The sequence below is a fragment of the Lepisma saccharinum genome, chromosome 22 (genome assembly GCF_977018435.1).
Source record: "Lepisma saccharinum chromosome 22, izLepSacc3.1, whole genome shotgun sequence".
NCBI lineage: Eukaryota > Metazoa > Arthropoda > Insecta > Zygentoma > Lepismatidae > Lepisma > Lepisma saccharinum.
The window spans coordinates 13,057,481-13,332,888 of record NC_139250.1 but is presented as its reverse complement, the minus strand read 5'-3'; the positions used below and the strand labels follow the sequence as shown (position 1 = coordinate 13,332,888).

General features: G+C 37.9%; 1 long non-coding RNA gene across 1 annotated transcript; it reads right to left on the bottom strand.

The window, feature by feature from the left end:
* Window positions 1-46,108: 46,108 nt before the first annotated feature.
* On the bottom strand, window positions 46,109-259,113 carry LOC146005023 (uncharacterized). The gene is made up of 4 exons (XR_014443980.1): window positions 259,080-259,113; window positions 252,109-252,146; window positions 163,657-163,699; window positions 46,109-46,154 (listed from the first exon to the last, which is right to left on the bottom strand). It is a non-coding gene; the product is annotated as an uncharacterized LOC146005023 (long non-coding RNA).
* Between the last annotated feature and the right edge of the window lie 16,295 nt (window positions 259,114-275,408).

Below are 275,408 nucleotides of genomic sequence, written 5' to 3'. Positions count from 1 at the left end.
TTGTGTCAGATAAGTGTTTGCAAAATACATGGTTTTTACTTTACTTGATTCTTGTTGCTTAGCCGTACGAGCTAATGCTCCATTGTTGTCTTTGCAATAAAAATAATACGACTTGTTCTTAGAAATGTTTGGGTGTTGTAGGAAAAGAAACATAATCGGGAAGAGCATTCCAAACCTTTGCAGACCAGAGGGAGAAGGAGTCATCGAAGCTGACAGCAGAGTGGCGGGGAATGTCGATTTCTCGCCGCTCTCTAGTATTGTATGGATGTATGGAATTTCTAAATGTCAATTTCTCGTAGAGATAGCTAGGTGTTTGCAATTTTAATACCTTATATATTGTAGAACACTGATGCAGAAGACGTCGCCTAGACAATCCCGGCCTGGGCATAATTTCATTATATGACGGGTTCAGAGCACAAGTTACGTAATTCCATTCAGAACAGTTTTGAGAAAAAGGCTCATTTAAATAACTTAATGTAGTGGGATCCATGAGTATTACTGTGCAAATTGTCCATCACCATGTTCGTGCACTTTATTTGACCCAATAAGAGCTTCAAGAATTAAAAGAAAACTCAAAACAAGCTGATGACAACTTCTGCACCAGCATACATAAAAATCCATCGTTTAATGGAAGAGAAAAATTAATGAAAACAGTCATGGACAATTTGTACATGGATCGCACTGTACATGTTTAGGTATTGGAGCACAAACACAGTGGTGACTCTATGACCAGGAATTTGAAACTTAGCAGATACTTACAACCACCAGTGAACTGTTCTGTACATGTAACTCAATTTTCATGAAAAGTGGAGTTACACCACTTGTGCCCTGAACCCGTCATATTATCACTCTCCTTATCGTCGCGATTAGCCAAACATGGCAGTAAAGCGACACAAAATTTAAAAAAATCCACACAATATTCGAGGACCTTACACAGAAAAGTAAATGCATTAGTTGAAAAAATAAGAGCATGTAGCCTTGACCAAATCGAGAATGATTCGGGAAAGTGCATCAGAAAACACATAAATTGATAGATTAAAGTACACCTCGACATAGACACTTGCATCATAATGATGCATCTTGGCATTAACTTTACAAACGTTACATATAAAAAAATGCATCAAACTGGAAAACTGATTCTTGTCAAAGGCCAAAAAGCACACTTTAGTGCATCAATCTATGCATTTCTTGTGTATCAGATAGATTTGATGAATTTAGTTTTCTGTTTTCTGTGTGATATGGCGCAGTAGTAGAAAAAATATTTTTCGGTTTCAATCTCTAGTGAAGATATATTGCACAGTGGTTCGAATTCTATATTAAACAAGGGTTATTAAAGGTTCCGGAACGCATAAATTCTAATGGGTTCTATTGGTTTCCGCTGCAGAACCGGAAACGTTTTTCTCGCACAATTTAAATTCGGTCCTAGTTGCGTATTGTTAAATTGGAAAAAAAAAGTTCCTGGACTGAATTTAAATTGATCCAGAAAATGAGTTCCTGGACCTTATTTAAATTCATTCGAAAAAAAATTCTTGGATCGAATTGGAATACTTTATACAAAGATTCCTTGCGGCCAAGAATCCATTTACAACTTGCTGATTTTCTCTTTCGGACGGGAATTTGATTTATTTACAATTCCTGGAAATTAAAAACCTTGGGATTATTAAGAAATCCATACATTCTAATGGGTTCTACTTGGTTTCATAATAGAACGGGAACCTTTTTTCTCGCGCAATTGAAATTAGATCCAAGTTGTGTTTTGTTTAATTGAAAAAAGGTTCCTGGATTGTATTTAAATTGAGCCGGAAAAGAGGTTCCTGGACCGAATTGAAATACTTTAAAGATAAAAAGGTTCTTTACGGTCCAGAACCCATTTACGCTTTCTGATTTTCTCTCCTGGACCGGAATTGAATTTAAACCCTGTATTAAACCGTATGTCTCCCGTCTCGATCAGTCTTTCTGGGCATAAACTGGACTTGAAACGAACTTTGATATTGCAAAGACATGGAAACGCATTTCAAAAGAGTAATACAGAGAACAATAAATTTTGAAGATGGAGCGAAGAGATAAACAACAGCAAAGAAATAATCTAGCAATTAAATATATCTATAGAAATAGAAACATAGATGATATGGAAAAAAATATGAGAGTAAAATTTAAAATAAATTACAAGAAATGAAAATAATTTCAACGTGACAAACAGTTATGAAGAACGAGAAAAATAAAAACATAAACAAAATGAATATACACAATATATAGAAAATAAATCTTTTTATTTATGTAGATTATATGAATAGCGAACTAATGTAAATTGAAGAAAATATTTTTACAAAGGAAAGAAGAAATACAGATATTTCGTAAGTAGAAAATTATATTTCAAGGGAAAGAAAAATAAATTTCTCATGCAACTGAGAGGAAATTTAATGATGAAACGTGCAATCAGACCGGAATGCGAAGCCGGTAAATAAATGATAATTCAGGAAAAAAAATCGAAAAAATAATTTTATGTGATATAAGAAATGTTGACGAACATATAAACAAGTAGAGCAAGAAATGGAAGTTGGAAACGAAATAATAATATTTCATTATTTCCGTGGAAAAACGAGAAAGTGGTCTCTTAAGTGAGTTGTCATTGTGTTTATAACAGAAACTAATTGACATATTGAAATCGGTTCACCTCCCAAAATATCTGGATGCCATGATATTCAAAATTTGTTATTATACAAATTCCTAAATTTCATAAGGTAGCATGATAGGTCACATGGTTCGTTATTATTACTAAGACATATACAATGAATAGTGTACAAATAAAATATTCCACATTACTTGCTCAACCATATTAAGTCCAATATTATTTTCACGGCATATTCAATCAATATTTAAGGGTTGTATCTTTGTGTTGTTTTCTCACCTATTTCAAATACTAAATGAGAAGAGTAGGAGACAGCCTCTGTGACGTAGTGGTTAGGGTAACGTGTTTCGAAGTCAGAGATCCTGGGTTCAACACGAACGATCCATGGTACTACTTGTTTGTTTTTTTAAAATTTAGTTCTAGATTCATCCTGTAAAGGTGATTTGATTATTTAGAATAAGGATATTGAGCTAATAATAAATTCTTGAAAAAAGAAATAAGCAATATTTAAAACAAGAACGTATATTATAGGTGGAGCAGGGCTGTATACATCATCTCAACAAAGAGAAAAATGAAATATTTCGATATACTGGCTATAATCATTTTCTTGTAGAAATGTCATTCAATGTCTTTACAACAAAAATGCAATAATTAAAATTTGATAACGTTATTTTTTTATCTTTAAACAATATTCAGCACACAAGTATCAAATTCTTATTCAAATATGTGACCAAGCGAGGTCCATTTTTTGGTGCAAAGGAAATTATTTTCTAAAATTTAGAACTGTAACTTGTTCGTTGTAAATTTATTAACCGTGTCAAACTTGTTTTAGTTCTGACAACTAAATGTTTTGAGTAATTATTACTTCTCAGTGGAAACGAAATTGACAACTGAAACAAACCCTTCTTTAAAAAATTCCAAAACAACATTGTTTTCCCAGTGAAGCTAATTTTAAAAATGAATTGGAGGTCAAAAATCTCGGTTTAAATTCTCAGGTCTCTCTTTAGAATGTTACGAAATAGTACAATTAAATAACCACGTTTTATGAACTGTATTAATATTTCATTATTTTGTGCGCAATTTATAAGACAACGAGAGATATGTACAATGTAATATATGTTTACAAGGCTCAACAGAAAAAAATATATTAAATTTCCTTTGTTAAAATGTATAGGTATGGTATGAATATATATTTCAAGCGTGTATCAATGTATGGGTAACGCAAAGGGTGAATGAATTTTATTCATTTACGGTGCATATACTATACTTCATAATTTTTTTTGATAATCTTCTTAGCAATTAATTTCGGGAAATATCATATTATATTATTATTATATCATTAAAGTCATTTTAATGCAAATAGCAGCAATGCTGACAGCTGTGGCGGCGACTTCAGGTAAGTTTTAAAGGGTTAAGTTGGACAAACTCCATTCATAGAAATGTATGTATGTATGTATGTATGTATGTACAGTGGGATCCATGAGTATTACCATGCAAATTGTCCATCACCATGTTCGTGCACTTTATTTGACCCAATAAGAGCTTCAAGAATTAAACGAAAACTCAAAACAAGCTGTTGACAACTTCTGCATCAGCATACATAAAAATCCATCTCTTAATAACACACAGTATGTAAGAGAATAATTAATGTAAATAGTCATGGACAATTTGCACGGTAATACTCATGAATCCCACTGTACGTATATATATATATATATATATATATATATATATATATATATATATATATGTGTGTGTGTGTGTGTGTGTGTGTGTGTGTGTGTGTGTGTGTGTGTGTGTGTGTGTGTGTGTGTGTGTGCGTGTGTTATATACAGATTTTTAAAAATTTAGAACCCATATTTAAATATATTACCGTTTGTACAATCCATAAAAATATATAAACTTACAGAACATTTCTTCAGCCGACTATTTTTGGGATTTAAGTTAAGAATAATGAAACCAAGAACCTTTAATGGAATGTTTTCAATATATTTATGAGTATGTTACTCCCATTTGTAGACAACCAAAACTAGTACTTCAAATATTGTTCAATATTTCTTGACGGAAAAGTCATATCCTTTGTCATCGATTGCACATTCGAAAGCCTGAAAATATACTTTGGTTATGAAAAATGTACGTTTAAGAATCGTATGGAAATGTTTGTGATGCGTGATTGAATGTGACTTATCTTGCTAAGGTTATTGCTGGCAGGGTTCAAAGTTAGCCTTCGTAGCTAGGAACACACAATTGGATCTAATTCTGACTCTGAAGGAAGTGTCTTACACCTACGCATAATTGGGTAGTTGTGTATTTAAAATGCAAGGATTGAAACAGAATACTCCTCACGTGTCATGTCGTCAATTCTAGTAGATGACGCAATTTTGTAATTTCACACAAAGTGACTATCTGTAGATTTTCGATTCCTACACACAGAAATGTAAATTCATCAGTTGAAACAAAAGAATGCATAAGGTATGTAGCTCGGATCATAGCAAGTGCATCATCGAGAAAGAAATACTCACTTGCACCTTAATGATGTACTTTGGCATTATTTTTACAAACATTACACAAAAATTCATCAAACCGCACACCTGATTCTTGGTAAAGGCCAAGGAACACACTTTAGAGCATCAATCGATGTGTTTCTGATGAATCAAATACATTTCGATGCATTTAGTTTTCTGTGTGTAGGAGATTGTTGCTTGGACCAACCATTTTTGATTCAGTGTTTTATTTGTTCATATGCATGATTCTGATAATGAATCATATGTACATATTATTCATATAGTACATACATAAATACATACATGTACAGTATATGTGTGTGTTTTACTGTCTATATACCTCTCTCTCTCTCTCTCTCTCTCTACACACACACACACACACACATATACATATACGTATATGTATGTATGAATGTATGTATATATATATATATGCATACACACACATATACATATATACACACATATATGTAGGGTATGTAGTTCCAATTATTTTAAGTTTTGAACTAGAAATGAAAATATACTAATTTAACAACTTGCACCTTGCTTTTCAGTTACACAACTTCCATTTGGACGTTATTTTCTTTAACGTGTGGTACTAATTGTGTAAAATAGTAACAGGAAACATTAAATCTGTACATCTGTTATGATAAAGTGTGGCCCAGCATAACATACTAGAAAACGTGCATTTAATTTGAAAATCATCATTTTCAAATCTCTTGAAGCGAAAAACTATGAAGAATTTTTAGTAATTACGAACCATAAATAAACTGGCATATCAAGATCTCAACATTTTCGTGCTCGATTTCAAGTTTCCACTTTTTTTTCGATCTGTGGATAATATAACAGTTTTGTGTGAATTTTCGGGGGCTAGCTTCACACGCTACCTCTTTTATGTCATCAGATCGTATGAATTTTTGGTAAACACGTCCAAACCTTATATAATTCTAATAACCTTGGTTTGGATCGATATATGCGTGTATACCAACCCAAGGTTGTTTTATCTTGTATGTAGAATTTTGACAGCTGTAAGTGAAGAATTGTGGTTCAATACTGATAGTAATATATCCTTTAGTGTCTCTTTTAATGTGTAAAGTAGATGACACTTATATTAGTGGTGGTAAAGTTTAATGATGAATGGAAGAATGCATGGACTGCTGTATAGATACTTATAGGAAGAGGTAGGCAATTATGAAGATAATCACTACATAATAGATAAACACTTGATCATACTTAATATTAACGAACTACACAGAGAAAACAACTAAATGCATCAAATCTATTTTCATCTTTAGAATTTAATTTAAGAGACTATGTAGGGGGAAATAGGCTACACGGAATTAGTAGAATAAAGTAATAAATGTACATTAATGACTGTCATACTGAAAGAATTGTATTATATATATATATATAGCTATGTATATTCCATAGTAATATCTTTGGACAAGGATATAATTAATAACTGACCACACTACTGGAAAGAAAAAAAATGTACATCAACTTCAGTTGCAGTATGAACATAATCACAAACAAAAGTGGCAGAAATGAAAGTTGTTTTCTCATCTCACACTGTATAACTATACACACAGAAAACTAAATGCATTATATCTATTTGATGCATCAGAAACACATGATGCACTAAAGTGTTTTTTCTTACCTTTGCCAAGAAACAGGTTTACAGTGTGATGCATTTTTATATATCGTTGGTAAATGGTAAGGCCAGAATGCATCATATGATGTATGGGTATTTGTGTCTATGTCAAGCTGTATTTTAATCCATTAATTGATGAAGTTTTTGATGCATCTTTCTCCAAGATGAATTTAAACATTTGGTCTGCACTGTAAAAAAAATACACTTTCTGCACACTTTTGAAACACTTCCTAGAAACTACTTTTGATCACTTCTTGTACACATTAAATGTAAACAAGAAGTGTACAGGAAGTGCTTCAATAGTGTACAGGAAGTGCTTCAAAGTGTACAGGAAGTGTACAAAAAGTGCAGCAAAAGAAGTGTACAGGAAGTGTGCAAGAAGTGCTTCCAATATAAAGGTGTCCCAAAAGTGAGTAAGAAGTGTGCTGCAGAAACTACTTTTGATCACTTCTGGCACACTTTACACATTTGGAACACTTGTGAAAATACTTGAGCGACGCTTCTTGCACACATGAGATATATCGCAATTCAGTACGCATACTTAATTTCTAAAATAAAAATACTGTTGACTCACATTTATCTTCACAATTGAAGGAGGAAAAAGCAACAACTTTAAACTGTGAACCTTAAATTTTGTGTGATTCGTGTTTGTTTTTCTGCGACTCTTTTTTTTTTGTCCTCGTTTTCCATTTAGAAGGGTACACCTTCTCTTTGGTAAGTGAATTGTTTTCATAAATGTTTTCCCTTGCAAGGTGATGGTCTAAGTGTTTTCAGTAATGAAGTGGTACATATTTACTTATTCTGGGGGTAGTTCACTTAGATGTTATTTATTCAGTAGTGGGAAAATTACTTCAGTTAGTAAAGTAATAATTTGCTATGGTGCGGCATGTTCTGCGACTCTTTTTTTTTTTTTTTTTTTTTTTTTTGTCCTCGTTTTCCATTTAGAAGGCTACACCTTCTCTTTGGTAAGTGAATTGTTTTCATAAATGTTTTCTCTTGCAAGATGATGGTCTAAGTGTGTTTTCAGTATTGAAGTGGTACAGATTTACTTATTCTGGGGGTAGTTCACTTAGATGTTATTTATTCAGTAGTGGGAAAATTACTTGTTAGGAAAGTAATAATTTGCTATGGTGCGGCATGTGTTGGATATATCACGTGCCGTAGTTCCGGAGGATGATGGATTATATACAGCTGGTAGTCAGGATGCTGTGGATCTATCAGGAAGGTGTACATGGTTAAGAGATGCTGTAATGGTGTGCAGTGGTAAATGGGAAGGCAGTCGTGTAGAGCATCTTCGTACATTGTGCTGAGAAGTTGTGGATGGTGCGAGTTCATTCGACCAGTTATATATTTGTGACGGATGGCTTCGATGTGGGTTGTGATTTCCGGGAAGGTTATTCGCTCGTACAGTAGTCGTGTAGGACTTTGTAGGACTACTCTGAAGGCCAAACGAAGAGCATGTCTTTCCAGAACTTGTAGTTTGTGATAGAATGAGTCTGGCGCTGATATCCATGCAGTGTGGCCGTAAATTATTGCTGGTCGAAGGAAAGCCTTGTAGGTATGTAGGACAACCTGGGAGTTGAGTCCCCAGGATGTTCCAATTAGCCGTTTGAGCAAGCTCAGACGATTTGTAGCTTTTTGGACGATGTTGAGCAATTGAGGTTTCCATGTTAGCTTGGAGTCAAATATGACTCCTAGGTATTTTGCAGTGGTGGCAGGCAGAATTGGCGTTCCCCGTATTTTGATGTTTAATAATGTTGGGTTCCTTTGGATTTTCGAGCGACAGCCTGTCTGTAGAAACACCAATGCTTGTGTTTTGAGAGCATTTATTGTGAGACGCCATGTGTCACACCATCTTTGGAAGGAGTTTATAGCTGGTTGGAGAGTTTTGTTTATAGCTTGGATGGTTGAACAACAGGCGAGAAATGCGGTGTCGTCAGCGAATTGGTAGATAGAAACTTGTGGGGGTTTTGGCATATCGGCAACGTATAGTATGTAGAGTAATGGTGATAAAGCAGCACCCTGTGGAACGCCAGAGTAAGGGAAAATGGGGTATGACATCGCTCCATTTACAGTGACATAAGCGACACTATTTGTTAGAAAGCTGTGTATTAATCTAACATAGCAAAGCGGTAGTTGGAATTTATGGAGCTTGTAAATGAGTCCAGTATGCCATAAATTGTCAAATGCTTTCTCCAGGTCGAATAGTACTAGACAGGATGGTTTGGAAGTGTTGAAGTGATTTGTGATGCGAGTCGTTAGTTTTAACAAATTATCAAGGACACTGTGTTGAGGTCTAAAGCCTGCTTGGTGCGACGGAAGTAAACTGTGTGCTTGTAAGTGCATGTGTATGCGTCGAACAATGATGCGTTCGAATATTTTGCTAAATGTTGATGTGAGCTGAATAGGTCGATAGTTTGTGGGGTTGGTACTATCTTTGTGTGGCTTTGGAAACATTAGAACTTTCGAAATCTTCCAGTCTGTCGGGTAGTGTCCTGTGCGGAGGATAAAATTGTAGATAATGGCCAGAAAGGACAGCAATGCAAGCGGGGCCTGTTTGATCAATACGTATGTGATATTGTCCAAGCCGGGAGCGGTGTTTCTCTTCCTACGCACAGTATTGATAATATCGTCTGTTGTAATAGGAACAGTTAGAGCATTATTAGGATCAATATCGTGCGTATTGCTGGGTTGCAGTTGCCTGTTATTGGGGTTGGTGACTCTGTCAATTTTGGTCTGGAGGCGGAGATTTGGAGCTAATTCTGGTGTTGGAGTGAAAGTGTCTTGCAAGACATTTGCGAAGGCATAAGCTTTTTCAGTGTCGGTGTTTAGGGCTGCGTCCTTGATTGTTATTGGATAAGGAGTACTACTGGATTGTCCAGTGAGCACCTTGAAACGTTTCCAGTATTTGGTGGGATGGCTTTCATCACTCAATTGGTTGCACGTTTCAATCCATCGACGTTGTTTATAAGCTTTTATATAGTTTTGTACGGTACGCAGCCATTGACGGTGTAAGTTAAGGGATTCAGGATTTCTGGTCTGGAGGTAGTCCCTGTATGCTCGTCGTGATGCTGTGATTAGGTGAAGATATTGCGGAGGTAGCTTGGGTTTGTAACTATTCAGAGTGGTCGTAGGTATGTTAGTGGTTGCCGCACTGGTAATCTGAGCAGTAAGATGTTCCACCGCCGTATCGAGTTCCTCTGAATTGTTTGGTGGTGGATGCGGGTGAGAAAAAGCATTCTGTAGCTTTTCACTATATGCCTCCCAGTTCGCTTTGTTGTAACACCAGATGTTTCGAGGTTGTATTGTACTGCTCGTATTGCGGTTACCAAGATTTAAGGTAATTTTCACTGGGTCATGGTCACTGCCGATGGAATCCAGCACAGATATGTTCAAGCAGGCACTTAGAGATGTTGATGTTATAACAACGTCAGGGGTAGTGTTACTTATGGGACGTGTGGCTCTGGGCAGTACATGGAATTCTGCTGTAGTGTTTTGGTCCAGAAATTGTAAAAAGTTTGTTTTGTCTTGCATGGTTCGACTATGATAATTGATGTCCGCTGCTATGATATAATATTTGCTAAGGGTTTGGATATGTTGAAAGAATTGGTATGGAATAGTCTCCCCTGGTCTTACATAGATGGTAGCAAAAGTAACGACCCGGGATGGAAAATAGATGGTACTAGCAGTATGTTCTGGCAAGTGGAAGTTTGGTGGGAAGGTAACTGTTCGATATGGTAATTTTCTATCTACTCCAATTGCTGTGCCGCCGTTTACTCTTAATCCCGGCGGACCATCGTGGCGTAAGATGTTGTATGGTGGAATATGACAGATCATTTTTGGAGCAAGATAGGTTTCGTTTAGCGCAAAGCAGTGAACAGATTCTTCCAAAAGCAGGTGTTGCAATAAAGCTTTTCGTTTAGAAACAGATCGGATATTTAAAAATAGAAAATTATACATATTCCGTACTGCCATATTCAAAACCTTAAACCGCAGTTTCCAAGTGGGATATGTGGAAATGCACATGAGGACCAGAGTATGTTGCATGGAGTTGCAAGTTGAAAATTGTTTTTGCAGATGCTGTTACTTGGGTTAATATGTGCGTTCTTAAAAATGGGTGCACATTTTGGAGAGTCAGGGTGAAGAAACGTATTAGATCTTCCACTGTTACTGGATGTCGTAGTGAATTGTCAGGTTCTGTAGCAGTGTCATTGGTGCGCAGGGGAACTGTTAGATCAGGGTGTTCAGGTATTGCATCTGGCTTGGCTTTGCATTTGTAACTGTATGTAGGATGGTTTTCCGTACATGTGACACATTTTGGTGCAGCAGTTTGGTTTTGACATTCTCTGGTTGAATGGGGTCCTGAACAGTATCCGCATTTATCTCGATTTGGACATGCAGCAGTAGTATGCTTGTTATACTGTTGGCATTTTTCGCACCGCAATGGAAGAGGTTGTTGAGAACGGGATGGTTCAACTTTGTACCTGCGTCTGTATATGTATGCTCCACTGTGTAGTAGGGTGTCTACAGCATTTTGTGAGTCTGTTAGGACCCGCACCATGTATGTGGGTCCGTTGTTATTGCGAATACGGATACATTTGCGGATTTGTACACCTTTGCATTCCAGTTCCTCAAAAATCTCTTCGTCTGTTAGACTAGGTTCTACACCCCTGATGACAACTGATAGTAGTGGGGATTTATGTGGTGGTGGTGGTTGTTTTTGAATGGAAGCATTTAGTGTTTGGATGTTTGCTTTGGCTCCATAGATTTCAAAAGAAGCTTTGTTTCTAATTAGTTTTGCAAAGTCTGGATCTGGTGATTTCAATATGATGCCATTACGGGTGAACAGTATTTGTGCAATTTGTGCCCTTGGCACATACTTAGATGTTTGTTGGAACACATGTTTTGCTGTGTTGAATTTGGTGTCGTAGTTGGTGAGCAGGAAGTTATATAAGCTGGTATCCTGTTGTTTGGATTTTAGTTGGGTTGCATGAGCTGTATTTCCTGTATCTCGTTTAATTGGTGATCTAGATCGTTGACGTTGAGGTAGAGGTAATCCTTCGTAGGAATTGCGACGTCGGTGTTTTGTGGAATAGCTGGACGTTTGCATTGGATCATTGGTACTTCGTGAATCTAGCATCGTCTCGGAGTTTGGACCGTCCGTCCGTTTAGTACCTCCGGTGAAGGTTTTCACCCCTTCTCGCTGTCGTAGCAGCGTTGCAGGAAGACCATGATGCATATCAGAAGACCACAACCGTGTGTTGTTATATGATCCAATGGAACAAACGAAAATCCTGTGGGAAAGCGAACAAACTCAAACCAACCGACAACTCAATCCAATGAAGCAATTCCAAACTAATTGTAGAGCCCAAGACAACCAAGAAGAGGAAGGATGAAGGTAATAAGGGAAAACAGTTTCAAAAATAGTGTAAGTCGTATGTCTGCTCCACTCAACGTGTTCAACCAAAAAAGGTTCCTCGCAATCACCTAACCACCGTATAGGCACAATTGGTACCGTTTGTCCGTTCCAGACTTACGGCTTCCACCTGGAATAATTGGCCCACGATGCGTGACACAAGAGAGACCGACTTACGATTACCTATACCTGATGTGTTGATCTGTGACTCACGTACCTTCTACTTATATAGTCCAGAATCAAAAAGGTTGCTCATGGGAGATTCAATTTTATTCACTGCAGTACATTTTCTTCTTTAATTTGTATCTTAGATGTTCACATATTTTTCGAAGAATGTTAAAGCACAGTTTTTCACTATGATTACAATCAAACGTATCATTATTTGTTGTACAAAAACTTATGTTTCTTGTACACATTTTGACAGAACCATCTAGTGACCGGTGTAGGAAACTCAGTATAAAGTAAGTATATTCTGAGCTTTTTTTAAGATTATTAGGTTACACAACAACATAAAGACTCGCTTCGAGTAATTATCTATATACATGAGTTTCAATTTTCGACAAAGTATTTTCATACTACACTCGACGAAACTGGACAATCGTTATTTCAAATTCAGAAGCACGCTCACGCACAAATAGTAAATTTAACCAAACGTTTTGTTTCTCTTTACTTACATATGTATCATTTTGTTTACGAGTACCAAATTTCGTCTGACCAAATTTTTTGGTATTCTTAAACAAAATTATTTAGTAATTACAAGCAACATTTGGTTACCGGAAACAAAAAGCATAACCAAACAGCTCAACCAAACTTTTTTGGTAATTCCAAACAAACCAGTTTTTTCTGTGTAAGGCGAAGTAAGTGGCGTTACATAATAATGATGATGACAAGTTTCCAGCAACAACCAGCCCCCCGAAGTTAACGATCTGTTTTGGTGTGCTTTAAAGATGAATAGTTCGATTTATGAAAATCTATTAATTTCCTCGGAACATTCAACTTGCTCCTTCTTCAATTTTAATGAGATTTATCCAATTATCAAATTGGTACATTAAACAAAAAGGTATTGATAGTTTCATGATGCAATGCGATTTCCATGTGTTCCGGGAAAAAAAAAAATAGTTATATTTTGTTATTGTTTAATGTTGCTTGCTTTCAAATGTGTTACTGCTCTATATAATGAAATTGATTTATGTTCATAAGATATTCATTTGTCAAAAAAGTATAAAATAACAATCGATATGACCAACAACACAAAATGAAATCATGTGCTACAAAAGTGTACAAGAAGTGTACAGACTTACTTTAAACAAAGCGTTGAAGAAGTGCACACAACTTTGAATGTGTCCCCAAAGTGTGCAACAAGTGTACAAAATTTCGTCATTTCGGGTCGCACACATCTAGAACACTTTAAGTACACTTTTGCAACACCTTCAGTACACATCTTGTGCATATTATATGCAAGAAAGTGTACCAAAAGTGTACAAGAAGTGTATTTTTTTTACAGTGTGGGGTACGATGCATTTTTTGTTTCAACTTATGCATTTGATTATCTATGTGTAATACAATAGCCGGAAGGAGCAAGTAGCCATTTAAAATGTAGGTGTGATGAAATAAGGATTCCTATAATAATATAGTTCAATTATTACACTGAACGGGTTAACTATAGGCCTACATGTACTTCGCAAACAACTACGTATTTCTCTTTACTTAGAATAACGAGAAGTCACAAAAAAATTTAAAGTTTTTTAAAAATATAATGAAGGTAATTTCAAAAGAAAAGCACAAAATAGATTACCTGTTCGAACTCTGGTCAACACCTCTCAGTCGTTTATTTCTTCATTTTTAACATTCGTATTTAACCTATTCTGCATTGCGAAATATTCTTTAAGGTGGGATTTTGCTTTTTTCACGAAAATAATTTCAATTGTTAACATGAACAGTAATTATTGTTCTTGTTTTTCTCGCTCCCGTAACACACAATATGGCGAGCATAGCTGTGGATCATGAGTGGGTATGCAGTGTTTCCAACCTTCTTAACCGAAAAATGTCCCACGAAAAATTCCCGCATAGCCCCAAATACCATTCACGCATAGCCCCACAAACCATTCACGGTAAGGTTAGGTTAGGTTAGGTTAGTTTAGGCAAACATAGTTAAAATTTGGGATCGTAGTAATATCAGGAATGTATATTTCGTTTTTTCATATTCTTGCAAAACAACGGCGTGGTTGGAAACACTGACAGGGGGTTACGTCATCGAACGTACGCAACACGTAGAGGAAGCAAGTAAAAACAACGGCAATTGTGCGTCGGAGATATATTTCTCTTCAAGAATACATGAATTCCCGGTCCAATCGATTCAACGCTGAAACAAAATACGTCCACGAACTTTGGCAATGCTACAGAAACTCATTTTGGCTATATCGTCCAGCAATACTTTTTTACAATGTAGAAATGATTTGTCTACATTTCACAAGATCTCATTCATGCAGGTAAAGGTTAGCTTACGGCTCTGAGAAGTTGATCTGGATTCGGCCTATACGATATCCCTTACTTAATAGTCGTTCTTTCAGGAAATTCAAGAATGTATCCATTTATCCTGATCATGAAGTTGAACCCAAAAGAGGTACAAAGGGAACATAAAATAATTTAATTAATGTTAAGAGTATAAAGATGGCTAAATATTCTACACCGGATTCCACGTAACAGTTTATATTCTGTGACTTCGTTGATATGAATTGTGAAGTAATGGTGTACATGTTGTAGACTTGCAAGAAATGTTTATTTTATGAATGAAGTGTCTATTTAACAACATGTACGAATAGTTTAATTTATCATTGATGGCCAGGATTAAAGTTTGAGATTAGGATTGAGGCTTGCAGATTACAGTTCCTTGAACCATTTAATACACTACATGTTCTTGAATAGACGCTAACTCTCTAGCCTTCTTAAACCCGAAGGTTTATGGCTGCAGCAACAAAAGCCTTCTAACTGTCCCTATCCTGGGCAAGATCAATCCTATCTTTTCCACCCTTACCAATTTTCTTTAGGACCAGCTCAACGTTATCCCACCATCTTGGCCTTCCTACGGCTCTCTTACCGTCAGGTTTCCCAACAAAAATCCTGTACACTCTTCTTTCCTCTCCCATCATGCCATCTAAATATTCTTCAATTAATTTCAATTGTAAAATTACAACTGTACAACATGTACAGTGAGATCCATAAGTATTACCGTGCAAATTCTCCATCACCATGTTCGTGCACTTTATTTGACCCAATAAGAGCTTCAAGAATTAAACGAAAACTCAAAACAAGCTGTTGACAACTTCTGCACCAGGACATAAAAATCCATCGCTTAAAAACGCAGAGGATGTAAGAGAAGAATTGATGAAAATAGTCATGGACAATTTGCACGATAACTATACACCATTATTTCACAATATAAGTCACAGATTATAAACTGTTAGGTGAAATCCGATGTAGAATATTTAGCCATCTTTATACTCTTAACAGATAGGTAGGGGGCTCAAAAAATGTGCATAAAATTATGAAAATCGCGATAAAAATGACGGAGAAAATCTTGTGAAATTTTGATTAAAATAATATGTAAATTAAAATGGAAATACAATCACCGAATATTACAGTATTCTTCGAATATATATTTTGCAAATGTGCTGAATAAATGAATTAAATAACTCTGCACTAAATGAGATGGTTGAGCTGTTGTCGACTCAGAAACCATATTCTCTGTCCTTATTGTGCAAAATAATTGCGCAGTTATTGCATAAGGATTTACTTTGTGGGTTATTTGTTACAACAGAATTCGTTTATGTTATATTTGAAGTGGAAATCAGCGATTTCGCCTTTAAGCAAAATGCTGTAATGTTCTGGTGGAAAATGCATGTTTGTCCTGTCGGTAACTGAAAAGGACACGTCGAGCGGAGAGAGAGGGGGGTGCAGGAGGGGAAGGGGAGGGGGGAGTATGCTAAAACATTCGACGATCAATGCTGGGAGACCGGATATGACGCCATAGCGCCAACCAGAGGGGAGGTGGGGGGTTACGGAGAGGTCGTGCTGGGAAAAGGGGGAGGGGAGCGAAATTAAAGGGTTGGGGAGGGAGCGGGGGGCGTGTTCTGTAGAGGAAGCCACGCCCACTCGTGCGCGACCTCGGGAGTCCCCTGCAACACCTGAAGGGCTACGTGAGGCGCCATGTTGGGGATACCTGTACAGGAAGTGGGACAAGGTGTGACTGCATTGTCGCCCAGGTGACCATTTTCTTTAAAAGTGCTGTTGCTGAAATGTTGGGATTCGAACCTTGGATCTGTTAATAAGATGCTGACAGCACGCAAACACAGAAAACCAAATGCGTCAACTCCTTTTGATGCACTAGAACCGTCTCGATTGGTGCAATAATGTATTGTTTCTTGGCCTCTGAAAAGAATCAGGTTTACAGTTACAGGCATTACTGTATTCGTTTATTTTACTTCACTTTTGACTAATCGCGAAGATGAGTATGAATGATGAAATTTATGAAAGAACAGTCACAAAGATGTCTAATTTCTTCTGTATTGAGAAGCTGGAGAGCATGTCACGGGAAGTTGAGTGATTTCCAAGTCAGCCTCAACACCATGCTCATGCAGGGATTCGAACCCGGGACCCCTGGTGTCGTAGCGCTGCGATTACTACCCCACCAAGGAGATCGGTAATGCATCATTGTAGACAGTTCTTAAAGGTAGCGCCAAAGTGCATCATATTATGCAAGTGACTATGCCGAACTGTACTTTACATGCATTTTTTGATGCACCTTCCCACATCTTTCTCGATGATGCATTAAAACATTTGTTCTGATTGATTGAATTTGATGTTTTAAGTCCACTTTATGCACAGACGGGGTAATCGGGATTGGATCTACAGTTTATATGGGATCTGACCAGGGTGCGAAATCCTGGGGGGACGGGGGGCGGTTTCCCCCCAACAACAATCTTGGCCTCAAACATCCACACCACCAAAAATTTCCGAGGGGGAGAGATTTTGTTACAACAAAAAAAAGATAAGCAATTATTTTTAATTTCAAATATACTGTACTAAGAATAATATCGAAAACATACACAAATTATTGTAGTTGTGAGTGTTCAATGCTTTTTCTCTCTCAAGAGATCATTAACAAATCTACATCAATACGCACAATAAAACAAGAATGCAAAATAATAATAACTATGAAATCTGATTGATTTATAATAACTTAAAGCAAAAACTAAATAAAAACTTGCACATAATAAAACATTCAACTATTTAATAATTTATTAACATCTTTAACCAGTTACTACAGGAAATAGTTTGCTACTTTATATACATTTTTTGTGTAATTAATAATAATAATAATAGTAATATATTTTTAGTTTAGTAATGTATTTGTACTTTTAATAATATTACAAATATGTATATCGTATATGGGGGAAGGGGAGGGGAAATCAAACCTGGCAAATTGGCATAACTCAAATCCAATTAATAAGGAAGTTATATTTTTTGATTTTGCGTATCTCAATTTGTTAAAAAATTTGGTATGACATAGCGGTGTATCTTGACTTCAGTCGTTATGTCACATAAAGTAAATCTTAAACTGTTTCCCAAGTTGGCGTATCTCTTTTTGCTTACAGCAGAAAAATGCAACAATCGGGGCCAATACACTCACAAAGAGGAAAATAAAGCAAGGCAGAAATGTATATTTCAGTGTTTACAAATCAGCGGTCACAATCTTAAGAATAGCGAAACGGTCTAACAAAGTATAAGGAAAGAAAGAGGTAAAATGAATTGTTAGATACCTTTTGTTGATGTCGGAAATAGCACAATTTAACATTAGCGGCACGGTTTTTCGAAGAAGGATCAAAGCTGTATATTAAGCATTGTTTGTAAGCCCTGTTAGGCAATATGCAACGTTGTCAAAATACTCTCAAAGCTTTCAACTTGTCCCGATCATTTTGAGATCGGCAACCTTAGGAATAAGATGGACGTCTTAGTGCTCTGGGAAGATGTCTCAAGAAATATTGTTCCATCAAAAGAACTACACGTGATCAGAAAGAGGAAAAATAACATCAAAGCCGGGATATCTGTAAAATTTTACTGGCCTCCAGAAAGGAAGTGGTACGAAGGGACTGTCATAGAAACATTGAATGAAGAATCTGCCGTATCATCTGACGAAGATGTACCTCTGTCTTATCTGCTGAAGAAGAAGGACGATGTATCATCCCCTACACAAGAACAGGACGAGAGTGACTTTGATGCCGAAAGTGAATATCTTGAAGATGTCAGTGACCCGTATGATCCAGATTATTTGCCAGGAAAATCGCAACATTGGGAAGCAAGAGGATGCAAGGATGAGGTCTTCTCCTCGTGTTCCAGATGTCACATCCTGCTTTGCTGGGATCATTTCGTTCAAGATAATGACTGTTCATTACACAAGAAACGGGGCGTTATTGACAATTCAAAATGTGTGTTAAACAAAGTGCAGGATAACAATTATTTAATAATTGATAGCAATGCCATCACTAGAGACCACATTGCAACAAATCCTGAAAGTTATGATGTCAACGGATCACCAAAAGAAGGCTCAACTACAGCTTCTAGAAAAAGAGGGAAGAAAAATCCGAGTAAGAAGTATGAAGTATGAAGCTAGAAGATAAATTTAAGCAGCACGTTGCAGAGAAAAGTAAAGTGAGAGAATTGAAAGCAATAAGAAAGACTACAGCGACCTGTTCTGCTGTTTTTGATCTGCAACAAGTTATTCACTTGCTTATATGTCGAACCAGTCATCCGTGTTCTAGAACAGACGTCTGGCTAACTACAACTTCACTGTCTATGAACTGAACACGAAAAATTGTCATTGTTTCTTGTGGCATGAAGGAATCAGCAAGCGTGGATCATGTGAAATAGCAACATGTCTTTACCAGTATCTAATGAAAGTGGACCGACAAAATAAGAATACAGTTCACTTATATGCTGACAGTGGTGGCTGCGCTTATGCATGTAATGCTAAAAGCAGAGAATATAAAATAAATTGTGCTCAGATTTTTTGAGCCTCATCATGGGCAAAACGAGGGAGATTCTGCGCACAGTGAGTGCAATCTCCAGATCGTTACGGAAAGTTGGAGAGATATTTGTCCCCTCTCAGATTGTACCCATCATAAAACTAGCCCGAAGAAACCATCCTTACATCGTGCATACAATGCAGATGGAAGATTTTCTGCATTATAAGGCAATTGCTGAAGATCTGAGGCTTTTCCAGCTTAAGAAGACCGATGATGGTATTAAGTTCAGTTGGAAAGATATTCGTGAACTACGATTGCAGAGCAACAAGCCAGATACTATCTACAAAAAAACAAGTTTACTGCAAGAGAATCCCGCAAAAATCGTAGTAAAGAGATGTAATACTAAAGATATAGCTGCAAGAATGCCACCTCCATTGAACAAAGAATCTGCGAAAATAGCGCAAGAGAAATATGCAGATTTATTGTCAATGTGTGAAGGTCCTTTTCCCGTTGTTCTAGACAGTGACTGCAAAAACTTTTACTCAAATTTGAATCACTGAATCTGTTCTCCACTCTATTCCACAAAAATGTTTTATTGATGTTTATGTAATGTAGGCAAATTATCTAATGTTGTACTCTTGTTATGTAGTAATTTTGCATGTATAGCTTTTTAATTGTACGTGTAGTAAAGAGTAATTTGTACACGTACTTAAAGCATGTAACTCTAAACAACTTCAAAATAAAAATAACCATTCACTTTGAAAAAAAAGCGTCATGAACAATAAATCATAAATATTATATAGTTTTGCTCACATTTTGACTAGAAAAGAAAATTTCTCAAATCATGAAGCTGTAACTTGATACTAATTTGCATGGCGTATCTCAAAGATATTTCTGTCTGAGTAATTATTTTGATCTGACATACCGACGTATGTCAAGAAATTATGAAATTTCAAGCAACTAACGCAACACATGTAACATTCAACCACACTATTTTACAGCAGAAACATAATACAATTTAATGATAAAACAAAATTTGTTATGGGGTAAATAGTTTTCTCACAAACATCTACGAAAGTGTGTGCGAAAACGTTTTTTACTTCTCCTGAAAAGTTGGAAAAAAATGAGATAGGTCGTTATGTCATTGGACCAACGATATGTATACATATGTACCCAATATGGTCTAGTAATATATTTTATACTTTCATATCAAAGAATGTAATTGTAAACAAAGTACCATAAAGTTGTTTTTATAGGTAAGGTAAGTATATTGATACACTCACATTTTATTTACATAATGAACTGAGTTTTGCACATAGAAATAACATTGTTTACAAACCAAAAAAACAAGGGAGTGACACGTCACAATTTGTTACCAGAAGACCATGGATTACACATAACAGTCTGGGCAAAAGAAAGATCCTCTACCATCCTTAGTGAGTTTCACAAACTCTACGATATTGACTGATTGAGTTAGTGCTTTCAGTCCACTTTATGCCCAGTAAGGCTAATCGGGACTGGACTTACGGTTTTAAGTGGAATCCGAACCACTATGTGCTTCCACCGGGTATGAAACCCGGGAGCCCTTGATTACTAGGTGACGACGCTACACACACTACGTGAACATATATCACCTTTGATCATGCCGTTCACGATATATTCATATGTAGGATATATTGAGTCTACTTTACATAGTGTTTTTTTTTCCATCGTTATAAACAGTACTTTAAAATAAAGTTTAAACTAAGTACATTGTTGTAAAGTGCAAATTATGAGCTATCATATTTACTAGAGATATAAACATGTATGTCTTCGAAGATATAGTAATAACTTAGTATACAAAATTAGATCACGTACAACACAATCACGACGTCCAGCTCACACAGAAAACGAAATGCATCATATCGATTGATGCACCATAATGCATCGATTGATGCACTAAAGTGTGTTTTGTAGCTTCTTCAAAGAATCAGATTCACATTTGATGCATTTTTGTATGTCGTGAAAGAAACACCAAAGTGCATCATTTGATTCATGTGAGGATTTCTTTTAGTCGACATGCACTTTAATGCATCAGCTGATGCGTTTTGATGCACCAGAACGCATCATCCAAAAAGATACAGGAAGGTGCATCAACTGATGCATTCTGGTGCATCAAAACGCATCAGCTGATGCATTAAAGTGCATGTCGACTGAAAGAAATCCTCACTTGAATCAAATGATGGACTTTGGTGTTTCTTTCACATACAAAAATTCACCAAAATGCATCAAATGTGAAACTGATTCTTTGAAGAAGCTACAAAGCACACTTTAGTGCATGAATCAATTCATTATGGGGCATCAATCGATACGATGCATTTAGTTCTCTGTGTGTATTTCGCTTCCTTGTCTTCCAGTGACTTTACTATAGGTACAACCAAGTTCAATCACCTCATTCGGACAGTCTAAACGACATATTAACGTCATCTGTTGATTTAACCATGTAACTACTTGAAAACGGCAAATTGGCCATATTGCTGGCATCTTCGGTCAGAATCCCTTCCCTTCAGCAATATCATCTTATCATCCTCATCTTCGCGATTACCCAAAAAGTGACAGAAAAGCAAAGTAAAAATACACGTTACCTGACTTAAATGTGTTTTTGAATTTGCATTTTTGTCATTACTCTACCAGTTCTTGGTAATTGCGACAAAGAGGATGAGTGATGCTTGCCACGAGCTGGAATTATCCGTCAGAAATGAAAAAAAAATAGATGCCAGTGGCAACCTTGAATCCGAGACGTATGGTCGCATACGTACAAGATAAAAATTACGTTTTCCGAGATAGTTCATGTCGAAACTAGGTCTTAACGAGCATCTTAATGTCCTGTGCCCATTGTGAAAGTTTATCATTGTTTGCAAGACCATGTGTTTGTGTTGCTTATCTATTTTTCTCTTTCCAGATGAACACGTGAGGATCAATTGTCAAGTTAACGCACCAGGATGGCACCAAATGCAGAAGCAGAATTTTCAAAAAATCGTACCTGTGCTTGCTCTATAGGCAATCGCAATTTTGAAAAGGATGCCTTCGTTCCAGAGTGGTCATGCGAAACACTAAGAAGCCAAACGTCCCAGGTTCAAACCTCCTCCCCCCTTCAGACATGGATGTATCATTGTTGTTTGCCCCATCCCCTATTTCATCTGTTCATCATTCTTCTTCATAGTCGAGATTAACTCATGAGATAGAAAAGTGACGCAAAGTAACCCAACTAGGATTAGAAAAAACAGTTTGCTGAATCACAGTTGATGTTAAAGTACTTGAAATCGAATGAGTTATGTCGTCAAGAGCATGGATGGTCATAAACTTCAGGATCTGGGTTATCCGATTCCGGAACCGAAAATCAGGTACCCGGATCCATTATTGATTAATTTGCTTTATTTTACTTCGCGTCTTGTGCCACTTTTGGCTAATTTGCGAAGATAGGGATGAGTGATGATATGATGAAATTGATGAATGGACACTCACAAACATCCATACCCATGCCGGGATTCGAACACGGGACTAACCACTACGCCACGGAGGCCGGTCCGGATCCATTGTTACTCGGATATTTTAGAAACCGGATCTGGTGAGTACTTCCAAAGTTCCTGAATAGCAAATGGCAAGTGGAAAGTGATTCCATAGCAAGTGGCAATGAGAAGTTGACATATGAAAACAAGCAAGAAATTCCACACAATATGTGGCAAGAGAAAATGACAAGAGATTCCATACCACAAGTGGCAAGGGGAAAATGACAAGTGGTAAGAGATTCCATACCACAAGTGGTAAGGGGAAAATTACAAGTGGTAAGAAATTCCATACCACAAGTGGTAAGGGGAAAATGGCAAGTGGCAAGGGGTAAATGACAAGAGGCAAGAGATTCCGTACCACAAGTGACAAGGGGTGAATGACAAGAGGCAAGAGATTCCATACCACAAGTGACAAGGGGAAAATGACAAGAGGTAAGAGATTCCATACCACAAGTGACAAGGGTTAAATGACAAGAGGCAAGAGATTCCATACTACACGTGGTAAGGGGCAAATTACAAGTGGCAAGATATAGCATACCACAAGTGGTAAGGGGCAAATGACACAAGAGAATCCATACCACAAGTGGCAAACGACAAGTGGAAAGAGATTGCATATCACAAAGTGGCTAAGTTGCTACTGGCAAATGACAAGAGTCAAGAGATTCCACAGCAAGTGGCAATGAGAAGTTAATAAATTACAAGTGGCAAGAGATTCCCCATAAAAAGTGGTAAGGGGTAAATCTCAAGTGGCAATAAGAAGGTAGAAAATTGCTAGTGGCAAGAGATTCCACATAATAAGTGGTAAGGGGCAAATTACAAGTGGCAAGAGATTTCACACCTGGACAGCTATCGTACCAAACTCTTTACTTTAAAACTAGGATCACTGCTTTTACATACGCTATAAATACATCCGAACATGAGAGGACGAGGCATATCCCCAGGCTAACAAGGCTTGCATATTCAGCTATGGTTGTCGTAACATTTGGTATTGTGATGACATATTCTTGTTATGTTGGCTTAAAGATATTTCGGTTTCAAAATACTACACATTGATACCAATTTCCTTTCATAACATAAGTTAAATAATATTGTAGAATTATATTAGATTCATCATACATTATCTAAGATTGCTTTAAAACCATTGAAAAAAACTGACAAAATTCACCTTTTTAACCTGACAATTGTAAATATAATTTGCTTAAAGATGTACATTTTAAATGACATAAAGCAAGGTACGAAATAAAATTTAAAACAGCGACATCTCTTAACAATTTATTCAACATCAAGAGCATAAATAAGTGTTCAGCAATTCCCTTTAATCCTAACAAGCCAATCATATCAAGCCTTGAATTGGTTGGATTGAGAGACGAAAAATCAACCCTTATGAATATTCAACGGCAACAAAATAATAGCGTTACACAGTTTTGGTATCACCTGTTATTTTCAACGATATTCATTCATTTATATGCATATGCACTCACACGGACTAAATCGTTTCCTTTTTTATTAGTTTTTTAATGCGCCGTCCGTAATTTGGTCTGTGGGAATAGAAATGTTGCACGGCAAAGAGGAAAAAGGAGGGGGGGGGAGCTGTAACGATTTTTTCAAACAAATGAAAGTCGCCCGTTTTCTGTGAGGTGCTAATGAGAGACCCGGCCTCTTAATTAACATCGAGAGTGTGAACGCCGCATTTCATTCAATTGCTTTTCCAATTTTTTTCCTCATTTGTTTTTCATTTCCAAATAGCAGATTATCACCCCCATCTGGCGTTTCTTTCCCAAATAATTTCCAGCACATTATCAACAAAATTAACGGATGGATTTTGAGATATTTTTTTTTAGCTGAACACAGAGGGCAAATTGTCAAACAAATTATGAGTATCAAACAGAAAGTTATTAAAATTCACCAATATTTGAACCGAACTTGTATCACATACAAGGTCATCACATCCATGTTTAAGAATCTTGTGGAACTTTCGAAAAAATTGACAATTTTCTAAAAAGAAACGTAGAAAAATACTCATATGTAGACACTAGTGTAAACAGGATTTTTTTTTTCGAACGGAGCTGGAATTGTAAAAGCGAATATCATATAACTTCATTGTACTTAAGGGTGGGCTGCACTATAAAATAATTAGTAATTATCATTTTTAAACTTCGTTTTAAAAGTTATTATATACTTTGTATTTATCACTTTGTACATTTTCCGAACTCTTTTCAGCTTTCATGTGGAAAATTGGATTCTTCTCAAAATTTCTGGAGGGTCTACTGCCCCATCAGCCCCTCCCTGTATACGCCAGTGTATATAGCAGTCACTATAGAGGAACCTCAAGCAAATCAACCTGCGCAGGCCCGCGACTCCTCTGCACCGTACTCCCCGCGTGGAGGGGAGGGGGAGAGTGGACCATGCTTCCTTATGGCCCGAGCTGAACGGAAGAAGGGAAACCTGCGCGGGAACTTTTCGTCCAAGGTTTTTTTGCTTGCGGTCGCTCTATAGACATTGATTGATTGAATTGAAAACTTGGGGTGCGTCAACACTTGGGCTATTTGCAACCATGAAACGGGGCCCACACTAGGATGACTGAAAAATACTTACTTAAAAGTTGAGGCTCTGAAGGGGTTCTCAGCATATAATGTGGACAAAACGAGGATTATACTGACTGTAGTTCCACACGCCAGAGCATCGTTACCTGCAAAATTGTACTTACAGCGGTGTGCTATGTTCTTCTAATTTTGATTTAGGTCCACTTTATGCACAGTAAGGCTAATCGGGACTGGTCCTACAGTTTAAAGTGGAATCCGAACCACTATATGCCTCCACCGGGAATCGAACCCGGGATCCCTTGATTACAGGGCGACAACGTTACCCCTACCCTACGTGGGAGTGGGGTTGGATTTTAGGATTCCTTGCCACCCCTTACCCCACCTTTGGGTAGATTTTTGAACCATACACTAGAATCCATATAGAAAAATATGAATTCCCATTGTAAATATTTGTTTCGCCAGATTAGAAAATTATTACAGGGATGGGGGAATTGCAGGCACTACTTTCGAAGCACTGAGATACCATGTACAGAGTATTAATGTTTATGCATAACCAGTGGCGCGATTAGGAGGGGCCAGGGCCTCAGTTGCCCTCCTCACTTTTCGCCACTTTTGCCCCCGCACTATGCTAAACCTTACCTACAAAGGGAAATATATTGTCTTTGCCCCCCAGTTTTGGCACCTTGCACCCCCGGGTTTTGAAACACAATCACCGCCACTACGCATAACCCTTGAAAATAACAAGAAGACAAAGTATTAGCAATTCTGAGCTATAAACATGCAACAAATCTTATCAAAAAAGACCACAGTTTATACTTTCGTATTAACGTGTAATTTGGCGCCATCTGTCCTGTTTGTTACGTAGTTTGTTGTAAACTTGTGCACAGTGGTGGCGATTAGGGGCGACAGTTGCCTTCCCCCACTTTTTGCCGATTTTGACCCTGCACTATGCTAAACTGTCTCGTCCCCCCTGCTTTGACACCTTGACCTCTAGTTTTGGAACTACGCACTCAGAGAACTAAATGCATCTTATCGATTCATGCACCAGAATGCATCGATTGATGCACTAAAGTGTGTTTTGTAGCTTCTTCAAAGAATCAGATTCACATTTGATGCATTTTGGTGCATTTTTGTATGTCTTGAAAGAAACACCAAAGTGCACCATTTGATTCAAGTCAGGATTTCCTTCAGTCGAGATGCACTTCAATGCATCAGTTGATGTTCCTTGATGCACCTTCCTGCATCTTTTTTGATGATGCACTTAAACGTTTGGTCTGAGCTACAAAGTTTATGTAGCTCAGACGAAACGTTTAAGTGCAACATCAAAAAAGATGCATTCTGGTGCATCAAAATGCATCAAATGATGCATTGAAGTGCATCTCGTCTGTAATAAGTCCTCACTTGAATAAAATTATGCACTTTGGTGTTTCATTCACGACATACAAAAATGAACCAAACAAATGTGAATCGGATTCTTTGACGAAGCTACAAAACACACTTTTAATGCATCAATCGATGTATTCTGGTGCATCAATCAATATGATGCATTTAGTTCTCTGAGTGCGTGCATGAAAAGTTACGTGCTACTTGTGTAGAGTTAAAGTTCATATTATATGACAAAGTAACGGCTGATATAATTATTCAAATAATATCAGAGAATGAATATAGATGGGGCAGTTCAGTATTATGTAACTTTCACCTTCCTTTACAACTACACACGCAATTTTGGTAAAATGTCACTAACGCAAAAACTGACAAAGTAATGCTTTACTAACACAATTAAAGTAAAAGTAATATGTTATGAAGTAACAAGTTACTTAAGTTACTCCGAACCAGAGGGCGCATGCGTCAATTGTGGGAAAATAAGTATTACTTTCACTTCAGATCCAAGAAATGTAATATAAGCTTAGTTGAGCGCTTTCGTGTAAAATAAATGCTTCTCCTATATGAAGAAATTAGAATGTAGAAATGCTCATTAATGTCGTCGCAGAGCAAGCTGTCCGATGTACCGCATCAGCGAAGGAAGATTTTAACGTGGCCAAGCGCTGCTCCCGCGCTTCTTCCCTCCCCTCTCCGCTTCTTCCCCTTCACAATGCGTGAATATCGCGTTGGCTGCATGCGGTGAGGTGACAGCTACAGAGCAGAGTGTGCTTGTTGTTTCGTTGAACTAAGAGGTGGCAGCGATTGATTTTTCTTCCTTGGAGGTACAGTGCAATGCACATTTAGTTTAAAGTTTGGTTTATTTTTATTTCTGGGCCTCTTTCAAAGTTCCACATGGCTTAGTGCAGTATTTTCACGAAATATTTTTAAAAAATGACGGAAAATTAAACAGAGAGTGTAATACAGGATTATTATTATTATTTGACTTTGTAAAGCTAAAGAATGAGTTGATTGCTCTCTATTCTTCCCCCGAGTTTAAAAATAAACATGTACATGGACTAGTACCATATATGAACACGAACAATATTCATAACATTATGAGTGAAACTTACAAGTTGGCTACACTCATTTCGTCAATACCAGCTTCAACTGCATCAGTGTAACGATCTTTTTCAGCATTAAGAAGAATTAATAATTATATTAGAGCAACCCAATCGCAAGGAAGATTAAGTGCGCTTGGTATATTATCCATTGAAAAAGAGCTGCTTCTGACAAAGCATTGCCCTTATTTTTACGAAGATGTTATAAGGGAATTTACCACTCAAAACAGAAGAGCAGAATTTACTTTTAAATTATTTTAATTAAGTCTGGTCTTTTGTTCCTGAATATTAACTATAACTATAATGTTATTTGCATAAGTCAAACAAACCTAAATTGTGAACCTCCAATGTAAATATCAACTGTTTATAAATATCAAGTTATTTTATAATTTTATGAAGACCTCCACATCAGATTCCCGTTTTCTTCTCGATTCGTAATTTCATTGAGTATGTCAACCATTGCGAGATTGTTCTATTTATTCATATTATGTATGCTTGTATGTTTGTCGTCTTGCTTAACATGCAATTTCAGTGTTTTAAAATTTGTTTCCGTATATTTTCGAAACTCGACGCTAAATAGAGAATTTTCCTCGTGACCTGAAAGAGACAAGACCGAGAATGAAATTGTTCCAAATAAAAAAAAACATTCTGCAAAACAGATACTATTGTTTTATTATTAATCTATTATGCTATTTAATGTAACTTTATTAATCCAGTTACGATTCTTAACAGGGGCTGGATTTTGATGACATGTCTTTTTTTCCTTATGTGTGCATATCTCTTAAGTATTAAAATCCTGAATATGAACCTCTGAATATAAAAATGTGAATATTATTGTTCATTTTGTCGTCATATCTTCTACTTTTGAAGTTGTACGTCATTCTTCTGTCACTTTTTCAAGTATTACGTCATTATTTGGTCATTTTGCGAGTTTCACTTGTTTTTCTGGTCTCATTTATAGTCAGGAACTGACATTTATCTCCTTGATGTCTGTAACAATGAAAGTTAAGATTTTTACAGATTTTTATACTTAACATTCACCTACACCTTGAAATTTCAGTTCTGACGTTACAGAAATAAGAATTATGCCACACGAATTGTCATATCTTGAAAAACAAAAATACAAAATTTTCAAGTTATATTTTTAGGTCATTTTGTAGATCATTTTTCAGATATTTTTACGTCATGGGGAATCGACCAATAAACGCGTGAGAGGCAACGTGAGTGACTGGAGGAGAAAACGCGGCTGTAGCTATCACTGTGCACTGCTTTGCTCTGTCATCTCTACTTTTACATGATGCGAAGAATCTTGCATTTTCCTACAGGATATATTAACAACAACATCCAAACTCCATCTCCGAATAAATTTCTCTTGCATGTCCCTGAGGAAATGAACGTAAAAAAATACTTTTTAAAATTTTCTATCGTGCGTGCAATATGATACGTTTTTGATGTAGTTGTGTCCACGGGTGTAGTAGCCTAGTGGTCAAAGCCTGCGGGAGGAATTTTCAGTATAATCCAGAGCAGGAATTTCTCACACACAAACATTTCAATGGCACATAAAATGACAGAGAGAAGTGGAGGAAAGGGAAAAGAGATAGTAAGAAGTAGATATAGAAATGGTGAAAGTAAAAGAGAAAGAGGGAGAAAAATGATTGAAATGGAGACAGAGAAAGAACAATAGCTACATATAAGGAATGATAAAGATAGAGAGAGATAGAAGGAAATAAATAGACAGAAATATAGAAGGAAAGTGACAGAAAGGAAGATAGAAATAAAGAGAGAAGGAAAGAAAGAAATATAGAAAGATAGAGAGATGGAAAGAGAGGAAGAAATATAGAAAGAGAGAGAAGGAAAAAGAGGAAGAAATATAGAACGATAGAGAGAAGGAAAGGAAGAAATATGGAGAGAAAGAGAGATGGAAAGAGAGGAAGAAATATAGAAAGGAAGAGAGAAGGAAAAAGAGGAAGAAATGTAGAACGAAAGAGAGGAGGAAGGAAAGAAAAAATAGAAAGATAGAGAGATGGACAGAAAGAAATATAGAAAGAAAGAGAGAAGGAAATATAGAACAAAAGAGAAAGAAATATAGAAAGATAAAGAGACGAAAGTAGAGGAAGAAATATAGAAAGAAAGGGAGAAGGACAGAGGAAAAATATAGAAATAAATATAGAAGAAAGAGAGGAAGAAATATGGAGAGAAAGAAAGAGAAAGAAAGAAGTATCGAAGGAAAGACAGAGAAAGAAAAATAGGAAGAGAAAAATAAGAAACAGAACGATAGAAAGCGAAAGATAGAAATACAAACAAAGCATAGAGAGAGAGGCAGCGAAATGAAAAATAAATATAAAAAGATAGAGACATAGGAAGGAAGAAGGAGACAGCGAAAAAATGTAAAGAAAGAAAAGGACAGAGGAAAAGAAAAACAGAGAAATGAACGAGGCAAAAAGAAAGAGAGAAATAATGAACGAGAATAAGAGAGAATGTTAAACCAGAGGAAGAAAATAATTCGCAATCATTCGTCTGCTCTTGGATCTACCCGAATGAACTCTCCGACAACACAACTGTTGGTGTCATAAACTTCGCTGTATATACGTAGAAAAGGCAGTTAGACCAGTGCAATTTCCGGAATGGAAGAAAGAAACAAGATTACATCAGTGACCTCTAATCTCGGAGAAAAACATTATATACCATTTTCTGGCACGTGTGTACGTACAGTTCATTACGTGAGCTATAGCGAGGAAAATGGATTTCTTGGAAAGTCCTTTTGTATAAGATCATGCCGTGCCAATTAGTACCGGAGATAGACTGAAAAATAGGCAATCATTAAGGTGATTCCATTCATAATCAACAGATGGCAGTAGATGTTAGTAAAAGTGAAGATAATCACTAACCGTAAAAACAACAATCACGAAGAACTGATATACAAGCATTAAATGGCAAATATTATTATCTTTGTGTAATTTTACACGCACCATATCTTTATAGGTATTAATTTTATATCTCTGAACATTTCTTGTAGAATATACAACGTATACCTTTATGTAAAATACATATTTATTTTTTCCAAAAGCATAACGAGTTTGCTCTAATCACGCACGGTATTTACATAGGATTTAATCCTGTTCAAGAAATGCTTAAGTACTTATATTAATCATTTATTGCTATTGAAAATACCATGGCGATGCTACGGGGGGGGGGGGGGCAAAAAAGTATCAAACCCCAGTTTCTGGGGAAAAAAAAGTATTTCAACTATCAATACATCATGACATAATAACGAAATACAATTACCTGTATTAACTTTCCAACTTCTGATAAATTTTGCATACCTCACCCTTATGTCTTTAAGTTTTTTTTCTGATGTGGCTACTGCAAGAAGAGAAATTGTGTGTTACACTTCCGGTTGCCCATTTTGAGAAACTAATGTATCTGGTCCCAACATGGGTCTCACTTATCGCACACAGTATTGAGCACCTTCGTGTACTGACGTCACGATAAATGTTCTCCTGTTAGGTTAGTAGTGTTTGGTTTAGAACTTTTAGCATAAATAATACCATTTTTGTCAAGCCCCGAAAATTTGCAATGCATTTATCGTGTATTTATGCTACGCCTAACTTAACATCGAAAGCAATCCGAGCTGACGTCAGTAGATTGGTAATGTGAATAAGTATATTATTAATTTCTGGGGGTGATGAGAAGACAATTATTAACTGTTTTGTTTATTAGTGTTCAATAATCCTCGTTGTTTTGATCCATATCATATCGACAGAAAGGGTTGCGACCTCGATGTCCGATTAAGATGTCATTTGTGTGCAGAATTTCAAATTTGATGCTCTGTTCGACGATTGGTAGAATAGAAATTGTTAATTTTATGTTTCTTCAAGTGGGTCCAATAGCCATTTTTGTGTGTATTCTGGCATTTTTCTGTGACATAGGTAGGTGGAGGCTACTGTACTTTGCACAAAACGTACGTTCTGAAGTGGCTAAATACTTTCCAAGTATACTTCAGTGCAAGTTAGTGCATATGTAGGAAAACAATTGCATGAATCTTCAGAAAGTCATGGTCCACCACGTGACGTCATCTAGCGTTGTTTGAATATCCCGGACGAGCCCCCAATTGGTCATGACTCTTCCGAGATTAACAAATGGCTTGAGTCTTTCGACTCGCACCGTACTTCCAAAAAATGATAAATGGAAAACTCAAAGAAGCAAGGAAGACTGGATGTGATAGCTAAGGAAATAACTTGATTAATTGTACGTTAATTAAAACTTTTCGCTCACGAATCAATCCGCCTTTTCTTTCATAAATCACAGGCATACGAGATCTCTGTCTGTTGAGAAATCATTATCCTCCCACAAACATACACACTGTGTTGGGTACATGTGTGTGGTTTTGGCCCGTACGCAATTATTCACACAACCATTTAGTTTAATGCTGTTCTACACATACACATATTATAAATTGCGGCGCGTACACTTGGTAATTGTTTCCATGCCTGCGATCAAAGAGAGTAGCCGCTTGTTTTTCATTGCACAAGGACAAAACGTCATCTTGCGTGAAAGGCAACAATAAAATTGTGGTTCGTAAACAACGAATATGCCTGCAGGAATTACTTTTGATGAAACGATAACGAAGCCTGATTTCTCGTTCGAATTGTGCTGCCTGGAAACCGAGGAAAGCGAATACTTGTACGCTCAACGAACATGTAGACACTGAAATATAAGGGTCTCCCCGGTGGTAGCGTCATCGCTTGTAATCAAGGGGTCCCGGGTGCAGGCACACAGTGGTTCGGATCCCACTATAAACTGTAGGGCCAGTCCCGATTAGCCTTACTGTGCATAAAGTGGCCTTAAAACATCAAATCAACAAACCAACCAACTTTGAAATATAAACATTTGCTATAATCTTGATTTTGTCAGGAATTTTTGAGAGTTGGAATTTTTAGCAAAATAGCATATTTCCAGACTTAATGTGTGTGTGTGTGTCTATGTGGAGTCATATATTGTCACGAGAGAGACACGCGGACTAAATGTTTTATATTAAAGTAACTATTCTACTGATAATTAAGCAACATTTTTCTCACAGTTTCTGTGCAATGAAATATGAAACTCAACACTGTTGATTAAACAGAACAGACCTTAAAATACTTTCCCACATTTGTGATAAGTGATCAACAGACGAAACACTGCCTCTTCACTTAATGAGAAATTTATCTTAATTTCTGTCAATTGTCAAATGATGAAAAATAAATTATTTAAGACAAAGAGAGAAGATAATTGACCTTTGAATATTCTAGTGGAGTTGAGGAGGAAATGTAACAATTAAAGGCGAAATTAATTGTTGTTTGGTGTCAAGGGTGGAACACAAGAGGAAGCACAAGTAAATGAAATGATAAAATAAACGAACAATAAGTAAAATACATTGGAAGACGAAGAAAGACAATAAATGTAGTACGTCTCCACATTTAAATAGGTAGGAAGTTCTTAATTTTTGTATGTTTTATTTACTTTACTTCTTCCATTTTTTTAATAATACAAGTAATATCAGGTTAGGTTAGGTTAGGACATTAACTTTCAATTCTTAACAACCAACCTTCATTGAAACAATGAACATTACATAATTGTTGAATACTTTCCGAACAAAGGATCAGTCCTTACGATATTCGTATGTCGAGAATGTGGCTACATACTGCCGTGATTAAATGTGGAGACATACTACACCTATACCAATACCTTCTAACTTAATTACGTATAATAATTGAATTGCTATGCAAATTACAATTTTAGATTTTTTACTCACAAGATAGGGTAAAGTTCTAGCATTGCATTTAATTTTATAAATTGACGTTCAAATAAAATGACCCATATGTGTGTGTACATATGTACACCGGGAGCGTATATTGCAGTCTAGCTAGTCTATCTGCGAAGCCTGAAGCCTAGAAAGTAAAATACCTAAGAAAAATAGATTAGAAACTATGCATTAACCTGATTTAAAAAAGAAGCTAATGTCGATTCTGAAGTTGGCAAACTGAATTCTTTGGAGTTGGCAACCTGAATTCTTAGGAGTTGGCAACCTGAATTCTTTGGAGTTGGCAACCTGAATTCTTAGGAGTTGACAACCTGAATTCTTAGGAGTTGGCAACCTCAATTCTTAAGAGTTGGCAGCCTGAATTCTTAAGAGTTGGCAACCTGAATTCTTAGGAGTTGGCAAGCTGAATTCTTAAGAGTTGGCAACCTTAATTCTTAAGAGTTGGCAGCCTGAATTCTTAAGAGTTGGCAACCTTAATTCTTAGGAGTTGGCAACCTGGATTCTGGGTCATTCCATGCCAAATCAACCAATTTTAAAATAATCGGTTGCATGACCATTTTAGAAAATTTTCATCTTTAGTACATACGTTTTTACATGTTTCTAGATATCAAAACCAATGTTCAGAAAAAAAATATTGTCTTTAGTTCTCCTGGGGCAGCCATTTTTCCTAAATGGTGCATGGCTTTTTTTGCTCATGTAGCACTTTTCAGAAACCTTAATATCTCAAGAACCATTAGAGCTAGACACCTGAAACAAAATTAATTTTGTAGCTAATAAAGCATACTTTCTATGATATTCAAGTATGTTTTGCTTATAATTGCATCGTAAGTATGAAAATTATGGTGGAAATTGGGGTAACAATAGTTAAAAAATTGGATTTTTAAGCCCGATTTTTCCAATAAAGGGGTTTAGTCTAAGGCTTGATTTTTTTCCATGTGTAGACCTGCCTGCAGGGTGTATGTAAATAAAATATCAGTGCTTAGAAATGCAACCCTTTTTTACAGCATGGGCTCAAACATGGCCGTTCATTGCATTTTGACAGTTTTCCGGGTTAAATATCTCAGATGGGTCCTCTTGAAAAATTCTGAAATTTGGCACAAAGGAAGCCCTTCATGAACCTAACTCACAATAAAAATCTCAGCTTTTAGATTCAACTCGTTTTGGTCAATATGAGGTAACACATGTCACCTAATTTCTGACGTTGCAAAGTAAGGTTAAACTACATCCCATACTTAGAATAATGAAGTATTTTCTTTCTCTTTTTTAAATTTGGGTTAAATAAAGCCTCAGAAAATATAGTAACATAAGGTTTTAATACTTGACTTAACAGAAATTGAAATTACAAGGTATGGCAATTGATAATCTGCGAATTCTTAGAAGTTGGGATAGCTGAATTCTTAAGAGTTGGCAACCTGGATTCTAAGAAGTTGGCAACCTGAATTCTTAGAAGTTGGCAACCTGAATTTTTATAAGTTTGCAACCTGAATTCTTAGAAGTTTGCAACCTGAATTCTTAGAAGTTGGCAACCTGAATTCTTAACAGTTGGCAACCTGACTACCGTTGGGATGGCAACGTGACTTCTTTGAAGACGTCAAGAATGAGCCTAGTCTTCTCCCTTCCTACATAGCCTAGGACCAGGTGTCATAGTGAGCTAGTCCAGGTCTTTGACTCAGCATACGCTACTGATGTACACCCGCACACACAGGGGTAGAAAAAAATAAAAATAAATGCAGGCACCACTGCCTTTTTCTCAGACAGGCTAATAAAGTCACGAATCTAACTAAGATAAGACATGAAATGTGATCTTAACGCATTTTATTCATTAATTGATATAAGAGTCCACAACCAGTAAACAAATAGATCTTATTGAAAAAGTTCAAAATAAATTCACACATTATATAGTTTTTAGGATAGATGGTGCATATCCAAAGATGACACCTTATAACGAATTACTAATTAAATTACACATTACCTCCCTTGCAAACAGAAGAACCATACATCAGCTTATTTTTCTTTTCAAACTTCTTAACGATAAATTGGATTCTTCCTCTCTTTCAAAAATATCTTTCTATGTCCCCCATCCAAAGTTGCGATCAAGACAGCAACTCTTTGCAATTTCCCGCACCCGTACAAAATCCGCAGAATTGGCCTCCCTGCGAAGAATGTGTAGCTTGCATAATGAATGGTTAGAGAGGGGCGTACACTTGGATATATTTGCTAAATTTTCTCAGTATAAACGCTATTCAATGGACAACATTATTACTTAATTTTATTTTTTTGTTGTTTTTTCTTTACCTTCTTTATGTGTATCTATATACACATACATATATGAATATAATTGTGTCAGGTTTGATTCATTTTTTATCCACATGTAATCTCTATATGTATTTTCTTTAATATCTGAAAATGTGTATAAATATTATTTTTATGTGTATAAATCCTCAAATGTAAGACATTTACTGTGCACTGTAAAAGGGCAGATGCCTGTTGTGCGTAGGATAATAAATAAATAAATAAATAAATAAAAAGATTGGATTAAATAAATTAATTCTTACATCGGAGAGAGAGAGAGAGAGAGAGAGAGAGGGCAAGACGAAGAAGAAAGTGAATGAGAGAGAGAGAATTTTTTCCCCTCCTTTGAGAAGAAGAAGACAGCTTAGAGGAGAGAGAAGAAAGAAGAGGGAAGGGAGGAAGGTAAGGACCGGCGAGAGAGAGAGAGAGAGAAACAGGAGAGAAAGGCAAAAATGAGAGAGAGGAGAAGAAGAAGTTCTCTCTCTCTCTCTTATCTAAACTCTCTCTCTCTCTCTCTCTCTCTCTCTCTCTCTCTCTCTCTCTCTCTCTCTCTCTCTCTCTCTCTCTGGAGAAAGAGGAGACTTCTCGTAGATCCTCTTCTCTGCTTCTTCTTTCTGAGAGAGAGAGAGACAAAGAGAGAGAGGGAGAGAGAGACCTCTCTCTCTTTCTCTGAGTGTCAATTGTCTCTTCTTCAACTTACTTCTCTATTTCCTTGGCCTCTCTCCTCTTTCTCTTTGAGCATGCTTCTTCTTCCTCGGAAGGAAGAGACGAGGACTGAGCAGAGAAAAAGAGAGAGAGAGAGAGAGAAAGAGAGAGAGAGAGAGATATGAAGATAGTCCCACCCAAAACAAAAATGGAAGAAGTTCTTTCTTTCCCTCTCTTTCTCTCGATATAATGAGAGAGTTCGTCCTCGCCATTGTGTTCTGTAAAATAAAAAATCCTAAGAAGGCTCAACTGGCAAGAGCATTAATAACTATGCAATACTCGTACATTCTAATGTATGGCCGTCTCTACAATATTGCTGCGAATCTTAAAATCCGGCTAGAAACACAGCAAAAATTTATAGTGGCATGTCTATTATTCTGATTCAATGATACACGTGATGTAGAAAACCCACTAACGTCAAAAGTTTCCACTGTCAGAGTGACAGAGGAGAATGACACTCTTGGGATTGATTTGGGATAGTCAACAGCGCTCTTCGGTTTTGTCTTCGAACAGAGTCAGTGTTCCTGACTTAGCCCGACAAGCAAGCCTTCAGTACGAGCTTACACTTCGTTCTTGTATTCGATCATCAGACTTCACGTTACACAGGTAATTAGCCTACCCTCACCATGTATGATTCAGGTTCGATGGTTTACTGTTAACTGTTTGCCATTTCTAGTTCTTTATTAGTGTATGTTGTTACTTTAGTACCACTTGCACCTTACCACCAAGCTCACTATGAGCAGCAAGTTCCTCTACCGTCTAGGATGAATGATTAAGTGAGCTACATTCCCAATAAGATCCCTCATACCTAAGGGTATGATACGGTACCTCTCGCAAAGAGAATTGAAAACTGAATGAAAACTGAAACAAGTAGGTGAGTGGAGAAGGTTACGTCATGTAGAACTGCACAATTTGTATTCCTGTCCAGATATTATACTAAAATAACCCGTGGCTCGACAGCCCTTGAAGGGCCTAGGCAGATATCCCAACTGCCAGTCTCCCTCCCACAATCCTACCTAGAGGTTTGGATATCTTCAACCAGTAATGGGGTGACGTTGGGTCAGCACGTCGAATCCTCACCCGTTGTAGGAGATATCAGAGATCTATACACGTCTTTTATCGGCAACAGCTTCTCTGCATTGAAAATCAACTTCCGTGGTGTGGGAAAGTCCACCACTTTCGATAAGGGTATAGGGGAATTAACTGATGCTGCAGTAGCTATCGATTGGCTCCAAGAACATAATCCTAGTAACGTTCCAATTTGGATAATTGTTTTTTTCTTTCGGAGCATGGATGGCTATGCAATTGACAATGAGCCGCCCTGAGGTAGTAGGTTTTGTTGCCCTTTCTCCTCCAGCAACAAAGTACGACTTCTCTTTTTTCTCTTCCTGTCCGGTTTCTGGGCTCATAATACAAAGCAGTAATGATGCAATCTCAGAAGAAAGCGATGTAACAGAAGTAGCAAAAAGGCTGATGAACTCAGTAAAAGGGTTACACTACTCACTCGTAGCTCCCCAAATGTGGGTTGCCACCGGTTCTATGCACAGGCCGAAAACCCAGAAACTGAACCCAGGCGGACTCGAACCCATGCTGTTCGGCAGTCGGAGCCCAAAGCACAGCGCCTAAGACCTCACGGCCACGGAGGAGGACCTGTCCAGATATTATAATAATTAAATCAAGAGGACTTAGATGGGCAGGCCATGTGGCACGAATGGAAGAGGAAAGAAGAGTTTACAGGATTCCTGTTGGGAAACCTGGTGGCAAGAGGCCTGTAGGAAGGGCAAGACGAAGATTGAGGGATAACGTTGAGATGGACCTGAAGAAAATCGGTAAGGATGGAAAAGATTGGATTGATCTTGCCCAGGATAGGGACAGATGGAAGGCTTGTGTCGCTGCAGCCATAAACCTTCGGGTTTAAGAAGGCTAGAAAGTTACGCGCATACATATACACATGTGCGTGTATATATATTGTAACATATACCAAAAACGCTGGTATCCATCTTTCTCCATTCGTTCAATACATGATCTCAGTCAAGTTGCGTTTCCAAAGTTTCAAGAGCTTCAGAATGAATTGAAAGTTAAACAGTGAAGAAAGTATTTTGCTTATTGTTACTTCTGCAATAAACATTGTGCCGGTTTGGGGGGCTTTGTACAGTAATTGGTTCACTTACGATCACTAGTGCACGCAGGATTTTTTTTGGGAGGACTGGATTTGCCAAGGTGGATATTACAAGGGGGCGAGATATACAGGTTGTTCACAGTAAAAATTAAGTTCTTTACTGATTTCATTTTAAAATTCTAATTTTCTCAAATATTCAGAGCGGGCTGTAGCCTCACCAGCTCCCCCTGCGTACGCCAGTGAAGCCACAGAAGCTTCCTGTGTCCTTTGCGAGTGTTCCTTCATACGTTTCTGCATATCATCACTCATTCTTGTCGTCGCGATTGTCAAAAGTAGCAGAAAAGCGAAGCTAAATAACCAATGCAAAGTTCAAACAAACAAATAACTGTTGCACAATATTTGTATACTAATGTTTACTGTACCATCGCGTCAGTTGCTGAACATGCATACAACCCGCAAGCACTTTCAACGATTGATTGATTTGTTGTTTTAAGTCCACTTTATGCACAGTAAGGCTAATCGGGACTGGACCTACAGTTTAAAGTGGGATCCGAACCACCATGCGCCTCCACCGGGAATCGAACCCGGGACCCCTTGATTACAAGGCGACGACGCTACCCACTGCGCCATCGGAGAGGCCCTACACACTTTCAACAAATATGTGTGCGAGTCTACAACAGTCAGCTGTCAACAATTTCAAACTGTCAACAGAAAACCGGCAAAAAAAGGTGTAAAACATGGATTTACTATTCGGCGATGATCCACCCAATGAATGGAATCGCATTGGAACATGGTAAAACGAATTAAATAAGATCTACTCTTTAATAATAGGCTATGCCATTTCTCATAGATTAGTGAAGATACCATAGCTGTGTTTTGCAAACGCTTAATTACTTTCCTGAAACGAAAATAGTACATGTTCTCCACCTTTTCCCCAAAAGTGAGCATTTGGTAATATTTTGTTAAAAGTTGTCAATCGGAATAACGGATTTCTTCAATTTTACAGGAGACACTACTTACGGAACTGAGGTTCTGGAGACTTTTGAAAGGTCGTGGAAGTGTTTTCTCCCTTCGTTCAACTTATTCGGCCGGTAAATCATGTATTTTTTGACATTAATGTCTCTCCGATGCTCAAAAGCTCTTGCCTCCATTACCTTCGACTACGTGAACCAAATGTTCCGCGAGTTCGATGACGTAAAACCCGGTCAGTGTTTCCAACGACGCCATTGTTTTCCCAGAACATGACAATTCTAACTATGTTTGCCTAACCTAACAGAACCTAATCTAACCTTGCCGTGAATGGTTTGTGGGGCTATTTATGAATGGTTTGTGGGGCTATCCGTGCATGGTTCGTGGGGCTAATCGAATGGTTTGTGGGGCTATCCGTAAATGGTGTGTGGGGCTATCCGTGCATGGTTCGTGGGGTTTTGGAACCCAGAAAAGAAAAAATCTGTAACACGAAAGTAGGAATTTTTCGGTTAGGAAGATTGAAACACTGCATACCCACAGATGCTAAGACAACGCTAGTCAAGATTTGCCCGCCATATTGCGTGTAACACAAGCGAAAGAGGAACGAACAATAATTACTCGATATGTGGAAAATTGAAGCTATTTTCGTGAAAGACGCGAAATTGCACCTTAAAGAATGTTTCGGAATGCATAATAGGTAAGTACGAATGTAAGAAATGACGAAATTAACGAGTTAGAGGTGTTCCGCCGATTGACAACATTTAATAATATTTTTAATATAATTATGAACGGAGCTCCACCTGCGGTACGAAAAATAAACTACGTATACTATAAACTTATGGAAATACTGTTTTTAAAGTAATTATTAAAGTAAAATCTGTCTTCACATTTCAATTATTGAATGTATCATTATACGAGTATAATACTCTAATACAGAGTGATAAAAATATTTTTGTTGATTTTTTATTTAAATCGACTTTTTAAATATTTTTTTTTAAAAGAATGCTTAAAATTGCTTGCATGGTTTTTGGCACTATGCGCACAGATACATGTTTTTTCTAGAAAGGCAAATGGCCCTGTAGATTATTTGAACAGTCTGATTAAAGCAAATAAAAAGAATATACGTAAACATACCTACATTTTTTCAGGTTCTGATTCGCTGATCCGAGGCTCTTAGCTTGATACAATTTGGGACACGACATTGTTTGCTCTTTCATACAATATTTAACATAAGCATCAATTGAAGGGTCAGGAGAAGAAACCAGGTAAGTCCATCGAAGTTGTGGTGTCATTTCCTGTGGATGCTGTGGGACTTCACAACTCGTTTATTTATTTTCATACATTTGAATCTTCCATAGTCAAATCTTATGTTTTTCTACATTTTAGTTTACAAGATCAGCAATGTCCTTGCAATTAAAATTTCATTTTTATGGAGTATCTCGAGATTGACTTGTAATGGAGCTGTTCATTGCCAAACTTTTCCGGTGGCGGCGCCACCCCTGTTGTGTTCCTCAAGAACTTCGTTCGTCATTTGGTTGCCCTAAGCTTTACACTGGAGCGCGATGGTATGGCTATTCAAATGTTATTTTCAACGAAGGAGAGAATTTCTCGTGTAAATTTATAATAAAAGTGGGTTTAGCAAAGCTTTAAGATTATGTAGCAAGTCATAAGCTTCCGAAAATTACATTCTCCTGAACCTAAGAATTAAAGTGTTAAAGCGCAACAGCAGAGTTGCGCAAACGGTCTAAATATAGAATGTATATGCACAAAGAGCACTAAACTTGACGTACTTTGGGTGGTCCCTAGCTGCCATGGGTCAAAAATACAAAAATTTAGATCTTTACACTACGATTTATGTTTTCTTTCTGGTTGCGAGTATGTGTAATTCAACGGCAGGAGCAGGAATCTGAGAAACTCAAAAAATTATAAAGAAAAAATGTATTAAGTGAGTAAGCGCATGATATTTATTATTATACACTATGACACTATGCCCTATCCGATAACTTAATATTAACGTATGTTTTCATTGTATTAAGCAGATATTCTCCCCTCGTATTCTCGTCCTTTCTTTTTTTGGCAACAACAATTTTAAAATTATAATTCCTGTAAATGAGATGCCCTGGTGGTTGCGAGACATGAAACAGAATATATCATATGTTTTGTAATAACTATGATATCACGTGAAAAAAAGAGTCAGTTATTAAAAACATCTATAAAAATGAAAGTACAGTCGCGTGGAATTATTATGCATTATTCTTTACCGGATTCACAACACTAAAACACTTAAATTGTGAAAATTGAAAGTGACGTTACCAAGTGCTGTGCAAATTTTAAGGCCTTTTTGAGTCCCGATACCTTTTCTGTTGTTGACCATCGTCTTTTCAAAAACCTTAGTTTTACAGCACTGATTATTCATCTATCATGTTCAGACATAATTTCTGAGGTTAAGATGAAGTTAAACTTGCAATTTAATGTAATAGCAGTTAGTTCAACATCAAATTCCCCATGTATTTAAATGGGAGAACAATTGCCGATCAAAAAGCGTGGGGACACAACGGGGGTGCTGCCACCTACAATAGTTTCTGACCAGGCCCATTGTCCTGATGCGAATGTGTGCTATTTATATCTATCTTAAAATCTCAACATTGTGTTTCCAGTGTTACATCGTATCATATATTTAACAGCATAGTTACTATACTTGGTAACATTGAAACGGAGATTGCTACCCTGAAAATACGTATCGACTTTCACCGGTGGCGTGCGGAAACTCGCGGACGTTTGCAAAAATCGACAACAGATGGCAGTGCGTGCTCTATTCGCAACTCTGTCTGCTCGCTCGATATCGGCATGATGGATGCGGTCTTCCACGTATGCAACAAGTGAACAAAAGTTGGACTGCAGCCTTTTTGCGCGCTCTAACGGACAAAACGCAATGCTATTTAAAAAAAGAGAGAGAAATATTAATTACAGGGTAAGAAAATGACATACATGGTGAGGAAGAGTAGGGTACAACAAGGGTCCGTGTTCGCGTAATGAGAAAAAATGGTACTAGATGGCGGTGACAAAGGTTGGTTCGCGTGGCCGGCTAAAAGGAAACGATATGTGCTGCGTATGTTATTAATTAAACTGCTCTTTACCTTAATTACGGCTTTTCGTTCGTTAGTACATGGTGCGATGCGATAAAGGATAGAGAGGAAGGGGAAAAGCCGCGATTGAAATTAATGAGATTTCATTGCGTTTTAGCATGGTAATGTGAAGTGTTTTACGATGGGAAGTGTGTTGTGTTATCTACATCGTGATCGCCTTCTTGTTTAGAACATGGCCACTGTTGAGCTGGATTTCTTGTCTTCAAGATATGGAAAGACTATTTTGTCCACGCGTTCAGTTAAGATGTATTCCAGGGCCGGCCATACACACATAAAAGTCCCGGGTTCGATACCCGGTGGAGGCACATAGTGGTTCGCAGGGGTGCCCATCCCCCCCAAGGTCCATGACGCACTCCCCCCCAAAAGGTAGAACATTCCCCCCCCCCCGTTTATGCAAATTAATTACTCAACTTATTTTTGTCAGAAAATTTGCAAAAAAATATAATACCAGAGGTGCAACCACGAATTTTTGTGTGTGTGTGTGGGGGGGGGGGGGCAAGTACCAGGATAAACGTACCAATAATAATAATAATAACATTAATAATGGCTTTATTATTATTACTACTACTACTACTACCAGTAGTAGTAGTAGTATCAAAAACGTTAATATCCTCATAAATTACGCAAAATGCCGTGTGCTAAAGCATTTGTTTGGAACACACTATTTGAAATATTTTTTCAACACCGTCAATTTCTCATTAGCTCATAATGGAAATCAAGCACATAAACTGTATTCTTGAATGGCAGAAAATGAATGATAAATGCATTTCGAAGATACATGTGTAACTTTCATGTACAACATATGTTTTACACATAAATGCAACATGGAGCGACGTAAAATAGAAAATACATATGCAACATGCTAACCCTAAATTGTGTACGCATTCAAAGCTTATTCAATACAAATATACAGCACATATTATTTGAATACATTACATTACAGAAAACAAGTAGAATACGAGGAGCGAAGCGAGAGCCAGTTTTTGCAATTGAAAACAATATTGATTTAATAGGGCGCAAATAATTGCACTGGACGCCATGGCATTCTCTCTTTTACAGCTTTTTTTTTTAGATCATTCGGCGCCCATGGCCGACTCCCGCCGCCCCTAGCTACAGCTCTGAACTTGACGAAAACGAGAAAAGCAGATAATGCGAGCGAAGCAAGCAAGAGAATTTTACAAAATGAATTTTTATTTGCTTAAAATTTGAAATCGAAGGGGTAATTGCTCACTGCCATTGTTATTCAACCTTATTCTACACAGTTTTTCTGCTCGACCAACCTTGTATTAATGCGAATACCACACCCCCTCCCCCTCCAAACCAATTCTAAATGCATAAGAGGTGGTGTTTTATTTCAACCCTATCGCCGCGATCACCCACAGGTAGGTATAAAAACTGTACATAATAACTAAAATTAAAAATCAATAACAAGTCAATCAAACGATATGATCCCCCCATTTTTGTGTGAAGATATATAGAATTATAAAATTTTGCCTTCCCAAAATAAAATTCCCATGTGGGCACCCATGGTGGTTCGGATTCCACTTTAAACTGTAGGTCCAGTTCCGATTAGCCTTATTGTGCATAAGGTGGACTTAAAAAACCAATTCAACCATACAAACAAAAAATTAAATGCATCATATCTAATGATGCTCCAGATTGACACAGTAAAGTATGTTTTAGGGCATCTGCGACGAATCAGATTTACACTTTCATTCATTTTTTTATACCTATGATGTTCAGGAAAAAGCACTTATACCCTGTCCCAGACATCTCTGTGGGAAGGCCGCGCATAGCGGCAGAGGTAGACTGCTAACCGCAGTCGCTTTACCCCCTCCACGCAATCCCGTTCCACTCACGTGTTCATTGGTGGAGCCGTCTCACTCTTTGCCTGTTTTCTGCGGTTTAGAGGCTGTGAAATACAATTAACTTCAGCGTATTCAGTTAACAAATATATTATTTTGGCGTGCGCACACTCTCCGATTAGTGAAGAGGCGGGGGCACAAGCCTTGCTGAAAAGTTCAGTCGAAAGAAAACTAAATATCGTAAATGCTTTTTTTTTCACGAGCACAGTTGCATTCATGACGTTATTTCTCTGAATACTGTGACTAGAATGAGAAGTAAATATATCGTCGGTAACTGCTTGAAATATAAACAGAAAACGCAGATCAAAACTTGTAGGAACAACCCTCATTGTTTTTTCTGTGTATTGAGTACATGGATATGCGAGAATTAATATTTTATACATATTAATTACTTAATGTAATAGTGTTCATATATTTTAAAATTTTTATCTTCTCGCGCTATTAGGTATTATAATCATCGGGCTGCCGATTATACGCATGGTTAGCGCTCTTACTTTTGGTGCAAGAGGTCCTGGGTTCGATTCTGGTGGGAGCCTTCAAAATCTTGGCATTAGCCAAGCTTCCTGACGACAATTATGAAGCTACTTGAAAAGATGTAGCGGACTCCGGTCTCGAAAGCCAGGAAACGGCGACAATGGGACTCGATGCGTTGACCACCAATGCCCTGTTCCCACACTCAGAGAACTAAATGCATAATATTGATTGATGCACCAGAATGTATCGATTGATGGACTAAAGTGTGTTTTATGGCTTCTTCAAAGAATCAGATTCACATTTGATGCATTTTGGTGCATTTTTGTATGTCGTGAAAGAAACTCCAAAGTGCTTCATTTGATGCAAGTGAGGATTACTTTCAATCGAGATGCATCAGTTGATGCGTTTCGATGCAGCTAGATGCGTTTTGATGCAACAGAATGCATCTTTTTCGATGATGCACTTAAAAGTTTCGTCTGAGCTACATGAAACTCTGCAGCTCAGAACAAACGTTTAAGTGCATCATACAAAAAGATGCAGGAAGGTGCATCAATGAACATCAACTGATGCATTGAAGTGGATCTAGACTGAAATAAATCCTCACTTGAATCAAATGATGAACTTTGGTGTTTCTTTTACGACATACAAAAATGCATCAAATGTGAATCTGATTCTTTGAAGAAGCCATAAAACACACTTTAGTGCATCAATCGATGCATTCTGGTGCATGAATCGATATGATGCATTTAGTTTTCTGTGTGCAAGATGCCTGTTGCGTCATGGAGTATCGTTTAATGAGATTGTAATCATAACCAATGTAAACATTGACATATGAGTTCTTTACGAGTCACATGAGGAAATCTTTAGCTGCTTTTTTTCTGAATATTACTTAAGCTGAGACTTACCGGACACCCTGTCTCGTCCCGTTCTCGACAACTCTCAAATAGATCGCTGGTAGTCCTCCTGATGTAGTGTGTTCTGGATGAACCTGGAAAAAACAATTGAAAATCCTGGAGTAAGTAGCATCTGTCTCCAGTATAAGGGACATTAGCAACAAGGACGTATTTAGGGGGTCCAGGGTGTCCGGACCCCTCCCGAAAGACTTACCAAGTACTAAAACTAAATAATGAAAATATAATTGTTTAGCATTTGCTCTATATTTATTGTGTTTATTTATTCTTATTTATTCCCGCCGAACTTATTAGAAGGCAAGGATTATATTTTGATCATACGACTTTGAATGACAATACCAAAGAAGATTTATGAACACTACTACTCATGATAATGTGCATAAAATATTAATCAGCAACTTTACTTTTATTCAATTGTAATAGGCAATTGAAAGTGATCATCGTGTAATTATTTTTGCCTATTTCAATAAATATTCAATTCTATATCTATTTGAAATTAATTTCCTTGAAAGGGCAATTATTTTTATGCATATTTTGGCGATCTCAACTACACGTAAGCTAGGTTATGAATATATGCTGTTATTATATATTCTTTTTACCTATTGATTGATTGATTGACTTGGTGTTTTAAGTCCACTTTATGCACAGTAAGGCTAATCGGGACTGCACCTACAGCTTAAAGTGGGATCCGAACCACTATGTGCCTCCACCCGGAATCGAACCCGGGACCCCTTTATTACAAAGCGACGACGGTACCACTGCGCCATCGGGGAGGCCCCTTTTTACAGAAATTGAACAATAAAACTTGGCAAATAAATTTCACCAGACAAAAGTTTTAAATAACTTAAATCATGTGTCCAGATTAATGGAATGTGCCGGGGAGTCCTTCAGACAGCAACATTAACTGGCAAAAGGAATGTGTGGTCATTCCCCAGAACGAAAAATTTAGCACGCATACAGCTCAATACACACGGGGGCATTGTTGTTAAAATTAAACTATAACTGTAGTAACGCAACAAAAAATAACCTACCAGTGAATCAATCAAATTTGGAACGAGTGCGACTGTGTAAGATTCTATGTGGACGCTCTTGCCCCACCCCACATGTTTTATTTACTTAACGCCTGTATGAGAGCCTAATAATTGCTACATTCACCGGATGCCAGTATGAGGTTCATAAAGAGATATATTATGCAATAGATATATTACAAGTGTTAAAATGTATTGACAAAATGGAATGTAGACTTGTGTATACAACACAATCCTTATAAAGATAACACCGAAGATAAATATATACCTATAAAATCGTTAATTTTCAAGTGAGCGTACAACTTCTTCGCACACAGCCTTTCCAGCTTCCATGACACCAACTAGCTTCTCGCGGAGTCATTTCCTCTCATGGTCTACAATTTAGCTAGGGTGGATGCACTTGCCCGACCTGTCTCACTTGTCCCACTCTCCCCTACCGTATATATTTTTAATATTCCGAGTTCGCATGTGAAAATTTCCATTAACGTTTGTTTTTAAATAACGAGTACAGTATATGTTTCTTAATGTTTGTGTGCTGTATCACGTGTATCATTAATCAGAATAATAAACATGCGAATTGCAATAATAAATGTTTCACTGCTGCTAGCCAATTTTAAAACTTGCAGCGATATGTTAGAGTCGGCCATATATTGGGATATTGCATAATTATTTATGCTGGTAGAGCATTGTTAATTAGCGTTAAACCAATATTGTATTAATTAATAAATTATATGTTCTAACATCAATATTTCAAAATGTGTAGCTTTGTCTTTGTTGGATTCAAGGCTTCCCCGGACCATATTTGGAAAAAAAAACAAAAAACTGGCTTTTCAGAAGAAAGCGTTTTAGTTTTTTTAACATACATGCATATACATATACATACACACACACACACACACACACACATATGTACATATACACACGGGCCTCCTCCCGTGCTAGCGCTGTCGCCTTGTAATTAGTATTGCCCACGAGACTAGATTTTGGCCTGTCTCATCTCGTGGAAATGCTGTGAAATGCTGTCTCGTCTCGAAGATATTCGTTTGTCAAAGGGACACACGTAGTGTTGTCCACGGGACGAGACGGAACAGGCTTTTAAAAATTCGAGACGAGACGAGATTGACCATGTGTCATGAGACAAACGAATATTTTCAAGACGAGACAGCATTTCCACGAAACGAGACAGACCAAAGTCTCGTCTCGTGGGCAACACTAGACACATGATCAATCTCGTCTCGTCTCGAATTTTTAAAAGCCTGTCCCGTCTCGTCCCGTGGGCAACACTACTTGTAATCCAAGGGTCCCGTGTTCGATACCCGGTGGAGGCACATAGTGGTTCTATCCTACATTAAACTGTAGGACTTAAAACACCAAATCAAAATCAAAAATATATATACACATATACATAGGAATCAATTATCTAGACTAGGTAGGCTATCTAATAAGCCTGAAACACAGAGACTAAAACCAAGAAAAACAATCGCTTAAAAATTGCGAATAAAATTGTTCATTCCAATAGGAAGATGATGTTGTGTTATAGAGTTGGCAACCTGATTTCTTAAGAGGGGGTGTTTTTTCGTGTTTTTTTGATGTTTTTTCTTCTTGATCCCTTCATCATATGCAATATGACCACTGCAAGATTTAACAAAGGAAGTCAATCAAGACAGACAATAATCTCATTCAGGACATGCCGACAAATTATTGTGTCTGCCACACTGACCTTCTTGGACACAACTTCGTAAGTTGTTCTGCAGGAAGATAACAAGACTTTCGGACCATCCTGTAGATGCAGAACGCCTACGATGAAGTACAACAAAACAAAGTTCTTAAAACTTTATTTTTGAGGAGCCACTTAATATTTCATTAAGCTAAACCTTGGAATATTGATTTTTTTTTTTCGATTCGTCCGGTGTAATTTATATGAAGCTTTGAGCACCTTTGGTGTTAATTTTTCGGTTCCTTTAAGGTTTGAGATTGTTCTCAAAAGAAAAAGAGAGAGGGAGAAATCGTAAGAGGCAAATAATTAGAGAACTACAACAAAGAGAAGAAAAACAGCCTCCAGGTAGGTAATTTAAATAGCTGTCGCACAAGACCTACCTCATTCTTTTCTTAATAAATTTCCCTCGGCATAGGAATGTAACGGCAAAGAGGTACGTTAGGTGCACCTGAATAAAGACTGGGGGAAATTTTCTGGAATTTATGTTTATTTTGTGGTGGAGGGAGAGTTGAAGAGGGCGCAAATGTAGTATACAGGGTTTAATTTTCACCAAAATCTGTCCTCTCAATGAACAGAACCTTGTTCATTCACCGAGTTGAAGCATAGGAAATACAATTTATGAAAGCGTGAAAATTTCAAGTTTTACCCTTTCAGTCCCGAATTAAGGGTTACAATTTTTTTAAAAAATATATTTTCATGCATAAATGGTACTAAATATACACAACATATGAACATATCATATTATTAGACCATTTTAATTGTTAGCATGATAAGGGGTGTGTATGTCCTACCGTGTAATTTTTTTTCATAATATATAAATATATACAGGGTGAGTCACCTAAAATTACCACCGGAAATAATTCGTGAACAACAAAAAATATATAAAAACTATTTTCACAGACATAAAGGTATGAGAGGGGAAATAATATGGGGTTTCCATTTTTAAAAAAACGTAAGTTTGTGTTGAAAATTGTACAGGGCGATTTTTTATACACGGAACAATTTGTTTTGTGTACAGAAAGTTGATATTGGTGTTTTCAGGAAGAAGAGTGTTGGGGAAAGTGGTGAGAACCATATTCGAAAGCATCGTTGCATTGTAGCGGCTACCACACCTATCATTCCACAAAACAGGACGCCGCTCGCCACACAAGTTCAGATGAGCTGTGCAGAATAATTGTGCACCCATATGCAACCGTTCCTTAATGTTGTTTTTTGTTTATTTCAGGTAAGGTATTTTGAAAGAGATGGCGCGAGACCTCACACGGCAACAATAGTTCTTGATTATCTTGAGGAGATGTTTGATCACATTGTGTGTTATGTAATCGTTATCCCCAAGTGCACGGGAAGGGGCTTGAATGGCCACCATTGTCACCGGATATGACCCCCTGTGACAATTTTCTTTAGGGTTACCTTAAAGACGAGTATTTCAGTCTAACCCTACAACAACAAGAACTGAAAAATGCCGTAGAAGCAGAGAAATATCCAATATTTCTGAGGACACATTAGCAGTAGTGGTGCGCAATTTCGTTGTCAGGTTGCACCATGTCCGTAATAGGCAAGGGGCACACATTGAACATATTGTGGTTCAAACTCCCAAGTCTGTAGAACATTCCACTGAAGCTTGAAAGGTAGTTCGTAAATAATGGCTAATTCCAATGGTTCCATGTATAAAAAATCACCCTGTACTTCCTTACGAAGTATAACGTATTGTGTCCACTAATTTCATGAGGCACTCTCATACCTTTATATCTATATCTATATCTATATCTATATCTATATCTATATCTATATCTATATCTATATATATATATATATATATATATATATAATGATAATTTCGCATTTCAGCTTCCTGTGTGCTCTAAATTACATAACATACCTCTAATAAAAATAATAATTACATAGAATGTAATGATCGATTCGGTTTATTTTACTTCGCTTTTCCTTCTACTTTTGGCTAATCGCGAAGATGATAATGATGATGAGTGATATGATGAAATCTATGAAGGGACACTTAAAAAGAATACCCATGTGCTAACCACTCCGCCACTCCGCCACGGTGATGTATACTGTGCTGAACTAATAAACAAGAACAACAACAACGATAATGATGATGATAATGTTCCCTTCGCTTGCTTAGGGTTGAAAATTCGACTACAGCGCCTGAGAGTTACGAGTATTCTCTTCTAGGTCGAACGGTGTGGCACACAGAAAACTAAATGCATCATATCGATTCATGCACCAGAATGCATCGATTGATGCACTAAAGTGTGTTTTATGGCTTCTTCAAAGAATCAGATTCACATTTGATGAATTTTGTATGTCGTGAAAGAAACACCAAAGTGCATCATTTGATGCAAGTGAGGATTACTTTCAGTCAAGATGCACTTCAATGCAATGTTCTTTGATGCACCTTCCTGCATCTTTATGGAAGATGCACTTAAACGTTTTGTCTGAGCTACAGAGTTTATGCAAGAAAGATGCATTCTGGTGAATCAAAACGCATCAACTGATGCATCTCGACTGAAATAAATCCTCACTTGAATCAAATGATGCAATTTGGTGTTTCTCTCACGACATACAAAAATGCAAACAAATGCATCAAATGTGAATCTGATTCTTTGAAGAAGCCAAAAACACACTTTAGTGCATCAATCGATGCATTCTGGTGCATCAATCGATACGATGCATTTAGTTCTCTGAGTGCAATACACACCACCACCACCCATCAGGCTAATATTCAAGATTAGAGCCAAGTCAAATAGCGGACGCTAAGGAACCTCGTCTAAAGGCAGAACTAATTAGGCATAGCGACTTGAGCCAATCCCCCAGGGCTTGTTGGGAAAAAACAGACACTAATCGGGCAGAGAAATCTACGAATGCCGGGTAACAATCGCCACACAATTCAACCCCTCCTCCCCCCAGCCCCGGATCAATGATGGTTCCTGGAGTTTTATGGCCCAGAAACAGGAACCCGGGTTTATGCAGTACAAGAAATGATCAGGGACTTCTTTCTCCTTGCCCCATCCCCCCTCTTTCTTAATGAGGACGATGATAAATTAGGGAGGAAAATTCTGGAGGGAGGGAGTTAACAATGACAAGTTCTGGAACGGCTTGAAGAAGGGATGTCGTTGAAAGTTTTCCTGGAGAGAGAAAAAAAATTGCAAAGTCGTGGCTTATGGAGTTGCTTCAGACCAGAAACAGCTTGAAGAGCTCATCAACTGGTTGTGCTTCTTTCGGGCGAGTCTATCGAATGGGACGTCCTCGAGGACTATTGGCGGAGGCTCCAGTACGGGGGACTCGTAAAAAATAAGTTCGTTAGTTCTTATTTCCTTTTCTTAAACTTCTTGATTTTTCTTAACGGCATGCCAGACTCTGTTGTGGATTGACGTTCGCTTCGGTTCAATGCGGAAACTAGTTTTCGTTCTGTTTTATCCTGATGGGTTTTTCTTCAACTGCAATTTCGTCTCTTCATCGTCTGCTGCCTACTTTTACGTACAGTTCCCTACCTACACTCAGAGAACTAAATGCATCATATCGATTGATACACTAAAGTGTGTTTTATGGCTTCCTCAAAGAATCAGATTCACATTTGATGCATTTGGGTGCATTTTTGTATGTCGAGAAAGAAACACCAAATTGCATCATTTGATTCAAGTGAGGATTTATTTCAGTTGAGATGCACTCCAATGCATCAGTTGATGTTCCTTGATGCACCTTCCTGCATCTCTTTGGATGATGCACTTAAACGTTTGGTCTGAGCTACAGAGTTTCTGTATCAAAATGCATCAAGGTGCATCAAAACGCACCAACTGATGCATCAAGGAATATCAACTAATGCATTGAAGTGCATCTAGATTGAAATAATAAGTCCTCACTTGAATCAAATTATGTACTTTGGCGTTTAACCCAAATGCATCAAATGTGAATTTGATTCTTTGAAGAAGCCGTAAAACACACTTTAGTGCATCAATGGATTCATTCTGGTGCATCAATCGATATGATGCATTTAGTTTTCTGTGTGTACATATGCAAAAATTCCATATTATTGTTGAACCAAGCCAAACTCTCAGATCTAACAGCCAAGGCTTGCAAAGCGAACCTTTTCTTGGGTGTTTCATCGCCTCCATTTTCTGGCTTTCGAGACCGATGTACGACTGGTTTTCAAGCAGCCTCACAATTGACCTCACGATGCTGGGCCAACACCGACATTGTATGAGGTTCCACTGGGAAATCGAACCCAGGACTGCTAGCATCACAGGTGAGAGCGCTATCTGCCTACGCGGTAGTTCTTAAGAGTGTTATTGCGCCATCAAGTCTAGTTAGCAGATTACTGCAGACACAGAAAATTGATCTTGAATAATATCTAGCCATAGTCATTATCAGTGAAGTGATGATCAAGTATTCTCTACCATTCCTATCAATGGGAGTGGCCGATCAACAATTCACAAATATCCAATCTTTGTCGCATTCGAATCCTGGAACCAGTGATGTGCGTCTGCGCGTAAACAACAATAGTCTACATTCTACACGTAGACTATTTTATACACATAGATGACGTAATCTATGTAAACAACATGGCAAAAGGTGATAACTTATCAAAGGGCGGCGTGGAATTAAAAGGAAATTATACTGCGTATCAGTTGCTGATGTGTGAAGAGAACTTTCCATACTATTTCTTCCAAAGTCGAACAATTTCTCACCTAGGAAGAAACCTAATATAGGAAATATTCTAGTGTTTTATGGGAAAAAGACCACTCTTGCCTCACGACTGCCATCTGTTGTTGTTTTTTGCATACTATTTATCTTCTTCCATAGTTGATAATAGAAGAGAAGAGAAATTTTGTTGTAAATAGGGTTCTTTTCATTTCGTTAGGAACCAATATAGTTGAAAATGTCACTTTTCTTTCATGAAACCCTTGAAAATTAATTTTAATGCACTTTAGATTGTCTACGTAGTCTATGTAAACTACAACCCAATGTAATCTACGCGTATATTACGTGGAGACAACGAATGTAGATGTAAACTTATAGTCTACGGCACATCACTGCCTGGAACCCATTGGCCCAAACAGGACCGGATTTACCTTTTTGCCGCCCCTAGGCCAATCAAGCCCTGCCGCCTCCCATACCGTTTATCAAGAATGAAAAAAATATCATTATTTTCTGTATTACTATTAACGGCATGCAGTATTAATTAAATGATAGTTACATACAAAAAATGTAACAAAGCGATGACATAAATTATATAAATTACATTTTAACATTTACCTAACGTCTACCTTTACCTTTAACTCTTTGATCATTCATGCAGGGCCCGGATCTTGATGACATTTCATCTTTTAACTGGTGCAAAGTAGACATTGCTAACCAGTACAGAAATCCTGAACACCCTCCTCAGGTTGAAGAAATGTCATTTTTTTTGGGTCTTTTTTTACAATTTTTTTTATTTTTCGGTCATTTTTCAAAATTTTGCGTCATTTTTAGGTCATTTTTTAAAAAAACTTTGTGTCATTGCATGCTGAAACATAAGAAGTTCAACAATTTCTGTTTTGTCTGAATGTTATCTTGCGGTACTTGCTCTGTGTTCAACTACCAGCGCAACAAAGCCTGTCTGAAAATCGCGAAATGCAACACTGTCAAGTTTTTTATTCACAGTCCGTACAACATACCAAGGTGAAGAAGCATATTGTTAAATTGTTTGTCTTGGAATATATATACTATTTTCAATAAGCAGATTGAGTTTTGTACGAATTTTTGGGTCATTTTTTGTTGATTTCATATCATTTTAAAGGATTTTTGTTGTCATTTTAAAGGTCATTTTTCAAAATCCGGGCCCTGAGACAGGTGGTTGCTATTGATGCTGCAGCATTAGGCCCATTCCCGAAATAGACCCAGATGAAAACAGACGAGAATTTTCCGAAAGCTGAACAGTTTTCTTTTGCTATATTAACCAGAAAATAAATCTTAGAATGAAATTTGGAGCCCCAATTTCGGACGCCTAGACACATCGTTACTTATTATACAGTTACTATTATTCTTTGCGCTGTGACGTAACTATAATGTCGTTGTGTTTATTGTTCACCGAAGATTTCAAGCATCAGGCCCAATTTCGTCTCAATCCGGCCTTGCCTGAGAGAGTACTGACGTTGTAAACTTACCAAAACAAACGCAAGTCGAACACTGACACACGCGAGACGAGACACACCACCTACTTCTTGAATAATATTCTCGAGCAACTACCAGTAGAATACTACAATGCGAAACCCCTTTAATAATACAGTTTAATTCACAACAATTCAACGCGAATCACATGCTTTTGATATGCTGCCAATGCCTGCAGTAACAAGGAACGGTGTTCCTGGGACGCAGCCAAGCCGGTGTTGTCTTTCAAAAGCAAGCGGCAGGCTCCACGTTCTTGGCGCAATCGCCGACCGGCTCAGCACAATACTGTACATTCGTAGCAACAACGTCTGTAATTAAAACAACAAATTAGTAAACTAGTTCCGAGCCTTGCTAGCCTTTCTCACTTAAGAAATATTCTTCGTTAACTTATATTTCCAATACAACTACATTAAGTCATTCCATTCGTGTGTCCGAAGAAAAAAAGAGGCAATCCGAGAATTAGGTATTCCTTATAAATTTAAAACAAACAATCGTACCGCCCCTACAAAACTGACGCTCTAGGCTCGGCCCTATGAGGCATCTTGGGAAATCCGGGCCTGGGCCCAGAAAATTCAACAATGAAGGTTTTTACCTGCAACAATCAGATTGGAAAATTATCAACAACAACAATTAGACAAAGAAATATAGTTGTGACAATGGCAATACGCGCTTGAGTTTGGTATATACGGTCTGAGTTGTCTTCAACTTCTTTAGCCTCTTTAATATCGTCACCAGATATAACAATTGTATTTATAATCAATTTTAGATTTTGCATGATATGATGTATATGAAAACTGTACATATATACAAAATTTGTAATTTGATGTAACAGGATCATGTATGACATATTTTAGCACACTTGATGTAGAGCTGGATTAACAGCTAAAACCAATAAAGTATGAGTGAATGAATGAATTAATGAATGTCTTTAAGTCCACCTTATGCACAGATAGGCAAATCGGTACTGGACCTACAGTTTAAAGTAGGATCCGAAGCACTATATGCCTCCAACGGGTATCGAACCCGGATCCCTAGATTGTACATCGAATAAACCATGTGGAGGCCCGAAGGGTCTGGGGTTCGAGTACGGCGGGTACCAAGAAATCGGGTCCTGACAGAACATCGTGAGAACAATTGGAGACCCACTTGAACAGAATCAATTACGGAATTTCGAACTGGAAAGCCAAGAAAATGAGCCGATGGGAATTGATCTCGTGTTTGGCACGTTCTGGTGCCAGCTTGTATGCAAAATTTTGAGACATGAAAGTAGAAACATCTCAGATATTTCTCAACACCTGGCAACACTGCAGCAATGACTTTCCCCAAAATAGCTGCTACTCCAATTAAGCAGTGTCTATGGCGATCGTATCAGATATTAACCACTTGTGAATCGCAACTATAGCCTTCGTGTTGCGGTTCCATCGCTCATTTACATGTGTACTCGTCCCCCGCACCTTCCCGGCACTGTTGTTACAACCAGTAAGAAAATTTTCTCTTCCATAAGAATAAAATTTCCCTTTCGTAGGAAGAAAATTCCCACCTTCGATACAAATTTTCCCTCCACCTCAGAAAATATAAAATATAATTTGCATTAACCTACAAAAAACATAAATTTACAAAAATACTGGTATTGATTGAAGGAATAAAAATAAGGTAGTAACAAAGGATTAAATTATTGTTAGCAAATTGTACACGTCGCGAAAAATATAAGAAATACGAAAATTTTCATGTCAACAGTTAATATTGACTCAACATAGGGATGATTGTTCTCAAGCCAGTTAAGAAATTTTAATTTTGCATTGACATTTCATAAAAATTATTTTTTTCCCTTTTTACCTAAAATTTTACTTGAATTTCCCTGCGCCGAGGGAAATTTCTCCTGATGTGGCAACACTGCCTCCCGGGCTAATTTTCCTGATTTTGTAGTAAAATTTCGTGTGTAAATTACCACAAGTATTTCTTTCATCGCCTGCGGAAACGACAAACAGAGGGAGAAAAGAAACGAGTAACATTGTAATAACGATAGGTGTTAATACCGTTCGTATGTTATTCACTTCTGTTTTTCCGCAAACACGAAAGCATGTACATGCATAATGGCGTATAAAAGGATGCACCTGGTTTGCTTTTGGACATTTGCCCAACTTTAAAGCAGGTGTTGAGGTGCTGCTGGTCACGAAGGAGCCCATATGGGCTAGCACTGGACACCAGTATGGCATCTAAGAGTTGCCTGGAAAGGTGCTCAAGAGATGGCGCTGCTTTCCTACAAAGAAAGTCGACGACATATGAAAGCAGTTATAGTAAAATCGCTAAAGATATTAATATAATAAAGGCTACTCTTTATAAAAATCGAGACGAGAACGAGATCTGACATTCAAACGAGACTGAGGACGAGGTCTACTCTTCGAGTGGTCTTCTCTCGTAGGAAACTTTATTAAAACTACAAATTAATACTCCACTCCAGCACGTACCAATATACCCTTCACTTTCGACAGTCGTAAGTGACAAACCGCCTGACTCTTGACTATCCCGCTATGACAATCACTAACGAATTACTGTGACAAATACGAAGGCAGAGTCAACAGACCTGAACTTCGAGAACTACTACGAACCCGCCACGACCCCGGAAGCCGAAGAAGCCGGTATCAAGGAATTCCTTTCGGGGGGAGATGAACACAATTTTTTAAAATTCTTTCAGGAGTCTATAGATAGAACCTCACAATTCTATGTTTAAGGCCAATTGTGTACTTGATACAGAGTCTGATGAAGACCTTGCTAGAAGGTTGAAACGTTACGTTTAGTTTATGTTTTTAAATTAAAATTATTAAAATAAGTTACTGCCTTGGTCAGCATATTTATATTTTTTCATAATCATGGAAACAAGGCTTAATGGTGTTACAAACGTTTAAGTGCATCATCCAAACAGATGCAGGAAGGTGCATCTCGACTGAAATAAATCCTCACTTGAATCAAATGATGTACTTTGGTGTTTCTTTCACGACATACAAAATTGCACCCAAATGCATCAAATGTGAATCTGATTCTTTGAAGAAGCCATGTAACACATTTTAGTGCATCAATCGATGCATTCTGGTGCATCAATCAATATGACGCATTTAGTTTTCTGTGTGCAGGCGACACGATGTGAAATCTCCCTTAGTAGGCCACTGTCATGTCGAGATGGTAGCTCTTGTTGACCACAGAACAAAAATTTCTTCTCAACCGGCGGGAGTGCCCCTCAGTTTTCTACTTTCTTTCTTCTCCTTTATTTTCTGTGCTTGTTCACTATACAGGCTACATCTTACGATTTGACGTACACAGGATATGTACTATGTAGACATTTTAACGAAAAATCAGTCGGTCATGACTGGCTCAGTTAGTAGAACCCTGATTCGGATCCTTGTAGAGATTGCAATTTTCGCTAAAAATGTCTACATATGCAACGTCTTCTTATTTTCTCTTCTCGACATTCATAAAATTTTCGGCTCTCCTTATGGTAGTTAAGTGTTTGAATGTGTGTCGAACCCAGTAGACTTAAATAAAAGTTTTTTATTTATTTATTTAATAGAAGATTCCAAATACAGCGTTAGCCATTTTACATTGGAACGATTTTATAGAACATAAGGACAAAAATAATAACATAATACAACAAAAATAATAACATAGAAAAATTACATGTGGTTAAGAGACTTACATACTTTTAGTTAACTTTCTTCTAAAACGGTCCAGATTTTCAAAAATGTCTATTAGGCTTCCTAGATTATTATATTCACTGGGCAGTCTATGGAACAGAGGGCGCTGGATGAGGCACAATCTCGGCTTCTGAGAAGCAAAAAGTTGAGTGCTTCTTGTTGAGCGGGCAGGCACACGAAAGTGAATTTCCTGAAGAAGGCGGTCACTTCTGATGTTGCCATTCACTATTTTATGTAGAAATATATGGTCAGCCAGTCTATGTCTCTCTTGAGGAGTTTGGATATTTAAGATTTGCAGGAGGATGGACTTTTGCAAGTGTTTTGCGGACGGAATTCGGTGTCGAACAATGGCCAGGAAGAAATTTAGGACGGAATTTGAGGGGCATGCCATAGACCAGATCGGAGAACAGTATTCAATTTTAGGTGACACTAAAGATTTGTAAAAGGTGCTGAGGGCAGTCAAGTTGTTTATTTTCGTGAAACGGTAGAGAAGACCCAGCATACGCATTGAACCCCTTGTGACTGCAGAGATGTGCTCAGAAAAGGAAAGTTTCTCGTCAAATATGCCAGGAAATTCCCGGACTGCATAAACGAAATTTGGTCCTGGCACAAGTAAATCATCATTCAAACCTTTGATTTCTAGTTAATCTGTGCAGATTATTTCTTTTTTAATAAACCGCTCCAGTACCCGGTACTGCTGAAATATTCACTTTAGAGAGAGAGACCTTCGATCTCATCGGCCCTCGACCCGAACTAGTACTACACTGAGGCTCCGGAAGTTCCGCTGTCGTCAATGTCTTCAGCTTTGGACCCGAACTGGAACTAGTAGTAGACTTCGTTACTTTACGGTATTTAGTCCTTTTCATTTTCGAATCACTACATCTTATAAAGCAACCAATGGACACTGACTGATCACTGAAAAACTGTATGAATTGTCACACTAACCTCTGAAGTCTCATTGGCCGATTCTGTTGTACAGATCAACCGGGAAATTGAAGCCACGTATCTAAGTGCGTCAAAAAAATGTATATACACTTTACTGTCATAGAAACCTACGATGTTAAATTTCTGGGAAAAGAAAGGCTACAGTCCAATTTGAAAAATAAGTGTACTTTCTGGTCAAACTGAATGTTCCAAATGGTGGTCCACCTAAGTTCACAGGTTCCAGTCCCAGCCACGGCGTTCTTTGTGCATGCCCCTTCAACAATTTCATCTAATCATCATTCATCATCGTCGTGATTAACCAAAACTGGAAGAAAAGCGGCGCAAAATAAAAAAATGCAAATACAAAGTCACTTCTAAATACAATACAATCAATTAACACAAGAGTAAATAACATCTAAAATTAAATGATCACCCCTTTAAATCTAAAATTACGTGATCATCCCTCCAACAGGCTCCTAAAAGTAAAAACAAATTATTGATTGAGTTGGTGTTTTAAGTCTACTTTATGCACAGAAAGATTAATCGGGACTGGACCTACAGTTTAAAGTGGGATCCGAACCACTATGTGCTTCCACCGGGTATCGAACCCGGGACCACTTGATTACAAGGCGACGACGCGCCATCGGGGAGGCGTAAGAAAATTTTAAAAACCCAACAAATTATGAATTAGCGTCAGAATAAATGGATATTAGCGCCTGAGAAGACGATTGCCTGTCCTTGAGGTCTAGAACTGCTGTAAGTGATCACCCCGAGACGCTGCCTAAAACTATCAATTAACTCCAAGTGAGTCCAACTGACGCTAAGAAAGATACCCCAATTCCCCACTGAAAAACATAACGAGGTTGGAAACACTGTCGACCACTTCATCTCCGTTCTCTCATTGAATCTGGTCCTCAGCTGCATGCAAGATGACCAGAAAGTAACCTGATCCTCTACGACCCGTTGTTTAATAAGAAAACTTATATCGCGTTTCTTAATTACGTGGGAATCACTGTCCAGATGCAATTCACATGCAGAGGGTCCAGGGAAGACCTCCATAGCTACCATTAAGAAAGCCTTTGTCTGTATATTAGATGCGGACGCGAAATATACATATCGAAACAATCTTAATTACTGTTAATTATTGGACTGTTGCCCTCTTCCTGGCTTCTTATCCAATGTGGGTTCATCTTCCTTTCGTAATCAAGGCGAGTTAATTGGTAAAAACAATGACTTGTAAGAATGATTATCAGACTGTTCGGGATTTGCTTTTACAGGCGCTATAGACATGACTTTATATTGAGCAGACACGCAAAGAGAAGTCTAGGAATGCGTGAAAGGAAGGGAGTGAATGCCACCTCCGAGGAAAGTACGTTTACACTGGATGGCATGTACGTACAGGGTATCCCAAAATGTTGTCATGATTGTAGTCGTTTGTAACGGTTGTGTCCTAATTGCGAACAGTCCTAATTGCGAACAGTCCTAATTGCGAACAGAGCCTAAATCGTCCTAATTGCGAGCACATAAAAATGAGGAAATACTTCCGTGTCCTAATTGCGAACACATGTAACTGAAAAACTGTTTTCAAAAGCTAACAAGGGTAGTGACTCAGAGAGACAGATGGTTTGACTAGCACTAATAGCCAACGTGATTGACTTATCATGGTCATCTACTTTGTAAAGCCCTTCATAGTCAATTCACCCCTTTCAGTCAATTTTTTTTACGAAAAAGTGGCGAAGAGCACTAACAGGTACATGTATGAGGGGATTGATGGTATACATAAATTTTTAAGTACAGCATAATGTTTTGAAATTTGAATTTGAAATTAATAATTATATTATATTATTAAATGACGAAGCTCTTTTCAGTTAGAAAGTGTGCAGTATGTAGTCGTATACAGAAAATAGGCAACAATTTTATTATTAAATTATTTATACTTAGGCTACGTCTTTAATCATGTTGAATTTTCTATATTCAAATAAGGCAGGGACCAGTTTCAAAGTCCCTTAAAAAATCGTAAAAAGACGAAGGAAGTGGAAGAGAAAGTTGTAGATCCAAAGGCAGAAATTGTGTTCGCAATTAGGACCCTGTCCTTCGAGGTTAATCCCGTTTAGGCAGCAAGTGTTCGCAATTAGGACTGTTCGCAACTAGGGCTGTTCGCAATTAGGACTGTTCGCAATTAGGACTGTTCGCAATTAGGACACCTTTGTAACTTTAAGTCTGACTTCTAATTATTTGTCACAGTTAATCTCTTTCATAGTTGAAGTTTGTCCTCTTCTTTTTCTAGAGATCTGTTAATCTTCACACTTTCTCATGTTTGGATCCCAACATCTCTGAATTAGCTGAGAGTGGAGTCACAACAGGGACAAAATGGAAAAACCATTGATACTTATCTGAGAGTTGGGTTTCAACATAGACAAAGTGCAGAGACATTAATTTAACTGAAATGGATCTAAAGCAGAGACAAAATGGAGAGACATTGGCACTAGCTTAGAGTGAAGATTTAACAGGGACAATTTAATGTAAATTTAATGATTCGGTGTTTAAAATATAAATTTGGTGTACACAATTACAATTCAAAATTTATCGTTCTTTACTTGTTATTCCACCAACAATACAGAGAGATAAAAACGTAAATTCACTTGAATACCGTTCGTGTAAATTAACGGGTAGACTGTTCAGTTTTAATGGCATAACATTGAAAATCTTACGGTAACTTCTAACAGTGTATGTTTTACATTAATATAATATTACAGATAAAAATTAGAAGACATATTGGGTTATATTTTGGCTATATTTTAATTCTAGATCTCCTTAAATGCTTTCTTTTATCGTTAGAATGTCTCCACAATCATTTTGTTAGTCTTGCGCACCTTCAGTTAATCAAGCCGTTGCGGCTGTGTGTTGAAGTAAAAAAGAAGAAACCAGAGACAGTTGAGTGGTGGGGGGTGAGTGAAGAAAGGATGAGAAAAGATTGCCATTACGACACCTGGAAAAAAAATTACGAACTGTAGAGGGAAAAAAAAGAAAAAAATGCCTCGTCTCATTAAAAAACAGTACGCAATTTTCTTCTGATTTCGAATTAAGCGAGTGAAAATTCATTTCTTTGTAAATCCTTCCTCATCTTTATCATAAGCGTCGCTTCACCCCCCTTCTCTCTCCCCCATTCCCTTAATTTTCTCCTCACTAACAAGAATTCCTCCAGAATATTTCTCTTTTCCCTCATCTTTTTTATTGTTTTTTCTCGCAAGGCTAAACATCCCGGCACCTTCAGTTTTACGAGTCTCTCTCCTTTTTTTCTGTTTCTTTCTCGGTCTTTAATTTCCGCGGGAAAAAAATTAATGGACCCTTGTTAAATGAATGTCCCATTAAATTTGCGGATCAATATTTGGGTTTAAGCAGGACAGACCTAAACGGCAACAAGAAGATGGCGAGGAGAGGAGGGTGTCATTGCAAATTATATTTGGGTGTAATGCGATCACAATATAATTACAACTAAGTGTATATTGACAAGGGGCGTCAGACGAGTTTACGTGCGTACACCGCAAAATTTACAGTACTCCACCGTTAATATTTAACAGTTTGTTAATTTATGACGGGACGCAACCGTATTTTCATGAACGCATGACGTCACTTCTCTGTACTATGGTTAGAATGAGATATAAACATGGCTTGGTAACACTTTCATATATCGGAGCAGGGGCGCCGACTTGTCAAAATTATTGGGGGGGCTCTGATCACTGAAATAAATGAATCAATGACTCATTCTCTCCCTTTTTTAACTTTTGGGCTCATAGTTCGGAATCTCATAAAAGCCCATGAATTTCTCAAAAATATAAAAATATTTATTCACAGTTCTAATGCAGAATATTAATTGTCCACTGATGGATATGTCACAAGTTTCGTCAACAATAATAGCAAAATATTCCCGACTTTTAATATCTGCAAAACAGATCTCCCTAATATATCAATGATCTCGTTCTGAATGTCATGTTAGAGCCATTTGTAGCCCGAACGTCTCATCCACTACCCTAGTTCATTCACATCTTCTCTTGAAACTCTTTTTAGTAAAAATTTTAACAATACTCATAATTACATACTTAGTATAGTATAGTAATAAGTCATGTGTTTTGCTGTCTCCGTTCATAGCCCCTCTCTCATTGGTGTCTCTTCGTTGCACCAATTTGTCCATACCCTTTGCAAGAAAATCAGGGCTCTGGCTATTGAGCACCATTCTCACATTTCGCTTCACTTCTTCATCTGTTTCGAAACGGTAACATTGCAATTCAGACTTTAACACCGGAAAACGATGGAAATCACTCGGCGCTAAATCGGGGCTGTAAGGAGGGTGGGGCAGCCGTTCCCACCCCAATTCTTCAATTTTGTGTTGTGTTTGCAATGCTGAGTGGGGGCGAGCTTTATCGTCAAGAAGAATGACACCAGCTGACAGGAGACCTGGTCGCTTATGTCGAATTGCGTTTTTCAGTTTATCCAATGTTTGACAATAACGGTCAGCATTAATTGTTCTTCCTCGCTCCAAAAAGTCCATCAGCAGAACGCCCTTAGCATCCATGCTTCTGAACTCCTTATGACGCGAGCCCGTGTTTTCCGAACAAGCATTTACTTTTCGCCCTTGAGCGCATGCGCCTTCACGTCTGATAACGAATCGATTGTTGTTCCTTGTAGATGAAGGATGGCGCTTGTCAACAATGTGCTTCTTTTTAATGGCATTGCTTTATACAATATTTTATAGCACAGGGAAACTTATATATTGAACGTCCCTAGTAAATAACGTTAGCCTGAACGTTATCGTGTGTGATACCTGAGTTGACGCGTCTTTTATTTCTTCAATCAATACAGGCAAAAGATGAGTTCCATCACGTTTCCACCTTAAGACTCAAATAACAACTTGTAACTTCCCTTAGACAAAAGGACAAATGACCCGTTTTAAAGAGAAAGGAGAGATGCCCATTAATTTCATGTGAGAATGTAAACCACGGTGCTTTTTCTGCTAATGGATAGAATGACAAACACCTCTCATAAACATGTCCTTCCCTCCCGAGGGAGCGGTTCCTGAATTGGGGCATCATGACTTGGGAACATCCCCTTTCCGTAGTACAGGTTTTGTGGGAAAATGAAAAGTTACTTCTTACAGATACGAAACTAGGATCTAGCCAAGCTAACTTCCGACGCCATAGAGGCAGTGATCCACTGTTGCCGCGTTCACCTACACTCAGAGAACTAAATGCATTGTATCGATTGATACACCAGAATGCATCGATTGATGCACTAAAGTGTGTTTATCAGCTTCTTCAAAGAATCAGATTCACATTTGATGCTTTTTGGTGCATTTTTGTATGTCGTGAAAGAAATACCAAAGTGCATCATTTGATTCAAATGAGGATTTCTTTAAGTCGAGATGCACTTAAATGCATCAGCTGATGCGTTTTGATGCACCAGAATGCATCTTTTTTGATGATGCAGAAATGTGCCTCACGGTGCATCAACTGATGCATTAAAGTGTATCTCGACTGAAATAAATCCTCGCTTGAATCAAATGATGTACTGTGGTGCTTCTTTCACGACTTACAAAAATGCACCAAAATGCATCAAATGTGATTCTTTGAAGAACCTTCAAAACACACTTTAGTGCATCAATCGATGCATTCTGGTGCATCAATCGCTATGATGCATTTAGTTTTCTGTGCGTACGAAGAGACTTGCAATGAGACAGCTGATTAGCATGGCCGTAGGCAGGAAAAAATTTCGGGGGGGGGTTTCATTCATAATTGTTCCCATGGGTGCCGCCAGAAATTTGAATAATAGAAATAATAACAATAATTGTACAATAATAATTAAAATTTCATAATAATAAAACAATTTTATTCCATAATAATAATACTAATAATAATTATTATTATATTATTGTTATATCCTTGAGTGGGCTTACTCAATCCAGCAGATGAGTGAATATCCAGCATAAGTTTCTTTTTGTTTTTTTTTACGTTTCATACAGTGTGTACTGAAATGCACAATTATTATACTTCATCATTAAACTTTAGATACCTTCAAGAGAAAAGCATTAAAAGTTAGATGGAAATTTTAGTCATAAAGTTTTTGTTGTTTGACTTTAAAATTAAATTTTTGGAATTTTGAAAAGTGTGGAACCAGTTATTCTTTTTAAAAACTTAGCCTGGTGCATGGATTGTAATCTCAATCGCGAACGTAATGCGCTACGAAACTGGAGATCCTAGGTTTGAACTCCTATCAAGGGAGATTTTCGACTTTATCGGAAAGGGAATTTTGGGACAATCATAAGGGAATCTTCAGTCTATATTCCTTGTGACGCAGGAGCAACACTGGAAAGATGACAGCAGAAGTGATAATGGAGGGGTCGCGGGTGGGCTACGATTCTGAGAATAAATCCTGTTTCACTCAAGTTTCAGAATTCCAAATGTATGAAAATTCTAGCTCGATCGTTTCAACATTGTCTCCATGTATTTTTGTGATGCTTCGAAAAAAAAAATTGAAAATTTGTTACAGATTTTGGTTTCTGAACTTCCATTAATCCAACATGTCAGAAGTTTCGGGGGGGGTTTGAACACTAGAAACCCCCCCTCTAAATACGGCCATGCTGATTAGGCCTAGCGCTGCTTCCCTATTTGGGAAACAAGCGGCAACATCAGAATCACTCCTTCCCGAAGCGGCCAGCAGAGAAAAGAGATTTTATCGAAATAACCGGTCTGCACTGTGAATGGGGGCCGGGGGTTACCATGGCCCGGATATAGTGCCTATAGTTGTTAGCCAGGGGTACAATAAATAATAATTTTTCTCAGGGTATTTTTTTTAAAATAGCTAAGGTATGAGAAAGCCATGAATCAGGTGTCGTGTCGTTTGCGCCAAGGCTTCTAATCGGTTTATTTCCGCCGTGACATATGTCAATACCATGCTTGGCTGGTTTTCCCACAATCCTGAGTGTCATCACCGCCGCGCGCACATGTGTTTATGGGCACATGGTGCATAGTGCATAAAGTGGACTTAAAACATAAAATCAAACGTATGTTTATGACGTTGCACAGCTGTGTTTACACGGAAATCCTATCCACAGCTGTGTTTACCTATCCACAGAGTCAAATATGACTTTACTTATTTCAAAAGACGTTACACAGGATTACTTATATATTTTATTCCACAACACAAAATACTTAAATCAGCATCAGCTTATTAATCATTTATCGTTAAACGTAAAAAAAAAAACATTGTAAATACGTGTTATTTTTTGCAAACATTATATAAGTAATAGCCACGTATACGTATATAAACACAATATTTCGATACACTTGCACAAGAACAGTACAAACGTTATTTGAATTCTTGTAAGTATGCAAATGCTCGAAGGCATTCTCGAAGATCGCCTGAGCTTCTGTACTTCGAAAGAACACGCTCAACACATTTGTCCATTTCGATGCAATGATATTTCCATATTTTCAGCCATCTTGTCGTCTCTTACAAGTCTCAGTCTTACATTAATACTAATTTACCAATGTAGATCCCTCATATATACTTTCATCTTACATTCATTTACCAATCACCTTCCTTTTCAATCGAAGATAAACACAGCTGGAGCTGGGCAACGTCATAAACACACATGCACGCTGCGGTGATGACACTCCGGATTGTGGGAAAACCCACCAAGGAAGGTCTTGACATATGTCGCGGCGGAAATGACCCGATAAGAACCCTCGGCACAAATGACTCTGCGCAAGCGACACGGACTCCATGAATCCAACTAACATATTAAGAGATTTAATTTATTATTTAATTCAAGATTAGATTAAAAGTATTTAATTCTTGCACCGGAGTGGCCTTCGTAAAAAAGACTCAAACTGGCACTAGCATGAGTAACTATACATACCTCGTATGGCCATCTCCGCCATATCGCTGCAGATTTTAAAATTATGCTAACAAGAGTGCAAAAATTTACAGTGGCATATTTATTATTCTGGTATAAGGATACATATAATGCACACAACACACAAGCATATAAAAACACATACTGTACTCGTTATCTTAAGAAAAAATCGTAATGGGAATTTCCGTGAGCGAACTCGGAAGAAAAAATTAGAACTGAATTTGACACGTTCTTTCCTCTTGTGCAAATATTTATTGTTTATAATTACCTTTCTCGTTGTATAAATGTTTATTGTTATTACCTTAATCTCTGTTATTCATTTTGTAATTCTTATGGTAATATTTAAACCTATCACTGATAATGTCAGGATAGTGACTGACCTTTATGTGCATATCTTGTATGAGCTGTTGGCATGGGAATTACGATTGTGTTTTGTCTTGACTTTGGAGTTCGGGCTTTGAGTTTTAAAGAGTGGTCAAGTGGAATTGTAAGAAGCTGTTATTTCTTTGAGTGAAATGGATTTTATGCACAAAAGTATTTATTTTGCTAAGAGGTAAAATATACTTCTCTTAGTGAAAACTTGACTTTAATTTTTATTTGGCCAATGAACGAACAAGATATTATTACCCAATACCCTGAGAGGCTTCTTCTTCTTCTTTATTTTATGGCTCACACCGCGTTTGCAGTTTCTAGCCAAAGTTGCTGAGTTCAGTTTCTACCCTCAGAGGCATCACGTGAATGCTACGATTCTTCAAGTGATCATTTTTTATTGTGCTTGGTTTAAATCTTGTTCTCTTGACTGAAAGAACGTGTCAAATTTTAAAAATTCAGTCGCCAGTGTGCCTCCATGGCGAGGCACCTTGTATTTTTCTGCTCGTGGCAGTGAGCATCACATCGGCAACTTGCGCCAACGACCACAAGACAGAGAATCCCGATCCAATAGATTTGCCGCACTCCATACTCCATTACCTGCAATAAACATCCCCCATACCCTCCTTATCCTCTTCGGGTGTTACCATGCGGAAATGTGTCTGGGAGATGAGGGTGAATGGTAAGAAGGAGAAGGGGGTGGAGAGACAAGGGTTCATGGCTGACGACTTATTCCGCCATTCTCCCTCGAATGTCTCCTATCATTTCTTACGGCCAATCTGGTGCTAAGTAAAGTGGGTAGGAGATTCTGGGCTGTGTCAACCTAATGACTTCCCGGCCATCAGAGTCCTTCTCCTGCGGGATAATGATAAATGTCCCGGACGAGGAACATCCCTCCCGCCTCTCTCTTCTCTGGGACATTTAGTGTGCTAACGATGCGTTGAAGAGACTCGGTGACGATTTTTCAAGCAGGAGGTTTTATTTTTTTCCGCAAAATTCCCCCTTCCCCCTTTTTATATCTTCTTTTTTCCTCATCTTCCTTTCGGATCTGCATCTTCAGAAGCTGTCAAGCTGGTTGTTTGCAAGAAGGAGTGCTTTCATGAACTGTTAAGCTTACGTTGATGAATTTTTCCTCGTTAATCTCCTGTTTTCCTTGTCGTTATTCGTCGCTGTCACGTCTCAGGACTTTAATACAGCTGCCAAAAAATATTCGTCATGCAAAATTATATATGTACACACACACAGGCTGTAATAACAAAATTCCCGGACTATTCCAAGTTTTCCGGACCAAGAACGAAAATTTTCCAGACGAAAGCCATTAGGGCAAGGAACGCAAGTGCAACCTAAGAATTTATCAAAGTCGAACAAGCGATGGTATTGGAGTACAATCGAAGAGCTTATCATTGTCGAAGAAGGAAAGGTGTTGGAACGCAACTGCAAACGAAGAGCTTATCATGATCAATCAGATAAGCTGTTCGAACCCAATGCAAGACCCTACGACAGGCCAACCAAAGTAATTTATCAGTCAGTATGCAATTGCTGAGACTACACATTATCGCTTTCCCCTCTCAACCATATTGTGATTAAGATAATGATGTTAATTGAAAAAAAAAGTAAGGGAACACGAGAAAACTCTTAATAAACATTTTTCGAGCATGTGTAATCTCCAGGAAAGTATCAACTCGGGCCAAATCCGCACTTACTGACCTGCTGGGTGAGAATGAGTCAAGGTAAGGACTTAATAAACCTTTTCCTGCTCAAAAACATGCAAGATTTATTGTCCTTGCCTTGACTCATACTCACCCAACAGGTCACCAGTGTTTGCCCCGCGTTGATACCTTCCTGGAGAAAGGCATAACAAGACGTTAATTCAGATATCAAGATAAAGATAACTGTCATCAGGGTGAATGTGCGAAGTAGGAGTTTATAATACTATCTGCAACAATAGAGACATTTTACAATAATTCATCATCAGTTTTAATAAATATATTATACATGTAACTTTTCTTTCAGACAGTGTTTAAGTTGAAGAAAAATTACTCTTGCCTGTTGCTTTCTCCTTTCTCCACACACCTGCGACATCTAGTATTTTTTCTTGAACTTCATCTTTGTTCTCATCTTCCTGTCAAGTCGCAGAAGTCTTACAATGCAGAAACGCTCAATTGTAGGTCTTGAATTCAACAATGAGTAAAGTACCAGCGGAACTATAGCTGTGGTCCTTTAGAAGAAGGACTTCGACTTCCGTTTTGCATTTATTGCTTTGTAAAAGTTTAAAAAATGGCAATTACAGTTCCAGGTGAGGTCTCGCTGATTGCACTTCATGACCAACGGCCACTTCGGGTAACATCGGAAGCAATTTCGTAAGCTCCGTCGGACAAAACTTTTGATTTATAGAAATTGGCGGCTTCGGGTACCCTCTCCGTGAAAGGAAGATTGTCGTATCCGGTTCATTATATTAAGACGTCCTGTAATGGCTCGAGAAACGGGTTGATGTCCATCTGCTCGTAATGAATCTTCTTGAATGCATATGGAGGAATAATAATCTGTCAGCATGTTCTCTTCCACTTTTCTCCACCTGCGGAGCCTCTTTTCTGTTCGTCTCTCAATCAGCAGTGCAAAATTGTTTGAGGCATGGTAGGCTAATTTTCAGCAATTTCCGCCAAGACGACACTGGGACGCAGTTTCGCAGCGGGCGAATTATAAAGTGTTTGCTTTGGATAAAAGTAAGAAAGTTCGTTCGTTTGTTTGCTTGCTTCATCGATTGCTTGCTTGGTTGTTCTCTTGTTTGGTTGTTTGCTTTGTTGCTAGTTCGTATGAAGTCCACTTTATATTCAAATAGGCTAACCATGACTAAAGAGCGGAAGTTGATGAAATGTCATCTTTTCTCTGACACGATGCCCAACACAATATTACACTTGGTCTAGAACCCAAAAAAGATAATTTTTCAGTGCATTTTTTTTGCCAATTTTCAGGTTTTAGGTAATTTTCCCCGATTTTCGGCATTTTCCCGCCATTTTTCGCAATATTCGGTGTATTGTTTTATCATATTTTGTCACTTCTTTGATTTTGGTAATATTCTTGAGCCTTTTCACCAAGGTGAACATAGGTCTATATACCATCTCGCAGGATTTATTTTTCTTTTCAGTGCCACAGAAACAAACCGCACTACATCACCAGGCAAAGATGCAGGAAATTAATTCACTTTACACCAATTCATTCAGTGTATACGACTTTTTCATGAAATTGTTTTAAAGTTATTCGGATGTTTCCATTGGAAATCTTCGTTGCATATTTTAATTGAATGTGCATGTGGTATCATTTGGTGCCTTTTTATTTAAACCAAGATTTAATTTTGTTTATTTTCCTTTTCATTTCACTTTTTAACCTGAAACTAACAAATTTAATGGTAATTTTTTGCATTTTTTGTCATTTTTTCCTATTTTTTAGGACATTCTATAGGTCATATACCTATATTTTTTAGGTCATTATCTTCCGCTCCCTAATCATGACCATTGGCACCCACAGAAATTCTTCCAGACAAGGGATTTTTCCCGGGGAGGGGGGCAACTAGGCATATTTCCCGCCATAATAGCGTTGCCCATCAAAAAATACCCCTTCAGTTTGAAGTTATAATGTTCGTGTCACGCCTTTGTGTAAATAACATAAATTACTGTGAATGAAATATGTGTAATGACCGCCATGTTAGCCAAATTTCACTCATGTTTTAGAATATATCTTATTCCTTTGCTTTCAAGTCAATAACTTGCATAAAATTATTCATACTTAATTACCTTTCATAATTCATCTACATATTTATGTTTTATCTTATTTAACTTATTATATTATTAGCTTATTATTACATGTAATTCAAGTTATAGGGTCTAATCCCAAATTTTATATGCAACGTTTTGAATTCCTTTTTTCAATTCCAAGACGGCTAGCATGTTTCTATGTTTCATGCAGACACGCAGAAGTTGTTGTTTAAGCACATATTACATAGATTTCTTCATAATATCGATTTTTGTCAACAATGGACAAGATTGAAGTAAGTTTAAGTCTTCGTTAAAAATCCGTAAACTAAATATTTAATTTAATCATTTTATGTGAATGGGCAAATATTAATTACTTTATAAAATCAGTTCGTTACATTTTTTCTAGTTTAATATTATAACATTAAAGCACAGAAATTTTCCCTCGCTTTCCATAATATAGCGTTATCCTATTGGCTGTTTATGTTAGGAGTGGGGAATGACGTCAAAAGTTCCACGTTGGCATTCTTAAGTGTTGCCAACCATAACCAAAGCTTACTATCGCTAATTAGCACTGATCTGGCATATAAATTATTAGTTTTCTTGTGTTATGTTTATGATATGAGTTGGTACCATTGTATAAAAGAACAATATGTTATGCTGTGCCTGAGGTAAGGAGTTGAGACGGATTCTGTGGTGAGAAAAAGTTACTTGTCACTGCCTACGAGTGAACAGGACCCAATAGATTATATTTTTTAACTTATGCGAGAAAGTATGTAACGCACGCGATACGGTATTAAAGTTTTTGAACATTTTAATTTAGAAATGTTTGAATTTTATTTCCTGTGACGTTTTGCAATTCTGTGGTTGCCTTCCTGGAGGAGAGTGGATCGTCTAAATCCCGATTCCTCAGTGAGAACTGATGCTTCCAACTGTCTAGCCGGTGAAGGAGCAGTGTGTTACCTAATTCGTGGCTCCATACACTGGAGTTGCGATTGTGGTGGCACGTTGCATAATGTGTGATAGGAACCGAACCCGGAACCCCTTGATTACAAGACGGTGACGACAACTTCACCAAAGGGGTTCAGTTTGGAGGTTCAGATGCAAACATGAAATACATACATACATAAATACATTGGCGAGGCCAGATGAGTTTACACTATTTTATTACTATTATTATTATTAATATTATTATTAAGAAAACATTAAAGGGCAAAGGCGGCCAGGGGTGTTGTGCTGGTCACATCACACCCATTTTCGACCGTGATCAAGAACGTGTGGAGCCCTAACTCCACACCTCCTATACGCCTTCATGGCGTGGTGCAAAGCACAAGGGTGAACTTTACTTTTTTTAAAAGAAAACATTAAAATAATAAAAAACTACATAATTTGTGCTATGACAAATATTTCTCTAGATTTTACTTCTACACATATTGCTATCCTATCAGGAATTGTTATTGCCTTCTGCGCTATCTCCATTAGTCACAAATTAAATTATTATTAACTTATGATTTGGCGTACACAGGAGATGTATCGCGCATGAAAATATATGAGCTAAATAAACTGTTACAGTAGTTGTATTTATGATACTATAAACTCGAGAAAGTACGAACCCCCCTCCAGCAGATTTGCTATACTTAAAACAAGCTCAACATGCCTACATGAGTTTTTTGCTCAAGTGTGGAACTCTTGCATAATCCAAGATTTTTGTAAAAATGCCCTCATGGATTCCATGAGAAAGTACGAACCCCGCTCAGATTGATTTGTCTATACTTACAGAAGGCACTTCTGTGAGATTGTTGTCCATAATTCTGTCAAAAATATGCCCCTCCTCATATTTTTTTGACCACACCTGAAACTACGCCAAACGTATTAACACACACCCACACCCACCCACACCTACCCACGCATATCCACTTCCGGTTCACTTCCGGTCCACTTCCGGTCTACTTCCGGTCCACTTCCGGTCCACTTCCGGTCCACTTCCGGTCCACTTCCGGTCTACTTCCGGTTTACTTCCGGTCCACTTCCGGTTTGAGTTCAATTGGACACCAGGCTCAACTTGTATATCTAGCATTAAGATAATGTAATTCTTCTAGAATTGCTCCGTGACTCTTTCATTTCTTACATCATAAACATATGATTTTTCACCTATAAGAATAACACTACATATGGTGTCATCGGGTAAAGCCTCGTGGAATTCACAGATAATTTTAATGTTTGTCCTGTCATTCACCACAACCTGTTTCCTTTTTGAAGTGTTGATGACAAACATGGGTCTCCGTGCCTTGAATTCATCTGGTGTGTAATACATGTCAGTATTGCCTGTAGTGACCCTCTTGAAAGCCGAAAATGCCTCATATAATTTGAGGAAATCATCCTTGGAAATGTCTAAATTATAATTTTCTCTAGGAAAGACCTCATTTCTGCCATTTTTAAGATATATGTTCTTGATGTTACAGTTATCAAATTTACTTGAATTTTTTTCCTGATTATTGTGTCTTCCAGTCTGAAACAATACCACTACAAAATCCGGCATGTCGTATTGTATGCTTGAGAATGAATTTGTAGCATCAAATTCATAATAGGTACCAGTTGCGGGCTTCTGTACACATTGATATGTATAAAATTGCAGAGGAATCTGTGGATTTTTTAGGATATCTGCTTTGTATTTAAGAGCATAACTGGCTTCATATTCAACAACCGGGATTCTTAACTCCATAGTCTGAATAATGCACTTGCCTGCATCTGGTAAGGTATTGGGCAGAGCTTCTCCTGTAGAGTTTATTGTACTGTACCTCATCAAAGCATTATTATCATTGGCAGCTCTTCTAAATGTAATTCTTAACCCACCCTTCCACATAATTTCTTTGTAATCTGAGAAGAATCCTGGCAACAGGCGCATCGGGAACAGCACTGTGTGGTTCTTGGTTAATATCTTATCACCAGCCTCAAATCCACCTATTTGATAGTATGAAGCCTCTGTTTTGGATAATTTTAATGTAGCCATAGCTGTGGAGGTAATACCGGGATAATCTATTCTGTTTATAACAACACCATGTTTTCTGACCTCAATTTCAGAGAACAGATGCGGCACAAAATTATCCACCAATCTTATATTTGAATTTGCCGGATAATCTGTTCCATCGAGCTTTACAACATCAAATTTGATGTATAGATCTGCTCTGTGGGGGTGTATAAAGCCATCCCCTACATCAAGATCAACCTCTATTTCTGTGTTGGGTTGATTTAAATTTGCAAATGTCCTCCTGTTTGGGGGGAATGATTGTAGCTCATAACTCTCAATATTTTCCATTGTATGTATTTTTATTTAAATGTTAATCTCTATGATTGCAGTTGTTGTGGCTCCAGCAAAATCAACTAATTCTTCTTTTTCATTAGTGACCATCAATTCAATGTAATCTATTCTATTATGGCACACAGGAAAATATAATGTTGGGGATGGATTGTAGATGATTGGCTCCATGAATTCGGAATTAGGTTTGAATGTTGCAATGATGCCGGTTTGTTTGTGAGTGCCTATGCCATTTGATTTGGTGATCATACCCTCAGCCACATTACAGTGAATATTCAGAGTCTCTATGGCTAAGAATTTGGGTATATTCATAGCAGTGTGTTTGATGGCCGCTTCAAGTTTTGTGTTGTTCTCAAAGCCTAGCAGCTCTCCTATAGTACCCAGATCCACTGTCTCCGTAGCAGATACAATCTCTACTCTGTGAGTGACAGAATTTTGACTTAACACTATACCTCTGGGTAATTGAGCATTTAGAGTGGACAGATTATACTGCCCTGGAGTGATGACAATTTTTTGATCCCCTACTGCAATTGTGTTGTTGTGGTGAGTAATATTAGGTATCAAGTACATGCCGTAAAATGCTCTGAGAGCTATTGTTTTGGGATACACTATGTCATCATGTAATTTGAGTTTCAATATTGAATTTTGGCTGGTGAGATGGAATACCCCCATGATGTTTTAAATACCACAGGGCCTTTTGAAAATTTTCAATTGATGGTTTATTTATTTGAGACATATATCTGAGAACAGATAAACACAAATGTCCGCAATTAACATCTTTGAAATTTTGAACACGGGCATTATTGTAATAAAGATTAGCTGAATTTAGATATTTTATTAAATTTTCAGGTGGAACACCTCCAAATGAATCAAACACAAATGCCTCATTTTTTAAATATTTAAGATAACAGATCCAGTGAGTGCCCTGATTTTTGTACTCATCCAAATTAACAATGCCACACTCTTTGTTGAGTGGTTGCTCTGGTAAAGAATCAGACATGTACACGCCTCTAAAATGTTTGATGCCCAGTGGCTTGATTAAAGCTTCAATATCTTGGTTTGTAAGCGACTCTTGTTTTTTTTAAACTTATTCATGGCTCTCTTAACACCTTTGCCTTTTTTCTCCATGGCCAGGTTATGGCGCCTCTGCTCATCTAATTCCGCCCTATTTTTCTTGGCATCTATTACTGTTTTTGCTATGGCAGCTGATCCCCCAGCCAAGCTCCCCACAGCCCCGAGAGCAGCTAAGATGGCCGGGATAGTAAATATGAAACCCCCCACATGTGATTTTTTCCTGGATTGCTGTAATTTTTTTAATTGGGGGGTGCTAAGCAACAATTTCATACCATGTCCCTTTGCAAGACAAGAATTTTTTTTCTTGCGCTGCTTTTTGGTCAAGAGACTGTCAATAGTTTTAAGAGATTTAAGACCTGCATAAGGTATTTGATACATAACACCCTTTGCCTTCATTGTAGGTTTATTATATACATATTTACAAACCCCACCCCAGTTTTTGTTTGGTGCTCATAGCTATGGTAGTTCCCAATGCTGCTATTCTCTCACTCAAAGATGCATCTTTGCTTACAAATCTGCCAAATGCGGCCTCTTCTAATTTCTTGTCTGCAACATGTCTCTTGTCAAGATCAGAATGTGTGTTGTATGCTATGTCATGGTCTCTACAAGCAGCATCTAGGGGATTTACACCAGGATCCCCTCTGTTTAATCTATGATCCAATTTTGTGCCTGGACCACAATACTGATAGCCTGGAATATGTAGTTCAAATGGCAGCTTGTTTATAATGTCATTAACCAACCCCCGGCCCTCAGAAATATTCCAAAATTTGGGGGGTAGAGTATTAATAATTTTTATGAGATATCCAATGCCCTTAGTGTCATTCACTATAAAATTAGACAATTTTGTGCTTATCATGTCCATAATTCCAACCTTTTCATTGTAAAAATTGTGGTTCCCAGCATTTTCCTCCCCAGCTATCACCAATAACCTATCTACAAGTTTCCTGACATCATCAACCCAGACAAATTCTTTAGGCAGGGCGTTGTATTGTTTGATCCCACTGCCAGTCTTGATCTGTGACCATATGGGCTTGATTAAATTGTTGTATTTTGCTCCACTGCTAGACTTGACTCTTTTTTGTGTGGGATCATTGTTCTGGTATAGAGCATCTGATTTTATTAATATTTCTTTGTAATCCTCATAATCCTGATCTGTATAGCTGCCAGGCCTTTTCCTAGTCATCAGTTCCCACAACCCAGGTGTTCCGGTGTACTTAACAAAAGCACCTTTTTCTCCGAGACGAGATTCTGAATATACAATTATATCATCCCCCATAAAAGTTACTCTGAAATTGCCAATTCTATGTATGATGCTCCCATCAAGCTCTGTGTCAGCATATAAGCCAAACACCTCATCTTTGTTGTCTTTAGGTGTGGTTAAATATTTTTGAGCAAGAAGACCCAATTCAATAGGATCCTGAGTAGCTTCAATTCTTCTAGGAGCAATAGGACTAGGTGTATGAATACTGGAAAGTGGGGTGAATGGATAATCTAATATGTTCCTTGCAGCTACAGGTACAAGCTCTGTGATCAAATCTTGATTTTGCTCTGTAACAGTTTTGATATTCTTACCTAAATTATTAATAGCATCAATGACAGGCTGTTCTGTTTGTTTGTGTTTTTCATAAATTCCACGGTTCTCTGATTTCCATCCCTTAAATCTTTTTACAAGATAATCTCTTAACTTAAGATCATCAATGATTGGCCTTTTCATGGTTATTTATATATGTTTCAACGTCTAGAAAATCGTTGATTTTATTTCTGTATTTGCCACTATTGGGTGTTCTTGTCATATCAATTGTGACAAACCCATAACTGTCCTGGCTCCAGCACCTGCTGCAAAACTTGGAAAAATCATTGTAGCTCAAGTCCCCACCTACATATTCATCATGTATGTGTTTGAGGTTGGTATGGTCTTGATGAAACACACATATAAAATTGCTGTTGTCTCGGATCAGCTGCTTCGGTATTTTAGAAAAAGTCTGTGCCAGGTAGAAGCAATCAATGTTTTTGTGTCGGCCCTGTGTAAAAAAATTTCTAACCTTGTTTTGATTATCCAGTATAATGTCATCAAACACAACAACAGAATTATCGAGACATTCATGGAGTGGCTTAACATCTGGTTCAAAAGTGGCAATATCCAATCCATCATATAGCTTCATCAGCTGCTGATATTTTAATTGTTCCAAGCTCTTAGAGAAAACATACAAGTGCCTGTTTTTCCAGTCTAACCAGTTGGGTGCCAATAAAAAATTATCAACCATTAGTGTAGTTTTACCACAAGCAGATGGCCCAACAATGAGACACCTAATATTATCAGGCAGCAGCACTCCATTTATCTTAATCTGCTGTTCAGGTTCTGGCAGCCTTTTTATAACATCCCAGGTGCTCATATTATCACTTTGTCTGCATCGATCCAGCTGTTTTCCGGATGACCCAGCCATTTGACAAGTAACTTGTTGCCTTTTCTGCGGATGATTTTTTCTATGAGATATGTGTCAGGCTGTTTAGTTTTGCTGAGTTCTTGTTCATAGAATCTGCCTTTGAGAATTTCTCCTCGATGATCTTTTATTATATATGTGTTAAGGGTCCCGGGTTTAACTTGAACCACTGTAAATAATTCTGTGCTCCAGTTTCTTGTAAAGCCTCTTTTGAATAAGTGCTTATATTTGCTGATTCTTACTTGATCGCCCACCCTGTATTTGGCCCTTCTTGTTGTTGGCTGGTATCTAGGATAATAAACAGTCCTGATCAATTTTTGCTCATCAGATGAAGTTACTTCAGAGGGTTTCATGTTGATTGTAGAATGGACCGAGTTGTTATATTTATGTAGAAGTTCTGGAAGAATATTAATCCATTTATAATTACCTTGAAGTGTAAATTGTTTATACATAAGATTTTTTAAGGTTCTGTTGAATCTCTCTACAATTGAGGCTTTGAGATTACTGTAACTCGAATAATGTTGTATTGCCTGGCTTTTAATAAATTGTTGGAACACTGAATTATAAAATTCTTTGCCATTATCTGTTTGCAAATAGCGCGGTGATCTTCCTGAATGATTGATGATTGTCCTGAAGGCTTCTGTAACACATTTTCCAGTCTTGGATTTGAGTGGCACAGCCCAGGCAAATTTTGAAAATGTGTCTATCACAGTGAGTAGATACTTGTAGCCCTTGTTGATTTTGTCTAAGTTTTTCAACTGTCCACTTGACAACTCAATCAAGTCGCTCTGCCATAAATCATCTATGCCCTTTGTGACTACTGGGAGTCTCTTAAAATTATGTCTGGCTTGTCTGTGTAATTCATCAACAACTAGACATAATATGTAAACAAGAATATTGCAACTATAGGGTGTTCAGCAGCTGATACTGCAGGATTTTCTAAATATAATTTGTCCCCTATTTGTATATTAAATTCCAGAGTGCCATCATCTTCAGTATAGGCTGTTTCTAATGTATTGGGGTCTGTAAAATCCTCTAACTCTACACTGGTGATTTTTGGTTTGTTGTCAGCATTTGTTATTGATAAGGTAGGGTAGTGGTGTGCCTGTGGCTGATGCCAATATTTGATCTTGATTGGTCTCAGTGTGCCCCCAACAAAAAACTGGTAATAAAATTGTGCAGGGGACAGCATATATATTTTGCCACCTGGTGTAAATGGTGAATCATATTCTTTGTTGGGGATGCTGTACAATTCAAGAATTACTGTATGTTTAGGATTCTCGATTATGCCTGTTATTTCTTTTTCTGCTGTAAGCAATCTACTTGTTACAGATTCAAGGTGCTCATTGATAGTCCTAACAACATCATCATGGCCTGGCTTGATTTTTATGTCCACAACAAGTTTCTTGTATTGTTGCACAATTTCTTGAAGCTGGGTGGCAAAAACAGACAGAGCATTTGCTTGATTGGATTCCATGGTTCCTAGCTGTTGCTTGATATTAGCTACAATTTGTTGCAAATTTTCAACAATTGACAATTTTGAATTTTGAGCAGTAAGATCATGGACCTGTCTTCTGATATCCTCAAACAGGGCATGCAGTTCATTAATATGTTGATTTGTTGGTAGAGTGGCAACTGTCTGTGTGAGATGTTTGATCTCTGTCTGGATATTCTTGATATCTTCTGATTTCAATATCCTATTCACTGCTCTCTTAATATTTTTAAGTTCCTGCGATGTGGGAAGATTTGATACAGTATTCTGCAAAAATTCAAGTGCCAATTTCACATTGTTTAATTCAGAAGCATCAGCCACATTTTGCATAGCATTTTGGAGCAGGGCTATATCTGCCTGAGAGGGTGTGGATTGTTGTAAAATTTCAAGTTTTGTTTGGATATCATCGATCAAGTGATGAAAATGAGATAGCTCAGATTCGGTGTTGAGGTTTTCAAGCTTTGTGATCTGTTGCTGGACACTGACAAGTGTATCTACAATCCCAGGCAATCTGGATTCTAGTACATTTGCCAAATCATTTTGCACTGCTGCTATTGTACCTTCAAGATGGGTTATGGAACTTTGAATTTTTCCAAAATCTTCATATGTTTCAAGTTGCAGCTTGATGTTTGCTACACTCCGAGTTATTGCATTCAAAGCATCAGAAGATGGCAAGTTGTTCATAAAATTTTCAAGTGTCTCAATTTTTTCTTTAACCTCGGCTATGGCATTGTTCAGGGGGTCCAGATTAGGTATTTGGAGTGACTGAATCTGTTCCTTTAGAGTGGAAATGACTAGATCAAAATCTTCTTGTGACTTTATGCTTTTGACAATTGTTTGGAGCTGTGCCTGGACATTATTTATCTGCTCTTCCAATTGTTGTTTCAATTGCTCGGAGTTGTTGGCCTGGGTCTTAAATTTGGCTTGAAGAGCTGCTACAGCTTCTTCCAAACTTTGAAAATTATCCAATGTGGCCAGATCAGTATATTTCTGAAGCAGCAATTTGAGTTCAGAATCAATTTTAAGAAGAGGGTCCATGCATTGTGATTGTAAATTTGTAATTTCTAATTGAAGACTGGCATTGAGTGTGGTTTGTAAAGCTTGTAAATCACTTCTTAATTTCTTGACTCTGACATCAAGCATCAGAATCTCATCACTGTGATCTTCATGTCTTGTATGGCCAAATATATCATTAGGCATTTTTGTTTTAGTGGTTATTTATTATAGAGTATCTGATTCTTAATTCTATAAAAAAGGGTATAAGCTTGTCATATGATCCCGGGACCTCAATATATAAGCAGTCACCAGCAGAAACAGTATATACAGTGCCAGAAACCATGTTTGAGTGCGTGATTCTATAAATATTTCTCCCTACTGAAATCTTGACATCACCCTCAGGGGTTGTAATAAATTGCAATTGCCCACCTACAGGTAATTGGTAATGATTTAAATTATTGTTAAATATGTACAATGTTTTACCTGTTTCATCATCAACATCTGTAAGTATGCTGTTCAGATGAATAATTAACAAGCCACTCAGTTTAGACAGCATATCAGGAGAGGGTTGTGGTGTTGGCAGATCCATAATAGCCTGTTTTTTGAACCCAAATAAGTTCATAGGCATGTTTATTTATTTCAAATCATGCTCTGTAATTGGGCATTGATTTCTATTTTTCAAATCACAATGCCCCCAAGGTAAAGTATGTATGCCGCATGATAAAATGCGTCTTTTATCATCATGTGGGTCCAGAGCCACTTTTCTTACAACATTTGAAGTCAGCAAGTGATCCACACTCTGGATTCTGGATTCTGATGTTTTGATTAAACTCTGGGATTTGATGCAATTTTTATAATCTTCAAATTCAAGATCTTTGTCAACAGTCACTCTGCCAATGCCCTTGGCTTTTTTGACAACAGCACTACATGTTTTAAAACTGTACACCTTGGCACTTAACCCAGCAAATTCTACAATAGCATCACCACATGTCTCATCTTTTAACTTGCCAGGCACCTTTTTGTTGTGGGGTTGAATTATTGTATGTTCACTGGTATCAAAGTATTGAAACAATTCAGGCTGTGACATATCTTGATAAACATCTTCTGTTTTAATATCAAGAATAAAACTATCCGTATCCATGTACATCAATTTTACACGATCACCATAAAAAGGTTTCAACACATCATAATACAATGTTAACATATGTAATTTGGACAATTCCAATATCACAGCCCCTACATAAATAGGTTTATCAAACTTAATCTTTGTTTTCTTCATGTTGAAAAGTGCCATGTGCTCATCATAAATTCTTCTATAATTGAAATTAGGCTTTGCAACCAATCTTTTGCTCAGGCTGGGGTTAGTAATTATTTTAACATCGGTATGTTTCCTGACATTTTCAATTGTTTTGCCATACACTGAATTCACCATCAATTTAAACAAGCCCTTATCAAATTGGCTCTTTGCAGATGTTCGAAGCTCTGTGTTTGTATCAATGTATGGTTTCAACCATTCTGAGTGCCTGAACCTCAAGACTTTGCCAACTTTGGTCACTTGGACACCATGTTTCATCAGGAACTGGAGGTTTTTGTAATATGTGACATATCCCTGTTTCGGCTCCAGAGTCATCATGAGTTTCTTCTGTTTAGAACCAGGTGAGCACTGAACCTCGGGAATTGGGGGCAGATCAGAAAATTTATTGTGTAAATCATCAGGAATTGTCAGATCAACCTCTAAGAATAGGCCATATTCACTGTCATCAAAATTCTTAAGATCCTCAATATTGAAATCTTCAACCCATTCAAGCCCTGAATATGGCAGTTTTTGCATCATGGCATGACCATAGAGGCTGTTTGCATCTACATACAGTATATAATTTGATGGCAGTGCTGGATCATAATCAGGCATATGCTTGTTATTTGCTCTGGCATATCTCTGGGAACATTGCACCATCCCTCCTCTTATACATTTCTCCATAAACAGATACATATCTTGATCGTGGATCAGATCCAATTGCTTTTTGGTGTTCAAAAACGTTGCGGCCCATGCTAGGCCCGGGGCACTGAAAAAATACACTGGGTCCAGTGCATAATTTTGCATGGAAGATTTTCTGAATGCCTGCATTATATCAGCTAAGAGGGTGACATCAAGTTTCAAATATGCCATGTGATAATCACCAAATGTCTTGCATTTTAAATTGTTCCACATCAACTGAGCATGGTGATAATCATCATCAGTGATTCCAGATCCTCTGATTTTGCTGTAAAACTCTTCTTGTGGTGGCAGGGAACACTCATCAAATTTAGAAAAATCTGTGACATAGTCATATGGATATACACCCTTCCGCCTAATTAATTTCAGGTCCTGATTTGGAAACAATGCACGTGTGATTTTGAATTGATCATCAGGTAATTGAGAGGCCAGTGTAGCCAGGCTAGCAGATAAAAATCTGTAAGAATCAAGAAATCTTATGTGAATAGGAACACCATCAACTTTAATTATCTTGCTAATAGATATATATTTTTCATCATTTTCAGCTAAAATATTTAAATTCTGCTTGTCAAACCCCTCGTATCTGATCAGATGATGGAAATCATAATTGGATGCTCCATGGCAAAATATGGGGATAAATTTTGGTCTCTTGATCTTAATATTACAGCTATTACACAGGGCCATTAAGAATTTACCATCTGTATGAGAATGGTGATGTACCTTGATATTTGTATCTGAAAATTCAGAATCACATACCGGGCATTTTTCTGCATTGTTGAAATCTTCAATCTGTTCCTCTGTTAAAGGCAACATAGGCTTTGATTTTAATAAGATGTTATATGCTATGTCACGGCACACATTTTCTATTCTATGTGCAAATATTTTGATGGCATCTGGTCCCATGTATGAATCTATTTTGGTAACAACACCATCCTGTACAACTGTATAACAAAAACTGGAAGGTTCATGTAACTGGTATGATGTACTTGAAGATTCTTCGGGATCTGGATTGCAGAATGCAATATGTTTGACGTTCGATTCAAAATCACAGACAATATGTACTGGGTGTTCCAACAAGGCTTCAGACTTTTTGAATTTTGCTTTTTCACTTGGATTAGGCATCACCATATGAACAGGTTTATGATTCCCACAGTATTTTAGATGCTCAATTAACTTGTTTTTGGCAATTTCTGCATTACATTCAGGAACCCCCTTCACCATTTTTTGACCATCAAATACAGTTAAACATCTTCTGCACAACTTGAATATTCTATGAGTTTTGTCTAGTTGTTTTCTGACTAAAGCTTCAAGATTATGTATCAGAGTGTAATGATATGTGCTATTCCCTTCAATTAAGAGCATATCAATCGGAACAGCAGATTCATCATCAAGTGTACTGATTCTGAGAGGTGCTATCGGGCAATTGCCAGTGGAACAAATAAATACATTAATAGATAATTGTTTGCCATTGATGTGCCTGGCCTTTTTTTCAAATTTATCAATATTCTGAACTGACATTGGATATTCCAAACCCTCCATTGCATCGTCAAAATCGTGCTCATGTTGTTTATAATAAGTTATTCTCTGAGGATTTCTTGAAACTGGATACAAAGCAGCTAATATACACCACAAAAAGCATTTCTGGTCGGTATTTTCAATATTGACGACGGCTCTTCTGTTTTTGATATTAGCAGGTAATGGCACATAAGTGGAACCTTGTAATGGGCTGAATTCAGAAATATTAACATATAACTTGTGTGGAGAGCCACATAGGGTCCATCCTGGCTCTTTTGCCGCAAATTCAGAGTGTTTGATATTCAATTGATCTATCAATCTGCTTATTATTTTGTCTGAATTTGCGTTTGAATATACCGGTACAGTTTCTGTTATGTGGGGGTGTGTAAATTTTGTGTCATTTGGCTTCTTATATTGTACAAACAATTTGAGGAACAGCTTATAAGAGCCATTTTGTGCATTGAGAATTGCCTGCAGATTAGAATTTATACTGTTCAAGAAATTCTTAATGCCACATCTTGGCTCTGATACAAAACGGTGATCCCTTAATTGGCCGTTAAAACTGCTACGGATGGGTTCATAGCATGGCTGTTTTGCTGCTCTGGCATTAACAGGTGCTTCGTGATTCCTTTTCAGACCAGATGTAGATGGTTGCTGGGGCAATGCAGAGCAAGTATCTTTATGTTTATATGTGAAGTATTCCATGTTATATTCTCTATGGCATTTGGGGCAAATTATTGTGGGAGTTCTGTATTTGTCTGGATTGCAAATTTTTTGATGCTTGGCCCAATTAGAACTGGATATATTCTTATTGCATTGATTACAATATTTTTGATTCGGCATTTTTGTTGTTGTTTATTATATACAATTTGCTGGGTTTCAATTCAAAACTTTATACTGAATAAAAATATCAGTTGAGTTCAGCACTGTGCTGTGTATGTGTGTGTAGGTGTGTATGTGTGTATACACTTAATATTTTTGGCTTTGGTATTTATATACAATTTCTTGGGATTCAATTCAAAACTCTATGCTGGATAAAAATATCAGTTGGGTTCAACACTGTGCTTTGTGTGTGTGAGTGTGTGTGTATGTGTGTGTGTGTGTATGTGTGTGTGTGTGTATGTGTGTGTGTATGTGTATGTATGTTAATATTTTTTGGCTTTGGTATTTATATAAAATTTCTTGGGGTCCAAATCAAAAACTCTATGCTGGATAAAAAAAAGCAGAAATAGGCCACAAGTGGACCGGAAGTATGCAAACCGGAAGTGGACCGGAAGTGGACCGGAAGTAAACCGGAAGTAAACCGGAAGTGGACCGGAAGTGGACCGGAAGTGGACCGGAAGTAGACCGGAAGTGGACCGGAAGTGGACCGGAAGTGAACCGGAAGTGGATATGCGTGGGTAGGTGTGGGTGGGTGTGGGTGTGTGTTAATACGTTTGGCGTAGTTTCAGGTGTGGTCAAAAAAAATATGAGGAGGGGCATATTTTTGACAGAATTATGGACAACAATCTCACAGAAGTGCCTTCTGTAAGTATAGACAAATCAATCTGAGGGGGGTTCGTACTTTCTCATGGAATCCATGAGGGCATTTTTACAAAAATCTTGGATTATGCAAGAGTTCCACACTTGAGCAAAAAACTCATGTAGGCATGTTGAGCTTGATTTAAGTATAGCAAATCTGCTGGAGGGGGGTTCGTACTTTCTCGAGTTTATAGTATCATAAATACAACTACTATTGTACTACAACTACAATAACTAATTAAATTAACATTTGCTGGATTCGTGTAAATGAATTACCCAAAGAAGTTCAACAGCGCCATCTTCTTATGCAACGATTTATTATGAGTATGGCGAGATGAAAAGCTTTGCAATTATGTACATTTTGTGCCGTCTTATTAAATTCATTACTGTTGTTAAAATTAATAGCTTTTGGAGCAATTAGAGAATACCGGGAGTATCTCCGATTGCTTTCAAATTCGGCATACTCACTAATTTTGGCGTCCTATTCACGAATCTGCAGATAAAAATTGGCGGTCACGTCTAGAAAATGCGAAATAAGTAGAAATGGGGGGGGGCGTGAACGAAGTAAACACCGGTCATTTATGAAGGAAACAACAATTTTTTGCAATGATTTGCGTTCAAAAACCATGTTTATGAATACCCTGAATTTGAACTATGCTTGCCTAACCTAACCTAACCTTACGAGAATGGTTCGTTGGTCTACGTGATTTTGAGGTCAAAATTAGTGAGTATACAAAATTTGAAAGCAATCGGAGATACTTCCGGTATTCTGTAATTATACCTAACTTTTTAAAACCATATATAACAAATATCGTATCCAAAGCATTGCCTTTTATTTAAGAATTCTGTCAGTTTCACAAAATTGAGGTTGCCTGGAATTCAACTGATAACGTTCATCTTTTATTTTCCTCTATCTCCTTCTATTCATATTCTTTCACTCTATTTCTGTATCTCTCTTTCTCTCTTCATTCTCTCTCTCTTTCTCCATTTTTCACTCTCCCTGTCTTTCTTTGTTCTCAACATCTCTGTCTTTTTCTTTCTTATATTCTTATCTCTCTTTCTCTTCTATTAAGAGCCATAATTTTGAAATTCGAGCAAAGTGAGATAGTTGTATTTTTTGTTCCGCTTAATTGTTTTATATGTTGAAGTAGGTCATCAGAAATGAATATTGTGCAATTTGAGACCCTGAAAAAATTTTCCCTCCCCTGCAGAAAGTGATGTTCAAGGTCATACCCTCAATTTTACATGAAAAGGGAAAACAACAACATTCCAAACTTTTGTTTTGATATAGGTACTGTTAATATAAGACTGTTTGCTTATACACATTCAATTGTTGCTTTCCATTGTTATGCGCAACAAAGAGAGTCCAAAATGCAGATTTTTTCCTGTTTCGGTCCTTAATATCTTGGTTGTATTGGGCAATGGGCATTGAAGCTCCCTATTAGGACAAGATCCCTGATATATGGCATTACTTGGATATTGGTGCTGTTAGCAGATAAAACCCTTTAAATACTAAGAAATTGCGAAATCAGATCATCAAAAAATACAACAATCCAAATATCACTTTTTTGTTCGAATTTGAAAATAATTGCTCTTAACATTCATCTATATTTTTCTCCATATATTTTTCCCTCTGTTTCCTTATTTTTTTTTTGTTCCTCTTTCTACTTTCTATCATCCATTATCTTCTAGATTTCTGTCCCTGTCTTGTGAGTGATTCTTGGCCTAGTTAATCTATACTCTGTTTAGGGTATCTCTGGAGGAAGCGAACGGAAACTTGTCTCTGCGCAAGTGAGAGGGAATGGGATTGCGTGGAGGCGGAGATGCGACTGCAGCTGCTTCACTCCGCCCACTCGCTTTCCGGGGTAGAGCATAAATGATTCTGAAAATTATCCCATGTGGGCTAATTCGTTGGGAAGAAGGCTAGGATAAGATCATATGGCGCTTCAATATAGACCATCCTCTCGTGCTCACTGGTGGGCCAAGTAACAGAGCCTCGTCAGCACGCAAGCATTCAGTTTCAGGATGTTGGGTGCCTACACAGATATTGAGCCTGATTGATTGGTTAATTTTACGTCGCTTTTCTGCCACTTTTGGTTAATCGCGAAGGTGAGGATGAGGGATGATATGATGCAATTGATGAAGGGGACAAAGAACAACCAGGCCGGGATTCGAACCCTGGACCTCAGGCGTCGTAACGCGCTGTGCTAACCACTCAGCCACGGATGCCGGCAAGTCCACTTTATGCATCAGATAGGTTAATCTGGACTGGACCTACAGTTTATAGTGGGACCCCAAACCACTTTGTGCCTTCAGCGACTATCGAACCCTTGATTACAAGGCGACGATATTACAACTGCGAGTTGCTTGGATACTGAGACAAGACAGACATACGATCCTGGATACACTGTTTCCTGACAAGGGCAATGATGGCGTGATCTTACAAAACATTTTTTACACAGAGGCATATTGAATGTATGTTAATATAGGGGCTGTCCGGGGGCAGATAGCGGCGCCTGAAAAATAAAGAAGGAGCTATAACCACCTGTTAATAATTTCTTCCCTTATTCCCCGCCAGTGCATGTGAATTAAGTAATTAGTAACACACACCGCGGTCCACTCTATATTCACACCTTGGTTTCGTCATTTTCTCCTCATTAAAGCACCTCTCGGTTCATTTCGTCAATTTGACGGATGTCCTGAGTTTCTTTTATTCTTTGTTCGACCACTCCTTCCTTCCTTAACCTGTTTTAAAATACAGTGACCAGGTCTTTACTTTCAAGTTTTTGCTCTCTGTTTTCACAAAACAAAAGGAGTGTGGCAGAAAAACGTTAATCATGAGAAGTTTGACACCTGACCGGCACTCTTGAGGGAAATTTTGAAGGGAAAAGGGATTTTTTCTTAAAGCTTGTGCCAACCTCCGTAGCACATCGCTCTACGCCAGGCGTTCATCCCGGCCTGGGTGGGCTAGGGTGTTCCTTGTGGGTACCCTTTCATCAGCATCATCATATCATCACTCATCCTTGCCAGGCTTTGAACTCAGGTTTTTGGATGCACGCTGGTTCGAGTCTCCTGAGGGGAAGCGAAACAACTTTTCTCCTGAGATTTCGGCCTGTGATTTGGACCGCTGGCCACCCACCATCGTGAGGAAATTGGGCAGCTGCAAATGAGTAGCGCAACCCAGTCGTGGAAAAGTAGGACATAATGTCTCAAAATGTAGGACACAAAACCTTCACAATACACTACATGGGCGTCCGGTATGGGGGGCAAGGGGGACCGTGCCCCCCCTGGAAAATGAAAGTCAACCAAAAAATTATATACTTTTCACATATAATTTCATTTCAGCTGCAATAATGTGTGTTAATTATTGCATGAATACGATACATTCAAATTTAAGCAATGTTTTTTGAGGGAACAACACTATTATTGGAGAAAATGGGCCTTGTTTGCCCCCCCCTGGAAAAATACCTTCCTTGCCCCTCCCTGGAAAAATTCCTGTGGACATCCATGAATACATAATACACATTTCTAGAACATGTTACAAAGTAATTAAAAAATTACAATTTTCAGATTTAAAAAAAAATGAATCCTTAAATGTAAAATTTCCAAAATTGTATTTATAATTATACACAATACACTTCTTAGTACTTGTTTTAACTGATACTTCTCAGAGAAGCCAATTCTTATTAAAGTTTCAGGTTTAGTCAAAATATATATGAGACACTGAACAGTCAAACTGTGAAACTGCACTGAACCCCACTACCAAACTTTCTACAGAGTTTTTGGGAAAAAAAATAATTCTCTCGTGGCTTCGTTATGCTGCTGGTAATAAAAGTACTCTCTCATTATGACCTGGAATGGTAAAGAAATTTTCAGCAATTATCACAACTTGAAATGGTTCCAGAAGTTTCATCTAGGGTAGTTTTTAATTCAATAGCTTTGAGAATATGAAACATCTTGTTACATCAGTATAAACCTCAAGGCAAGAAATTCCACTCAGGCACTGAATGGTGACGTCATCATGGCCACAAAACTTTGTTCATCAATTGCTTCCGTTTTTGCTCTACCAGAAACTTATATGTTCTTTTTGGGCAATGGCTGAATCAAAATAAATTTCACTATTGAGTTTGAGAGTGCAGTCCATAGACTTATAGCTTACTAGTACTTCATTTCTCTGTTCAACTGAAACACGTATTTTCCTAATTAATATTATGTGATGCTCAGAATGTAGGACATTTATGATATTTTTCAAATTTCTTCCGGACGCCGGACGTAAGGCTAAAATGTAGGGCATGTCCGGGAAAAACCGGACGTCTGGTAACCCTAAACACACGTCATCTCGTAACTGGATGGATGATCTTCCACTTTGGCAGTCGGTAGGTAGGTTCTCACCCTCTCATAAACAAACAATTGTAGCCTACAAGTTCATAGTAAGGAAAGGGAATTTCTACAAAAAAGGGAATTTCTGCTCATGAGAGGGAAATTTTACGAAAACGGATAACCATTACGCGCTAAGGGGGTGAGGAGGGGGGATAACTTGTGACGTTTGCTAACGTAGAATTTTCTCCAAGTTCTACTTCCGGTCCGTAAGAAAACTGTCCACTTAACACATGCTTCAGAAGCTCCGCCTCCATGACTGGAAAGTACTAATGTATTCCTTCAGGGAACAGGGGCGGGTTTTTTGTTGGGGGATTTTGGCGGTGGGATAGCCTGGCACTGGTGATACCGTCAATTTTCACGGTCTGAAATTATAACTGGCCGGGTTGAAAACACGAAACCAATTTGGGAGGATTTCGGTTGCTGGAGCATCTCATTATTTGCCTCGGCCTACTTTTTTGTTGTTTTTTTTCTTCGGTTTGGCTAGCCGGACACACACACGCACACGCGTGTGTTCTCAGGTATCCGTTCAGTGCAGCTGTCATTCATGTAAAAACACACGCGCACTCACATATGGACATCAAAATAGCACCTTGGACACCTAACAGTTTCGCAAACAAATTGGAGAAGTTCCGATGTGCATAGAGTTAAGGCCGAAATACACGGTTCTGGATTTCCTACTGGAATGCTCTTGTTTGAGCTGGACTTGCTACCAGGCTAGAAATTATGGCTGCCAGACTGGTCTTCGCCAATACTCGGTCCCGGGTATCTGCGAGTTTCTGCGCAAGTAGTGACGCGAGACGGCTCCACCAATGAACACACGAGAGGGAACGGGATTGCGTGGAGGAGGAGCGACTGCAGCGTGTATTGCATCGCTCTGCTCGCTCGATTTCCACCCCTTTTCTGCCGCTATGCGCGGTCTTACTACACAGACTCCGGGAATAGAGCACAGACCATGTTTCAATTGCAATTTGTCTCTGCTTGATGCTGCGCTAACAAGCAATTGACAGACCGAAACATTTGGTCACGTGAGAATAATGAGTTTGGCGAGGAAAGTCGGATTTAGTCTGTGGTTGTTTGAATGTTTTTTGTGCTTGTTTTCCTTCCTCGATTGAAACAAATGCAGAAAATGGGTTCCAGTCGCGTTTGACATTTAGGAATTTACCCAGACGCCTATAAAATCGAATGGAAACTACACACTAATTAACTCTCTAGCCTTCTTAAACCCGAAGGTTCATGGCTGCAGCAACACAAGCCTTCCATCTGTCCCTATCTTGAGCAAGATCTATATACTCTTTTCCATCCCTACCGATTTCCTCTAGGTCCATCTCAACGTTGTCCCTCCATCTTCGTCTTGGCCTTCCTACAGGTCTCTTTCCATCAGGTTTCCCAACAAGAATCCTGTAAACTCCTCTTTCCTCTCCCATTCGTGCCACATGACTTGCCCACCTAAGTCTTCTTGATTTAATCATTCTAATATTATCTGGACATGAATACAAATTATGTAACCTTCTCCACTCACCTGTCTCCTCATCCCTTTTAGGCCCAAATATTTTCCTAAGGATCTTATTTTCAAATACTCTCAATTTATGTTCCTCTTTCAATGTAAGGGACCAAGTTTCGCATCCATATAATAATACAGGCAAAATTACTGTTTTGTATTGTGTATTTTACTACACACAGAAAACTAAATGTAATCATACCGATTGATGCACCAAAACGCGTCGATCGATGCACTAAAGCATGTTCTATGGCATCTGCGAAGAATCAGATTCACATTCGATGCATTTTAGTGCAATTTCTGTATGTCGTAAAAGAAACACCAAAGTGCATCATGTGATGCAAGTGAGGATTTCTTTCAGTCGAGATGCAATATAATGCATCATTTGATGTATTTTGATGCACCTTCATGCGTTTTGGTGCACCTCCCTGCATATTTCTCGATGATGAACTTAGACGTTTCATCTGAGCTAAATAAAATCTGTAGCTCAGACGAAACGTTTAAGTGCATCATTGAAAAAGATGCAAGAAGGTGCATCAAAACTGGCTGGTACACTGTTAGAATTTATAGTAAAATTACAATAGTCTACCGTTAAAATTTAACGGTTTGCCTGTCAAATTTAGAAAAAAAAACGGTAACCAACTGTTTCTTAGTGGTGCAAATAGGATTATTTTAACATGTACAAAAATTATCGAAAATTGTTATAATATTAAGTGTTACATAAATATACTTTTAAAAACTGAATCAGTAAACCTATTAATTAGATTTACAATACAATGTTTGTTAATACTTGAAAATCGGTCATTCTTATGGAAGACAACGGAAATTGACGGTATTAGACCGTCATTTATCCAATCAGCAGGGGGTAAGTAACCCAAGTGACGACGCATCCTAATAATGACTGGAATTTTCTACATTTCAACCTTCCAACGTTCCAACAGTCCAGGATATAATCCAATGTACTTATTTGGTAAGGAATTTCTTCACAGAATAACAAGGTAATGCAAAAAATTGAATTTTCAATCTTCGCGCATGCGCAACTCAAGAGCTTTACCGAAGTCAATGAACACAGCATACACGCATTGCAGGAAACCACATGCTGTTGTCCACACGTTGGTAGACTGTTGATCATCGCTAATGGATGCCTGTTATTGAAGGCTTCACAGAGATGATCTCTGACCCAGCTTCATCAATCTTCAAACCGGCCGCAGTATCTTGTACTTTTTTTGTCGTCCCCGACAACCGTGAAACTGCCTGGAAGAACCGTAAAGATATAATTACATTGGTTCCCTCCGTTATGTAGTTGCATGCCTTCGGAATACTAGATTTGATAAGACGTTGAACTGTGTGTTGTGATGGTCGAATGCAGGGCCACTAGTGAGGAATTAAGTGTCCCTTATAAATATTCCAATCTCTCTCTCTCTCTCTCTCTCTCTCTCTCTCTCTCTATATATATATATATATATATATATATATATATATATATATCAGGAGCGTATATTCTAGGCTAGCTAGGTAATCTGCGAAGCCTGAAGTCTAGAATATAAAATTCAGGAGAAAAATCGATCAGAAATTATAAATAAAATTATTCATATCAGTGAGATGATGATGGTGATTCTGGAGTTGGCAACCTGATTTATTGTGAGTTGGTAACCTGTTTTCCTATGAGTTGGCAACCTGATTTCTTATGAGTTGGCAACATGATTTCCTATGAGTTGGCAACCTGGTTTCTTATGAGTTGGCAACCTGGTTTCTTATGAGTTGGCAACCTGATGTCTTAGGAGTTGGTAAATGTATTTCTATACATAGCCTACGACCATGTGACATAGTGAGATAGCTCAGACCTTGGACTCAGTATACGCCACTGATATATATATATATATATATATATATATATATATATATATATATATATATATATATATATATATATACCGCGTGAGGCACCTAAAGGTACCACCTGAAATAGCGAAGAAACAGTAGCGATGTGAGGTTTGCGGGAAACAATAATATCAAATGGGGCTCGTAAATCGGAGGTATGGGGTGGGTCGAAAAATATCGACAAATGGGGCATCTGGAGCAAAGTCATATTTTTTTTAATGGAACGATATACAATAACATGCATAATATAAAAGAGCACACGCAGAGAAACACAACGCCGTTGGTCTCATGCATCTACTGCACATAGGAACGAAGATATGGCCATGTGAAAATATGTAAACAAACTAACAAGTGGCCCACTTGACCGTCAGTACCACGGCACGTACAAGTATGAGATGTCGGAAGCCATTGGACAAGATGAAGACAGAACGTGTTAAAGGAAGAAAAAATACAGTAGACATCGTCAGCACCATGTATTTGACAGTGTTACAGCATAATGAAAATGACCATGACAGTATGTCGAAGAACCACTGCGTAAGAAGCGAAAACCTGTCAAAGTGTGTGTTCAAAGTGGTGGCCGTCATCTGCGATACAGGCAACGAGGCGCCCACGCAAAGATCGTTGCACAGAATGTAGCATCTCGTAGGGAATGTCCCTACAGGCCGCAGTAATGCGGTGTTGCATATCCTCTGGAGTTGTTGGTACATCCCGGTAGACAATGTTCTTCAGCTTTCCCCACAGGAAAAAGTCTAACGGTGTCAAATCTGGGGAACGAGCCGGCCATTTGACAGGCCCTCCACGTCCAATCCAACGATTTGGAAATGTATTTTCCACACATGCTGTAGCGCGTCTTGCACTGTGAGCTGGGCACCCGTCATGTTGGTACCACATTTCCCTCCTTGTCTGAAGTGGTATGTCCTCCAATAGTACAGGCAGTTCATGTTGTAAAAACTGTATGTATCGGTCAGCATTCAGTGTCCCTTGTATAAAAAAAGGGCCAATGAGATGTTCACCCACTATACCACACCACACGTTCACACTCCATGGGCGCTGGCGATCCACTTGGCGAAGCCAATGTGGATTTGTCACCGACCAATAGTGCATGTTCCTTAGGTTGACATTTCCATGATTGGTAAAAGTTGCCTCGTCAGTGAAGAGGATACGTGACAAATCGGGTGTGTCGTGTCGTAACATCCATGTGCAAAACCGAACACGGTCCACAAAATCATTCCCGTGAAGTTCCTGATGGAGGGAGATATGATATGGGTGAAACTTGTGTGTGTGCAGAATGCGCAATACACTTCGCTGACTCATCCCAGCATCCCTGGCAATTTCACGGGAGCTAACGTGCGGATTCACAGCAACAGCGGCGAGAACATTTGTTGCACCTGCCTCACCTGAAGTTGGCTTGTTCCGCACACGTGCTCGTGGTGTTACACTTCAGGTGTCTCTTAATTTAATAAATAACTTACCAAACAGACGTCGAGATGGCTGTCGTATGTCCGGATATCTCTCTTTGTACACACGGTAGGCTTCTGAGGCATTGTTTCGGCATTCCCCATAAATCAGGATCATGTCCGCTTTTTCTATGTTTGTGAACACCATAATCTTCGCTCTTACCACTACGACTGCTTGCTATGAACTAACACGATCTCGTGGACCTGCTATCAAAACTTGCTCTGCGTAAAGGCAGTTCTGTCAGGCACCTGAGAAGTCTTACATGTAGTGATGGGCATTAGTCGACAAATATTAGTCGATTAGTCGATTATTAAAACCATCGAAAAAATTATCGACTAATGAAAATTAGTCGACTGAAAAAATTAGTCGACTAATATTAGTCGAATTAGTAGTTCGACTAATATTAGTCGAATTAGTCATTCGACTAATATTAGTCGAATTAGTCGTTCGACTAATATTAGTGGAATTAGTCGTTCGACTAATATTAGTGGAATTAGTCGTTCGACTAATATTAGTCGAATTAGTCGTTCGACTAATATTAGTCGGATTAGTCGTTCGACTAATATTAGTCGGAAACATTCCGACTAATATTAGTCAGAAACATTCCGACTAATATTAGTCGGAAACATTTCGACTAATATTAGTCGGAAACATTTCGACTGATTTCAGTCGGGAACATTCCGACTAATATTAGTCGAAATGACCGAACATGTCTCATTTCCAGACGAACAATCGACTACTTGAGCAGAGGGCTTATTGTCAAGAAGGGAAGCAAAGCAGGTAGGTATTTCTTGGAAAGGTCAGTGACTGGAATCTTTTATCCCTTGATGCCGCGACAGAGCTGGTATGCAAAGGGAAAGCTGACCCTGCTGTAGCTCTATCCCCCCTACCTCCAGGGGGCGATGCCTACCGTCATTCATGTCGCTATTTTTGTTTTCTCTGAAGGGATACACATTCATAGTTCCGAGAGTTTCTTGGTATTCACAGGCCAGTGCACATTGTTGGTGCAAGAAAGACACCGCAACATTTTAAAAGCAAAACTATCCATTTCTGACCTTCAGATGGATTAGAGGGTTTATGATAAATGCATTTTACTGGAATGGAAATATTCTTAAACTTAAAAAACCGGTCGAATATAAGAAGAGAGTTTACAATCCACCAGCTCTGATGCAAGGTAAGGTAAAATTAATTTAATTAAAAATAAACATTAATTATGTTCGTGGGGCAAATACTAAAATATACGCTGTCCAGAACGATCTCAAACTTGCTGCAGTCGCTAGATGTTAATTTACCTTTCTGCCCCTTATGGGGTACAAATTTGCCAGCAACATCGGTGGCAGAGCGCGCAGGGTGGTTCATTCACATTCACGCCTTTTACGGCTCCGGGTTCGAATCCTGTGGTGGACATGGGTGTTTCTTGTAAGTTTCCACTCATCCATTTCCTGTAATCACAATTCATTCTCATCATCCCGATTAGCCTAAAGAGGCATAAAAGCTATGTAAAATGAGGATAATAATAAAGAAAGATAGAGGATGTATGCCACTTTGGGTAACCACAACGATGAGGACGAATTGATCAAAAAGAACATCCATGTCCAGCCTAATACTCAAGGGGTGGGGCAATGGGGTCATTTACCCCCTCCAACTATGAAATGTTAATTAATTTCGTGTAGGCCAAATGCATTTTATTCAGTAAGATGAGCTGCTTGAAAGTGCCATTTTTCACAATTATAAATCCATACTTAACTCCCTCATATTTCGATTATAATCACGAACATTTGTGCCCGCGGTGGCTCAGTCGGTAACGCGTCTGACCACCCTGCAAAAGGTCCGGGGTGCGTTCCCCAGCCGGTTCAAATCCGGGAACCTTTCTAACGTTGGAAGCGGCCCCAGCGCCCACCCAACGTCGAATGACATGGGTACCTGGGGCCTGGGGGGGTAAAGGCGATCAGGGGCGTGATGCTGATCACATCACCCCCACTCACGACCGGATCAAGAAAGTGTGGGGCGTTAGCCCCACACCCCCTATACGCCTTTATGGCGTGTTGCTAAGCACAGGGGAGCACTTTACCTTTATAACGAACATTTTTTGGTACATATCAATCCGTTCCCTATAACCCTTGTTTTCCTATCAATGAATATTCATTACTCTAAAGGATTGTGTCGAATTTTTCCTGTATTTGAAGTTTTGATAATTAGCATTGCATTTCTGCCACTTTTGGCTAATCGCGACGATGAGGATGAGTCATGATCAGATGAATTTTGATGAAGATACTATCGCAAAGTGTCATGAAAAGATATGGATTTTATTTGAACCAGGAACTTTCGGTGGTAACTTCGTTAATCCAGAACTCAACACGTTCGTCCACCGAGTCTGCCATGACAATGCGTTGTCTTACACTATCATTTTGTAATCAATAGATCGCTGGATTTATATGCTGGGGCCTACATATTTTATACTGGCCCATTGAGCCTACATGAGTATAAACGTAGAATTAAAGAATCTCAAATAATAATAAAAGTTCAACTTTTATTAGTTAGGAAAGGAGTGAATTAGAGGTTCGACTGATAAAGAACTTCATGTCCAGCCACGTCAGCAATGGGGCCATTTTTTCCTAGAACTATGATACGTTTTAATGTGAAGCTATAAAAATTTACGAATATAATGAATTCTATTTCGTCCTTGCATAAATGAATGGGTTGTTCGCAGAGAGAGGCAGGCTCCAGTCTGCCATATTTGGTAATTGTACCCAGGTAGTTTTATAACAATTGATGCAAGTCTACCAGACATCCACATTTTTTGGGACAGTCAAATCTTTTTAATCCCTGTCCCGAGTTTCTTCTAACTAACCGTCGCACCCTGCTTTTTCAGTCAAAAAAATGGTTTATAATCTCTCATCTCGTAATCGTCGCATTGGTGCGTTAGAGAACGAAACCAATTATAGCGGCGCATGATCTTTCGACACAGTTTCGCAATACTCTGGTAAATTTTCTCAGGTGTAATATTTCGACTATAATGCACAAATCAATAACAACTAATGTCTTACTTTTTTGTTTCATACCGAAAAAAGGCTTACTGTCACAAATAAATTATGTTTGTCGTTTTAGACTATTCAATTTCAACTTATTCGCTAGTATTTCATTCATCCTAATATTGCACCAAAGGCAGTTTACATCGTAATAAATAATTTTTAACTGATCAGAACTATATTTTTAAAAGCTTCACATAATGGTCACACCCCTTTAAAAATTTCGACCAATATGTGTTGGATAGTATGGGAGCAAGAACTCGCCTCCACTGTTGATTAAAGGAAATTTGAAAACACTGTTAAGGAATACAGTACTATTAGAATACTATTAGAATACTTCTAAGAATATATGTAAACATCAAACATGAAGCTGTACGACGTATGCGAGGTATCTATCAGTGAGATTGATTTGTTCCGTTACTTTAGATTTTAATGTAGCATCTCTATAATTGTATGTCTAACTGTAATACTACTATACTAAAGTTATCGGTCACATCTGACACTCCAACAAACAACATTTCGCATCTTTTCTTTGTTCCAATTAGGATTTGTCCCCCCCCCACCCAAAGCACATGATAATTCCCGTCTATGGGCCTGCCTATGTCTTCTTTACGTCTTTATTTGAAGCCGGAACCTTGATGGTGACTGACATCGTGAGTACACAACTCAACGTTTCGGGCCACAGAGACTGTTCTCAATGTTCTCATGCGTGACCTTGTAATGAAGAGATCCCGGGTCTATTCTCTGTGCGCCTACACGCACACACACACACACACACACACACACACACATATATATATATATATATATACATATATATATACATGTGTATATATATATATATATATATATATATATATATATATATGTGTGTGTGTGTGTGTGTGTAAACATTCGTTTATAAACAGTCCAATTTAGCCTTGCTCAGCTCAGCACAAGAGTGGAGGAATTTGAAACTAATAAGAAAAATATATAGTTCCACTTTGACTAATATTTGTCGTTAACGACTGATTCGACTAATATTAGTCGAAAGACTAATTCGACTAATATTAGTCGAAAGACTAATTCGACTAATATTAGTCGAAAGACTAATTCGACTAATATTAGTCGAACGACTAATTCGACTAATATTAGTCAAACGACTAATTCGACTAACATTAGTCGAACGACTAATTAGTCGAAAAAATTAGTCGACTACTTTTTCGACTAATATTAGTCGAACGACAAATTCGACTAATATTAGTCAAACGACTAATTCGACTAATATTAGTCGAACGACTAATTCGACTAATATTAGTCGAAAAAGTAGTCGACTAATTTTTTCGACTAATTAGTCGATATTTTGTTTCGACTAACGACTAATTAGTCGATGGTGGAAATTAGTCGATGGTGCCCATCACTACTTACATGCCGTGGTACTGACGGTCAAGTGGGCCACTTGTTAGTTTGTTTACATATTTTCACATGGCCATATCTTCGTTCCTATGTGCAGTAGATGCATGAGACCAACGGCGTTGTGTTTCTCTGCGTGTGCTCTTCTATATTATGCATGTTATTGTATATCGTTCCATTTAAAAAAATATGACTTTGCTCCAGATGCCCCATTTGTCGATATTTTTCGACCCACCCCATACCTCTGATTTACGAGCCCCATTTGATATTATTGTTTCACGCAAACCTCACATCGCTACTGTTTCTGGTTTCTTCGCTATTTCAGGTGGTACTTTTAGGTGCCTCACGCGGTATATATACTGCTGGACAAAAAAAACCGGACACTTGCATTTTTTCTGATAACGCATAAATTCTGATTCGAAGGCTAAGTAAATGTTGCAGAAATTATTGGAAATAAGAAATCCTGAATATATTCAACAGAAAGCAAATTAAAATTTATTGTTAATAAGTTAAATTAGAACATAAACGAAAGTTACAGAAAACTACCAAAAAAAATCTTAGCAATATTTTTTTTTAATATTGTTAATTGGTACTGGTGGGGTCTAATAGCGGGTGTTACCTCCCCTGCCATCAATTACAGCTTGTAACCGCCGTGGCATACCTCGAATAAGGTTGGCAATCACTTCTTGGTCCAATTGCTCCCATTCTTCTTGAATAGCACGTCTTAGCTCTTCAATTGTTTCTGGAACTATTGCGCGGTTTCTGATATGTCGTTTCAGTTGATCCCAGACGTGCTCTATCGGATTTAGGTCCGGACTTTGTGGTGGCCATTCTAATCGCGTAATCGCAACTTCGTCCAAGTACTCCGTGACACTATTCGCAACGTGAGGACGCACATTGTCATGCATAAAAACAAAGTCCGGGCCTATGGATGGTGCATATGGTACTACATGATCTGCCACACATTCTGTAATATACCTGCAAGCTGCCATTGCCTCATTATCTACAAGAACCCTTATAAAGAGATACCTCCCCAGACCATGACACCACCACCTCCAAAGTGTGTTATTTCAACGAAACAACATTGTGCATAACGCTCATTAGGTCTTCTATACACATGTTCAAGCCCGTCTGATGAACGTAGGTTGAATTCTGACTCATCAGAGAATAAAACCTTTTCCCACTGCTCCACATTCCAACGTAAGTGTTTTGTAGAAAATTCCAGTCTTCGCTTCCGGTGACGTGCTAACAACCTGGGACCTGCAGCCGGCCTCCGAGATGATAAACCACTTTCATTCAGTCTTCTACGAACTGTTCGTGAAGAAACCACAGTTCTATGAACATTTCTCAAATGCTGTGCCACAATATTTGAAGTCGTACGACGGTCTCTTAAGACTATGATACGCATTAAACGATCTGCCCGTGCTGTTGTGCATCGTTTCCTGTATGTTACGCCCTCCCTTGCCCGGGAAAACAAATGCTACCACTACCTAGATAGAGGCGGCAAAATCTCCCTCGGACAAGCGAAATAGCGTTACGGTCCAGGTTAAGTTCGTGTGTAGGAACCGGTGACCGACAGTGCATAGTGATAAGCCATATCGAATAAAAACAAAGACATATGTACTTCCAAATTACCACCTCTTTACCTGTAGCCGGGAAGCGGCTAGCTGCATACCTGAAAATCACGGGTAGCGACATGCATACGAAAATGATATAGCCCAAAATTAACATGAAAATAAAAAGTATATTCTATTCATAACCAACAAAAAATGGAATTATTACAGGTCCCCACACTTGCACTCTCACATTCTCTCTCAGATTCAATCCTCATGGGGTCATCGACACAAGAAATTATACATGACATGTACAGGTTTTATGACGACAAGCCCTAATTATTGCATTCTCAATTAATTTTATCTTACTTTTTGTCTAATCAGGTCATTTGTGATTTTGCTCCAGTGCTACTTAAATCCTAGCCAGCCCTTACTTAAGTTCACCTTTTGTTTTTTAAAAAGAAACTAGTCGGCGCGGTGACAATACATTACTTGACCAGTATAAACAAAGGCGTCTCAACGGCAATTACATTCACGTGGGCGGACGTTTTCCTTTTACAAGACCTCACGTGGTTCCAAACATAACAAATAACCTCCGTTGAGTGGAGCAAACATATACTCTCTAGCAGGCGGGACTTAAACACTTCGCCGCGACGAGCAATTCACATTACCAGGCAAATACTTTAACAAATAATCACACATGCGACCGGACATAGCTAGCAGCGACACAGCGCTCACACATAAAAATGAACAAACCTCAAGTAGAATATGCAATTAAGCGGGCGGCGCTTTACTCTAATAGTACGCACTTTAAACAAATACAAAGGAGCACAAAAAACAATGAATTTAAGATCATAAAAAAAATATCACAAGGGATAAGAAAAATTGACCTGAGACAAATAGGTTACAAATGACAAGCGCGACGGTAGTTTGGTATGAAGTTCGAGTTGAGTGGGCGTTTTCAAAATGTCGACGAATTTCAAGGGCGTTCTCTAAATCAATCGGGCCGCCACGTGTTAAGGTTCACACAGATGAATACATTACCAACTCTCAGCTTCCGAGGTGCATCCTGGCGTCGTTATGGGCGATTGAAAAACACATAGTATTCACACGGAAGGTTTCCTTGGTCGCGACGATGGAGATGCGAAACGTGTTCAAACGCCTAGTTCCCCGGCTCCTCTTCCTCTCGGGATCGGTGGATCTCCGTGGTATGGCGCGGTTCGGACGTCGCATCTGAGCGGGCGTCGTCGGCGTCGTCGGGGCGTCAACGTCTCTCTCTACGTCTCTCTGTCGCGGTTGGTAGGCGTCGTCGGCGTCGTCGGGGCGTCAACGTGGCGGATGGTAGGCGTCGTCGGGGCGTCAACATCTTTCTCTACGTCTCTCTGTCGCGGCTGGTAGGCGTCGTCGGGGCGTCAACGTGGCGGATGGTAGGCGTCGTCGGCGTATCAATAGGGCGGCGTTCGACGTTCTCTCTCTCTCTCCATGGCGGCGGATAGGCATCATCGGCGTAGCTTCTTCTGACATCGGGCGAATCGACGTAACGCCCCCATCTCTCTTCTTCCTCTAACCCGCCATAGTTTCCGGTGTTTCTCGTTTCTCAAAAATTATAAATGGCGTAAGGTAATCACGGAAACACGGTTTCGCTTCAACTTCCCCCAGCGGTTGAGGTAGGCGCACTCGTGTAGACTTACTGCCTATCACACACACTGGTGTTCGCACGACACAACAAAGTCCACTGTACACGAAAGGTAGCACGAAGGTGCTCCCGTTCCAAGAATCGCGGCAAAACTGTATATGGAGAGGTAGCACGGAGCTTCTCTCGCTACAAGGATCGCGGTAAGACTGTGTAACGAAAAACCATGTCCTTGGTTTTATTTGGATTTTGAAAAAGGACGCTAGGCGCACGTTGGAGTGACGCTTCCGAAGAGGTTATTCCACCACGCTCTATTGTCTCCAAACTAGGACGGACCGTGTCCGAAGTTGACTTGTGCGGATTAAGCTTCCGCCTGGCTGTCGCCCATAGCTCAATTGCAATCGCTGTCCACAAACTGATCAATTAGAACCGATTTGATCTGGCGTCCGTAATTGTCGCTTGATCGTGACGAAACTCCACACATCCGTCCTTGCACACATGCCGCTGCGCTGGTATAAGTTTCACATGAATCTGACCGTTGGAAACCGAGATATTTAAATGTTTGTCATTACGGTCGAATTTCCTAAGCTTTAGACGCATAGCGTGACCCTTCAGGTGCTCGCCCTTAACACACGCGAACCTCTCGTTCCTCCCGTCTGCTTGGCAAAAATCAAATACGTAATCTTACAAATTAAAACACTCAACACTTTGAATCAACGCGTCTTTTTACCGCTACATACATGAATAATAATGATAATAATAATAATGACGGTAAATCTGACTGTCACATTCCGACCAGAAACCGGTCTTCTACCATAGGAACCGGTTGCGTCATACCGTCTGAGACCTTCATGGATAGTACTTCGTGCTATATTTAGCACCCTAGCAATATAGTGTACACTACGACCATCATCGCGAAGAGCTACTGCTTTTACACTACCTCTTCACGTCTCATTTTCAAGCTAGCAGCAAACTTACAATACACTTGCAAGAAAAATACCAGCAATGACAATGTCAATAATATATGTTACTATGGTTACTATGAACCAAAATTCATGCCTCTCTAGACATTAAACAAAATAACATCAACAGGAATTGAAAATCAATAAATTAAAACAAAATTGCATGAAATTAATTTTGAGCCTACTAAGTGTTCCAAATAAGTAAATACGAGTAAATAAATAAATAAATAGATAAATAATAAACGGAAAACTGTGGAAAATGTTCAATAATGAATGTTCAATTGTTCAATACTTAACTGAGAGCGTAATTCATAAGTAATTGCAATTCAGATGTCAAATATTAAGGTGTCCGGTTTTTTTTGTCCAGCAGTATATATATATATATACATATATATGTATATGTATATGAATATGATCTCAGTAAGTAGCGGAGTGGTTAGGACAACAAGCTCCGATGCCAGGGATTCCGGGTTAGAATCTAGGCTAGGCCATGAGTGTTCCTTGTGAGTATCCCTTCATCAATTTCATCATACCATCCATCACTCCTCCTCATCTTCGCGATTAGCCAAACGTGGCAGAAAAGCGGAGTAAAATAAACCAAATCAGTCATAACTCTAATATATTTTTACTAGAACTTCTCTTTTCCCTTTCGCCTTAAAGTTTTACGTGATTTTCCCTCCACTGAGGGGAATTTCCCTTCACTAAGGTAATTTTCCGTTCAGGTGGCAACACTGATGCTGAAAACACTGGACGATTCCAAACGTGACAGGGAAGTAGGTAGAAATATGCACAAAACTACGCCGCAAGTATAAATACTTGTGTACATTAGCTTCTTTACTACTGCTAGTATTTGTGTGTGTTTGTGGTTTGGGTTTAAAAATGCAATACAAGACATTTTTTGAGTGGAACATGGGATGAACTTGCGCATGCGTTCCATTGGGAACCGTCACCCCTATTTTCACGCTGGACTCGTCCAGTTCGCGCATGCGCATTCGCGTCTATGGACGCGTTCAGCTCAGGCCAACGATTTCCCTTTCCAGCCGCGATAATAACGAGAGAAAGAATCGGCTAATGAAGTGAAGGCCGGACGGTCATTTTGATTGCGAGCAACACTTTGTGATGATACAAAAATGGCAGCCACTGGACGATTAGGCCGTGGAAGCAAACAAAACGTCTCGGCGTCGGTTCCAGTAAGAGAGGGGAATTATGTGAAACAGAATGGCGCCCGTGTGTGCGTAATTACACTCAAAATTCACGGAGAAATATAAAAGTTGTTGTCTAAATAGGCTCGAGACGTGTTCTTTTGTGAGAAGCAAGCAGGAAAGGATCCGTGGCGGAACTAAACCTTCTAGTATGGGTGGGTCTCTTGATGGCTGTTGAAGATGTAAATGAGCCACAACTTTTCAACAATACTTGAACAACAATGATGGAACAAGACATCGAAGTCTTCAAGTACAAATGACAAATCATAGTAAAGCGTGGATGTTTTAAATTTAGTGCGCCTTAGGCGATTCCACGAAAATGCTTTCACCTTAGCATCCAGAGCGTATAGTTTGAAGCAGGGTTGCCAAATCTACCTCTTTCCTCACGTAACAAATTCTCAAGTTATTAATGTTATTGCCGTAAAGTAATTATAAAATGTAACTATTGATAACGTTGAAGTAACTCTGTTACAGTTACTTTTAAAGCAAACTGTATCAGTTAGTATTCCTAAAAAGTAACTGTTACTTGTAACACAAGTAAGAGCCATCTGTAGACCGTTCGAAGCAACGGATTTAGGTGAAACTTGGTATAGAGGCTATGGTGACCATAGGGAAGCGAACGCTGATGAAAAAAAAAGATGTTCAAATTTTTACAGCCAGGTGGAAATGTGGCGCTGAAATAACGACCATAAGTCGGACATCAAAAAAAAAAAAATTATGTCGGTACAGCAGTGTTCAACGTGATCCTTTGGGAGCGTTTGATCGATCGTCACACGAAACGTTTCCCTGGATGTTCTTCACTGAACACCAAATTTCTGCGCCACATTTCCACCTGGTGGTGAAAAATTGAACTCTTTCTTTTTCGTCAGCATTCGCTTCCCCAAGGCCTCCACAGCATCTATACCAAGTTTCACCGTAATCCGTTACTTCGAACGGTCTCCAGGGAGCTCTCGTATACGGCGAGTTTGATTGTGACCGCCTGGTACGTGATCTTACGTGTCCTTCTTACGTGAACAAAACCAATGCCTGTCAAAAGAGAGAGAGAGAGAGAGATTGAACACCTGAATGCGAGAAAAGAGGTGCTCTGTCGGCACGAATAGTTGGACAATGGATAATATTCAATTTACATTGCGGGACCTTAAAGTAAAAAGGTTCTATCTGCATTCAGTTGTTAGCATATGCAGATGATGTAGACTCATTAGGGGATGATATAAATACGATTAAGAATAATGCTAAAATATTTTTCAAAACTGCTAAAGAGATAGGTTTGGATGTTAACAAAGAAAAAACTAAATATATGCTTACAGGCCGAAATCAAGTGTTAGGTAATAATCAAAATCTAATTATTGATAACAACTTGTTTGTACCAGTTTCCAAATTCAAATACTTAGGAGTAATATTAACAAATGGGAATTATGTTAAAGAGGAAGTAAAAAGTAGGCTTAATTCAGGAAATGCATGTTACTTCTCTCTTCATAAACTTTTGTCTTCTCGTTTAATATCTAAGAAACTAAAAGTTAAAATATACAAAACAGTAATTTTGCCTGTAGTATTATATGGGTGTGAAACTTGGTCCCTTACACTGAAAAAGGAACATAAATTGAGAGTATTTGAAAATAAGATCCTTAGGAAAATCTTTGGACCTAAAAGGGATGAGGAGACAGGTGAGTGGAGAAGGTTACATAATTTAGAACTACATAATTTGTATTCATGTCCAGATATTATTAGAATAATTAAATCAAGAAGACTTAGGTGGGCAGGCCATGTGGCACGAATGGGAGAGGAAAGAGGAGTTTACAGGATTCTTGTTGGGAAACCTGATGGTAAGAGACCTGTAGGAAGGCCAAGACGAAGATGGAGGGACAACGTTGAGATGGACCTAAGGGAAATCGGTAGGGATGGAAAAGAGTATATAGATCTTGCTCAAGATAGGGACAGATGGAAGGCCTGTGTTGCTGCAGCCACTAACCTTCGGGTTTAAGAAGGCTAGAGAGTTAGTTAGTTTGTTAGTTAGTTAGTTATCTGCACTTTTGTGGGAAAATGAGTTTGTGGCCTTAAGCAGACCATTGGTTTGTACTCCGTGAAGATCATGCTTCGTAGTTTATTAGTTTCGAAGAAATGAACGGGGTAAAAAAGTACTGTCTGCGAATGAGGTTTTAAGTTGGGGCAAAAATGTTGTATCTGCTTTGTTTCCGGTCTTTGTGACTACCAGACAAATGGCACAACGTTCATCTCCTATGTATCCATCTATTGGAACCTCCAACGTAGAGAGGAAGCAATTAAGTAAAGAAAAAGTGTCAGATCTCACTTATGTATATGATGAAGTGGATGCCAACGTTACTTTGCTATGGTGCTGAAGAGAAACATAAAAGATATTTTTTTCAATTTGTTTACAGTCTTGTTGTCAATAAGCTATATCCACTCTCAATGAATACAAATACTTTCCATTTTCTTATCAGAAGGATATGCAGTAGCATGTTATGTTAAAATGAACGTTTTGTGTTTCCACTGGGATTATATACTGCAACACTATTTACAACATGGTTACTCTTTTCGACTGTCTCACATGTCAATACTTTCTACTAAACATTATTTCAAAATCCAATCTTCACACTCGTGCATAATTGGTTTATAGTATTGGATGAAACAATTTGTATTATTTTGTACTCTGGAGCACCTTTTACATCTTATTTACTTTAACATGTACATAGTTCATGCAGAATATAGAATAACTAGAATATAACTAATTTCTCATCTTTCTTTTTTGCAAAATGTTTGAATATTTAAGGGATAACCTTTTTACTCTCATCTGAAACTTTACTTTTGGAGTAAAAAGGTTCTAACTGCAAATTCGTTGTTGCAATACCTGAACATTAGTAATATTTATTCATTAATTTTCCTGTATATATTAGAGAGTGAGGGTTCACTATACAAATGCCAGAGGCACAACTTGCTGGAATAATTAGTTTTCCCTGTGCACAGTCAAATCTTTAACTAGCTCTCCTGAGAATATTACGACTTGGCAGATAGAACCTTTTTACTTTAAGGTCGCGATTGCATAATTTTAGCAGCAAGTTTCTTACGTTACATCATTGATTGATTTGGTTTATTTGACTTCGATTTTCTGCCACTTTTTACTAATCGCGAAGATGAGTATGAGATTCGAACCCTTGTTACATTACATCAGTATATCAGTATATATATATTGTCATTTTCGAACGTAGCATCTGGAATTCAGTAGATAATCCTATTTCCGCTTCTCAAACAAGGAAAGATACTAATAGGAAATTGTGTCTATCATAGTTTAACTCGCATCTAAGCATTCCACAATCAGTCGGGGAACGTTTCATTCTGGCGTTGTGTGGACAGGATCTGATTGAATCGAATAAGGATTCGTATAATCAAGTAACGGCGAAATGCTTCAAGGATAGTCTCTGTACATATGTGGTACGATTTCAAGGGAAGTGCATATTTCGTTCATGACTATTCAGAACTGAACTTGCTTGCATGGAGATTATACATCTCTTATTCTTCCAGAATGTGTTTATCTGGCTTTTAACAACCGTACGTAAGTATTTAGGTCTGTAGATTTCTCTTGGTCACAAAGTTGACGGAAAGCATTCGGTGCTGAACATTCACTTCGATACTTAGATCCATCACCCTGTCATTAGTAATTTATAGAATGGCACTTAACATACCTTTCAGTGAGTTTCACGAGAAAACTGAAGACGTTGACAGTTATGTCTTAAGGTTCGAGGAACTGTGCATAGCTCAAAACATTTCTGAAGAAAGGAAGGTTCCTGTTCTTCTTGCAGTTATGGGTCTAGAAGCTTTTAAAGTACTACGTAATGTTACTGCATCCAAAGATATTTCTGTTGTCGTACACGACAATTCAAGATAAAATGCTACGTCATTACAGGCCTAAAGTGAACGAGTTCACAGAGAGGTTTAAATCCAGAAAATGCATCCAGAAATGTGGAATTCTGGGAGACATCGAGAAGATAAACAATCCTTTTCAAAGAAGAGGTATCAAAAGAATGACGCAGTGTGGGTTCAGTCACCAAGGCACGGAACTCCAAATCATGTTCCAGGTGTAATAATATGTCCGGTAGCATGAAGCATCCTATTTAAGGTCATACGAGGGTGGTACACCCTAGATGGCTTCGGCGGCGTATGGTACCGAGAACAGACACACTGGCCGACGGAGAAATGACAACACCCCAGACGGAAGATGAAAGCGAGACTGAAGCCACCCCAACTAGTTCTCTCCCAACTGGATCATCGAGAACATCAAACCCTCAGACGAGGAGATCGACAAGAGTTCGACATCCACCAGACAGATATGGTTACAGGGTTACTAATGATTCCTGGTTTAGGAGTATTTTGTATGTCTTTCTTGTTCACGTCACTAATGTTATAGTGATCTTAATTTTTCTTGTTCAGGTCACGAATGATATTCTGACCATTGATTTTTTTTTTAGCTGCTTGGAGGAATGTTGTGATCGAGCATAATGTTATGTATAATCATATAGCTCCGAAGAAGAAGAAGAAAGTGTTCAACAGTCTGTTGTTGATCAGGTATATTTAGTTTCGGGTTCCTTGGGCGCCATGTTGTACGCATATTGAAAGTTATTAAACCTCGTTTGTGTTCTTATGTACAGAAGAATTTTATTGTGTCTATCATAGTTTCACTCGCATCTAAGAATTCCACAATCAATCGGTGGGCGTTTCAGGGATAGTGTGTGTACATGTGTACAAAGAAATAATTTAATCATAAAATTAAATTTGAGCACTCAATTGTTTAGAGCTTGAGCTTATTTACTGTTAAACCATAGCAAAGCATGTTTTCAGCAGGCTGAAAGCTCACACGAAACATGTCTCTTTAATTTCCAATTACAACCGAGTAACGATGCTCATTAGATTCCGAAAATTATGGCCAGAAGTTTCCAGTTTAGGATTCCCGCTGAGAGAGACATCTGTCGAAACAGTGGGGAACTATACAGAAGACACGAGACGTTTAACAAGCCTTTGATTTAGAATCACTTTTGAATTTAATTTCCACTCACACACACAAAAACGACTCGTGGAAATGGATATTGCATTGTAGTAAGATTAATCAGAAACCAGCCTACAATCTTGTAATAGAGGGATGTCATTCTTTGTACCTTATTAACCTCCTACCGATGTGCTTGATATGGCCTTAATTCAGCTTCATGCCGACAGATGTCAGTGGAATCGGTTTATCTCTTTAAGAAGCAGTAGCTTCAACAGTGTCATAAATTTATTTAATTCATTTCTAAGAATAAACTTAGATTTTCTTACTGATTTACAGTCAACGCGTACACAAAAAAAAGTAATCTGCAAAATATTCAATACCCACTGGGAGAAATCGAAAGCACGCAAATTCCTCTTCGAACAATATAGGCTAGTTGTGTGCTAACCAACTGAAAACAATCTGATAGTCTTGCTTACTTGGCGTCATATTGGTGTATATATGTTCTAAATATACATTCTATTACAACTTAAAAACATCTGGTTTATGTGAAACACACTAAATATAACAAGTAGGCAATTTTCATCAGATATAGTTCGTTGGGTTGTTCAATTATTCAACAGAATCAGTTCGTTGGTTAATTCAATTGTTCGTCAATAAAATTAGTCTCTTGGATACTTCAGTTGAGCATCAGAATTAGTTGGATAGTTTAATTGTTGATCAACAGAATGAGTCCCTTGGATAGTTCAATTGTTCATCAACAGAATAAGTCCCTTGGATAGTTCAATTGTTCATTAACAGAATAAGTCCCTTGAATACTTCAATTTTTCATTAACAGAATAAGTCCCTTGAATAGTTCAATTGTTGATCAACAGAATAAGTCGCTTGAATACTTCAATTGTTCATCAACAGAATAAGTCCCTTGAATACTTCAATTGTTCATCAACAGAATAAGTCCCTTGGATAGTTCAATTGTTCATTAACAGAATTAGTATATTGAATAGAATGTGGGTTACCTTGCACCCATATTCCTCACAGCTGCATTAAATGATGAGGGGCGACCTTCACTGAGAACATTCAAATACCAACATCTCTTCCATGTTGTACACCTCGGGCTGGATTTTGCAGGTTATCGATGCTCTGGCGCGTGTACCCACATCCACAACTCTGTGGGTTTCTTTCGTCAACGTGTATTTGTGACTGCCACATCATCCATCTAACTCATCGTCGCGACTGGCAGAAAGCGAAGTAAAATGCATTAAACTGTGAGCTTGATTCTTGGAAAATGCCAAAAATACCTTAGTTCATCAATCGATGCATTTCTGGTTCATCAAAGAGATTTGATGCATTTTGTTTTCTGTGTGTACGGACAGAATAGGCTATTGGCTATAATAGCCCATAATAGAAAATAAAAAACAACAATAATAAGTACTAACAACAATAACAGAAAAATGCACAAACAAGCAGGAATTGCAGTGTTTATCTTGTTTCATTCCATTTCAATTTCTCTTGGTCTTGCATCGGATCAGAAGATTAGATGAACGATGAATGAAAATGACAATATTACGCTCACGGTTACATCATTTAATGCATGTGAGGAGATGATTACGTAGTTTTTTACAAGGACAGTCAAATAAAAACATTAATTTAAATTAATATAAAAAATATTAAAACGTAAAGCTATATTAAATATAGTTCCCAATAATAACATGCAATCCACGGAATCCTGTTGCCATAAAGAATGTGGATCCATATACTGCGTCTGCAATGGTAAATGGGGATTCGTAATATTCGTAAGCTTGAAGAATAGTGAAGTATACCAATAATATTAGTGTTAATGTTTTTTATCTAGTAGATTTCTGCATGCAGAGTTGCACAAGTTTGGCTGCATTTTAGTATATATCCATTGCTGATCCACATATATTTTCAAATCTTGAGTTGAAGCCAAGGGGAGGGCTAAGGGGGCTGCAGCCCCCCCCCCCCGAAATCATACAAATAGCTAATTTAAATGTTATTTTTATTGTTAATAACAGAAATAAAGTTAAAACCACAGTAAAAAAACTGCATTACATCGAAAAACAGTATAATACAGAAACCAGGTTGTATTTTCATATTCCATACCATTTAATCCAAAGAATAAATTGATCCACAGCTTTCAAAATTTCGTTTTCTTTGTGAGAGGTCACAGAATATAAACTTTATGAGTAAAATTTATCACTAACTGTTAAACCCTTTTTGTGAACGATTGTGTAAAAGTTAATAACAAAATACAATAACTATGATTTTCAGTGCACTGACTACAAAATTTAACAAAAATAATGGACAACAATTGTGTTATTCACTGATACGGTGGATCGAGTAAAAAAAATATCTCAATTTATGTAATGATAACAATAAAGTTGCATTGAAATTGGTATATTTTTAATAACTTATAATAGTTATTATTGTAAAATAACAATAATTACTGTCATTATTATTTGTACTAATCAAGTTTTATGTTTGGCCTGACCTCCTCTTTTGGCGACGCCCGTGCTGATAAGCCCCAACCCCCGAAATAAAAATTCTGGCTACGGGCCTGGTTAGTGCCTGTATATCTCAGGAAGAAATATCTTTGGAATGCACGCGCAGTCACTTATGACCCATTGCGATGGTCTTTCCACCCATCTGCCTGCGAACTGAAGCCATTGTCGTATTTTTCCCACCATTCGTAAACTTGTTGGTGTGGTAGTCATGCATAGAGATAGTGAATATTAATTTGACAGAGAATTTTTACAATTTTTAGGCTTCCAGAGGGCAAGAAAACACTGTTTGACGGAAATGGTGTTGTGAAGCTCACGGTATCAGTTCGTTATATCGGAGACACTTTAAAAACGGATATTTTGTGTTTCGTATGGTTCGCACTTAGCAATTGTGTATTGAGGAACATATTTGAAGGTGCCATTAAGGTTTTCACACGATTAGAAACATTTTTTACACTAAAATAAGCCATTTCTTGAAGTGTTACGGAACGCACGTCATGGTGCGAGCCCCGCAAACCATTCACGCATAGCCCCACGGACCATTCACAGAAGGTTAGGTTCAGTTAGGTTAGGCAAACATAGCTAAAAAAACGGCGTGGTTACGTTTTCGCTTAAATTGAAGCAACGGGAATTGATTTCCGGCTGAAATAGATTGAAAGATGAAAGAAAATACCTCGAAGAACTTCGACAATGCTACAGAAACTGATTTCCTTTAGTAGTTTCTCCTGTAAATTTGAAGAAAAGTGTCTCCGATATAACGAACCGTTACCAACCTCACTTCATCAGTGTTGCAGCATTGAAGTCGTTTTGTAAATAACAGTTGATACCTGATGTAAATTTGATCTATATACAGTCTGTCATTTGACTCTCCATCGTATATTCTTTTATAGATTTTCTTGTAGTCATTATTCCTGTGCACAAACACACAGATTCAGCAATGAATGACATCCCCAGGCATTGCCATCTAGCGGCAAAAGTAAAAGTTAAATTCGTACACTGCTTATTACTAGGTAACATTTTCCTTAATATAAATGAGAGAAGAGGGGGGATAACATGTGCTGTTATGCAGACGACGCTCTTAAAGCGACGCAGCCTGCGCACTAGAGTAAAAAAGACGCAAAAAAAAACGGTTAAGAACCATATTGTATGGCGTATCCTCAGGAGGACAAAAAGGGCCGAGAGGAAAGGGTTAAAAAAGTGTGACAGGTAATGAAATACAATCCCCTCCAATTCGTCGCGGTCCACCAAAGATGAACGTCACCTTCGATAATGTCGAGGAGGACGGAGGGGAAAGGGGAGGACGAGGCCCCACACGCACACACACTCACGTACGGTGGCAGAAACAAACGATGGTAGGTACGCGGGATTCGAGAGGGGTGGAAACGTGGGGGGAGGGATTGTTTCGCATCTCCCCCCCTTCCACCCCTTTTTCATTATAATATTCAAATAGTGTTTGCAGCCAGGGGAGGTCATTTGCATATCCCCTTTTGTAAAGTCCAGCGTGTGTACTAAAGGAATTTCGAGCCAGTGTTGCCAATCCGGAATTCAACTACGGCTTTCAGTGTGCAAGGCATGAGATTTTCCAGACAGAGTAGCGTGTGACGTTGTCAAATTATAATGAATCCTGGTTCTTGTCTTGATTCAAATCCCATTTCAGTGGCTCTTATTTCACTTTAAACTATATATATATATATATATATATATATATATATATATATATATATATGCAATTCCCCCATACATTCCTTATTAAACCATAGTGTTTATATATATATTTATATGTGTGTGTATGTGTGCGTGTATGTATGTATAGAATATAATAAAATATAATTTATTTCAATGATTGATTGATTGATTTGTTGTTTTAAGTCCACTTTATGCACAGAAAGGCTAATCGGCACTAGACCTACAGTTTAAAGTGGGATCCGAACCACTATGTGCCTCCACCGGGTGTCGAACCCGGGACCCCTTGATCACAAGGCGACGACGCTACAATCTAACTTACACCTGCATTGTTTGATGGATCGAATTAGGTTATTTAAATTCTATTTTCTTCCACTTTTAGCTAAACGCGAAGATGAGAATGATTGCTGGTAAAATGAAATAAGTGAAAGGACAATTAAAAACACATAAGGACAGTACACAGAGGCTGTGAATCCAGACGCCAGAGCATTGCTAGACTGCAAAATGTAGTCTAGGATGTATTACGTTGAAGAGAGGTTGATATTTGGGCGTCTTTAAAAAGGTCACCTATCCCAGCCCAATTATATCGTGTGTGTGTATGTAACATAATATGGCTTATATATTGTCTTTTCTGTATTCATTACATAATATTATATGGTACACACGGCATATAATGTAGGTGCTATATACTATGTAGTAGTAACTTGCATACACACACACACATATATGTAGGTATATACGAGGGTTGGGGAGTAAGTCATGGCAACCCAGCAATATTTCGACAATCGAAGGATGTATTAAAATGTGTTGCATACAACAGAAAGAGCATCCATTATGGATATGTTGTTGGTAAGAATCATGAAGGAAAACCCAAGCATTCCCGTGACATACACATGTATTCATGCACATGTTACAAACACCTGTCTGACCCTGTGACATACACATGCTCATGTTACAAAAACTTGTCTGATTATGACAAACCTTCGCACCGTGCTATTGACAATGTTGGAGATTATTTCGAAGGTTTGTCATAATCAGATAAGTTTTTGTAACATGAGCATGTGTATGTCACAGGGTCAGACAGGTGTTTGTAACATGTGCATGAATACATGTGTATGTCACGGGAATGCTTGGGTTTTCCTTCATGATTCCTACCAACAAAATATCCATAATGGATACTCTTTCAGTTGTATGCAACACATTTTGAATACACCCTTCGATTGTCGAAGTATTACTAGGTACATACATACATACATACACACATGTACATATAAGTTCACCCACCCACCCACACACACACACACACACACACATAGGCCTACTCATGTGTGTGTTTGGTACGAACGACATAAACGAGCAAAGTGTGGAATCGCAGGTCAGTCTTCAACCTTGGTTTATTTTACTTACTGTTCAAGTTACCTTTAACACAATTTATATATGGAGATGAACGTACCATTCGGATTCGGATATAATAGTCTACATATTATTACAGATATAAAATTGTATTTTGTAGGATAATGTAAAAGAAACGAAACTGGTTTATTTTAGGAGCATTTTTATTATTATTTAAAGTAATCAGAAGAACCAAAAAACACAATAGGCAAAGAGAGCACATTAATGTTAGTTGAAGAAAACATACAATCAGATGTCAATAAATTCAACACTTAAAGAAACTAAAGTTACATTCTTTCAGTACGAACTTACTGTATTTAATCAATAACATATCATTCCTTTTCATACAAACTTGCAGGAAAAGAAAGTACACTATTATAATTAAAAAACATAATAATAGAATTATACATTTCCTAAATTGTATGGACTGTGATTGCATTTAAGATATATGGCGTCATCTATGCTGAATTCTATAAGCTTTCGTGATCAGAGACTAGGTGTTCGGTCATCGGGAGATGTGGCGATGACCACGCAAAATATTAAAAATATTGCATTTTAAATATTTTAGAGAAGAAGTAAAAATAATAAGTCAGGATATTCGCATATTTGTGCGAAATAAGCCAAGTCGCTCATCGCAGAATGGTGCGAATCCCTCTGGTCTCTCTGCCGGTGCGGAGAACAGCCGAACGCTTCCGAACAGACGGACCCTACGACAAGTTCCAACAACCTCTACTTTCCCCCACCCTTGAAGGTCTGTATCGTAACAGGCCTTTTTTTCAGCCCCCATGTTTACAGCCACGGCAGGGTTTCTCTGGAGTCATCAAGATTCTTCCAAGTGTCCAGTGACGTGCTCAAGGAAGGGTTGTTGAGGGTCACAATCCCTGCTTAGGCTCAATATTCTTAAAGAAATAATAATAATAATAAAAGAAAGAACATCAAAGGCAGAAAAAGATGGCAAAATGAGGAATGATTACTAAAAAACTACACATAAGATCATTCCAATTCTTTCCATCCTTACAGACTTCCTTTAGTCAAGCTAACTCGTTTTGATTCGGTTTGGTTATTCTATTGAATGCCAATTAACCAAACTTTTTATCTGTTCACGACTATCAAAATAATGAATTTCTCTCTTTCTCCCTCCCTTATTTGCAAGAACGATGCCACTCCATGCCTCACTCACTCCCACTGCGACGCCACTGGAAACGGTGGTGTTGACTGAAGGTAGCAGCAGCTGAGGGGAAAACGCGTTGATACCGAAAAATGTTAATTGTTGTTTAATTTTGAATTTGAATTTGAATTAAAAATTTTTGGGTACGTCAGCACTGAGGCTATTTTGCACCCGTCACACTATATGGGGTCCAGCCCCTTATCATAACAAAAATAAAAGGGTGTCTGAAAATTAAAATTTCCTTATCTTGGTTAAAAGCTGAGGCTAAAAAGGGCGCTCAGCACAAATAAGGACAAAACGCAGGACGACACAGAATTATACTGGCCATGGGGCCAGTCGCCAGAGCCTCGTTAGTCTTCAGTCCAGGGTGTACTACGTGGAAGGAGCACCCCTTACACCCCTAATTGTTGTTTAAAAATAGTGTTTATGTAATGTATTGGCATATTCTAAACACACTTTTTTGTGCATTTGAACACGCAAAATAACACGAATTTGGGGGGGGGGGGGGAAATACGAATTATGACCCCTTTTTGTGATTTTCAACATATTCCGTCCTCAATAAACGAAAAATACCGCGAAAATCTAATATTTCTTGTCTTTTAGGCTAAAAAAATAGATGGCATGATGCCAGGGCCGGAATAAGACGAAATTGGGGCTGATGCTTGAAATCTTCGGTGAACAATAAACACAACGACGTTATAGTTACGTCACAGCGCAAAGAATAATAGTAACTGTATAATATGTAACGCTGTGTCTAGGCGTCCGAAATTGGGGCTCCAAATTTCATTCTAAGATTTATTGTCAGGTTCATATAGCAAAAGAAAACTGTTCAGCTTTCGAAAAATTCTCATCTGTTTTCATCTGGGCCTATTTCAGGAATGGGCCTAATGCTGCAGCATCAATAGCACCCAGCTTAATCCGGTCCTGGGCATATCATAATAATTCAAGCTTTCGTGGTGGCACTTCAATCCATGAAGATGAGAGTGAAGTTAGCTCTCGAAAGCTCGGAAGCCTATCCGGAAATTCAACTGGTTCATATCCAGAGAAAACGTCTTCACACTGTACTATTGTTACGCGTGTATAATACGCACTTTTTCCAAGATTTTATACCACCAAGGAAATTATGGTCTGTCTTATACATGGAATAATTCCGACAAGATGCATGAAGCCAGGTGTAGATAGAGCGTGGCTGAGAAAAGTGGCGTTGTTTCGGCGGAGATTGGGTGCGCATCTGCCGTCACACGAGAGCCGTAACATCGGTATTTGTCGTTTTTTCAAAAATCTCTTCCAGCGTGTAAAACTGTTAAGTATAGTGACTACAAAATAAAATACTAGTGTAAAAGCACAGTGAAGATGTAATTTTAGTTATATCTGGCAGAAAAGTGTGCTAAAAAAACAGCGAATTTTGGGGGAAATTGCAGCGAGAAGTCAAAAGTCTCTATATATCACCCTCTGGATCTGAACCGGGACATTTCCATTACTGCTGTTACTTGCTTAGATGGGCTCTACAGCTTTCCACAACTCAGAAACTACAAGGCGTACAAACATGAAACATGGTGGGTCTCTCCTGATCATTTTAACATTTCGTGACCAATATATACCGGGGCGTACCACCTGCAACCTGAACTTGTTCTGTCTCCCGATACATCTCTCAGAGCAGATTATTGCCTTTCTGGGTGGTCGGCGGTGGACGGTACCACCCACGGGGGGACTTAACGCCACCCAACAGGTAAAAGGTGTCAGGTACACTTAAGCCGCAGTAATGTAATACGAGATAATGAAGTTCAGAAGTCAAAGCAAGCCGGCTCAATTTTATCTCACGTGCGCAGCCTCTTTGGGGGAAACAAACGACGGCTTGTTATTCATTGTCGATACGTTTCCGCTTCTTAATGAAGGATGAAGCCCGGAAAAACTGATGAGTAGGCTTAGTTTCTGTGTGTGTGTGTGTGTGTGTTGGAAGAAACCGTATTTGTGATTTTAGAGATGGTACCAATACGAACGTAACGAGACTTATCTGAGAGTCGTTAGCAGAGAATGAATTTGCATGTGCCAAATATACGTGAGACATGTCAATATATAATTAGTGACTTTAATGAAAATATGGAATTACATATGAAGTTGCAATTGTGAATTATGGCAATTTTCATTAGCGGCTCAACAAGCTAAATAAAATGCATTAGGCGTTAATTGTAATGTAAAATTCAAATACAAAATATGCTGTACTTTCTGTTACCAAAACAATATATTGTGAAACTTTCTTCTAAGTGCTGAAACATAAATATCCTCCTGTTGCCCTAGAGACAGATTTATGTTGATTGAAACTGCGTGCAATATTGCATGAAGCAATGGGATTATATTAAAAATGTAGAGTGCACCGAGAAAGCTAACTTGCTAAATAGAAGAGTTAATTATTATCTTCCGGTCGCCCCAACAAAATATTACCGAGTAATATCTCAATTTAGTAAATAAATCAACGATCAAATTCTCCGTATCTAACGGCTCTAAGGATCACCCAGCGTATATTCTAGACTAGCTAGGCTATCTGAAGTCTAGATAATAAAATACAGGAGAAAAATCAATAGTGAGATGATGATGGTGATTCTGGAGTTGGCAACCTGATTTCCTATGAGTTGGCAACATCATTTCCTATGAGTTGGCAACCTCATTTCCTATGAGTTGGCAACCTCATTTCTTATGAGTTGGCAACCTGATTTCTTATGAGTTGGCAACCTGATTTCTTATGAGTTGGCAACCTGATTTCTTAGGAGTTGGTAAACTTATTTCTATTCATAGCCTACACACAGAAAACTAAATGCATCATATCGATTGATGCACCAGAATGCATCGATTGATGCACTAAAGTGTGTCTTATGGCTTCTTCAAAGAATCATTCACATTTGATGCATTTGGGTGCATTTTTGTATGACTTGAAAGAAACACCAAAGTGCGTCATTTGATTCAAGTGAGGATTTATTTCAGTTTTGAAGCACCTTGATGCATTTTGATGCACCTTCCTGTATTTTTTTCGATGATGCACTTAAACGTTTCGTCTGAGCTACATAAACTCTGTAGCTCAGACCAAACGTTTAAGTGCATCATCCAAAGTGATGCAGGAAGGTGCATCACGGAACATCAACTGATGCATTGAAGTGCATCACGACTGAAAGGAATCCTCACTTGAATCGAATGATGCACTTTGGCGTTTCTTTCACGACATACAAAAATGCACCCAAATGCATCAAACGTGAATCTGATTCTTTGAAGAAGCCATAAGACACACTTTAGTGCATCAATCGATGCATTCTGGTGCATCAATCGATATGATGCATTTAGTTATCTGAGTGTAGGACCATGTGACATAGTGCCACTGCCACCGCCTATATAGTACATCTTGATTAACTTGGCTTATTTTCATTCACTTTTCTACCACTTTTGGCTAATCGCGACGATGAGGGATGATATGATGAAACTGATGAAGGGACGCTCACAAAGAACGCCCAGGCCGAGATTACAACCTGGGACCTCTGAGGTAGTAGCGCGCTGTGCTAACGACTCCTCCACGGAGGTCGGCTAAAGGATACCTATTTACGACCATATGCACTGTATCAGCTCCAGCTACACTAGGCAGTTCAGGACTTAATATATTCCAGAAGCACCAAAGTGGAACAGAGTGGCCGAAGATATACAAGTGATATATATGTCTGCCCCTTCTCTTTTATACTGCAAAGGGTTTTGTATAGAGCCCCTTGGGTGTTGGGGCGGGCGGGCAACACCTCATACCTTCAAAGCCCTTACAACCTCCCCCCCTTACCCCCTTCCAAATCCGACCTACCTGCGATTCTCGAGATACGATTATTCCTCGAGATCTCTCAGAATTAATCGACCAATATAACTAGGTTCCTCCTAACGATGGGACCCGGTTTTAGCTCGGGTTTAACCCTTGAGTACATGATAGAGAAAGCGAGCTGCCTGGTTGTCGTCAAGCACTGAGTTGCTTTTATTTCTTTTTAGGAATTTATTAAAGTCTAAAGCACTGAGTTAAGTTTTAATTAAGGACTCAAATCATCCGTAATCAGTTCTTGAGAAGAATTAGCATACTTCTGCTCGTCAGATTACTTGAACAATAATTGTTCATGGAACGTCAGATTACTTGAACAATAATTGTTCATGTAATGCTAGATTACTTGAACAATAATTGTTCATGTAATGTCAGATTACTTACTAGAACAATAATTGTTCACGGAATGTCAGAGTATCTGAACAATAATTGTTCATTGAATGTCAGAGTATTTGAACAATAACTGATCATGTAATGTCAGATTACTGGATCAATAATTGTTCATGTAATGCCAGATTACTGGAACATTAATTATTCATGTAATATCAGATTACTGAATTATGTAATGTCAGAATATTGGAACAATAATTGTTCATGTAATGTCAGAGTATTAGAACAATAATTGTTCATATAATCTGAGGAACAAAACTGTGCTAAACTTTTATATAAAAGCAATTCATTGTAGAGATTTTTCAATTCATCTATTCCTGTTTTGATTTTTTCTACAAAATGAAAGTTGTGTCCTCTTACGGATTATGTATTGAAGTCCGCTCAACGTTATATTTGTGAGTTAACACAAGTTTAGACTTTGAACCAAAGATATGTATTAGTTTAACAGATATTAACTGGTAAACACAAAAGAATAGCACCATCAGTAACTGGACTCCCTGCCAGTATTATCCTCAGTGCGGCATATGTTCAAGGTACACACATATCCACACACATGTATATTATTCCGTTTCATTTTCATGTAAATATTTATCACACCCTATTTCCTTTATTTTACATGGTTGTATAAAATTCTATGTATTCATGTACTTTCTTGCAAATACATGTCACTTTCTTAGAATCATTTTAGTATATTGGATATTAAGCCATTATCTGCATTAATATTGTTTGCAAGATGGTAAGAGACCTGTAGGAAGGCCAAGACGAAGATGGAGGGATAACGTTGAGATGGACCTAAAGGAAATCGGTAGGGGTGGAAAAGATTGGATTGATCTTGCCCAGGATAGGGACAGATGGAAGGCTTGTGTTGCTGCAGCCATAAACCTTCGGGTTTAGGAAGGCTAGAGAGTTAGTTAGTTATTGTGTGTAAGCAATAATATTTGGTTTAACTGTGAACACGTGTTCGTTAATTTTAAAATAAGCCTTCTTAACCTTTTATTAAAAACGTTAAAAATATGTGAACAATTTTTTTAAAAAAAATGCTATTACCTGATTGGTTAAGAGAAAAAGTGGCACAAGAACAAAAAGAAAAGGGAAGACTAAAGGGGGATATGGGAGAAATAAACTATGGAGACAGCAGAGTGTTTATGGAAGATACCGCATAAGAAAGTGAGAAGGGTAATATCTGGAAGGATGTGCGAGGAATGATAAAATATTTAAAAAGAAAAAAGCAATGGAATGGAATTAAGCTAAGAAATGTAGGCGATGAAACCTGAAGGAAGAAAACTTATGTAGTATTGAAGCAGAAACGAAAGTGTCTCCTTAATGACTCAAGAGGAATGCCAAGTAAACATTACGAGAACGACCATGGCACGCGTCCTTTCTCTGTCCAGAGAGCCCGAGAAATGCCATCCCAGCTTCCCCCCTCCGCCCTGCTCCTCTATCGACACACTCTCACTGCGCATGTGGACAAAATGGCTGTTCCCGACGTCCACACATGCGCACGTCCAGCGGCGACGAGGCGGGAGGGCTCTAAGCAGAATCAGTCTCTCTCCATGGCTACAGATGGTACTGCGATGGAAGCTGCGTTGAAGATCGAAGCATCTCAGTCCCAAGCTTCATTCCTTCAGCATCATTCGGGTATTTTTTATTTACTTCATACGAGCGATTATACTTCCCATTGAACTACGACTACAGTATGCGATATTTCCTACAATATTACATATATTGCGCTCGCTGCAAATTCATATTAATGGCATGTTAATTTTAGATCTTTTCGAGAAACGTTCAAGAAACTAGCACACTCATACTTGTCAGAGTACTTGAATAATTATTGTTCAAGTATTCTGAGTAAAACTGTGCTAACATTTCAATTCTCTGAGTAAAATTGCCCTAACATTTCAAAATAACAATTGATTTTATTCATGCATTAACACAAATTAAAATTCAGTATAATTTGTACCTTAATATCGTTCAAAAAAATATGGGAGGATACTCTTCAGTAATTCTCTTGCGAAATGTCCACAAAAGCGAACTGTATAAATTCATGCTATTTTGTGCTGTAACGTTACGCAATACTTGAGTCACGATTCCAGAAAGTATTTCCAAACAATATAGCATAGCAGCTCGAAACTAACATGCAAAGACAAAATACAAATAAGTGTGGTTAATCTAATTTTCATTAACATTATGGTTGACAAGGAGATAAATAAAAAAATTAAACCAATTTGAAATTACAGTTCGAATGTTAAAAAAAATATCACGTTGGGAAAACTTGTTCGCAAAATTAATGCCTTTCGTTTTCCTTTTGAAATTACTTGGATTTTGTTTTGGTCCATTTATTCATTTTTCAAATGAAAGTATTATTTTTTTTGTCTTGACATAGTTTAAAGTCAAATATTGACTCAACTTATTCAAGTCTATTTTGCTGATTAATTCGATTACACTTCCAATTAACGCCAGGAATGGAGAACATTTGGTGGGCATTTAAGATAGAGAGAAATAGGAAGAAAGAATTGTGTGAGAGAGAGAATAAAGAGATAGTGAGAGAATGTGAAAGAAACAGAGTGAACGCAGTTTGAGAAACAAGGGATGAGATGTTAAGAAAGAGACTATGAGAGATGGAGAGGAAGGAGGATAAGAGAGAAGAAAGAATAGCGGATTGATGAGAGAGAGAGAGAGAGAAATAAATTATGAGTGACAGAGAGAAAATGGGAGATAGCAGAAAGGAAAACAATTAGATGATAGAGAGAGAGAGAAAGAAAGAATGTGTGGAGAGAAATGAAAGATAGAAGAAAGGAAGGAGAATAGTTGATAGAGAGAGAATGTGTGTGTGTGTGTGTGTGTAAAAGAAAGAAAATGAGAGAGAGATGAAAAGATGGTAGAAAGAAAGAGAGAAAAAAATGTGTGACACACACATACACACACAAAGAGAGAGAGATAGAGAGAGAGAGAGAGAGGAGCATTATAAATTACGATGCCCCAGCAGAAAAAAGAAAGAAGCCGTTAAGGTTAGGAAAGGGAAGGGAGGGTTTACACGTACCTGCAGGCGCGCATATGAAATACGACCTTATGAATAAGAATTAAATTGATTTAAATACGCATGGTCCGCTCTTATTTCCCCCAGCCTTTCATAATGCCTATGTCCTGCACGTAGGACTCCGAGGGGCCAAAACTCTACCTGCCTAACGGCTGGCAGCGCCGGAAGATAATAACTTTAATCACCCACTGAGGAAGGAGTGTTTGCACAGCCGTAAAAGAGAAAATATATATATGGCGGTTCTCGGATTATTTCGGTATATTTTGACGCTGAATACTGATCCCGGAATCAGGTCATAAAAGTTAACTAGGACAAGATGTGAAGGAAAAGGAATGTTATTAACGCCTGTAAATATTCTGCAAGTCTAAGAGAGTGCGGAGTACACTCAGAGAACTAAATGCATCATACAGATTGATGCCCCAGAATGCATCGATTCACATTTGATGCATTTGGGCGCGTTTTTGTATGTCGTGAAAGAAACACCAAAGTGCATAATTTGATTCAAGTGAGGACTTATTACAGTCGAGATGCACTTCAATGCATCAGTTGATGCGTTTTGATGCATCTTGATGTATTTTGATGCACCAGAATGCATCTTTTTCGAGCTACATGTAGCTCAGTCGAAACGTTTAAGTGCATTATCCAAAAGCATTCAGGAAGGTGCATCTCGACTGAAAGAAATCCCCACTTGAATCAAATGATGGACTTTGGTGTTTCTTTCACGACATACAAAAATTAACCCAAATGCATCAAATGTGAATATGATTCTTTGAAGAAGCCCTAAAACACACTTTAGTGCATCAATCGATGCATTCTGGTGCATCAATCGATATGATGCACTTAGTTTGCTGTTTGTAGTTAGCACAGAGAGAATATAACATTATGTATTAGTTTATATTTTAATATAATTCGTAAAGAAGCAAAAGTTAAACTAAAAATATAAAATTATTATAATATGTAAAGCTGGAAAGAGAAAACAGGAAACTTATTCTCATCACAACCACCACTATTGTTACTAGTACTATTACTACTAATAGTAGAATAATAATAATCAGTGCTTTCATTCTGGCGGTACGCCGTACGGACACCTTTTAATTTGTGAACATACCAATATTTTGGGTAGTTCTTATGGTGAACACAATTACAATAACAAACGAACTTGTAGAGTTCTCCTGAAACTCGCATGGAAGTTAAACCTCGTTGGAAGAGCTAAACTTTCAAACAGAAAATCAAACTTTGTAACAAACGTCACTGAAAGTACAACCTCGTTGGAAGAGCTAGAATCGCAAACATAAGAACAAACTAACAAAAATCGCCTGAAAGTGAAACCTTGTTGGAAGAGCTAGAATTGCAAACACAAGAACAAACTAACGAAAATCGACTTAAAGTGAAACCTCGTTGGAGTGAAGCCTGGTTGGAAGAGATAGAATGGCAAACACAAGAACAAACTAACAAAAATTGACTGAAAGTGAAGCCTGGTTGGAAGAGCTAGAATCGCAAACACAAGAACAAACTAACAAAAATCGACTGAAAGTGAATCCTGGTTGGAAGAGCTAGAATCGCAAACACAAGAACAAACTAACAAAAATCGACTGAAAGTGAATCCTGGTTGGAAGAGCTAGAATCGCAAACACAAGAACAAACTAACAAAAATCGACTGAAAGTGAATCCTGGTTGGAACAGCTAGAATCGCAAACACAAGAACAAACTAACAAAAATTGACTGAAAGTGAAGCCTGGTTGGAAGAGCTAAAATCGCAAACACATGAACAAACTAACAAAAATCGACTGAAAGTGAATCCTGGTTGGAACAGCTAGAATCGCAAACACAAGAACAAACTAACAAAAATCGCCTGAAAGTGAAGCCTGGTTGGAAGAGCTAGAATCGCAAACACAAGAACAAACTAACAAAAATTGACTGAAAGTGAAGCCTGGTTGGAAGAGCTAGAATTGCAAACACAAGAACAAATTAACAAAAATCGACTGAAAGTAAAACATCGTTGGAAGAGTTAGAGTTGGAAACAGAAGAGTAAACAAAAGAAAATCGACTAAAAGTGAAACCTTGTTTGAGGAACTATACTCGCAGACAAAAAACAATAACAAAGAAACGAAACTCGACTAGAAGCGAAACCTCATTGGAAGCGGTAACGAAATATAGGACGAACAACAAAAACCAACTGGAAATGCTTTCTCTTGGGACAATTATTGCAGCCTCCCAGACAATCCTTGCCAGCTATCTTATCAACGGCAAATTCCGCATAATTTTTACGGCACTTCGTGCAAATCATCACGCAAAAACCACTTCCAACGTTAACATCCCCCAATACCTCTCTGGAAGACCCATTTTTCGCGCCTAATCCAAGTAAGCGAGAGAGTAAAAATTCATAAATATAAATGACGAACTTAAAGGTGCTGCAACCACCACACACAATACAGCGTCGTGGGAGACACCTAGTGTTTCGGATCGAGTCACCTCGTACCCGGCGAACCCACAATATTAAGTTTTTCATTTAAATGCAAGGAGAATGGTTGGAAAGACGGATCAGGACCTCCTTATGAGAGACTGGAGACGTCGGAGGGGAGAAAGGAACGGTGGAAGAGAGAGATTGGCAAGAAGGATGGATGGGGAGAGAAGAAACGCCGTAAAAATGTCTTCCCCATCCTCTTCGCATCTTGCTTCTCTCCCCAGCAAAAAAATCTTCCCTTAAAGACTTCTGCCGGAGACGTTTGCAGATTGATGTTGCGTTGCAACGCACATCTTAACAGGAGAAAGAGGAGAGAGAAAGAAAAAAATAAGTTATGACAAAGAAAAATATTGGAAAAGGTTTCAGAGACGAAACTGTTCCAGCCGTTGGATATTCGTTGTCTTGCTTTCTTTTTTATTTTACTGCGCCCCGTACCGAATTCTCATCTTCTCTCTCCCTATGTTTTTATCTCCCCTGCTCTCCCTTCGTAAGGCCATAAACTTTATTCCCCCCACCCCTCGCACTCTCTGGCGAACACACACACACTGTAAGGTCATAGCAGCTAAGAAACGTCCGGAAATATTCTGAACTCTTAGGACAAAGCACGTTTCTCCATCAATGTCCACAGATCGATGATAATCGAATATAGAGCCACGAGTTCCAAAGCCATGCTTAAGCTTTAAGTTTTCTAGTATACAAGTAAAATTATATTAGCCAACTGTGTGGAATTCCCAAATCCAAAGATATATTGCTGCAACAATACAAACTTTCTATTGGTTTTCATTCTCAGCAACAACCATCGAAAATCCTTGTCCATTTCCTAATTTTCCACATTCATAATTCTCATTTGTGAAATTTCGATTGAGATTGTTTTTCAAGGTACATTACTAATCAGATATAAGTTTAAACACTGAAATGACTTGCAAAGCATCAACAATATTTCATCTTTGGGGATCTTAGATTTAAAGTACGTGAAGATAATCTTTTCGTAATGTCAAGTGTAAGGCAATTTCTTAAACAATATGCTCATGCTAAATTCAATACAAACAGAGTCAATCAGTTGATAAATTCTTCATTCTATTTGAGAAACAATTTGTCTTTTGGTAGCTGATGTGCAATATTTCTGAAGTGTTTTGTTCTTGATTGTTTAATATGTAGCTATTGAACAATAATTCTGAGGTGCTTTGTTCTTGATTGTTTAACATTTAGCTATTGAACAATAATTCAGAAGTGTTTTTTTCTTGATTGTTTAACATGTAGCTATTGAACAATAATTCTGAAATGTTCTGTTCTTGATTGTTTAACATTTAGCTGCTGAACAATAAATCTGAACTGTTTTTTTCTTGATTGTTTAACATTAACAATACAGTTCTGCATAATAATTTCTTGAAAATCAGAAAACCTTTTCTGAATAAAAGGTCATATTTCAAAGTAAAATTTTCAGTCACCGAAGAAAAGTGACATGAAAACACCATTCAATATCTTCAAGGTGACACCAAAAATCGATTTCTTATTATCAAAATTCAGACTGATTCCAAAATTCTAAGAAAAATTTGAAGTCATAAAGACTGAAGAGTTATAGCGTTACAAGAATCAAGAAATTTATATTTTTTATACTATCCTATTAGTACTTACAAAAATGTGCGAGAGTTTGAGATTATCATTTACATAAATAGTTGCCTTGATTTGACGTGGAATCAAATGCAGACATGTACTGTGATATTATTAACTGTTAGCAAATTATGAGCTACACGAGCGAATCCCTTGAACCACACGAACAGTTCATACTAGCGAATCGTTCGTCTGGAACGATTCGCGAACCGAACCTAACTTCCCCACTTGCGAAAAATTGGCGAAAGGGAGACGGATAAAGACATTGTCGGTTTTGTCCAGGACGCTAAAAAACAGCGAGACCTCTATTGAAAGAAGGAAGCAGGAACACGGTCCCGAAAAATGAACAGTTTCGTGTTTGACAGACGATGTTGTGCGATGAATGCGCCAACAGCGGACAACAATCACAATGGCCTTTTCTGGAACCCACCCCTTCATTTTACCTTACCCCTGAGCGGAAACAAGAAATAGCTAAGGGTATACGGAGGCTTTGGATGTTGCCGCCTCGCTGGTTTTCAAGTGAGTTTCGCTGCTCTTCTTGACTCCTCTCCAGGATTCCTTTTGTCCCGGCCTTCGCCCGAATTCAGAAGTTGTGTTATCGTCAGGTCAAGAATTTCCACACGGCACAACAAACAGAGAATAAAAGAGAAGAAAACTGCATAATTTCTATTCTTGAAGGGCGCATCCTCTACTTTTGTTGATATAGAATGGTAGAACAAAGTGGAAAACAAATATTTATATAAACATGTAGACCGTACAACACCGTCAAACCTTCACACTGAGTAAAGGACAAGCTGAAAAACTTTTCTTAGAATTTTTTCCACTTCAGACCTATAGTTTCGACACTGTAGCCCAGCGAAGACCGAACATTTCTTATCCAATACATACGCAACCACACAGCGTTGCCACTAAAATTTCTTTTTCTGTGTTACAATGTACCATAACAATCTTGAGTACGATTCTGATGGAATCAACTTTGAAACAAATTTGGAGGTATCAACATCAAACATGTTTGCAAGATGCAATAACGTACTGCTTGAATACATTGTTATTCTCGGTTAATATACTGTACTTTTATATTTTTCTAACCGGCTCCGTGGCGTAGGGGTCCCGGGTTCGAATCCCGGCCTGGGCATGGATGTTTGTGCGTGTCCATTCATCAATTTCATCACTTATCCCCATCTTCGAAACTTTGCCAAACGTGGCACAAGAGGCGAAGTAAAATAAAGCAAAATCAATCAATCAATATATTTTTCTAGATTAATCAAGATCATGAGGATAAATGAACTTATGGAATCAATGATGGGGCAAACACACACCTATGCCTTACCAAACATTCAAAATCTAGGACCTCTGCTATCGGAGTGCACTACACTAACCACTCCGCCATAATTATACTTTCCAAAGTGTTATTACACATAGAGAAAGCGAAAATATTCAAAGTACTGATAGAAAATATTCAAAATTAATTCCGACATTTTTCTCATCAAAAAATATGAATTAAAAACAGACTTAATTGAGTTTTTAAGTCTTAGAAGATATAGAATGTAAAACATTTGTGCACAAGCAGATCTAAGGAACTTTCTGATCTCATCTGTCACACTTCTATTCTCAAAATAGCAGAAATGCGTATGAAGTAATATCTAAACACATTTTAAAATGCGACTCTTTGTTTCTATCTCCTTGTTATTTTTTTTTCAAAACACCTAGTAACAAGACATTTAAGACTAGACGTCGAATAGTGCACTTACAGAGATGACTTCAGGGGATTCAATTTATTCTTAATACTGTATACTAACAAAGTTTCAATTTTCATGTTATAGTAGCTCCTGTGTTACTGATTTTTGGTTGTTTGTCAGGCTATAATGTAGAAGTCTAATACTTTTACATGATTGGTGTGTAAACTAAAGCAGTATTTCTCTCCATCTCTCACCCACAGCCAAAGTTATTTTTAGTTATATCTTCTAGACACATTTTTCTAAACAGTCTAGAAACTTGAAGATTATGGTGGATATATTACATCTGTTTTTCATGTGTGAACCGAGAGAGACGAAGAAAATCCGAACCTGAGAGAATAAGAGTGATGTATGGGCGTCTGCTAACGTGCATCTGCTCCAGCGTCAGCGAGAGGAGGAAAATTAAATCTCGAGAAAGACGGAGACAAAGGGAGAGAGAGGGAGGGAGAAAAGAAATGAGAAAAAAGATGAAAAAATCAAAATGGCGTCTTCGATCATGCATCCCAGACGCGACTCTCGAAATTGAATTACAATTAACGTGACGCGCATGCTCAAATCAATCTTTTTCAATTGGCAGCCATCATCATCATCAACCTACGTTCTACTTTTTTCCCTCTCTCGCGGGCTACGTCTTTCTCATCTCTTATTTTTAATGTTCAATGAGATTCATCTGTCAGTAGGGAACGAGTTTCCTACGAATGCCCAAATAACGTCAAAAGACCTTTTTTCACCCAAAACAACCCAAAAAAATAAGGCAAGGAATAGTGATGTATATTCCGAGGAAGATATACGAAGCCGTGGTAAATATGAGAAAAAAAGGGAAAGACGCAAGGACTGAAAATGGAAAAACGTGGAGAAGAATAGATAGGGAAGACGAATGGCTTGAGAAAAAGGGGGAAGATGGGTCGATTTGTGTGAGGCGGTGGATGGAGTAGTGGGGGATATATCAAAGCTCGATCAGGCACTTGCATATTGATTAAAGTGAAGCCCAGTAAGGTCCAAACGGTAGATAAAGAGGCGGAAGATGCATTACAACAGGGACCAAGACAAGATGAAATAGCAATGCAGCCCCCAACTCAGCACGTGTGAGCTAAGATATGAACGTGACTAGCACCGAGACACCACTGTAACACTAAGGAGATAAATCAGGAGAGGTTCTACTCTTGTGATCAAGCCCCTGATGTGACTAGTGGTGCATCTGTACCTGAACGTTCACTTACCTTTACTTACCTACTTCTCATGACCACGAATGGAGACTAGTAATAAACTAGGAACAAAGAAACCGTGAAAACTCCAAAACTACCGCATAAAAATACGAGGAGAAACAGAATAAGGTACCATTTCGTAATCAAGACAAGCGAGAACTATTAATTGAAGACATTTTGTTTGCATTTTGCATACGATGTTTCACACAATGCAAGGAAAAGACACCCAGACGTGTACAGCGATCGGTGTGCCCTCTGGTTTTCGCCAGCTAAGCATATTCAGCTATATTCCTCGTGATCCGAGTGATCAATACATACGAGACTTGAAGGCAAGAAGGGAGGGGAAGGTAAAAGACCTAAAAGACGGCTCTTGGGAGGAGAAGGGGGAGAGATACGTGAGGGGGAGGGGAGGAAGAAGAAGAAGCGGGCTGTTGTACAAAATCCCAGGCTTCCATCTTCAAGGGATCAATGCCGGGGCTACGACTGCGCGTTTTGAGATGCGCGGTGGCATTCCATGAAGAATTTTCCACCCAAACACATGCAATGTCATGTACGGTAAACTACAAAACACGCTTCTACGATACAACAAGAAAATATTAAATATCGAACGGGGAAATATAGACACAAGGGAGCAAAATTGCGAAATGGACATCTATGACGTAGTCGTTTTTGAAGACTACTTCTATGAAGACATTGATTCCTCTTGCCAAATTTGTCTTTCTGAGTTACTACCTCTTGTCAAACATTCTCCTTAACGTTGAACAATGTCTTGAAATTTAATTACTTCAGAGGTACGAATAACCTATGTAAATTTGCACATCACCGCAGCAATTTTGATATGATATGTAAAACAATGTCTCTTAATGGTAATGAACAATTTGCAATTTATCTTCACTGCTAATTGTACATGAACATGTACATATCTATATATTATCATTTATGTAGATAAAGTTTTAGTTATATAATTAATTGCAAAGAATACAAACTGCAATAACAAATAAAATATCAATTTAAAAGTAAAAGGGAAAAATACATTTTAGTCATACAAACTAGGAGTAGGCGTTGTTTACAAATTACCAGAAACAAGCCCCATCAAAAAATCTCATAGAGTAAGAAAGAAACACCAAAATATCAAAATCGACATTAATAATATAAAGATATAGGTTGAAATACATAGTAGCTTATTTAAAAAAAAAACATGAATATTATAGCTGTTTAAAAAAATAAGCTAGTATTTTTTTTAAATTTCTATCTAGAAAAGAACTCTATAGATATCGTTCTGCCTTCAATGGAAAAGCAGCATAATATATTTGAGTACATAAGAAGATATGCCAATCAAATAGTTACAAAATTTATACAATTTGCACAGATTAATATTGTGTTAATATTGACATAATTTGAGAAAAGAAATTGTGACTATTCTGTAGTTTGTTCGATATCTTAACGTAACACTACATCGTTTTGTTAATCATATCGATTGAGGTTGTCACGCCATAGAACTTCTTGCTCTGCTTCTTGTCAATAGTTGTTACAATATTATTAGTTGCCAAGACATCAATATTTTTAGCTAATTAATAATATCGCTACACATAGTAGTCAGAATAATATTTTTTTTCAAAAGTTGATCATAACTGTCGGGATATTAGCATAATTTTAAAAATTGAATATGTGACAGAAGAGCATAATAATTCACGTACCATTAAGTGCCAGTGCCATTAAGAGCAGAATGAAGACTATTATTGGCGAGATAATTTCATAAATGCTCTAAGAATATCATCGTTAATTAATAATGTTATAAATTGTGGAAAAGTAAGTTTAAGCTGTTTTGAAATGTTATTAATTAGCAAAAATAATATTATTGGAGATATAAAATAAAGTGTGATAAACATAAATAATGATGGAAAAATTCATTTTAGCACACACATCAGTTAGAATGCTATTAGCTTAGTAGCATAAGAATATCAATGTAGCTATAATAAAATATTAAGTCTGAAAAATGTGATTAACATTTTGTTAACAGAACTAACCAAGTTCTATCTTGTTAAACTGATTATGGTTCCGCAATTTTTATTGCTCTAACCTTAAAGACAACTCAGATTTAAGTACTGCTGGTGGCTCATTCTCAGGTGCAACTAAATTTTATTTTGTCTTTTTAGTTTGCCCTGGGCGTCTGAATTTGAATTACAATAAGCTAATGTATGCCATCTAAAGATAAAGGTACAAATTAATTGCAGTTTTATCTAAATAACCCCTTATTTGAATTTTTAAACTGAAAATTAGTTGCTTATGATAACATTTAGAAGAACTAAATAATCCCGAATATAAACCACGAAGATATTCATCATTTAATATTATTATTTTAATTACATCTAAAACAAATAGATACTTTCCACGAGAGAAGATAGAAAATAGAGTCATACTAGATCATGTAGTTCATGATTAAAAGATGAGACGATTAGCACATAACTCTACAGGGCCTTGAGATATTTTTCAACTCCCAAATAATTTCTAAATATCTCCAAATTTTCAAGAATCAAGTTTGATAGGTCAAATCTAATTTAGAAATTAGAGAAAATATTTGTTCAATAATCAAATGTTACATCGTACTTTATTAACTAATTTATAAAATCAATAATTAGTAGACACACGAATAAATTTATCACAACAATTATTGTCAATATTATTGAAATTTCGGGTAAGGTTCTCTACTTTTAGAAAGCCAGATGAAAGAAATGATTGGAGTTGATTTTAATTCAATTCAGGACACTATAAAATTAGTTAGTTCAGCTTCTAATTAGAATGAAAAAGGATCCAAGTGAGTCTTTATGTCTTCCTGTCTCCGCATTTTATTACTAACAGCTATACTTGAGGTGTCTTGATCAAGGTAAGAAACTAATATACTAAAGCAAACGTGTCGGAATTCAGGATGGAAACTCTCTTGAACCTGAACAAGATAGGAAAAATAAATCTTTTGATTCGTCATGCGAGAGTTACTTAGATTGTTTTTATGTTTCATCTGTACAGGCTAATTAATTCTGAACATGAAAGAGGAAAATGAATAGTACACGAGCTTCTAAAATGTATTGAATGAAGTGAAATGAGTGATTTAACTCTGAATGTAAACGAGTAGTCTGTAGGTGGATGTATTTGTTCATTGAACACCAGCACAACCCGCATCCCACAATCTGGGAATGAAAACGCACGTACGGGTTGTGCTGGTGTTCAATAAACAAATACATCCACCTACAGACTACTCGTTCACATTCCGAGTTAAATCACTCATTTCACTTCGTTAATGCACTCACTCCTCAATTGAAAATTTACAGAATAAAGCTTATGAGACTTCTTTCTATTAGCATATATTGTTGCTTATTTTTAAAAACAAGTACTGAACAAATACAGATTCTAACGCTTAGATGAAGCAAGTAATTTTGCATCCGAACGTATTGCTCCTTTGCTCCTTTCTGAGAAACCGAAAACCCAACTCTTCGTTTCCCAACCGATGCTGCCACCTGTTGACCGTTAATTAATTTAATTTACGAGAGCTCCACCACATTGTCGGAGAGGAAATCTCGGCTCGAGGAAGACAGCATGCGCAAGAACTCTTCTTCTTCTTCGTTTTCTCACCGGAAAAAAAGAAGATATCCCCCCATTTAAATTTTCAAACTCTCTTACGCAACCCTTCATTTAGTTTCCTCGCCACTTCGTCTCTCTCCTTTTTTTTTAAAAGAAAAAAAGTTTTCGTGGGAGTTTTTATTGTTTGTTACGCCACCAGGCGGATGATTTTTACGAGGAATAATTACAGCATTTCGCGCTTGTGTTTCGTTTAAGAGCAAGGGTGAAATTACGAGATCCAAGTTTAAAATTCCTCCCTTTACGTTGAGACGGACTAATTTCTTCAGCAACAGCTCAAAAGCTTTAGCAAAGTCGAGAAATCACTAAAGGAGAAAATGAGAGTGCCAAGTTGAATGCACAAGTACACTGAAATAATCTTCATTTTAGCACGGTGCATAGTACATATCAGAAGGGCACTATTAACTGCATAAAAAATATTCATTTGATTTTTATTATGAAACTGAAATGCATTTTTGCTGAAAATTAGATCATAATTCCATATTTACTTTATTTAAAATACACTTAACACATTCTATCCAGAACGACAGTTATTATTCGTTGATTATTTTGTTATTACATGATCTATCGTAGCGTATTTAGTCGCGTAAATGCCTAACGTATAGACTAAATTAAAATCACTACCATATTATTTTATCAAATTTTTCATATTGTTGCATATTTCAATCAATTTATAGATTTTGAATACTCAACAGGCTGAGCTCATTTATAGTGCATATATTACATTCCTTATTATGGATGATATAATTATATTGGAAGTAATTCTTTGTATATTTTCAGCAATTGTTTTGTACGTTCATAAATGGTCATAGACTAATATCAATAATCTTGTTTTTACTTTTTTCAACCGTGTTAAAAGAGTTGCATGCTCTGCAAAACGGAAAAATTGACAGAGCTGATGTTTTGCTTTCTGACGATGAAATATTTTATATTTGTGGCGTATGTTATCAACGGGTGCCTCAAAAGTTATAGTTGATGATAGCATTGATTATTTTGTGAAGAAAAACTAGATCATTTTCTTGTCAAAAGGATATTCTGAATTTTTTCCCAGACATTTCTGTAATAATTTCTGTAATATCTGAAGTTAAATCTAGTTCATTTGCAAGGAAGTTTGGAACAAAATTAGAGAAAATTATAAGCGTGTTTAACAAAATTCAATGAAGAGCACGTAGGCAAGAAATTTATGTAAGTTAATTTACCATCTTTACGGGTTAAGTTATTTTATAATCTTTTCTACTTATCTACGTTAATCGCTAAGATAGAAGGAATAATTAGCTGATGTAACAGAATGGAACTATAATTCGAACGAAGTTCTCCTATTGTTCCCAAGAAACAACAATTGAATATTATTTCATAGTTTAAAATCTGTGGGCGTTTCTAAGTTATCAAAAATACCGAATCATGATGTTAATTCAGTGTTTGTCAGGTGTAATAAGTTTTATAAAGAAAATAAATTGTGAATGAGAATTTGCAACAAGCATCATTTTCGTAAGTTCCATGTTTAAACCATTTCTACACATTAAACTGCACATTACAATTTCAAAATGTCAGAAAATAATACCAAATATAAAATAGAAATAAGAAATATTAAGATTAAATATTTAACAAAATTTAAAATATGCATCCTTTATTGGTCCACTTATGGCGGCTCGAAAATGATAACCATTTAAGTTAAAATTTAATGATTTACACAATTACACTTTATAAACTATTTTCTCTATGAATATAGATGTTAAAAATTATATTTTTTACCTAAAATTATGTAACTTTGAAACTAAAAATTTAGATCGGATATAATAAATTTCAAATAATAAGTATGAATAGATGTGGTACCGAATACCTAGCTACCCGTATTATTTCGCCGATTCGCCGATTAGAAGCATTTATGTAAGGTTGAATTTCTCTAATTTGTCTAGTTAGTCTACTAATTTTCGGATTCAATTGGTTGAGTGATACTTTGGACTTGGGAGTCAATTGGTTGATTTCTTTGGACTTGGGAGTCAAATTGGTTGAGTGATACTTTGGATTTGAGATTCAAATTAGTTGACTGATACTTTGGACTTGGGAGTCAATTGGTTGATTGATACTTTGGACTTGGGAGTCAATTGGTTGATTTATTCTTTGGACTTGGGAGTCAAATTGGTTGAGTGATACTTTGGATTTCAGATTCAAATTGGTTGACTGATACTTTGGACTTGGGAGTAAATTGGTTAATTTATTCTTTGGACTTGGGAGTCAAATTGTTTGAGTGATACTTTGGATTTCAGATTCAAATTGGTTGAGTGATACTTTGGACTTGGGATTCAGATTGATTGATTGATATTCTTGACTTAAATCAGTTGATTATTTCGTTTAGGATGACAACGTTAATTTGAACACAAACAAAACTAGTGTTACGTGAATGGATGTAACAAAGGAGGAATACGATACCCAAAGATGCAGACAGACAGATAGATAGTGGAGAGGGGATGAAGAAAGAGAGAAATTGGAGCCTTCCATGTAACAGAAGAAGCATGAAACTTAGCAACCAAAAAAAAAGAGAGCATCAACACACGCTGTGAGAGTAAAAGGGGAACTGATCTCAAAAGAACAGAAAAGAAATCTCTATCCGACTTGGAATAAAAACAAAACAAAAGGAAGCAGAAAAAGGATGCAAGGATGGATGAAACAAAGAAAAAGAACCTGGAAAAAGGTAAGGGAAGAAATTCCAGCAATATAGAATGTGAGATTGGTGCCTGTATATGTTTATATATATATATATATATATATATATACGTATATACATACATGGGATACAGGCTCGTCTACCCGAAGGTACGGGATGAAGGGGGAGGGAAAAGGATGCAAGTAGATTGATCATAAGAAGAAAAAATCCCCTCCCTATGGTCTGAGCTTCATATATATACAACATTCGTTTTCCGAGGGGCCCCCCCTAGGTTTAATCTCCCGTCTCCCTCACCGAACCAATGCGTGTATGAGAGGGGAGGGGGAGTGGAGACGGATGAAATTGGGGGGCGAGAGGGATGACGGAGAAGGAAGAAATGGAAGACAGAGCGGGAGGAGGGGAGCCATTTTGTTCACAGAAAAGAGAGCATCGCGGGTCTAAGGATGAAACAGAGAGGGGGGTGGGGGTTGAGGAAGAAAGACGTCTAGAGACGTGTCTTAGGTAAAGTCGAGAGCTCGTAGTGTGTAGACAGAAGAAGATGCTGTGAATGTACGTGCTGATAAAATGGAAATAGTTTTGAACTCTGTACACAGAAGAATAAATGCATCACTTGAAACTTTAAAAAAATGCATCAAGTCTGTAGCTCAGACCAAATGCAGCAAGGTGCACCAAAATGCATCAATTGATGCATTAAAGTGCAGCTCAACTTGGGAAGAATAATATGCATTTTGGTGTTACATTTACGAATTACACACAAAAATGCATCACATCTATATGATGCACCAGAAATGCATCGATTGATGCACTAAAGAAGCAGGTTTAGAGTTCGATGCATTTTTTTGTGTATCGTTTGCAAAGGTAACGCCAAAGTGCATTATATGAGTATTTCTTTCAATGTCGACTTTTATAATGCATCATTGGATGGACTATCCTACACCGTTCTCAACGGTGTGTTTAAACACTTGCTCTGAGCTGTAGACTTTATGCATCTTTTGGTTTTAGCTAATGCATTTTGTTTTCTGACGTAGAACGTTAACAATTCCGCCACAAAGGCTATTGAAAATAGCACGTCTATAAACTTTAAGACGCATCTATAGAAGCAAACGGACTAGATAATGCAAAATAGTGCATAAAGTTTGAGACCGCAAGCAAACATATAAATGCAGTATAGATTTTAAAAGATGTTGCTTCTTAATTTTCTAAACAATCGATTGGTCGTATTTATGAGAACAGTTCTCGACAATTAAAGCTACATGTTTGTCAGATCTCTGGCCTGAAATTAAATTTTTGCAAACCTCTGGGTTTCCGCTATTTAAGCTAAAGGTCTCTATATTAGTTTTTAAAACTTTTGTAAATTTTTTGTACTTTGTACATTTTTACTTTTGTACATTTTTTTTTTACTTTTGCACATTTTTCTTACTTTTGTACATTTTCTTTACCTTTGTGCAATTTATGTTTGTACGGCGCTCTGGCCACAAATAAAATACATTGCATCTTTATTACTGTCCGCTCCTGTTCCCCCTCGGTTAGGGTTAATCGTGACGATGATGATGAATGAAGATTGGTTTAAAGTGATGAAAGTACAAACACGAACAAGACCGTGGCTCGAACCCAGATCCTGAGTCGAGCACTAATAACTAAAAAAACCTTTTCATTTAAAATTGCATTAACTCGCATACAGGGAACAGTCCTATTTGCTTTCAATTTGCAGGGTGTTCCACATAAAACCGGTACAAATTATATGTGTCGTTCATTATAGGCGTACCGGTTTTGTGGGACACCCTGTATTTTACATAGTTCAATTGTGTATTATCAAACATAAAATTGTTGTTAAAGGTGCCAAATCAAGCGAAACAAATCTAAAGTTAACGTACTAGTGTTCTGTACTTCCGAACGTTAAAGAGTGGTAGTTTTTATTGACCCGCTTCAAAAGTTCCACCTAGATATGTTTAGATACTTTTTAAAAACCTTTGAAAATTACATTTACAGCAAGCTATTCAAGAATAATGTTTAAATAATATAATAACGTATAATTATTTTCAACTATGGAGTATAGATTTACGATGCAATTAAAAGAGTATAAATTATAATTACGCTGATCACTAAGTCTTAAAAGATTGATTTCTGCGGGGGGCAAGTGTTGAAGTTTTATTATAGATAAATAAATATGAATTCAGTACACAACTGCTGCACCATCTATACTTAATTTTCCTAATTAGAGTTAACAAAATGTTCATTAACTTTTGTTGCAATGGTGACAAGCGTTCTATCCGAAATAGATGCTGGGTTCGAATTTCAAGTAGGTCAAGTTTCGGTATAATTCTGCAAAATTAGGTCCATTCTTAAATCTTGAGATGCTTTTTTGTACGTAATGCGTTCGTACAACCAGAGGTGGCTTAAAGACCGGGCGACTGCCCGGGGTGGCTTCTCAGGAGCCCCCCCTTAAGTAGCCCCAACCCTTATTTCTGATTATATAGACTAAACGTGAATGTTTGTTTTAAATAGAGTTGGATTTGCGTGGACAAAGTTAACTGAAGTTATTGTCACTGCAAAATCATGTAGCAATTTAAGCTAAGAGATTACTGTCATTTTGTTATCATTATTTAGATATATATTTTTTAAAACACATACATAAATGTGTTATTTACGTAATAGGAACACTTACTGTATTTAAAAAATAAGGCTATTATTTTTCCTAGTTAAATCCTGGCAATGTTTCATATTGAATGGTGGTGGAAAATGAGGGAGAGTGGCGCGGTAGAAACTGTGCCAAAAATTCAACCTTCCCGGGTGAAAGTTGTATCTTGGCCCGCCTTTCCACATAGTACCCCTTCTACTCGGATGGTAGATTATTTAAAGTTTTTCTCCGTTATTTTCACTACAAAGTCGTGTAAAGCAAAAGTAATGTCACCGTCTTGTCGACCCAGCTAAGGTTGTGGAGACAATGGCTGCGAATTCATTTCATACCACTTACATAAAGGAACCTTTGTTCTAACTATACGGAATTTTCTATTATTAAACAAATGTGAATTTTTCAAATGATGTGAGTTGATAGGCGTGAGGAAAATTTCCTAAATTTAAGAGCAAAGGTTTTAATATTTATCGCACAAAATGTCTTGCTTGAAACTATGCATGCAAAGAATGAAAACTAATAATAAATATCATTAGCATTGTAATCAAGAAAATAGTGCATTCATCAATATATTCCTATCTGTTTCACGACTATCAATCAATTTTCTTGAACAATCTAATAATTTGAAAAGCGACATAAGCAGACTAAATTCAGTGGCACTGAAATGCATGTCTCTCGTAATATCACTACCGTGCAAACAAAAAAACCCTACTCAGTTAATAAAAAAAAGGTACACGCTAAAGTAAACGGAATTTCACAATACGACTTACTTTCATTCCTTCCAAGTCTATAAAATAAAGTCTGATTGACTTTAATTTATAAATATTCGCTAAAGTTACATAGTAAATAATATTTTCAATAATGCACATAATTTAATAAGAACGATGTAAGGTAGTAACTTGCAAGTAGTGTTGTTGAAGCTAATTGAGACTTGAGTGACATCTTCCGAACGTTAAGTCTACTAGTAATAGACAAACAATATATTAGAAATGCAGATGGTGAGAATATAAACAGAAGGAGGAAGCAGTCATATTTAATATATTACTAAATATTATACAAAAAGCATATGTCAGCATGGGCGTCGCATGGGGGGGGGGGGTTTGCGGCGTGTAATCTCGATCAATCTTTCCAAATTAGAAAATTCACCCTAAAATTATTTTGAGAGTCGGCAACGGAAATAAAATTTTGCTTAATGAGTAATACAGTACGATAAGCAAGAGGGAAAATTGATTGTCTATACAAAGTAAATTAAAAAAAATGGCTCCATGAATTTTTCTTTCAAATTCTAGAAACTGATATCTCTTCTTGAGAGGTAGGATAATATAAACTGTATTAATTTCAATAACGATGAAAGAATTTTCTGGAAAGAGATGTTTTAATACTGATAACACAGCAGAATAAATATGAATATTACATTTGATTTCTCTCTTAACGACGCCCATGGTGAGCGATTTGAGGTCCCCAAACTCGTGCCGCCACCTGGCGTCGACATATAATATGTAATTATCCTGTTGCAACGATGCCAGCAAAATATCCGATTATAGTAAATACAATAAAAACAGAGCGAAAACAGAACGGACGCTTGGATTCGAACCCGAAACCACTGATTTTGCAGCGTGCCAGGATACCCACGAGACCACAGCCTCAGTGCCAAACACAGAGCTGAAAATTTCGGGTAAAGTATAATTTACTAAATAATATGTGGCAAATTGTACAACGAAACGTATTGACAGATTAGCGAATAGCACTAAAATTTGCTGGTTACACTTAAAATATTTTCCTTTTATTTTAGATTATTCTGACATTTGCAAAAATTCTTTAATAACTGGGTGCGTTTAAGCATCAACATATAATAATAACTATTCGAATTTCTGTGGATCGCTAAATTCTTTGTCAAATAATTACTAATCGGCTTGGAATAAATCAATACTTAGCAAGATGGTAGAGCGTTTCCTGAGACACGAAGGAATGAAGAAAATCGATATTGACGTAAATTTCGAAAAGGCCATAGCAGAATGAAAATCTTAGCACAAGACCTGAACAAATGAAGAAACATGAAGAAAGTAATACAATATAAAACTGCATCATGGCTCATCTTGTACAATTACAAAGATACGGGAAACAGGGAATACAATACCGACCAGTACCACGGCTCATCTTCCACAAAGATACGAGATACGGGGAATACAATACTGACCAGTATCACGGCTCATCTTCCACAATTACAAAGATAAGAGAAACCGGGAATACAATACTGACCAGTACCACGGCTCATCTTCCACAAAGATACGAGATACGGGGAATACAATACTGATCAGTATCACGGCTCATCTTCCACAATTACAAAGATAAGAGAAACCGGGAATACAATTCTGACCAGTACCACGGCTCATCTTCCACAATTACAAAGATAAGAGAAACCGGGAATACAATACCGACCAGTACCACGGCTCATCTTCCACAAATATACGAGAAACCGGGAATACAATACTGACCAGTATCACGGCTCAACTTCCACAATTACAAACATAAGTGAAACAGGGAATACAATACCGACCAGTACCACGGCTCATCTTCCACAAATATACGAGAAACCGGGAATACAATACTGACCAGTATCACGGCTCATCTTCCACAATTACAAACATAAGTGAAACCGGGAATACAATACCGACCAGTACCACGGCTCATCTTCCACAAAGATACGAGATACCGGGAATACAATACTGACCAGTACCACGGCTCATCTTCCACAAAGATACGATAAACCGGGAATACAATACTGACCAGTACCACGGCTCATCTTCCACAATTACAAAGATACGAGAAACCGGGAATACAATACTGATCAGTACCACGGCTCATCTTCCACAATTACAAAGATACGAGAAACCGGGAATACAATTCTGACCAGTACCACGGCTGATCTTCCACAAAGATACGAAAAACCGGGAATACAATACTGACCAGTATCACGGCTCATCTTCCACAATTACAAAGATACGAGATACCGGGAATACAATACTGACCAGTACCACGGCTCATCTTCCACAATTACAAAGATAAGAGAAACCGGGAATACAATACTGACTAGTACCACGGCTCATCTTCCACAAATATACGAGAAACCGGGAATACAATACTGACCAGTATCACAGCTCATCTTCCACAATTACAAACATAAGTGAAACCGGGAATACAATACCGACCAGTACCACGGCTCATCTTCCACAAAGATACGAGATACCGGGAATACAATACTGACCAGTACCACGGCTCATCTTCCACAAAGATACGATAAACCGGGAATACAATACTGACCAGTACCACGGCTCATCTTCCACAATTACAAAGATACGAGAAACCGGGAATACAATACTGATCAGTACCACGGCTCATCTTCCACAATTACAAAGATACGAGAAACCGGGAATACAATTCTGACCAGTACCACGGCTGATCTTCCACAAAGATACGAAAAACCGGGAATACAATACTGACCAGTATCACGGCTCATCTTCCACAATTACAAAGATACGAGATACCGGGAATACAATACTGACCAGTACCACGGCTCATCTTCCACAATTACAAAGATAAGAGAAACCGGGAATACAATACTGACTAGTACCACGGCTCATCTTCCACAAAGGTACGAGATACCGGGAATACAATACCGACCAGTACCACGGCTCATCTTCCACAAAGATACGAGAAACCGGGAATACAATACTGACCAGTACCACGGCTCATCTTCCACAATTACAAAGATACGGAAACAGAGCATACAATACAAACAACGCGGCTCATCTTCCATAAATACGAAGGTACGAGAAACCGAGAAAGAAAGAATAAAAATATGAAGTGAGCAAAACACAACGGGGAACTTCGACCAAAGCAACCTCAGGGCATTGGCGTCAAGAAGATGGGGGGAGGGGGACGGGACCTGTCTACGCCGACCTTGAGAATTGGAATCGTTCATTTCAAATAAGTTCATAACAGAAATATAGTTTATTAACCTGAAGAAATTAAGCAAGATAGGATAAGCAGGATTGTTTTTACTTTGAGCACTTCACCTCAAGATCATAAAAATGAAAAGAATAATTGCGAGAAGTCTCGATCAGTAAAATTCATGAATAGAATTTACCCCTAACCTTCGAATATTATTCCTGAACACGGTGTGTAAAAGTTAATAAAAAAAGGGAGGAACTATGTATTTCAATGCCTTAACTTATGAAATGGAAAAATGTAAAGAAAAATAGTTGTGGCGAATATTGCCCCATCTCGCGGATCAAATAGCAAAGTCTCCCCAGGATATAACAACAATAAAGCCGTAACCAATATTCCATAATTAATAATAATAATAATTCATAAATGTAATACTTGTTATCATTGTTCTTTCTACTATTCAACATTACGTCAGGCTGACCCCGTTTGATAATTTCGTCTAGGTTTTATCCTTTACAATGGAAGTCACCTGTGTTAGACCTAAATTGTATCACGAGTGGTTACCGCATCGTTGAAACTTGGGTTTACTCTATTAGTTGCGCTTCTTCACACTGAAGTGCTTGCAAATTATCTTCACTGGGTCAACAGGGATCGATGATCGAACCCAGAACCATTCGCACAAAAGGCAAGAGCGGTAGCAACGAGGCCAAGAACAACATACGTGTTTAACAACTTAATTTACAAAGAAAATGGGAACAAAATCACCAATAAATATAAAAATGTAATTGTTCTTGATTTGCTGTGCGCTAAATTAATTTAAAATAATAAATACACACCAAACTAATACTAAAATAAATTTTGTAATATTAGTCACTAACTAATGTAAAATGTAATGTCTTATCTAGTTAAATCTCCTACCGTGCTTATCAGTGTTCACAAAATCGCACACTTAAGTCAACTACAAAGCTGTTTCGCAATGTTTTCATGTAAGAACATAACTTTCAGTAAATAGTCTGCTGAATAGCCGACCGCGTTGAGTGTTCGATTCACGATATCGCTACCTAAGGTTCCACGTTCGAACACCAGCTTGCACGTTCCTTTTTGAGTGTCCGTCTCATCATCCATCTTCATCGCCGCGACTATCTCAAAACGGGAAAACACCGACGTAAAATTTGGAAAAGCAAGAAAGTTGAGAAAGGATCTTAATAAACAATGAAAGAGGATGAACGCCACAGACTTAAAGAAGTGCCATCTTTCGGACTAATTTAAAAATGGTTATTTCTCCCCAACAAGCACGTCATATTAATTTCGAAACTTCAAGAACTGGATACTTGAATGTAATTATCACTAAGTTTTCAGAAATCGAATTTACCAAAGAAGTTAAAGCATTATAAACCCAAGTCATATCACTTAGGTGGCACCTTGTTAAAAGGGGGGGGGGATGACATGTAACATTCGACGTATGTTAAAACGGCTGAAGCAAACTTGAATAAAGATGGCAACCGACGGCTTTTCTCGTATGCAAAACGGTCACTTCCTGCTTTTCTTCAAACCGATGACGTCAATGCTTGCAAGGAGTGTCGGGAATGCAGAGTAGCGTGGGGGAGGTCTGTGAGCCGAGGGTGGGGGTAACAAAGCCCCTCCCCTCCCGTTAATAAACGATAACAGCTCTATCCGCATCGGCACCCTGTAACACACTATGATCACCTCTCCGCGAATTCCACTGCCTTGTAAGACACCACAAAAGAAGCACCGTTTCTTCACACAGAGAGTCGTTTCCGTTGCCATGGTGACGTCTTCCCAGCATCTTCCGGTCCTCCGCGACGACAACAATGGGGGTGACCTCAACAACGGTGTCCGCGCGCCAGAAGTCGGAGTCTGTCTGCACTCGGGTATCCCTCTCCCGGGTGCAAAAACCCGTGCGCGTATGTCGGGGAGAAAAAAAAGGGACATGTGTGGACGTATGTGAAACAAAAGCGGATGTGTGGAGTGGGGGAGGGAGGGTGTGGTGAAGGAGGGGAAAGAGAGAGGGTATTTGCATACGAGCGAGAAAACGCCGGACACTTCCTGAGCTGCGACCACACTGAACCAACTAGCATCACTGAAATATCTCCGAGGTAACTCTTCCTCCTTACCCAACTCTCACACATGATGACAATACATTAGCCTCCACTCCCTACGTCACTAAAAAAAATAATATCTCTTGTTTTTTTTTACCTTTACACTTAGTATGCATATTCTTCCTCTCTTTTTTCTATATGAGTTCTTTCTCACGTTTTTAATCCATTGTCGCCTGCGCGTCAGGGTTGAAAATATAAGGGAGGTCCCCCCCTTCATCCTCTTGCGCTGTAAAATCCTGTCCGTCACACTATATGAGTGTGTATGTATATGTGAAGATCTTTCCTCCTCAGACCAGGGAGAGGTGGGGTACGGGACAATTGCACCAAGAAGCATACGATCCAAGCTTGAATATTAGTATGCAAATAGCATGCAAAACAGGGTCCGGTATACACTGAAGCAGGATGGTGCGAGGCCTCGCAGGTGATTCTGAGGACAAGGGTCCAAAAAAGAGGAACCAGGGAGGGAGAGGGAGAGGGAGAGAGGACGGTACCGCCACCACCCCTATTTTACCGTCCCATCCCCTTCCAGGATATACCCTCACATCACACATCTTCCATCGGTCCTTCACGGCCTATTATCTTTGGTCCGACGGTATTTGCATAGAAAATGCTGGTTTTTGTCTGCCGCTTTCAAACATAACCGTACCCTTTTTTTTACAAACTTCTAATTCTTTCAGGCCCCTTTTTTTGTGCGGACATCGTCGCCACCATATGCATATGGAGGCAGAGACATCTATAGTCTTTCGCGGAAGGTAGAAATGAAAGGCACAGCCATGATGGAAAAAAAGCGAAAGGACAAGGTTAATTGTAGAAGCATAAGAAACCAGGACACTTAAGGTAGTATATACACACAGACCTTCCAAGAATATATCCTTAGACCCTTTGAACACCAAAGTTTCCAGCATGCATATGATTACAGGGCATATGCATAAACCAATCCACACTATTCTAATGGCCCCACCGGAATTAAAATAAATAGCCGATATGCATACGGAAATGTTAGAAGAGGCCACATATATTACCAAGAGGCCGTTAATAATAATAGCCAATATGCAAAATAATAACTCCCCGGGGGAAAAGTACATCCTATCGCAGATTAAATAACAAAAGATACCGGGAAGTAATATTTTTTTTTAGCTTCCTTGCAGATTGGAAGCCATTGTGACGAATTTAACTGGTGACTCGAGAGGAGGAACGCGTATGCAAATCGACAAATTTTATGATCGTTGTTTTCTTCTTCTTCGCTTTGGAACAGCCACGACACCTTTTGGTAAGATTGGTCCGTTCGTGGGAAAGCTCGAAAATCGCCGCAACCGTCGGCCATATTGATTTTTGTTGCTTTTCTTTCTATCGAACAAGACGTTTGCATGGTGGGTTTTCGTGTTTGGCGACGAGGTATGGCAGAAATGAGAGTCGGTGCTCTTTGTCTATCTTTCAAATGGTTTTCTTCGTGAAAGGAGGGGAGGGGGCTGATCCTTGCTGGATTCAGATGTAACCAGGGAGAAATGGTTACGGTATATTTATATGTTGCAAGGATATGTGCTCACTTTGGGGTGGGCCAGGGAAACTAACTCCACAATATTTTTATTAACAATAATTAGAAGAAAACTGTAAAATAATAATAGAAAAGTACATAATTAGTTTATTTTCACACACAAGAAGCAGTCGGACTGCAGACACGTTGTGTCGCTGTGATATCACTATCACTACCAGCCCTTGTTACCTCGGACTGAGGACAATGTTGTTCCAGTGCCGGCTGGTGCGTTCCAGTAGGAAGGTCATTTCTACAGTCCCGCCCCTCTCATATCCGGCGCGGGGACCGCCTTTATGGCAGTGACCCTCTGTTGCCGCGTTTACCCACCACAAGGCTCTCCCTTCTACATGCTTGCTCCCTCATATAATAACCTGCCTCCAAATGTGGGCATATTCTTGTCAGAACAAAGATTCAGAAAATTGTTATCAATGTATGTATAATTTCGATTTGTTTTCAGCGCCATCTTGTACTCTACTTTGTTATTATTATTGTTATTTTCCTGCTGTTACTGTTTGAGTGTAAATGGTCATTCAGTACTGTATCTGAAACTTTAGGTTAAATAAAATAAAATTCAATACAGGAACTTGCGGTCAAACAGCCAATTAGATCTACCGCTTGAGCAAGAAGCGACATTACAACCCCTTCTCGCCGAAGCAGCTAACAGGAAACAGGATTTTGTCAAAATAACCGTTCTGCGCTGTGATTGCGCACCTGTTCCCAGAGCGGCGGAATTATAGTCAGTCGGGAATGATGGAATGAATTTCCAAATCTTGACAAAGTTTCACCCAATATACGGATTTGATTAAATTGATGTTTTAATGATTGAATGAATGAATTAAAATTGTTGGGTGTTTCTGCACATAAGGCCATTTTGCACCCTTCATATATGCGACGAATTAATTAGTTAATTAAAATTGTTGGGTGCTTCGACATATAAGGCCATTTTGCACCCTTCATATATGCGGGGAATGAATTAGTTAATTAAAATTGTTGGGTGCTTCGGCACATAAGGCCATTTTGCACCCTTCATATATGCGGGGAATGAATTAGTTAATTAAAATTGTTGGGTGCTTCGACACATAAGGCCATTTTGCACCCTTCATATATGCGGGGAATGAATTAGTTAATTAAAATTGTTGGGTGCTTCGGCACATAAGGCCATTTTGCACCCTTCATATATGCGGGGAATGAATTAGTTAATTAAAATTGTTGGGTGCTTCGGCACATAAGGCCATTTTGCACCCTTCATATATGCGGGGAATGAATTAGTTAATTAAAATTGTTGGGTGCTTCGGCACATAAGGCCATTTTGCACCCTTCATATATGCGGGGAATGAATTAGTTAATTAAAATTGTTGGGTGCTTCGACATATAAGGCCATTTTGCACCCTTCATATATGCGGGGAATGAATTAGTTAATGAAAATTGTTGGGTGCTTCGACATATAAGGCCATTTTGCACCCTTCATATATGCGGGGAATGAATTAGTTAATTAAAATTGTTGGGTGCTTCGGCACATAAGGCCATTTTGCACCCTTCATATATGCGGGGAATGAATTAGTTAATTAAAATTGTTGGGTGCTTCGACATATAAGGCCATTTTGCACCCTTCATATATGCGGGGAATTAATTAGTTAATTAAAATTGTTGGGTGCTTCGGCACATAAGGCCATTTTGCACCCTTCATATATGCGGGGAATGAATTAGTTAATTAAAATTGTTGGGTGCTTCGACATATAAGGCCATTTTGCACCCTTCATATATGCGGGGAAATAGCCCTCAGTCTAAAATTCTTCCTACGGGTTAAAAAAAAAGGGTTGTAAAGGGAAAAGTGTAAGGTTGGAAAGGTACAAGCACAGGACAAATACAACACATAAAAATTGGTAAGCGACCAATCCAGCGCGATGATAAACACACCAGCTTGTAGAACGAAGTGCGCGCAGCACATCCTCCCGCGACGTTGTAACTCTCGGCGCCACCGCTGTACTCTAGTTGGTCTGCGGCGTACTCCCCGCTCCCCACTTCCCTTGCCAGCATGTAGGCCGCCCGCCGTAAGAACAGGCAAGAGCTCTAAAAACTTCCTCATAGAAAGTGGAGGAGGCCCGCTCTTCTCAAGAAGCCAGAGGCGGCGATTAGGAGGTGGAGGGGGCAGTTGGCCCCCACTTTTCGCCACTTTTGCCCCCGCACTATGCTAAACCTTATCTAGAAAGGGAAATAAACTGTCTTTGCACCCCCCAGTTATGGCACCTTGCCCCCCCCGAGTTTGAAACCCAATCGCCGCCACTGCAAGAAGCTATACTTTGTCCCGGGTATCTCTGGAAGGGAAGAATGGAAACAAGTCTCTGCGCAAGTTGCGACTCCGGAGAACTGACTAAAGCCCCTATCACACGGAACTGGATTTCTAGTAGGAATGCCTTATAGTTGAGCCACGAGCAAAACAACCTGCGCAGACCCGCGACTCCTGTGGACGGTACTCCCGCGAGTAGAGGAGGGGGAGAGTTGACCATGCTTCCTTATGGCCCGAGGTGGAGGGAAGAAGGGAAAGCTGCGCGGGGACTTTTCGTCCCAAGGTTTTTTTCCTTGTGGTCGATCTATAGTTGGCGCTGAACTGACTTTCTAGGTAGAAATCATGGCCGCCTGGCTGACTGCTTGACTGGTTTTGAGGAATAGAACATGTTCTAATTCCTACTCGCTTTCCTCGACTAGATACTGTGGAACAGCCAATCAGAGCAAAGTTTGGGCATGTGAACATAATCTGTGACTTTGCAAAAGGGAGTTTTTTGTCTGTGCTTTCCGAGTTATTGGCTGTTTTTGTTAGCATCGAGATGACGTGCAGTGCATTCGTCTTCAGTTCATTAATATTTAGGTAGCAAAGCGACGAGATGTGTACGTGACAAATATGATTAGCCGAAAATGAAAATCCTTATTATTACAAGTGTATTCAATTAATGTTTGATTTTTTTTAAAATTTGTGAATGAAATCTGCGAATCTCATCTCATGTATGAATATTGATATGCTAACCGAGTTTTTTTTTCGAGCCAATCTCTATTCCATACTTTTCTACTTTAATTTTTTATAAAAGCGCAACATTCTTCAAATTGATCGTCCATCTTTACGCCGGCTTTAGACGAAAGCATATGAATTGCACCATCTAAGCTGAGTGCACGGTATATATTCACAATTGAAACAACTAAAATATTGTTCCATACGTGTACAGTAGAAGTTGTAAAGTATGTATTTAGGCAGTGCAATTGAATTGTACCCTAAAACGTTTTTATACGAAACGCTATTCCTCTCGGTTGAATAGTTATCGGCTCTTAAACATGTGAAGTGATACATTGTTTACATCTCACGCGGCCGCCATTACAGTTTCACTCGTCTATCGACAAGTACGATAAGAAGTATCGTGTGAGGCGAAAACTAGCAAATGGGTAGCCAGTCCAGCGTGTACTGATTCGCTCCACCCACTCCTCTTGCGCGGCCTTACTCCAGAGATTCCCTAGATAGAGTATAAAAACATTTGCTAAAACAGTGTCGCCATCTGCCAACAGGGATGATAAATAGTTGGGAAGATTAAAGCCTGCGTGAGGAAAGCAAAGTCAATAATGACACCCCGAACACTTAGAATGACATTACATACACGACACATTGGAGGGCCAGTCCTTGCGGCAAATGGACGCGTGTGAGACGGCTGTGTCCAATCCGCAGCCGAGTTAGAATTATTGAGTCCACTTTATGCACAAATAGGCTAATCGGCATTGGACCTACAGTTTAAAGTGGGATCCGAACCACTGCTCAATGCACCGTGTATCGAACCCGGACCCCTCGATTACAAGGTGACCCCCAATATATGGATGGATTCGGTAGTGCAAGTGACTGCCACAGGGGAGCCCTGGGTTCGATTCTCGAGATGGGGGATTTCAGGTGAGATTTTTTCCAGCAGTGTTCCCGCATTTCACCCATCATCAAATACTTGTACCTGGGGGGGGGACATGCGGGGGGTAAGGGCAGCCGGAGCATGGTGTGAATCACATAGTTTGAAATCTGTTGACTGAGCTGTTGCCCGTTATGCTCCACATAAAAAAAATACACTGTCTTTTTTCTCTAGATTTGGTGTAAACGCAACGTGGTCTGCAACACTGCATTTCCTCCCGTTACTTTTGGGTGGATCGGCATTGGAGTAGGGGGAACTTACTGTCGGGGGGTGGTTCGGAATGATATGGGGCGGGGGCATCGCCGGGGGGCTTGATTAGCGTCTCCCCGTTCCGACTGAAATGAATCAATGACGTCACAGCTCATGCGGACAGCCGATTGGCTGACGGTCCATTTAACCGAGCTCATTAGTAGGCCGCGGTGGAGTTCCCGAAGGTTGGTCAGGGAAACACAGGAAGAGGAGGAGGGAGACTTCAGGAACTGTGACGTTGGGCACATGGTACCATTGTTTGTTTCCATGGTTGCGGGGATTTGGATCAGAAACCCAGAACGGATGCCGCAAAAAGCGATGCAGGAAGTTTATTTTATGCACAGAGGACAACCGACACCGTTTGCGAATTGTGACAGTGGCGTAGGAAGACTTTTTTTCGGGGGTTTTGTTTCGTTGATCACTGATTCTCTCTCTCTCTCTCTTTCCCCCTCTTTCCCTCCATTCCCCTTCACTTCTTTATTTCTTTATCTCTCCCTTTCTCTTCCTCTCTCTCCCTTTTCTTTCTTTCTCCTTCCTTGCCTCTTTCTCTATCCCTATCCAACTTTCTCTCGCTTTCCCCTGTTTCCACTTCTCTCTCTGTCTCTCTCCCTTGTTATCCCTTCCAAGGCTGTCTCGGTCTCAATATATATATATATATATATATATATATATATATATATATATATATATACAGGGTGTTTCAGGGCTGATGATACAAACTTTCATGGATGATGGAGAAGGGCACGTGTATCAATTTGAGATAAGGAACCCTGGTCCGGAAACGACTTAGTCGAAAGTTATAAGCGAAAATTATATTACCTGCACAAGTTTCACAAGCTGTTCCGTGACCAGCTCGGTCACCTGATCTGACCCCACTTGATTTCTTCTTGTGGGGTCATGTAGAAAGTCTTGTGTAGGAGACACCTGTCGAGACTGAAGAAGATATCCTGGCAAGAATTCTCGCTGCCTGTGACATTGTTCGAACGACCCCAGGGTTCTTCAGCGGGTACGCAAGAACTTTGGGCGACGATGTCACTTTGAACAACTGTTGTGAATGTAGCAGCTTGTGAAACTTGTAACTAACTAACTAACTAACTCCCTAGCCTTCTTAAACCCGAAGGTTCGTGGCTGCAGCAACACAGGCCTTCCATCTTTCCCTATCTTGAGCAAGATCTATATACTCTTTTCCATCCCTACCGATTTCCCTTAGGTCCATCTCAACGTTGTCCCTCCATCTTCGCCTTGGCCTTCCTACAGGTCTCTTACCATCAGGTTTCCCAACAAGAATCCTGTAAACTCCTCTTTCCTCTCCCATTCGTGCTACATGGCCTGCCCACCTAAGTCTTCTTGATTTAATTATTCTAATAATATCTGGACATGAATACAAATTATGTAGTTCTAAATTATGTAACCTTCTCCACTCACCTGTCTCCTCATCCCTTTTAGGTCCAAAGATTTTCCTAAGGATCTTATTTTCAAATACTCTCAATTTATGTTCCTCTTTCAATGTAAGGGACCAAGTTTCACACCCATATAATACTACAGGCAAAATTACGGTTTTGTAAATTTTAACTTTTAGTTTCTTAGATATTAAACGAGAAGACAAAAGTTTATGAAGAGAGAAGTAACATGCATTTCCTGAATTAAGCCTACTTTTTATTTCCTCTCTAATATAATTTTCATTTGTTAATATTACTCCTAAGTATTTGAATTTGGAAACTGGTTCAAACGAGTTGTTATCAATAATTAGATTTTGATTATTACCTAACACTTGGTTACGGCCTGTAAGCATATATTTAGTTTTCTCTTTGTTAACTTCCAAACCTATCTCTTTAGCAGTTTTGAAAAATATTTTAGCATTATTCTTAATTGTATTCAAATCATCCCCCAGTAAGTCTACATCATCTGCATATGCTAACAACTGAGTCACACCATTTAATTTTAGCCCTTCTTTAGTTTCTTGTGAAACTTGTGCAGGTAATAAAAGTATTACATCTTCACACACCGATTTTCGCTTGAAACTTTCGACTAAGTCGTTTCCGGACCAAGGTTCCTTATCTCAAATTGATACACGTGCCCTTCTCCATCATCCCTGAAAGTTTGTATCATCAGCTCGGAAACACCCTGTATATCTGTTCCACTTTAAATATTTCATTCTGTGTTTCTCTATCCTTTTTCTCTATATACTTCTGCTATATCCTTCTCTCTCTCTCTCTCTCTCTCTCTCTCTCCTTATTGTCTGTTTATGTGTGTTGATGTGAGTTTGTCTCCTAAGTCCACTGTATGTACAAATGGGCTAACCGCGACTGGAGCTACAACTTAAAACGGGATGCGAACCAGCGCCTCCATGGGGTATCGAATCAGGAGCCCCTTGCCACGCCGAACTTACCATCACGCCATCGGGGAGGCAAATTAGTGTTGAAAAAGCCATTGAATATTTCTTCATTCATTATAACATGGGAGGGCCTCACTGGTGGCGCTGTCGCCTTGTAATCAAGGGGCCTGAATTCGATCCCCGTTGGAGAAACTTTCCACAATGGTTTGGACCCCACATTAAACTGTAGTTCCAGTCTCGATTAACCTATTTAAGCATAAATTGGACTTGAAACGAACTTTGCACAAGAAAATGTGTACAGTGAATATTATAAATTGGATTTTAATTATTGTACTTGTAAATATAAGCTGTGAAATTGTAGTCATTGTTAATGGTCACACGTCCATTGTCGGAAGTCGAGGAACCCGAGGAACTTCCAATAGCCTAGTTAGTGGGTAACGTTGTCGCCTTGTACCTAAATTGTCCGTGGATCGATTCAAGAAAGAGAAAGATTAAGAACAAATGAAGATAGAGAGATAAAGATGGAAATAAGGATGCGAAGGTATGGCTCCATATTAACCCTCTTTCTTGATATCACGTTCCGTTCTGGACACTCTTACCTCCCCGATGGCGCAGTGGTAGCGTCGTCGCTTTGTGATCAAAGGGTCCCGCGTTCGATACCCGGGGGAGGAACCATTTAGTGGTTCGGATCCCACTTTAAACTATAGGTCCAGTCCCGATTAGCCTTACTGTTCATAAAGTATACTTAAAACACCAATTCAATCAATCAATCTGGAACACTCTTACAGAAAAATGACAAGAATATCACAAAAAGCAAGATAGAAAACAAAGAAGAATGCGAAACAAGTAACAGCGACACGATGTCCTATTACCTAATGAAAGGAAAAAATAAAAGTACATAAAATATGAAAATTAGAATTTAAAATAAAAAGAATAAGCAATGAATAGTTACGGAAAAATGAATGTCTGTCATGATGAACGTTAGAACAGGATACAAAAGTTGACACAACATAGATATAGAAAGACGAGCCAGTACATAAAACTGTAAGAATATATAAACAAACTTAAAATCTGAGAATATAGGTTAAGTATGACCTTAAAACCAGAACATAAAATAATAATGAATAACAAAACAGAATTAGGAAAGACAAACACAAGAGCGACAAGGAAGAAAGCTATGAAAACCGAAATAAAGTGAAAAATACATAATACCTGGGGGCATCAAAAGGTTTTGCCTGTTGAGGTATAATTTGTTTAATAATTGAAAGATTGAAACAATGAACATACATATAGTTCGCCTGTAGTGTCCTCTACTCAGAGTGACCCGCATTTGAGCGAGCGTTTTACCAGGCGTCAAAAAAAGTTTGGAAAAATTCCACAGAACACTCCCTGTTCCTACGTCCAGAGCTGTTTTAACCTACTGCACGTCCTCGAATCTCATGCCACGAAGCATACACTTAGCACATACTTAAGTAGTTAAGTTCAAAATGGGAGAAACCGAAAGCGGGGACAATTGAATGACTGGCAGAACATCAAAGTCTATGACCGACGACAATCGCCAGAGGGCTGTTGAGCTCATTCGAGCGGATAGACGCACCAGGACATTTCTGATGCAGTGCACATGTCCTATGGGTCAGCACAGGCGGCAATTGAGAGTTTGGGATACCATAAAGCCTGTGCTAGATCTGTGCTTCGTGGCATGAGATTCGAGGACGTACAGTAGGTTAAAACAGCTCTGGACGTTGGAACAGGGAGTGTTCTGTGGAAGTTTTCCAAACTTTTTTTGACGCCTGTGATCGGAACTATGTCTAAGGGTAACTCTGAGTAGAGGACACTATAGGCGAACTATATGTATGTTCATTGTTTCAATCTTTCCATAATTACACAAATTATACCTCAACAGGCAAAACTTTTTGATACCTCCTCGTATATGCGAATGTAGGTTACCTAAACAAAACTAAACAAATAAAAATAGCAGTAGTGAATAATTATGGAACGATTACATCAAATAAACATTACTGGGACAGAAATAGAAAAATAGACAGGAAGTACGTAAAGAAGAGACATGCAGTAGATAAATCTGCTAGTATTTTTTAGAATGCGGGAATGCAGGTTACATGTGATAGCCTAGCAAAACCAGAAAACAAAACTTGTCACAATCAGTCAACAAGGATAGAAAAACATGAAGAAAGAAAACAGGAAATGATTAAATAAGCGAGAACAAAATAAACGTTTCAAAACGAGATGTACAACCGTTACAAAACCAAAAGCTAGAGAGAAAAAAGGGTGAAGACAAAAGATAGTAGAACAATGAAGCGATAAAGAGGGAAACAAATGTACAAAAAAGACAGCAAAATATGTAGGAAAAAGGTGAAATATTTCTAAGGCATTTCGTTCTGGCAAGGAAAAGGTGGCGTCAAAACACGGGACCATTATGCTTGAAATTTTTTCCACTCTTTTGACAGACAGAAGAACCGGACGTATAGAGGGGAGAGGTGTAAACGCTCTGTTTGTTTCTTCAGAAGCATACCAGTCGGCAAGAAAACTCGTAAGACCAGAAGCCTCTCCTTTTGTGAATTTGTTAGTAAATCCTGTCTAAAAGAAGTGCCTGCCAGTGTTGCAAACTGCATGTGTGGGTTTTCGCTCTTTGGTCTAATTTTCTGTCCGTTCCTCCTCTATTTTCTTTATTTCCGTCTGTTCCTCTCCCTTCTGTCTCCGCATCTTTTCATTCCAGTCTGTCCGTCTTCTGCTTTCTCTGTTTCTGTCTGAACCTCCTAACATTCTCTTCCGTCTCCTACTTTTCCCATTTCAATCTGTCTCTCTTTCTTGTCTTCTACTTTCTACATTGTCTATGGTTTCCTCTCTCTTTTGCATCCTTATCTTTTTATTTCTGGTTTCTCCTTTCTCTATTTCTGCCTGAACCTCTCACTTCTGTATCCTACGTTTCTTCATTTCTGTCTGTCTACTCTCTTTTGCCTTCCATTTTCTCTCGTTCTCTCTGCTCCCCTACCCTTCCGTCTCCTACTTTCTCTATTTCTGTCTGTCTCTCTTCTTTATTTCCTACTTACTACATTTCTGTCTCCCTTCTGTCTCCTCTCTTCCATTCTCTCTGCTCCTCTCCCATCTGTCTCCTATTTTCTTTACTTCTGTCTGCCCCTCTCCCTTTTTTCTCTTGCCGGCCTCCATGGCGCAGCGGTTAGCACATCGCACTACGATACCAGGGGTCCCGGGTTCAAATCCTGGTCTCGGCATGGATGTTCAAGAGTGTCCATTCATCAATTTCATCATATCGTAACGATCCGTAGTATCTTTTAATTATTATGGTCAACGAACTCCAACTTCCAGTCATTCAACCATCGTTTTCCAATCAGGAAATATTCAGAAACATCACAGGAATGCAGTGTCAGACAGTACTGAAGCTCTTCCTGGTCATCAGCGGTATACGGACGAAATCCAGGAAGAGGCTACAGTCCTGACTCTGCATTTGTTTAGTAAATTGAATTACAATAAATGTCTGGGAAGCAGAGAGTTCGGGGTCAGTTCTAATTCAGTTATTGAGGAGGAAGTTCCGATTGAATAGAGAGAGAGGAGGAGGTTCTAGGGAGAGTGTGTTAACGCTAGTCGCAAGTCAGACTCTACGTACAGTCACAAGCATAACCTCTCCCAGCAGATCTTCAGTTGGAGTACAGAGACAGGTATATCCTTACATTAGCCATGCTGATTCAGTCTTTAGGGGTGTGAAACTCAAGTGTCATGTGTTGCCATTCAAGTGCGTAAATTTAGTGCCTCTAGCGCCTTACCACCAAGCTCACCACGAGCAGAGAGTGCTTTATCATCAAGGATGAATATTGATTAGTGAGCTACATTCCCAAAAGATCCATCATTACGACTACTATATTTATTAGATGAAATTAATCAACCCTCACTAACCCTAGAAACTAGTGGGCATTAATGATACTGAAGCTTCTAATACTCTGGGTATGATGGTGTTTTTTTTTCTTTTTTTGGTGGAGATGCTGGATACGATACCATGTTCGCAAATTAGCTAAAAGTGGCACAAAAGCGAAGTAATATGAAGCAAATCAATCAAACAAACCTTCTCTCCCTTACTTTCTTATTTCTGTCTGCTCTTTCTGTCTCCTACTTTCCATATTTTACTCTGCCCCTCTTTATTATCTCCTACTTTCTTCATTTGTTGGTCACTCTCTCTTCAGTCTCCAACTTCAATTATTTCAGGGGCCTCCCCGATGGCGCAGTGCTGGTGGAGGCACATATTGGTTCGGATCCCACTTTAAACTGTAGGTCCAGTCCCGATTAGCCTTACTGTGGATAAAGTGGACTTAAAACACCAATTAAATCAATCATTTATTTCTGCCTATCCCTCTACCTTGTCTTCTATTTCCTTATTTTTTGTCCTTTTCCCTTCCATCTCTTACTTTCTCCATTTTTGCCTTTCTCCAACTTTTTCATTTCCGTCTATCCTTCCTCTCTTCTGTCTCCTTCTCTATTTATTTTTGTCTGTCCTTCTATTTCCTATTTACCCTCGTTCTGTCTGTCCCTCCTACTTTCTCTGTTTCTGTCTGTCCCTCTCCCTTCTGTCTCCTTCTCTATTCATTTATGTCTATCCTTTTCCCTTTTGCTCCATACCTTATCTCTTTCTGTCTGAACACACTTCTGTCTCCTAATTTCTTCACCCTTAAACAGGACAATGATTTCTGCTGGTCTTATTCGCTCTTGGTGACTTCGTGCCTCGTCAATGGACATATGTGGTGTGATTTCAGCAGGAAGAGGAATGGGGTAATGTCATATCAGCCTGGCAAGAAGAGTACACCCCACAGATGTAAAATACTAGATAATCCCTGGGACTTCTCTGAAATAGATTTCGAGACGAAAACGAGACTGTAATTAATAAGTCGAGACGAAATCGAGACATGCATCTTCATTCACGACTCGAACCCTAACCTTGTGAAATGGAAACACTGGCTCCAGCTTCCGTGTGCAGCGTGTGCGATAAGTGCTCTAACTAGTTCCTGTATCGCTACAAAGCAGACAAAAGCCTGCAGCAGAAGAAAGAAGATGGTACGAATGCCGTGTGTAAGCAAGGATCGTAAATAAGAAGAGACGTCGTCTTGATACACAGCAGAGGCGGCGGTTTCCTGCATTGGACAATGGAACCTCTTAACACATTTTCCACAATGCCCTCGGAGTAGGATCTCTAAAATTGCTCGAGAGACGGAACTCGACGTCGAAAGATAGATGGCAGCAGCGTCACTCCAGTTCGAAAAAAGTAACAGCGCAGAAAGATAAAAGTTCATCAGCTGTGCATCCTGCGTAGTTGAAGATCTATAAATGTCTCTCAAAAGTCGAGTAGCAAGAAACTATAATTCTTCCTGTGCAGACCGAAGTAGGTTTAAAGGTGGAAACCAACGCAGTTGCCCTGCTTCAGCTGCTGCTTATCTTGCCAACTCCAAAAGAGACTATCAAGGCGTTCATGTCTTATCCTGGGATGGACTTCAGTTAATTGTCAGTTATCTTAGTCTTTCAAGGGAAGGTTAAAATGTGCTGAATTAACTCGGAGTGGTCCAGTTGGTAAGAAATAACGCTTTCGTAGCCGAGTGCGTATCGGGATCGGCCCGCTATCGAAGATTGTAGGTTCACGTCCCGGCCTAGGAATGGTGAGTTTTGCACAGATCGTTACTCTTAGCCTAAAGAGCCAGAAAAAGCGCCATAAAATAAGATAAATGCAAAAAGAAGTAAGAATGCTTGACCTAACTCGAAACGAAGGTTTCTCTCTCATCGTATATTGCATATCGAGAACAATTAACCCACTGCTGTGATCCTGTGAAACTAGAAACCGAAAGTTCGAATCATGGGCGTCGGCTCACACAAAATAATTCCTTTTCAGGTCCACTATAAGCACAAATAGTCTAATCTATACTGAATCAAAAGTTTGAAAATGAAACAAGAATTTCATTGAGAGCAAGTGATCAGCTGCTATGAGTTGAAGCTTAACACAATATTGCGCCAAGAGGTCATATTAGTGTCACCTTATGTGGCATCCTGAGCTTCAGGAAAACTCATCGTAAGACGATAGTTCTTTCCAGTTTAGTGTAGATATAGTACGGTCTCTCCGTATCAAAATTTCTTCGATACATAACTGTTTTATTTCTATCCAGGTAATTATGCAAAGATGCCACTTGACATATTGACTTGTAAATCTTGATTCCAAATCGCGGTTACGGCACACACCTCTGTGGCGAGGAATGTAGAAAAATAAACAAATATCAGTTAAGAACTAACAATTGAATTGGTCACACAACACACAAGTAACACTGTAACCAACAATTTGCCAACATAGCTATACTAGTGAAACCTTTATGAACAGATGAAAGAGTTTTATGCATCGTGAAAATGTGAGGAATAATGCATAAGAGAAAACAACTTATCTGACCGTTGTGCTGTTTCTGTGGTATTTGATTTCTATTGAATACAACTTTGTTGTTGTGGTCGATTCATTTATCTCATCTTGCATAGTTTTTCACGATATCATTACAAGAAGAAATTCTCGACTAACATTATGTGAGACAGATGTATTTTGTCATCGATGATCCGCTAGATTTCAGATGAGTTACAGAAAAAGAAGAAATAATGAAATTAAGAAACCTCCCAGTTAGGGAGGTAAAAGAATGCCAACAAGAAGACGAGAAAAATCTATGTTAATTCTGGGTTTCTCCGTGCTCCCACGATTCGATCTTTCTTCTCTAAATGTAATTTTAGGTTTAAGAAAGGGTTAGGAAGGATGAGGCGTCTTGTCTCTCTCTCTCTCTTCTCCCTCACTAACCAACCCCCGTCTTACTCTTTTTTCAATTACTCTTCTTGTTCTCATCATACCAATCAATCAGGTAATTTATCGGCCAATTTACTTTTCATCGTCTCGTCTGCAAATGATAATTACTTAAAGCAGAATCGACGAGGATGATTAACACACAAAGTGAGGCGAAGATTAAAAGTGTGTTCCCTTTCTTTTCCTCCCCCACACCCTTTCATCCTCTTTCTTCATTTTTCCCTCTCTTGATTCCTTCTTGCCTAATTCGCTCAGAAGGAAGGAAAAAGAACTCTCGTGATTTATAACTAATTATATCAGGGTTTTCGCCAAGCCCTGAAGAAGATTTATTTCCTCAAAAGCAAGCCACACTTAATGACAATTGCATGACTGTGCCAATTTGTATAGGGTGTGTCAAAAGTTACTAGGAGATTGCGAGGAAGCGATGCAAGTGCATGAAATACCTGAGTAGAAATGTGTGTAATCGCACTTTATTTATGAAAGCCAATCAACCAGTGAGAATGCTAAAAAACAGAAGTCTCTATCTTCTGACTTTGAATCAAACGTTAATCACAAAATCTCGATTCGCAGTGGTGCGACCTTCATTTTATGCTATTAACAAATTGGCAAGCTAAATTGAGCACATGCTCTTGACCCGAGCTGCAAATTTGGAAGTTTATATATGCCGTTCGAAATAGCGTCAATAAGTCAGGGGTGCCCACAGGGGGTGGGGGGATAATGGCACAGATCGTGCCATCAAAATGGGGGGAAGATTTTTTCCATTAAATAATATAAAATTACCAAGACTCAGAGACTAAAATACAGTGGAAAAGTCGATTACAAAATGTGCATAACGTTTTTCATTTCGATGAGAATGTAATGGTGGTTAATGAGTTGGCAACCTGATTTCTTAGTAGTTTGCAACGTAGCTTCCTTGAAGACACCCAGAATTAGCAAAATGGGTGTATATCCACTTATACACGGCGTTTACGAGAGCCTTCTTGTTCCTTCCTCCATAGCCTAGGAGCACGTGTCTATTAAGATGGTCCGAGTCCGATGGGCCTAGTTCACATAAGGGGGATGGTTCAACTTTTCGTATGATTAGGGTTGCTTTATTTCAAAAGTGAAAGTCCAGGGCACTGCTGACCGAAAGCTTGTTGGGGAGCGGGGGTTGGTTTGCTGGACCTGACAAAGTTGTGTGTATGTAGTCATCAAGTCTCGCTACTAAGTATTGATACCTTTCTGTTCATCTTGTGTCAAACAACTTGCGAATGTTACGATGTTAACCTGTTTTTTTTGCACTGCCTTTTAAGAAACCAAATTTCTTTAAGAAGACTAGATGGGGGAAAAAATGATAACTGATTTGACAATCCCAGTGTAGTTTCTTATCGTTGAAATTCCGAAACTTTCAGGAAATTGTAGACATTTGGTCAGCAGTGCCATCTGGTGTGTGGAATTACGTAATTTCATTCCCACCCGTATCCCGTCCGAATTTAGGAAAATAAAAGGTAAGACTCTACTTTACGTCCTTTTCGTAAGGAATACGTGTCATATATCGTTGGAAAGCTTATTGTATAAGGAATTCAACAACGTAAATCCCAAAGCGAGGAGAAATTACCTGGAGGAGGAAATCGATAAAAACCGATGTTGTCCGGATATGCGTAATTGAACGTACTGAGGAAATTTTTCGATGATGAAGCACATATTTAGGGGTGAAATAAGTGCTAATGGAACCTAACCTAACAGGCCTAACCTAACCTCGTGGGCATACCTCGTCCCCGTGAATGGTTCGTGGGGCTATCGTGAATGGTTCGTGGGGCTACCCGTGCATGGTTTTTGGGGCTAACGTGAATGGCTTGTGGGGCTATCGTGAATGGTTCGTGGGGCTATCATGAATAGAAAGTGTAAAGAGAAAAAAGGTACTTGCCCGAAGAGATGCCGGCTGTCTGCAAGCACGGTTTTGAACGATGCACAAAATTATCACTGGGGATAAACGTATTTTACACTATCTAGAAGTTTTTGGGGTATTTTTGGAACCTGTTCTACTTTAACACGCATTCACAACGCGGACACAAAGACGAGCCTGCAGTGTTGTTAACTCCCATCGGTTACCACCAAAAGGCAATAAGGACGTAAAGTAGAGTCTAGCCAAATAAAATAACTCCGAAGAATTTTATATGAACAAACGGATAGAACAGGTAATCTGGTAATTTTACTGAATCAAAAGGGGGGATGGACCCGTTGAACCCCCCTTAAATACGCCCATGTCAGGAAGTCAAAGGGAGGCTAGCAATGGAGCCTTTAATAGAATAAGTGTTTTCTGTCGAGAACGACGCAGAAACTTGTACGCTGCGAAAAAGCGAGAAAAAAGCTTTAGGAATGTGGCTATGTCGAAAAATGGAGCGCGTGAAATGGGAAAAAAAAGTAAGATGAATGAAAATGGTATAAATATATTTTACGAGTAACTGTGGTCAGGCGATAGGGCGTCTGACTATCACGCAGGAGACTAGGGTTCGATTCCTGTGTTGAGCAATCACCGGTGGCAATTTGTCCGACATTGCTCCTGTATATGTAGCTATCAAGTTCAGGTTACTACATTGCAACCACCCTGTATTTTTATTGGTCGCTACTAAACCTCACGTCGCGTCACGCGAAGGTGAGGAACCTCTTGATTAGAATATAACCAGAAATATTGCAAAGGTCGAAACGAAATACATGTAAAAACAATATAATGTGACAAAATGTTTAAATCCTTTGAAGAAATCATAGCTAGTACTTACCTATCCCGTCACATTGTCCTATAGCTACGCCGTATACACTGCCCTGCAAAAAATACAAAAATAGTGTAAATGAATGTTTATTCAAATGTTTACATAATACAATGGCATAGTTGTATTTCTCTTATATCTATCTTCTTCTATTTATATAAAAAAAAAAGATATATGTGTGTGAGTGGGTGTGTATATATGTTTGTTCCGGCATAACTCTCGAACGCCTGGAGTGATTTCAACCAAACTTGGTACACGTATCACTTGCAATCTAGAAAGAAATAATGTGGGGGTAAGACACCCCTGGCACCCCTAGGAGTGGGTTTGGAAGGGGTGACATGTAAAAATAATCGAAAACGACCGATATTAAATTCCTCACAAACAACAGACATCCGTGACTCTATGCAATCCAGCACAACGATAGTGTTTCTCGGGTTGTCTAACATTCAGGCGGTGTTGCGAAAACGACCGATATTAGTGTGGAATCCATAGTTTTCAGAGTCGCTAAGCTAATTGCTGACATTCACAATGAAATAAAATTAGTTACATTTTACACTATAGTTAGAATTCACTATTTTATTGTCTAATACAAGATTGGGATAAATAAATACCCGGGCAACGCCAGGTAATCAGCTAGTATCTTATATACACCATATTCCTTAACTCTGTGGCGCAACAACCCTTTGAGAGATAAGGCCTGTCAATCGACTTTTCATTGGTCAACTTCAACAAGCAGCTATCCTAACTGTCCACACAATTCCGTAATTTTGTTGCTCCCCCCGAAGACAATCTGCACCATAGGCAATTGCGCTAAAGGTGTTTTTTTAAAAAATATGTTCTGTCCAACTCATTATTCGCTGTATCTTTTCTTAATTTGTCACTTCATTCCTTACTTTTTCTTGTCACGGGCAACATAAATATATATGCTTTAACCGGCAGAAGGTATCAATTCAGAGCAAGCCCAGGCACCTACCGACCTGTCGGGTGTAGAGTCCAATGAACTAACCGATCTCTAACTACGCACTGGGAATGGTTAGGTTTGAGAGTTCATGCGAACTAAACGATCTCTAACCAAAGTTTAACAATGGTTCACACCTGGGGTGCCCACAGGGGGGGCGGGGGTTCATGACGCGTCTGCGTCATGGGAATTTTTGCGAGGGTACAAAATTTTATACCAATTCTATCTATCTTCACACAAAAATTGGGGGGGGGGGGGTTGACTTGTTATTGATTTTTAATTTTAGTTATTATGTGATTGCGGCGATAGGGTTGAAATGAAACACCACTTCTTATGCCTTTAGAATTGGTTTGAATGGGGACGGGGCGTTAATACAAGGTTAGTCAAGCAGACAAACTGTGAGGAAAAAGGTTCAGTACACTAGCAATGGCTGTGAGCCTGAACAGTTTTGTACGTTGTATATTAGCAAACATGAAAGTAATATTAAAGTTCCTAAAGTAAACATATATTGCTTAAATATGTCTGTATTATATTGTTCCGCAAATTTTGTCTGACCAAAATAATTTGAGTAAATAATTCGCCATAAGGAGGGGGGCGAATGTTCCTTTTTTTTTGCGGGGAGGGATGGGCACCCCTGGTTCACAACAGTCCGCCACCAAACACCAACCTTCCGCGGATACTTCCGTGTCGTTATGGATAACACAATGAGCAGAGATATGGGAGCGTGGTGTAACAATTTATATCATGATTTGAGAGAAAATTCACTTGCTTAAAGAAGGATACGTATTTTACAGGTTATCATCTTAGATATGTTTCGTGTTTTATGTACATGTACACACAGTCTATTCATCTTAACATTGTTTTAGAGAAGGTGTGTTTTCATAGATAAAGCTTCCAATCAGGGAGAGGAGGTCGGACGAATTACTCTTCGTTTAATTGACAATTTTATAAATAATTGTAGAGCACTTCATTCTCTATGAATGATTAAGTCTTCATTTATGTGTTACATTAATGAATACAAATATATATTAAGTACTTATTAATGTGCATTTAGAGAGAATAATAGGACAAAAAACAAAGAAAAGCTGTTACATAGTAACCAAACTTCAATTACTAACTGGTTTTGGTTCACAGTAACACTGCCCTGCCATCTATGAATGTATATATAATATATAATTATTTTATATGAAAAATATATTGACGATGTCATCCTCTCCACTTTTGTAAAGATTATGAAAATCTACAGATAACACTAATGTTGATTTTTAAGTATTAATTATTTCACTGTCATTGGCGAAGAAATATTTTGTTTTCCATTACACTAATCACCGGGTAGGTTTTCGAGGGAACGGAATTGGTGGTTTCCGAGCTTATTTGTCACTGAACAATGGCCATGATCATCGCATATGGGTTTTGGATCTAGGCCTGGACACAGTAGGTGTGTGGGCAAGGGCAAGGATTGGCGAATTTGAAAATATCAAAAAATGAATCTCTTAAAGAAAACTTTGTCAGTGCTGGGGTAAAATTTGAAAATTTTCCGTCCAGTGGTTCTCGAGATAATCGTGACCAAAAGTTAATCCGTAAGCTTACACAGGCTTCACAAGGAAAATGCAACTTTCACTCTGTACTTAGTATGTATTTCGAGGGGGGTTGTATGTCCTTGGAGAAAAGTGTGCAAGATAATAAGGATAATGAATCTCACTTTATTTAATAGCGTAGCTTTTCTGATACTTTTGGCTAATCGCGACGATGAGGATGAGTGATTGTATGACGAAATTGATAAAGGGACACGCACCGGGAACCCTGAAACTGGGATGCCTGAAATCGTAGCGTGCTGAGAGCTAACAACTCTGTCACGGAAGTCAGCTGATAATGACTCTAATCTGTAAGGATTAGAGTACTGAATGGGACACATGTGGTAGTTTCAGCCCATAGCCACATATTTCCATATATCACTGAATTGATAAGATAGACTAAACTACAGTTTAACATGGAGATGATGACTATGTTCACTTACGAGGTCTGTTAGAAAAGTAATAAGACTGATTTTCTGTAAACGATGAATTTTATTCTTTTTGCAAATAAAGGTTTGCTGGAAGGCTTCTGCTGGAATACCCTTCAGCTCGTCATTAAGGCTCTTCTGGATCAAAATGGCGCCCTTACAAGTGGTTTTTGAGCACGGAGAATAAAAAATGTCACAGAGACTGAGATCCGGCGAATAGGGAGGCTGAGGAACTACAGGAATACTTTTTTTTTTGCCAAAAATTCATTGATGGAGACTGCCGTGTGACATGGTGCATTGGAATAACCTTTTCGCACACTTTTCTCATGTCCAAATCTTCACGTTCAAATTTAACTCGCTACTGATCATTCTCACCATCAATCGACGATCTGACCTCACAAGAGACCTCACTCTTTCCACATTGTCATTGGTATTTGAGGTTGAAGGTCTTCCCGCACGAGGTTCGTCCTCCACTTGTTCTCGGCCTTCTAAAAAGGACTTGTGCCATCTGAACGCTTGTGCCCTGGATAGTGCATGTTATCCATAAGCCCTTTGTAACTTTTTATAAGTCACAGTAACGGATTCGCCAAGCTTTACACAAAATTTGATGGCACAACGTTGCTCAATCTTTTGAAAGTCCATTTTCTTAACGCACCTCACAAACACAACTTCACTTCTCGTGTAGCAACTGTAGCAATTTGGAACTTGTACTGAGTCAACGGCAAGCGCAAACTGCAGTGTGAAGGTGGAGGCAGCTGCGTTGCTGGTTCGTGCTCAGTGTTGCCAGTCTAATTACTTTTCTAACAGACCTTGTAAGTTGCAATTTCACAGCGTCTTCTACAGAGCAAGCCCTGACACTCGCTACGAGACTCGGCGGCAAGCTGCCCGGCTTCAGCGCTTTTCTTTCTCGGTGAACGGGTCAGCGACAGTCGCTAGAGTCGGCTATTAAAATTACAGTTTTCATATTGTGTACTAACCTTGACTACAGAAGGTGTTGAAAATGATGTCCTTCTGCTGCAACACATTCCTGGCATCTCCGAAGGAAATTGGCATTTACACGTGCAAGTTCGTCTACTGTAATTCTCCCGATTTCTCGTACAATACTCTCTTTTAACTCAAGGATGGTGTGCGGATTGTCTTTGTATACTTTATTTCCCCATTTTTCTTTCCACTTTTATTCAGAATTGACCCTGTCACTCTAAACCTTTTTACGAGGTTTAATATAAGCGACTGTCGCGGACCCGTTCACCGGGAAAGACAAGCGCTGATGCCGAGTCTCGTAGCGAATGTCAGAGAATGCTCTGTACTTCACGGTCCACATTTGAGAGCCCACTACCACGGACAAATTACGATTATACGTTAACTACTGGACTTCGAGTGTAAGCCGCTCGTTATGTCTCGTCGAGCGTTATTTCGTCGAGCGAAGAAGCTCTCGATTCTGTACGCCATCTAGCGTCGTTCGTGCGAACTATTTGGCGTTCGAACGAAATCCTCTCGATCAGCACTCTAGTAAGGATGGTTACTTAATATAGGGAGAAAGTATACGCAAAAGAGTTAATTAACATATAATCAATTAAGGTAAACAAATTGCCTAATGAACTCATCGCCAACTCAGTTAGACGCTTGTTCTCTCAAGAAGAGAGTAGCTATTGGAGACAACAATGCCCCGATAGCCTTTGGGAACGTCACGTGAAGGCAATAAACCCACAAAAACTTCCACGAACGACAATTGACGATCTCCATAGTACCAGAACATGTAGCCAAGATGTCACTGCCATATAGCCTAAAGGAGCATGGCGATCACGACTCTTCAACATACATGCAGAACGACAATGGACACAGAAGACAATGACGACACATACATGTTACTGTGGAAACGCTTGCGTGACGGCCAAGTCCATCCACTCCGAGTGAATTCTGATCACCTTAAGTCGTGCTCCCCGAAGCAAATTTCGGCGTCTGGAAGTGGACAGATTCGAATTTCCACGAAAAAAAGGTGTCTCGTGTGTGCGTACAAGCAGAAGGGCAGAAAATCTACTTGACCGCCTTGTGGAGACTCGATTTCACCTGATACGTAAGGCACCATTGGTAGATGAATTGTGAATTCCCTACAGCGGTTCTGGGGTAGTCAAATTCCGGCAGCCCCCTTCATTAGCGCCAAAACCAAATTTATGATTGCATAAGCGTAGCTACTTGTTTGTTTCAGTTTATTTTTAAGTTCAGTTTATGCACATACAGGCTAATCGGGACTGGACCTACAGTTTAAAGTGAGATCCGAACCATTATGTGCCTCCACCAGATCCGTGGCTGTTTCTTTTGAAAAAGAGTTGGATTTAATGTTCACAAGAATCAATTTAAGTTACTGCTGTATAATACAATAACATTTTTGCAAAATCATCTAACAATTTAAGATATATAAATACCGTTATTTTGATGCCATTAGGTAGGATGGCATAAACGTATTCTTTAACTAACTAACTAACTCTCTAGCCTTCTTGAACCCCGAAGGTTCATGGCTGCAGCAACACAGGCCTTCTTCCATCTGTCCCTATCCTGAGCAAGATCTATATACTCTTTTCCATCCCTACCGATTTACTTTAGGTCCATCTGAACGTTGTCCCTCCATCTTCGTCTTGGCCTTCCTACAGGTCTCTTACCATCAGGTTTCCCAACAAGAATCCTGTAGACTCTTCTTTCCTCTCCCATTCGTGCCACATGGCCTGCCCACCTAAGTCTTCTTGATTGAATCATTCTAATAATATCTAGACATGAATACAAATTATGTAGTTCTAAATTATGTAACCTTCTCCACTCACCTGTCTCCTCATCCCTTTTAGGCCCAAATATTTTCCTAAGGATCTTATTTTCAAATACTCTCAATTTATGTTCCTCTTTCAATGTAAGGGACAAAGTTTCACATCCATGTAATACTACAGGCAAAATTATATGCATATACGAGATATCGTATTCTTTAACAGTAAGTGTTTTTAAGTGTTCTACAAATAACGCTACTAGTTTTCGTCATTAGAACTGTATAACATAATTATGTTTTTTTATTGGAGAAAGGTGTAAAGTATGGGACCACGGTATAAAGTTTGGGAGGTGACAGGGTGAAAACTTTTCTTGACAGTCCCCTGGTGTTTATAATCGTAATCCTAAAACTATCCATGAGGAAATATGCAGTGACCTGTGCTAACCACTCCAGCACTGAGGAAGGAACGAATAGAACTGAGAATGACAGTAACAGAAATTGGGCGAAATAATAGAAAAGACAAAAATGGAAGCAATGAGACTAGAACATCAACGGTGTATGTATGCGTGGTGGTAACGTCGTCGCCTTGAAAAAGGGGCTCCCGGGTTCGATACTCGGCGGACGCACAGAGTGGTTCGTTATCCCACTTTAAGCCGGCCACCGTGGCTATGACGTCATGGGTCCCGGGTTCGAATTCCGACCTGTGCAAGGATGTTTGTGAGTGTCCACTCATCAATTTCATCATATCATCACTCATTCCCATCTTCGCTGATTCTCCTAGGAACAGGGACCGAACTGGGTGATGTGGCTCATGAATCATTCATCCTCTACAATGGAGCAACTCGCCATTATGGCTAGCCTGATGGTAAGGTGCAAGAGGTAACGATTAAACAATGGCAAAACACAACAATCGAGTTTAAACCCCTACAGACTGGATCAGCATGGCGTGTGGAAATACCTGTGTCTCACTGTGTCCGTTTGTAGTGCAAGACTGGAAGCCCAGACTTCACTCTCTTTCTCCTAGACTTTTGGCTCGTACTTCTGCACCCTCTGACTTAGAACTGCCCAGGGACCTCCGTTCCCCCAGACATTTATTCCACTCGAATTTAATCAATCATGCCGACTCAGTTACCTGTAGTCTCTTCCTTCATTGCCATTGTTTACACCTGTTGGCAATGATGGCGAACAAGGAAGCTCGGCAATGTCTGACAAGACATTCCTTAGATGTTTCTATATATTTTCTGCCTGGAAAGGTGGTGGCTAGGGGGCGGAAGTTGATGACTCAAAAACATAGGTATATGACGTATAGAATGTCCTAAAGAATGGGAAAAAAATGACGTAAAAAATGCAAAAAATGACCATTAAATTTGTTACTTTCAGGTTATAAATTGAAGTTAAAAGAAAATTAAACAAAATGCAATCTTGCTTTTTTTTAAAAAAAAAAAAAAAAAGCACCAACCTGGTGGTTTCCCCCGACACAACTAACACTGTCACCAGTTCAGCATTTCTTTTGCTCCTAAACTGCAATCCTGCGAGATATACAGAGCATTCCCTGACATTCGCTACGAGACTCGGCGGCAAGCGGCCTGGCATCAGCGCTTGTCTTTCCCGGTGAACGGGGTCCGCGACAGTCGCACGCTGCAGTCCGGTTTATTTTCGCTCTCCCTGCCTTCAATCTCTTTCCCTTTCTGTTGACGTTGCAGACTGACGCCAGTATAATCCTCCCTCGGAAGTTGTGTTGTGTCGTGTCCGTGTGTTGAAGATTGTGGCTTAATATGGCACCACAAAAGTTTACATTACAACAAAGGATTTATCTTGTCGAGTGTTACTTCGGAAAGAGGAATTGTGGAGAAGTGCGACGACGTTTTGTAAAGAAATTTCCTGGTGTTTCCGTTCCACATAGGACCACTATATTAAACCTCGTAAAAATATTTAGAGTGGAAAGAAAAATGGCGAAATCTAAAAAATAAAGTATACAAAGACAATCCGCACACCATCCGTGAGTTAAAAGAGAGTATTGTACGAGAAATCGGGAGACGAACTTGCACGTGTAAATGCCAATTTCCTTCGGAGATGCCAGGAATGTGTTGCAGCAGATGGACATCATTTTCAACACCTTCTGTAGTCAAGGTTAGTACACAATATGAAATCTGTAATTTTAATAGCCGACTCTAGCGACTGTCGCGGACCCGTTCACCGGGAAAGACAAGCGCTGATGCCGGGCCGCTTGCCGCCGAATCTAGTAGCGAATGTCAGGGAATGCTCTGTATATAAGCTTATGTTCACCTTGGTGAAAAGACACAAGAATAGTACCAAAATGAAGGAAGTGACAAAATATGAGGAAACAATACACTGAATATTGCGAAAAATGGCGGAAAAATGCCGAAAATCGGGGAAAATTACCTACAACCTGAAAATTGGCAAAACAATTGTACTTTAAAATCACCTTTTTTGGGTTCTAGACGAAGTGTGATATTCTGCATATTTAATGCGCATCGTGTTTGAGAGAAAAAGGATGACATTTCATCAACTTCCGCTCCCTAGTGATGGCTAAATATCTGGGGTTCCGAGTTCTTTGTACTTTACATTTCAAAGATTCTACAGATTGTTACGAATTAACCAAAAGTGGCACAAAAAGCGAAGTAAAATAAAGCAAATCAATAAACAATAAATAAATAAAGTGGACTTAATAACTCAAACTAACAAATCTTTAAGAATGTGTGGTAACAGTCCTATTATCTCTATCAACAAAGCCAGTGGTCGTAAGACATCCTAAAAAAGACCCCGAAAATACTGGATAACCACCGTGAGAATTCTCACATGGGCGAGGGGGGGGGGGCAAAGGCCCCCAACAAAAAAAAAAGCACAGAAATGTACTTACAAGACGCCTCCTACGCCGCCAGGAGCGAACCATGCAAACATGCAAAGCAGATGCAGATAGGAAATTAAGTGTCCGGGCTAAGCATTAGGTGCCCCATCCGAGGAGTCCATCAGGATGAAACAGATCCTGCAAGGGTGCCCCGAGGGCGGCCATCTCAAGGGGTCAGCGAGAAGTCAAAGAGGCTGGTGCAATTTGCTTGGTCCAAGATCGTCTCAGAGCTCACAAGCTGACGCGTAACATCTGTTGGATGCAGATTAAGAGAAGCAAGGATAATTCGCAGTTTTTTGCTCGTCCCGGCTACAAAACAACTTTACTTACTCCGGAAAGCAATAAGAAGACCTCGTGCCGCATATGTTATTGTGATCTTCCTCGTTGCCATGCCTAGTGGGTGTTTATTAATTGTTGGCAATTAAAAACCGTCTGCTGTCCTTGTCGGTGTGGCCTGATTGATGCAATGAAATTGCATTGTTGCCCCAGCAACAATTGGTTAAGCAACTGGCTGAGTAAACAGGCAGAGGACGCACGCCCTTCAGTATCACTTAAATACAGGGTGTCCGTGCGTAATCGCCCCGATTTCAGTCTGTCGTCAATCTTAATTGCGAAACCTGCTTCACTACTTCCAAAGTTGCTTTTGTGACTTTCTTGTTTAGAAACATCTCTGTAGAGATCATGGTATATTACCATGCAACAAATGCCACAAACTCGAAATACTCGAAACAACTGACAAACGATTCAAGAACGTTGGTTGCTAGGATACACGCTGTTCCGAAGTCAACTTACGATATTTTTTTGGGGGGGGGACGAGATCGGCATAAACAATACTTTATGTTTGTAAATATACATAAAATGTGTCCTTGTACGTGAATTTGTTTTGGGGGGTGCAGAAATTGACTTGCCCCCCCCCCCCCAAAGTTGGCGCCTATGGTGCAACTTGAATAATTAATACAACATAAATACATATAATAACAATAAATAAGTTATGTTATACATAGAGAAATGTCACAAGTGTGCCTACCAAATAAATTTAGAACGATGTCTAATGTGGATGATAGACTTTAAGATCATTGCAATAGAATGATGTGTTTCATTGCTTATGATGTAAGGAGTGTTGATTCACCTTAGCATTCTGTCTTTATTTATATTTTTTAAAATAAAGCCACCGGAAGAAAATAATAAAGTTGCCCATGTATGTAAAGAAGTGAAAAGAAGCGAAATTAATTTTCCAATAAGAATGAATGCTTTTGTAAACTTAACTGTAGAAACAGTTGAAAGTCTTAAAGCGATTATCTTACCATCTAGCGGTCAAATGACGAACCACGTGATTTGTTATGCTTATTGCTGAAGGTGCTGGATGTTCGAGTAGTCTATTATCCTCGACTATCTGGCTTAGACCCTCCGTAAGTCTTTCAATCAAAAAAATAATATTATTATTGACTTTAAATGTACAACTGGTCTCACGGTTATTCGGTTTACTACAGTGGGACCAGATGCAAAAGAACCTGCGCAGAACTGCGTGTCCTGTGCATCGTGCTCGCGCATGGAGGGTAGGGGCTGAGTGGATCATGCCTCCTTACGGCCCGAGTTGAACGGACGGAGGAGAAGATGCGCCAATGTTTTTGGCCGAAGGTTCTTGTGTTTGTGATCGCTCTATATATACGCGCCATGTTGTACTCCAATAGTATTGCCCCGTTGTAATAAATGGAGACACAACACACTTGTCCCGCCTCCTGTATCCCCTTGCTAAATAAACAGCCAAAGGGCACACAGCAGTGTCCGCATATAATTGCCCCGATTTCAATCTGTTGTCAATCTTAATTACGAAACCTTCTTCAGTCTTTACAAAGTTGATTTTGTGTTTTATTCAAGCATCCATGTAGACATCAGTGTTTATTAACATGCAACAAACTATGCCATTTCATTACTCGAAACAACTGACAAACGATTCAAGAACGTTGCTTGCTAGTGTACACGATGTTTTTCCGAAGCTCCTGTGTAACTTGAATTTTATACGACAAAAATTGCATCAAAAAACAATAAATCAATTGTGTTAGTCATGAAGAAATATCACAACTGTGCCTCTACTAAATACATTTAACTCGATTTCTCACAGGGTTGATAACATTTAAGAAAGATCTCTGCAATAGAATGCTCTGATCTTTACAAAAATACAACAATTTTTATGTTCCTAAACTTATAAGAAAAACATTGTCATTCTATTTTTATCATGAATATCTTTTAATGTTCAGTCACGGGAAGAGTCAACCATATTTATAAATTCTGACACAATTAGACACTGTATTATTTATTGCCCATGTACATAAAGAGCTTGAAAGAAAAGCAAGTAAACTTTCCAAATAGGATAAACACTTAAGCAAGCTTAATTGTAATAACAATAGGAATTCTTAACATGATTATCTCACCATCTAGCGGTAAAATGACGAACCACGTGACGAAGCGTTTTGCTGCATGTGTCGCCAAACAAAACCGTTGGTAGTAAATCAACATTGTTTGGGAAAATATTATTATTGTTCCCTAAATCTTCATCCCAAGAATCCGGAAACTTGCCAATTTTTTCGAGGTTTCTTTGCATCAGTTAAAAATCAAGTGATCAATTTTGTATCCGATCTTTTATAACAAAATAAGCTCGAAGACAATCTGTATTCCACTTGTTTATGTTGGGAACTTGGTCAAACCGGAAGTTATTTTCCTGCCTTCGAAAATAGAATTGTCTGATCATTTTTTGTGTGTGATAGACTGAAATATTACTAAGTCAAATAAGGAACAGGGGGAATGTTAAGTGTGCATAATATCTGAATCGATATTCAATTGTTTGAAAGTTGTTTAGGAGATTGTGTGCTCAGCCATCTTAGAAATAGTTATTGTAAGTTTAGTATTAAATCGTTGTTATTTTGTATGCTCGTGTTAATCTTTATATTATCAAGTACCTACGTGTGTGAATCATTTAACCTCTGCGTGTGCATACACGACAGTTTTGTATAGCCAGGAACATACCCTGCACTGGTGGGAGGACGCTTCTTGAGAATTTTCTTATCTGGAGGAGAGGATCGTCCATGTTCTCCCCACTTTGAGCATTTCTGTCCAGCGAGAAAAGAATACTGCGAGCGCCGTTGCTAGAACTCTTGTCTAATCTTACGGCGGGCAGCCTACATGCTGGCGGAGCGGGGAATACGCAGCAGACCAACCAGACAACAGCGGTGGCGCCGAGAGTTAAAGTGCTGCGCGCACCTCGTTCTACAAGCTTCTGCCTTTCTCATCGCGCTGCATTGGTCGCTTCCCTTGCCAGCATGTAGGCCGCCCTCCGTAAGAACAGATGGTACAAGAGCTAGAGTAATAATTTTACTGTACGGGGTCACATTCAAATGCCTTAGTTACATCTAATTTACAAAGCTCTCGAACCATACGAGATTCTCGTTCTTGCTCTGACTTCGACAAGTCTCTTTCTTATTTCGTTGCCATCCCCACTGTGGAAAGCGGAAGCCATATTTGTGAACCGAAGTTACGTCAGAAGAATACAGAACATTACATGTCCGTCCCTGTCATAATTTGCAGACCACGCTAATTCGTCAGGAAGCTCGCCCATACGACAAGCGTCCTTAATTTCCCACGCTTTAATTCTTCCTTGCAGAGTACAAAAGAGGGGAGACGCCATTACCAATTCTTCCCCGAAATGAACTGTAGTCGCTGCAACTGTTGTCTAATTACAGCAGCGAGTGACACATGAGATCCACTCCGGTCACCTGCTGCGTAATGTACCGTGGAGGATGTTGATGACTCCGGGATCTCTTCGTTCTTCATGGCTAGAGGAGCTCCAGCCGGACAGATGCTCCTGTGAGGGGAAAGCCAAGAGACAAGAACATGGATTCTTCCTTATGGTCTCTACACTCCTTTCATTTATCTCTCTGTCTACTTTTCTTCCTTTATTGTCTCCCCTTTCTCGTTGTCGACATCTCTCTATCTTGTATTTTTCCTTTCTCTCTTCTCATCTTCTCCTTTCTCTTTAGCTTCTCTTCTCGCCATTGTTCTCACATCTCTATGATTTCTTTCCCTCTCTTCACATCTTCTTCTTTCTCTCTAGCCTCTTTTCTAATTTGTTCTCCCATATCTCTATTTTCTTCCTCCCTCTCTTCACATCTTCTCCTCTCTGTCTAGCTTCTTTTCTCGTCTTTGTTCTGCCATCTCACCATTTTCTTTCTCACCCCTTTCTCTTTAGCCTCTCTTCTCCCTTTAGCTCTCAAATATCTCAATTTTCTTTCTTTTCTCATCTTCTCCTTTCTCTCTAGCCTCTCTTCTCGCCCTTTTCTCCCTCTCTATTTTTCTATCTCTCTCTTCTCATCTTCTTCTTTCTCATTAGCCTCTCTTCTCGCCTTTGTTCTCACATCTCTATAATTTCTTTCCCTCTCTTCACATCTTCATCTTTCTCTCTAGCCTCTAACCTCGTTTTATTTTCTCTCATCCCTTTACTTTCTTTCTCTCTAGCCTCTAACCTCGTTTTATTTTCTCTCATCCCTCTACTTTCTTTCTCTCTAGCCTCTAACCTCGTTTTATTTTCTCTCATCCCTCTACTTTCTTTCTCTCTAGCCTCTAACCTCGTTTTATTTTCTCTCATCCCTCTACTTTCTTTCTCTCTAGCCTATAACCTCATTTCATTTTCTCTCATCCCTCTACTTTCTTTCTCTCCCTGTTTTCATATCCTTTTTTCTCTCTAGTCTCTCTTCTCGCCGTCGTCTCACATCTTTATAATTTATTTCTCTCCCTGTTCTCATCTCCTTTTTTTCTCTTTAGCCTCTCATCATATCTTCATCGCGACGATGAAGATATGATGAAAGGATACTCACAAAGAACACCTATGCTCAGGCCAAACTTCGAACCCGATACCCCTGACGTCGTAGCGAGCTGTGCTAACCACTCTGCTACACAGGTCGGAGCGAGGAAACAAGAATTTTTGACGGTTGCTGAGAATTCAGTACCAGACAACTTCATAAATACTCTTATCTGTGCTACAGTATTGGTGGGTACGCCACAGAGTGTCACAAGGAAGATGAGCGACAAAGACATTTCTCAGTGAAAGACATGCATCTGTTGAAATTAATCAACGACCCTCCCTTTCTCGGTCGTAAAAAGACGACAACAAAATAGAAGACAGGAGGATAATCGGAGGACCAGCAGTAAACCAAAGACAACTTGGTTCGCTCACTCTTCCAGGCGGTTAAAGAAAACATGAAAAATGGCAACAAGCTTTAATGTCTTTCCGCTAAATCCCAATAACGCTTAATTTATGTCCTCCTCTCGAAACGGCTGTTAAGTTTAGGATCTCTGACAAGGTTATGTCCGAAGTGGCTAAGTGTTACTTTCCTAGAGTGGGATATCTTGGTAGGGTATGGTCTTTGAAATGGTTAAAAGACACCAAAGGCGAATTAGACACATATTATATACCTGTAGTGCAATGCAGAATGCTCGATGAATGTTACTGTCCTGTTCAAGGTAACAGTTTCCGAACTAATTAATTATAAATAATTAATCGAGTTAATTAACTATAATTTTGACTAATTAATCGAGAACGTAAACGCTGAGAAAGTCCAGCTATTCTTCAAGAACCACATATATGAGCTGATGCGGTCCAGTGTCGGCCTCTATGTTTAGCGTTGCGCAAACCTTCGCCATATCAAATGGTGGAAGTTTAAAGTACTTTCGTTGCATATTGAGGTCATGTTCCTGTCGATATAAGTCATTGACTTCCAGGTTTTGTATCGTACTTCCTGCTCCAATATGTACACACATTCTACAATGGATGTTGCAAGATAAGCATACGCTCAGAGAACTAAATGCATCATATCGATTGATGCACCAGAATGCATAGATTGATGCACTAAAGTGTGTTTTATGGCTTTTTCAAAGAATCAGATTCACATTGGATGCACCTTGATGCATTTTGATGCACCAGAATGCATCTTTTTCGATGATGCACTTAAACGTTTCACCTGAGCTACACAAACTCTGTAGCCCAGACCAAACGTTTAAGTGCATCAGCCAAAAAGATGCAGGAAGGTGCATCAAGGAACATCAACGGATGCAATGAAGTGGATCTCGACTGAAATAAATCCTCACTTGAATCAAATGATGTACTTTGGTGTTTCTTTCACGGCATGCAAAAATGCACCCAAATGCATCAAATGTGAATCTGATTCTTTGAAGAAGCCATAAAACACACTTTAAATGCATCAATCGATGCATTCTGGCGCATCAATCGATATGATGCATTTAGTTTTCTGTGTGTAGTTTTTGGTATAGCTGCCGTGTGTATTGGCAAGGTTAAGGCAATTGTGTCCAGTATCGACCGTATAGCTATCTGGTAGTTGTGTAGTAATTAGCATGACCAGAATTCTCGTAAAGGGTGTTAGGTCTTCATTTTGTTTAGTAGTAAGGTCCACATTTTACCAAGTATTCCAGCGTTAGATGTTCTTTTATTTAGGAATGTGAGGTTCTAACTGCCACAGGGTGGTAAAGAATAACACGAATCCAAAGATGAACTGAGGTCAAGGAAACAGAGATGAACAGGAGAGATAAGGCAATGACGAGTAAATACCACAATCTTTGCTTTTGGCTTCCGTCAGCCAACAGGATTTCGCTCTGGAGGATGCTGGAGGAACAAGTTGTCCCTGTCAGATCGGACAGAGGAGAATCAACGAATAGCGTGGCGTTGATTTATGCACGGTGTGAAGGGAAATCTCCATAAAGATTACGCTGATGGTTACGCTACCCTGGAACATCCGGGCAATAAAAATTACGCTTCTTCATTTTATCTTTTACCAGCCACCAACACCTGAGATGAGTTGCTTCTGTGAACAGATATGCTTATGTCCAATCCACGCTTTGATGCGGTGGCGTCGCCAAAGGTGGTGGCTTGAGCATAGGGGCTGAATTTAGGAGAATTGCAAACCCATCTCTGCACCCTGAATTGATTGATTGACTTGGTTCATTTGACTTCGCTTTTCTGCCATTTTTGGCTAACCCCGAAGATGAGAATGAGCATGGACGTCCGGAAGGGGGGCAAGAGGGGTCACCCCCCCTGGAAAATGAATGTCTATCTAAAAATTAGCCGCGGTAGCTTAGTCGTTGCGGCGTCTGACTACCATGCGAGAGACCCGGGTTCGATCCCCGGCGGGGGAGAACCGGGACTTTTTCAACCTGTTCAAGCGGCTCCGGCGCCCACCCAGCCTCGTATAAAGTGGGTACCTGGAGGAAACTCTGGGGGGTAAAGGCGGCCAGGAGCGTGGTGCTGATCACATCACCCCCAGCTCGGCCGAGATCAAGAAAATGTGGGGCCCTAACCCCACATCCCCATATACGCCTTCATGGCGTGGTGCAAAGCACACGGGAGCACTTTACTTTATCTGAAAATTATATATTTCGCACATAGTTTCATTTCAGCCACAGCAATTTATGTTAATTGTTATAACTGTGTTGAAGGAACATCAGAATTTCAGACTGAAACAGTAAATATGCCTCCTTTACTCCCCCCTGGAAAAAAATTACCTTGCTTGCCCCTCCCCGGGACAAATACTGCGGGCGTCCATGATTGATTGATTTGGTTGATTTTCTGCCACTTTTGGCCAATCGCGAAGATGAGAATGGATGACGACATGGTGAAATTGAAGACGGAACATTCACAAAGAGCACCCATGTGCAGGCCGGGATTCGAACCCAGGATCCCCCGCGCGTTGTGTCAATTACGGCTTTCGTTCGCTCGCTCCAGACATCCCTCGGACAGAGTATACCATACAGCGAGAGATTCGCCTGAAATTTGTCATTGGTTTTCGCAGCTCGATACCATCCCTATGAACCCTCCCCCCCTTTCATTTTCGCGCGCAACTGAACACGAGAGCACGTTCTTCATCATTTCCAAATGTTTTGTATAAAGGGGGCGGGGGTAAGCCCCGAAGTAAGCACGCCTCCACCCGCATACATTCGAGGGTATGCGCTTATTGTCCTGGTTCCTAAAAATATACCGGAACGTCAGTTGCTCCGAGTTTAACGGTTCTCCCGACTTTATTTTCTCTATTTATTACAATTTTATTGCATTTTATAATAAGTATAATAATAAATTACAATGCTATACATAGGAATATATATATAACATAATTGGTGTATACAATACATTATGTGATATTATATCTATTCTGGAATCCAGAACAGAGAACATGAACCTCGTGAGAGACATTACATTACATGTACATCTTTTTAACCATTAGTAATACCGGGTGTCCCAGAAGTCTTTCCCTGATTACAAACTTTATTCATATCCGCTATATGCAAGGTAGAGATGCGAAAGTGGTGCCAAAATGTTGGAAAACTAACCAAGTTTTTTTGTTCCAGGTTTCAGTAACATTAGCTGTAGTGTAGCAGTGTCAGTACCCAGGAAACCGACAATGTTCACAAATCAGGAAAAATCTAAGTGTGTCACGAGACCCGGTCACCAATGACAGTGCAGAGGAACTTTCAAACAACTTATGGAAAGATGCCGTCCGATGTCGAGAGCATTAAATCGTGGTAGGGCAAGTTCAAGACCACAGAATGTGTTGCTGACTTACCGAGAAGTGGCCGAACCATCAACCTCAGCGATTTCAAACAACGTAAAACATCAGCCAAAAAGTTATCTTTATGATATCTTACACAAACGTTTATTTTTTCGTGCCTACAAAGTGCAAATTGTACAGGCTTTGTTGCCTAATGATACCAGGGTACACGCTGAGCTTTTTCCTGATTTGTGGACATTTCCAGTTTCCTGGGCACTGACACTGCTACACTACAGCCACGTTACTGAAACCTGGAACAAAAAAACTTGGTTAGTTTTCCAACATTTTGGCACCACTTTCGCATCTCTACCTTGCATATAGCGGATATGAATAAAGTTTGTAATCAGGGAAAAACTTCTGGGACACCCGGTACTATAACATTTTCCATTATTCTACGGTTTCTGATTTCGACTCTTGTATTTACAAGGTACAACAGTATTAATAACATTTTTAATAAAACTTTTAATGTCTCTCGGGTACTGAAACAAGCATGCAGCCACAGTTGATTCCGTTCTGGCTTTCCAGAGCGGTTCTGATATCTATAACAGCTGTTCTTTACAAAGTATTTTCATCGTTAACTCACAGAACCAAAGTCCTGAACCTCAGTCTGGCCTCCCAGAGCAGACCGCCCACAAAAGGCCACATCCCACGCCTGATCCTCATTCATTCAATAGGGAAGGAAAGATATTAAATAAAATTTAAAATTTCCAAATCCAACTTCCTTTGAGGTGCAATTTAGATCTTTTTCCACTAACAGGATTTGGCAACACTGGCTCTCACGTAAGAGCAATGTCAACAACCACAAGATGTTCATCTTGTTTGAAACACTTAGGTTGGTTCAAGTTTTTGCCAACTTACCTTCCGGGGCTTCTGAGGTCTCTCCTGGTGATGTGGTCGAAGACGCAATCCGACTGCTACATCTAGCAGATCTCTATCGAGCCTGCATCATTACAAACCAATTCGACTCCTTATCTTCGATATATCGATTATGTCAGATCGTAGACAGCAGCAACCGTCAGTGCTATCTTGATATGCAACCAAAAATCATCCCAAGGACAGCCAGCAAGTCATAATTCCACCAAATTGGCTTCCTCGTTGTATTGTTTCTGCACAATCCATTACAGATAATGGACGGATAGTGGATAGGATAATTACAGTGGATCACAATGATCAGCACCAGCCACTGGAAGCAGATTCCAGCTAGTTTGGAGGGCTGGAGAACGCGTTTCACCTCCAGCGATCTAGGTTATTATGTGACTTGACAGGCTGGTCATTTTCGGCTACCGTTCCAGCTGCTAAAGTTGCGGTTTTGGAATGACCAAGTGGGAAGGAAAGAAGAATGCCCTGTCAAAACGATAGACATTAAATGGGCCGATTTCATTCCAAGATACTACCTGTTCCACTGTCCATTAGTTCCTGTTGTTTATGTGAGGCTGCTGGTCTTGGATCACGTGTTTTACAGTGCAAGCGATAGTGACGGTCATAAACATAATACAAATCAAAGAATAGGTTATGTTTTCCTTCTGTGATTACCTTATCTCCGTCTCTTCTCTTTCTTTCTTTCTCTTTCTTACCCTTCTATATTTTTCATTCTCTCATTCTCTCTCTCTGTCTTCTTTCTCTCTCCTCTCTTACTTTATTTCCCTTCTCTATTTTTTCTATCTCTCCCTCTTTCTTTCCTCTATCTCTTCCCTTTCTAGTGGCCGCGGTGGCTCAGTCGGTAACGCGTCTGACTACCATGCCCAAGGTCCCGGGTTCGATCCCCGGCCGGTTCAAATTCGGGAACTTTTCTAACGGTGGAAGCGGCCCCGGCGCCCACCCAGCGTCGAATAACATGGGTACCTGGGGGAAACCCTGGGGGGTAAAGGCGGTCAGGGGCGTGATGCTGATCACATCACCCCCACTCACGACCGGATCAAGAAAGTGTGGGGCGATACCCCCACACCCCCTATACGCCTTCATGGCGTGGTGCTATGCACAGGGGAACACTTTACCTTTTTTTTTTTACCTTTTTACCTTCCCTTTTTTCTTTCAATTTCTCTCCATCTCTTTCTTCCGTCTCTATTCTCTCTCTTTCTCCCTTCTCTATTATTCTTTCTCTCTAGCTCTCTCTCTGTCCTTTTTCTCTATGTTCCCTTTATTTCTTTTTCTTTCTTTCCATTCTCTATTTTTCTTTCTATGTCTCCCTCCTTCTTCTTTCTCTCCCTTCTCTGCTTTTCTTTCTCTCTATCTCTCCCTCTTTCTTGTCTGCATTATCTTTCTTTCTTTATCTCTCTCCCTTCTCTATTATTCTTTCTCTCTATCTCACTCTTTCTTCCTTCTCTCTCTTCTTTCTTTTCCTCTTTCCCTCCCTTCTCTCTATCTCTCCGTCTTTCTTATGTCTCTATTCTCTTTCTTTGTCTCTCTACGACGCCAGGGGTCCCGCGTTCGAATCCCGGCCTGGGCATGGATGTTTGTGAATGTCCATGCATAAATTTCATCATATCATCACTCATTTCCATCTTCGCAAATTAGCCAGAAGTGACACAAAAAGCGAAGTAAAATAAAGCAAATCGATCAATCAATCAAATCTTTTCTTTCTCTCTCTCCCTTCTCTATATTTCTTTCTCTATATTTCTCCGTCTGTCTTCTTTCTCTCTCTTCTCTTTCTTTCTTTTTGTTTCTTTCCCTTCTCTATTTTTCTATCTATCTCTCACTCTTTCTTCCTTCTATCTCTTCTTTCTCTTCCTTCTCTATTTTTCTTTCTATCTCTCTCTCTGTTTTCTTTCTCTCTCCTCTCTCTCGCTTTATTTTTCTTTCTTACCCTTCTCTATTTTTCTTTCTATCTCTCCCTCTTTCTTTCTTCTATCTCTTATATTTTTCTTTCTCTTTCTCTAACTTCTCTATTTTAATTTCTCTTTATCTCTCCCTCTTTCTTCTGTCTCTATTATGTTTCTTACTCTCCCTTCTCTATTATTCTCTCTCTCTGTCTTCTTTCTTTCTCTTCTCTTTCTTTCCTTTTCTCCATTTTTCTCTCTATCTCTTCCTTTCCTCTTTCGCTCGGTTGCCTTTCTATCTTTCTTTCTCTCCCTTCTCTATTTTCTCTCTCTCTCTATCTCTTCCTCTTTCTTGTCTCTATTCGCTTTCTCTCTCTCTCCCTTCTCTATTTTTCTTTCTCTCTTCTCCATTCTTTTTCTATCTTTCCCTTCTCTATTTTTATATCTATCTCTCACTCTTTCTTCCTTCTATCTCTTCTCTTTCTCTTTCTCTTCCTTCTCTATTTTTCTTTCTATCTCTCTCTCTTCTTTCTCTCTATTTTTCTTTCTTTCCCTTCTCTATTTTTCTTTCTATCTCTCCCTCTTTCTTCTGTCTCTATTATCTTTCTTTCTCTCTTTCCCTCCCTTCTCTATTATTCTCTCTCTCTATTTCTCTCTGTCTTCTTTCTCTCTCTTCTCCTTCCTTCCTTTTCTCTAATTTTCTCTCTATCTCTACCTCTCTCTTCTTTCTCTCTCTTCCCCTTCTTTCTCTCTTTCTCTCCCTTCTCATTTTTCTCTCTCTATCTCTCCCTCTTTCTTCTGTTTCTATTCGCTTTCTCTCTCTCTCTATTCTCTATTTTTCTTCTAACTCTCTCCGCATACCTCTTTTCTCTTTCTTTCATTTCCTTACTATATCTCTATTCTGTCCCTTTCTTTTTCTTTCATTGCCTCTCCCCTGTTTATTTCTCCCTCTATTCTTTTCTATCTCTCTCTATTCCCCACTCCCTCCCCCTTTCTCTCTATTCTCTTTTTTATCTTAGTTGCAAAAACTATTATTTTGGAATTGAAGAACCTAATCATGCAATAAATCAGTTGTGATAAAAGAATGCCGCAACAATGCCTTACATTTCAATCATTATCTCATAGGGTTGGTCAAATTTAAGCTAGATCCTTGCAATGAAATGCTGTGATATTTTCAAAAACAACTTCAAATCTCTGAAAGGTAGTCGTTAAAATGTGTCATTCCATGCTTTCATACAATCTTTTACAAATCAAAACACTGGGAAGGTCAAGTATATGTATGAATACTGATAAAATTTAGAAGTTATAGCATATTCCTTCTACATGTGTACAGGAAAATAAGAACACAAACTTAATTTTTCAAACAAAGTAAAAATAATTTCGCAAACATAGAGGTTTATGTAACAAAATTAAATCTAAAATATTCCTCCCATCTGGCGGCAAAATAATGAACTAGCATTAGCGTCATCACATTGAAATCAAGTCCTACAGGGTTGGATAACTGTATGTCCAGTCTCCCAATTAGCCTTTCTGTGCATAAAGTGAACTTAAAACCAATAAAAAAAACACAATCAAACCTTGCAGGTATTGGTATTTTAATGAGTATAGTTCACAGTATGACATATCTGGCTTAGCGCTCTCTTAACCCCTAATGGGCGTCGTGCCAGATTGTAACGCAAAAGTCGTTGCTTGGTCCCGTGGACCACCAAATTAATTTTACTAATTTAACGAGTTTATCGAAACATTAGCGAATTTTTTCAACAAATTATCATGTGTTTTGGATTTTCTTTATGGATTTTTATCCTCTATTTCCGTTAAAGCCGTTTTCATTACTCAGTTCATCTAATGCTACAAATATGTGTCACATATTCATAAACGTCTTTATGAATACAAGTTCATCTGACAGTAAGGTACAAAAAATGATATTTTTGTTCAATTATCCCAGAATATACATGCAGTTGCCCAAAGAAAATGAAATCAGATGAAAAATTCACACACAAAATGAGGGGAAAAGGCTTATTGCTCGTAGCGACATTGGAAATAAATGCTTCAGTGACGTATACTGAGTCCAATGTCTGGGCTATCTCACTATGTCACGTGGTCCTAGGCTATGAATAGAAATAAATTTACCAACTCCTAAGAAATCAGGTTGCCAACTCATAGAAAATCAGGTTGTCAACTCATAGAAAATCAGGTTGCCAACTCATAGAAAATCAGGTTGCCAACTCATAGGAAATCAGGTTTCCAACTCCAGAATCAGCATCATCATCTCACTGATATGAATAATATTATTTATAATTGTGATCGATTTTTCTCCTGTATCTTATTCTTTAGACTTCAGTCTTCGCAGATAGCCTAGTTACCCTAGAATATACGCTCCTGAAGTGCTTCATCAGTGGCGGCGATTGAGTTCCAAAACCGGGGAGGGGGGCAAGGTGACAAAACTGGGGAGGCAAATACAGTATATTTAAGGTACTGGTATATATATATAAGGTGCTTTAGAAAGTGGTTCTAACGTAGGACATAATATCTTGTGATAACATTTATGCATAAGAAACAGTAGCATAGACGTTCGGAAGGGGGCAAGGTGTGGCCACCCCCCCCCCGGGAAAATGAATGTCAACCTAAAAATTATATATTTCGCACAATTTCATTTCAGTCACAGTAATTTAGGTGATTTATTATAAATTCATTGAACACACATAATAGTTTCAGACTGAAATAGTGTTTTTTTAGGGGGCATCACTATTATGGGAAAAAATATTCCCCCTTTGCCCCCTCCCGGAAAAAATTACCTTGCTTGCCCCTCCCTGGAAAAAATCCTGCGGACGTACATGAACAATACACTATTTTAAGAAAACGCATACACAAAAGATCTATTGAACTAGTACCACTGAGAAACTTGAACAAATAACTATTGCACGTTTAACTCAAAACTCAATGAAGGGGTGCGGTGAGAAATGCGATCTACCTCCAACGAATAAAGATCACGAAATCAACTCTAGTTGCCATGGCAGCAGGTTTTCGCACTTTATTTGACAATGAACAGAGCTAGTCTGGGAGCTTTTTCTAGAAACCTTTTTTTTTTGTAAAAAGAAAAGTAGGATGCAATTGTTTTAAAGGTGAAATGACTGTTTCTCAAAATGACTTCTCAGTGGAGTTCGTTCCATAGTGCTTTAATTCCATTTTCTTTGAGGGGTGGGGAGATACAAACATCCCTAGCAGGGATTCTTAAAAAAAAAAAAAACTTCTGCCGGGGTAAACATTTTTGTTGGGGGGGGGGATCGCCGGCATTCCCCATCCCACACGTTAATTCTCACATTGCCATTCAGAACATTAGGATTAGTTTATTCATTACAGATATTAAAGAAATTACGAATTGCATTAAACTGTCCCAATAATTTATTTTCACATCAGACAGACACTTGAAAAAAAGTGGAAATATAATCAAAATGTCCATCAGCTATTCATTGATTTGAAAAAAGCTTATGATTCGGTCAAAAGAGATAAATTATATAATATATTAGTAGAGTTTGGATTACCTAAGAAGCTTGTTAGTATGATAAAAGTATGCACCAGTGAAACAGAAAGTAAAATTCGTGTAGGTATTAATATGTCTGACAAATTTACAATTCATGATGGGTTAAAACAAAGAGATGCATTATCTCCATTGCTCTTTAATTTTGCCTTAGAATATGCTGTTAGGAAGGTAAGAGAAACTAAAGAAGGACTAAAATTAAATGGTGTGACTCAGTTGTTAGCATATGCAGGTGATGTAGACTTACTGGGGGATGATATGAATACAATTAAGAATAATGCTAAAATATTTTTCAAAACTGCTAAAGAGATAGGTTTGGAAGTTAACAAAGAGAAAACTAAATATATGCTTACAGGCCGAAACCAAGTGTTAGGTAATAATCAAAATCTAATTATTGATATCAACTCGTTTGAACCAGTTTCCAAATTCAAATACTTAGGAGTAATATTAACAAATGAAAATTATATTAAAGAGGAAATAAAAAGTAGGCTTAATTCAGGAAATGCATGTTACTTCTCTCTTCATAAACTTTTGTTTTCTCGTTTAATATCTAAGAAACTAAAAGTTAAAATATACAAAACAGTAATTTTGCCTGTAGTATTATATGAGTGTGAAACTTGGTCCCTTACATTGAAAGAGGAACATAAATTGAGAGTATTTGAAAATAAGATCCTTAGGAAAATCTTTGGACCTAAAATGGATGAGGAGACAGGTGAGTGGAGAAGCTTATATAATTTAGAGCTACATAATTTGCATTCATATTCAGATATTATTATTAGAATGATTAAATCAAGAAGACTTAGGTGGGCAGGCCATGTGGCACGAATGGGAGAGGAAAGAGGAGTTTACAGGATTCTTGTTGGGAAACCTGATGGTAAGAGACCTGTAGGAAGGCCAAGACGAAGATGGAGGGACAACGTTGAGATGGACCTAAAGGAAATTCGTAGGGATGGAAAAGAGTAGCTATATAGATCTTGCTCAAGATAGGGACAGATGGAAGGCCTGTGTTGCTGCAGCCATGAACCTTCGGGTTTAAGAAGGCTAGAGAGTTAGTTAGTTAGTTATTAAACTGTCCCAGCAGGAGAACAAAAACAAGTACGCGAGATGACTCCACCAATGAACAAGTGAGAGGAACGAGATTGCTTCAGTTACCGGCCTTCTTAGCAGCGTGTAACTCTGAATGGAATCGTTACAACCCAGAACTGTCCGTGATTGTACTGCGTAGCTCTGCCCACTCGGTTTCCTCCCCTTCTCTGCCGGTATGTGCTGCCTTGCTCCAGATATAGTCGGGACAGGGTATAATTAGCAATTGATTCCGATCCATTATCCAAAGTTCTATCCATTATTCAAAATTTTATCTTTGTATCATTTTTAGTTTCCTAAATAGCCAAAAACGATTACTAATGTTTTACGAAAATTATTGTCTTATCGGAATTTTACCCACAAAATATATTTCTACCCATATCGGTTGTTTCAGATTTTTTTAAAAAGTCAATTTTTGACTCCCATTGATGGACGGACGGACAGTTCGATCAAGATATCGAATGTCACACCACAACAGTACCTGGTATCCTTTCAGTTCAAGAAATGATATACGAGGGTGATTCAATAATTATTGTCCCCGGCATACTTAAAGTATATGAATTGCAATGAATGATGGGGATATTGTAGCCTAATGTCTTAGATGCCTATATGCAAAATTTCAGAACCGTAGGTGCTATAGTAAATTTGTTTTCCTCGTTTTAGGTGTGAGAGGTGGCACTTAGTTTGAAAAATAGAGAAAACCGAACAACGAGCTGTCATCAAGTACCTCCAGAAAAAGGGGCTAAGCCCAAAGGAGATTCACGAGGACATGGTCAGTGTGTTGGGTGATGGGGCTCCTACTTACCAGGTGGTAAAAAACTGGTGCCGCGATTTCCGTTGCGGCAGGGAAAGCTGTCAACAGGACCCTGGTGCTGGTCCTCCAACAACAGCATCCACCCCAGAAAACATTGATGCTGTGCATGACATGATTATGGCTGACAGAAGAATCACGGTGCAACAGTTAGCAGACATCATGCACATCTCTGTAGGCTCAGTGGAAACCATTGTGCATGAACACTTGGGATTCAGAAAGGTGTCAGCGCGATGGGTCCCCAAAATGTTATCCCGTGAACAACAGAAAGATAGAGTTCAATGTTCAAGGGCTGGTTTGGAGCTGATGGGGGCAGACCTGAAGCAGTTCTGTGATAGATTTGTGACACTGGATGAGACATGGCTCCACCACTATGATCCCGAGTCCAAACGACAGAGTATGGAGTCGCGACACAGCAATTCACATCCCCCCGCAAATTCAGGGTGCAAGCATCAGCACGCAAGGTTATGGCCACAATTTTTTGGGATGCGAAGGGTGTGCTCCTTATTGACTACCTGGTGGGACACACTGTTACTGGGGACTATTATGCAGCCCTAATCCCTAAGTTACGCGAAGCAATCAAGGAGAAACGGCGTGGGATGTTGCGGCGAAAAGTGCTGTTTCACCACGATAATGCTCCAGCACACAGAAGCCATGTCACTGGTGCCGCAATCCATGCTGCTGGTTTCCATGTGTTGGAACACCCTCCCTACTCACCCGACCTCGCCCCTAGTGACTTTCATTTGTTCCCGAAGTTGAAGGAGCACCTCAAGGGGATGCATTTTCCATCAAATGCTGCTGTTATGGACGCTGCGGAAGAATGGCTCACGGCTCAGCCACATACATTCTTTGAAGCTGGCATAGTGGCTTTACAGCATAGGTGGAAGAAGTGCATTACTGTGAAGGGGGACTTTGTGAAAAAATAATACTGCTTATATGTCAGGGACAATAATTATTGAACCACCCTCGTATTTGTATCTGCAGTGACTTATGACCAATCAACAGATATCGATTACTGACATACACAGACAAGTGGATGGACCAATCTGGGGAAAAATATAGAATTAAGTTGATATTTTATATATCTTTTGACACCAAATTACATATGTGAGGCTTTATTTGATTCGTAGCTATCGTAAATTAAACATGTATCGGTTGGCCATAGTGACAGCAATAATCGAAATCAAAGATTCGATTATAATCGAGGCCTCCCCGATAGCGCAATGGTAGCGTCGTCGCCTTGTAACCAAGGGGTCCCGGGTTCGATTCCCGGTGGAGGCAAATAGTGGTTCGGGTCCCACTTTAAACTGTAGGTCCAGTCCCGATTAGCCTTACTGTGCATAAAGTAGGCTTATAACACCAATTCAATTAATCGATTATAATCGAATAGGTTATCCGTTTCTTCTTTTATAACCATCGCCCGTTACACACTGTGAATTGGTTTATTCTTAGTTGCAAAAACTATTATTTTGTGCAATTAAAGAACTTATGATGCGATAAATCAGTTGTGTTGGTTAGCATAAAGAAATGTCACACCATTACCCTCCAATTACAATGCAATATCTATAAAGTTGGTCAAACTTAAGCAAGATCACTGCAATTAAATGTTATCAGTATATGGTGAGTGAAAACGTGCCATCCCATACTCTTATAGAATTGTTTTAAAACTTAAACAATGGGAAGGCCATATATATGTATAAATAATGATAAAATTTAGATGTTGCAATATATTCCTTATACATATACACAGAAAGAAAAAAAGAACAGCAACTAAATTTTCCGAAGAAAGTAAAAATAATTTTGCAAATGTAAGTGTTTGTACAAAATTAAATCTGAAGTAGTCCTCCCATCTAGCGGCAAAAAGACTAACGAAGATTTTACAGTGGTCGCCTTGGAACCAATCAAGGGGCGTTGGGTTCGGTGGAGGTACACGGTGGTTTGGATCCGACTACAAACTGTAGATCCAGTCCCGATTACCCTTTCTGTGCATAAAGTGGACGCGTAAAATTTCTACCAAACCTTGCAGGTAGTGGTATTTTAATTAGTGTAGGTCATGAATGTTATATATTGGGGGCTAGTTCTCCTAGAAAATGTCCTAGACCGTGAATTTGTCTAGGTCTTAACAATAAAAATGTTACAAAGGGGAGAAAAGGACATAGGCTATCCATAATGTACGGATACAACCTCTATAATCTAATGAACAGTGGCAGCAATTATGGGGCGGGGCTGTTGCTCCCCACTTCCCCCACTTTTGCCCCTCCCTATAGCTTCTCAATGCTAAGCCATGTGTACTGCTACCAAGAGAGAGTAAACTGTTCTTGGCCCCCCCCCCCATTTTTGGCGCCAAATCGCCAATATGATAGATCATTAAACTGATGTATGAAGTGATTGACAGATTGCAAGACACATGGACAATATATAATCTGGGAACTTACAGGAAACGAGAATAATTTGTGTGAGCCAAGCATAGTTGGGTTAAGAGCGATATATTTCAACAGGAGCGCGTTTAGTCCAAGGCAGACTATTATTTTGTTGAATTAAAGCACTTAATCATGCAGTAAATCATTTGGAATAATTACAAATCAATATCTCATATGCATGGTCAAATTTAAGCAAGATCCTCGCAATGAATCTTTTCAAACATAGACTCAAATAGCTGTTATCGAGATTCGAAATTCTTCTTCATCTTCTTTATTTGCGTGAAATATCGCCTTTAACAGGCCTGGCTTCTATTTATTCCTGTGTCAACTTAACTATTGACGTGGGTGGGTTGACTTGTCCTGTTCCTGCTGCAACTGTCGCTTGGTGGATTCATCTGCTTTGTGGTTTGCTTTTGGTTCCGTTAGAACCGTTATATTGTGGTCCTTAAAAGGGCCTATAGTGACTATTCGTTTTTGGTCGTTAAAAGGGCCATCTTGGTTTTTGATGTTCATGGCCATCCCATACTCTTATAAAACCATTTACAAATTAAGACATTGTACATATATATATATATATATATATATATATATATATATATATATATATACAATTAATATTAAAATTTACAAGTTATAGTATATTCTTTGTGCGTATATGCAGATAGAAAAGAACAGTAATTAAAGTTTCCGAACGAAGTAAATGGTTTTGCAAAATTAACTCTTCATGTAACAAAACGAATTCTAAAGTGATCCTCCCATCTAGCGACAAAATAACGAACTATGTGACTGAGCTCATTCTAGCTATGTTACTAATACTTCTGGGCTTTGCTCTCTTCTGAAATATCCTAAATCTTGAATTTGTATTACATGGTTGCATACACGCTGGATATAAATTGCTGTTTTACCAAAAGTTCGTAGCGTCGAAAAGCGTCTTGGCAACAAAAACGTTCCAAAGACAAAATTATGTTATCTGTTCTCTATACGCTACGAGTATTATCGGTTTCGAATGAGAACAGCATTTAGAATGCAAAAGAACACAAGTACAGAGTGTTTCAAAAGTCGGGATTCAAATTTTGATCGCTCATAATATGAAAACCGTAAGAGATAATTACATCCGGTGTTCTGCATTAGTAAGCCTCATCCATTGAAATATTTTTCAATACTTATCATTATCAGTTCACTCCATACAGGTTATCCTATAAATTAGTAAATGGCTGATGTTCGCGGTCTTTTTTTCCAGAATGCCAATTTTGGGTGAGACAAATATGTAAGAAATTTATGAACAGTCATTATCAGACGTCTGATGACTAATTTATTTATTTATGCAATATTAATCTGTCATTTGCGACCAATATGGGACATGTGTAGCATTTGATATGTTTGGAACTGGCGATTGTAGCCAGTAAGGCATATCATCTTAGATGGCAACACTGGCATGTCCGACATTTGTCATATGGACATAGAAAGACAGACGATCCGATCAAGATCCTTTTAGAGACATCACGTTAGGTCAGTATTAGGTAAATGTTTCTATCTGCTCAATTTTATGTTTAACTATATCTTGAGTAGCTTCTGAGAAATCGATAAGATGGCTACACTGGTATGGACCGAAACAGAGAAAGGCACAATTGTAATGACAAATTGTTCAAAATGGAAATATTTTCTTTCTACAAAAAGTATTCATGACATAATGTTTCTAAAATCTGTTTTGGGCTGCAGAAATGTTTATATTCTTGTACAGTGTTCCAATGCCCTGCGGGAAAAGACAAAAACAAAACTAGTCTATTTAAAACTAAGTAAATAAAAGTAAGTAAATATAAAAAAATAGACGATTATATCAATATTGAGTAGGGAGAGGTAAGGAAGCAAAATATACATCATTTCGTCATTAAGCAACCGCTCTTCCCCTTTCCACCCCCTTCACCTTTACCACACGGAACAACACTTAGCAGATGATACTGCATTTTGGAGACATTTTTTCCCAAGTTGTCATCTGGATTGCGCCCCAGTGTTTCCCTTGCAGAAACACTCATTAACGGCATAATTAGGACACGGTGTCTCTTAGAGACCTCTTTTCCACGTGGACACCTTCGATGTACCCATTTCCGTTCGCCGCGTGGGGAAACAAAACACGCGCGAAATGACCCGAAAAAAAATTATACCGGGAACGATTAAAGAGAGATTATGGTCAGTTTTGGACCGCTTGATGACGTCTGTGGCATTTCCGGGATGTCTGTAACTAATTTTATGTACACAACACGCCTCTGTCTCAAAGTTAGTGACAAAATCGTGTGCGAGAAAAGAACTGGATGACTAAACCAAACGGAAGTAGAATCTGAATCAGATTTCCGGAAAAAAAAAAACAAGCGAGTCTAATCGACGATTGGATTTCAAAGTCTCGATACCACCTTACGCCCTCTGTGTCTAAATCTTGGAGATTCAAGCAAACACCTCTACAAAATACATCAACATTTCAAGAAAGAAAACAATCTATGAGAATCCACAATCCAAAAGGTTCCATATGTACACGTTCCATTGAAACGTCTTGCTTCATAAACTGCAATCAACCCATAACGAAAGACTTATACTAGAACACACACAAGGAGTGAGATCTGGGTCATGGACTGGCCAATTATATTAGAAGGCGCGTCTTCCCTCAAGGTCGCTGCCAGCGCCACTAATTTGGTTATTTTACGTCTTAAAAAAATGGAGATTGTATTAGGTTATGGGAAATAGTAATTTGATGGAAATAGTATCATTTTATCTCAGTATCTTTTCTGTCCTTGCAACTGCCAGAGGTTAATGATAAATTTTGGTGGATTGATATTATCTAATAGTAGCTCAGGCCAACTTTAATTAATTCCATCTATCTGTTTACCCCTGACAGACCACAACATAAAGTTTTCTGAAATTAGAGATCTTGCAACGTCACGTAAAATTTTATTGTCGTCATGTCCATCTGTCTATTAAATGGAATAATTTCATTGCATCTTAAAGATTATGTGAATCAAGAAAACATGAAATAAAAAACAATCCGCTTTCTCTGATGTCTTTCTCTCTCTCTCTCTCTCTCTCTATCTATCTTCTTTCTCCCTTTCTTTCAATTTCCCTTTTTTTCTTTCCTTCATCCTCTCCCCCTCTGTTGTTTCTTTGTTTTACTCTCTCACACTTCCTGTTTCTCATTTTTTTCCTATTTTCTCTCTCTCTCTGCTTTCCTTTCTATCTCTTTCCTTTTTCCATCCTTCTCTCTTTCTCTCCCTATCGCCTCTCTCATTCCCTCTCTCTTTTCTATCTCTACTTTCATTTTCTCTTTCTCTTTTTTCTTTCCTCTCTTTCTCTCCACCCTCCAGCAGTGATGTGCCGTAGACTATAAGTTACCGTCTACATACGTTGTCTACACGTAGATTACATTGGGTTGTAGTTTACATAGACTACGTAGACAATCTAAAGTGCATTAAAATTAATTTTCAAGGGTTTCATGAAATGAAAGTGACATTTTCAACTGTATTGGTTCCTAACGAAATGAAAAGAATACTATTTACAACAAAATGTATCTTCTCTTCTATTATCAACTATGGAAGAAGATAAATAGTATGCAAAAAACAACAACAGATGGCAGTCGTGAGGCAACATTAGTCTTTTCCCCATAAAACACTAAAATATTTCCTATATTAGGTTTTTCCTAGGTGAAAAATTTTTCGAATTTGGAAGAAAGAGTATGAAAAGTTCTCCTCACACATCAGCAACTGATACGCAGTATAATTTTCTTTTAATTCCACGGCGCCCTTTGCTAAGTTATTGCTTTTCGCCATGTTGTTTACATAGATTAACGTCATCTACGTGTATAAAATAGTCTACGTGTAGAATGTAGACTATCGTTGTTTACGCGTAGACGCACATCACTGCTTCCAGCTCTTCGGTAGAAATGTAAACCAACTTCATATGTAGTATCATATGAAAGTCTGTCTCTTCGTTTGAAATACAAATTGTCTGAATTAATAATGAATCTTTATGGTTTAGATGGAAACATAGTCAATAAAACAAAATATAAAATTATAGCAAATAAAATTAACATAGCTGGATTCAAATTTTCAATTTCTCTGCTGTTCAGAATTTCTACACACGGACATATATTACATAAACGCACTTAAGTTTCATCTTCCTTAAATAATATACAAGCTATCAGTTTAATGTACAAAACGATATCAGAATTTGTTAAGATTATATGATGCTATAGTTTCTATCAAGACACTTAACTTTTATTTCAGAGAAAGGACTGAAAATTAAAAATACGTTGATGATTTTCTAAGTCAATTTAATTTTTTCTGGGTGTTTGTATAATAGCGAATGGAATTAACATTATTAATTAGATAATAAAGTAACTGAAGTCGAGAAAGTTGGTAGTAAGAAAAGAAAAATAATTCTGGCAACTCACAGTATTTATCATTATTCATATGTTGATTTACCCTGCAGTGTGTAGTATATGTTTTCATTAACTTGATGACCTTCCCCCCCCTTCCCCCGCACACACACACATAATTTACCTTCATTTAATACTGTTAAACTTTCAACAATGGACTTGAACTACAAATCCCCTTGGAGAACAATTCTAGCTACAGGCCTGCTACCATATCTCTCTCTCTCTCTCTCTCTCTCTCTCTCTCTCTCCCTCTCTCTCTCTCCCCTTCGTTTTCTTTCTATCTTTCTCTCCATCTCTCTGGGAGTTTGGATATATCTGCCTTAGGATCATCATTCCATCCGCATGATAATGTTTAGTCAAGAATTGTCGCAAGGTAGCCCAAAAATTAAGTGAAAAATCATGTATACAAACGCGCTCTTTTTTAAAAAAAAAAAACCTTGAACACTTGTCAGAGTTATCAGGACCTTCAAGATACTTTCTACCTTTTTTCATCTGGTATCTACCCCCTCTATCGAAGGAAACGGTCGGTTTCGGGTCTGAACAATCGATCCTGAAGATGGAAAGGAGGGGATGGGCAGAAGGGAAGTCCAGGTAAACGCTTCACCAATTGACTATATCGGAAGCAGGGAGCGAGGGAGAGGGGGTGACAGGAAATGTGTTTGTGCCGCCGGCGCTGTCCGCAACCACGGGCACACGCATCATCATTCATCATTGTTCCTTGCCTGACACGTTCGTGTGCTGCGGTTTGGAATAAACATGTTGGAGCGGTCAAGTCCCTTCCCCTTACACCATACACCCATACCACGTCCACTTGCCCAATGTGGAAAGAGCGCGACAATATTCCCGGAGATGACTGGCCTTCTTGGATGGTCGTTTCGGGGAACCGCGCTAGGATACGCACCAAATCGGTTCTGAGGAACTTATCATGGGTCCTTGGGAATAAAAAAAGGCCTTGCTTGGACTCTGCGAGTCCTAGATAAACGGCATTTTCTATCCTGTATGTATGCAGCGATTCAAGGTTGCCAGTGGTACTTATATTTCCTGACGGGAAACGATAAAATTTTTAAGTCCAACAGGAAGAAGAACAGCTCTATGGAATGTGACCACCTCTGGACAAGTTTACAACGTCCTTCTTTACTGCAGAATATGAAACACAATGTGCAACATGATGTACGATGGGGGGCATTTATGATTTAAGGTGGATGATATAAACCTTGCAACTTCAGCCTCTGATGTCACTATAATATTTCCATCTCGTGCTATAAAATATATGGTTTCCAACAGATTAAGCGCGAACGGAATAAACGCCAAGGAATAAGCGCGAAAGATCTAAGCGCGAAATGGAATAAGAGCGAAAGGAACAACCACGAAACGGATTAAGCGCGAACGGAATAAGCGTGAAAGGAACAACCGCGAAACGGATTAAGCTCGAAAGGAACAAACGCGAAACGGATTAAGCGCGAACGGAATAAGCGTGAAAGGAACAACACGTGAAACGGATTAAGCTCGAAAGGAACAAACGCGAAACGTATTAAGCTCGAAAGGAACAAGCGCGAAACGGATTAAGCGCGAAAGGAACAAACGCGAAACGGATTAAGCACGATCGGAATAGTCGTGAAAGGAACAACCGCGAAACGGATTAAGCTCGAAAGGAACAAACGCCAAACGGATTAAGCGCGAACGGAATAAGCGCGATAGGAACAACACGTGAAACGGATTAAGCTCGAAAGGAACAAACGCGAAACGGATTAAGCGCGAAAGGAACAAACGCGAAACGGATTAAGCACTATCGGAATAGGCGTGAAAGGAACAACCGCGAAACGGATTAGGCTCGAAAGGAACAAACGCGAAACGGATTAAGCGCGAACGGAACAAACGCGATACTGATTAAGCGCGAACGGAAAAAACGTTGAAGGAACAACCGCGAAACGGATTAAGCGCGAAAGGAACAAACTCGAAACGGATTAAGCGCGAAAGGAACAAACGCGAAACGGATTAAGCGCGAAAATTTCACTTTCGCTCTTAATCCTTTTCGTGGTTGATCAGGCGACCCGAAGGGACAAACACAAAGATGAAACTAGAAATTTGGTCAGAACTACACACACACATCTCTATGCTTCTATGTATCATCTATCAAAAATTTAACCTCGAAAGTTGATGCTTTCTTCCTTAAATTAAAAAAAAAATCACTATCAGCAGTAAACGATTGCTTTATTTAGCACTTGGAGTTTGAGTTCGTTCAAGTCCCATTTTATGTACAGATAGACTATTAAAGTACTGCAGACCTTAAACTGTACGACCACAACTTAAAGTGGGATCCGAACACTAGATGTTGCCTGAGTGATCGATTGATCAAATCGCGAAGATGAGTACGAGTGATAAAATGATGTGATTGTTGAATGGACACTAAAAAAAAATCCCAGGCCGGGATTGGAACCCAAGACTACTTGCATCGTAGCCAATGATGTGCATCTACGTGTAAAAAACGATAGTCTACATTCTACACGTAGACTATTTATACACGTACATAACGTATCTATGTAAACAACATGACGAAAACTTAGCTAAGGGCGCTGTAGAAGTAATACAAAATTATACTGCGTATCAGTTGCTAATGTGCAAGAAAAACCTTTCATACTCTTCCCTTCAATTTCGAACAATTTCTCACCTAGGAAAATAGACTAACATAGGAAATATTTTAGTGTTTTGTGAGGAAAGGACTACTTTCGCCTCACGACTACCATCTGTTGTCTTTTTTTGCATAAGATTTATTTTCTTTCCAAGTTGGTAGAAGAGAAGAGAGAAATTTTGTTGTAAATAAGATTCTTGTCAGTTCGTTAGGAACAAATATAGTTGAAAATGTCACTTGCCTTTCATGAAAGCCTTCAAAATTGTTAATAATGTAGTTTAGATTGTCTACGTAGGCTATGTAAACTACAACCAAATGTAATCTACGCGTAGATTACATGTATACAATGCCTGTAGACGTAAACTGTGTACGGCACATCACTGGTCGTAGCTAACCACTCCGTCACGGAGTTTGGCCAGCGGGTATCGAACCAGGGACCCTTCGATTACAAGGCGACGACGTTACCACAAGCCATCGGGGAGATCCCACCTGAGGATACTGTAATTGCGGCTCAGATTCCACTGAAGACTCAATGAATTGGATCGTCTTTCTTTTTACCTTTAAAGGTGAGCAATATTCATCGCAACGTTGAAAGTTGTGAGGAATAAAACATCGTTGTCTTTCTGCTAAGTAAATTATTGACGTTTCCAGGAATATGAATGTAAAAGTTCTGGTCACACGGCCGTTTGGAACCGCTGGGTGGACCTCCCCTTTATGCCCGACTTCCCCCAATCCGCTTCCGTAAGTTAAATAATAATGGACGAAGCAACCGGCGTTTACCTTCAATGAAGAACCATGTTATCAAGGGACGTTGTCTGCAAGTCCGGTCGTGAGCCAAGCTGGTTGCAGCTGCTGCGAGTGCTCGCCTCTCTGGGATCCCGTCTTGCAAGTTTTCTTCAGCCAGCTTGTTACACACACATACACGCATGCAAGAATACATCCCCCGTCTTCTGGTTCAACTTTTTGAAAGGACTAAAAAAAAACGGGAAGGAGGGGGGAAGGAAAAGAAGAGAGAGTCCATGATGGTGGGGAGATAAAAACAAAACAAAGACCAGCAGAGATGCAAAAGAGTTCGTGTGAAAGAAATGAAGGGGGTAACCCTATAGTCCGTCTTCCGTATCTTTTTTTTTAGTAGCGGCGTAGGTAAAAATAACGGCGTAATCTCGCTCCTCCTATTTGCTATGCATGCTGGCTCAAAAGGCAGTTTGTTCTCAGTAATGGACCCGAACCTAAACTCAGACCGGTAACCATCATTATGTGTACCCAGGGTCTCTTGTCTATGGCTGGGTCCAGTCAGTGCCACCCCTCCTGTTTTTTACACACACACATGATCTACCAGTTTTTGCATACGTGCGTCATCAGGATGTATGTGCTTGTCTGCCGTGAGGAGGAGAGGGGGGAGAGTACCAAAGAGGAACAACATATGATCTATTGAATCACGTTAAAGAAGGAAAGGTAGAGGAGTGGGGAGAATGAGGAATAGGAGGAGACAGAGCACACATTAAGGTACAGTCAAGGGGGGAAGAGGGACATTGAAGACTCCAATGGCTGTGAACAACATACCGGAGGAACGGGCACATAAAAACAGTCAGGAAAGGTAAGAGAAATCAATGTCAGAAAGGGTTTTGCCGGTATATGCAAATTCGGGCTTCTGTCTTCCACGGGGTAGAATGAGCTGATGAGAAGGGACCGCTAAAAGGGAAGGAAATGCGAAGGGAGCCCCTTACGGAGACTTGTAACAAACTCTTGTTCTTCCTTCCTTCCCCTTTCCTCCTTCGCATTTTTCACCCGCCCTCCTTCCCTTTTGAAAAACCGCCCAAGGCTTCCTTCTGCAGCTTGTTCGCCTCATTTGCGTGTGTTTTTGCTGTGACGTGGTCTTCTCCACACGTCAAAAGTCTCGCACACACGCTGTCCCGTCACACGTTGGCATACGTGCATTGCGATCTACGACGCCCAGACACGGTTCAAGGAGGAAGAAGCCCTCTGCAATGGTGGACATAAATCTTCGGAGAACGTCTATTCTTTTACCAAGAGGTTCGTATTCATTTATTACGTAAGTCATTGTTTTCCGTGTATTTCATACATTACGTCTAAGCTATTAGATAAGCAGCTTTCACTTTCGAAGAGTTTTCTAACTTTTTCCAGTCACGTGACGTCTTCCCATTGCATTGGATCTTGAGAATTTATATTTAACAGCTTATCATGTGCAATATTAATTTATTCAAGTGGTAAAGTCCTGTCAGACTAGGAACTAGGTTCAATGCAAATGTAAATATAAAGTACAAAACGACCCTAAATAGGAGAACGAGGTCAAAGCAGCCTTCTTTCACCCTCGAGGTCAGCCTCCGCCCCCTCCTTCGCGCTCGGTCACCTCCAGAAAGTATCCTCTTGCGCTGTTACTCTTGTCTACTTCTAGCCACTTAAAGTAGACAGATCGTATACTGCCCAAGCAAGGATCCCCCTTCGGATCAACCATTATTTTTCAAACGTTTATATATAAGGATATAAAAGTGACATTTACTTGAGAGATTAGAATAACAACGATGTTTCTGTAGTGGTTTGAAGGAAATCGCCAGAGAACAAGTATAACTACGAAATAATTCCTTTTTGTCGTGATAATTGTAAGAGCTTATTGAAGATAAGATATCTGTGGTCAAGCACCGTGCAAATATGTAGCTTTAAGTTCATTGCGCCACCTATCGTTCACATTTTAAGCGCTGCAAGATATAGTGGCCAAATGAACATTTTCGGGTTTATCGCACTGCGAGACATGTCCGAAGAACCGAAACAATCAAAACAAGTAAGCAACTGATGGAAACTCACGCGAAACCATTACAAAACGTCAAAAAAAGATTTCAAATTTCTGCACCGCTGCACTCGTATGACGCTTCCTCGGATACACATCCTGTAAGCACTCGGTGGACACGAACTGGCAGCGTTTAATACGATTGTAGGTGGAGTTATTGTCGCCAGGAAAGGCCATCAACATGGACGCCAGCAAACCATAAAACGTGCGTGCCGACAAAAGTCCACGCCCACCGTAAACTATTGCCATCTTAAATTAACATTTTTTTTGCAGAAACTCTTGTTTGGGTTTTATTGGCCCTTTATTGCATATTTTCATGTTCTGAAATGACGTAATTACAATTAAGCGCGCCCTTTATTTGGCGAAAAGAAGAGAATTGTAGATCGTTTTTATTGTCTTTTGTTCAGAAGAGAAAACTTTGATGGCTAATTTGGCCTGTAGCAGCGCCATGTTGGATTGCAGTTAAACGCAACGTAATGACGTAAGAAATTGTAGGTTTATTAAGAATTTTTTGTCATTTTATAGACAAAATAGTGTTTGTTAATCAAGAGGACTTTAACCGAGACAGATAAAGGAATTTGTTATTAATGTCTTTCCGTATAAAGAAGGGAATTTATTAAGAGTCCGTCTCCTTATGAAACAATGGAAAATTATGCGATCAACAACAATCTCTAAAATCTTCTCACACCTTTATTTATAAATCATGTATTTTTAATAAAGAAGGTCGATTGACCTAGGCAGGACTAGAAATGTAATTTACTCAATGCGTATTTTTACTTTTACTCAAAAATTAAGTGAATACAAATTGATAACTTAATGTTATTGTGATGTTTTGTAAACATGCATTCTATTGTATATTACGTGCAATCGCTCGTTGATTTTGATTTGATTTTTCTTATTTCGCGTCGTTTTTCTACCAATTTTGGTTAATCGCGACGATGAGGATGAGTGATAATGTGATGAAATTGATGAAAGGGCACTTACAAAGATTCGAATCCCGCACCTCTGGCGCCGTAGAGCGCTGTGTTAACCACGCCACCCCGGAGGTCGGTAAGTCGCTCATTGAATTTCTTTAAGAACCAACACCTTCCTTTTCTGTAATTTGAAAAATATAACTAATTTGTAGTGCTTGTGTACACCCAGAGAACTAAATGCATCATATCGATTGATGCACCAGAATGCATCGATTGATGCACTAAAGCGTATTTTGTAACTTCTTCAAGGAGTCAGATTCACATTTGGTGCATTTTTGTATGTCGTGAAAGAAACACCAAAGTGCATCAGTTGATTCAAGTGGGGATTTCTTTCAGGCGAGATGCACTTTAATGGATCAGCTGATGCGTTTTGATGCACCTTGATGCGTTTTGTCTGTAGCTCAGACCAAACGTTTAAGTGCATCATCCAAAAAGAAGCAGGAAGGTGCATCAAGTTGTATCAACTGATGCATTAAAGTGCATCTCGACTGAAAGAAATCCTCTATTGAATCAAATGATGCACTTTGGTGTTTCTTTCACGACATACAAAAATGCACCAAAATGCATCAAATGTGAATCTGATTCTTTGAAGTAGCCGTAAAACACACTTTAGTGCATCAATCGATACGATGCATTTAGTTTTCTGTCTGTATGGTATACATTAGATGTCTTGAAAAGTTTTTTTTTTCTTTTTTAACTAGAATCCTAGAAAAGATGGACACACTTGCAAAGGGAGGTAACTGTGAAGTGTGTAAAAATAGTTCGGTTGTTTACAATATTTTTGACATTTGCTCACATATGCTAGATCCCCAGTCCGTACATTAACAGGTAGTGGAACCCCCCCCAAAAAAAAACACTTGATATAAAAATATCAAATGCATTCAGCTTTAATTTTGTGTAAAAAAATATCCATAAAGTATGCATTATGTGCGTAAAACTAGTATAAACGCACCGGATAATACTTTGTTAAAGTAATCCAGTTACACTGAAATATATTCAAGTGCATGGACTTCAGAAAGGTAAAGATATGCTGTAAACATTATTACTTATATCACGAGAAACAAAACATTTTATTATAAAGTCACATATTAGGGTACCCTAATAGGTAAAAAATTTAAGACACTGTGTCTAACCTACGATAAATAGTGTTTAATAATTAATTACTTTATTGTCACCTAAGGAAAACATTTATTTATTCATTCATTTATGATTTGAAACTGAATTTTTTTCTGATTAATCAATTTATGTGATAGAAGATTGATTGATTGATTTGCTTTATTTTACTTCGCTTTTTGTGCCACTTTTGGCTAATTTGCAAAGATGGGGATGAGTGATGATATGATGAAATTGATGAATGGACACTCACAAACATCCATGCCCAGGCCAGGATTCGAACCCGGGACAATGTGAAAGAAGAATTCGTTAATTAAACTTTGTCTTGTAGAAATATAATTTATGTCCACCAATCCCTGTTTAAACTTTTATGGGGGGAATGTAAATTAATGAATTGTGCTTCCTAAATTTTAATTATTAAATTTTAGTCCGCTGAGAATAACATTTATGACATTTTTTTAATTAACTAGGAAGTTTGTATCGAATAATCTATAAAGAGAATTAATGTTTATCTTAAAAATAATTCTTTGACATTTTCAGAACAAAATGTTTGTTTATTAATAAATTTTACATTCACAGAAAATAATAATAATAATTTGCGTTTTGCACTTTTGAGTTTGAGTTTTGGTTTTAAGTCCAACTTATGCACGGGAAGGCTAAACGGGACTGGACCTACAGTTTAAAGTGGGATCCGAACAACTTGTGGGAAGCATTTTGTTAATTAATAATTTTGGTTACAAACATGAAAAGGTATGTATTATGAGCATTTCTTTGAGTACACTGGTAGAAAATATCGTAAATTTACATTATTTTAGTTATAATTTAAGTCAGCCTTCTAATTTACAAAAAAACTGGAGAGAACTGTGCTTAAATTTGAATGTTTAATAACGCATAAAAACTTAGATAATAGTTATTGAATGGGCAATAAATATATTTTTGGAAAATGAATCTTCATTCTTCTTTCATTTTTTTCTTTAGCTGTAATACGAGCTCTACACCAAGTGTCCCCAAAAATAAGTCACACACCACACTTCCACATCGAATCACAAATCTTGAATGTCTACATTAGCATCATGAAATAATTTAAAAATTATAAAATTTTTAATTCTGGGTCCGATATAAGGAAGTAGAGAGTGGTATTCTTTTCTTATTAGATTATTGAATAAAATATCGCCCTTTGATTAGTATAAAGTGGACATTGAGAAATAAGATGATGGGCATCTTCCTGGTCTAAGGTGAATTAACTAAATTAATTTTATATAAATGGTGATTTCATCTGTTGTAACCTGACCTTAATTTTAGTATTAAAATATAAACGTTCTGGATATATTAAATGTATAAATCCATGTAGTCTTATTGTTTACATTTAGTGCATTTTTATATGAATGATCCATATAGCCTATGTAAATTTTTGTTCAACCCATATTCCCCAATCTTTTTGAATTTTGTTCTTAACTCTTGAATCCATTATTTGTGCATCTTTAGCATTTTTATCTGCCAGTTCATTATAATGGAACCCTGAATGTGCTGGTATATACGCAAAATGAATTATCCTTCCCTCTGTAGTTAACTTATATAATCTTATTATGTAATGTACCAATGCTGATGCATTATGTAACTTTTTATATGAAGATTGTACACTTTTAGCATATGTTAATATTGGTATCCCTTTCTCTGAAACATTATTAATGTTCAACATAGCACGATATATTCCATATGCTTCTGCCGAGAATATGCCTCAGGTAATATAAACTTTTTAAATATTTCCATTAGAAGAGACAACAAACGCGCATCCTATTTCTTCTTCAGAAAATGATTCATTAAAATTACCTTATTTGGCGTAAAAACGTAATGGAAGTTAATGCTTTAAAAACAGTTATTATCATTTTTTTCGATGCACGGTTTTAGACAGTCATTTCTTTTATCAAATTTTTACAGTGTATGCTGTCTAAACCATATAGGCTAATAATAAATAATACAGACCAAATGTCTGTGATTTGGGGAACACGTATATCCATTTTTTTCCTATTGTTTCACCCAAGACTTTATGGTCAATATTTTGAATTTCATGATTATTCATTTTTCTCTGTGCAACATAAATTAATGAACAGGAATTTTCTGTATTTCGGTATATCTAAACTTTGAAATCGCTTTATTTTTTATTTTATTGTGTTTATTCTTTCAGAAAAATATTTCCAATTCATCCCTAATACATCACAATTTAGTATAGTTTGATCCCGTTAATCCAGTCTTGGAAATGGTGTTACGAAAACATAGAATTGTCTTACATAATCAATATATATAATCTGAAAATTGTCGTAACTGCAAAAGCGATAAAAACGAATTTTGTCAAACTTTACCCTTTGGTAAAAAGATGTTATTGATAGCAAGAAGTTTCCAATTTGGTTGAAATGTAAAGTTATGTAGTAATTAACCGCGGAAAATAATAATAAATACGTATTTGCATGAGTAAATAATTCAAAATGAATGGTGCAACTTTGCGTGATTTTCTATCATATCGTCATAATAACTGTCTCAAGTTACACCATTCATATTGACTTACCCTGTACTTTGTGTTATGGAAGAAAAATGCGATTGCGCCAAATGTCAGAGAATTTGTAATTTCGTAAATGCTCAGTTGAGGAAACAAAAGCTGTAAATAACTGTGGAGAATTGAATTCACGTGAAAGAAATATGCACTTCATTTTTTAAATAAGTTGAAATTCGTCACAATTCTTGACAAAATTTGTAAATGTAATATCTAGAAGGCATATAATGAAATTCTCTAACTTTATCGACAACAATGTCTTATATGAATTATTTACGAGTGTACGTGCCCCATCTATTAGGGAATTTTGCAATTTCTTCAACTCCTTCATAAGTCACTAGCCATTGAATAGGAGTAGTAACACATGTGTAACTGAATGAATTGGAAAATTGCAGGACTGGTGAACTGTATTCGAAGAAATACAGTGTATTAAAATAAGTGGAAATCCGACACAATTCTTGAAAATTTTTAAGTTCCAAATGGCGTAAAGATTCATTATGTAGACGTAGCTTTTCATGTATCAGTGTACGACGCTACGGGTCCCAGGTTCGAATCCCGGAATGGGCACGGGTGTTCTTTATGAGTGTCCTTTCATCAATTTCATGATGCCATCATTCATCCTCATCTTCGCGATTAGCCAAAAGTGGCATAAAAGCGAAGAGTAATGAACCGAATCAAACAGTCATGAAACATAGAACATGCATGTGCAATTTCTTCCTCACACATCACTAGCCCTTGAATAGGCGAAGTATGTGTCCAATTGGGTGGGAGGTAAAATTATAACGTAGGAAACTGTACTCTCTTCGAATTAATAGGTCATAAAACGTGCGTGCTTTGAAGTGAAAATTCAACACAATTCTTGAAAAACCTTTCAAAGCCACAAGATCGCGTAATAATTATTTAAGTTTAACTACAACAATATCTCATATATCAGTGCCATCTACCAGGAAATTTTGCAAATTCTTCAACTCCACACGTCACTAGCTCTTAAATAGGCGAAGCAAGTGTAAAATTGGTTAAAATGTAAAGTTACAGGAACACACAACCGTTAAAGTTGTATTCCCGTCGAGAAATATGTACCGTGCATTAAAATTAGGGTGCGTACATTGAAGTAAAAATTCGGCACAAATCTTGAAAGACTTTCAAAGCCACAAGAGCGTGTGACAATTCTCTAAGTTTACCTCAAACAATATCTCATATATCAGTGCCATCTACCAGGATATTTTGCAAATTCTTCAACTCGACACGTCACTAGCCTTTGAATAGGCGCACTAGGTGTAAAATTGGGGAAAATGTAAAGTTGCAGGAACAAACGACCGTAGAAAATTGTATATAGAGCGTGCATTAAAATAGAGGTAAATTCGATACGATTACTTGAAAAAGACTTGTAAAAGAAAAAGACAGGACAGCGTGTAAAAACCTTGATTCGGAGACAAGAGTCCCATTCGACCAGTTTCTCTTTTTGTGTTCCTTTCGCCGAATACTTCTAGCACGCGACGTGGCGAAGAAGTCCACACGCGAGCCAAGGCGAACGGAAGTTCGGCTGCGGTTGTCTAACGAATGTCACTGTTTTTTTTATTATTATTATTCCTCTGGCTTCGTCCCAATTGAAATGCACTTAAGTACTGGATTTCTGAAACCCGAGGTTGCGAAAATAAAGCAACAAACATGACGTTGAGGCAGGTGTTCCTGGCGTTGTAACAGCTTCTTCAGGTTCATCGCTTCCAGGGCATTGGCTTGGTTTTGGTTTGATTTGGTGTTTTAAGTCCACTTTGTGCACAGTAAGGCTAATCGGGACTAGACCTACGGTTTAAGGTGGTATCCGAACCACTATATGCCTCCACCGGGTATCGAACCCGGGACCCCTTGATTACAAGGCAACGACGCTACCACAGCGCCATCGGGGAGGCCCCAGGGCATTGGCAGATGGGTACTTGTAAAAGGAACCCTTATTGAATGGTCGTGGACATGGGTGTCACTTATTGATATATCAGAAGAAACCATACATGAAATGTAGAGAACGGGGATTTTCATGCAAGGACCAAAGCAATCTCACAGTCTCTTTCTCCATATTCGATTGAGTTCTAAGTCCACTTTTGTGCACAGATAGGTTAATTGGGACTGGTTAACAGTGTACTGTGTGCCAGAAATCTGTAGATTAGTCCGCACGTAGCTGTACAGAAGGGAAGAAAGCGAGTGGGGGGAGCAAAGCAGTGCGCGCTGGTTCAAACGGCTGGTAGGTGCAATCGCGTTACTCCCTACACTCCCTCCTCGATGGCACAGTGGTAGCGTCGCCGTCTTGTAATCAAGGGGTCCCGTGTTCGATACCCGGTGGAGGCACAAGTGATTCGGATCCCACTTTAAACTGTAGGTACAGTCCCGATACCTTACTGTGCATAAAGTGGACTTAAAACACCAACTCAAAAACAAAAACAAAAATAAACTGTTGAAGCCTGTCGACTCAGTACGTGTGCAGAGAATTCGTTGTGGCTCCCATGCTCCATAGAGGTCTGGGACAGAGTATGTGAGCCGCCACCAGGTACAATTTCTGCATTGATTCCCTCATTTTCTTTCACGATAATAATATTATATCAATATCCGACAGTGACTTTGGGACCACACTGTCCAATACAAAGCTGTGTTTGCGAATAGACGCTATTTTAAAATGTATTTATTCCTTTGTTTTTAGGAATTTTCTTCTGAATAACAGCCAACTAGGGCGAACTAGAATTATGATAATGTAGTCATCTGTTACATTCATTAGGACAAGTCAGTGGCGGCGATTAGGGGGGCGGGGGAGGTGCCCCCCACTTTTTGCTACTTTTACCCCCGGAGTTTTGTAACCCAATCGCCGCCACTGGGACAAGTTATTGAAAAGGACTACCAATCACGATTACTTGCTGCGTTATTGTTATAACTACTTGCAATATAAGAGCCACAAGAAGTAATTGTGACAAAAGTAACTTCGTGTTACTCAAAAATCATACGAGAGTCACATATAAATAACCGCCAGAGTATACCAAAACAGAACAGTTTGAGAATTACACAAATTTAACAAAGTGTTGCAAACCGCAACTGTTTATTAGTCACAGAAGATAACTGTGTTAAAGTTACAAAAAAATAACCGTGTGAGAGTTACAAACATTAGCAGAAAGATAACTTCGAGATTTTTAAAAACAAAAGTAATCTTATAAAAACGTACGCAACAGTGTTACAAATAATAATAGGCGTGCGTGGATAATAAACCTTTTCGATCAAGGCCTCATCTCCAGGAAGCTATCAACTCGCGGCAAGCCACGGCACCTAGCGACCTGTTGAGTGAGATGAGTCAAGGCAAAATGGATAATAAACCTTTTCCTGCTCCCACAAAAATAGGCAATTATTAGGCTGGAGAGTTTAATGAACTAACCGATCTCTAACTACGCACTGGTAATGATCAGGCTGGAAAGTTCATACGAACTAACCGATCGTCACAAAATAGGCTATAATGTTAAGAGTTACAAATAAATAGCCTGTGAGAGTGTCAAAAAACAACCATACAAGACTTACAACGGAAATCGCTACAAAATTCAACTACATTGTGACAATAAAACAGTAACTTTGTGATGAATATATAAAAGCAACTGTCAAAAGTAACCCATTACTGCTAACTGCAATACAATGCAACTCTTCACCGCATTCCGCGCCATCTGTTGTCGCAGTTCAACAACCGCTTTGCGAAAAGTGAACCTTAAGCAACATTTGCGGTCTAACTTGTCGTTGAGATCTTCCCTCGCGTTCTCTCTTCATCGTTTTGGTTCGCAAAAACAATTTGTAAGCGTTAAAAGCGGTTGGAAATTGTGGGCAGCGAAGACTGGGGCAAGAACATTCTGTCAAGAAGGATCGGGTTAAACCTCTGGGCTGTTAAGTTCACATATTAATCACGCTGGGAGCAGGAAGAAGAAGACAGAACCGACCCGCGACAAATAACATCTTCACGGCTGTTTCAACGTCTTCTTGCGGTCGTTTAGTAAAACCACATAATATGTAATAGGCCGGCATTAAATCTTGACCTGACACCTGTTTACCTTAGCGGTTTAGAGCTTGTTTTTATTTTATTATTTTCGTTGCTTTCACAGATGGGGACATCTTCCTCTTCTACTATGATCAGGCCTCCGAAGCTGATTAAAATAATCCTATTAGGGAGAGGGGGTTCAGTTAGGACCAAAAAATGAACCCTTTTATTCCATTTCTGACCTTTTTGGGTATTATTTTCAGGGTTTTATGGGACTTATAGTAAGTTTTCTAACTGTATTTCACTCCTTTATTTTATAATTATGCAATTTAGTAGTGTGTGAAATTAAGTTGTCACTTGAAATGGAGATGTAAAGAAAAAGAGAGAGAGATAGATAAGGGAGAAAGAGAGAACGGAACAAAGAGAGAAAAGGAAGAAAGAGAGAAAAGGAAGAGAGGAAGTAGGGAAATGGAAGAGAAAGACAGAGAAAAGGAAGAGAGGAAGTAGAGAAATGGAAGAGAAAGATAGAGAAAAGGAATAGAGGAAGTAGAGAAATGGAAGAGAAAGATAGAGAAATGGAATAGAGGAAGTAGAGAAATGGAAGAGAAAGATAGAGAAAAGGAATAGAGGAAGTAGAGAAAAGGAATAGAGGAAGTAGAGAAATGGAAGAGAAAGATAGAGAAATGGAATAGAGGAAGTAGAGAAATGGAAGAGAAAGATAGAGAAAAGGAAGGGAGGAAGTAGAAAAATGGAAGAGAAAAATAGAGAAAAGGAAGATAGGAAGTAGATAAATGGAAGAGAAAGATAGAGAAAAGGCAGAGAAGAAGTAGAGAAATGGAAGAAAGATAGAGAAAAGGAAGAGAGGAAGTAGAGAAATGGAAGAGAAAGATAGAGAAAAAGAAGATAGGAAGTAGATAAATTGAAGAGAAAGGTATAGAAAAGGAAGATAGGAAATAGAGAAGTGGAAGAGAAAGATAGAGAAAAGGAAGTAGAGAAATGGAAGAGAAAGATAGAGAAAAGAAATAGAGGAAGTAGAGAAATGGAAGAGAAAGATAGAGAAAAGGAAGAAAGGAAGTAGAGAAATGGAAGAAAATAAGTAGATTGATTTGCTTTATTTTACTTCGCTTCTTGTGTCACTTTTGGCTAATTTGCGAAGATGGGGATGAGCGATGACATGATGAAATTGATGAATGAACACTCACAAACATCCATGCCTAGACCAGGATTCGAACCCGGGACTCCTGGCGTCGTAGCGCGATGTGCTAACCACTCCGCCACGGGGGCCGGCGAGAGGAAGTAGAGAGATGAAAGAGAAAGAAGAAGGAAATTGAGAGAAAAGAAAAAGAAAAATGGGAACAAGGAGAGAGATAATTAAAACTTAAGAGAGAAGAAGAAAGAGATAGAGAAAAGGAAGGGAAGGAAAGATAATGAAAAGAGAGAGAAAAGGAATAGGGAGACAAAATGAAGAGAGAAAAGGAAGAAGGGAGGAAAAGGAAGAAAATATGAAAAAGAAAAGGAAGAGAGAGAGAGAGAGATAAACAAAAAGAAGAGAGAGGGAGAAAGATTAGAGAGAAAAGGAAGAAGCAGAGAGAAAATGAAGAAAGTAAAACTGAAAGAAAGAGGAATAATAAATAAGGTAAAAGACAGAAAGTATCTTACCAGATGACCAATGTAGCAGAGCCCTGCTGAAAATGTTTCGTCCACACTTGAAGACAAAATGGATATTCTCTGGTACACAATTCTGTTCAGGCCCCAAGGGCGTGTTTTTCCGATATTATATTACAGTCTTTTGGAGGTAATTATCCGCTTGGTGAGTCTGAAGAAGGCATAGAATAGAATTAGGTAATTTTTTTTCAGTATCACACCAAAGTATTGGACACAATGTATTCATCTCATCTCGATTTTTCAGCGCTTTGTGCAAACTTTAAATAATTTCAAGGCCAAGGTATTTTTTGAAATGTTTTAGAGCATCATCTTCTAACCGATAATGATATTTCTCTTTCGAACATACAGATGGCAGCAATGTTTACTTTTTTCATTTCTCAGTGCTAATTGTTTATTGTAAAAGCAATAATTAATTTTTGTTCAGTATTATCGCTACGTAATCGTACTAAGGAATATTATTTCCCATTAAGTTGCTCATTTACTTGCGTACACTCAGAGAACTAAATGCATCATATCTATTGATGCACCAGAATGCATCGATTGATGCACTAAAGTTTGTTTTATGTCTTCTTCAAATAATCAGATTCACATTTGGGTGCATTTTTGTATGTCGTGAAAGAAACACCAAAGTGCATCATTTTATTCAAGTGAGGATTTACTTCAGCCAAGATGCACTTCAATGCATCAGTTGATGCGTTTTGATGCACCAGAATGCATTTTTTATGATGCACTTAAACGTTTCGTCTGAGCTACATAAATTCTTTAGCTCAGACCAAACGTTTAAGTGCATCATCCAAAAAGATGCAGAAATGTGTATCAAGGAACATCAACTGATGCATTGAAGTGCATCTCGAATGAAATAAATCCTCACTTGAATCAAATGATGCGCTTTTGTGTTTCTTTCACGACATACAAAAATGCACCCAAATGCATCAAACGTGAATCTGATTCTTTGAAGAAGCCATAAAACACACTTTAGTGCATCAATCGATACGATGCATTTAGTTTTCTGTGTGTACTTAATTGTTTATTTTTTCCTTCAGTAATTTAATCCGACAAAAATCCTGATCTGTTGCAATATTCAAACAAGCACGTGACACTTTCGTAATTTAATAAAAAATTAATATCTGAAGGAATTTTTAAGTCTCTTTTTCAGCGCTTTGTGCAAACTTTAAATAATTTCAAGGCCAAGGTATTTTTTGAAATGTTTTAGAGCATCATCTTCTAACCGCTAATGATATTTCTCTTTCGAACATACAGATGGCAGCAATGTTTAGTTTTATCATTTCTCAGTGCTAATTGTTTAATGTAAACGCAATAATTAATTTTTGTTCAGTATTATTGCTACGTAATCGTACTAAGGAGGATTATTTCCCATTAAGTTGCTCATATACTTGCGTAAGACCAGGTTGATGAGTTATGCTTTAATTTCTTCTGGCTTATTATTCCGACTACTTTCTAAAACTTATTTCAATTTTTAAAATGCATGAAATTGAGTGATCGGTTAGTTCGTATGAACTTCCCAGCCTGATCATCACCAGTGCGTAGTCAGAGATCGATTAGTTCATTGAACTCTCCAGCCTAATTATTGCCTATTTTTGTGGGAGCAGGAAAAGGTTTATTATCCAAAATGCATGAAATTGAAATTACTCATATAATTTAGGCTCATGCATTAAGTCCACTTTATACACTGTAAAGAAAATTGTGACTGGACCTCAAGCGTAAAGTGGGATCCGAATGAATATGTGCCTCCAGCGCCGGGTACCGAATACCGGACCCCTTCATTACAAGACAAAGACCTTGCCGTTACGCAGTTACTCATGTAGGTAGCAATCTAAAATTAATTTTCCATTTTAAAAAGAATGAAATTGAAGTTACTCATTATGTCAATTGCTGACAGATTGAAGCTAACCATATTGTTCTCAGATGAAACTTCAATAAATTGCAAACAACCAGATGGCCATTTTACTGTTTCCATATTATTTAAAATCGCTGCCGAATTTAAGACTTAAAGACATGCTTAAGACTACCAGCGATTTAGTCGAGACAGTACTTCATTAGTATTTATCAGAATTCAAACCCGGGACCCCGGTCATCGTAGCCCATCTCCGTCACGGAGCTCGGCTTGTTTCGTCACAAGAATCATCCTAATATGTGTCATGATAATAGTCTCCGCAATGTGTGGAGAGCAAATGAAGCACATTTTCAGTTTGTTGTAAATTCATTTATTTGTTTGTTTCGCTACCTTACTTCAACGTCTCAAGAAAGTGACGACAAAACCATCTCTTCTATTGAAACGAAAAACAAATATAGTGTTTGAGAGTTTATTTCAGCAGGAGAGTACAGGAAAATGATGCATCAGTTGAAACAAAACATGTATAAAACCTGTAGCTTAGACCAGGCATGTATTTAGAAATTTATTTCAGTGGGGGTCCGAAACATCTGTCTCAGAAATAACAATAATACATATAATAATATAAACATTTAAATTTAAATAATTACATTATAATTATATTAAATTTAAATAATATTAATTAATAAATATTAAATTAATATTGCATTGGTATTATTACATTAACGGTATAAGAATAGCGATATAACAGCATGTATTCATTATCTAGCGTACAGTTAAGATCGCGAAAATTTGTATGAAAGCAACTGCCCTGGCAAGGAAATCAGTGCCAAATAGATAAAGAATTTAGTAACAAGAAAGAATGTTAGATCCAGTCGACGAAAATGAAAGTTTCAGATTAATATCTTTGGTGCTCTCATTCAAAGTTCCGGGGGCCTCCTCTATGGCGCAGTGGTAGCGTCGTCTCCTTGTAATCAAGGGATCCCGGGTTCGATACCTGGTGGAGGCACAGGTGGTTTGGATCCCACTTTAAACTGTAGGTCCAGTCCCGATTAGCCTCACTGTGCATAAAGTTGACTTAAAACACCAAATCAATCAATCAATTCAAAGTTCGTCGGAAATAAACAACACTAGATTATACAGCAAATGCTAAACAAGTATATTTTTCGTTGTACTACGTTAGCTTTTGTATAGTCACAAACACACACATCAAATTAATGTTAAATAAAGCAATTACATATTTACTGTCTTCAAATAAGTTCAAATAAATATTGATCGATTATGCAAGAAATGTTAAACAACACATTGTTTTCATTATTTAATATTCGTACTTGGTAAGTCTTTCGGGGGGCAGGGCCCCCTAGACTCCCCTAAATACGTCCTTGGCTTAAGCAGGAAAGTACACCAAAAACACATAAGTCGATGCATTAAAGTACAGCTCGAGATAGAAAGACTTACATGCATCATACGATACACTTATGGAGTATCCAAGGACTCACATGCATCATATGCATGGGCGTCCGGAGAGGGGGGGGGGTCCGAACAGGTTGGTGGACCCTCCCCCCCCCGGAACTTGACATCGTTAATTTAAAGATACAAGAAACCCGAAAGTTTGACACTCTTATTGTTAAGAACACAAATAAAGTTCATTTAGTTAGTATTCGAACAGAAAAATAAAAGTAAAAATGAATTGGATGGATAACATTTAGTGAAAAATACATGAACAAGGTTATATTCTACGATTTCATCCAAAGAACAAATAGATTCACAGATTTCAAAATTGTAATAATTACAGTTGTAGATGAGAGGTCACACAACACACTTTATAAAAAAATCCTCCTAACATTTAAAGCCTTTTCTTGAACGAGATGTGCAAAGGTTAATCAAAATACATTCAAATACTAAATAAAATGCAAAATAAATAATGGAAAATAGTTGTGCTGGTATTCACTCGTTTGATGGATCGAGTCTCCCCATTTATATAATAATAATAATTATTATTATTTCGAAAAAAAATTTTTTAGTTTATAATATTTATTATTGTATAATAACATTTATAACCGTGGTAATAATACTTATTATTTATCTACTTTATCTACTAACTTTTATTGTTTGCCCGACCCCCCCTGCAAAAATTTCTGGCGACGCCCATGATCATATGATGCACTTATGGAGTATCCAAGGACTCACATGCATCATATGATGCACTTACGGAGTATCCAACTCGCACGTCTGAACTTAATTTATTACAGCAGCGATATAAGAAAACATTGAAATTTTAGTTTTGCTGTTATTTACACTGAATTTGGTTTACGTCATTGAGATTTCAATATTATTAATAATATTGATATTTTTTTTTAAAAAAAGTTGATATTAGAAAGCACTGAAAATTATACTGGGTTTTCAAAATTCACATATAGAGGGCAGCAAATTGAAAGCAACTGAAAAATCTAAACAACAATTCTAATAATTCCTGCTACAGAACGATTATGATTACATTTTAGAGAACAATAAAGGTTCTTCAAACCTCAAATAAATTATTTTTTAAAAAAATGTAAGAAATTAATACTTTTTTAGATACAAGAAACCGTCCTGCAGTATTTTACGTTTCTACTTTCCGCCATTACGACAGGAGTCATTGTACAAAGTTGTATTATGTACAGCGTTGAAGCACGGTAGAAGAAAGTAATATATACATCGTCTTTGTAGCAGTTCTACCACAGAAAGATATAATGAAACGTAGGAAAGACTGTATCGTACTTCTCTTGGTTTAATTAATAAACGAGGGGAAAAAATCGTCCATATTCTTGTCTTTCTTTTATTACAAGACTCTTCCATACAAGCCAGTGATATTGGAGACCAAATATAATGAAATACGATACTCTTTTTTGAATCATTCGAGGGTGGGACTGAATGCAAGAGGGAGGAATTATTAAGGATGAAGGAGAAAAAGAAACAGGAATGGGTGTTTCATTTCCAAGTTTCATTTCGGGGCAATGTAAAAAAATATCGCCCTCCCTTTTTCTTATGTATATATATATATATCCAACTTCCCCCACGGCGAGAATGCATGTGCGTGTGTGAGAAGGGAGGGGGATTATGAACTGCGCATGCGCACAAGCTTTTCTTCCTGTCTTCCTATTTTCTCCAAATCCCAGGAGGGGATATTCCCGGTATCCCTATCGCAGAGGGTGAGAGAACCAAGAAAGGGGGGGGAGGGAATTGCGGGAGGCATGGCTAGATGCGGTGTCTTTTGGTCTAGACATCGAAAACAAAATTCTTATTCTTGTGCGTTTCCCGCCCTTTTCCTTCCTGTTTCTCTTTGTCCTTTGAAGACCCGTTTCTTTTTTCAAAAACTAGCTTCGAAATCAAGTTAACAGGAAAAAAAGGGGGAGAATATGTGAGGTTGTGCATTCGGTAACCTAGCAATTAGCTTATTAGAGTCGTTAACCTAAGCAGGAGGCAAGAACTGATAATTAAATATCATTTGCATGGTTAGAGCCGCCACGTGGGGGCTGGGTAAAACTTGATTTCTTATCATAGGTAGAGCAGCAAGTCAAGTTTGAACTTTCTTCCATTAGTATCCCGCTAACAAGGGGTAAAAACGACACGGGAACCATTTTTGTAAAATGGAGAACTCGTTACACGAACCTTAAACGCTTTATCTTATATCATCAACATTGCATTTGCATTGCTTCACGACAATCTTCTATAACATATTAGGCTTAGAATGGATTATATCTTAAATTTAGGAAAGAAAGAAGAACTTGCTGTTAGGAACCTATAAGATCGCTATTATCTTAGTGTGTTTTCAAAGTAAACATTTGGTTTTAAATCCACTTTTATGCTCCGACAGGCCAATTGCAACTGCGTCTATAATTTAAAGTGCCATCCGAAGAGTTGTGCAGTGTGCCTCAAGCAGGAATCGAACCCGAGACCACTTCATTACCAGTTGACAGCTTTAGCCAATACTATTCTCAAAGAGTCTCAACTTATCTTTCTTTCTTAACAATCCTAATGATTCTAATGAAACAATCCTTCTTTTTGTATTCTTTAGACAGCGAAGATTACTAAATGTTATTTTAAAAACGCCCCAACGTTAGGAAAACTGTAAGCAACAATTTATGCAAAATTAATCATTGAAACATTATAATCTGCAGTAAACAAAACTACAAACAAGAAAGATAAAATTGCGAGGAATTGGTTTTACGTACATAAAAATTATTAGGTAAAGAAATATACACAGTTATTTGACATAAAGTATATATATTTTTAAAAAATTGCCAGTGTTTCTATGAGAGCAATAATTTCCGATTTATGTTTACAAATATAGTTAAATTCCACAAACAAATTGTTATTACCTATATCGTGAATAATTTGTAGTTTGAGTTTTTTTAAAAAAACAATTTAAACCTCAGTAAATTTGAAGAAGAATAAATTTCTCTTAACAGAAAGAGAAAAAACTATAATAAATTCCGAGTTGAACTTAGTTATCTAATATTGCGGCACATATTCATTTAATTTGACCAGACCAGAAAGGAAGAATATTAAATGTTTCATCAAAATTAATTAAATTATTTATTAATGTGCCTACGTCCCAAAGTTAATTTATTCATTAAAAATTAAAAAAAAAATATTAAAAAAAAATATTAAAAAAATATATTTTCATTCATTCCCGTTCGTTCAATAATTCTAATATCTTTTACAGAATTTTACAGTTGGTATTCTTAATATTCCAATGTCCATTTTACGTATCATTTCTTTTTTAAAAATATGAATATATGTATGATTTTTATGCGACAGTAAAAATCTTAACGTAGGCTTAATAACAGCTATTCTGATACACAAACTGTGAGTATTAAAAGAAAAATGCTGTTAATGTATGTATTAAAAGTCAAGTAAAGATCACATATTCAAATACATTTTATTATTGTATGCATACAATACGAACAGCCTAAGTTCTCGAATGTTGAAGGTATATCATTTCATTATTCAATTGATTAATTTGTGTTTAGCGTTTCAATCTATATAACTTATAAATTAAATATACGGCATTACAAAATTATTGCTGTAATTTTTTTATTTAGATGTAGAACTTAACAAATTATCGATTAATTTTATGTAAGTTCTTTGGTATTTCTAATCTTCAGAATATAATTTTAGAACTATATTTTGTTTGAAATTATATTCTAATCGGTGAATGTAGCTAACTCGATGGTAGGCAAATGTTCTAATGCTTCCGTTAGCTTTATTTATGGCCTCTATACATTCTACAGAGTTTCTGTATGTTTAACATTTGAAATAGAGTTTGTGTGTTTAACACAAATTTAACATTTCAAGTATCGAGTCTCGTAGTAAAGAGGTCCTTAATTTGAATTCCAAGTTCCATATTTTATTTCCTTTTCAATTTCGTGTGTTCAATATTCGACTTCATCGTGGCGATTAAGATGGAAAAGCTACGTAACAATATAAAAAAAGAGTACAATTGGCACGTCAACAATGGAACATGTCTCGAAATTGTGTTCCGTTCTGCAACATATTTCCTTCTCACTATACATTTGCAAATATCTTCTAATTCCTCCGTACTCAAGCTCTTTTCCCATAGTGTTTTTACATAATTCTTCCGCCTTATATTCAAAGGTTCCTGTGTTTGGTTCACTGTATGTCAAGTCTTGATTTCAAATATGGACTTCAAACCTAACTTGACAAAAGTTCGTCATCCGTATTTCTAGCTGGGTACGAAAACACAAAAACAAGCTGGCAAATAGTTGCTATTAATAAATAAGTGGAAAATTATTGTCACTGGGATAATGGCCTGAACAGATAAATAATTATCGAATGTTATATTAATTGAAATTTGCACTTCATGATAAATTTAAGTTAGTTGTATTAAAATTTTGCATTTAATTTCATAACGGGCGGTAAATTAGTTTTTAGAAACAAAATATAATAAATAAACTATCATTAGTAAAAATCCTACACAATCTGAATAAGAACAGTTTTAATTAATTATGAAAATAATCATCTATTTTTTCCAAAGTTCAGAAGTAATACATTTTTCAGAAATTCTGTAATTTAAGTGGACACAATTTTAGATTGTAAACTTAACATGAAATCCAAAATGAGATTTCAACTATGTATACATTTGGGTTTGGACAAAGAAAACGAATTAATTAAATTTAATTTAATTAACAAATTATTGATGGTGAAAAGTAACAGAATATCACTTACATAAGATTATATTATAAGCCAACATTTTGTTCGTGATAACCTTAGAGAAGTATATTTAATATAATTTATGACATATAAACTTTCTTTTAAAAAATTGTCTTTTCCACAACTAATGAAATATATTAAAGATAGTTTAGCGTGACATCTAGTCGCTAACTAAATCTAAATATGAAATATTTATATTTAGGCATAAAATAGAAACAGGATTACAGCATTAAATTTGTATTTCATTACGAACTGAAATCACCATTTTTTTCTTTTAAAGTTAATACTATTTGCTGCTGCAAGTACAAAATATTATTTAGTTATTAATCTAATTTCCTTTATGTTCACTTTCATATGTTCCTTAATCATGAAAAAAATAGATATAAACATTACAATGAATCACTTTTCTGTACAAATATATTCGTGCGGTTATAAACAAAACCCACACACACACACAAATAACACAAAAAAAACGCAACTGGATATTATCGATAACAAATTGTTGAAAATAATTAATTTCACAACAAAAGTCAAATTTATGAAATATATTCTCGTGCACTATATTTAATTTAGAAGTTTATTCTTACCTTTATTACTTTAAGCGAACGATTGAAATACTAAAGAATCACGATTTTTTCGGTAGGAGCTCCTTCTCTTTATGCTATTATTTCATAAACTCTGTAATCTACAGATCACATTGTTGAAGAAACGAGAACACTGTACTAGTAACTTAACTTGTTCTGTCTTATTTTATCACATTCATTATCTTTATCATGATGTTCACAAAAAATACTTGAAACAAATATTGAAATTTCCTCTTAAGCTAAGTTTGTCTAATAGTGTCGAAGGAATTCCTCAAAAAGTGAAAAAATACATTGAAGAATTATTTACATTGATGTTCTCTACACGTTGTAATATTCTGTCATTGTTAGACAGAGCGCAGCGACATCTATATTTCAAATGTCACGGTAAAATACAGCATTGTAGTGGCACTTCTTGCATGATTTTTGCGATCTATATAGCGTAATTATTGATAATATTCTCGGCTTATTTGATTCTAGTAAGCCGCCGATAAAGGGAAGGTAGAAATTGATATAAATTAATGCATTAATACAATAGCGTACATTTTACACGTACATGATCTAAAGCATTATAATAATTGCCTTAAAATTAATCGTCTTTATTAAAGCAGGCCCTCTTATTTGGCTGCTCTTACCACCAACCCTTGTCCGTAGGAAAGTGACAAAGGGATTTTTTTTTAAAAAAATACATGAAGAATGATAATACATTTTAAAAATATAGCGGAATTAATAAAAGAAGTAACAATGATATGAACATAAAAAACGTTACATTAATACTAGTAGACGTTATTTTTATGGTAAAATAATAATGATAATATTAAAGAGGAAAAGCAAAAGAAAAAAATACATGAACAATGATAATACAGAAAAACAGAATTAATAAAAAGTGACAATAATATAAACACAAATAAAGTTACATATAATAGTAATAGTAGCAACATTTTATGGTAAAAAAATAATAATATGATATTAAAGAGAAAAAATATTATGATAATATGCTACTGGGATAGACTTCAAAATAGGGATGGGAGTAGTGAAACGCATGTTTCTTTCAAGTAACTACATTCGTAAAGCGTTAATGAATTTACGAGCACTTGATTACATCGCATTACCTTACTTTATAAATTCAATACTGGATGAGCTACTTGTTAGGACGAAATGTGCTTTGTTGTTGTTTTAAATTTAAACTAATGAATATAAACTTACACTGAGCAAATATGCACTGCAGAGAACACATGCAATAGTTGTGTAAATCGATAAATGTCATAACATTTATATGACGGTAACGGATTACTTTCAGAAGCAATGTAGAAGTAAATCAAACTTCTTATTTTTTTTAGTAACGTTCTCAATCTACTTCAAAGTTAGTCATAATTTTTAAACTCAATCGCGGCGCCATCTATAGGTCAAATTTTATGATAATGTATAATAGTGTAGTGCATTTCTTGTATGCTTTTTATGATCCAAGAAGTGATATATAATTTCGACTGTTACTTTCACATTACAATACAGTACAGCATAATTCTTGATAATACGAGAGAAAAAATATCGTATTCTTATTGAAAAATCATAAATTACTATACCAGTAGTCGTTCGGTACAAAAATTTCTGTTCTTCAGGCTGCCGAAGTCATATAGTGCAGCCGACGGCAAAGAGTCAAAATGTCCATCATTGGCTGTATTTCCCGCAAGGTGAGGTTCAATAATGGAAGTAAAACACTCCGATATGCAGAGGGCAGCATCTGTTCTATAAAAATCACGATTCTATTCCTTAAAATGCATTTGTGTATTTCTATTTTGGTTTTGCGTCGCTTTTTCTACATCTTTGGTTAATCGTGATGATGAGGATGTTCGACGATGAAGAGAATTATTGGACCAGCACATGATGAAGATAAGTGTATGATTGTACAAACACAGTGTAATGTTCCAAGCCCTGACTACGATTTCACGCTGACAACACCACGATGAAAGCTAAACATGAATGAACAATTTCCCTGCCATTATTTATCTGGCAATTATACGATATACTTACGCTTTCACGATAAAATTAAAATATCGCGATATACACTTTTCCACGATAAACTCAGCCCGGGTAAGACGACGATATATCGTAATGTCGCAATATGTCGGGAATGATGATCAGAAGAGTATGATGGTATAGTCGAATTACCTTCGGAACATCTCCAGCGGACTACGTGACTCTGTCTAGCGAGCCTAGTGGGCGTGTAGAGCGTGAGCAGGGGCCTTAGAGATGGGTTGTGTGTTGAGATGACGTCAGCGGCTTGCTATGTTGATTGGCTGCTTCAAGAGTTATGACTCGTTCCGAAGCTTCAAATGCATAACAGCCAAAGATGTTACGGAAATGATATCCCTCTACAGACAATGTTCCAAGTCTTGGCTACGATTTGACACTGACCACTCGACTACGACAGGTAAACGGCAATGAACAATTAGCCTTGTCAATCTTGTCTGGCAATTGTACAATATACTTACACTTTCGCAATAAAATTAAACGAGATATATCGCAATACACACTTTTCTACGATAAGTTCAGACCGGTTAAGACCACGACTTATCGCTATATCGAATCCGAACGTACAAATAAAACACATCAGGGATTCTACCTTTGACCAAGGCGTTACTTTGACGTTTTTTTACACAGCGTCTTTGTACATTGCAAATTACAGTGGTATTCAAATGAAGCATATGGACAACAAGTTTAGTCACAAAAAATTAGTGGGGGAGGGGACGAATTGAAAAGGGGTGGGGGAATTACAGTGAGAAAAACAGGTCCGCTTGGCCGAAATATGCATCCTGAGTAGCTACCCCCCTCCAACAAATTTAAAACGTAGGAAAGGGGTGGATTGGACCCCAATAACAACCTGTAATTATCTAAAACAGGCCGTCTTCAGACAAAGGCTACTTTTTTTGTTTTTAAGAAGGAAAAAAAATTAGAAGGGAACAAAAAATTATATGAACTGTTTTTCCTTCTTGCCCAAACCTTCAAGTCTGACATTGACCGAAGCGTGCATTCACACTACCATGAATATATTCATTAAATTGCCATGAATGTTTTACTTGGTTGTACATGGAAGGTAGAAGATCACGAACATTTCAACAATCGCATGATATCATTATATTACAGTCAACTGATAACCTTAATAACAACAATACTCGAGTAAGAATGGTATCACGCTTCTTTATTTCGTTTATATTGTTGCGTGTTACAATATACAAAACAACGCTTTATATTTAACGCTTTATATGCTGGTGTACTAATTGTGTACAACCGGCTTCCAAGGTGCGAAATCCCCCACACCAAAAATTTCCGGGGAGGAGAGTTTTTGTTATAACAAACAAAAGATAAGCAATTACTTTTAATTTCAAATATACTTTACTAAGAATAATATCTAAAACACGCACAAATTAGTGTAGTTGTGACTGTTCAATGCTTCTTCTCTCTCAAGAGATTATTAACAAATCTATATAAAAGAAGAATGCAAGAAAATAATAACTATGAAATCTAATTGATTTATATTTACATAATACACAAACTAAAGAAACACTTTACATAATAAAACCACTTGAACTATTTCATAATTTATTAACATCTTGAACCAGTTAGTGAAGAAATTAATTAGCAGCTTTGCAATATCTGATATGCATAAAAGTAACAAATCAATGTCCTTTATGTAATTAATAATAATATTAATATATTTTAATTGACTAATTTTTTTTACTTTTAATAACATTACGAATATGTATATCGTATAATTTAGACATATGTTTGTGGAGGAAGGGGTTTGAAGATGAAGAACTTCCTCCCCCCACCAGATTTCAATGATTTCTCACCCTGAGTTGGAGGTCCCACGTTCGAACTCTTTGGAAAATCTTCCTGCACCACGTCCATTAGAGTTTTCTATAAGATCTGATGGACAAAATCTTATATTTATTTATGTAAATTGGCCATTACTATACCGTGAACATATTATGGTCAAGTATGGTTTCACATGTTCGGGAACATAATGTTGAGGAGGCCCTGTCTTACTTGAAGTTGCGGCTACAATACCACTGGGATGAAAGTGACACTAATTCAAGCAAGAATATGTGCAAAACGTTCTAGTGTGGTGACGTGTCAATTTGGAGTAGGCCTATATTCGAGTAGACAGGTAGAATCAGCTTTTTCTTATAAATCAGCTCTTTCAAATGCACCGACTTACTTGATGCAGTGTTTATCACAGCGCGCTTTACCGTACACGACGCCAGGGCATGGGTGTATGGGCGTCGCCAGAAATGTTTGCGGGGGGGGGGAGGGTCGGGCAAATGATAAAAGTTGAATAGTAGATAAATAATAAGTATTATTACCATGGTTATAAATGTTATTATCCAATAAATATGATAAACTAACAAAAATAAATTTTATTCGAAATAATCATAATAATAATAATTACTATTATTATATAAATGGGGAGACTCGATCTACCAATACCAGCACAACTATTTAACATTATTATTTTTGCATTTTATGCAATTAGTATCTGAATGCATTTTGATGCGCATATTGTTCAAGAAAAGGCTTTAAATGTTAGGGGATTTTTTTCTTATAAAGTCTGCTGTGTTACCTCTCACGTAGAAGTGTAATTGAAGACTAAAATTGGTAAACGCTGTAAGTGCCACAATAATTCAAACACCGTTTTCCACGTTAAAGTGTGAAATGTGCCATGCTTTATAATGTGGTAAACGTGAAATGTGGCTGGTAGCCCTCTAAGTAGTTCAAAGGGCATGTAAAGAGGTCACTAGTGTGCACGTTCTTACGGGCTGATGTGCGGAACGATTCGATTTCCCAACACTTTCGCTTTTGGCACTTACAACGTATACCACTTTTAGTCCTCAATTATTAGAATTTTGAAAACTGTGGAACCATTTGTTCCTTGGATGAAATGGTAGAATATAAACTTGTTCCTGTATTCTTCACTCAATGTTTTCGATACAATGCATTTTTACTTTGATTATTCTCTTCGAATGCTAACTAAATGAACTTTATTTTTGTTCTTAACAATGAGAGTAACGAACTTTCGGCTTTCTTGTATCTTTAAATGAACAATGTCAATTTTTCCACCGACCCGGTCGACGCCCCCCCCCCCTCCCAACGCCCATGCATGGGTGTTCTTTAGGAGTGTCCCTTCATCATATCATCACCCATACTCATCTTCGCGATTAGCCAAAAGCGACAGAAAAGCCAGGTAAAATAAACCAATTCAATCACTTAAATGAACATCAAAATGTATTTACTGAAGTCCATTTTATGCTCAGATGGGCTAATCGGAACTGGACCCACAGTTTAAAGATGAATCCTCTAACCACGACCGAAGCCGAGGCTCGTTAATTACAGGACGAGAGCGTTACCACTATACCATCAGGCCAGCGCTTGGACAATTTCAGTTCAGAAGTGCTAAGCTTTCGGTTTATCGTGACCACAACATTTCCGACATGACTTTCTGGTACTCCACTCCTAAACAATTCACAATATTCTTAAGACTTTATCCCTAAAATAAAAACACGAGAGATACCCTGACATTCCCATGAGTTTTGTTCACTGAAATAATAAACATAGGGCCTATGGAGCTTTAGTATGGTATAATTCAGCCACATTATTCAAAGTTTTCTTTTATTTATCCGTACTTGGCGTCGCATTTCTTCCAGATTTGGCTAAGGGACATTCGAAGAGACATCTATACCCATCCTGGAAACGTAACGGCAATGAACAATTTGCCTACCATTATCTTATCTGGCAATTGTAGGATATACTCACGCTTTAGCGATAAAAACAAACGTTACATATCGCGATAGACGCCTTTCCACGGCAAAGAATTCCTAGGGATAAATAAAACAAATCAGAGATTCACCTTTGACCAAAGATTTTTGAGACCGGAAGTCTTACATACAGCGTTTTTCTACATTAAAAATTACAGAAGTATTCAAATGAAGCACACGGAAAACAAGTTCAGTAAAAACAATAGTACAGAAGTGTCCGAATATATTACCACTTAAATGCACTAGGTCACCGAAGAGTCCTATAACTATATCATAACTTTCATAATCAAATTAAAATTATTTCGACATAAAGCAATTATTATTTTCCTGCTTACAGTCTTTCCGTAAGATGGCGATCATGTAATGATTATCATAACTGGCATTTATGAATGCACAATTTAAGTACATTTTAAAAATACAACAAAATTTTCATACGAATGTGAAGAAACCTAATTGTAAAGTAAATTCGTGACCAATTGTTTAATTTTAAACACTGTTATTAAAGTTGCGTGAATATCTCACTGCTGTCATACGTAAATATAAATATTATACATACTACATATTTGAAACCAGTACATGGTTGTCCTACACTCAGAGAACTAACTGCATCATATTGATTGATGATCAGAATGCATCGATTCATGCACTAAAGAGTGTTTTATGGCTTCTTCAAGGAATCAGATTCAGATTTGATGCATTTGGATGCATTTCTGTGTGTCGTGAAAGAAACATAGAAGTGCATCATTTGATTCAAGTGAGGATTTATTTCAGTCGAGATGCATCAGTTGATGCGTTTTGATGCACCTTCATGCGTTTTGATGCACCTTCATGCATATTTTTTATGATGCAATTAAATGTTTCGTCTGAGCTACATACACTCTGTAGCTCAGACCAAACGTTCAAATGTCGGTAAACTGGCATGAATAGATTTGAAGAAGTTAGAAATTTCTCGTATAAATCAGATGAAAATAAAAAGAAAATAATACAATATGACTAGAATAATTGCCGATTTTTAAAATGATTCACAGTTTTCCTTCAGCAATTCAAACAATGTATTCGCCAGTGGAGAGGTGTTTTTTTTTAAAGAAGTAACCTTTGATTACAAATAAGATTTGCATTAAGTTCCTGTTGCTGATGCATTGTTTTAAAATAACTTCCTGTATACAACTTTGTTGTCAGGAAACAATTGAAACCCCGCAAATGAAATTTCTTCCATTATTGCCCCTTTCTTCCCCTTACATCAAGAAGGCTGTAAACTTGAGGCTTCCGTCATTTGTGGACCCCCCTCCCCCTTCACCGTTCCCGCTCGTTTCTTATTTGTCAGCATTGAAACTCTTTCAAACAAGAATGCCCCATCAAACGTGAAATTGAGTTAAATCTTTCTTTTTTTTCCCGAATCCTGGACTCCTTTTTTCTTTCCCTCAGCAAAAATTAAGAAAATGAAGTCAAAGAAGAAAGAAGAAGAAAGGAAGGGGAAGGTATTACCGAATATGTCAACAAATCAAAAGAGTTCGGTTCTGATCTCTAAGTTAGGAACAGGATCCCTCACCCCCCCCCCCCCGCCCCAAAAAGGAGAAGTCTCGAATATTTTTTTTTTAGAAAACTTTTTTGCTTGCATTCTTTAAACTGACATTGCAAGTGTTAATTCCATTCGCTATTATACAAACATCCAGAAAAAATTAAATTGACTTACAAAATCATCAACGTATTTTTAATTTTCAGTCCTTTCTCTGAAATAAAAGTTAAGTGTCTTGATAGAAACTATAGTATCATATAAACTTAACAAATTCTGATATCGTTTTGTACATTAAACTGATAGCTTGTATATTATTTAAGGAAGATGAAACTTAAGTGCGTTTATGTAATATATATCCGTGTGTAGAAATTCTGAACAGCATAAAAATTGAAAATTTGAAGCCAGCTATGTTAATTTTATTTGCTATAATTTTATATTCTGTTTTATTGACTATATTTCCATCTAAACCATAAAGATTCATTATTAATTCAGATAATTTGTATTTCAAACAAAGAGACAGACTTTCATATGATACTACATATGAAGTTGGTTTACATTTCTACCGAAGAGCTGGAAACAGTGATGTGCGTCTACGCGTAAACAACGATAGTCTACATTCTACACGTAGACTATTTTATACACGTAGATTACGTAATCTATGTAAACAACATGGCGAGCGGTGATAACTTAGCAAAGGGCGCCGTAGAATTAAAAGATAATTATACTGCGTATCAGTTGCTGATGTGTGAGGACAACTTTTCATACTCTTTCTTCCAAATTCGAACAATTTCTCACCTAGGAAAAACCCTAAGATAGGAAATATTCTAGAGTTTTATGGGGAAAAGACTAATGTTGCCTCACGACTGCCATCTGTTGTTGTTTTTGCATACTATTTATCTTCTTCCATAGTTGATAATAGAAGAGAAGAGAAATTTTGTTGTAAATAGGATTCTTTTCATTTCGTTAGGAACCAATATAGTTGAAAATGTCACTTTCCTTTCATGAAACCCTTGAAAAGTAATTTTAATGCACTTTAGATTGTCTACGTAGTCTATGTAAACTACAACCCAATGTAATCTACGCGTAGATTACGTGTAGACAACGTATGTAGACGTAAACTTATAGTCTACTGCACATCACTGGCTGGAAGCTTTAAAGCTGTAGCGAAATTTGTAAAACAACGAGCTAGAGTTTCGATAGCAGAGTTGGTTGAGAGCAGCAATCAGCTGATCAACTTAAATCCAAATAAACTGGTGCCTGTTCAACAAGGATGAACTCCTGTGGGATAACATAGATTGGAGGAATATGATGTCACCCAAAAATCTTAAACTGAGTTTATAATTTGGATTGTATGGTGAAAGTTTTTGTCAATTTTTAATACATTCAGTCAATATTAGCAATTTAATGTTCAGTTTTCTGAACCACCACATTTAAAAACATGTGAATTAGGTTAAATCCATTAATAGTTTGTATTCACCAAATACAGTCAGTCTAGATGTACACACGTGGTGCAAAATCAACTAACTTAAGACGACCATCTGTACAATTTCAACCTAACGCTTGTTTTGAGCTATGAGTTATGTAAATTGTAATAGGAATTCGCAAAATAAGTGTGGTTGTGGTTGATGTATGCTTGCTTTCACTTCTCATGTTGATTTGTAATGTCAAACACAAATTTATAAATATAGCAGAGAATGTTATTTCAAATGCAAACATACAGTTATTCTGCTTGGGCTGTTTGTTGGTTTGTCATGGAATCATTTTCAAATTTGCACATTCTTAAAAAGAGCTCAATCAATAATGTAACAATATTATTTGAATCTTAGAAAAACTTTCCTTCTAGCAATATGTTTACAAATTATTTTGTAATTTGCAAATGAATACTAACTCTAATAATTTAATTATTTTAATTACAGAGTTGGTTAAATGGGGCTTGCAATTGCTCCCTTAGCGGTGGGAGCATGTGTATATATATTTCGATATATATAGTATATATTGAAGTAAAGGTTAACATATTGGAATAATATTTCCCTTTGTGGAAATCACTAAATATGGTTAGCTATATATTTATATCGTATTAAATGTTATTCATTTTCAACTTGCTAACAAGAATAATATTAATAAGAATAACAAAAAAAGAAATCCGAGAAATAAAGCACTCATGCAAACTAAGGATTCAATGATACGCATAAGTGCAAGAAAATGCATTAGAGTTTGATTCAAGTACCAAAAAATTAATATCTTGATTTATCTTAATGTTTCATTTTCACCTGATGCATTAAATGCACATCGTTCAGTCAACGATGAACCAAGACACCGACAATTAAATTTACTCTTGTATCAACTGAATTTAAAATGCATAAAGTAAATTTATTGCATTTCATTTTCTGTACGGAGTTTTCTACAACTACAATTTCCCTCAAGTTTGGATATAACTCTACAGGTTTTCCAACTCTATTTTATTCCAATCGCGCAATTGCATGTGTACTAAGCAGTTACACATTTTTGTTGAAATATAGTAAAAAATTCATTATCATAAAATTTACAATTATTTGTAAAAAAATGCAGGAATAGTTTTGAGTTCAGAACTAAATACAGTTCTTCATATATCTTCAGCACTGCTAAGAACAACCGAATGCTAAAATTATTGGAAATGATTCCGTTGAATTCTAACACAGTTATAAAATAATTATAATATTAAAAAGTTTATGTTTATTATAAACTACACTTCTGGATTAGTGCAAGAAGCATTTTAAGGTTTCGAATCTGTGGGTCAAACAGAAAATTTGATTTTTCCTTGTCTCTGTGAACTGTACTTGATTTTCCTCATTTTAAAAGAAATATTTGTTCATTAATTGTGAATTTTGTTGTTCACTTTAAAATTGCCCGGAGTTAATGGTCATCCAGGGCCCGGATTTTGATGACATTTCATCTTTTAACTGGTGCAACGCAGAAATTGCTAACTAGTACAGAAATCCTGAACACCCTCCTCAGGTTGAAGAAATGTAATTTGTTTATCATTTTTTACCATTTTTTATTTTTCGGTCATTTCTTAAAATTTTGCGTCATTTTAGGTAATTTTTTTAAAAAAATTGTGTCACTGCATGCTGAAACATAAGTTCAACAATTTCTGTTTTGTCTGAATGTTATCTTGCGGTACTTGCTCTGTGTTGAACTACCAGCGCAACAAAGCCTGTCTGAAAATCCCAAAATGCAACATTGTCGAGTTTCTTATTCACAGTCCGTACAATACAACAAGGTGAAGAAGCAATTGTTAAATTGTTTGTCTCGGAATGAACAAAAAAAAGTTTATTTTTAAAATTAACAATAAATATCGCATGCTCGAGAATCAAAGGAAAGCGACAGCTCAACTGTTGGTGCAGCTGAACGTTGTATTTTTGGTCACTCAGCACGAACATTTGTATCTTGGTCCGATTTTCGTGGTTAGGAGGGTGTGACTTCTGTTTCTTCTATTCGTGAGTTTAGGTGTCGAAGATAAAGCCATCTAAAGCTGCTCATTTGAAGCAGATAATCTCAGAATTTGGCGAGGACATATATTTGCGAATTCTTCCCAATGTTATTCATTGTGATCCATAAAGTAAGTGTACAATATAAATATACATACTATTTTCAATAAGCAGATTGAGTTTTGTACGAATTTTTGGGTCATTTTTCAAAGATTTTAGGTCATTTTACAGGATTTTTGATGTCATTTTAAAGGTCATTTTTCAAAGATTTTTAGGTTATCAAAATCCGAGCCCAATTTAAGAAGGAGGCAGTTATTAATATCAATCGTTCCTTATATTAATAATATATATTTCTTAACTCGTACATGTTTAGATTTTGCGTTATCGACAAATATCTGAAATCTTTCAGAACTTACAATGAAATTTAAGGGAACATTTTATATTAAGAAATAAGTTTTAGAAAAATCATGACACTAAATTGTCCCCAGAACGTTAGATTAGTTATAAAATAATGTTCTTGAAACTTGTGTTACCTTTTTAATTTGCGAAGAATTGTATCAGTTTTTATTTCTTTCCGCAGTTTGTGTTTAAACATTTTTATTTTGAAAAGTGGCGTCTTCTCACTGGCTAAATTACCCATAGAGCTTGTTAAAATGAAATTGAATTTTGACACATTAAAAATTTAGGCAAGGCAAAATGGGGAAGGGGGTAAAATGAAAAATGAAGTTTTAATCCATCTGTAAGAAACGGGAATACCAATATAACCGTCGGATCTCTCGTGAGTCGTTAGTTGAGAGGTTTTTCGACTTCCGTTTTGAGGAAGATAGATTGTATTGATCTCCCAATGTCGCCATTACATGGGAGTTAAGGGGGGGAGTGAAGTGGGAGGGGGGAGGAGAAGGGAAATTTGACCGACGCTGAATGTATGCGTCACAGATGAAAGGTTGGAATGGATGGCGGTGTGGGGAGGAGGCTTGGTTGGGGGGGGAGTGTGTGAGGGAGTCGAAGCTTTCTTTTTTTTCGTTGGTGGGGAGGAGGGAGCAAGTGGAGGAATATAGATCCGCCATTTTCGAAAAAGATTTCGATTTGGCTGAAGGTGAACAAAATGTCACCGACCTCCATGAATGGATAAAATAATTCCGTGCAGAAAGAAACAAAATTTTGAATAAGTGGTTGTGCATGGAATTTTAAATTACTAATAAATTGCTTATTCCTATTGTGAATTCGCTGATCCACTCATCGGCCATTTTTCTCCCCAGCGATTTCATTTATTTATTGTTCCGCTTTTTCCCTGGTCATCTATGAGCCCCAATACACTCGCTGAAATTTCACAATGAGCTGGACTTACCCACTTCTGGCAGATAGGCCTATACACTTTTGCATTTGTGCTGCCGCCTGGAGTGCTTGATGGGAAGTAATTCACATACTTTTTAAACACTCTTTATGAAAATTTTCCACAGTTTCGGGAACATTCTAGAATTCACTGAAAATTCTTTTGGTCATGTTCACAGAAATCTATAGAATAGTTTTATTGGTTTGTCTGTTCAATACTGGTCTTATTTTATTTATCAGTTTACGCATTTTCTAATGTCTTATTGGAACGTACAGTTTATAAGACCTTTGAAAACGGAAATATGTTTATACTAATAGATTGTATTTTGTCTTTTATATATGGAGATCGTTCTAAAATGTTCAGTGCCATGTTGGTGTTAAATGAATAATGTTAGATTCTGCGGTGCATATAATTTAAAATCGACTCCACACCTTAGTGTAATCTGCGTGTGTATGAAATGAATACACAATATTATCCATTGTTTATTTAACAATATCAACCTGAGGAACAACCTGATTCATTTATTTGTCACTTCTGAATATTTTCCTTCAACCATCTCATTATTTAAAATACTGTCTATTTTTATATAGTTTAGCACAACATATCTTTAGCATATTGGAAATGTTTTCTTTCTACTTAAATTTATGTACCTTTATTTATTGATTGATTAATTTAGTTGTTTTTAAATTCTCTCTCGAAAAACTTCATTAATTTATTTATAAGTGTGCCTATTTTTCAGTGTTTCTCTCGAACAACTTCATTAATTCATTTATAAGTTTGCTTATTTTTCAATGTTTCTCTCGAACAACTTCATTAATTCATTTATAAGTTTGCCTATTTTTCAATGTTTCTCTCGACAACTTCATTAATTCATTTATAAGTTTGCCTATTTTTCAATATTTCTCTCAAACAACTTCATTAATTTGTTTATAAGTTTGCCTATTTTTCAATGTTTCTCTCGAAGAACTTCATTAATTTATTTATAAGTTTGCATATTTTTCAATGTTTCTTTCGACAACTTCATTAATTCATTTATAAGTTTGCCTATTTTTCATGTTTCTCTCGAACAACTTCATTAATTTATTTATAAGTGCCTATTTTTCAATGTTTCTCGACAACTTCATTAATTTGTTTATAAGTTTGCCTATTTTTCAATGTTTCTCTCCAACAACTTCATTAATTCGTTTATAAGTTTGCCTATTTTTCAATGTTTCTCTCGAACAACTTCATTAATTCATTTATAAATTTGCCTATTTTTCAATGTTTCTCTCGAACAACTTCATTAATTCACTTATAAGTTTGCCTATTTTTCAATGTTTCTCTCGAACAACTACTTCATTAATTCATTTATAAGTTTGCCTATTTTTCAATGTTTCTCTCGAACAACTTCACTTGTTTATTTGAACAGTAATTTGCTTCATTTGAAATTCGCTATCACACAAAAGAGAAATTATATATCCTTGAAGTTATGATTAATATACATTTTTGTGACTTTCTAAATGCATACGCACTGAATTTATTCCTAATTTCGTGTAAGATTTAATTTGCTTTTATTTTTGTAATAGAGACACAAGGAATTTATTTCTCTAATTTTCCAACTCTGAATTGTCACGTAAGTTTCCCACCAAAAGCTTCTAGAGTTTTAATCACAAATACACTGAGCTAAGCAAAGACAATTTCTACATCAATTCTTTTCAAAATTATCATTTAAAAAAAATTAATTAACTTATTAATGTCAATAAGTAAATATTATTTTCATTTTATTTTTGTTATTTGGTGTCGCTTCTCTACCACTTTGTCCTAATCGCAATGATAAGGATGAGTGACCATTCGTAATGAAGGGGCACTCGTAAATCACACTTATGTCCGGGTCGGGGGCTCGAACCCAGACAGTTCGATGGCGAAACCGAAAGTCTCACTATTCACAAGAGCAATTACTTGCGACATAAAATAACGAGCAACACAAATACACATTTACCTTTCCATAATTCTGACGCATTCTTTTCTACCTATAGGATTCTCCTTTCGTAAACTGACCTCGGAACAGCATGTTATATTTCGTGCCTCCAAGTCCAGTTCTTGACAAGGCTGGGCAGGAACGTGAAGCATTTGCAAGTCTTAATACAAAGTTGCCTCAGAAAGGAAAGGAAGCAAAGAAACACTCCCTCGCACGCAAAAAGGAGCAAAGAAGTAGAATAAGCAATGAAGAAATTAGCATATTCATTACAAGTTCGCATGTGCAAAAGAAGTAGGTTCGAAAACAAGAATATATATATATAAACACACATATGTAGAATGTATGTATATATTTACATGTGTGTCTGTACACGTTGAGAGATTCGCCGATTTGGAGAATTGCTTTCGAATACGTATCTTTAAGGGAGAGTGGGATAATGTTGAACACTTTAGGGAGATCCGAGTTTTTGGTTACTTGTAAACAGCTAAAATGCTTCAAATTATGCTTCAGTTATGCAGTATTTTGTGATGAATAATTTTATTGCTCAGAGACAATGTTACTTTGAATACTGGTTTAGGAATAGGCCTATAACATTATATGAAATGTGGCAATGTGGGTGATGTTGAACACGTTTGATATTACATAAAAAATATGTATGTATGAAGTTTGGTTACTTCTTAACAACCAAGAAAACCTATATACCATTTAAATAACAGTGTTGTAACCTTAAAGATGATATGAAATATAATAAAAAGCCATGGGCAATGAAACGTAAAACTAACAGTTCAGACAATTCAAACACAGTTTATATATCTCAATGTATTTGCAATCATCGTTAATGTCAATCAATAAACATGCTGTATAATTATTGTATAATTTTAATACAAAAATTGAGGGAGAACTTTCATTCAACGAACTCGAGGATTACGACCGTTCGACATTGCCCAATATTCGCCATTTATTTCATCCACCAATACTGAAGTTAACAAACTTCCGTATCCAATGCAAAACACTCCTCTGACTTCCTACTTTTTAATTCATATGTGAATTCTAGATTGTAATTAAAGCAAATGACACCAACCTACTTCCGAAATTATATTTACTATATTTGGTAGTGTTTTATTAGTATTATATGGGTTAACAATATTTATATAGTACAGATGTGCCTTAGACTATAAGTTTACGTCTACATGCGTTGTCTACACGTAATGTACGCGTAGATATCATTGGGTTGTAGTTTACATAGACTACGTAGACAATCTAAAGTGCATTAAAATTAATTTTCAAGGGTTTCATGAAGGGAAAGTGACATTTTCAAGTATATTGGTTCCTAACGAAATGAAAAGAGCCCTATTTACAACAAAATTTATCTTCTCTTCTACTATCAACTATGGAAGAAGATAAATAGTATGCAAAAAACAACAACAGATGGCAGTCGTGAGGCAAAAGTGGTCTTTTGCCCATAAAACACTAGAATATTTCCTATATTAGGTTTCTTCCTAGGTGAGAAATTGTTCGAATTTGGAAGAAAGAGTATGAAGAGTTCTTTACACACATCAGCAACTGATACGCGTATAATTTTCTTTTAATTCCACGGCGTCCTTTGTTAAGTTATCACCTTTCGCCATGTTGTTTACATAGATTACGTCATCTACGTGTATAATGTAGACTGTCGTTGTTTACACGTAGACGCACATTACTGAGTACATTCTACTTTTAACGAATCGCAAGCAAACACAAAAAAATTGTTTCACTGCTGAACGACTTCTACAGTAATGGCAATACATGATAAGTATATTCAGTCGGTGTGTGCGGGATAGGAATTTTTTGATGAGGACGGGAAATTTTATAATTCCCAACGTTCGGGACTGGAAAAATTCGCAATTTCCCGACGAAGTCTCGAATTCTACACGTCATTTTCACCTTAAGTAATTGTTTTGGCATGTCTGGAATAAAAACCAACAATTTCCGAGAAGTTCTAGAAATCTACAATGCAGAAAACCGAGAATTTAACACTTTTAAAATTACCATTTTGAATTTCCCGACTGTCCAGCATCCCGAAATGTCGGGAAGTCATTTCCCGAAGTCGTGATCCCACACACCCCTAATATCCAGTAGTACACGGAAGATCAATCAAGCCTTATCGAAACTTGAAGGAAGCTTCATACTTGTGTGTTTCCGAATACCCCGTGTTCACAATTACCCCACTCTCCCTAAAACCGGGGAAACAAATCGGCTCTGGGAAACATTCTTGGGTCCCCGGAGCTAAAAAAAATTCAAAATACAGCAGAAAATGATGAAATCATGCACTGGTATAATTTTAACCTAATTATTGAAAGTCCCCCAAAAAGTGGGAAATTTTCCTGAAGTGTGTGAATTAGTTCCTTTCCAGCACTCCAGGTGGCAGCACAAATGCAAAAATGTGTAACATCTGTCAGAAATGTGTAAGCCAATTTCGTTGTGTAATTTTGACGTTCACAGTGGGACTCAAAAATAGACGAAAAATCATGTAGATCTCAAAGAGGGATCCCGAAATATGGTGCCCTGCCAAGTTGCCCTAAATAAAATCTTGCAAACGATACTGTGCGTGTATTTAATAATAACAATAGACACTGGGAGCGAACGAGGAATAGATAGATATCATTGTCCTTCGTTTTGGGAGTTAAAAAGTTTACAAAAATGCAATAATTCTGTCAATTGCCTGTATTAATTTCTTATTTTTACTAAACAAAGACTTTATTCTTGTATCTCTAGTTGTCTTTTAGTAAGTCTGATTACGTACGTTCACTACGCTGTTAAAAACAGACGTAAACTTTTCAATATTCTACCGTTAAAATTTAACATGATTGATTGATTTGGTGTTTTAAGTCCACTTTATGCACAGTAAGGCTAATCGGGACTGGAGCTACAGTTTAAAGTGGGATCCGAAACACTTGTGCCTCCACAGTCTTCTCTGTAAATTTACAAAAACGGACGCAACCTTTTTTTAAAATTTAAATCTGAATATTTCTATAAAACAATAATTATAAATAACAGTTATGTCTAAAATGAATATACATTTTAATCACTGAATAATTAAATTTAGACCTACATCAAATTGGAAGGGGTCTCGGGTTCATTTACAAAAAAAAACGGTTCGCAACCTTTTTTGAAGCGCAGGAACATGTATGTGTTCGCATCTCCGTGCTGTGGCTAGAATGAATCGCAAACAGGGTGTCGGCAACCGGTAACAACATTAATCACAGACACACACTCAATCCTTCATGTTTATAAACTTTGAAATTCAAATTTCAAAATTTTATTTTGTATGATGATAGATAATGATTATAAATTGCAGTTTTTTTCAGCATCGACAATATATTTTTAAAAATCTGAACAATTAGAATTACATTTAAGTAATTACAGTTAAGTATGTGATAGCCATTAGTCATCCGTTTTCTAGAATAACCATTATTTCTTAAATAAATCGCTTGTTCTGTAATTTAGTCATTCCACTTCTGGTCTTATCCATTCATTTCTAGTTCAAACTATACAATACCGTCTGTCATAGGTTTTGGGGGGAGGGTTCGAACAGGACCTCGACCCCTCTGGAAATGAGCATCGTTCGAATCAGGTTTTTTTTTAAAAAAAAATAGAAGCGTTGTTATTGTTAATAACCGAAATGATGTTCAGTTAGTTCATATTCGAACAGATTATCGAAGTACAAAACTGCGTTAAAGGAACCAGTACATTATCTCATTTTCTGCGATTTAAACCAAAGAATAAATGGTTTCACAATTTTCAAATTTCCAAAGGATATAGGAGAGGGATTTAAACAAACACAGCCTAAAATTCCCTCGTAACTTTTAAACTTTTTCTCTTTTTAAACCACGTGTTTAAAGTTAATAAGTAAATAAAATAACTCTGTATTTCGGTACACTAACTGTATAAAATGTAAAAAGTAAATAACAGAAAAACAGTTCTGCTCAGGCGGGGGGGGGGGCAGTTGCCCTTTTTTTTCGCCGCTTTTGTCCCTGCACTTTGCTAAACCTTATCTACAAATTTAAATATACTGTCTTCGGCCCCCCCCGTTTTGGAACCGCCGCCACTGGTTCTGCTGGATATTCACTCATTCGGTGGATCGAGTTAGAAAAGTCTCCCCAAGAATATAATAATAATATAAAAAAATTGCAATTAAAATAGGTTTAATAGTTTATAATAGTTATTATTTTATAAAAAAAATAATAAGAATTATTATTATTATTTTCACTATGAAGTGTTTCCCAAAGTGGGCACCGCGGCGACACCGGGCACTGTGACTGACTTACAGAGGCACTGCGAAATGTTCCAACATATTCAAGCAATGATATTATTGTTCCAAATATGTGCTTATTTAGTGCTTTTTACACACAAAATGTTTCTGCATTTTAAATTGAGCATTGCAATTGTTAGATAGGCCTACATTCTGACTCGGGCGCTGGGGAAAAATCTTGAAACACTAAAGGCGCCGTGAAAGGAAAGTTTGGGAACACCTGCACTATTCAAGTTTCATCCATTGCTTGACGCTGCCATACAAAACTTTATGTCGACGGTGAAAAAAATTGTGATTCTGTCAAAACCCAATCCGAATTGTTTATCCTCGGCACGCCCCTGATAATGATAATTTGGGTTCGGATAATTATGCGCATATTTAAGGATTTTTAACTAAAAATGCATATTTCATATGCAGGTGCATATTTGTATGAAAATAAGTTGATGTTGTGCATATTTTTGTACCCACAACCAACACCGAGTATATACTGTATTTATTTTTCTTCTCGATTCTCTTCTTTTCTTTATCTTTTCTCTGTCTTTCTTCTTTCAACAACTTCAAACAAGCATCAAAATTATAGGAGACGTTAAAGAGACCCTCGCCCAGGTTGAAGATCCTGTGTATGTACAGAAATTGGATGCAGTATTGAAAAAGAACAGTGGGTATGCAACAATGGTGAAGGTTTGCAAAATTCTGCATACAAATGGACAACGTGTGGATGATCTGGAACTTGATGTGTCTGACTTTGTTTCCCTAAAATACAGTCCACTTGTATCTTGCGAAGTGGAACGTGTGTTTCCTGAATAAAAGACTATTCTAGCTGAAAACAGAAGGAGTTTCAAGTTTGAAGATTTCAGACATCATGTTGTTATCAAATGCAATCATGATCTTGATCTGTAGTGTATTGTGTTTCATTTAACGCAGAACCATATTAATTGGAACATCTGTGTAGCGAATGAGCATTCAGAATAATGCATATTCATTGCCTGGCATGTAATTTTTCATAGTTTGTAATATACAGCATTTATAAATTAAACGGATTTTTGAAGTGCATATTTAAGTGCATATTTTGCGTTTTTTAGTGCATAACTACCCGAACCCTAATGATAATTAACCATTATCAGTAAAATGACGTTGCTACTCGGAGAGAATTAGTGTGGCTTGCAAGAAGATGCGTTACGTAACACTGCAGACACAGTTAATTGCTGGTTGCAGCACTATATTAATAACAAGAAGAAGAAGAAGAAACATTGTGCATTGTCTCCAGGGCTCGTGTGCATCAAGACAAAAGATGTGCAACTTCTGTACCAAATTTCTAATGGCTTCCTGTGAATCTGCTTCGCATTGCGAGGTAATTTAACTCAACTCTTTCTCCCATTAGCTTTCATTTTTAAGAAAAAAAGGGAAAAGATCTCGCGAAAGTTAATTATCATTTATATCTAGTCGAGCCTCTCGTCTCCTTTAAGACTTTAACGCAACCTTCGCCTTGTTGGAAAATCAGCGGAGAGAATACGATGAACCCTTAACGAAAAGAAGATGACCTTGGTGTGAAGTTTTGAGGAGCTTGTAACGCTGTGCTTTCTTAAGACGGCCAGAACAGGCTCGAGGGTTTCTCTAATGTACCATTCAGCAGATGCGATTAAAAGGAAGCCTTGGATTTGGGGGGGAGGGGGTGGCGGAGGGGGTAACTGCCCCATCTCTGAGATGATGATAGAACGTACAAAATCATTGTTCGATTAGATTCTTGTAATTTCGCGTCGCTTTTCTGTCTAATCGCGACGATGAGAATGAGTACAAAACCGAGCAATTCTTATAATAGTTAAGACAGTGGCGTATACTGGGCTATATCACTATGTCACGTGGTCGTAGGCTATGAATAGAAATACGTTTACCAACTCCTAAGAAATCAGGTTGCCAACTCATAGGAAATCAGGTTGCCAACTCATAGGAAATCGGGTTGCCAACTCACAGGAAATCAGGTTGCCAACTCACAAGAAATCAGGTTGCCAACTCACAAGAAATCAGGTTGCCAACTCATAGGAAATCAGGTTGCCAACTCACAAGAAATCAGGTTGCCAACTCCTGAATCACAATCATTTCACTGATATGAATAATTTAATTTAGAATTTCTGAGCGATTTTCCTCCTGTATTTTATTCTCTAGACTTCAGGCTTCACAGATATCCTAGCTAGCCTAGAATATACGCTCCTGAGTTAAGAGAACTTACAATTTAATTATATCTATATATTTTATTTTAAAAATGATATTTAAATACTGGACCTACACTTTAAAGTGGAATCCGAACCACTATATGTGCCTCCACCGGCTATCGAACCCGGGAACCCTAGATTACAAGGCGACGACGTTACCACTACGCCATCGTAGTAATAATTTGCGTTTATGAATTTTATGTAGGAAGATTAAAATTTTTATTTCCATAATTTTAGCGACCCATAACTGTACGGTTCGCTTCCATTAAAAGTAACCGGTTACTGTTTCTAAGAAACTGTTACTTTTAGCGGCGATTAATGATGGGTGAGAAAATAAATAAACATACTGCATTATTCACGTAAAACAATAGTTTACATTTCTGTATACACACAAGACAAAAGAAGATGAATGATTTCTCAAAGAGTCAAATTAATGCTGATATAATACTCGGAACGTGATTTCCCCTGCAATTTTATTGTTATTTATAATATTATCTTTCAGATTTAGAAAACCAAGAATAAATATATGAATCGTTAATATTTAATTAAAGGTAATACTTTTATAGAAATCTAGGCTCTCTTAGCTGCACTTCAAACTAAAAATACTTGAAATCAGGTCACTGGTTCTCGAGATATAGAGCTTTGAAGCAATCGAGGCAGAGAAATTCAACATGGCGTCGTGTTTCAAGATGGCGGCGGGTAACGTCATGCATCTCGCGAGGCGTTCTCCAGAAACAAGTTTTATCCATTAAAATCAGATCACTAATAGTACAGCTCAGAACTAATTTAAACATAATTAATTTATCAACAAGCCTAGATATAATCGAACTACTATGATTATGCCATTATATATTTATTAATATTGAGTACGTATAAATTAATGTGTAAAGTTTAAAAATTATAAAGGTATAAACGGGTAAAATTGGGACTGGGGCATCGACGTTTAGAAAAGTATTTATAGGGTCGCGGTCTGAAAATGGTTGAGAAGCACTGGTGCAATGTTTAGTGCATTACTCCAGTGTTTAACGATTATTTCCTTAATAAACTATACTAATCCATAGTAATATCCACAATTCAGTTGCACCATGCCTGTAACAAAATGCTCCACAATTTCTATTTCGAACGACGTAACATAATTATATTGGCATTAATAATATAACAATTAATTATTCATATATTGACAAGTTAATTGAAATACTGAAAACCATAAACTATGTTTTAAATTTCTCGTAAATTGCGAGAAGGTATTTATGCACTATTAATATTTCCCTTATTAAATCAAATAAAATGTAATTATTCTGTGAAAGATTTATGTTTTAAAAATATCTATTAATACGATTGCAATTAGCAGTGCCATCTGGCACGATCTCGTATAATTTCAATTCATTTTGGAGCGCTTCTCGGGAAAAGAGTGCGGAGTGGTCATATACGAGATATGCAAATTTCATATTATTATACAAAATTCTAATTTTACTCTGAATTTAACGTTTATGTACAGTGACCGGCAATAAAAATGGAAACATAAACGCTTCCCTGTAAGGCGTGTTGCCTACCTTGAGTGTAAGATCTGGGCTATCTTACTATGACACCTGGTCCTAGGCTATGGAGGAAGGGAGAAGACTAGACTTGACGTCTTAAAGGAAGCCACGTTGCCATCCCAACGGTAGTCAGTTTGCAAACTTATAAAAATTCAGGTTGCCAACTCCTAAAAATTGAGGTTGTCAACTTCTAAGAATTCAGGTTGCCAACTTCTAAGAATTCAGGTTGCCAAGTCCTAAGAATTCAGGTTGCTAACTCTTAAGAATTCAGGTTGCCAACTCCAAAGAATTCAGGTTGCCAACTTCTAAGAAATCAGGTTGCCAACTTCTAAGAATTCAGGTTGCCAACTTCTAAGAATTCAGGTTGCCAAATCCTAAGAATTCAGGTTGCCAACTCTTAAGAATTCAGGTTGCCAACTCCTAAGAATTCAGGTTGCCAACTCCTAAGAATTCAGGTTGCCAACTTCTAAGAATTCAGGTTGCCAAGTCCTAAGAATTCAGGTTGCCAACTCTTAAGAATTCAGGTTGCCAACTCCAAAGAATTCAGGTTGCCAAATCCTAAGAATTCCGGTTTGCCAACTCTTAAGAATTCAGGTTGCCAACTTCTAAGAATTCAGGTTGCCAAGTCCTAAGAATTCAGGTTGCCAACTTCTAAGAATTCAGGTTGCCAAGTCCTAAGAATTCAGGTTGCCAACTCCTGAGAATTCAGGTTCGGGTTACCAACATCAGAATCGCCATTGTCTTTTTTTTCAAGTCAGCTTAATTCACACAGTTTCTAAGATATTTCTCTTCAGTATTTTACTCTCTAGGCTTCAGGCTTTGCAGATAGCCTAGGTAGCCTCGAATATACGCTCCTGAGTTCTAAACAATAGTCATTATTTAAATAATTACAAACTAGTGACATCTCTGTGTTGAAAATGTAAACTTGATGTCAGTTAGCTTCGATTTAGTTTACTGAAAGTCGCTTTTCTGCCACGTTTGGCTAATCATGATGATGGAATGACAATATGAGACGAATGAAGGGACAATCATATGGACGACACAGCACAAGCTACACTGTATTATCCTGAAAATATTATGTTGACCCTGGACCTCTACATTTAAATACCAGCCTATCCCAGTCGTAATACTAGTCCTGATTAAGAAACAAAGTTGGTTTGTTGCTGTGTTCAACAATTACAATATCAGAGGGTACTACCGTACACAATATTTCTTTTCGGAAGGGTCTGGAGTTTAAAAAAGGATATTATATATCTGCTATATAGGTAGTGGTGGGATAAAATATAAGATATTTTGCAATTACCGTTTCTAACTTTCGTGTTAGGAGTTTATCAAAGACAAAAGTGTTAATTTTAAATTAAGTTTACATTTACCACTTTTGTTACTCCCGATTTCTACTTCTTTCATTTTGAAATTTTGATTTCCTCAAAATTCCGGATGGGTCTGTAGCCCCATCAGCTTCCCCACTGCGTACGCCAGTGTCAGAGTGGCAAGACGGTGGTCTTCAACTATTCTGCCCGTAGTGCCTCCAATATGCATTTAGGGGTAAAATTAATGTCACCACCTCCAAGAAACAATATACCCCTCCACCGTCACTGAACTTCAACATAATATTTGTATTGCAGAAAATCAATATCTTACCATCTAGAGAAGCCATCTACCGGGGATGTAATGGAACTACACATTTTATTCTGAAATTAAGGCAGTGAATATATTGCTGTTTTTTGAAAGAACTAGTGATGGGTAAATTTCATTTTTGGAATCAGCATGCTGAAATTATTCAGAGACAACAGTCATCTGCGAGTCATCCAACCCCATGTCGACCAGTGTAATCAATGTAGAAATACATTTGAAGAGTGATATTTTTATTATCAGGTTCTGGCTACCTTAGATCGTACGTCACACTTAACCTCAAAACAGAGAACAGGGCAGGTAAATCAGGGTGCACGTTAACTCAGTCCTGTCTCATTAGTGGTCTAATGATAAGCAGTGATAAAGATTAAGTGTGGTTTCAATGAAAAAACGTCTTACTCGAATCTATGATACCTTTTCAAGATAGCATGAGAATTAAATTTACATAGATTTATCTTATTCTATTGCAACTTAATTGTGAGAATTGCGTTTTCTGTTCTTTTGCAGACAGAGAGATGAAGAACCCCAGAACTGTAGAGGAGCAAAAAGTATGGAAGATTTATCGTCCAAGCCAATTCCAACGACGTAGAAACGAGTTAAAGGAAGGACAAGGTAGCGTTTCGCCATTTTTGTCCAAAGAAGAAACTGCACTTACAGGTTTTGGAACAGGTTGAGAGGATAACAAATTTCTGAGAGTAGAATCCTGACAGTTTTTTATGTTGTCTGTATTCTTGGTTAGGCTGAACTTTTTTCTTATTTGCAAAAGGAGTTTTAACAAAAGAAGTCGCTAACAATGGGTTGATTAAGTTGTACGGTCATTCATAGATGGCGCTAAGGTAGGCTACCCTTTCTCTTCTTAGTTTTTCCACTTTATCTTCAGAGTAACGAATTCGTAATCTTTAGTGCAACTTCGTATCTATAACTCGTTCTAATGAAAAATAATAGTTGTTGCAAGTGTTCATTCTGGGACGATAGGCTCGTATTTAATGAAGATCTCGTATATGGTCTTATATAATTTATTTATACTTGCTAAGAAACTAGCTATGGATTCGGTTGGTTCCTTGAACTACCCATCCTATCCGCTGCACTTCTCCTTCCCTCCTTTGCCATCACCTTAACCCTTGTCCTTATCGCCAGGTAGATGGGCTTGCCTGGTGTTGATGCCGGCCAAGAGAAAGCCTCAGTCCTACTCGAAAAGGACTAGGTCAGTGGTTTCTAAAGTGTCCGTTGTGGCTGGCTTGCAGGGACGTCACTGAAATGACACTTATTCCGAATATGTGCTCATTTAGTACTTTTTACACATAAAATATTTCTGAATTTGAAACATGTGTTTACTCTTTAACTTAAGGCAAGCAACGTAACCGCACTAACTCAGCGTTGCAAGTGTTAGATAGGCATACATTCTGATTTGGGCGCCGTGGAAAAATCTTGAAACACTAAGGGCGCCATGAAACGATAAAGTTTGATAACCCCTGGATTAGGTTATAGTCCTTACGTTTTTTATTTGTGTGGTGTGATTATTGGCTAGAGATTCTGATAGTAAAACCATCCAGCTTAGCTGGCACCTGTTTTTCTGGAGAGTATGAAAACTATATATATATATATATATATATATATATCCCTTTCTCATTCTCACCCGACGGTTTGCCAGGTACCTGGACTTTCCTAGTGTGAATGGCTTCTCGGAGTATATGTCTTTCTCGAAAGTCTAAGATATCCTGTATTTATGTATTTTGTCAAGGGTCTGCGTTCTCAAGCTTCTCGAAATTGTTCAAGCGATCGTCTAAAAAATCTTTGCTTTACAGGTGACACGATTCATTTCATTGCTTCGAATAAGTACGCTAATGTGTATGTGTATTTAATATGTAGCCTATTCATACTGTAATACAACAGTTTAACCTCAGAACTGGTCTCTTCTTTTCATTTTTTATGTTCATCACAATGTTCTAACCATTTTTCGTATTTCTTAAATCCAGATGCTATTCTTGCTTCAAAATTGTTTTGTATATTGTTTATCCTTTGCTCTATGATCTTGCCTGCTACAACAGATTTGGTTATCTTTCATTCCTTTGAATGTTTTCTTTTAAGTAGTGCTGATTTATATTTCAGGCTAGTGGCTTATTTGTGGAGAGAAACTTGAGGCTTGGGTGCATCCGAACGTCCTCGCGTAAACTCGCAAAATATAATATTATACAGTATGAACATTTTCCTAAATGTCTTCTGAAAGCATATTTTCAAAAATATGCTCCTTAAGGAGGATATCATAACGAAATCTGAAAAAAATAGCACGTAACTCGTGAGGATGATCATTTAAAGAAAGCATTTTCCACTGCGCACAGAAACATTGAGGTCCATAGTGACTCCAAACATTCACAATATCGGCCATTGTGGAGGGTGATGTGGTCAGCAACACGTTCCAGCAGCCTCCAACCCTTCCACCGGCATCAATTTTATTATAGGCTGAGTGAACCCCTTTAAGCAGGGACATTATTGAAATTTTTCTAACCTGTTATCACGTCGCAATCTTTAAAGAAGAGGCGTCGAAATTTGCTGTTAGTATTTACATGGCCCGGCCCTAAAGCCGTCCCAGGATCTCGCCACCGGAGTTCCCTGGTTCAAGTCCCAGACCGGGCATGAGTGCCCCTCATCAATTTCATCATATCATCACTCAACCTAATCGTCACAATTAGCAAAAAATAACAGAAAAGCGACGACGAGGTTCACGAATACCCTTCCTTCTATTTAGGGTATTTTATATTCACAGAGGGCAGTGTTACAATTCAAACCATATTGTCCACCAAAAGCATGAAAATGTACAACTTCGAATTCAGCACATGAAACTATTAATATGCAAGAATTAAATTCAAACACAATCCATGAAAAATATACAACTTTATAATCACATGAACGAGAATTAGAAATAAAAGTTTCATTTTCTCGAAACCAGAATTATACTGAAATTCCTTTCCTTGAGAGCAAGACAATATATTTGTAACCAAAAACTCAATATGCTGACCAATGCAGAACTTATTTTATATAAAACATACAACTAATCATTTAGTTTTATGTTTTAAAATTAAATAAATTCTGCCTTGGTCAGCATATTGAGTTTTTGGTTATCATGGAAACAAGGTTTAGTGGTGTTAATATTTTTGTGAAAAATTATAATTTATTCGCGTGCGTTCTGTCAGAGGTGGTTCTGTGATATCATATTTTTTTTCTAACAGAGCAATTTGCCATAATGGGAAACTAGAAATTCTGAGTTCCTGTATGACAAACATGTGATATTTCCATAATCGCAATACTTAAATAATTATTCACATTTTATTATTGCTATATAAACATCATTCATACTTAGAATTAGGTTCATGTTAACTTGCATATTTATTTTATTTAGTTTTATCTGCAGTCGTAATTTTTCAATATTTCCATGTATTTTTGAAATTGTTACTTTTTATTGCAAATTTAACGGGTATATCTTTAAAAGTAGGTTTGTAGATACTAAATTATTTTTTTGCCGTTCTTCTTACGCTAAAAGTTTATATTTTTCTCCGTAATCATATATATGCCAATGACAAGGATTAAGTGGTAGAATGAGATTATTATTATTATTATTATGGTCCAGAAAAATATTATTTGTACCCCTAAATTAAGAAGCAATATAAAAATATTATTTTCTTTCAAATAAATACTTTTTGTGACAATAAACACTAATCCTCAAGTTGTGTATTTTATTTCATTCCTGTTGCATGTATTTAATTCTATTTTAAGGATTAAGTTTTCTATTTGTTTGCAAGGAATTGAGCAGGGTGCACTTTGGCTTCGCACATCTGAAATTTCCCAGGTGAGGGAAAATTCCTTCCCTTCAAAATTTCGCCGAGGTGGGAAATCTGATATAATGCGTCTCTGGGCCAATCAGCAAAAAGGTGATTCGGCGAAACTGGAAAACACGAGACTTCATACACCCTTCTTTATTCTCAAATTTTGTTTTAAAATAAACTCTAATCGCAATTAACTTTAATATGAATACACACAGTGTGCAGATTAACGACAGTAATGACGCAGATTTCCCCCTTTACAAAATAAATAAAAATATTTTTATTCCTGCCATGGATGTTTATATCCACCTCAAAGAAAATTGAATTGATAGCATAAAGGATACCATATCTTAACTATGAAGAAACACAACTGAATAATCATTCATGCCCATTAATTGCACAATCGTGAAAGATTTTCCGGCCGAAAAGTATGCAGGATTAAAGAAGGACACCGACTTCGCCGAGCCGAGACAACAGGAGGCTGCGTTTTTCCATGTAAGTTTTCATAGCATAGTGATGATTTTTACATGCATTAAATTGTTCACAAGAGACTTGTAGGTGGGTTACGTGGACATACGTTTGAACTTGGCAACAAAAATTTTGTCAAATTTTCTGTGTTAATAGTTCGATAACTCTTTTTGTGTACAAGTTTGGGTTTTCATTGAATGCGTGTTTCAAAATGATTTGAACGATTATAATTTTTTTTATTAATTGTGCAATTTACTTGAAATTTTGCACATAAGTACTATAAATGTCCAAGTTTTAGTGGTAAAAATTGTGATACAGTAACTCACAAATGCTCAATGCGAGCCCCCCTTTGTTACCCTGCATACATCAGTTCGGTAGTCCAATTCTTACCAGACCCGTTTCAGCTCGTTTTCATCAACAGTTTGCACTGCAGCAGTAATGCGCTCTTGCAGTTCACTCATAGGAAATCAGGTTGCCAACTCATAGAAAATCAGGTTGCCAACTCATAGGAAATCAGGTTGCCAACTCATAGGAAATCAGGTTGCCAACTCACAAGAAATCAGGTCGCCAACTCCAGAATCACCATCATCATTTACCTGATATGAATAATTTTATTTACAATTTCTGATCGATTTTTCTCCTGTATTTTATTCTCTAGACTTCAGCCTTCGCAGATAGCCTAGCTAACCTAGAATATACGCTTCTTGTTTGTACACAATGTCTTTGACATGTCCCCACAGAAAAAAAATCGCAGGGGGTTAAGTCCGGTGATCTTGGTGGCCAACGTAAAATGTTGAATGTTGGTTAAATGTTGTAACAACTGTTCGAGACATTTGAAGTTCTCGACCCTCGCTGTAGACGCGAACTCTCTCGACATCTGCCTTAGACGTGGAAGATCTACCAGATGATTTCCCCTTGCATCATGTTGCCTTGAATTGTTGATACCAATTGCGAATGGAGTTCTTTGCTGGTGGTTCTTTACGAAATTTGGTACGAAACTCACGTTGAACACTCACAACAGACTGACTAACGTGAAATTGTGACGCAAAATGCTTTCTCTGCACCAGAGGCAGCCATCTTGCAACTTGTCACTCTGCCACCTGGCGGAAGAACTTCGAACTACACAGACCGTGCCAAACAAAACTCGAGGATGTGGTCGAAAGTATTTCAATACAATTTTAATCGTCGATACTGTTTTAACGCTCATGGAACGATTTCTTATCGTTCAATTCGTTTTGAAACACGCTATATAGTTAGTGTTACTAAATTATGTCTAAATGTCATCGTAAGATTCAATGACCTAGAGTATTTCAAAGGTACTTACAACCGCAAGGCAATTGTTGAGTTTAATGACTGGTAGCAAAAATACAAATTTGCAACCCCCCAAAAAAACTCCTAAACTGAAATCAGAAATACGCCACTGAGTGGACATCCCCAAAGCAAAAGGCCTAATTCGCACAGTCATCTTTTAGTTCAAGTTTTGACCAACAGAGGGAACTGAAATTCCTTCACAGTTACCAGTTTCTTAGACATGCAGGTGCTTGTAATTCCCAAGAAATAATCCTTTATCAAGAGAAAATTAGAGGTAAGTAGCAAAAGAAAAGCCATTTTTATTCGTACGAATTATTTATCTTTCCATTATGCACCTGCCTGCCTTGCCACTTCCCATTTTTTAATCTTAACGAAATCAAATTGCTCTCTTCATTGATATGAGAGTAAATTGTGAACCTAATTTACGGTAAAATGGCCGCAGTATCTGATCGGAAATGGTTTATAACAAGAGGAAAGTAAAACGAAACACATAATTACAAGTATAATAGTGTAATAAATCGAAGGTAAGGCTAAAAGAAATCCACTAAATCTCGAGGCGGGAAAACTGAGGTAGTGAGGCAAGAAGGAAAGGCGTTTCCCACAGCGGTGTCATCTAGCGGTCAATATATTAAATACGTGCCTTGTATCGACGAGCAGCTAGCGACAGGTACAGTAAATTGGAGATAAATGCTAAACGCACCAAACCTAACATGCCTCACCTACTCAAGTATGCATCAAATAGCAGAAATGAAAGAAACTATACCTGCCTAACCTATTTTTATGCTTATTTATGCTACTAGATGCACACTTGAGTAGGTTCGGCGTCAGGTTTGGTGGTTTTAGCATTTATCTCCAAGCTGCTGTAGTTCTCGCTAGTCTTTATCCTAGATATGTCATATGCTACAGTGGTGCTATGCTATTTTTACCACTTATCTGATTTAAATATCCTTCCTTGATAGTTGAAGACTAAAATTGGTAAACGCTGTAAGTGCCACAATAATTCAAACACCGTTTTCCACGTTAAACTGTGAAATGTGCCATGCTTTATAATATGGTAAACTGAAAAGTGGCTGGTAGCTCTCTAAGTAGTTCAAAGGGCGTATAAAGAGGTCACTAGTATGAACGTTCTTACGGGCTAATGTGCGGAACGATGCGATTTCCCAACGCTTTTGGCACTTACAGCGTTTACCACTTTTAGTCCTCAATTTAACAGATTAATACAATATGGAACAATATAATTTTGAAATTTAAGATGGATAATAATTAATTTATCGAGCAAGCCTCATCTCCAGGAAGGTATCAACTCGGGTTACCTACCGACCTGTTGGGTGAGATGAGTCAAGGCAAGTGGATAATAAACCTTTTCCTACTCCCACAAAAATAGGCAATAGTTAGGCTGGAGAGTTCAATTAACTAACCGATCTCTAACTACGCACTAAATAAATCCTTGAAATTAAGATCCTTTTTGCATCAAAGACAAATTGCATCAACATAACTTATTCCCTGTTAGAAAGTAAGTTTCTTGGTGTGCGTCTCCGACAAGACTTATTCAAAGTAGAATGTTTGTATACACACTTGCTAATGTAAAGGAGAGAAATTAACACCAGTGGACCAAATTGCATATTTGCCAAAGTTGATCCATTAACTGTCTTACACTGAGAATAGTTTAAGCGCACCATCTATTGATTATTTTTGGTAATAATCAGTATGTAAATACTTAAAATATTGCAAGCAAGCTCAAGAAAAGATGAACCACAGTGAATTTATTGTCACTTTGCAAAGAAATATATGTGAATGTTCTTGATCGCTTCGCTCTCAATACAGTTGATTCTCCAAGAACATCAAATGCATACCTAGTGAGTAAAAACAGAAAATTATACGATTTATTCATGACGGTGTGCTGTAAAAGATTCCCAGTGATGACCAATAGATGCACGAGCGTTTTAATTATTACAAACGGTCAAAATCTGGAAATACGCGTTTGGCACTTTGACAAATTCGCTGCATCTACACATAAACAAAGCTCTCAGTCACAAATAAGAAAGAAATAAGCAACGGGGGGTTAATGGTACTGCACACGTGATCCTACGAAATGAAGTTTCCGGACCACCCACATGTTGGTATGAAAGTGGCAAAAGCAAAAGCACGTTTGGCAACGTTGCTTCGGCAGAGCGATGTTACCCCTTCAGCTTTTATTATCGAGCCACACACTCCCGAAGACAATTGGGGGACAGAAAGCGCCAGAAATAGCCATGAAGGTGATGCCAGCAGTATAGTAATCATATCATCAGTCGCGTAACCAAAGGGGGGTGCTCACTTCTGGGGGTTACACATATAGCCCCACATTTGGACTGGATTTCCTAAATAATAATAATAATAAAAAAAAAAGATCGGATGCGAGAAAAGATAAATTGTTGTGATTACTAAGAAAGAAAATCATCCTCTCTCCACTTCTTACCCTTCACGTTACAAACTATCTGTCTACATCACTGATGGTAATAATTTATTGAATCATACCTGCATTACAGCACAGTAGAATCGATGAGATGACTCACCTGCAGAAGAAAAAGAAGAAAAATGAGGTTACGATTCGTACATTAGAAACCACAAGCTAATACCTATACACTGAGTATGTTCTATGTAACCTGACACGTTCCTTTAGCCAAAGAACATTATTTAAATCAAACACAAAAAAAAATGTTCACATGAATCATTCACTTGATGCCTCTCAGGGTATGGGTAATGTCGTTGTTCAAATAACATCCAAGCCAACTTTACACTAAGAAAAAGAAGTATATTTTACTTCTTACTAAGTTATTTCATAGAAATACTAGCATAGCATCTTAGAATTCAGATTGACAACCACTCTTTTTCAAACTCAAAGTCAAAACACAGTCCATAATTACCATGGCAACAGGTCTTGCAATATACATACAGGTCAATCACTATCCTGTGGCATTAGCAGTCATAGGTATAAATATTAAATAACACAAGAATCACACGCTAAATTACAGAGATTAATTTCTGCAACTGCGAAAAACAATAAACATTTGTAGAACGAGAAAAGAAATTAACAAGTCAAGGGGGGAACAGACGTGTCAAACTTATAGCTATATTTATGTGTTTAAGTTACGTCGCTTTTCTATCTTTCTATGTAAATCGCGACGATGACTAGAATTTGAATTTGAATTTAAAATTTTGGGAGCGTCAGCACTTAGGCTATTTTGCTCCCGTCACATTATACGGGGACCAGCCCCTTACCATTACAAATAACAACTCTAACGTTGCATCACTAAAACTCTTAAAATGTTCTGACTTCTATTAAAAGCTGAGGCTCTAAACGGGCACTCAGCACACACAAGGACAAAAAACAGGACAACACACACAAAATTATACTGGCCATAGTGCCAGTCGCCAGAGCCTCGTTAGTCTTTAGTCCAGGGTGCACTACGTGGAAGTGAGGTTGACTTTTGGGCGCCTACGTGGAAGGTACCCCTTACACCCCTCGCGACGATGAGGATGAATGACGAACTGAAGCAAGTACAGCGAAATGTTCATACCTCTATACAAATTCCGAACTTAAAACACTTGGCCTCGTCAACTACAGTCTAGCAGAATTAACTTGAGAGAAATGACCGCTCTGTGAGTGATGCAACTGCGCTCGAATTGTCTAGAGTGGGGGATTTCCCGCTGTAACGGGCCAACGGAAACTCTAGAGTAGAGTTTGTAGAGTTTTCGTTGGCCCGTTACAGCGGAAAGTCCCCTGCTCTAGCCAATTCGAGCGCACGTGCATCACTCACCGAGCGGCCATTTCTCTCAAGTTAATTCTGCTGGACTGTACTTGTTTCTTACCTCGAAGAAGTAAAAGATGCTAAATATGGTCGAAAAGTGATAAAATATTCTGAATCACATCTAATGGAGCTTTCACACCGAAGCGACAAGCGGGTCCCGTCAGTCCATAATTCACCGCGCATGCGCAAACAACAGACTGTGGCAACACGATGTAAGGTACTGAGAAAACGACCCAGTTCCAGCGACAATTGACACGTGCAGCTTGTCGTGTCGCTTCTGAGCATAGTGGACATAATATTTTTACCCCAAAACGGGTCATCCTGAGGAAGTCAGTTAACCCCCCCCCCCCCCCTTGAAAATTCGGTTAGGCCTAATTATAAAATTATTATTTATTGAAGTATGGGTCACATAAACGACATATAAAAACAATAAATGAAATTTGATCTCTCATTGTCAATATGTATTAATTATTATAATCTCAGTATGACATGCATCGTGTCTCTGTTCCCTTCTGATCAATCTTCCATGTTCTATGCTGAAGTTGAGGAGTCTCAGAAGTATATATTTATCAGAAGAACCAATCTTCTTGAGAACAACTTTATTCTTCACGAACAGTTCATAAACCTCCCCATATTTCTGTCAAAATTATTGTGGGGGAAGGGCTCTGATCACTGAAATAAATTAATGAATGACTCACTCCCTCCCTTTTTTAAGTTTTGGCCTCAGTTTTCCGAATCTCGTAAAAGCTCATGAATTCCTCAAAAATATCAAAATTTTCATTCACAGTTCGAATGCAGAATGTCAATTGTTCACGGATGGATATGTCACAAGTTTCGTCAACCATAATAGCAAAACATTCCCGACTTTTAATATCTGCTACCACGGAGCGCAAAACAGATCTCTCAAATATATCAATGATCTCGTTCTGAATGTCATGTGAGAGCCATTTGTAGCCCGAACGTCCCATCCACTCTCCTAGTTCATGCACATCGTCTTTTGAAACTCTTTTTAGTAAAAATCTTAACAATACTCATAATTATATACTTAGTATATAGTAATAAGTCATGCGTCTTGCTGTCTCAGCCCCCCAAAGTTGATGGTCTATAACATTTCAAATGTTTTAAAGTTAAGTTCATGTTGCACAATTCAGAGTAAACTTTACAATAGAAGCAAAATAATACATTAGATTCTCTTAAGAAAAATTATTTGGGGGGGTTCTGCCCCCACATCGTTAACATTGGAGGGGCTCGTTGCAAACTCGTATTGCTTCTTGGCCATGCGTATTCATGGCTCTACAAATAACGGAACACAGCAAAAAGCAATACAACTTGGGACGCGAGAGATAACTTACACAGTAACTGTTGTCTGCTCGAACATTCTAGACTATACGTATAAATGTATTCGGTTGTAGCTTTTCAACTATGCACCAGTTACATTTGTTTTACATTTCATAATTTTACAATTTCATAATTTTGTAATGCAATATTTTCTCTCACGATATAGTTGGTAAGTACATACATAATTTTCTTAGTTGAGTTCCTCAAACGTGTTGACAAGGCGTATGCGCCATTATATCCAGCTTCTTTTAGATCTCTTAAGAAATAATCACGCGTAGTTACATTAAGACGACATTCAAATATAATATGATCAGGTGTTCCTTCAGTTGCACCACACTGACAGATTGGAGATTGTACAATCTTCCTAGTGTACAAGTCTTTAGGAGCTAGGATGTAATTTAGCCGACATCTAAGAAGGATTATTAAAGACTACAATGGAACATTTTGATTTTTATGGAGTGCTTGAAAAGCAGTCATGGGCGGAGTTTGAGCTTTTGCTTTGGTGGGGGCCAGACTCTGGGAGAAGCATATGATATTATAAAGTAGGGGATAGCTATTCAATAACCCTCAGGTATTGAATATCCCCTAATTTATAAGGGGTCCGGAGGCCTTTCCCCGGAAATAAAAAAAAACTTAAAAACACTGAGTTCTAGGCCTTTAGATTTGAAAATGTTAAATTTCCTCGCTCAAGTAAACAAATATTAATTAGTATATTGCTTATCAGTTTTAAAAGAAGCAAAAAAGTACAATTATTGCATTTTGCATTTAATTAATTTTTTATTGATACAATACTCGTATTACTTTAAAAAAGTTACGGTACAATAGTAAGCTTTAGAAATTTTAGAAAAATTAAATTGAAAAGTTCTTTTCATGTCTCAGCAGTAACTGTTGACTTAACACAAAGTCATTTTACGTTTTTCTTTCTTCAAACTGTACACATCAATCAAATCGTCTAAGACCCGCTATTGCGGCGCAATTACAGCACATGCCATCATGCCAAAAGTCAAGATTTGCGGTATGACTTCATAACAAAAATGTAGTAATTGAACTTAATCATGTGTTATTTTTTTAGTCTTTTTCAAGTTGGGGGAGCCTGGCCCCTCCAGAACTCCGCCTATGAATGCAGTCCAGCTGTTTTGCTACGGTGTTGCCATGACGCCAGTTTAAAAATTCCATGGAGTTTTCTTTTTTTAGCATGAAATGTCTCTCAAATTTAGATTTGGTTTTCAATATAACTCCTAGACTTTCATAAAACGGGACAAATAGTTGTTTTTAATAATATCGACGGGATGATTGGGACATGCCTCTGAAATGGGACTGTCCCGGTCAAAACGGGACGTAGGCCTATGGTTACCCTACTTCTGAGATACTTGGTTCGAACCCCCTCCCCCTCCATCGAATTACAGTAAAACCTGTCTATCCCGGAACATGATGGTTCCGAGCAAAATTTTTCGTCTTAACAGTTTTCCTTCTTATACAGGGTTGACTTTAAATACAGTATAGAGCGCTGCAGGAAATAATGGAAAGACAGATTTACATTTCGCATTACTTATAATGTAGAGTACTAATGCATGTACGTACATGAATAAAAATGCGATACAGTCGCAATAAGCATAGCAGAGATTACAATTATGTAACTACACAACATGTTGGTACACTTTATACAGTATTGTAAGAACGTACAGTACGTGCTTATGTATCTCTTCGAACCCGGGACCCCTGGCGTCGTAGCGCGATGTGCATAGATGGAAAGAGAAAGATTGAAAGGTGGAATAAGAGAGGTGAAGAAAGATTGAGATAAAAGTTAAGAAAGAAGAAAGAAACAAAGAGAGATAACAAGAAAAATAGAAAGATGACGAAAGAACAGAGGAGAAATAGACAAAGAAAGGTGGAGAAAGAGGGTAAGAGATGAAAGAAAGAAACGGAATCGTAACAGCTATGAGTATTGTAGCGCATTCTTTCATATCAACAATGTTACCGATAAGCGAGTGGCAACAGAGGCGTGTTCCACTTACAGTATTGCATTGTTTTCTTGCGAGCGAGAAAAATAAAGGAAGAAATTTCCGTCTTACTGAGAATAAAAACATCTCGATTGGTCTTTAAATGGTGTTCCGTTTCCCCGTTAAGGAGGTTTCCGCCTTAAGCAGGTCATTTTCAGTATAAAATCAGTCCGTTCTGGGACTTTTTTTTTTCCGTATTTACAGGTTTGCTTCTTATAGAGGTTCCGGGATATGCAGTTTTTATTGTATATTCCTAGATACGTGCCTAACCTAACAGGGTTGAAAGGTGTATTTCTTCAAGGCGGAGTGCCTCGTGGGGTAGTTTGGAAGATGGAGGAATTTTTCCGTGACGTTGGAGTCAAAAGATCATCGTGACTATAGGAGGAACCCTCTGTTATGTCACCGAAGGTCAAGACCTAACCTACAAGTCTCCAAATACCGTAACGACATTTAGAGACGACGAAATCCATGGATGGATTTTTCCCTTTCTTTTTTGGCAAAAGATCGAACCGATAGCAGATTGTCCCAAATGACTTGCTTTGATATTTCCGATGCGAAAAAAACTGCGCCCTCTATTACTGGGGGGAAGAGAGGAATCGTATATTCCAAACGGTTCATTTGAATCGTTCATTACGAACGGTTCATTCGAGCGTATCATTCCTATGGCTAGGATTTTAAAGTTCCCGAATTCAGAATGTAAAAGAGTAATTGAACCCAGTTGCTTTCAAAGGACATATGTTGACGATTTAGGAAGCTTTAAGACCGAAGTACGTGTCATTTGGAAGCAACTCAGTAACCTTTCGAACCGAAATAATAATGTAAATGTTAAAATTAATATAATTTATACACATCAGCACGTATTCATAATTATTTATTTATGAAAGTCTTACTTTAAATGGCAGAGTTAAGACCGTTCAGAGCACTTAATGCCTTGTTAAGATCACCAAAATCTGTATAAAAACAACTGTCCTTGCAAGAAAATTAATGGCAAAAAATAAAGAATTGAATATTTATTGAATAACAAAAGAAGTTGTTAGATCCAGTTGATTAGAAGTAAAGTTCCTTATTAATATTTTACGCATATTATTACACTATCTACCAAAAAGTAATTGGGCACCTATGATGGTGGTTAATTTAGTATCTAATTTGAATCATTTAGTATCATTTAGTGGGACCACTGGTGGTTGTTCGTGGCACAATGAACTCACAGGCATACTATACAATACTAGACAATGAAATGCTCCCAACCTTGTGGCGTTTTTACGGAATGGACCCCTGTTACTTCCAGGATGACAACGTTAGGTGGCATGTTTCGGAGGCTACTATGCAGTGGCATGCCGACAACAATGTTCACCGATTGATCTGGCTTGCACAGAGTCCTCATCTCAATCCCGTAGAACACCTTTGGGAGGCATTGGACTGGCGGGTGAGGTCTCGGGAGATGCGGCCAAATTCCATTGTCCAACTGAGTGAGATCTTGCAAGAGGAATGGCGACACATTCCAATGGACGTCCTCCACAATCTAGTTTAGAGCATGGCTGACAGAGTGGCTGCTGTTATAGCAGCAAGAGGTGTCTCCACGAGGTTCTAACAGGGTTCGCACCACCAGACAACCATTTTGTACAGGTGCCCAATTACTTTTTGGTAGATAGTGTATAAGTAACAGAGTGTATAAATCTTCTTTGGTACTATCATTCAAAGCTATATGATCCGAATACGAGTATAATCCTTGCCTTCAAGTAAGGGAACTTTAGTATTATACGAACTAACTGGTTAAGTTAGGTCAAAACCCCTTGCAAATATGGTTTTGCCGATCCTGAAACTAGGATTAATACTCCTAACCTAACCTAACCTAACCTATCCTAACCAGGTAGTCCGTATAATACTAAAGTACCCAAATAAGTTCGGCGGAAATAAATAACCCTACAAAATAAATACTAAACAAGTATTTTCACATGATATAATTTTAGTACTTCGTAAGTCTTTTGGGAGTGTCCAGACTCCTTGACCCCCTAAATACGTCCTAATACTCTGTGTTAGTTTTGGGAATTGGCTACACACACAATAGATGGAGCACACAATGTAAAACTTAAAATATGCAATTTGAGCTAAGTTTTAATATATATCTTTCTTCTCATATGTTTTCTGGATATGCGTACAATATTTATTGCATAAAATATTGCTAACTCTCAAAGAAATAACTGTAAATAATGAGAAGATACTGTTGTAAATATAAAACATGAATAATGAAATTTTACAAAGTTTCTAATCTTAGAGGTAAATTTTATCAGCGCACAAGTCTAGACAAAAATAATTCGATCATCACGAACAAGTTAAGACTTCACAAAAACATACTTACGTATAGAAATTCCTCACGGCGTGAAATAATATAGTTGGTACAATGCAGCAATACAATCGCACAAGATGACGTCCAGGCAACCATGGAACTAAATAGTTCTTGAGCGATTTTCGTGTTGAAATCGTAATCAAACAATCTGTTTGTTCAGCACGGCAGATAAGAAAGTAACAGTTCAACAACTTCAGTGACCACTAAATCAGCTGGAAGCTACACTTTCCGCAAGCTATATGCGTATGTAGACTGTCCACACAAACAGAATGTTCAACTTTGGTAATCCTTAACGAACACACACATGAGTATTTAACGGAAGAGACTTAAATTATACCTTCCAAATGATGATGACTCCCATTTTGCTGGTATAGTCGTTAAAAGACATTAAGTTCCCACTGAACAAGTATATTGCAAGCAAGCCCACACACGCAAATGATAACCAATAAAACACAGCTAAGCAAACGGAAGCTATTGTGTAAAACATTAGTGGAACTTCCTCTGCTGTCAACTTAACAACTACAAGGCAATACGTAGTATATATATATTTTTAAATGATGCGTTTAAGTTATGAAAGACCTCAAATGGGCTTCTGACAGGAAGGAGACATTACAAAAAAATGTTTCATATCCTCCCCCCTCTTCTGTTATCTTCTGGAACTGGCAACAGTGGAGTCACGCAGGGCACTTTAGTGTTGACCACTGCATATGGGCATTATGAGAGTGGATTGCTCTGAAAGTGAAGTTTAATTGCTTATGATTGTGCATTTGCATCTTGCAGTGAAGAGAACTATTTGAATTTGCAATTCAATAAAGCAATTTTGGTAGCTCCATCAAGGAGTTGTGGTATGTTCTTGCACTGCTAAGTGGCTATACATTTATGCAAATGGGATTCAGGAAATTCCAGTTAATTCCTAGCTAGTAATTTAGTTTGAAAGACAATAACCACGTTTATGGTACAGCTATCAATCAGATGTGACTAGCATGAACACTGCTGAATGTCACTACATGCAGCTGTGCTTTGGTCAGAACGTTCCACATTGCTGAATATTGCTTCATGTAGATGTTCCTAGTCAGAACGTTCCTTGGAAATATTTCCATTAAGCAGCTGTGACTTTTACATTGCTGAATATTGCTTCATGTAGATGTTCATAGTCATAACGTTACTTGGAAATATTTCCATTAAATAGCTGTAACTTATACAATGCTGAATATTGCTTCATGTAGATGTTCTTAGTCAGAACGTTCCTTGGAAATATTTCTATAAAGCAGCTGTGACATATACATTGCTGAATATTGCTTCATGTAGAGATGTTCCTAGTCAGAACGTTCCTTGGAAATATTTCCATTAACCAGCTGTGACTTATACATTGCTGAATATTGTTTCATGTAAATGTTCTTTCTTAGTCAGAATGTTCCTTGGAAATATTTCCATTAAGCAGCTGTGACTTATACATTACTGAATATTACTTCATGTAGATGTTCTTTGATCAGAACGTTCAAATAAGATAGCTTGGATTAAATAACATTTTCAAGGGTCCGTAAAACAGCTGTGCCATATCCACACAATGCCGAGTACCTTATTGTACTTTCATATAAACGTGCTTTACAATGTTCCTCTCAAAATAATTCGGTTTGAAAGAAAAGAACGTTGTCATGGAGCCATCAACCAGACCTACACTCTGCTATGAGTCGGTCATTTGATACATCATAGATGCATTGAAGAACATTCATTTCCAAAACTTCAGTTTAAAGGAGCGGGAAAGAGATAGAAAGAGGGAGAGAGATCACTTGAGAGGAGAAGAGAAGAAGGGAAATCGAGAAATGGAGAGATGAAGGTAGAAAAAATTAAAGAGATAAAGGAAGTGAAGAGAGAATTAATGAAAAGATAAAGAAAAAGGAGAAGTTTAAGAAAGAGAGGAAATGACATGAGAGAAGGGAAGTTTGATCAATAGATAAAGGAAAGGAGAGAGAGAGAGAAGGAAAATAGAAAGAGAGAGAGAGATGGAAAGTAGGAACAATAGAAGAAGGCATGCAGAAAGGGAAAAAAGAGAAGTAGAAAAGACGAGAGACAAGGAAAGTAGGAAGAAGAGGAGAAGGAATACAGAAACAGAGATAGATGGGGAGAAGAAATTTATGAAAAAGAGGAGAAGAAAACAGAAATAGAAAAGAAGTATAAAAGAGAGAGAAGGAAAGTAGGAAGAAGAGAAGAAGGGGTACAGAAAGAGAGAAAAGATGAGGATAAGAAATGTAGGAAAAATGAGGATAAGAAATATATGAAAAAGATGAGGATAAGAAATGTAGGAAAAAGAGGAGAATAAAACAGAAAGAGAAGAGACGAGAGAGAGGTAAATTAAGAAGAAGAGAAGAAAAGACAGAAAGAGAGAATAGGAGAAAGAGAAGGAAATAAAGAGATAAACAGGAAGAATTAGAGAGAGTATGGGAAATAATATGTTTGTTTGTGTGTGCGACAGGAAGACAGAGAGAAAGATAAGAGAACATAGAGATAGCAAGATAGTGAGAAAGACAGAGCACGATCCAACATATGAGTATTTTGCCCATATATGAACCAATCCAAACAAAATTGTCTTGTAACGCCCGCCACAGGTGGATACCCGAAGGCGAGTGACACGAACGATGGTGCTGCCCCTAGTGGCTGTGACGTTAAACCCGGCGGCCATCTGCACCACAATTTGAAGCGAATGCAGTAGATATGAAGCCATCTTGAACACACAACCCTTCCTACCAGACCGTCTAGGGACAATCTTGAGGGAGGGAGGGAGGACATGTAACGTTACACAAAGATGTGTGGTTCGAAAAAAACACCCAATAGGTCCCTAGATCGCGTGGTTTCACTTCACTCCTTAAACGCTGGAAACCACAATAAAACGGCTAATTTCCAAAACGTGTCAGATAACAATGCGACTATTGTTTTTACGGTACGTAATGGTGTCGGGCCTGGAGCCATTTTTAATTCCGCTTCTGAAATGTCCTCAAATTAGGGGGTATTTCGGAAAATAATGCCGCTGCAAATTACAGAGTTGATCAAACACTGGCGCTTAAAGTGGGCCATTCCCGAGCAGCTGCACCAAGACGTACAGGGCCGAGGGTATTTATTTATTATTTCTTTTTAACATTCAGTGAACGTCATCGTACATTTCATTAATGACGTCACTTACCGCGTTGCTTGTTAGAGTTGGGTGTTCTGAATGCCTAATTTTCGGTTGGTTGGTTTTACTTTAACATCGCCTGTTTTTGTATTAGGCTGACAGCGATGGTAAGATTAGTACCAGAGCTATGTGCGTTGTCTTAGCGTATATTGTAATTGGTCTCCGTGAAGTAACTGCCCTCTGCCGACCTTTGTGGCGGAGTGTTTAGCACAGCGCGCTACGACGCCGCCAACCACAAATGAATAGGCACGAGAACTACGCTGCTACTACTACTAATAATAATAATCATAATATAGGGTGTTCCGTATAGGACGCCGAATTAGAAAATTAAATAAAAATAGAGAAAACATCATGAAAATAGTTATATTTCACCAGAATTATCGTACACCATTCAAAGTTAAACACGACTCGGTATACGCAGAGAGCCCTGACAGAGCGGATCCTTTCAACTCCTATTTCACTAAAAATACAGCATCTACCCTCAAAAATGTACTACAATGACGTTCTCCTTAATGAAAAACACATTCAACACAAAATACTTCATACATAATAATTGTGTACAAAAAGTTACAACACAGAAGGACCTCGGTGTCATCTTTGATGAGAAACTTTCCTTTTCTGAACACATCTCTGCAGTCACGAAGGTTTCCATGCGTATCCTGGGTCTACGAGGGTCACTATTTATATTTTGAGCCTTGGCAACACTGATTGAAGTTAGGCGCGATTTGACGTTTGCACGGAATCGTCTGGCATTATTGACCATAACGTACTTCAAATGTTTTGTCAATAGCTTCATTTGTGTTGTTTATGTTGCCTTGGAGATTGCGCGACAACAATAAAATGGAATTAACTCGTGAACATTTTCGTGCGATGATTTTTTACGATTTTCGACGTGGATTATCAAGACAAGAGTGCGTCGATCAACTTACTTCCACATTTGGCGATGAAGCCCCATCCTTTGCCACTGTCAAACGCTGGTATAACGAATTTAATCGTGGCCGCCATTCGCTCACCGACGAGATTCGCGAAGGTCGTCCAAAATCAGTTGTTGTTCAAGAAAACATTGATGCTGTGCAAAACCTAATACTGCAAGATCGTCATGTGACATACTGTGAGATTGAGGCAACCATAGGCATTAGTTCCACCAGCATATATAAAATATTACATGATCATTTAGCTGTGAGAAAGGTATGTTCTCGTTGGATCCCACACAATTTGACAAAAACTCAAAACTCGTACTCTATCGTTTTACCGAAATGAACAACCTGTCTGCTCTCAGCATTTTTTACAAATCTTTCGTTTCTCCTAAAATTGAATACTGTTCTGGTCTATGGCATGCCCTTCAAATTTAGATAGGCTAAATTCTAAATTTCTTCCTGGCCATTGTTCGTTACCGAATTCCATCCACTAAACACCTACAAAAGCCTATTCTTCTGAAAATTTTAAATATCCAACCACCTCACGTGTGACATAAATTGGCAGACCATGTATTCCTTCATAAAATTGTTAATGGTACCATCAGAAGTGACCGCCTTCTTCAGGAAATTAACTTTCGAGTGCCATTTCGCAAAAAAAGAAGCACTCAACTTTTCGCTTCTCAGAAGCTGAGGTTAAACCTCATCCAACGTTCCTTGCTCTACGGACTACCCAACCAATTCAACATGTTAACAGATCAAATAGACATTTATGATAATCAGAGGCTATTGTACAAAAACATGTAACGGTCTTTATATGATGTAATTTTTGTTTATGTTATTATTTTGTTGTTATTTTTATTATTCTTTTCTACTGTTGTACATTCCAATGTAAAATGGTTAACGCTGTATTTGGAATTCTTGTTAAATAAATAAATACATATATGTAAGCAGTAACATCTCCCATTTACGTATGGAAGACAATGTCAGGCGGCATATGTCCACCCCTACTGAGTCTGCATGCATTTATACGCTCCACAAAATTATGTCTGTCCCGATGTCTCCAATCACCTGTATGATTTCCGCCTTGTTCCAAAAGGGTTCGCGTTTGTTGGCGTACACCTGTGATTTCACAAACCCCCATGAGAAGAAATCACACGGTGTAAGATCACACTCTACCTGCCAAAACCCACCACACAGTCGTTCTCAGCGCATGGATGGATTCACGCTCCTGGATTATTCGAGGATTTTCGGAAGGAAACCACAACAAACGAGTCACAACAATTGAGGCTACATTAATCGGCATGACAACAGATACCAACATTGGTAAGAACAGGTCTGCCAACCTCGAAACAAAACACTCGATTCAAATTCGGCGTCCTATACGGAACACCCTTTAATAATAATAAATGAATATTAAATAACCCTATTTATTATTATTATATTAATAGTAATAATAATACCAACGTTTCTCCAGGGAAGGAAAGTTTCCGTACTTTTCAACATGGTTTGTAGTTTTTATTTATTATTGTGTTGATCATAATAAGTAGTCTCATAAATAGGGTGCGGATTTATAGGCACTGAAAACCTCTCATATAGGCAGGCAAGTAGGCATCAAAAATGATGAAAGTCAATACTCAAAAAGGTACAACAAAACAAGAAAAGGCACTAGAATAGGCCCTTAAAAGGTACCTCAAAATAAAAATAGGCACTGAACATGAACTTATTTCAATGTTCGTCTTCCATTGCGCAGTTATATTGTATTAGTATCACAGTTTACACTAACGATTCACAAACTATTAATACTATTTTAATCGAAATCCACATTTGCGGGGAATCGTCAGCTAAAGTAATTCTCACAAAAATAACTTGTGTTAACGATTGGTGCGCGAACATAGTTGGTCACAAGTGACGAAGAAACAATTTGCACTAACAAGAAAATTATTTTATAGGATGTTCCAATTAAAATTTCTCTGAATAAATGAACTTGTGTTAAATGATGGTCCATCTATATAGATACGTATAACCTGAGAAAAGTCTTTTTTTAAAATTTCTCTTTAATATCCTTGTATGTAAATGTGTCATTATTTCACATACACTGCTGAAACAGGATGGCATTGTAACTCTCACATTCGCTACTAGAGCACCATCTACAGCATCTTTACTGAGTTTCCAAGAACAGCCATGTTGACAATAGACTATAAGCCTCAAGCTACAATGTTTAACAATGAGATTCGACCAATAAAGGGTATATTTAATCTCTTACGCTCCTCCTAGTTTGGAGAACGTGTAATCTCCAGCAAGAACTTATCCCCTCTTTTCAACTCTCATTTTTCTTGTAGCGTTTATTAACACAGGAGAGAGAGAGAGAGAGAGAGAGAGCTTGCGAACTAACAGATTAGTACCTGCGCAACGGAACGTGGAGATAGAGCACACAATAAGAACCTAATGTCAATACATTTTAAAGCGTTCTTTGCCTTTTCTGATCGTTACTGGGTAAGAAATATGCTCAAATTACCATGGATAGATAAAGGCAAGGTATAACTTATCTTAGTCGTGTTCATACGAAGCGAGTAAAGAGCATAATAATGGTTTATATGATGTTACTGGATGCCTAATAGGCTTAAGCCTGTTATTAGTTTCAGAAATTAATCACAGATGGCGAGGTTTTCTTGAAAATCATGATGATCAAACTGTTGAAGAACTTCACAAGGAAAATTAATATAAGAAGCATCCTAATGAGAAAGCAATGTGATTATTTACATGTCTCCTTTGCACATGTGAACTGGGAAAGTTCTAGCAACATACCTCATGGAAGTTATAATGCACAATGATATTTTATGCACCTTTATTTATATGATTTTGATATGCGGAATGTCGTGGGGCCATTTGGAGGAAGTGGAGTAGGGTTACACACGTACACAATCTTGGACTGTTGTGTAGGTGATGTGATGAGTACTACACCGCCTTCACCCCAAACCCGCTCCATGCTGGGACCACGTGAAAAATTCGTACCTGAAATCGCCCACTCCGGGAATCTAATCCGTATCTCCTGAGTGGCAGTCATACCCCTACCGAATGGACCACCATAAAAAAAAGTGGGTAGAAGTAAGCACATAATAATTATGATTGCGGGGTAGCAATCACCTGGTTCTGGTGTTTATTCAGCCTTAATTAGCCTCTAATTCTGGGAACAAGCTGCAAACCCTCCATGAGCCTTCATGGCATGGTACAATGCACACTCTTAAACCTTTACATAGCCATCTCGGTGGCCGAACGTGTTGAGAGGTTGATTCACGGTGGTCACCAAAGGAAGTTCCGTTTTTTATTGTTTTTGTTGCTTTTCCGCCACTTTTGGCTAATCGCCACGATGATGATATGATGAAATTGATGAAGGGGGGCACTCACAAAGGTCACTCACGCCCAGGTTGTGATTCGAACCTGGGACTCTGACGTCGTACCGAGCTGTGCTAACATCTCCGTCTTGTCTCGAATACCCGCTTGGGTATTCCTTAATCAAATTCATCTGACCATCATTCACTTGCATCGTCGCGATTAGTCTAAAGCGTCAGAATACAACTACAAATACAAATACAAAAACCGGAAACAAAAACTTGAAAATGAAGCTGGCTGTAACCATAACAATGCCAAACAATAATCAAATGAACAATGAGTGACATTACCATTCCCAGGAAACCACAAATGTAAGGACTATGGCTTATAACCAGTCGTATCACCAGCATGTTCTCAAAAAAAAGACAAATATATTCAGACTTTGCAACAGGTTATTACCAAATCCAAACGCCAATTAGCCTCTGCGCGTTGCGAAACGTCTCCTTTTGTACAGCGTCCTGGCAGACGGATCTCCTTTTGTATGCACAGCGTCCTCACGTGATCGCCACACCCACCTCAAAGCGCATGTGTGTGTGCGGTTGCATACTGAGACGCACACTAGCGTCTCGAGGCTTTTCCCGAATGGGAAGAGGACTAATTATATGTGCTTGCCATCTTGGTGATTTCCGCTTCGTGCTATTAATGCACTTGCAGATGGTCCGTTTTGCTCAAAGCATGTAGGAGGAACGGCACCTCCCTCCGTTGGATGCTCACATAATATTAAGCTATTTGCGTGGAGTATCACTTCCCCGTAGATACTGTAACAGCTGGCTCGCAAGACACAGTGGGTGTGGAGGTGGACATTTTGACCTCCGGTACAGCTGAAGACGTTCCTAAAGGAAATGTTCGTGTTCTTCAATTGCCAGAATCGCGGTGGTTCTTTGGATGTGACATGTGACTTCCACACAGGTTGAAAGGTTCGTTTCTCGAAGTGATCTCGAGTACAGTAGCGTATACTGAGTCAAAGACCTGAACTAGCTTACTATGACACCTGGTCCTAGGCTATGGAAGAAGGGAGAAGACTAGGCTCATTCTTGACGTCTTCAAAGAAGTCACGTTGCAATCCCAACGGCAGTCAGGTTGCAAAATTATAAAAAAATCAGGTTGCCAACTTCTAAGAATACAGGTTGCCAACTCCTAAGAATTGAGATTGCAAACTCATACGAATTCAGCTTGCCAAGTCCTAAGAATTCAGCTTGCCAAGTCCTAAGAATTCAGCTTTGCCAACTCCCAAGAATTCAGGTTGCCAACTCCTAAGAATTCAGGTTGCCAACTCCAAAGAATTCAGTTTGCCAACTTCAGAATCGCCATTATCTTCATTTCTAAATCAGGCTAATTCACAGTTTCTAATCGATTTTTCTTAGGTATTTTACTTTCGCAGATGGCCTAGCTAGCCTGCAATATACGCTCCTGCTCGAGTAGACGATACTACCAATATTCAATCCTAGAAGAGTACCTGCTCAGCTTGCAACTAACGCCAAAAATAAATGCTAACAATTCCTGACCTACAATTCAGATTGGGTCTAATAATGCATAAGTGGTTAGGTTAGAAGAGCCAGGATTAGAGCTCTTACTATTTAAATGTGTCCTTTGTTGCAAGCTGAGTGTGTCCCGCACCAAACCCCAAATACTTTAGGAGTGTCATTCCTCCAGAACAAGTAGTATCAGAGAGCCATTTTATCAAAATAAATAGTACGGAGTGCCGTTCTGCCAGAAGTATCAGAGCGCATTCCACCACGAAAAATAGTACCGGAAATTCCCTCCGCCAGAAGTATCAGAGCGCATTCCACCACGAAAAAAAGTACCGGAAATTCCCTCCGCCAGAACTAATATCACCGCAGTACCGTTCAGCCAGAATAGTATCAGAGAGCCATTCAAACAGGACAAATATATCGTATTGCGGTTTCACTGAAGCAAATAGTACCGGCGTGCCTTTCCGCTAGAACAAAAGGTACCAGAGTGTCGTTCCGCTAGAACTAGTAGTATCATGACAAATAGTACCAGAGTACCGTTCCGTTAGAACAAAGAATAACGGAGTGTCGTTCCACTAGAACTAGTAGTATCGTGACAAAATAGTACCAGAGTACCTTCCGCTAGAACAAAGAGTAACGGAGTGTCGTTCCACTAGAACTAGTAGTATCGTGACAAACAGTACCAAAGTACTGTTCCGCTAGAACAAAGAGTACCAGAGTGTCGTTGCACTAGAACTAGTAGTATCGTGACAAAATAGTACCAGAGTACCGTTCCGCTAGAACAAAGAGTAACAGAGTGTCGTTCCACTAGAACTAGTAGTATCGTGACAAACAGTACCAAAGTACTGTTCCGCTAGAACAAAGAGTACCAGAGTGTCGTTGCACTAGAACTAGTAGTATCGTGACAAAATAGTACCAGAGTACCGTTCCGCTAGAACAAAGAGTAACAGAGTGTCGTTCCACTAGAACTAGTAGTATCGTGACAAACAGTACCAAAGTACTGTTCCGCTAGAACAAAGAGTACCAGAGTGTCGTTCGACTAGAACTAGTAGTATCGTGACAAAATAGTACCAGAGTACCGTTCCGCTAGAACAAAGAGTAACGGAGTGTCGTTCCACTAGAACTAGTAGTATCGTGACAAAATAGTACCAGAGTGTCGTTCCGCTAGAAAAAGAGTACCAGAGTGTCGTTCGACTAGAACTAGTAGTATCGTGACAAAATAGTACCAGAGTGCTGTTCCGCTAGAACAAAGAGTACCAGAGTGTCGTTGCACTAGAACTAGTAGTATCGTGACAAAATAGTACCAGAGTACCGTTCCGCTAGAACAAAGAGTAACAGAGTGTCGTTCCACTAGAACTAGTAGTATCGTGACAAACAGTACCAAAGTACTGTTCCGCTAGAACAAAGAGTACCAGAGTGTCGTTGCACTAGAACTAGTAGTATCGTGACAAAATAGTACCAGAGTACCGTTCCGCTAGAACAAAGAGTAACAGAGTGTCGTTCCACTAGAACTAGTAGTATCGTGACAAACAGTACCAAAGTACTGTTCCGCTAGAACAAAGAGTACCAGAGTGTCGTTCCACTAGAACTAGTAGTATCGTGACAAAATAGTACCAGAGTGCTGTTCCGCTAGAACAAAAATACCAGAGTGTCGTTCCACTAGAACTAGTAGTATCGTGACAAAATAGTACCAGAGTACCGTTCCGCTAGAACAAAGAGTAACAGAGTGTCGTTCCACAAGAACTAGTAGTATCGTGACAAACAGTACCAAAGTACTGTTCCGCTAGAACAAAGAGTACCAGAGTGTCGTTGCACTAGAACTAGTAGTATCGTGACAAAATAGTACCAGAGTACCGTTCCGCTAGAACAAAGAGTAACAGTGTGTCGTTCGACTAGAACTAGTAGTATCGTGACAAAATAGTACCAGAGTGCCGTTCCGCTAGAACAAAGAGTACCAGAGTGTCGTTGCACTAGAACTAGTAGTATCGTGACAAAATAGTACCAGAGTACCGTTCCGCTAGAACAAAAATACCAGAGTGTCGTTCCACTAGAACTAGTAGTATCGTGACAAAATAGTACCAGAGTGTCGTTCCGCTAGAACAAAGAGTACCAGAGTGTCGTTGCACTAGAACTAGTAGTATCGTGACAAAATAGTACCAGAGTGCCGTTCCGCTAGAACAAAGAATAACAGAGTGTCGTTGCACTAGAACTAGTAGTATCGTGACAAAATAGTACCAGAGTGCTGTTCCGCTAGAACAAAGAGTACCACAGTGTCGTTCCACTAGCACTAGTAGTATCGTGACAAATAGTACCAGAGTGCCGTTCCGCTAGAACAAATAGTACCATAGTCCCGTTCCGCTAGAACAAAGAGTATCGGAGTCTAATTCAGTTAGAACTATTAGTATCACGACAAAAAGTACCGGCGTGTCTTTCCGCTAGAACAAAGAGTACCGGAGTGTCGTTCCGCTAGAAGAAATATTGGAAAGTCAGTTCGTCGATACGAATAGTACCGGAGTAACAGCTAGACATACTGACTCCACTCCAAGACGGACAATGATTATTTTGACATTTTTACTTTAACCTAGATAAAACCGGGAACGTTGTTATTCCCACAAAGAGAGGAGCTGTTGGGAAGAAAATAATATTCAAATACACAGTCGCAACAGGAAGTATCGCATTTCCCACAGCTCACACGAGGCTGTATTCATGTACACGAAAACGCATACAAAATGCCAGAAAAACATGAAAAGAGAAGTGTTTTTTTCCCGAAAAAAATACATAATTTACATTTTTCTGGCAGCTTCGTGTCTTATCTGCGGGATCTAACAGTGGAACGTCGAAGGGGAAAAAACTGGTACGTGAGAAAATATTCACGTCATATTCAAATGTGTCATGGTTGTCGAAAAAAATATTTTTTTAGGGTCTTTTCTATCCGGGGAGAATGCCAGGGTCAAGGGAAGGGAGAAAGGGCATAAGGGCACCAAGTAATTTTGCCATCTAGTTGCAAATTGTTGGGAAATATTTTAGCCACGGCAATACTGCGAATACTTGTGTGTTTAGTGGAAGAACAACACATGCAATGTTACTAGAAAACTGGCGTCCGTCTGTCTGAGAATCGCCCTGTCGAACAAGGTCATTGAGGTTGGAAAAAAGACCCCCTTCCTCTCTTCTGGAAGTTGACAACCTTCTTTGGAGTCACAAAACAGCAGAAAACTTGTTATTTTTATTATTAACTAGCTGATTACCCGGCGTTGCCCGGGTATTTATTTATCCCAATCTTCTATTAGACAGGAAAATAATGGATTCTAACTATAGTGTAAAATGTAACTAATTTTATTTACAGGTATTTAAAAGTGTAAGTGCAGTGTACAAATTATAAAGTAAAATGTTTTACAAATTCACTATAATATTAATTTACCTCAAAACTTGATTATAAATAGAGCCCGGAAGTTCAGGCATTTATTTTCGTTAAAATAGGCAGGCAAAAAGGCATTTATAATGTGGAAAATAGGCACTAAAATGAAAAAAAAGGCAAAATAAACCGAAAAAAGGCATATTTGGAAGTCGCTTACTTTTATCTATAATTTCTGGCAAAATGTTGAAGATCTACATTGGGAAGAGCATTTCAATTTTCTCCGTCTTGATTGCACATAACTACAAGGTGTTTTTTTAAAGTTCTCATCATTCATTGATAGTAGTCTGTCAGAGAGAATGTTTTTCATAATAGAAAATGATATTTCTACTTCGAGAGAAGTTATTGGAGCATACATAAAACAAGCTAATTTTGGTAACAGCATTTTCACCTTTAGAATATCACAAATTGTTTTCAATTGTTTCAAGTCCTCATTTGGACTCACTACCCGTTTGCACTTTTCCGCAACAGGTAACCTTTTTTCTCCTGGCACTTCCATCTGCTGCATAGATTACTCGTAGATTTTCATGGATGCTATAATTGTAATTGTCTCTGGCAATGCACCATAATGTGCAAAAATAAACTTGAATAGCACAGGAGTTTTTTCACTTCACGAATTGAAGCCGCTTCATTTTCTGGAAGAGCATCTATTATCACCTCACTGATTTTTTCAAGGTGGTTAGCATAATATATAGCTGCTGATATCCAGGTTCCACATCTGGTCAAGACTGATTGCAGAGGTAAACTAAGCTCAGATGCAACTTCCTTAAATTTTCGGGTTCGAGAGGGAGATTTCAGAAATATCTTCTTTCTGTTCGAAATCAACCTGTCCACTTCAGCAGTCAATCATGCACAAGGAAATGTTAACCGAAAGGCAATATCCGAACTCATCATGAAATACTTCTTTCTCACACTTTTCTCCTTCAACAATGTTGAAACATGCATGAGTTCAATATTACTTAAATAAGGCGAAAATTATTCACATAATAAACGGAAGAAAAATAAATGCCAACAACGTTTTTTGGGAAAAAAATAATTTATATACACGTTTTTTTTTAAAAAAATGGTCAAATTTCATTGAAAAAGGCAAAAAAAGGCATTATAATTAAAAATAGGCAGTGGGGTGTCAAATAGGCAAAATAGGCAAAATGAAAAGGCTTCTAAAACATTCGAAACAACATAAGAAACGTATATCCGGAAAAAAATATTAATATATGCAGTAGATAAAAAGAGGCATTTTGCCAAACTTCCGGGCTCTACTTATAAACAACATTTTTAGTTGTTTCACCTTCAGGAGCAAGAATATATAAATTGAATGGCATTTGGAGTGTCACTATTCATCTTAGCCACCCCGAAAGCTATGGATTCAACACTCATATCGATCGTTTTCGATTATTTTTACATGTCATTCCCTTCCCACCCCCACAGTATATCTTTCCAGATCGTAAGTCATATGTGTACCAAGTTTGGTTGAAATTACTCCAGGCGTTCGAGAGTTATGCCGGAACAAATATGCATACATACATTTTTATATATATAACAGTACAAGAATTATTATTATTATCATTTTTTTATTTTTTTTATTTTTTGCAAAAGAGGCTGGAATTGTAAAAATGGATATCACACGGCTGCGTTCTAGAAAGGGTACAATCTATATATATAAAAATGTGTATATATGTGGGTGTGTATGTATGTTTGTTCCGGCATAACTCTCGAACGCCTGGAACAAATTCAACCAAACTTGGTACACATATCACTTGCAATCTGAAAAGAAATACTCTGGGGGTAAGACACTCCTGGCACACATAGGAGTGGGTGTGGGAAGAGGTAACATGTAAAAATAATCGAAATCAACCGATATTAGTGTGGAATCCACAGTTTTCGGGGCCGCTGAGATAAATAGTAACACTCCCAATGGCGTTCAACTCCAAGTTCATTTTACAATATAGTTAGAATTAATTATTTTCTTGTCTAATAGAAGATTGGGATAAACAAATACCCGGGCAACGCCGGGCAACCAACTAGTACAAATAATAAATATCCCCGTGGCGGAGTGGTTAGCACATCGCGCTACGACACCAGGTCTTGGGTTCGAATCCCAGCCTGGGCATTGATATTTTACAGTGTCCATTCATAAATTTCATCATATCATCACTCATCTACATTTTCGCAAATTAGCGACAAGTGACACAAAAAGCGAAGAAAAACTAAGCAAATAAATAAATAGTTGCAAAGTTGTCAAAAAACAAAAAAATAAAATTTGACTTTTTCTATGTCCACATGGACAGGTTAATCAATAGTTTTAAATGGATTCCGACCCACACTCAGAGAACTAAATCCATCTTATCGATTGATTCACCAGAATGCATCGACTGATGCACTAAAGTGTGTCTTATGGCTTCTTCAAAGAATCACATTCACATTTGATGCATTTGGGTGCATTTTTGTATGTCGTGAAATAAACACCCAAGTTTTAGGTATATGGACTCCCATTTGATTCAAGTGAGGATTTCTTTCAGTCGAGATGCACTTCAATGCATCAGTTGATGCACCTTGATGCACCTTCCTGCATCTTTTTGGATGATGCACTGAAACCTTCGGTCTGAGCTACAGAGTTTATGTAGCTCAGACGAAACGTTTAAGGGCATCATCAAAGAAGATGCATTCTGGTGCATCAAAACGCATCAACTGATGCACTTTGGTGTTTCTTTCACGACATACAAGAATGCACCCAAATGCATCAAATGTGATTCTTTGAAGAGGCCATAAAACACACTTTAATGCATCGATCGATGCATTCTGGTGCATCAATCGATATGATGGATTTAGTTTTCTGTGTGTACTCTTGCATCAATGGTTTAAAAAACAAACTAAATTACCAAATATTGCAGAATTCTGGAGCCTGCATCTCTCCATATACAACCCATTCGTTTCTGAAAGGACGAAATCGAGAAGCGTCAATGTTAATTTTGTAGGTTTTTTTTAGATTCATATTAAAATATTTCATAGTTAAAGGGGGCCATGGCTCCCTTGCCTATCTTATTGCGTACGGGACTGCCTTATGATTAGACGTTCTTAACGAACATAAAATTGGCGGTGAAAATTAACATAAAAGTAAGAATCATTTCATCCATGCCAGTTACTAAAATCAACGACATTAGCAGATTAAAATCTAAATTTCGTACCAAGTAAACAGAAATTATGATAATGATCGAAGTAACTGCCTTAGTCCTTCTATTTTAATGACGTCGCTGTCAGATGCAATTATTTTTTTACGGTATTAATTCATGCATCTTCTCCATCAACCGATCCACACATCACGTGACAGGCCCCACCACAGCCATCAACTGAACTGTGCACCGTCTTAACGCTACAGATCGTTGTGACTTCCGTTTCAAATTTATATTTTCATTTCCATGTCTAATGCGTCTTTCTTAACAAAATGCTTTCTAAACTGGAGGAAGTGTATGTTGTCTTTCTGCTCCATAATTATTCTTCCATTAGGCCAATGTTCAGCGTAACCCTTCGATTACACAGCCATTCTAGGGTCATTTCGTGCAGGAATATAAAAAAAAGTTGGACAATCATGCATGGAACCTCACTATTTTGTATTTTACTGTTTGGTTTACTAATTGAAACTTTTGCAACTTGAGAGCCTCATGGACTGAAAGAGAATGTTACTGCTTTTATATCGGTGCACGTTTTATGAAAATTCGAAAAAAGATAGTAGCAACAATAAGTGGAAAAAGAATAGAAGGAATAAACAAGATTGATAAGGCTGGAGTAGATCAAACAAATCTCTAAGGATGCAAAATATGGAAGTTACAGAGAAATGAATAGCTTGTGCAACAAAGTAAGAGCAACCAACCACGACCCAAACGCACAATGAAGGCACGGTAAACAAAAGAGAAAGGGAAGAGAAGAAGAGAAGAGATAGGAAGGGAATGGAGAGAAGATAGGAGAGATTAGATTAATAAAGAT